Source organism: Hippopotamus amphibius, chromosome 14 (assembly GCF_030028045.1).
Source record: "Hippopotamus amphibius kiboko isolate mHipAmp2 chromosome 14, mHipAmp2.hap2, whole genome shotgun sequence".
Taxonomy (NCBI): Eukaryota; Metazoa; Chordata; class Mammalia; order Artiodactyla; family Hippopotamidae; genus Hippopotamus; species Hippopotamus amphibius.
This window is the reverse complement of record NC_080199.1, coordinates 76,482,967-76,695,107: the sequence shown is the minus strand read 5'-3', so window position 1 is coordinate 76,695,107 and position 212,141 is coordinate 76,482,967. Positions and strand designations below refer to the sequence as shown.

The 212,141-nt window shown below is 40.9% G+C and overlaps 3 protein-coding genes across 7 annotated transcripts; all 3 read right to left on the bottom strand.

Annotated features, from left to right (window-relative positions):
* Positions 1–14,356: 14,356 nt before the first annotated feature.
* LOC130835729 (phospholipid-transporting ATPase IB-like) lies at positions 14,357–175,231 on the bottom strand. The gene is given in 37 exon segments (XM_057707520.1): positions 14,357–14,546; positions 18,786–18,880; positions 31,065–31,163; positions 35,801–35,889; positions 38,611–38,718; positions 41,829–41,885; positions 43,425–43,486; positions 58,299–58,377; positions 59,561–59,683; positions 65,009–65,083; positions 76,925–77,035; positions 77,726–77,909; positions 83,384–83,556; positions 89,172–89,236; positions 95,316–95,454; positions 105,876–106,015; positions 107,520–107,604; positions 113,253–113,322; positions 116,644–116,693; positions 117,899–117,981; positions 118,557–118,662; positions 119,648–119,742; positions 120,065–120,084; positions 120,489–120,583; positions 122,897–122,983; positions 125,601–125,728; positions 129,783–129,948; positions 130,269–130,380; positions 130,806–130,933; positions 136,387–136,456; positions 140,368–140,441; positions 142,572–142,612; positions 143,250–143,295; positions 144,318–144,416; positions 145,745–145,844; positions 151,252–151,395; positions 175,167–175,231. Coding segments are annotated over 36 exon segments (3,483 nt in total). The 5' UTR covers positions 151,353–151,395; positions 175,167–175,231; the 3' UTR covers positions 14,357–14,418.
* On the bottom strand, positions 98,545–98,751 carry LOC130835730 (40S ribosomal protein S29-like). Its single transcript, XM_057707521.1, has one exon. It carries the CDS (start codon positions 98,736–98,738, stop codon positions 98,568–98,570), a length of 171 nt encoding a protein of 56 aa, XP_057563504.1. The 5' UTR covers positions 98,739–98,751; the 3' UTR covers positions 98,545–98,567.
* A 20,677-nt stretch (positions 175,232–195,908) lies between the features above and the next one.
* RNF6 (ring finger protein 6) lies at positions 195,909–205,286 on the bottom strand. 5 transcript variants are annotated; one of them, XM_057707844.1, is made up of 6 exons: positions 204,501–204,797; positions 204,289–204,371; positions 202,332–202,539; positions 201,350–201,445; positions 198,596–198,714; positions 197,752–197,958 (listed from the first exon to the last, which is right to left on the bottom strand). In XM_057707844.1, exons 3-6 carry the CDS (start codon positions 202,519–202,521, stop codon positions 197,884–197,886), a joined length of 480 nt encoding a protein of 159 aa, XP_057563827.1. In that variant the 5' UTR covers positions 202,522–202,539; positions 204,289–204,371; positions 204,501–204,797; the 3' UTR covers positions 197,752–197,883. The 5 variants fall into 5 exon arrangements, with proteins under 5 accessions (XP_057563823.1, XP_057563824.1, XP_057563822.1 ...); XM_057707840.1 differs by lacking the exon at positions 204,501–204,797 and adding an exon at positions 205,015–205,286 and having other exon boundaries at positions 195,909–198,714; XM_057707841.1 differs by lacking the exon at positions 204,501–204,797 and adding an exon at positions 204,804–204,901 and having other exon boundaries at positions 195,909–198,714.
* Positions 205,287–212,141: the final 6,855 nt, after the last annotated feature.

The window sequence follows — 212,141 nt, the reverse complement described above, 5'->3', positions numbered from 1 at the left end:
CTAAGTCGTGCAGATCCTTCTGCAGCTTACAGCACTCAGGACACTTCTTGCTGGATAGTGTAAGTTCTCCTATAATGTAACTGTTCTCTGGAGAGTCTCCAACTTGCGAGCCTTCATTACCTAATTAGAAGAAAGGGTGTTTTTTTTTTTTTTAATGTTATTATGTTAGAAAATATGCTTGAATAGCTCTAAGACTGAAGCTCAGTCAGCTAATAAGGACCACTGACTATTGAGCATCTGGTATGTGCCGGGCATTGTGGTAAATTCTTTGATTATCATTACAGTGTCTCTCCTAATAAGTCTGTTATTCAGTAAGCTGAAGAAAGGCTTAAATCCATCCACTTTTCTAAGATTTCCGAAGAAGTTAAAAAGGAATTTCCAGCCTATGGAGAATGTCATCCAATTAATTTTAACACAAGTATCATTAGTATTCCTTTCCCAGCCTTTATTGTCAAGGAACCAGTGCCTAGTGTTACACAAATGAGACATCTTAGAAGAAAGACACCAATCACTGGCATTCTTAATTTCTATTACCAGTTTCCTTTTTGGTGCACAGCGGTTTGATTTTATAAGGTATACGTGTTTTTAGTTCTTTTATTTCTGGAAGTAGGTCAATTGACTTTAGAGATACGAGGTCCAGAAGAAAATATTAGAAAAACAGAAAGCAGAAGGGTATAAAAAGGCTTCAGGTGATGAGGTATTGTGCCTGAGGAAAAAAAGGTGATGGAGTTTGCTTCAAAACTATCTTTAACCACGTGAAGGATTATTTTCGGAGGGCTCTTAGTCTCCAGTACTGAGAAGGCAGACTAGAGGAAGCAGAGTCAGGTCACGAAAAGCAGTATTTAAAGCACACTCTCTAACCAGTGTAGATGCGGAAGCAGTAACACAGAGGATGAAAAGAGAAATTCCGCTACCCCTACCTTCCTTAAGAACTTGTTCAATAAACTTCAGCCTCGGAAGGGGGAGGGGTGTCTTAAGATAGCTGTGCCATAGACAGGGCCAGGACTAATTAAATTCTTGAGATTCCTTACTAGTATTCCTTGAATCTTACTATGCAATGTCAAAGTGTTAGGCTTATAATAAAGAAATCAGCAACCGCAGTTCATCTTCGTCCTTTTGACGTTAAACTTCCTGACATCCTTTAGCAAAGAAAACATTTTAAAACCAGACGAGATGGTTGCCTCTATAGCTGTATCTGGTATCCCATCCCTGTAACATTTTAATTAAAGTTTTGGGATAATATGCATGTTTAGCACTTTTGAGGGTGGGGGGAAGGGAGAGTGAGAAGGTGACCCCCCTGCTCGAGGGCTACTTTGAGACCTGGTCTCTGTCCGTCCGCAGAGGTAGTGCGATTCCAACTCCTGCGCGTTCGGGAGGCAACCAGAGTGAGTGTCAGATGTAGGCAATTTACATTTATAGACCAGGTCAAGCAAACTGGACAGTTTAAGTGAGCACAGAATGAAGGGGAACATAAATATGTTGGGGGCCAATAAATGGTCGTATTTATAGAGTGCAGTAAAACCCGTATCTCTCACTCCACGTGGAGAAATCTCGCCAACTGGATTGAACACAGGGGTCCTGATACTGAGTGCTAAAACCAGGGGAGAGGCGAACTCGGCTGTTGAAACTGAACTTCCAACGTCTGTAGGACTGTTTCACATGCACCTGCATATCTGATACCCTCCTGGTAGAGAATGAATCCTAAGAGCTCAGAAACAAAACAAAACACAAGCAAACAAACAAGCAAAAAATCCCCACTTCCTTCTGAACTCATTCATACATTTCCAGAATCTGCACAGGGTTGCCAAACTCAGCCTGATTTTTGAGAAAATATAATCCATATGTTGCTTGATAGGAAGAGAAAGATTAAGACAGACTCCAAGCAATAAAAAAAAAATCAGTAACTGGCTCCAAGCACAACCCTCACTGCTGTTTTGTTCATTATGGTGGGTCCTGTTTTGGTTGTTGTGGAGGTGAAGTCGAAGATTGGGGTTGGTTTGCTTTCAAGTCTGGGTGTTGGAACAGAGCTCGCCTCCCCAGTCCAGAGGCACAGCCCCTTGTGGGTTCTGGTGTGTGGAGCAGAAGCTCTGACACAGGCTGGAATTACAGTGGCTGAGTCATGGACGAGGGGCAAGCTCACTCAGCTGGAAGATTCTTTTTAAAAGACAAACAGAGAAGGCCAAGAACCGGTTAGCTCCTCACCTCTTCCCCTGCCTCTCCAGAAGAATTCTGGCACTCTTTGCCACGTCTCTAGCTCACTGGAGACTCCAAGATTCCTCAGATCGTGAACACTTGGGGTTCAGATCACTGACACATATCAAATCTTCAAACTCCCTTAATTAATACTCACGATGTATCATTTCACAATTGGCTGTAGATTTCAGCCAAGCCAGTGTTTGAGTGGTTTTTTTTTTCCTATGAAGTAAGCTAAGGGGCAGTGTAAGTGCTGTTTTTAACCAAATGATAAAATCATGCCATGTCTGATTGACTCTACAAGCTAGGAAATCTTTTGTTTTTGACTTTTTACTCGCAAATAGTTTCAAACTTGGAGAAAGAGCTGCATGAATAAGAACAGCAGAAAGCACTGCTCTATACCCCTCTGCCATGGTCAACAATCGTTCACATTTGGGCAGTCTGCTTTATGACCAATGACTCACACAAATGGATTAACTCCACTCCTTCTGACTTGGGGTGATCTGCACACAGGCATGCAGGCCAAGCACCAGCATTACTAACTGTGCACAGCGTGTCAGAATAGAACCAAAGCCCATTCTCTCATGCCCCTGATTGATTCACGCTTTTTCCCTGTTGTCAACAAATTATTAAATCTAAATCATATGCTTGTTAAAACACATCATTTGAGGACCCATTCCTAATAGCTTGGCTAACTGCACACATATTTTGCTGCTGAACTTTGGGCTCTGACTGCTAAACTGAGGAGTATAATTCCAGACTTTTCAAAACAGAAAAAGATAATGAAAGCCATAAACGTCCCAAGTTTTCCTGTCTTTGGCTCTTGAGTGCCATCTTCTGGCCAAAAGTTGGCTGTGAGATGGTTAAATTGTAACCAATTGTTACAATCAATTGAGTAATACAGAGCCTCCCCAGCACAAGATTTAAACAAAAGAGAGGCTTTGACATTATACCAGCAAAGATGGACCAAATCCAGGGGAAAAAAGATCAGAAAGAAGATGACTAGGAGGCTGAAATGACCTCTCTGCTTATCTGGAATGTCAATCTAAGATTTTTATGGCCCAGGGGTGATAGGGAAGGGGAAGGTGAGGTGGGGATAAAGACTGGGGACCAGTGATGGGAGCCATCACTGGCTATTAGAAGCTTTTTTGAGGATATTTCCCTGAACTTGTATATGATCCAGGGTCATCTGCTTGCACACATTACCACCATATCTAATCATTTTAACATCAGAAATACAAACAAGGTGTGATATTTAGATTTGTTGTTAAGATTGAAAGACAGTATTTACTTTCAGATATAGGTAAGCATTCTACATGAAACTTAGGTGAAAGCCTCTTTTATCTGTTTAGAGGTTGGAATTATACCAGTCTACCAGTTGGCTGAATTATAAACCTATATTTGTTATTGAAAGACTACAATGAGTATGAAAATTGTGAAGATTATGTAAAAGAAAGCATGCTGGCTTCAGAATACATATCCTTTTTTGAGTCAACAAACGAAATGCAAACAAATGATAACGTGGCAGAATAATAAAGATTAATAGATTATATCATAATTCTAGACCTTGTAAAAGTGTTTTGGTAAACTAGCATTCTTAACATTAAATAAAGTGGTATTTAAGAACTGTATTTCTTTTTAATTCTAGATAAGTCATAGTCTTTTTAAAAAAAATACTATTTGGAAATTCTTCAAATTTTGTATGGGTGCTTTAAAATCAGCATATTAACCTTGCACTTAAAATTTCACAAGGAAAAACTCCCAAATTATTCTACAATGCCCGTGTGATAAATTATCTCTGATCCAGACATAATAAAGGCTAAAGCAAGTAGAATATTTATTTTTTTATTTTATTAATTAATTAATTTCATTTTTGGTTGTGTTGGGTCTTCATAGCCGTGCGGGCTTTCTCTAGTTGCAGCAAGCGGGCACTACTCTTTGTTGTGGTGCGCGGGCTTCTCATTGTGGTGGCTTCTCTTGTTGTGCAGCATGGGCTCTAGGTGCACGGGCTTCAGTAGTTGTGGTGTGTGAGCTCAATAGTTGTGGCTCATGGGCTCTAGAGTGCAGGCTCAGTAGTTGTGGCGCACTGGCTTAGCTGCTCCATGGCATGTGGGATCTTCCCGGACCAGGGCTTGAACCTGTGTCCCCTGCATTGGCAGGTGGATTCTTAACCACTGCGCCATGAGGACAGTCCCTATTTATTTTTAAATGAGTTACTCAAATAACTTGCTTCTCTGCCAATGACAGGTGAAAGCAGGTTCTGTCCAGTGTTGTAAATACGTAGGTAGCTACCGGAGGAGAAATCTAGCAGCTGACACTGGAGAAACTGTTTCTTCCCCATAATGTCAAATTTATAACATTTGACTGATAAAACTTTAATAACAAAAACATGTTCATGTAGTAAGTTGACTAAAAAAAAACTACCCTCTCGGCCCTTCCATATATTCACAGCCTGTGCCAGGCGACCTTGAGGCCTCTCTTTTCAAGAGGTGGAGTCTGTTTTCCCCACTCTCTGAACCTGGACAGCCCTGTGACTTACAGGAGCCAACAGAATGCCGCCAAAGTGACCGACGTGCCAGTTCCCAGCCTCACCTCTAGAGGCCCTGCTAGCTGGCACGCTTCAGTCCTCACTCCTGGACCCTGCCCGCCACGCCCGGAGAACAAGCTCGACTGTCTGGTGGAGGATGAGGGACCACACGGAGTAGAGACACGATGCCGCAGCTGACGCCACCCTGGGCCGCCAGCCCCCGGGCAGTGAGCAGACCTGAGCCCGCTCAGACGCCCCGGGGCCGGCCCACATCAGCACCACTGCCCAGACCAGGAGAAGCTGAACCTTAAATGCTCATTCCCGTATGCCCCCCAAGTTTTGTAGTGACTGGTTACATAGCATTATTGTGGCAAGAGACACCTAATGTACTTAATGATTACTTTCCAATAACAACACCAGGGTTACTCTTTTATCCCAGAAATCCACTTTGTGGTGGTGATGTTTGGCTTTGGCCTCAGTGACGTTGCCACGTGACCACTCAGGAGTCAGCCGAAGCACGGGTGCGGTGCATCTCTATGCGGGTAAGCGTTACTGTCTCCAATTTACAATCACACGTGCGCACGCACACACGCCCCCGAGGCTCACAAGGGTTTGGAAGCTTTCTCGGATCCAGGTCAAGTCAATCTGACTCCAGAACTTAAGTTCTAAAGACTGAGCTACCCTCTCTCACAGCCTCTGGGGTGAGCTCAGCGAGGATGGAGAAGCTCACTTTACAAGAAGTCACCCTATGGCCTGATGGACAATTTATTCCTGGTAGGAAATGAAGAGACCCCCTCCATTTGCTATCTGTGTATTAAAACAATCGAGTTTCTGGGAAAAAGGAGTCTGGATAGAAGAAAGTGTTATAATCCCACCACACTCTGGCTCAGATGCACAATAAAAGTGCATTGAGTTCATGAAACGTACATACCAAAGATACCTTTAAAAACATGTTTAAAGAAATCTGTTACAGTGATGATTTTCCAACACAGTCCTTCTGTTCTTCTCCTGACACACCTACTCTGAGATTAGACAAGAGCAATTATCTGACCCTATGGGTCTTAGCCTAACACCCTCCTCCGATGAGACTAAACTCTCGTTTGGAGGCAAGTGTTGGTGAGTGAAGCAGAGTATTTGTAAGAGACACAAGCAAACTCTGTTCTTTTATTGAGATAACGTTATTTATAATATTATGTGCTGCAGGTGTACATGTTATTTCCACTTCTGTAGACCCTGCAATACGCTCACCACCAAAACTTTAGTTTCCATCTGTCACCACACACTTGACCCCCCTTATTGACGTCACCCTCCTCCCAACACGCCTCTGGTAACCACTACTCGTTCTCTGTGTCTACGTGTTTGGGGAAAAAACTCTCTTGTGAGTAAATATCTGAGTGAGAAAAAGCAAACTGACTGGATAGAGAAGTTCCAACAGTGGTTTCAGGACCAGCAGTGCCACTGGCATCGTCTGGGAATGGGTGAGAAATGCAGGTTCTCGGGCTTGACCCCAGACCCACAGAGTCAGCACCCTGGAGTGAGGCCCAGCAATCCGTGTTCCAAGGACCGCTTCCGTGGCTCTGACGCCCGTGCAGGGTGAGGAACACCGGGCAGGTGAGGCGTCCTTCAAGGAGGACTTTGCTTCTTCATACACTTTAGGTCTGGGGCTCGTGCTCAGTTCAGAGGGGAAATCGGCAGCTCTGATTTTCCCAGCACTGCTCCCTGAGGTTCCTGGAGAACTTGGGGTCCCCCGGTCCCAGCTTTCTGCTCCCTGAGGCTACTGAAGAACTTGGGGTCCCCCGGTCCCAGCTCTCTGCTCCCTGAGGTTCCTGGAGAACTTGGGGCCCCCTGGTCCCAGCTCTCTGCTCCCAGAAGCGTCTGGAGGAGCTGGGGTCCCCCGGCCCCTGGCTGTTTCTGCACAGTACAGGGGGGCAGGGGAGGGAGCCAGGCCGCTGGTGGTCTCCTCACTGGGCCTCAGCTTCCCCTACTCCTTGAGCTTAACCCTATGGCTGCCCTGACATGGTCAAAGCACCTGGTATGTCATGTGAAAAATATCCCCCAGCAAAGTGCTTTGCCTCCAGCTGTGAAATTGATTAGTGGCCTTAAAATCCCCATAGAGTCTCTACTGGCAGCTGGAGTTGCTATTTTAAACCTGCAGAAGAGTATGTGAGAGAGGAAGGGAATTGTATATTATGCACAGGAAAAAATTTACAAAAAAACAAAAAACCCTTTTCCCTCCAAGTTAAGAAATGGTACACTCAGTAGAAGAAACGTGACATACTTTTAATTCCTACGTGAGAGTTTTTTGTTGGAATAGCCTAACTTGTAGTCAATTGTTGTAAAGCTACTTTTGAAATCAGTATCAAGAAATTCAGCTGGTGGGGATTTAAGACATTGTGGAATCAGAAAATGAGAAGCAGTTGGTACAGATTCGCGGGAGGGTGGGCTCCTAGCTGAACACTGGGCCAGGGCGAGCTGTCTCCACGCGTCCAGGAGCTCTGCCTGAAACACGGGACAGGACTCGAAAGTGCCTGATACAGTAAACGTGATGGTTCACGTGACTACTCAGATCTGGACATTGTCCCCCCTGCTTTCCATGAGAAACAGTTTTAAAGGTCCAGTTAAAACCTGTGGATCATTCATTGCCAGAGGATGTCAACTAAACCTGCAAGAAAGTTCAGCCTGGACCTGGCCAGAACTCTATTTGCCCAGCAAGCATTTACTGAGCATCTACTATGTGGAAGACATGAATGAAGCACTGGCAATGTGAGAAAAAAGACTCTTAGTCCACAGGATGAAGACAAGATGTGTAACGTTAAACAAAACTGGTCCAAGCAGAGCTCAGTGGAGAGACCTCTAGGGAGGTCTTAGAGGGAGATCTCTAAGCTGGGTAGAGGGGAGGGACAGGGCATCTCAGGCAGGAGGGAAACCTCTGCAAAGACACACAGGTCTGCAAATGGACGGTGGGGAGTCTTGACGGGAGGAGCCCAGGGAGAGGTGCTAGAGTCCGGGCTGGGGGGAGAGGTTGGGTGGGCAGATTCTGCAGGCGGTTGGCAGGTGGGCAGGGGGGTCATTCGACCATCTCTAGTGTAGAGTTGCCAAGGTTCTGGCGCTGGATAACTCTCCCGGGAGTCTGAAGATGGCCTGGGCGAGTGAGCTAAAGAGGGCAGGGAGCTGACTGGGGATGACAAGAGAAGCAAACTAACATTTGTCTAATATTTTCATGCTACGTCCTCGTGGCTCCCACATGAAACTGATTCTTTCCCCAACCAAAGCAGGCAGACATTTCAGAATCTCTGAAGGGGGCAGGCATAAAATTCACTGTTTTAAGACCACTGACTACGTGGAAGACGAAACAAACACACCACTTCTTTTGAAATTTCCCAATGTCATTCAAGAAAGGACAGGAAAAATAATCATTGGATATATGGGGTTAAAATGTTGAATGCTACTCTTTCCAAAGCACCTTTTATAAATTCACCCAGGTAAGGAATATTTACGGAACACAATATAATGCCTGCCATTTACATTTTGCTTTGGTGGTTGTTTTCCCAGTTAGTATTTTCTAGGAAATACTTCCTACTCTGTGCATATTTTTTCCTGAAAGCGCCTTGGAACACATCCTAATACTCTGAAGTAGAGGATGCTGCTCGACACAGGAGAGAACACACCTCCAGGCCTCAGCTACTGCTTTGGGAGCAAGTTATGTGAAACAAATATTCATCTGTTGGCCCAGATGTTCAATCTGCAGTTAATACACAGCCAATTAGATTTTTACCCAGCACAGGGGGAAAAGCAAGTTCATGATAGGAAGATATCAATATGTAAACTGTGAAAAAAAAACAAATACAGATCTCATAGGTGGAAAAGCTACAAACGTAACATTGGAGGTGTGTTCCTCCTAAACTAGGGAAAGAGCTGACCAGAGAAAAAAAGTCTCTCCTGCCCCCTGGTGTCTTTCTATCTGACTTGCAGTATTCTAAGATTTTTGAATCATTATTTCACAGGAAAAGATTCCTGTGGACTTTTCCCTAATTCAGAACAATTCCTAGAACAGCAAATGAATTTTATTTCCCCATCCTCATGATATCTGAATTATTAGAATAATTAATAAACTATCCATTTAAGTATGACAGGAGGTCTGGTGTCTGCTTATGGCTGTGTAGAGTTGGGGATTTTGAATGTCGCTCTAACCTAGTTTAGATCTAAGGCAGACAGTCAAATAAGCAGCTATCAAAACAAACCAACAGAAAGACGACATGAAGTAAAGAAATCCCATTTCAGAGAAATAATCAAAATAATGTGATCAGAAGAGTGAAGAGAACGGTTTATATATATATATGCTGTTACCACTTGTACTAGAAGCTTCAGAAATTTGATGTTTAAAAAGTTTAAATATCTAAAGAACATGCACAAAATGAAAGGCCAGACAGCAGACGTCGGGAAAGTATTTTTCATGCATGTAATTTTTGGTGGGAGGAGGAAACAACACAGGGCTCAAAGAATCGATTTCCTCACTTGCCGCCTCCACAGCCAAATCTCCATCTCCTCAAGCCCGAGCCCTGAGCCCCTGGCACCACGCCAGGTGCACACGACACCCCAGGAAAGGTTTAGTTTTTGCACAGTTCGGACTGACCAAGGCAAAATGACACAGCATCAAGGGGGTCTCCCGGACACAAGACAGCGATCACTCCACCACATCACGAAATAATCAGCACCATCGGCAGCAGGTTGGATCATTCTGAGGAGCTGACTCCTCGCGCCTGGGGTAGATTTTGCTGGGAGCTACCCACCCAGCCCTCTAGGAGATTCCTACCAGAGTACCTGTCAGTCTCCACCTGCTCCACCTCTCCAGCCCAAGTCACAAGCCATGCTTTTCAGAGAACAATGTGTGTGTCTGCTCAAAACTTTCCTGAGGCTTAACAGCTAACAAAGCGTATCTTATCACAATGAAATAACTGTTTTCAAAGAGAACCTACTGAAAGGCAGAAGAAAACTAACAGCGTCCCTTTATGGAATAATAACTGCCCCCCCCCCCCCACACACACACACCCCGTAAGACTTAAGCGAACCTAAACAATCAGTAGGATTTGCTTCCATTGAAGAGAGAAGCTTTAAGCCCACAACTTTGTGTTTGATGGTTTCCTGGCCGAGGGAGAACAGGTTCACAACACCAATGCTTCTGCCCGCTTGACACCGGGCAGGTGAAAACAGCAGCCGCGCCTTACGTTTTCCAGGAATTCAAAGAAGGTGAACGATGCCCCGTAAAACAGCCCGCTGTGCACACTAAATGAACCGAAGATCACACTTTTAGGAACCGGGGACAAATTATTTCAGTTGTCCTGTCAGTGGAGGGCAGCACACTCGCCACTGGCTAAACCCAAAAGCTTCTTCCCCTGAAGCCTTCCTCCGCCCTGAAAAGCCCAGGGGTTCAGGGTCCCCCGCTGCGAATGCCACCCAGCGGCAGGGCCGGGGTCCTGGTCAGCCCGTAGGGCCACCCCGGACAGGGAGTCCTGAGCACGTAAACCTGCTCTTTCCGAGCTGGGCATCCACCACGTGTCGGCCTCGGGGGTCCTCACGCCGCGCCGCCAGGCCTGGGCGCCTAAGGAGCGGGCACACCAACCACCGGCTCGCGGGTGTGCGCGAGGCCCCGCGCGCTCCCCCGTGCACGGCGCACACCCACGGCCGGGGCGCTCGTGCGCGTGGAGACCCCGGCGGAGCGGGTCCGCGGACACGGCCGCGCGCGGGAAGCGCCGGGTTCCCCGCTCCGCCGCCTCCAACAGGTGCCGGCTCCCCGCGCTGCGCGGCCCCGCGCGGAACGGCGGCGGGCGGGGGCCTCGGAGGCGGGGGCGGCCGGGTGGGTGGAGGACGGGCTCGGTGGGCTTCCTCGCCCCCGCGCTCCGCCACCGACTCCTGCGCCGGCGGACCCGCCCCCGGAGTCGGCGGACGCGCGGCGCCCGGCGGGGCGCTGTTCCCCTCCTGCGGATGCAGGCGCGGCGCCCACCCCCTCCGCCTACCCCGGCCGCGCGCGGGCTGCACGGGGGGCGCAGAGCCGGGAGGGAAGGCAGGCCCGCCCCGCCTCCCCGCACTCACCTGGCGGGGCTGGAGGGGACCCGGGGTTGGTAACATGAGAAGAGGGAGCCGCGAACTTGGGCGGCTCCGTAGGAGCTGGGGGGCAGGGGTGCTGGCGGGGGCGCCCCTGCCGTGAGCTGCGGGAGGCCCGCTGCATGCTCTCCGGGGCGGTCCTCGCCGGGCAAGTCGGGAGGACGCGGCCACGCGGCGCTGACACCCGGGACGCCACCCGCCGCGGACCACCCCGCTGCCCCCGGCCCGCGCCCCTCCCCCTCGCTCGGTCCCGCCCCGCTCCGCACCCTGGGCAGCTGCGCGCGCCCTCGGTCCGGCCTGGGTTCCCAGAGCGTCCGGGTCTCTCCAGATCCCCCGCCACCTGCACAGAAAGGAGAATTCCTAGGCTCCTAGGAACGGCATCCTTGTTCTGCAGAAACAGAATTCCTGAGAAGTGACTTGTCCAAGGTTTTTGGTACACGGGCTTAGTTGCTCCGTGGGATTTTCCTGGAGCAGGGATCGAACCTGTGTCCCCTACACTGGCAGGTGGATTCTTAACCACTGCGCCACCTAGGAAGCCCAAGGGTAACTTAATCAATTTTAGTTTTCAAAGTACGGGATGCGGCTGGTATCTCTGCGCTCACAAATACTGGACAAAAATGCCACCTTGAAGAAGGAAGACCTGATCTTGTAGTTGGTGTGCGATCGTTCATTTCCTGGTGAACATCGCGTGTCATTCTACTAGGCTGGGGATGCGCAGTGGACCGAGTGCCGACGTCAGTAGGATGGACCAAGCACCCAAGGCCGCCTGTGGCTGTGGCTGGCCTGTATTCCCAGGAAATGGGCACACCTCCCGTTCCATCTAGTGTCCTAGTTCTTAACAAACCAACCAAATAGCAACAACGAAAAGCCTGAGCAACCAGCCTCGGGAAACAGAGTCTGGCCAGGGGTCGCGCATGTCTTTAATAAGTTCGTTTCCACGAGGAAGCCTCCAAAAAAGGATTCCTGAGCAGAAATGAGACTTTAATAGGGAGCTTTGGAGGAAGAAATTTTCCCAGATAATTTACATAGGATAGGCCATAGTTGGGTTAGTTTTGAGTCGGGAAATCTTTTCTCAGTGAGCCTCACTGGCTGGGGAAAGGATATTTTTCTGGGAATAGGCAAGGCTCTGTCAAAGTAAAGTACCTATGTAATCATTTTTCCCTAACTACATTGTAACCTGCATGAAGTCAGGCAAATGGTTTTCTTGTTTCCTGCTGTTACTCCTAGCAAAACGTGTAGCAGGTACTATCTTCAGAGTAGGTATTTACTACAAACACACAGAAGCGCTGATGAATCACAGAATGAGTCTGGCATTCCTTACAGTCCCTCTTGTAACCCACATGTCAGCCAGGGCACCCTGTTTATTCACATTTCCTTCGCACCTATCCAATCGCCTTCCGCCCTCCCACCCCCACCCGCAGCACCTGCTCAACTAGATCACTGAGAGGACTCAGGTTTTTCCCATCTCTTTCTCCACCATCTTCGGAGGGCTGGCTTTGCCTTCAGGCCGGCTCCTTTCAAATTAGTGGCTGAGGGTAGTCTGACCAGAGCTGGTATTTTTCCACCAAGGACTGGACTCTTATCTTTCCACTTATTTATGTACAGGATGTGTTTGTCCCCATCTCTCCATTTATTTAGATCATCTCATTTCTTCCAGCAGTGTTTTATGGTGTTCAGTGTTCAGTACCATTGTTAAATTTATTCCTAAATGTACATCCCTATTGTAAATGGTATTTTATTTATTATTTTATCAGGATTTTGTTGACCCTGTTGATCAGTTTGGGGAGAATTGACATCTTAACAATAGTGAGTTTTCTGACCCAAAAACATAGTATATGTCTTCATTTATGACGTCTTCCCAATTTTTTTGCCTCAGTGTTTGGTAGTTTTAGTATACAGATCTTCACATATGCATTCTTTAGACTTATACTTATTTCCTGTCTTTTGATGCTATTATAAATGTTATCATAAAAGAAATTTCATTTTCCAATTGTTTGTTGCTAACATAAAAATGCAGTTGATTTTTATATGGACCTTGTAGCTTCAAATTTTCTGAATGTATTTATTACTTTTTAAATAGGTGATTAAAAAAACTTAGCTTTATTGAGATATACTTCATATACAATAAAATCTACCCTTAAATGCATAATTCAGTGTTTTCCAGGATATTAGAGAATTGTGCAACTACCAGCAGCATCCACATGTGGAACATTTTCATCATCCTCGAAAGAAACATCGTGCCCACTAGCAGCCACCCCACATCCCACTCACCCCCTCCCCACCCCCAGCCCTGGGCAACCACTCATCTACTTCAGAGCTGTAGATTTGCTTACGAATTTCCTGTGAATGGAGTCATGTTGTACGGAGCCCCTTATGACTGGCTTTTTTAACTCAGCATAACGTTTTTAAGGTTTATCCATGTTGTATGTATTCCATTCTTATTACAGCTGAACGACATTCCATCATATGGCTATATTACATGTCGTTTATCTATTGGTGCGTAACTTTTTGAGATTTTTATTGGGGTTTTCTCCCAGTGTTTTCCATGTTCTGTTAATTTCATTCAAACAGGTATCAGTCTTCTTAGTTCATTTGCTCAGAAGTCAGTTGGCAGCACAGGAAATAGAGGTAGTTTCCAAGAATTCTTGGTTTCCGCTTCTAAAAGCTCACTAAGTGGGATAGGGTTTGAGGAAGGGGGCTCTCGCCTGGAGTAAAGGAGGGATTTGAGAGACCCCTCTCTGTCCCCTCACAGTGCTCTAGGACAGGCATCTCAGCCCCACCCCCCACCCCCCACGGCTCCGGGGCCCCATACCTGCCACAGAAGCCTCATCACGTGGCCAAAAGAAACTGTATGTCTTAGTGGTGACCTCCATGGGCAGATGACAAAGGATGGAGGTGCCCAGTGCTTTGCAGCGTCTGAAACCCTGGAAAGTTTGTTCACACCTAAGGCAGAGCCACAAGAATGACTGGGTTTGACTATTCTACTGGCCCTCATGTAGGGGCAGTCAGAGGGAGATGCGTGAGGTGCGGTAATTCCCACTCACCTGATTTTGAGGCCCAGGATGAGTCTACGCTACACTCATCACATGAGTTCACTGAAATCAAGAATACGGTGCACATTCCATACACATCAAATGTAACCCAAACGTGACAGGATGGGACATTCTACTTAGAAAAATGTTTCATATGCTGCTTTGTGCCCTTAATCTGTGAGTTTTCAAAAGACAGTTTCTGCCTGACCCCTTTCCAATTAAGCAAGACTAGCTATTATGCAACATAACATCCTTTACCTTTTTCCCCAAAACAACTTGTACCAAAGTTTAAATTTTGGTAAACCATAATGCTTTTAGTTTTATACTTCACACTGAACTGATAAATTATCTCACAGCCACAGGAAAATAAATTAGGTAAAACACTGAAGACAAATTAAGAAAAAGCCAGTAGGGTTCCCCATTATTTATACCCAAGGATCGCGACTCAATCGATACACAAATAACAAACTGGCCAGAGTCACAGGACGGGGTGTTGAGCGGTGTTGGCACATTGCAGCTGTCTCAGGGAAGGACTGGAAAGTGCAGGACACAGGGACCCAGATCTTACTCAATGATGGACTTGGAAAAGGCAGGAGTAAAAGACCTCCGGGGTTTTTTTGTCGTGTCATAAGAACGGACTAGTTCTTCCTGAGAAATCACAGCTCGTTCTATTTGAGAGAATGCGTACCCACCTAAAAGAGCAAAGCACAGGGGACTCTGTTAGAGGACTAATATGTACAGTGAACATTCTAGTGACAAAAAATCAAAACTCCCACCAGACTGGGATACACTGGCCACATGAGCCAGGCCAGTGACTGGGGCAGGGAGAGTGGCGAGGTCTGGGGAGGGCTTGGTGATGGAGCAGTTTGCAAACCTGGCTACATTAGAACCACTTAAGAAGCCCTTCCTACATCCTTCTTTCTGGGGCCACAATTGACTTGTGGGTGGCTGGACATCGCTGTGTGCTTTCTGAGGTCCTCCCAGGGATGCTGACCCTACACGAGAACCGGGTCCTGGAGGATGCAGCCCGGCCGAGGGGCTGGGTGGCTCCTGCCTGATTATATGGGGCTTGTCTAAGCGGCTCAAACAGTGGCCCACGCTCCCTCACTTCATTTTCCTACTACCACTCAAGAGGAGAGGCCCTAGGAAGGTCTGAATCTTGAAACTGAAACCTACAACTAAAACCCAGAAAGGTGGTTTATGAAGCTGAACACATGCTGGGGGACAACAGGCAATATCAATATTAAACTTGGTAAAGAACCCATAATGCTGTAAATATTCCTGTTTTTAAATTGAGCATTCTTGGAATAAAGAAGTGAAAGAAACAAAAATCCTGTTCTCATGGAGCTTACAGTCCAGCAATGAAGTCAGATAAATAAGCACGCAATCCAAAGTTAATCACAGAGTACCCAAGAGTGTGCTATGAACAAAGGAAAAAGTAAAGTGGAATCAGGGGTGGGGGTCATGTAGCAAGAGAGCAGGCAGGGTAGGCTTCATTGGGAAGATGATATTTGGCCAAAGACTTGAAGGAAGTGAAGGAGGGAGCCTTGCAGATGTATGAGGGGTTCGCTTTCTAGGCAGCAGTGCCAGCCAGTGCAAAGGTCCTGGGGCACAAGCATTCCTGGTACAGTATGAGGAGAGCACAGAGGCTGGAGTGGGGAGAGGGAGGAGGAAGAAGGGTAAGAAACAAAACCAGGAAAGTAACGGTGTCCAGATAAGGCAGTCTTCTGGGCCACTGTCAGGCTTTTATATTGAATGTGATGAATGTCCACTGCAGAGTTTGGGGCAGAAAATTGATGTGCTTGTGTTGACATAATTTTAAATGCATCACTTTGGTTGCTGTATGAGGGGCAAGGGTAGAAGCGGGAAACTCCTTAAGAGGTCTCTGAAACAGTGCAGACGATGGTGGTTCAGACTATGTTCCAGCCGTGGTGTGGGTGAGTGGAAAGTGGTCAGACTCTGACTATAACGAGATGGCAGAGCTAATGCAATGGAAAGGAGGAAGGAAGAATGACTCCACTGGTGGCGCAGTGGTTAAGAATCCACCTGCCAATGCAGGGGACACGGGTTCGATCCCTCATCCTGGAAGACCCCACATGCCACAGAGCAACTAAGCCCATGCACCACAACTATGGAGTCTGCGCTCTAGAGCCTGTGAGCCACAATTATTGAGCCCACGTGCCACAACTACTGAAGCCCGCATGCCTAGAGCCCGTGATCCACAACAATAGAAGCCACCATAATGAGAAGCCTGCGCATCACAACGAGTAGCCCCCGCTCTCTGCAACTAGAGAAAGTCCACACACAGCAACAAAGACCCCACACAGCCAAAAATAAATAAATGGAAATTTATTAAAAAAAAAAATGACTCCAAGGATTTTGGCCTGAGCTGTTGGAAATATGCAGTTGTCATCACCTGGAATGGGCAAGGCTGCAGATGGAGTGGGTTAGGTGAGAGAGGAAACCAGGAGCTCAGGTTTGGACATGTTGAGTTTAAACATCTATTAGAGAACAAAATGGGAAAGTTGAATGGACAGTTAGATATACAGGTAGGGTGGGGATCAGAGAAAGAGGTGTGGGCAGGACGTATACATTTGGGAGTTATCAACATATAGATGGTATTTAAAACCATGAGACGGTATTACATTTTCAGTAGAGTGAATACAGACAGAGAAAAGAAAAAAAAACTAAGCAATTGGACATTCTGATGCTGAGAAACCTGGGGGCAAAGAAGGAAGTCAGCCAAAATGAAGAAGGAGTGGCCTGCAAGGTAGGAGGTATGATATACTGTGCAGAGTAAGGTAGAGCGTGTGGTATCCTGGAAACCAGGTAAGGAAACATCCCAGGAAGGAGGGAGCATACTTCCGTGCCACCTGCTGCTGCTGGGTGGGTTAGGAGGAGGAGCACGAAGGCTCCTAACAGCCTTGACTGGAGCGATGTGCATCAAGTGGCAGGAGCTAAAGCGTGGATGGAGTGGGTGTGAGAGAGAATGGAGAGGAGGAGTCGGAGACACCGAACACAAGTGATTTCATCCACAGTCATTGCACTGCTGCCAGGGAGTGCAATGAAGGGAAGCAAAACGTGAGGGTAACATGTGCTCAAGAGAAGGTCCTACTTTTCAACACCACCTATTGTGATGTGAGAAGGATACAGCAGAGCATGAAAACTAGATGATGTAGGAGATACAAGAGAGAACAGCCCGAGTGATGGCCTGAGTATCAGTAGCACACACAGAAGGGCTGGCTTTGGACACGGGCAGGAAAGCAAACCTGTGGGTGTACAGCTGGCAGCTGAGATGCGGTGAGAGCCCAAGCAGGTTCACGTCTACCTCGTTTTTCCCAGGGATGTAGAAATCAAGGTCATAGGTTGGAAAAGAATGGGCAAGATGTTAACCCAAATCCTTAAGACACCTGCTATACTGTTTTCTTGTCCTAGTTCAGTCTTTAACCTTTCGTTACCTTCTGGGTGTTTCTTCCTAAACCTCTGTAGGGAGGGGAGTGAAGCGGTGGGGCTTAGCACAGGAAGAAGGAGCAGTGCGTGTGTGTGAGAGAGAGAACTAGGGACCAATCCAAAGAGACGCACATCTCAGGGATGGGAAAATCAACAATAAGAGAAACAAGAATTTTGAAATCCTACAACTTTCAATGCCACACCTTGGCCAAAAGGGAGGGGCAACGAGCTGCCTGTCCTTTTCAGGAGACAAACCCCAGATGTCCCTTTATTTCACTCTCTTTGGGTTTGAGTTGTTTCCTTCCCGGGACTGTAGTCAGCAGTCACACTGTCGGGCACAAGTCACCCAGACCTAATCCTCTCCTGCAGTCACTTCTTGGATGGATTTCTTATTGAAGGAGGGGGAAACAAACAACTTTAAAAAGTTTTCATGCCTGGGCTTCCTAGGTGGCGCAGTGGTTAAGAATCCGCCTGCCAATGCAGGGGACACGGATTCCATCCCTGCTCCAGGAAGATCCCACACGCCGCAGAGCAACCAAGCCCGTGCGCCACAACTATTGAGCCTGCGCTTTCGAGCCTGTGAGCCACAACTATCGAGCCCATGTGCTGCAGCTACTGAAGCCCATGTGCCTAGAGGCCGAGCTCCTCAACAAGAGAAGCCACGGCCATGCGGAGCCCGCGCACCGCAGCGAAGAGTAGCCCCCACTCACTGCAACTAAAGAAAGCCCGTGCACAGCATGAAAGACCCAACACAGCCAATAAAATAATTTAAAAAAAAGAACACTGTCATTTAGTGAGTATTCAATAAACATATTTTAAAAAAAAGTTTTCACGCCTAACTTAAGCTATTTTAACCTTATACCTTGAAGAAGGGTATGTGTAAGTTTTCCCTGAGTAAAAATTACTTGGAGTCAAATACCAATTTTACATTTAAAATGGCACTTTGGGAATCTGCCAAGAGGGTCTTGAAAATGAGGACTTCACATTTAGGAATGGGAAGCCAGGAATTGCCTTCTTTCAAACTGTGCGTGCTTTAGGCCAAGCAGTCTCACTTTACAAGTCTAATCTAATCTCTTTCTCTATAAGATTACCTTAACGTAATCTTAAAAAGATTAATAATAATACAGGTAGTTGCCTTTTTAAAAGTGTGGTAAAATACACGTAATGTAAAATTTACCATCTTAATGATGCTAAGTGTGCAGTTCAGTGGTATTAAGGATATTCACAATGTTGTGTAACCATCACCACCTCCGTCCCCAGAACTCTTCATCTTCCCCACCTGAAACTCCACACATTTCCCTCCCCCAGCCCCCGGAAACCCCCACTCTGCTCTCCGTCTCTATGAATTTGCTCTAGGGACCTCATATATGTGGTCCTTCTGTGTCTGGCCTATTTCACTCAGCATCATGTCTTCAGGGAGAAGGACCTGTATCCATCCTTCTGTGGGTCACTAGTGTCTCAGTGTTGCGTACGTGACTTACGTGGGGCGCCTAGATCAACAGAGTTGTTCCGGAAGACAACCTTGCAGGGCTGGGGACTCAGGCACCTTCGGAAATTCATTGCCTCCACCCTGGGACTAAATCAAACACAGACTGGCTTTATTCATTGGAACAGATTTCAAAGGAATATGTTGGGGAAAAAAAAAGTTGCAACGTAAAAGTAAAAATCTTCCTTACCGTTCGGAGAATGTTCATATATTGAAAATAAAATTGATGTTATCCAGACACTCTCAGCAAAATGCTTCTTCCAAAATAATGTTTTGCTGTGAGCATCTCTTACGTACAACCCTCCCAACTCCTTTTCCAAAGAGCTGAAATGGACTGTAGGTGTCCTGTTTGTCCCCAGGCCTCCCAGATCACCTTAGAGGGTTTATGTGTGTATTTTTTAAATCTTTGTCCCAGTTTCCTTTTCCTACAGCAGAGCCACCACCTATACTGGTTCAAGACTCTTGGCAATGTACGTCAGGACAGGTTGGCTCTCGGCACGAGAGAGACCTCTTCCAAATCCCAAGGCGTATTGGAGGACCACAGTAGAAACCCAAGGACAACACTTTCCAATCCCAAGGAGCAGGGCCATTGTATGAACGTGCCCCTCCAAGGTTCACTGCAACTGCTGCAGTCAAACATGGCAGCACATTTAGGAATGTTCATGTTTTTTTCTCTTTTTCTTCTGTAAGCTGAAAGATGAGGTTAAAATACCCACACAGCCGACCCTACTCTGTTTTCTCACTTCTTAGATGTCACCAGGCCGTAAGAGGAGCCTTCTGCTGTGCTGGGACCTGCCATGTACGCTGGGCACTTCTAGGAATGTGCAGGGCTCAGAGCTGAGCTCACCAACTGCAGCTGCTCTCGACAACCACAGCAGCACCGCGGTGCCACGCCCTCCCCCAGGAAGAGGGCCTTCCCCAGAGCCTGCTTCCCTTCTGTGACGCAGAAGACGTTTGGCTTTTAAGCTCGGCCTGAAGAACCCGAAGGAGAAGCTCCAGGGGTGGCACGGCCCAAAAGTTATGCCTGACAGGCCAGACCTGGGAAGAGCAGGCTACTGACTTCCCGTCTGAATTCTCCTCTAGAATGAAGGTTATTCTCTGAAAATGCTCTGCACCACATTAAAAAAAAATAACAACAAGTGTATAAGTGTTAAAGGAAAAGGGGTAGTGTATTCCCAGAAATGGATTGACTAAGTCAAAGGCTATAAGCAGTTGTATTTCTGATAGACTACCAAAGTAAGTACCTACGTCTTTACTTTCCCACGTTTTCATCAACCAAGGGTGGCCAACTATGATAGATGAAAAACATCCTTCCTGTGTACTTTTCATTCTCATATCTTTTTCATATGTTTAAGAATCGTCTGTATTTCTTTTCTGCAAACTGTTATACTTCACCTATTTTTCTATTAGTGGTAGGCTTCTTGCTGATTTCTAGAAACACTTGGGAGATTAGCCCTTTTTATGCGAACTTTCTTTTGGTCCATTTACATTCTGCTTTTTTTAATTGAGGTTCATTTTGCATATGATAAAATGCATAGATCTTAAAAGTACAGTGTGATGAGTTCTAACAAAGGTATTTACCTATGCATGCACTCCCAGATATATTTTATGCCAGTACCATACTATTTTGATTACTACAACTTTGTAATATCATTTGAAATCAGGAAGTATGATGCCTCCAGCTTTGTTCTTTCTCAAGATTCCTTTGGCTATTTGGAGTCTTTTGTGGTTCCATACAAATTTTAGGATTGTTAGTCCTAATTCTGTGAAAAATGCCATTGGAATTTTGATAGGAATTGCATCTAATCTGCAGTTTGCTTTGGGTAATATGGACATTTTAACACTATTAATCCTTTCAATCCACGAGCATGGAATATCTTTCTACTTATTTCTGTCTTCAATTTCTTTTCATCCATGTCTTATACTTTTCAGTGTACAGGTCTATCACCACCTTGCTTAAATTTATTCCTGGATACTTTATTCTTTTTGATGCAATTGTAAATGGGAGTGGTTTCTTAATCTCTCTTTTTGATAGTTCATTATTAGTGTATAGAAACAACAGATTTTTCTGTTGATTTTGTAACCATGCAACTTCACTGAATTAACGTATTCTAACAGTTTTTTAGTGGAGTCTTTTGCGTTTTCTATATATAATATCATGTCATCTACAAATAGTGACAGTTTTACTTCTTCCTTTTCCATTTGGATGCCTTTTATTTATTTTTCTTGCTTAACTGGTCTGGCTAGAACTTCCAATACTATGTTGAATAAAAGTGGCAAGAGTGGACATCCGTGTCTTGTTTCTGATCTTGGAGGAAGCTTTTCCCTGTTGAGTATGACGTTATCCGTGGGCTTGTCATATACAGCGTTTATTATGTTAAGGTGCATTCTCTCTAAAACCACTTTTATGAGAGTTTTATCATAAATGGATGTTGAGTTTTGTCAAATGTTTTTTCTGCATCTATTGAGATGATTATACAATTTTTATCCTTCATTTCATTTGCAGATTTTGAATCAATCTTGCATCTCTGGAACAAATCCCACTTGATCATGGTGTATGATCCTTTTAATGTATGGTTTAATTTGATTTGCTAATTTTTTTTTGAGGATTTTTGCATCTGTGTTCATCGGAGATATTGGCCTGTAATTTTCTCTTCCTGTACTGTCTTTATCCTGTTTGGCCTTGTAAAATGAATTTGGAAGTGTTCCCTTGTCTTCTTTTTTTGGATGAGTTTGAATATGATTGGCATTAATTTTTCTCTGCATGTTTGGTAGAATTTACCAGTGAAGCCATCTGATCCTAGACCTTTATTTGTTCAGAGGTTTTTGACTACTGATTTAATCACCTTATTCATAATTGATCTGTTCAGATTTTCTATTTTTTCATGATTCAATATTAGCAAGTTGAATGTTCCTAAAAATTGATCCATTTCTTTTAGATTGTCCAATCTGTTGGCATATAATTAGATATATTAGTCTCTTACGATCCTTACATTTCTGTGGTATCAGTTGTAATGTTTCCTCTTTCATTTCTGCTTTTATTTATTTGGGTTCTCTTTTTTTCTCAGTAAACCTAGCTAAAGATTTGTCTGTTTTGTTTACCTTTCAAAAAAACTAGATCTTAGCTTCACTGATCTTTTCTATCCTCTCTAGTTCATTTATTTCCACTCTGATCTCTGTTGTTTCCTTCCTTCTGTGAAACTTAGGCTTATAATAAATATTCTTCTTTTTCTAGTTCCTTGAGGTGTAAGTCAGGTTGTTTGAGATTTTTTTTAATTAATTAATTTATTTATTGGCTGCATTGGGTCTTCAATGCTGCACACAGGCTTTCTCTAGTTGCAGTGCATGGGCTCTTCATTGCAGTGGCTTCTCTTGTCGCGAAGCACAGGCTCTAGGTGCACGGGCTTCAGTAGTTGCTGCACACAGGCTCAACAGTTGTGGCACACAGGCTTAGTTGCTCTGCAGCATGTGGGATTTTCCTGGAACTGGGATCGAACCCATGTCCCCTGCACTGGCAGGTGGATTCTAAACCACTGTGCCACCTAGGAAGTCCTCTTTTTTGTTTTTTAATGTAGACATTTATCACTAGGAACTTCTCTCTTCGAACCGCTTTTGCTGCATCTCAAATTTTGGTATGTGTATTTCCATTTTCATTTGTCGCAAGATCTTTTTAAATTTTTTGATTTCTTCTTTGACCCACTGGTTGTTCAGTAGCATGTTGTTTAATCTCCACATGTTTGTGAATTTTCCAGTTTTCTTCTTGTAACTGATTTCTAGTTTCATATGATTCTCATCAGAAAAAATGCTTGATGTGATTTCAGTCTTCTTAAAAATATTAAGATTTGTTTTGGCCTAATCTATGACCTGTCCTGGAGAATGTTCCATGTGTACTTGAGAACAGAACATTCTGTTGCTTTTGATTGGAAAGTTCTATAAATATCTGTTAAGTCCATTTGGTCAAATGTGTCATTTAAGGCCAATGTTTTCTTATATTGTACTGCTATTTCTCCCTTTAGGTCTGTTAATATCTACTTTATATATTTAGGTGCTCCTAAATACAACTTGGGTGCATAAATATTAACAAATGTTATACCCTTTTGTTGGATTGACCCCTTTATCATTACATAATACCTTTGCCTCTTATTACAGCCTTTGTTTTAAAGTCCATTTTGTCTGATATAAGTATGGCTACCCCAGCTTTCTTTCGGTTTCCATTTACAAGGAATATCTTTTTCCACCCCTTCACTTTCAATCTGTGTGTCTTTACATGTTGAATTGAGTCTCTTGTATGCAGCATATAGATGGGTCTTTTTTTTTTTTAATACACTCAGCCACTCTATGTCTTTTGATTAGAGAATTTAGTCCATTTACATTAAAAGTAATTACTGTTAAGTATGTACTTATTGCCATTTTTGTTACTTGTCTTCTGGCTGTTCTGTTTGTTCCTTTCTTCATTTCTTGCTTTCTTTGTGATTTGATGGTTTTCTGCAAGCATATGCTTAGATGCCTTCCTCTCTACTTTTACGTATTTAATATAGGTTTTTGCTTTGTGGCTACCATGAGGCTTACACACACAAAAATTATATTGTTAACAGTCTATTTTAAGTTGATAAGAACTTAAGTTAGAATGCAGTCTAAAGCTTTACATTTTTACCAACCCCTATACTTTATGTTATTGATGTTGTAATTTACATCTTTTTATCTTGTGCATCCATTAACAAATGATTATAGTTTTAGTTATTTTTAATACTTTTGTCCTTTACCCTTCATATTAGCTTTATAAGTGATTAACTCACCATCTTCACATTAGATTATTCTGAATTTTACTATTTATTTAACTTTACCATTTAGGTTTATACTTTCACACGTTTCTTTTTACTTCTTAGTACCCTTTTATTTTGGCTTAAAGAAGCCCCTTTAACATGTCTTTTAAGGCCAGTCTACTGGTGATGAATACCTTCAGCTTTTGCTTGTCTACAAGACTCTATCTCTTCTCCAGTTCTGAAGGATACTTTGCTGGGTAAGTATTCTTGGCTGGTAGATTTTTTTTCCTTCAACATTTTGAATATTGCACCCTACTCTCTCTCAGCCTGCAAGGTTTCCACCAAGAAATCCACTCATAGCCTCATGGGTACTCCCTATTTATTTATTTATTTATTTATTTATTTATTTGGGGGGGGGGGTACACCGGGTTCAATCATCCGTTTTTATACACATATCCCCATCTTCCCTCCCTTCCTTGACTCCCCCCCCCCAAGCCCCCCCCACCCTCCCCGCCCCAGTCCTCAAAGGCATCTTCCATCCTCGAGTTGGACTCCCTTTGTTATACAACAACTTCCCACTGACTATTTTACAGTTGGTAGTATATATATGTCTGTGTTACTCTCTCGCTTCGTCTCAGTTTCCCCTTCACCCCCTGCCCCCTCCCATACCTCGAGTTCTGCAGTCCATTCTCTGTATCTGCATCCTTGTTCTGGTCACTGAGTCCAACAGTACCATTTTTAGATTCCGTATATGTGAGTTAGCATACAATATTTGTCCTTCTCTTTCTGACTTACTTCACTCTGTATGACAGACTGTAGTTCTATCCACCTCATGACATATAGCTCCATCTCATCCCTTTTTATAGCTGAGTAATATTCCATTGTATATATATGCCACATCTTCTGTATCCATTCATTTGTTGATGGGCATTTAGGTTGCTTCCATGTCCTGGCTATTGTAAATAGTGCTGCAATAAACATTATGGTACAAGTTTCTTTTGGGATTATGGTTTTCTTTGGGTATATGCCCAGGAGTGGGACGACTGGATCATATGGTAGTTCTATTTGTAGTTTTTTAAGGAACCTCCAAATTGTTTTCCATAGTGGCTGTACCAATTTACAGTCCCACCAACAGTGCAGGAGAGTTCCTTTTTCTCCACACCCTCTCCAACATTTGTTGTTTCCAGACTTTGTGATGATGGCCATTCTGACTGGTGTGAGGTGATACCTCATTGTGGCTTTGACTTGCATTTCTCTGATGATGAGTGATGTGGAGCATCTTTTCATGTGTTTGTTGGCCATCTGTATGTCTTCTTTGGAGAAATGTCTATTTAGGTCTTCTGCCCATTTGTGGATTGGGTTATTTGCTTTTTTGGTATGAAGCTTCATGAGCTGCTTGTATATTTTGGAGGTTAATCCTTTGTCCGTTGTTTCATAGGCAATTATTTTTTCCCACTCTGAGGGTTGCCTTTTAGTCTTGATTATGGTTTCTTTTGCTGTGCAAAAGCTTTTAAGTTTCATGAGGTCCCATTCATTTATTCTTGATTTTATTTCCATGATTCTAGGAGGTGGGTCAAAAAGGATGGCGCTTTGATGGATGTCATATAGTGTTCTGCCTATGTTTTCCTCTAGGAGTTTGATAGTGTCTGGCCTTACATGTAGGTCTTTAATCCATTTGGAGTTTACTTTTGTGTATGGTGTTAGGAAGTGTTCTAATTTCATTCTTTTGCATGTTGCTGCCCAGTTCTCCCAGCACCACTTATGGAAGAGGCTGTCTTTTTTCCATTGTATATTCTTGCCTCCTTTGTCAAAGATAAGGTGCCCATATGTGTTTGGGCTTACTTCTGAGTTCTCTATTCTATTCCATTGATCTTCCTTTCTATTTTTGTGCCAGTACCATACTGTCTTGATCACTATGGCCTTGTAGTATAGTTTGAAGTCAGGAAGCCTGATTCCACCAACTCCATTTTTCCTTCTCAAGATTGCTTTGGCTATTCGGGGTCTTTTGCGTTTCCATACAAATCGTAAGATTTCTTGCTCTAGTTCTGTGAAAAATGCCATTGGTAATTTGATCGGGATTGCATTGAATCTGTAAATTGCTTTGGGTAGTACAGACATTTTCACGATGTTGATTCTTCCAATCCAGGAACATGGTATGTCCCTCCATCTGTTTGTGTCGTCTTTGATTTCTTTCATCAATGTCTTAAAGTTTTCTGCATACAGATCTTTTGCCTCCTTAGGCAGGTTTATTCCTAGGTATTTTATTCTTTTTGTTGCAATGGTGAATGGAAGAGTTTCCTTAATTTCTCTTTCTGCTCTTCCATTGTTAGTGTATAGGAATGCAAGAGATTTCTGTGCATTAATTTTGTATCCTGCTACTTTACTAAACTCATCAATGAGTGCTAGCAGTTTTCTGGTAGAGTCTTTCGGGTTTTCTATATATAATATCATGTCATCTGCAAAGAGTGACAATTTTACTTCTTCTTTTCCAATTTGGATTCCTTTGATTTCTTTTTCTTCTCTGATTGCTGTGGCTAAAACTTCCAAAACTATGTTGAATAATAGTGGTGAGAGTGGACACCCTTGTCTTGTTCCTGTTTTTAGGGGGAATTCTTCCAGTTTTTCTCCATTGAGAACAATGTTGGCTTTTGGTTTTGCATATATGGCTTTTATTATGTTGAGGTAATTTCCTTCTATGCCCATTTTCTGGAGAGCTTTTATCATAAATGGATGTTGAACTTTGTCAAAAGCTTTTTCTGCATCTATTGAAATGATCATATGGTTTTTATCCTTCAATTTGTTGATATGATGTATCACACTGATTGATTTGCGTATATTGAAGAATCCTTGCATCCCAGGGATAAACCCCACTTGATCATGGTGTATGATTTTTTTAATGTGCTGTTGCAGTCTGTTAGCTAGTATTTTGTTGAGGATTTTTGCATCTATATTCATCAGTGATATTGGTCTACAGTTTTCTTTTTTTGTGACATCTTTGCCTGGTTTTGGTATCAGGGTGATGGTAGCCTCGTAGAATGAGTTTGGGAGTGCTCCGCCTTCTGCAATATTTTGGAAGAGTTTGAGAAGGATAGGTGTTAACTCTTCTCAAAATGTTTGCTAGAATTCGCCTGTGAACCCATCTGGTCCTGGGCTTTTGTGTGTTGGGAGATTTTTAATCACTGCCTCAATTTCCGTACTTGTGATTGGTCTGTTCATGGTTTCTATTTCTTCCTGGTTCAGTCTTGGAAGATTGTATTTTTCTAAGAATGTATCCATTTCTTCCAGGTTATCCAATTGATTGGCATAGAGTTGCTTGTAGTAGTCTCTCATGATGTTTTGTATTTCTGAGGTGTCCGTTGTGACTTCTCCTTTTTCATTTCTAATTCTGTTGATTTGCATCTTCTCCCTTTTTTTCTTGATGAGTCTGGCTAATGGTTTATCAATTTTGTTAATCTACTCAAAGAACCAGCTTTTAGTTTTATTTATTTTTCTTATGGTTTCTTTCCTTTCTTTTTCATTTATTTCTGCTCTGATCTTTATGATTTCTTTCCTTCTGCTCACTTTAGGGTTTCTTTGTTCTTCTTTCTCTAGTTGTTTTAGGTGTAAGGTTAGGTTGTTTATTCAATCATTTTCTTGTTTCTTAAGGTAGGACTGTATTGCTATAAACTTCCCCCTTAGAACTGCTTTTGCTGCGTCCCATAGGTTTTGGGTTGTTGTGTTTTCGTTGTCATTTGTTTCTAGATATTTTTTGATTTCCTCTTTGATTTCTGTAGTGATTCCTTGGTTGTTTAAGAGTGAATTGTTTAGCCTCCATGTGTTTGTCTTTTTTGCAGTTTTTTTCCTGTAATTGATATCTAGCCTCATGGCGTTGTGGTCTGAGAAGATGCTTGATATGATTTCAATTTTCTTGAATTTGCTGAGGTTTGATTTGTGACCCAAGATGTGATCTATCCTGGAAAATGTTCCGTGTGCACTTGAGAAGAACGTGTATTCTGTCGTTTTTGGATGGAATGTCCTATAAATATCAATTAAGTCGAGATGGTCTAATGTGTCATTTAAAGCTTGTGTGTCTTTATTTATTTTCTGTTTGGATGATCTGTCCATTGATGTAAGTGGGGTGTTCAAGTCTCCCACTATTATTGTGTTCCTGTCGATGTCCCCTTTTATAGCTGTTAGCATTTGCCTTATGTATTGAGGTGCTCCTATATTGGGGGCATAGATATTTACCACTGTGATATGTTCTTCTTGGATGGATCCCTTGATCATTATGTAGTGTCCTTCCTTGTCTCTTGTAATAGTCTTTACTTTCAAGTCTAATTTGTCTGATATGAGTATTGCTACTCCAGCTTTCTTTTGACTTCCATTTGCATGGAATATCTTTTTCCATCCCTTGACTTTCAGTCTATATGTATCCCTTGGTCTGAAGTGGGTTTCTTGTAGGCAGCATATAGAAGGGTCTTGTTTTTGTATCCATTCAGCCAGTCTGTGTCTTTTGGTTGGAGCATTTAATCCATTTACATTTAAGGTGATTATTGACATGTGTGTTCCAATTCCCATTTTCTTAATTGTTTTGAGTTTGTATTTGTAGGTGTTTTCCTTTTCTTGTGTTTCCTACTTAGAGAAGTTCCTTTAGCACTTGTTGTAAGGCTGGTTTGGTGGTGCTGAATTCTCTTAACTTTTGCTTGTCTGGAAAGCTTTTGATTTCTCCCTCAAATCTGAATGAGATTCTTGCTGGGTAGAATATTCTTGGCTGTAGGTTTCTCTCTTTCAGGACTTTCAGGATATCCTGCCATTCCCTTCTGGCCTGCAGAGTTTCTATGGAAAGGTCAGCTGTTATCCTGATGGGTTTTCCCTTATATGTTGTTTGTTGCTTTTCTCTTGCTGCTTTTAATATTTTTTCTTTGTGTTTAGTTGTCGTTAGTTTGATTAATATGTGTCTCGGTGTATTTCTCCTTGGGTTTATTCTGTATGGGACTCTCTGTGCTTCTTGGACTTGGTGAATTATTTCCTTTCCCATGTTGGGGAAGTTTTCCACTAGAACCTCTTCAAATATTTTCTCAGACCCTTTCTTGTTTTCTTCTTCTTCTGGGATGCCTATAATTCGAATGTTGGTATGCTTAATGTTATCAGTGAGGTCTCTGAGACTGTCTTCTAATCTTTTTATTATTTTTTCTTTTTCCTGCTCTGTGGCAGTTATTTCCCCCATTCTATCTTCCAACTCACTTATTCGTTCTTCTGCCTCAGTCATTCTGCTGGTTAGAGCATCTAGAGTATTTTTAATTTCAGTTATTTTGTTATCCATTGCTGTTTGTTTTTCTGAGTTCTTATGAACTGTTTCTTGTACTTTCTCTATTTTGTTATCGAGATTTTGTATCATTTTTACTATCATTACTCTAAATTCCTTTTCAGGCATTTTTCCTATTTCCTCCTCATTTATTTGGTCTTGTGGGTTTTTTTCCTGCTCCTTTGCCTGCATGGTGTTTCTTTGTTTCCTCATGGTTGTCCAAACTTTTGGGGTTGCTTGTCCTTGGGTTTTTTTGCGTTATTCTGTGACCAGTAGAGGTTCCTTTATTGTTCGTCTGTAAGCGTCGGTGTGTGGGGAGGGAGAGGGTACAATAGTGGCTCCTTCTCCTGGGAGGGAGTGAGCAGTGGCGCACTGATGTCTCAGTCAGGCTTAGAGGTGCCTGTTGCAGAGGGCGCCGGTGGCTCAGGCGTACACAGAAAGTCTTAGAGTTGGGCCTCTCTCGGGGGTTTTTTTCTTTTCTTTTTTTTTTTTTTTTTTCCTCTCGGCAGCCTCCCTGCTGCTGGTGTTGCAAGGGGTTTTAATCTAGCCCCACCCGAGTGCCTGAGGGTACTTGTTATCCCTGAGCGCCTTAGGTGGCCCGCAGGGGGTCTCTCCACTGCCTGTTGCAGAAGCGCGGAAAGAGAGAGAGAGGCTATGCGCGCGGCTCCTCCCCACCGCCAGTGAGCCTGTAGCCTCCAGCCGCCATCATGGCCGGGCAGCTCTCAGGAACGGGCACTCCTCTCCGCGGGCCTCCTCCCTCCTGTCCTCTCGGTCCGTCAACCTACCGGCAACAATGTTTCCCACACTGAACCAGCTCTCCTGCTCCCACACTCCCGCTCTTGGACCCTCCGTTCAGCCGCGGATCGATGTCTTGGTCCGGGAACGCTGAGCTGCGCTGCGGACCCTCCGAATGTTTCTCACTCCCTCCCGTCTGCCACAGCTCCGCCGCTTCACCCTCTTTGAGCCCTCGTAGATGCCTCCCTACCGGCTATGTCGGGCTCCCCGCAGTCCCATCCGGTGTCCGAGGCCGTCTGCTGGTGTTCAGCTGGTTCTCTGTGAGAATTACTGCGTCCTTCCGTGCATTCCCAATTCATCTGTGGGGAGGGATGCACTCCACGTCTCTCTACTTCGCCGCCATCTTTTCCTCATCCATGGGTACTCCCTCTTATGTAATGAGCTGCTTTTCTTCTGCTGCTTTGAAAAGTCTCTCTGTCTTTGATTTTTCAGTTTTATTATAATATATCTTGGTGAAATATTTTGGGGGTTGAACCTGATTGAGGATCTCTTATGGTTTCATGTATCTGGATATATGAACATATTTTTAAAATCCTCTTGGGTAAATACCTAGAAATGGAACTGTTGGGTCACAGGATAGGTGTTTAAGCTGAACAGAATGGCCAGTTATCCAAACTGAAGTACAAGAGTCCTAGTTGCTCTCCAGCCTCACCACACTTGGTACTATCAGTGCTAAGTGCTCCGCAGGTGCCAAATACATGGATATCAGTTAGTCACTGCTCTCATTTACTTTAGATTTGCCTGTACTCACAACTTGGCTGCTCTCTAAAATTTTTAAATGTGCTTTTGGGCCCCTTTACCCAGGCCATGTCATCGGTTGTTTTTCACCCTTTCTTTTAGGCCTAACAAAGCACTCAAAATGTAGTAGGTATTCAGTATAGTCTAAAGACGGATTCTTTGCCTTATAATTCCTGCATAAACATTGTAGATTCAGAGAAAGCCCACTCAAAACTCCAGGACATGCCCAGGCCTCACGTAAAAGCCCAGAACAAAAGCCTGTTGTGGTTACTGAGAAGGCATGTGGTACTTCCACTCAGGAGAGCACCCAGGTTATGTCAGAGATTTGGAATTGATCTCTCACTGCAGATAATTTGGATGTAAAGATTAAAATCTTGATGAGAGTAACAGGATTTTCTGACACAATGGGTGTAGAACATGAGGAAGACGAAGTGAGAATGACTCCAAGATTTGGGGCCTGAGAAGCTGGAAGAGTGAAGTTGCCATCAGCAGAAAGGAAGCCCACAGGGGTAACTGGTGGAAGAGGGGCCTGCCCTGCTGGGGATGTGAAGTTCAAAATGCCTGTCTGATGTGCACTTAGTGAACCCGAGAAATCACGGAGAGTACAGAGGCACCTGGGAGGGAGGGCAAGGTGGGGAAAAGAACAAGGAGAATGGGTTTTTAACAAAAGTCAGGATAAAGAGAACTGCCTCACCTCTTTTCAGAGTCTCTGGGAACATCAAGTCCTTGAACCCTGCTACTTTCCATCTCCCGAACCTCTTCTAGCAAAGTTCTATTGCAGGTATGTATAATCCTGTATCAGATGGAAAGATAAAATGAACATAACACATGAGCTCTGCACACTGTAAGCAGTGATTTCTCCCCTCCCAGATGACAGCTGGACATCCCTTGGCTACAGGCAGCAGGACGAGATGCAATGCGGCATGCCCAGTCTGCATGTGAGAGCCAGACTCTATTTCCCTATTACCAGAGGGACGTCAGACAGCGCTGGGTGCTGTGCATGAGCACTGTCACCCCAAACACTGCTGACTTCCTGAGGCTGCAGGGGACCCCAGCTCTGGAGGAGTCAATCTGCTTGAACCCAACCCAACAGTTAGTTGAAGATTCCCAGAACTGAGACATGATTCCATATCGTCTTTTTCTACCATGGTCACGGTTCCAGAATCTTGATGCCTAAATTCTCAGTCAAGCACTACCACCATCCTTACTTCAATCAGCAAGCCCCAGGGCTGGCGCTGCCATCTGCAGCAATTACAATGGCAGAGTGGACATCTCAGTAGTTCAAATGTCAGGTGTGCGTACTTGACTTGGAACACACAAGGCAACCCAGATAGATGCTCACCTTTCCGTGGCATTGTTTTCACTGGGAACTATGTCTGCATTCATCCACTCATGCATCCCTGAAATATCTTTCCTGAGCCACAATTAGGTGCCAAAGCAAAAACAGACATTGTCTCTACTTTCATAAAGCTTCCCACATATAGAGACAGATGACAGACAAATGAACACATGAGCAATGTCAGGAAGGAACAGGTATGATGGTCGGGGCCCCATGTGGTGCCACGACAGCATGGGGCAGGGGTGGAAGCTTGTCAAGGGTGTCAGCAGGGGCTGCTCCGAGGAAGCGGCGTTTGAGCCGGGGTAAGGGAGGAGTAGGCAGAGACCACAGGAGAGTGGGGGAGAGCACCCACAACAGAAGAAACCTCATGCACGAAGAAGCCCTGTGGTTAGTGAGCAGCTCTGAGCAGGTAGGAGAGATGGGCCTGGAGCAGGCCATCCACGGCCTTGGGAAGGATTTGCCCTTTATCCCAAGAGCAAAGGCAGGTGCAAAGAAGAAAAGCAGAAGACAGTGCATGGATTTATAGTTTAGTTGTGGCTGTTTATACCTACAGCCAGAACAACAGAAAAGTATTGCTACAAAAAAGTTTAGGATGCTAGTAAGACTTGACGGTTGATAAGTTTTAGGCTAGCTGAGATAGAAAATTATAAGAAAGAAGATTGGTGGATTGAGAGAAGTTAGAGAGGTCAATGGTCAAGTTTTCGAACAAAAAAGTCAAAGAATGTGATGCCACACACTTGAAAATAACATTACAACAAAATCAGCAAGGCTAAATACTAATGTGCGCCTAAAGAAGAACACACATATCTAAGCAATTTGCTTCAATTGAAGGAATTTTCAGAAATACTCTCTATCAATACTAATAGCTCTGAAAATCAAAAAAAAAAAGAAAGAAAGAAATGAAAATTATCTGGAAAGTGATCAGTGGCATTAAATTTAGGTCTTAGCTTAGACAAGGGGGAATGTGAAATCTCTGAAAACTGTGCTTTAGTGTAAGTATTACGTAGTTTAAAAGAACTCAGTTTGGTAGTATATACCATCTTTTCAAATCCAAGTCACTTGTATATTTGAATTATTTTGCAAAAATTGAGCTTTACCTAATTTTCATTTAAGTGTCTTCCTGGGATTGTATCAAGAATGTTAAAATCATTTTGGATTATGGAATGTTTTGTAAGCAGAAGTTTAGGTAGATTAGTAAAGGAAATAGATACATTGAGGTTAAAAACAAAACAGAACCAAAAGCACTGCCCCTAAAATCTCAGTGGCTTTGGGATTGACATTTTACTGCAACCTTAACAAATGAACTACATCGTGACGTGAACGAGTATACGGCAGCTTATTTTAAAATGCCATCTCAGATAAACAATTTGGAAAAATTAACTAATTATCCTTCCATTAAAAAAAAATTTAGGCTTTTTAATAAATACATATTATCCAGCTATCACGTGTACCCAACTAAGTATATTAAGCAACATTTGATGCTATGTGAAAACTCTGGTGGTTGAAAAGATAACACTGCAATGAGTGTTTAAAGATCTAAACCTGCCCCTTATCATCTAATCCTAGATGACTATCCAGGAAGTTTTCAAATATCATGGAAAAATCTGACTCAATTACTTCACTATGAGGCCTTTTTTGCTCCTAAACAGTTTGAGTTCTGAAATGGAGAAATGAAAAGTGGGCTGAGAAAGGGCACAGATAAAGCAGCTGACTTTCTTACGAGCTCATGGTAATATATTTGCAATGACAATATTGCCATGTGCTAGAAGTTAATAACGTCTAAAAAGTTAAACACACCTTCAAAATTTAGGAGGATTCAAAAACCCAAGTCTCAAGTTTTACAGTGATACCAGTATTTTAAAGTATATGTACATATGCCTGTAGGTTATCAACACTTCATTCTTCTTCACCTTCTAAGTGACATCTAGTGCCTAGTCAATTACTTTGATCCTCAATAATTATTTCTAAAATTAAATTGAAAAGCTTGTGGATAGGATGCGGATTACGACATAGCCAGGAATACGTAGGAGGAAACGCATGTTTTCAAAGTTAAAACATAGTAGGTTAAAATTGCCCTCAGTCAAGTACTTAATGGAAAGCTTTCTCTTCCCAGGAAAAGGAGACACTTTGGCTTTATCCAATTTCATAGAAATATTTCTAACTCAGAGATGGAACATAAGCAGTATGATGAAAACTGCATTCTCTTCGCAGAAGAGAATGTAGATTGCAACAGCACCAATACATATTTTACCAGGCAAATCTATGCTCTGGTTTTGATCTGAAATCCTCATATTAAATAGGGAGCCTTGTATGTTTCCTAGTTCACTTCAAGCCTCTGCCTCCTAAGAATCCCTAGCTCTGCTACCAGGAACGTGTTGGTAAGAAGTAAATGCCTTTGGGCCAGTGCACTCTTTACAGTCCGATCGAAGGTACCCCCAAATGGAAAATGATATATTTTCAGGTTTTTTGCTGTGACTGCTTTTAATGAGCAAAATAACAGCTCTTTTCATATAAAGCTGGGTCTGTAACTGTTCATTAAATTAGCGTGATTTCTTCCTCAAATGGCAAAACTTGTCAAATAGAAGATAAGACGTACTTGTGGGACTGTAGAGAAAACACTTTGGGTTAGGGTAGAAAAATGTTTATATTTCATGAAGGGATGAGACCTGGAGCCATGGAGATACTCTAGGAATTGTAAGCTCAGAGACACTTGTTTTATCTCATACCTGGAGAACTTTATTTACAGTGAAGGGCTAAGAATCCAAGATCCTTCTGCTTCTCCTCCCAAGGAGAATTTATTTACACAAGGGAACAAAGTTCTTCTCTCTCAGGAGGGAAGAGGGGACACTGCTCCTCTCCTACATAAACTCCCAGGTTCCTCTCCTGTGGTACAACTTTCCTACTTGCAGGCCTGTCCGTTCAGCTCTCACTGCAGGATCTGGGAGGGGGAAGACTGGGGCAAGGGGAACCAGCATGGCAATTGCTAGAGGTAATTGGTAATAGCCTGTCTCTGCCCCTGAAACCTCTTACTTTCAGAATAATATGAATCAATGTCAATATTACAAACTTATCAGCACTTTCTCTGCACCTCCCACTGCTGACTTTGATTGATGAGCTATAACTGTTAGGAAGGGTTCTTTCAAAGGCTTTTTAAACTCTCAGGCAAGGCAATTCTTGTTGAAGATGGAATGAATGAAAAGACCACAGAGAGAGAGAGAGGGAATCGGAGATATTTTGGGGGGAAATTTGAGAAATTTCAGTCTTTCACTTTGAGGTCTACAAACCATTATGTTTGCCCTGACATATAGAGGAATTAAGGAAAAATTGGATCTTGGAAAGCAAAATTAACATTATCCCTTCTAAAATATTATCCCTTCTCTGCTTATTAGTTTGAAATTTATGATGTGCTGAGCTCTATTGTTTATGCTACAGATTATGTGCAATAATTAATATTATATATCAATATTTCTAATTTTGAAACCTTATAATTTCATGAGTTCTTTAACATTACTTTAACATTAGAGACAGGGATTTCTAACACCTTAGTTGTTTTGTTTGTTTGTTTGTTCTTCCCTTCTATTAAGATGGTAAAAAAAAAAATTGAGATTTTCTAATATAATATTTAAATATTCTGGGAGAATTATATATGAAAGATTCTTATGCCAACTTTTTAAAAAGTAAAGAATGCCTTTCTAATTTTAATATCTCCCTCCTATTTCTTATTTTATCATTAGTTTTTAATGTGTGATCCTCTGGTATCACATTTTATTTCCTGTAAAGTAGATAAAAGTTACATAAATCACACTTCTAAAGAGCGAAGAAATGGACCTCTTTTCAGAAAAAAATTACGAACTTGATAATACCACTACCAAGTTTCCCTCTACATTTTGATTCCATCTTTTATTTTTTCTCAATTGATTGCTGATAAATCACCAGTGGCAAAAAGCAGAGGGCATTTACTTCCTTTAAAAGCTCCATGACATTTAATATTCATAAAGTGGCACTTAGTTTAATTTAGAAGTCATATAATTGGAAAGGGTAATTAACTATGACAATATATTTTTTGGTCACTACTTCATTTCTCAACTTACGATTTCCATGCTACATTCTGAATCAGGCACACAATCGGGACAATGAAAAAACCCAGCCAAAAGTATGGACAAACCAGGACCATATTGACCTGCAAATAAACAGAAATGAAGAGTATTTAAACAAGAAGCTTTTAGTTTGTCAATAATGAGAACCAAATGCAGCTTTCAGTTTCCTCCCTTCCGCACAAAACCTGGAGATGCCAGAAACAGTATGGATGCAATCATATGAACCTGGAACTACTAAATCAACTGAACAAATAGGTATATAAAACCTAAACATAATATTAACTAACTTAATTTAAATCTTAATGTGTAAACAACCGAATAAATATTTTGATCAAATAGGTTTTATCTCAGGAATGCAAGGATGGTTCAATACTGTATTATCTAGCAATACAACTTTTTTTTAACTGCCAGACAATTTGTGTAAAACAATTATGCCATTATATTCCCCTAGGAGAATTCACTCTTCTCTCTGCCTAGCAGATAAATCAATGGCTGGCTGATCACTTCAGTTCAATCAGGACTGTACTGATTTGAAACAGGGTAAGGCTTTATATTGAACATATTTAAAATTTTCTATATGTTCTGGTATTTTGACACCTCAAAAAACCTTTCTATCTGGGGAGAGACTGCTCTTCCCAGGGCTAGCCAGCTCTCAGAGATAGCAAGGTCCCAGCTGGGCCTCTCCTCTGTTTTCTTGTGGAGGCACCTAACTGATTATCTGATGAAACAGGCTCCTTCTACTTCTAGTTTGACTTTTGCTCTCTTTATCAGCTGAGTGCCTTGTGTGTTCACTGAGGCCATACCCACAGGTTTGGCAGGTTCCAGACTCTAATATTTGTCTCCTGTCTACTCAATACCCTGGTCTGCTCTTTGGAGGCTTTCTTTTGAGGTTCTTACTTATGGTGTCCCAGAATTTGCCAAATGAACTGAGGGAAAAACAAGCTGAGTGTTCATGGTCCCCCAGTTATCTACCCCAAACTGATACCTGCAGGGTCTCTGTCTATTTCCTTCTCTGCCAATATCGGCATGTTGTATTTTTTTAAGGAATCTATTATACAAATTAATGTTATATAAAGTTGTTCATACTAGCATATTTTTTACTACCTTTCAGAGCAGTTTTAGGTTCACAGTAAAACTGAGAGGAAGGTATAGAGATTTCCCATTCACGTCATGTCTAGTCTCACACCCGTTATCAGCATCCCCCACCAGGTGGTACATCTGTTACAACTGATGAACCTGTATTGACACATCATAATCAGACAACATCTATCGTTGATTCCTTCCTTGTCACAAATTATTTAGGAGTGTGTCAATTGCCCTCAACTCCTGGGCTGACTCTTAGTGCATGTGTGGGGTGAGACTTTAAAAGACCCAGCAGAAAACATATGGAGGACTGAAGAATCAATCAGAAATTTGGCACCCACCTAATATTGGGGGGTGGGGAAGGACACTGTAGTTTAAGTGAAAGTAGAGTGGACTCAGAAAACATCCAGGGTCATCCTGAGACCCCAGAAAAGCCATGCCCTAGAAGTAAATGCCTCAAATGAGGAGAAAGTACTACACCCTGGGGAAAAAAGCCATGATTATTTGGGCAAAACAAAGCTTCAAACCACCCTTGACCTTCTCAAGGTCTTTCCCTGGTACTCTGCCTCTCACTTCTCTATGGCTGCCTCTTCTTGTGGATTTTGTCCTCAAGTTCACGCATTTCAGCAGCCTGGGACTGTGAATTCCACCTCCTCCTCCCCGTAAGATCACCGCATTTTCTTTGGGCTTACTCCCTTGTGCCAAGAGCTGAGAAATACCCTTAGGGAAAGAGCCAGATGAACACAGAAGGCAAGGAAAAGGCTTCCCTTCTTTTAAGAATCATTCCCTTGAGTATTATCTCTAGTGGTTTCTAGACAGTGTCTTCAAACAAGTCTCTTATTTTGTTCAGTTTTTATAGTTGTCTTTGTTAGGCTATTGCAACACCAGCCACATGGTCATGTCTGAAAACAGGAAGTCTCATAAAATTCTTATTTCCTGGACATGGGCTGCCCCAGGCCTAGGGGGTACAAGGGTTGTCTACCATTTCCACCAAGAAACACAGGGAGTGTGGTCTGTGCAGTGGACAGACCACAGGGACTGAGCTGGGCAACTCTGTGTTTCTTCATTTGGCAACTGATTGGTTTTGGACCAAGGCTGCGTCTCATTCTAAAATAGTGTGACAAAATAATACTGTGATTCCCTCTGTAGCCATTGTGGGCCTAACCCCCAACAATAGGTATAGGCAAAGTAGCGTTCAGAAATAGGTAAATAAGTGTAAAAGTCTAAATGGTATATAGTTTCTGAGAATTAACTTAAGAACAGCTTCCATGGAACTTTAAAATATTAAATACTTTCCTGGCGCTCCAAAGAATGTCTATTCTGGTTAAGCATTTAAAATAAAAATATCTTCTTAATTACATGCATGTATTACCAAGTGCCAAATAATTGAAGAACATAGCACATTACATGAAAACTATAATTGCAATATTAGCTATTTTAGATGACTCAAATTATTATAGCTTTTATCAGTTATGCACAAGAGAAAAATTTTGGAAAGAGTGGTTAATAAAGATAGTTTGAAATAATGGGATTTTAGATAAAGCAGTATTATAATTAAAATGTCAACCAGATTTTAACTGGATCACCAAGTACTTCTAATTGCATTGGTTTTACCTTTTCTTGCCAGATTATTTTGAAAGCAGACAGCATCAGCTTTCATTGTTATTGAACATACGTTTTCAGGAGGAACATAAAGCACACTCACCAACAGTGAACCTCACCTGTCCTGTCATTTCAGGAGCAATAGGAACAGTGGGCCAGAGGAAGGAGTAACCCACAAAAAACACCAGCCATATGACTATGCTTCCCCAAATGGCCAGATGACTAAACTGCAGGAAGAAGAATACAGCAACACTTCAGCCTCTTCTATTTAGAAGGAAAAGTTATTTAACTTTGTCAATCAACTAACAAAATACTCTTGTCCAGACCATACATTCTTATAGGAAGATACTGATAATTTTTCAATTTTTTTATATTTGAGACTTCCTAACATCTTTCTGACAATACTTTGCTGTGGGCTCAAGGCACCATCGTCTAAAGTAATAAAAATAACTGTAACTTGGTCACCAAAGTGGTGTTCAGTGTCTTCGGTGAAAAGATCAACTCTCAATCAGAAGTGGTTCATACAATTGGGTGATTTAATGAGGCCTGGGCTTCTGTCTGCTTATTAACACGAAACTCTTTCAGGAAAAAGTCTGAATACAAATCATTAAGGGGGATAAACACTTGAACGTATCCTACTTGTTCCGTGTGAATAGCAGTGGAACGATGGCAGAGGTTGTGACTGCCTGGAACTAGTGGGTGTTGTGTGCATATCAACTGCACACGCCATTCAGGCTGCGGCTGTCGACTGAAGGATCACTGTTCACGCCTGGGTCTGGGAACTAGAACCAAATTCTGTAATGGTAGATGCTAAGACCAGAGACTCTTCTGTTGATCTGATCTGTTTCTTTGTGCAAGTGGCGTTAGCAGGGGAATTGTAAGGAAAATGACTAGGAGACTTATGTGCTAAATGTGGTTGTGCTGCGAACACCACTTACCCTTACAGGCCTCAGATGTATCATCTGTTTATAATAAGGCGATTGGCTAGACCTGATGATTTCTTAAGGGCTCAAGTGCTCTCATCCTAATAGGTGATGCTCATTACTTAATCATATCTGAACAACAAAAAATATTCAGGAAAAAACAAAACTCTGCTATGGCCCAGAGTATATATCATTTGTTTAGGAGTCATTTTCAAAGGCAATTTTTCATACTCCTTAAAAATAACCTCTTACTGAAACAATTCCTCTCTTTTTTTTTTTTGTCTCCAACAGGGTCATACAATTTTATTTTTTTGACATACAATAAACTGCAAAACTTTCAGTGTACAATTTGATATTTTCTTATTAGTAATGTATATATGGCAATCCCAATCTCCCAGTTCATCCCACCCCAACCCCGCCCTCCACTTTCCCCTCTTGGTGTCCATATGTTTGTTCTCTACATCTGTGTCTCTTGCCTTCCAAACCGGTTGATCTGCACCATTTTTCCAGATTCCGCATATATGTGTTAATATACGATATTCATTTTTCTTTTTCTGAGTTACTTCACTCTGTATGACAGTCTCTAGGTCCACCTCTTATTTTTTAAGTTTTTTTTTTTTTTGATGTGGACCCTTTTTAAAGTCTTTATTGAATTTGTTACAATATTGCTTCTTTTTTACAGTTTTTGTTTTTTTTGTTTTTTGTTTTTGGCTGCAAGGCCCTTGGGATCTTAGCTCCCCAACCAGAGATCGAAACTTCAGCCCCTGCACTGGAAGGGAGAGTCTTAACCACTGGACCTCCAGGGACATCCCTCCTCTCTCTGATTAGAGTAAATAGAACTGGTCTCCTGAGGGCTGTGTCTCGTGAAAATGCAGATGATGGAGAAGGGCATCAGCCCAAGACTGTGAACTTCAAACTTTACAAAACTGCAACGCATTTTCCTGTAATGGTTCCCTTATAGTGGACATAATATCAATATTTATATTATCTGCAAAGCGAGGTATTTCTGTATGGCTTTAAGAGTCTTTTCAGATAGTTCTCTGTTGGGACCATCCCCTCCTGGGGATGTCACCACTGCTGCCTGGAGACATGTTCTGTTATCTCTGCCCTGGCTCATTCTCTGTACCTGATCAGTGGCTTCCAGCATCATCCTCTTCCCCAGGGAAGAAGCTTCCTCCTCACCCCTCCCCACAGGGCAGGGGAGCCCAGAGCAAAAGCAAGAGCCAGACCCTTCTCTTTCCTGCCTCAGTCCCCAGCTCCTTCTTAACCCCCAGGTGAGCTGGAGGGCAGAAGCCTGGCACCACTTAGGCCAGAAGAGGCGCCTCTTGTTTTGCTAAGTCTGCTTTGACCTTGAAATACTGTCTTATTCACAAATGAGGTTTTCTATATGCAGATAATATAAGTGATTTATATTTGTGTATAACACCACACTTAGAATGTCTTATTAATTGCTGATAAAATATTTCTGCTCATAGGACTCCTTGGTGCTAACTTAGTGTCGATGTCCAGCTGGGACAGTAGCAGTCAGAACTCTTAACTGACTGCATCAGAAAAGAAATGCGTCACACGCTACTTAGTCTTAGTTCTCCAAACGTGACAGGCTAATACAGACTCACGTTCGCTCAGAAGCTTTGTGAGTACAACTAGGGAAAACAACTTATTTACAGATGTAAATATGTATATGTGGGTATATGTACATATTCATTTAAATTATTGACAAGATCATAAAAAATAAAATTCTGCTTAATTTACTGGAAGTTCCACTTTTAATAATATCCTAAGGAAATCATTACTCATATCTGTGAGTAAACAAGTACATCTGTATTCATAACAGTATTGACTATGTATCACTTACAGTAACAACGGTTAAAATAATTATCCTAAAAATAATGCAAAAAACAAGCATCCATGTGCTGAAACATTATTTCATCAGTAAGTAAGACCTAAAAATTAAAGGTATGGAAAAATATTAAAGATATATTATTAAGTGAAAAAAGCAACTTATAAAATACTAGGTACATTATAATCCTGTTTTGACGGAGACCAAATAGACCAATACAAAGAGTAAATGCCAAATGTCAATATTATTGACACGGCAAGGAATGAACAAGATGTATTCTCTTCTTTTTCTGTATTTGCAAAATTGTTATAATTCTGTACTTGGATAAGAGTGAATCAAGGGTCTCAACACCATGATAAATTGAATCTATTTCAAATGTAAGGCAGGAAAATGAGTACTCTAAAGACATTAGATGGCTAGTACACCTTCACCCAGTTTAAACCATCATTCAAGCATGCAAAACGAAAAATAAAATATGGAGACCAGAAAAATGCTTACTACTTTTCTAAAGCTTAAGAAGAACAACGGCACGCAAGCAGCTGCACCAGATTGAGGAGCTGTCCCGAATACTCACTTTATTCCAAGACAGTGTCTCCAAACCAGCTTTCAGACAGACAGTTACCACTACGTACTGTGCCAGGGGAGATGGGGAGGGGAAAGAGATTGGAAAAAAGGTATTAAAATTTTCCATCAGAATCCACACCTTCCCACTCCCTGCCTGACCCTCCCACCATGGTTCTGGTTCTCCTCCCTGTCTGGTGAGCTCCTGTTGCTGAGTGTTTTGTTACATTTTAGTAGTGGAGAGAATGCGGTGCTTTTCAAATACGTGTTCCTCCTTTAGAAGCCCTTTAACATATGATGAAAATCCAGGCTTATGTCTTCAGCTCTTAGATTTGCACTTTTATAAGTAGCATGGAAGATCTGATTCTGATTAGAAATCAAAGTGCTATTGATTTAAAAAACACAGCTGAGCGTGGTAGATTGAGATGGTCATAAAATCAAAGAGCATCTTGGCTATTTTTGGCCTTTTTGCATTTGGACATTTACATATTTTAGAAATAGTTCATCAAGCATCTGGGGCTTTTGATTGGGATTACAGTAAATCTATGAACCGATTTGAGGAGAGCTGACTTCCTTACAGTATTGAGTCTTCCAGTGAATGGACATGGTCTAGTTTTTCATTTAGAGGCTCTTAACGTCACCATTAAAGTTTTACAATTTTCCTCAGAGGTCCTGAACATCATTTGTTGCATTTATTTGTATGTTTTCCATGCTTGATGCTATAGCAAGATGTTATTTTAAACTTTTACATTTTCTAAATATTTGTTGCTAGTATAGTAAAATAGTTGATTTTAAAATATTGATCATATCTAGGAAATACTTTTATTAACTGTAATATTTCATCTGTAAAATCTGTTGTTTTTCTGTGTGCACACTCATCTATTATTTAAAACAGATTTTCTTTCCTTTTCTAAAGCTTATGCATCTTTATCTTATTCTACTGATTAGCATCTCCACTACAATGCTAAGGAGAGGAGATAACACTGAGCATCTTTCTTTTATTCTCAGTCTCAAAAAAAAAAACCAAAAAACTTTCAATGTTTCATTAAGTAAAACTGTTGCAGGCTGTGTTTTCAGTCAGAAACAGGTATGTGAGTGTTTTACTCCCACTGTGAGGTAGGCTTTGATGACATCTCCCTCTCTATCCCCATATCAGCATCCAGGCAGCCTCCATCACTCCTCTAAGCACTTCCCAAACCTTAAAGGTGCCAAGGCCGTGGGCCCTGCCTACCACTCCGGGTTGATCTTTGCCATGACCCGAACCTCCCTTGCCCAACAGGCAGTTTGCACTCTGCTTTAGTTCCAGCGGCCTTTTTTTAATTTCCCAAGGGAACAAAGGTGACTCCACCTCACAGGAGGTTTACTCCATTCCTCTGGGGGCTATGCTTGGCTTAGTCGTCTCCTCCAACTCACGAACCCTGGGAACCATGTGTCAGGAAAGTCGGGCTAGTGATCTCATCAGGTTGAGCCTCTCCTCTTATTTCTCCTTTGGCATCACATTTGAAGTTTTTTGCATTGGTCTAGTTCCCTTCCTTTTTTTTAGTTGCTTTGGTGAATTTGTTTTCTGTTGTTGGCTTTACATTTGTTTGTTGGCCTGAGATGAGCTTACCGTATAAATACAATTTCCGAGAAACAAATAGTCTGTAGTGTAACCACCTTGTAAGACCATATCTGAAAAGTGAAAAAAGTTATTTTTTAATTTTTATAGAGTCTGAAACACAGATTTTTACATTTACTTTTACTAAAGGTACCATACTGGACACCAAAAATATTTATCAATGATGGTCATGTTTCTCAAGTGCTCTGTCAGCGACAACAAAGCTTACTTTGCCTACCACAATGGTGACATTTTTTTTCCACCTCTTACTCCCTCCAAAGATATATTTACCAACAAATAAATAAGTCACAAGGAGTACATGAATATAATTATTAAACCTAGTTTCACTTTCATCTCAACCATCTGGCAAAATCTACAAACTGAAAGTCCAAAACAATCCAATGAGTGATGCTAAGTAACCAGATGGGGATTTTAAGGATTTTGTCATCACATTTTTCACACTATTTCTTTTCCAGATAACTTGAAATTAGATAATAAATAAGAAGAAGAAGAAACCTAACAGATAACTTGAAATTAAAATAGAGTTTCATATTCTTTTTAATTGTTGCTAAGTCTGCTATAAACTTAAAAATTTCATTCTAAAGTGTCAATACTATCTCGAGATTAGGATGATTTCTTCAGATCTTTACTCTTTTTAAAATTCTCAATAAATATTGGTGGTTCTGGTCCTGGTTGATACAGAAATCTTTAAGTGCAAATCCCTGACCCTAATACCAATTCAGGTAGCACACCCATGTATTTGAAGCTCACTTATTTTCCTGATTTAGAACTAAAGTATGCAATGCTTATACCCTTTCTTAAAACTACACAATAGATTATTAGGGCATCTGACTGAAGGAAACTATAGATAAATATGTGCATGAGGTTAGACCAGCTAGGAGAGAGACAATTGTGGGTTGAATTGTATATAGACCTAACTTGGTGAGTTTTATCGGGAGTGGGGTGATAATATAGATGAGAACGATATTGTAATTGACTAGAAAAAGGAAGAACATTACTGCATAGGAAGGTTATAGTGGGTCACAATGTCCACTTATATATATTGTGTGTATATATATATATATATATATATATATATATAGACAAAGAGAAAAAATTACAAGCTATGTTGGGACAGAAGGGAAACTAGCTATGTTGGGTCAGTATGTGAAACAGAAATTCCTTTTCTTCTGCATATGATACAAAATCAACCATGCAAATGGAGAAAACCCCTACAGAATCTATATTAGAGAAACTAGGAGACAAAACAACAACCACAACAACAAATTCACAGGCGCAGAAAGCTAATGAAGGCTTCCAAACAGCGAAGGTGAGCACAGAGGCTGTCCTTGGTAAGTGACAGTAAAAGCTCTGGGGTAAAGTAAATATCAAGCTGGTCAAGGGCAGCAGACTTCAGAAAATATCAGCAAAAATTACACTCTGTAAAAGAAGCTTCTTCAAATAGCTGGGAAAGAAAAATATAATTAATTGCTTGAAGAATAACATAAAAGAAGCAGGCAGAGCATCCATTAAAGAGACCATAAGAAAAAAGGCGAGATGCTCTAGTTAATGATTTGTGTGGTTATTATTCATTATGCTATAAATTGGTCTAATGTATACAGTATGTATTTAAATGGTTTAAAGGAAATGAATGGAAAAGCATAGCAAAGCTTATCAGATGAAGAATACCAGAGAATTTTGCAGCAAAACCCTGTGATGACCAGCTAACAAACAAATGACTGGAGAAGTCAGAGCAAAAAGACTTGTGGTGAGCATCTGATATATTTAACTGTAGCATTAAAACTAAAAACAAACAAAAACAAATGTGGTGTTAGAATGATCAATCTGATTGTAATTATTCTATGCCAAGACAAAGCAGAAATGACGTAATCTATATAATAGTGAGGATACGGGTGAAGGAGATGGGAAGTAAGGTAATTTTGCAGGTTGTCTCCTCTCTAATAAGTGGGAGTCAAAGAACACGCAAAGCTAGCAAATCAGGAAATGGAATTATACGTTTATTTTATTTAACAGTGTAAAGATGATAGGATGCGGGAGGAAAGGCAAGGGAGATGGAAGGAAGAGAAACATGATGATTTTATCATACCTGGAAACAAATGGGTTCGTCTAAAGAAACAGAGCACTCTTTACATAAACTTAGAATAAAAATAACCATAAGAAAAGAAATTCAAACCTTGATGATTATCAGGAGACAACACAAAAACAAAGAAAGCCAATCACATAATTAAAGAGTAGGAAAGCACATTAAAACAGGAAAAGCAAAGTCAAATGAGAGATCACAAACAAAATCTCTTTTTTAAAAATGAGCTTCCAAACAGACTTGTGGACACAGGGGGTGACGGGGAGGCTGGGACAAACTGAGAGAGTAGCATCGACAGATATATACTACCATGTGTGACATAGATGGCTAGCGGGAAGCTGCTGCAGAGCACAGGGAGATCAGCTCAGTGCTCTGTGATGACCTAGGGGGTAGGACAGGGAGGTGGGAGGGAGATTCCAGAGGGAGGGGATATATATACATATAGAGGTGATTCACTTTGTTGTACATCGGAAACTAACAAAACACTGTAAAGCAATTATATGCCAATAAAGATGGAAAAAAACGAGCTTCAGATTGTGTCTCAAAACTAATCCTATGCTGTACATGAGCAACACACCTAAAAACAGAAGGTAATTCATAAAGTTTGAAAAATAAAGGATGGGCAAGGAAGATACAAATTAAAAGCAGGAGACATGATATTAACATTAGTCAGGAAGAAATTGGGGCCAAAAAGAATTAAACGAGACAAAGAAGGGCAGTTTATAAGGCCAAATGGTACAATATGAAATCATTAGTACTGATGCAACAGATAACATTTCTAAATCACAGATTATGAGAAATAAAAAGGGAAACAAATACGTTAGTAGTAGAATACTTTCACTCACCTTCCTTAGTATATGACAAGATCAACTGACAAAAAATTAGCAAGGCCAGGACTTCTGCTTTCCTCCATGAGGAAGTATCCAGACTTTCCCTCTTACTATAATCAATTAGAAAACTGAACAAAACATTTGAAACAACAGTTTTCAGACATTGGGTAAAAAGCAGCAGAGGACAGTGATCCCTGAGAGAAGAATAAAAGATTAGGTGAGCCCTGCTACTGCCCTTGCTTCAAACCCGGAGGTAATTCTGGGCTGCTCTTCAGGGAGGAAGAGCCCAAGGACAGCCCAACACTTTGATGTGTTGATGTAACAGAGACAGGACTTCCGAGAGGCCAGGGTGGCTGGGATGTGAAAAGTGAACCCTGGAAGGGAAGGAACTATTCAGAGAACGAGCTCCAGAAATTCACATAAGGGTCTCACAAGCCTGGGTGAGTGCCATTCTGCATGTGTATATTGAGAAACTCCACTTCCGTGGAAAATCAAATCACCCCGCAACTGTAAGCCCCAAACTGCCAGGTCTAATATAGAGCTAGGAACTGCTCACATCCCCACAGGCCAAAGTGAGGAGACCTTGTTCAACATGTGAAGCATTCTGTAGAGAGCCAAGAAGGGGGATAACCTTAGAAGAGGAACTAAATTAGTCCTAGAGGAAAAGATACCCTAGATTCAACTGTAAAAAGAAGAAAAATCCTAAAGGGATTCCACTGATCTAAGAGAACTACCTGCCAAAACCAAGTCTGAGTATGTATATATACACACATACAAACGTTCAGCAACATGCACTTCACAATGTCCCTCACCAATTATAAAACTGTGACATGTGAAGAAGCAAAGTATTTGACCCACAACCAGAAGAAAACTGGCAAAAGAAGCCAACCCCAAAATAGCAGATGTGTTGGAATTAGCAGAAAAATCTTTAAAATGGCTTGTAAATATGATAATTACATCCAGGGATTTGAAAGAAAAACATGAACATAATGAGGAGAGAAATGAAAGATGAAGAACTAGAGAGTATTCCTAGAGATCAAAAATATTTACACAGAAAGGAAAAGACCATCATTGAATTGTGATTACCAACACAGAGACACTGCTAAATAAAAGATCAGTGAACTAAAAGACATGGCAAGAGAAACTAAAAATGAACTAAAGGGAGAACAAAGATAGGCTAAATGAACTGAGACGTAGGAAACTATCAAGAGTTGTAACATACGTGTGTTGGAGTCCCAGCAAAAGAGGAAAGAGAAGGAAACAGAAAAGTATATAAAGAAATGATGTGCAAATGTTTACAAATTTGATGAAAACTGTAAACCACAAACCCAAGAACTGTGAGCAATCTCAAGAAGAATAAATGGAAACAAAAACAAAACACACCAAACACATCAAAGTCAAATTGCTAAAAATCAGTGATGAACACAAAAATCTTAAAGTCATACAGAGATAAAAATCATAACACAGAAAGAGGAACAAATATAAGAAATATCACAGACTTCTCAACAAAATAATGCAAACCAGGAGACGATGAGCCAACATTTTTAAAGTGTTGAAGAAAATGAACTATCAATCTAGAAGACTATACTCAGCAAAAATATTTTTCTCAAAAATGAAGGCAAAATAAATCTTTTGACAAATAAAATTTGAAAGAATATTCATTTGCTTTAAATTTTAAAAGAATTTAGATTTGCTTTAAATTCTTATGTTAGAAAAGAAGGAAGCTATAAAACCTATGACCTATCTTCCAACATCAACAAGCTGGAAAAGAGCAATTTAAACCTCAGTTAAATAGAAGGGAAAGAAATAAAAGTAGAAACAAACCAAACAGAAAAATGGAAACTATATAAAATCAATGAAACCGAAGTTGATCTTTTGAAACTATCAATAAAGTTGGTAAACATCTAGCTACTACACTGATGATCAAGAAGGATAAATGCAAACAAAACTAGACCAAGGCACATTAAGATCAAATTGCTGAAAATCAGTGATGAAGAGAACTCACAAATACCCAATATAAGGAATGAAAGAAGATCTCACAGATAATAAGGGACTATTATGAACAAATTTATGCCAATAAATGGGATGACCTGGGTGAAAATAACAAAGTTCTTGAAGACACAAATTAACAGAATTCAATAAAAAATTTTAAAATGTGATATCCCTATATCTGATAAAGAAATTAAATTCATATTTAAAAACTTTCCCCTGCAGAACACTCAAGACCCAGATGGCTTTGTCAATAAATTCCAACAAATATTTATAAAGAAATAATACTAATCCTACACAAACATTTTCAGAAAACAAAGAAGGAAACGCTGCCCAAGTCGACTTAATGAAGTACTATCCTGATTTAAAATCCAGACCAAGAATATTATAAAGTCAGACCAATATCTATCATGAAGATAGATGCGAAAATCCTCAACAAATATGAGCAAATCAATTCTAGTGATGTGTAAACAGGATAACGCATACGACCAACAAGGGTTTCTTCCAAGAAGTTTAGTGTTCAAACGTCAATGAGTACAATTAATTGTGTTCCCAGAATAAAGGAGAAAAACACAATCACCATAATAGATGTATGAAAAAAATAATTTCATCAAATCCAAAATCTATTTGTGATAAATATCTTCAGCCAGCTGGAAATAAAAGGAAAGCTCCACAAGATGATAATGGACACCTAGGAAAACACTTACATGTAATAATGCCTACTGTAATGCAAAATGTAAAAGCATACAATAATTAACGGTAAAAAAATGAATTCTCTCCTCCTAAGATTAGGAAAAAGGCAAAGGTGTCACTCTCCACTTCTATTTAAAACCGTACTGGAGGGCACAGCGTGTGCATTAATGCAATAAGAATACTTGCGGAAGAAGCAGATCTCTCTTTATTCACAGACAACATGGCTGTATATAGAGAAAACCTAACAAAGAAAAAAAAAGCCACTAGAATGATTAGTGAGTTTAGCAAGTCACAAGAAATAAGGTAATTATAAAAACTGTACTTCAAAACGGTAACAATAAAAATTGGAGGCTACTCCAAAACCTGAATATTGAGGAATAAATTTGGCAAGAGATGTAAAAAGACTGTATATCAGAAACTATAAAACATTCTTGAGAGAAATTAAAGAAACCTAAATAATTGGAGAGATATATCCAAGGACCAAAAGGTTCAATAATGTTAAAATGTCAATTCTCCAATTCTCTTCAAATTAATCTACAATTAAATTTAACCCCAAACCAAATCCCAGTGCTTTTTTTAGAATCTGAACAGCTGATTTAAAAATTTATATTAAAATTCAAAGGACCTAGACTAGCCAAAACTTTTTCAGAGAGGATATACTACCTGGTGAAAGGTTTAAATATGAAGTACAGTAATCAAAACAATATGGTTCAAGAATAGACATACAGATCAATGAGACAGAACAGATTCCAGATAGAGATCCATACATATACCTTCAATGGATTTTTTTTTTTTACAAAGTTGCCAAGGTAATTCTATGTGAAAAACATATCTTTTCAACAAAAGATATTGGAACAACTGGACATTCATATGTAAAAAATGAATCTCCATCCGTACAACACACCATAAACAAAAATTAACTCAAAATAGATCAGATAATTAAGCATTAAGCCTAAAAATAGAAAACATCTTAAAAGAAAATAGCATTAAGTCTTGGATAGGCAAAGATGTCTCAGAACAAAAAGAAAAGCACAGACCGTAAAAATATTTGATAAGTTGGACTTAAAATTTAAAACTTCTGGGAATTCTCTGGCAGCCTAGTTGTTAGGATTCCGACCCCACTGCAGGGGGCATGGGCTCCATCCCTAGTCGGGGAATTAAGATCTCGCAGGCCATGTGGTGTGGCCAAAAAAAAAAAAAAAAAAAACTTTTGATTTAAATAATATTAACAAATTTATAGTCAAGCCACAGATGAGGGGGAAAAATTACAATTCATACAAAACAAAGGACTTTTATTCAGAAAGAACTCTTGCAATTCCATAAGAACAATTCAATTAGTAACACACACATATGGAATATAAAAAAAACCCCACAGTACTGATGAACCTAGTTGGCAGAGCAAGAATAAAGACACAGACTTAGAGAATGGACTTGAGGACATGGGGCAAAGGGAAGCTGGGATGAAGTGAGAGAGTAGCACTGACATATATACACTAGCAAATGTAAAACAGATAGCTAGTGGGAAGCTGCTGCATAACACAGGGAGATCAACTCGATAATGGCTGATGACTTACAGGGCTGGGATAGGGAGGGTGGGAAGGAGCCACCGGAGGGAGGGGATATGGGGATATATGTATAAATACAGCTGATTCACTTTGTTGTACAGCAAAAACTAACACAACATTGTAAAGCAATTATACTCCAATAAAGATCTGAAAAAAAAATTCAATTAAAAAATACCAAGTGTTGAAAATAAACTTCCTCAGAGAAGGTATACAAATGGCAAACAACCACACGAAGAGATGCTCTGTCATTAGTCATCAGAAAAATGCAAAATAAAATCACAGAGACAGTACAAAATATTTTAGTGAGGTCATAAAATGATAAGTGATATACAATAAAATTTCTGGGTGAACTTATCCATTAAATTTCTAATTTCAGATTATTTGATAAGAAACAGTTGATTACATTATACATTTAAAATTACAGTCCCTGATTTACATAGATTCAAACTGTCAGTGGCCTCCCCATGATCTGCCTTCTGTGGCACCAAAACCTTTCCAAGACCTCACGCCCAGGTCTTGACTCTCCCCTACACCCCATCCCCCACCCTGCATCCTGCATTCCCACCTTCCTGCCATGAGAGCCTTTACTAGCCCAGCCACTGGAGATACTCAGCTGCAAATTGCACCTGACCACTTCATTCTCTGAGAACCCAAAGACATTAAAAAGCAGTGGTGCCTGAGTAGGTCAGTGACACAATTGCAAGCAAATGAAGAGGGAAAAAAGCATCCCAAAATTCAAGTAATTTTTAAATGGCCTTTTAGAATATAATATTTTCACTAGCTGTCAATCACCAGAAATATAATACTATAGAATATAAGGCATATTAAATTTATTTTTTAAATGCATACTTTTTTAAATACTGAAAATCATCATTCTTTGCCCGTTTCTCCTTCTCCTTAGCATTTGTACTAGAGCCGTGATTCCCAAACTTGTTTGCACACTGGGGTCTTCAGAAGAACTTCATAAACTACTGATGCCTGTAGCTTAACCACAATGATCACGATTCAGTTGCTTTGGGGTGTGGCCCGGGCTTTGGAATTTTCAAAAATCTCTCGGTGATTCTAGTGTACAGACAAGTTTGGAAACACTGTACTAGAAAATGATATGGAGATGATGATTCTATCTAAGTCCCTCTTATTTTCCGGGTTTCGCAGTAATAGATTTCATGTGATACAAGTTGAAACATAGGAAGGACCACCATGTAGATAACATACACCTGGTCAGTTAGGCTTAGCATTCAGGCTGGATTTAGAAAGGAGGAGCCTGGAAACCCCAGTTGTCATGTCACATGACTTCACGGTGATGAATGATATTTTGTGTTTATGTTGCTTGCTAGCCTATTGTGTGGAAAGCATATTTAAATTAAATTTAAACATGTATTATTAGTTCCAAAACATCACACCAGGTGATGTGGGTGAATAATTCAGTGCCATAAACTTTCAAGGAAATTTACAAAGAGTATTTTATCAGTTAGTCCTCCTTCCCACCCAGGAAGCATGAACAGTAACTGTTTATTCCTTATAGAGAATCTGAGGGTGTTTTCCGTGTGTGTAGTGTGTTGAGGGAAGACTGAAATATTTTAAATATAAGACTGAAATTTTTTAATCTTAAGGAAAAATGAATTAAAAAATGATTATTTTTAAAAGAATTAGCTGACTGAATGCTTGCCATTTAACAACATAACTTTGCAAAATAATAAAACTCAAAATCGTGGTATTTTTGGTTTGGATCCATTCTCACCACAGTGGTTTAGATTCCTTTCCGATACTTATAATCTATGATTCCCAAATATATTCTATTTATTGTATATTTAGCCTTCTTTTCTCTGGACTACTTGGTCTATTACAAACAACGCTTCATTATCTTTTTAAAAAAATGTGTTAATCATTCTTGTGCTTTACTTTATAATTTAAGCAAATCCAAAAACAATATATGTGCTTATTATAATTTTTACAAAAATGAAATAAAACTGTATGCAGTGGATGGGACAACCAGTCACTCTACCAATACTATCAAGTGTATTAACATTGGCACTGGATGTCTTCTCATTGCCTAATTACTGAGCGGTTCTGTATCTTTCTCACATTTTTTGCCATTTAATTGCATTAACTTTTTTAAACAGCTTCATTGAGATATAACTTACATATCATACAATCCACATATTTAAAATGTACAATTCATGGCTTTTAGTATTTTGACAGAGTTGTGTGAACTATCACCATAATAAATTCTAGAACACTTTCATTATCATCAAATAGAAACCCTGGACCCCTTAGCTGACCCCTCCCAGTCCCTTCATCCTCCCAGCCCTAGGCAACCACTAATCTACTTTCTATTCCTATATATTTGCCAGTTCTGGACATACCACATACATGGACTCACACAATATGTGTTCCTTCTGACTGGCTTCTCTCACTTAGTATACTGTTTTCAAGATGTGTCACTGTTGTCACAGGATCAGAACTTTCTATTAACAAACACTATTCCATTACAGGGATATAGCACGTTGTATTTACCCACTCATTGATTAATCAGCACTCGGGCAACTGTTAATAATGCTGCTATGAACACTGGTTTACAAGCTTTTGTGTGGACATAGATTTTGATTTCTCTTGGACATATGCCTAGGAGTGGGATTCCTGGATCATAGGGTAACTCTGTGCTTAACCATTAGGGAAATGGCAGACTGTTTCCCAAAGCAGCTGCACCATGTTACCTTCCTGTCAGCAGTGTATGAGGGTTCCAATCTCCCCACACCCTTGCCATCACTTTTGCTGTCTGTCATTTTGATTTTAGTCATCTTAATGTGTATGCAGCAGTATCTCGTGGTAGTTTTAACTTGCTTTTGTTTAAATATTCATGATGTTGAGCATGTATTTATTAGCTGTTTGCATATCTTCTTTGGAGAACTGCCTATTAAAATCCTTTGCACGTTTTAAAAAATTGGGTCATCTTTTTATTGCTGAGTTGTAAATGTTCTCTATATACTCTGGATACAAATCCTTTGTTATGTACAACTTGCAGATGCTTTGCTCCATTCTGTGGGTGTATTCAATATTTTCAGTTTCCTGATGGTATCTTTTGATGCACAAATGTTTTTTATTTTGACGAAGTAAAATTTTGTTATGTATTCTTGTGTTGCTTCTATTTTTGGTGTTGTATCCAAGAAGTCTATGCCTAACCAGGGTCATAAAATTTTAATGCAATATTTTCTTCTAAGAGGTCTATACTTTTTCCTCTTACATTTAGTTCAATGATCCGTTTTGACTTCATCTGTGAGTCTGATGTGAGGTAGGAGCCCAAATTCACTCTTTTGCATGTGGATATCCAGTTGTCCCAGAAGCATTTGTTGAAAAGACCGTTCTTCCCTGTCTCCCAGATAATTGCATTAGCACTTGTATCAACTGATCATAAACTTGAGGGCTTCTTTCTCAATTTTATTCATTTAGCTATATATATATATTATATCTATGCCAGTACCACTGTGGTAATTACTGTAGCTATGTAGTAAGTTTTGAAATCAGGAAGTGTGCATCTTCCAACTTGTTCTTCTTTGACAAGGTTGTTTTGGCTATTCTGGGTGCCTTGCTTTTCCACATCAATTTTAGAATCAGCCTGTACATCTCTGCAAAGAAGTCAGCTGGGACTTGGAAAAGAATTGCATTGGACCTTTAAATTGATTTGAGGAGTATCGCCAGCTTAACAGTATTGTCTTCCAATTCATAAACATGGGATGTCTTTACATTCACTTAAGCCTTCTTTAATTTCTTTCAACAATGTATTATACTTTTCAAAGCATGAATTTTGCACTTCGTTTGTTAATTCACATGTATTTTATTCATTTTGATGTAATTTTAAGTAGAATTATTTTCTGAAACTCACCTTCAGTTTTATTTTTAATTTATAGAAATAAAATAGATTTTTGTGTATACTGATCTTGTATCCTGACACCTTATATAATTTATTATTCTTGTGGTATTTTAGTAGATTCTCTATTATATATATGTTATGTCATATGCAAATACAGATCATTTTACTTCTTTTCTAATCTGTATGACTATTATTGCATTTTCTTGCCAGTTATACTGGCTAGAATTTCCAGTACAATGATGAACAGAGATGTTGGAAATAATTGTCTTGTTCTTGATTTTAGGGGGAGAGCACTCAGTCTTTCACCACTAAGCATAATGTTAACTGTGGGGGTTTTGTAGATGTCCTTTATCAGGTTGAGGAAGCTCCATTTTATTCCTAGGTTGTTGAGAGTTTTTATCATGAAGGAGTATTGGCTTTTGTCAAATTCTTTTTCTGAATCTAATGAGATGATCATGTCATTTCTGTCCTTTATTCTATTGATAATGATGTATTACATCAGTTTATTTTAGGATGTTAAGCCAACCTTGCATTCTTGGGATAAATCCCACTTGGTTATTGTTTATAATCCTTCTACGTATTGCTAAATTTGGCATGTTGATATTTTTTTGAAGATTTTACATCTATATTGTTTTACTAAATTGCTTTTAAAATCAGTTATGAAAAGACAGAAGACAAAGTATGCATTTACACTGTCATGCATAAATACATCATTGCCTTTACCAGTGCTCTTTGTGGTTTTGATGGACTCAAATTTTTGTCTGGGTTTCCTTGCTTTTAACCTGAAGAACTTCCTTTAGTATTTCTTATAAAGTATGTATTCTAGCAATAAATTCTCTCATTTTTGTGTTTATCTGGGAATATCATTTTTGCCTTCATTTTTGAAAGATTACTTTGCTGAACATAAGTTTCTTGGCTGACAGGTTTTTGGTTTGTTTGGATTTTTTTTCCTTTTGGCATTTGTGTCATCCCACTATCTTCTGGCCTCCATCTTTTGCAAAAAGAAATCATCTTTTATTCTCATTGGAGTTCCTTTGTATGGATGAGTCATTTTTCTTTTGCTGCTTTCATTATTTTTCCATTGTTTTTGGCTTTCAACATTTTTGCTTCAGTGTGTCTGGGTGTGGATCTCAGTATTTATCTCACTTGGAGTTTACTGGGTTTCTTGGATGTGTGGCTTAATGTTTTTCAGCTAATTTGACACTTTTCAGCTATTATTTCCTTGAATTTATTTTCTCTTCACTGTTTTTCCCCTCTAGTTCTGGTACTCCCATTGTGCTTCTGTTGGTATGTTTAAAGGCTTCTCATATTCTCTGAGGCCCTGTTCATTTTTCTTCACTTTATTTTTTTCTCTGGTCTTCAAATTACATACTTCCTGTTGATCTAACTTCAAGTTTGCTAATCCTTTCTTATTCCAGTTCAAATCTACTGTTGAGCCTCTCTAACACATCTTTCATTTTGGTACCTTTTAACTCCAGGATCTTCATTTGGTTCTTTATTATAATTCCTATCTCTTTATTGATAATCTCTATGTGATGTGCCATTGCCTTCATACCTTCATACCTTCAAGCACGGCTTCTTTTAATTTTTTGGACATACTGATAAAAGCTACTTTGAACTCTTTGTTAAATCTTTGTACATCTGGGCCCTCTCACAGGCAGTTTCTCCTGTGTATAGGTCACATAGTTCTGTTTCTTTGCATGTCTTTTTTTTTGTAGTTAAAAACTAGACATTTTACATCATATATTATAGCTGCTCTAGATACTGATTCCTCTCCTCCTTCTTCAAGGCTTGTACTTATTGTAGAAGCATATTTGTTTGTTTTGTGATTTGGCTAGGCTTTTTTGGTGAAATCTATTTCCCCTGTAGTGTGTAACCTCAGTTGCTCCTTGGAAAGTGCAGCCTTTAGCAAGTGTAGTGTGTAGTGTTGCTCCTTGGAAAGTGCAGCCTTGAGCAAGTGCACAGTCACCTTGATTTTAACTGGACTCTCTTGAGTGTCTTTCCCCCTGATTTCTGTTTAGCCATCTGACTCCTGACATTACACCATGTGTTAGGCTCCAATAATTATTGGCAGGTTCCTCTATTGCTTTTAATGACACCCTGGGGCATAAATTGCACATCGGTCTGATCCAACTAAATTCACGCAGGGGTAGTTTTCAGACCAGTCTTTGAGGTTTGTTCTCACCTCAAGAGGGTTATTTTTATCTGTCTCTTTCCCTGGGTCTCTCTGGTAAATTAGCTGGCCTATGATTTAGCTTGTTGCTCTTAATGAAGAAGGGTCATTGTTTTTGAGAGGATCCTGAAATATGAACTTCCCCCACTGTTTGTAATAACATCATCTCCTTTAAGGAAGAGCTTTGGAGCTCTTTTTCATCTCATAATATGCAAAATTATAGACCCAGTACTCTTGTATTAGTGTTCTAGCACAAGGCTACTAGTCATCTTGGCTTGACTCTTCCAGAAATCTCTTGGAGATTCTCTGCTCTACAAGTGAGTTGTGGTGAGAGTGACTAAGGCTCCAGTATTCTTGGCCTGTCATGAATAAGGTAGAAATTCTGTCCTATGAATATAAGTTGGCTGTAAAAAGGGAGCTCTAGCCTCTTCGTCAGAGAAATTTGGCCTCTTCAATTCAGGGTTGGAAGGGACAAGAAATGCTAGTGGCCTGCCCCTCCTGTGAGATGGTAACCCTTGGTTGAGAACTGAGAGGAGCAGCAGCCCCATATTCCTGTCCACACCTGCCTGAAGTGGCGCTTGCATCCAGCCAGGTTACGATGGGGCAGGGAAGGAGTGGGTCATGGCTCAAATGCCACAGATTCTTGATAATCTTACTGATTTTAGTAGGTTGATGAATAAATGTTTCTTCCTTGTCTTTTGGATAATTCTCAGAGAATTTACAGGGTTGTGTTTTTATAGTTTTGCAGCTTTGTGTTTCTGGGGAGTGAGGAGCATATCCAAGGAGCTCCTCACACTGCCCTTCTGGAGGTGGAACCGACTCTTTGTAAATGTGTTACTTTGCTATGTTACTTGTTACCATTTGAAAGTTTTGCCCCTTTGTTATACAAGGAAAGCCTTTTGCAATAAAATGATAGATTTACTCTTTTAAATACAAATGAACGTAAACACACACAACCAAAACTCAATTTAAAAAAATATGTCCAAGATTAGGACATATTGCTAGTAATATCCAATAAAAACTAAATCTGGTTACGGGAAAATAACTATTTCATACCTTAATTTGTGGCTATGAGCCCTTTACACAGCAGTAACATACTTGATAAAGGTATCTCCTACTTCTGGATGTATTATACACAAACCAGTTTGGCAAAAAACTTCACACATAATGTTATTTGGAAAACTGTATGTCAGGAGAAGGAGACTTAGTCCAATGACAAAATATAACGTTAAATTTCTATATGATCTTGCTGGACTTGTGTTAATTTAAATTGAAGCATAAAGTTTGAGAAGTGAAAATAATAGACAAATTTTAAACTCACTAACAGATGGAATCCATGACCCATCAGAACTGTTGTGCTTTATATCAGACCTCATGACTCAAATATTCACTAAAAATTAACAATAGAAGCACTAATTCACGATTTATACAAGACAGAAGCAAAGAGAATGGTCTCTAAAGGCCATCTGTTAAATGTTCAAACTACAATCTGTTAACTAGATTATACTATTAGATTCAGGTAAATATATATCTACATACATTTTTAATCCTACTTTTGTTCTTTGGTTCTTTTTGTAGACAGACAGACAGACACACACACACACAGAAACATTGACCTCACTGAGAATAAAATTCTTTGCTGAATATTTGAAACACGCTATTACCATGCTCCAGCATTTTTGTGGGCAACCAGAAGAGAATGAAGGAATGGACCAAAGCATTTATACATTGAATCCAAAGCACCTAAAAGAAAACAAAGCAAGAAAGTCAAGATGGTCTAAATCTAAAAATATGTGACATTATAAAGTATATTTGCTGGGTGAAACACAGTTACAAAGCTAAAATATTTTCTTGGAGACTGAAAATTTCCATTTCTTTATTCTCGTCTTTAAAAAAAAAGACTGTGAAATTATAGCATATTATTATTTGAAAAACAAATTTATTAAATATAAATGTGTAGAACTCAAAGACAGTATATTTATTATAAAAACATATAAAGGCTTAAATTATCCAGCAAAAGAGAACCAGAAGCAATTTTTTAAAGAAGTAATAAAAATACTTTCAATCTTTAAATTACAGTACTTTAAATATAATTTAATACCATATTTTATATGATACACTGTACCTTTACATCTACAGCCTAACTCTGGTGGAAATAATTTTTAATACACCATACACGGGCATACCTCAGAGATACTGTGGGTTTGGTTCTAGACCACAATAAAGCAAATATTGCGATAAAGTGAGTCACATGAATCTCTTAGCTTCCCAGTACATATAAAAGTTATGTTTACACTATACTGTAGTCTATTAACTGTGCAATATAATTACGTCTAAGAAAACCATGTATACACGTTAATTAAAATGCTAACCACCATCTGACAATACAGGGTTACCACAAACCTTCAATGTGTAAAAAACATATATAGTATCTGCAAAGTGCAGTATAACAAGTATGCCTGCACAATTTTCTTAAAGGAAATCTCCATGATATAAAATCTCTGGAATCGATCAAACAAGGGTGCACATTGGTTAGGAGATGATAGAACAGTAACAAAAACAAGTCTTTGTTCATTTAATTCTAAATATACCAGTTTTTTTTTCATGCTTGCCAGAAAGACTTACAGATAAAGGACTAGAGAAGAAAAGAATATGGAAAAAATATATTTGGCCTGGGACTCAAATTTCCTGAAGTAAAGAAGATTTTAGGAAAGAATGTAAGAAACTGGTTCAAAAACAAAGCTAATGCCAAATTGGAAAACCTTAGGACTCACGGAACATTGGGTAGAGAACAGAGAAACATGGCACAGGGCTGCATTCCTTGTGTTTTTTGAACTATTTTTCTTAAAGCATCAGAAAGGGCAGAGACAAAAGTACCTTTTGGAGGGGAGTTGAGATGCAAGACCTGCAGTGATCTTCTGCTTACCTTTATGTTGAAAATACCACCTGTCTGAGAAATTGTGTAGAGCTGTGGATACCTAAGCAGGCTCTCCTGACTGCAGCACCGTTCAAAGATTCCCAGAGCAATAGGTGGCAGGGACGTGAAAATCTACATAAGCAACAGGAATCTATTAAAAAGAGCTCTTCGTCTGTACCTGAGTTAGTATCGTGCCAATGTCACTTCCCTGGCTTCGATAATGTATTGCAATTATTAAGGTATCATTGTGGGGGAAGCTAGGTGAAGGGTACACAAAACTAATTTTGCAAACTTCTGGTAAGTCATAAACTATTTAAAAACAAAAGTTACTTACAAAGAAGTTATTATTGGGTCACATAGACTGAAACAGATCTACCAAATCATGACTGAAGTTTTCTAATTGATCCAATCCTCTAATTTAATAGTATATTTAGAAATATGTCCTTTAATTTTAAAATATGTGAGGTTTTCCCTAATCTATTGTTGTTATTGGTTTCTAGCTTAAATCCCTGGGATCAGGGAACATATTCTATATGACTTTAATCCTTCTGAATTTATTAAGACTTGTTTTATCACCAGCATTTGGTCTATTTTGGTGACTGTTCCATATTCACTTAAGAAGGTGTATTCTGCTACTGTTGGGTAGTTTTCTATAAATGTCAGTTAGGTCCAGTTCATTATAAAAGTGTACAAATTTTCTATACCCTTTCTGAATTTTCATATATAGTTTCCATCACAAGAATCTATTAAAAAGAGCTTTTCGTCTGTATCTGCATTAGTATCGTGCCAATGTCACTTCCCTGGCTTCAATAATGTATTGCAATTATTAAGGTATCATTGTGGGTGAAGCTGGATGAAGGGTACACAAAACTAATTTTGCAAACTTCTGCTAAGTCATAAACTTCTGGTGATGAATTTTCTATTTTCTAGGTTCAAATTAGTTTTTATTTCACCTTAATTTTCAAAAGACATTTTTGCTGGCTATAGAATTTGGGGTTAATGAATTTTTTTCTTTCAGATCTTTAAAGATATTCCATTGTCCTCTACCCTGCATGGTTTCCAATGAGGAATATGCTTATATTTATCTTCTTCTGTATGTAACGTTTGTTTTTTTATCTGGCTGATTTAAAGAGTATTCTCTTGGTCACTGATTTTCAGCAATTTGGTTAAAAATAACATTTCTGTGTTTTTCTTTAGGTTAATTCTCCTTGAGAAGAGATTGTTGAGATTCTTAGATCTGTGAGTTTATAGTTTTCATCAGATTTGACACTTACAACCATCATTTCTTCAAATATTATTTTTACCTTCTTTCTTTTAAAACTCTAAGTTTATAAAAAATTAGATGGGTTAATATTGTCCCAGAACAAAAATGAGGCTCTGTTAACTTTTTCTGATTTTTCTCTGTGCTTCTTTATTGCTATGTCTTCATATTTAGTAATTTTTTTCCTGAAGTTTTTAATCTACTCTTAATCCCATCCAGAAAAATGTTCATTTCAGATATTGTATTTTATTGTATAAAGTCCTATTTGTTTCTTTTCTTTATCTTCCATTTTTCTCCTCATTATCTTCATGTTTTCCTTTATATCCTTGTACATGTCCATTAGGTCTTTATCTACTAATTTCATCATCTTATAATTTCTGGACCTGTTCTTACTGATTTATTTTTTACTTTTTTATGGATCTTATTTTCCTATTCCTTTGTATGCCTGATATCTTTTACTGGATGCCAAAACATGGCGAATTTTGTGTTGCTGAGTGCTTAATTTTGTGCTTTAAAAATTGTTTATCTACAGATTCAATGCAATCTCTATAAAAATACCAATAGTATTTTTCACAGAACTAGAACAAATAATTTTAAAATGTATATGGAAACACAAAAGACCCTGAATGGCCAAAACAATCTTGAGTAAGAACAGAACTGGAAGAATTGCACTCCCTGACTTCAGACTATACTACAAAGTTATAGTAATCAAAACAGTATGGTATTGGAACAAAACAGACACATAGATCAATGGAACAATAGAGAGAGCCCAGAAATAAACCCACACACTTATGGTCAATTAATCTATGACAAAGGAGGCAAGAATATACAGTAGAGAAAAGACAGTCTCTTCGATAAGTGACGCTGGGAAAACTGGAAAGCTACATGTAAAACAATGAGATTACAACATTCTCTAACACTACAGACAAAAATAAACTCAAAATGGATTAAAGACCTAAATGTAAGACCAGATACTATTAAACTCCCAAAAGAAAACAGAGGCAGAACACTCTGTGACATAAATCACAGCAATATTTTTTTTGGACCTTTCTCCTAAAGCAAAGGAAACAAAAGCAAAAGTTAACAAATGAGACAAACTTAAAAGCTTTTACACAGCAAAAGAAACCATCAACAAAATGAAAAGACAATCTACTGAATGGGAGAAAATATTTGCAAATGATATGACTGATAAGGGGTTCATATCCAACATATATAAATGGCTCATATAAGTCAACATCAAAAAAATCAACAGCCTGATTTAAAAGTGGGCAGAAGAACCAAACAGACATTTTTCCAAAGATGAAATACAGATGGCCAACAGGCACATGAAAAGATGCTCAACATCACTAATTATTAGGGAAATGCAAATCAAAACCATAATGAGATATCACTTCACACCTGTCAGAATGGCTATTATCAAAATGAACACAATTAATGAATGTTGGCGAGGATGTGGAGAAAAGGAAACCTTTCTACACTGTTGGTGGGAATGTATTTAAATTGGTGCAGCCACTGTGGAAAACAGTATGGAGGATTCTCCAACCAAAGATAGAACTACCATTATGACCCAGCAATTCCACTCCTGGGTATATATCCAAAAAAACCAGAAACACTAATTTGAAAAGATACATGTACTGCAATGTTCACAGCAGCGTTATTAACAATTGCCTTGGTAGGAGGCAACCTAAGTGTTTACCAACAGATGAATAAATAAAGATGTGGTATATATACACACAAAATGGATACGACTCAGCCATAAAAAAGAACAAAAATTTGCCATTTGCTGCAACATGGATGGACTTGGAGGGCACCATGTTAAGTGAAATAAGTCAGACAAATAAAGGCAGATACTGTGTGATATCACTTATATGTGAAATCTAAAAAATACAACAAACTAATCAACAGGACAAAAAAGAAGCAGACTCGCAGATACAGAGAACTAACTAGTAGTTACCAGTGGGGAGAGGGAAGAGGGTAGGGGCAATATAGGAGTAGGGGAAAAAGGAGTTATTATTGATTATATGAAATCATGTGTGTGAACTTGTGAAGATTGTAAAGCACTATAGAATTTTTAAAATCTTTATTCAATTAAAAAAATTAAAAATTAAAAAAAATTGTTTGCCTGTTCTGACATGCAGGTAAGTGACTTGCAAATCAGTTTGAGACTTTTGAGGCTTGCTTTTAAGTTTTGTTATGATGGATCTAGAATAGTGTTTATTATGGGACTAACTCGTCCTTACTACTAAAAGTGTGACTTATATAGGAATTTCCCCAAATATATTGGGTAGGTCTTCCCAAACTGGCTGACGGGAATACATACTGTTCCCAGCCCTGAATAAGCTCCAGGAATCCAACCTACTGCCTTCTGGTGGTTTTTTCCTTAGCTTTGGGTAGACTTTTCTCATGCATGTACAGATGAATCAACGGTTAAAGGCTCAGGGGGGCTCTCCACAGACTTCCAGAAACACTCTGTCTCTATTTCTGTGTCTGCACCTCTTTTTCTCTCTCTCCATCTCTCAGTACAATTTGTCTGTCTCTGATACTCCATCTGTCAAATTCTAGCTGTCTTGGCCCACTGAACTCCAGCCTCTGTGTCTTCAATTCAGCAAGACAGCTGGGCTTTCCTTTGGGCTCATCTTTCTTCACTGTGGCCTAGAAATAGGCCTGCTCTCAGAGACCACAGCAACGAGCAGCCTGGTGTCTAACGCCTGAAAACTGGTATTTTTTCTGGTATTCTAGTGTTTTTTCTGGTAGGAGGGTAATTCCTATAGCAGTTAGTCATACATGAGCAGTAACAGAAATAACATATAACCTCTAGAAGTAGTATGACAACTTTTCAAATAAGTAGACAGAGCCTATCTCTGGCATTGCCAGTAACTATTTGGAATGTCCTGGTCCTCATTTATTTTAATCTGTAAAATATACTTGTGATGGGATGAGATTTAGTATGTCACTGGATATTGAAGTAAGTATACCATCTTATTTTATCCTCAATTGTCTATAATTATGTTTCCCACTGTAGTCCCATTTGCTGCTTATAAAAATGCTAGCATCTATGTTTTTCTTTATTAAAAAGAAAATAAGATTCCATTGATCAATAGCTGTGCCTAATACATTCATAGTGATTTTTCTAACCCAGAGGAGAGCCTCTGCCACTCCCTACTCCTGTCTCTAATGAAATGTCAAAGAAAGTTTATCAGCATTGTCCTCTGCGACTAAGAGCCTTGCAGAGACGACTCCACGCAGGATGTCAGCCTCCCTGGTATAGTGCTCTAGCCAAACACGCTCAGCTGTTGGCACGCACATGAGTGCAAACATTCAGAGCACTGGGCATTTCTGTATCATTCGGCACCCAATGACTTCTGCCTACGCTGTCTGGTTTGGAATTTAAGCTCCTAGAAGACAGACTTTCAGGAGCTGGGGCACAGAGCACGCAGAGTATAATGCACCTGCGATGATCCAATGCAGGGCAGAGGCCATGATACACCTGCTGGGAACCTAATTTTTATGCCAGGTTTCCCAACTTCTAACCCATAGGTGGAATATTAATACAACCAAAATAAAGCAAAACAAAAATTAAAAGGTGATGTGGCTAATAAGCCAGTTAGCCTTACTATTTAATTTACATCTAGTTTTTGAATTCAGAATAACTCAAGTAATGGTATGGGATTATTTATTGTTAGAAACTGCCATTAAAATGGAAAATAGTATCCACTACAGGCTTGATATAAAAATTCACCATACAAACACAGTGTGTTATATTTCCACAAGTACATTTTCTACCAGGGGGCTTAAAAGGACATGGAATTACACTATAAACACACACACACATACACAGACACAAAGATAGATAAATCTAAACTATACATATTATGTGGAATTGGTTTAGGTAGAGTTCAGCAGTTTTTACTTGGCTTAAAAATATAAAAACATCGTCCAGGCAGAGTTAAAGAAATTTTGAAGTTATTATTAACATACATTGGGTACAAATGTCATGTAGTTACTCTAGAATGATATGCTGTGACTGAAAACACATGTGCAAAGTCTGGGCTTCTGCAGGATGTGTGGCAGCAACAAGGCCCTACAGATGTATCTTGTGCTGCCTGCCACGGACGCAGGTGAGGGACTCAGATACACTTTGCAGACACAAACAGTGCAGTTCTGCATGCCATCAGCTAGAGGCGGGAAATGCTTACCACGTTGTACAAGCCGATGCACCAGCGCTCAAATAAAATCTGCCCAGAAAATCCATTAACAAACGCAAACCAGAGCTGAAAGAGAAGGAAGCTAGGTGAAGCGCTGTGTCAGTGCTGACATAAACACACTCAAGTATTTTAAAAAGTGGCAAGAAGATGTGCACCTCAGCCAGCAGAACTGTTGGGAAATAACTACCAAGGAGGCCCACACAATTGTTCTTTCATAAGTTATGAACTTCAGATATATTACTGACATTAAAAACACTGATGTACTTTGTTAATTAATGGCATACATATTTATACCAAAATATGAATTTCTTGGAAAAGGCCACTTGCAACACATCTTGAATCAAGTAACAAGGGTTTATTGCATGCCTTCTATGGGCACAGTTACCACAAATATCCTTTCCCTATCACAGTGTTTTAACAACTGTAGAGAGCACGTACTGGCACTTATCATACACAAGGCTCTGCACTATCGCTTCTAATGTATTATCATGTTTAATTCTCATCCCGGAAATCATAAGACTTCGCAGAGTTAACAACATGAATTCGAAACAAAATCCTCTTTTACCACATTTCACAGTTTGGGATTATGACGATATTAACCCCCATTCCGCCTTTTCAACTCTGAGAGACAGCGTTTGCAGGCAGGCAGTTCACAGGTGGGCACAGCCGGGTCTGTACCCAGTGCCCTCACCTCCCCGCTCTTGTGGGAAGACATTCGGGAACCTTTTTGATGTGGGCCGATCGATGAGATTCTTGAGCAGTGGAGGAGCTGAGGGTGCAGGGCGTGGAGACTAATATCACCCTGTTTGGTCCTGAGGGATGGCTGGTTAGCCAAAGACGGGTAAGATTCCTCAGAGGAGGAACAACCTAAGACAGGCACAGCCGCAGAGGGGCCAACAGGGGTGGTGCATAGAACCTTCCTTATATCACCGTGTTTGGCCCTGGAGGATGACTGGTTAGCCAGAGACGGGTAAGATTCCTCAAGGGAGGAACAACCTAAGACAGGCACAGTCGCAGAGGGGCCAACACGGGTGGGGCACAGACCCCTAATATCTGAGAGAGGTCTCCTGCCCCCAGGGCTGTTTTGCTCTCCACCCCCAGCTCAAATCCACACCTGCTCAACTCGGACCCAGGAATTAAGCAAAGATAATTGCCTCAGTCATGTGAGGCCTTTGATTGTTTATGAGGGTAACCTGAGAATGTTAGCCCACGAACTCAATAAAAGCAGCCTGGGATGAGTCAGCAGGGCTCTTGATCCGAGAGGTCTTGAGCCCCCCGGTCCCACTTTTCTCTTCAGTCTGTGTCTGTGTCTTCTTCAAGCTTGCGGTACCCGTCACTCACCTCGAGTCGCCGAGCTGGTCTCGGCAAGTGGCGCCCAACGTGGGGCACGAAAGGCTTGAGTGACGAAGGCTCACGGAAAGTGAAATTGATAAAAGTAAAGAATTGGGAAGTGCCGTGAAGCCCCCAAGAGGAGAGTAAGAGGCCTCTGAGAAAATCCTGCCAGTAAGTAAATCTCTTGGGTAGTTTGTGTTCGGGGTAAAATATGGGAAATAAAGAAAGTTCAGATTAATATCGACCAGATGTATGCCTGTTACGGCAGCTCCTAAGGGCAGGTGGAGTAAAAAGCAAGTGAAGGTCTTGTAAAAAGCAAGTGAAGGTCGATTGTTAGAAATTCTGTAAATAATTGAGAATATTGTACATAGTTTCCTTCTTTAGGCTAACATTGGGTTTATGTACTTAGGGATAAGGTTGGGAACGAACTTAAAAAACTGCATTCTAAAGGGACTCCCGTACCAGGTTCTGTTTGGTCAAATGTGATCTCTGATTAAGTCAGTATTAGAGCCTCTATTAGAGCCTCTATGGGCTCCTGAGGGCTCAAATGATAGCTTTGATGAAGAAGCCGGTCCATCAGAGGACCGATGGGCATGTGCGGTGCCAAACGAAACTGAAAAACAAAAAGGAATTAGAATTCATACTGGAGTAATTGATAATGATTATGCTAGATAAATTAAAGTGATGATATCAACTTCGGTTCCATGGAAAGCCCATCCAGGTGATAGAATAGCACAGTTGCTTATTCTGCCATATTATAAGATTGGCAATAGTACAAAAGTAAGGAGAACGAGAGGCTTTGGAAGCACAGGAGAGGCTGGAGTTTTCCTCTCTGAAAAAATTTTAGAAACACGCCCGACGTGCTCAATAACTATAAATGGAAAAGCTTTTAGAGGATTAATAGACACAGGTGCTGATGTTTCAATTATAAGCAGTAATCATTGGCCTTCTCGCTGGCCTACTTGTCCTGCAGACATTACAATGGTAGGTTTAGGTAGAGCTCATGGCTTGCAGCAAAGTGCTAAAATATTGCCTTGTATTGGCCCAGATGGGCAGCCAGCCCACTTACAACCCTATATAGCAGACCTTCCAATTAATTTATAGGGAAGGGATTTATTGCAACAATGGAAGGCTGAAATCCACATTCCAACGATAGATACTTATAGTATGCAAAGTCAAGAAATGCTAATAAATCAAGGATATCAGCCAGGGTTAGGTCTTGGTAAATATCATCAAGGGAAACTATTTCCTATTCCAGCTGAAGGTAATGCAAACAGAGAAGGTCTTGGATGTCAGTCTTTTCACTAGTGGCCACTGTTCGTAAAAGCTTACTGCTTCCCCCAGCACCAATCCCATTGACCTGGAAAACTGATACACCTGTATGGGTTGAGCAGTGGCCTTTAACCATAGAAAAGTTAGAAGCTCTAACAGAATTAGTGACTGAACAGTTAGAAAAAGGACATATTGACGAATCTTTTAGCCCATGGAACTCTCCAGTATTTCCAATAAAGAAAAAAACTGGTAAATGGCGTTTATTAACAGATCTCAGAGCAGTCAATGCAGTTATACAACCAATGGGGGCCTTACAACCAGGCCTCCCATCACCTAATATGATCCCTGCTAATTGGCCTTTAATAGTTATTGATCTGAAAGACTGCTTTTTCACCATTCCATTACATCCCAAAGATAAAGAAAAATTTGCTTTTTCTGTGCCTGCACTAAATAATAAAGAACCTCGAAAAAGGTTTCAATGGAAGGTGTTACCTCAAGGCATGTTGAATAGCCCTACTATTTGCCAGAATTTTGTTGCTAAAGCCCTTGAACCAGTACGACTAGAATTTCCTAATTGTTATCTTATCCATTACATGGATGATATCTTATGTGCTGCTCCTAATCAAGATTTACTTACTTCTGCGTATATTAGCATGCAGCTTTGCCTTGATAGAGCAGGACTTAAAATAGCTCCAGAAAAGGTACAGATGCATAGCCCGTATCAATATTTGGGCACAATAGTTGCTAGAACAACTATTAGACCACAAAAGGTGGAACTGAGGACAGATCAAATCCAAACTCTTAATGATTTGCAAAAACTCCTAGGAGATATTAATTGGCTTCGCCCGTGCATAGGGATCCCCACCTATGCATTGTCTAACCTATTTGCTTTGTTAAAAGGAGACTCAAAATTAAATAGTCCAAGAACTTTAACATCAGCTGCTTTAGAGGAACTAAAACTTGTAGAAAATAAAATTCATTCTTCTCAATTACAGAGAGTAACTGTTAATCAGCCATTGCAATTAATTATATTACCTTCTCCTCATTCACCTACAGGGATATTAATGCAAAATGAAGGAATTGTGGAATGGTTGTTTTTAGCAAATACTATGGTAAAATCCTTGTCACCTTATTTAGAATTATTAACTCAGTTGGTTCTGAAGGGAAGAACTCGAAGTAAGCATTTAATTGGAACTGACCCTTCACATATAATTATTAATTTAACTACTAAAGAAATTCAGGCTTGTTTCCAAAATTGTGTAAGTTGGCAAATTGCCTTTGCTGCTTATATTGGAAAAATTGATAATCACTATCCGAAAAATCCCATTTTGCAGTTTCTTAAGAGAACTCAATGGATTCTACCTCGAATAACAAAATCTGATCCTATACCAGATGCTTCTATAATTTTTACTGATGGCTCTAGTAAGGGCCGAGCGGGATATACGGGATTTAAAACATGACAAATCCCTGTCCCTCACTTTTCAGCTCAGCAAGCAGAATTATATGCAGTTATCTGTGCTTTGCAAGACATACCTCAGGCCGTTAATATTTTATCTGATTCTGCCTATGTGTTTCAAGCCACTAATATGATAGAAACTGCTACTATCAAGCAGTCTATTCCACAGCCTCTTTATGATCTTTTTCTATTACTTCAACGAGTTGTCCATTCTAGAAACGCTCCTTTTTATATTACCCATATTCGGGCCCATACTACTTTGCCTGGGCCTCTGGCAACAGGTAACAGAGCTGCTGATAGACTTGTTACACCCGTATTGGATGAAGCTCAACATTTCCACCAATTAACTCATGTAAATGCTAAAGGCTTAAAAATGAAGTTTGATATTACATGGAATCAAGCCAAAGATATATTAAGAACGTGTCCATCATGCCAAATTATTAATAATCCTCAGCAATCTGAACCTGGTGTAAACGCACGGGGCTTGCGCCCTAATTCTTTATGGCAAATGGATGTTACTCACATCTCATCCTTTGGTAAGCTCTCCTATGTGCATGTAACCATTGATACATTTTCTCAATTTATATGGGCTACTGCCCAGTCTGGTGAAACTGCAAAGCATGTGCAAAAGCATTTATATGCATGCTTCGCAGTCATGGGGTTGCCACAAGCCATTAAAACAGATAATGGCCCTGCTTATATTAGTAAAGCATTTCAACAATTTCTTGATATGTGGTCTATATCACATTCTACAGGACTTCCTTACAACCCCCAGGGACAAGCAATAGTTGAAAGAGCAAACCAACTACTTAAAAACATGCTCCAAAAACAAAAAGGGGGAATCACCCAAGGGCAACAAACAATTTTAAATAAAGCCTTATTTACTATTAATTTTTTGAATGTATCTGCACAGGCTACAGATACAGCAGCTGAGAGGCATTTTCAAGCCTCGTCTAAGAATGTGACTCACTTTAATGATGCACAGCCGCTGATATGGTGGCAGGACCCATTGACTAATATCTGGTCATCAGGAAGGTTAATCACATGGGGAAGAGGGTTTGCTTGTGTGTCACCAGGACAAGGCCTGGAACCTGTGTGGATTCCATCTCGGAGAATTAAGCCATATCATGAGCGTTCCAAAGAAACGCCATCTTGAATGGGATGTAGAATCTCCAGAGATGAACTTTGTACATTTGTTTTCAGGTTTGAGCTTTGGAGACTAAGTTTACTAATTATGCCATCCCTGATAGACCTTTGTGTAAAATAAAATGGATATGGGCTGACAGACAAGATCAGATTCTTTGGGATGTTTGCCGTGGGACGGAGGGTGTGATACTACTTAATGGTTCCTATGGAACAGTATGAAACTGGTCCCCTAAGGGGTATGCAGTCTCTAATGGTTTACACCAAAACAACTCCTCCTGCAATCCCTGTAAAAGGTTGTGATGGCATATACCAATATTGCCATGCACTCGCCCTATCCCATTTTATGGCTTAGGATTGGATTAATACTTCCTTGGCCTCAATTAGAGAATGGCAGAGCTCAAACAGAAATATGGAAACTTCCCTTAAGTTTAAGAACATTACACATCTGGAATGGCCATGATGCCAGTGACACATCGGCTGGGATATGGAGCAAATGGTGTCACACTGGACATACAACAATTACAAACTAAAATAACTGGCATGCAATATGCATCTTTGCAATCTCTACACCAAAATGCTACTTTACAAAGTATAGCTGATGGATTAAAAGCATTGCATCCATTGGATTGGATAAAAGGCATGAATAGCAGTCTCCTAAGCATTTTGATACTTTTTGTTGTCTTTTAATTATCCTATGTTTAAGTTCTCAGGTGCACAGGAAGAATGCTCCAAGGATTGACGGAAAAAGAAATAACTCGAATAGGCTTATCTTCTCCTACAGGCTTATCTTCTCCTACGAAAACAAAAAGGGGGAGATGTGGGAAGACATTCGGGAACCTTTTTGATGTGGGCCGATCGATGAGATTCTTGAGCAGTGGAGGAGCTGAGGGTGCAGGGCGTGGAGACTAATATCACCCTGTTTGGTCCTGAGGGATGGCTGGTTAGCCAAAGACGGGTAAGATTCCTCAGAGGAGGAACAACCTAAGACAGGCACAGCCGCAGAGGGGCCAACAGGGGTGGTGCATAGAACCTTCCTTATATCACCGTGTTTGGCCCTGGAGGATGACTGGTTAGCCAGAGACGGGTAAGATTCCTCAAGGGAGGAACAACCTAAGACAGGCACAGTCGCAGAGGGGCCAACACGGGTGGGGCACAGACCCCTAATATCTGAGAGAGGTCTCCTGCCCCCAGGGCTGTTTTGCTCTCCACCCCCAGCTCAAATCCACACCTGCTCAACTCGGACCCAGGAATTAAGCAAAGATAATTGCCTCAGTCATGTGAGGCCTTTGATTGTTTATGAGGGTAACCTGAGAATGTTAGCCCACGAACTCAATAAAAGCAGCCTGGGATGAGTCAGCAGGGCTCTTGATCCGAGAGGTCTTGAGCCCCCCGGTCCCACTTTTCTCTTCAGTCTGTGTCTGTGTCTTCTTCAAGCTTGCGGTACCCGTCACTCACCTCGAGTCGCCGAGCTGGTCTCGGCACGCTCTCACTGCTGTGTGACCCTAGACGAGTGATTTAGCCTCTCGAAGCCTGCTTCTCATAGGATTTGCAAGTTTTAAATAAGATAATACATAGAAAATGATTATTACAGTGCCTAACATCTTGATACCACTGAATAAATGCCATTTTTGTGGCAACCACATATACAGGCGTACAATATAATTTTTAAAACCATGCCTCAAATCCTTCCTAGAATGAGTTGGAATTATCAACAAAATATATTTGTAAAATACATCTCATGCTTTGAAGTATCTTGAAGTTTAACTGGTTAAAACATAACTATACTGTAAGGCGAGTGTGGAGAAAAAAAGAGAGCGAGCCAGGCAAGCAGATAATGGGGAAAGCTGATTAAAGGGGAAGCAAGAAAGAGAAAGAAAGAGAAAGAGAGAGAGAGAGAGACCCTTAAGGAGAGCCAGCCCCCTCCCTTTGGGCTGGTTTCTTATATAGGGAGAGAGTTTAGTTTATCAATAACCAGCAGCGGTGCCTGATGTCAGCTGATTGATCTTTGGCCTTGGAGAGAGTCGGAGGTGTGCTGGTGGTCATGTAGCCTTGGGGCAGCAGGTGCCAGGGGTCACAACGGGATGCTTCCTGAGCAATGCAATCAATCACCTGAGCTGTCTCTAACTAGTTAGAGTTGTCTTAACAATGAGTCTCTGCCTAGGCTCTAACACATACAAAAACAATTACATGGTAACAAAATGAGGTTTATAACTAAGTATGTTTTTAGAAGAATAAAGTCAAAAATCACCATTAAGTACCAAAACGAGGTTTTATGGGCCCAGTGTGCCCCAGTTGTTGAAAGACATAAATATTTCAAATCTAGTCCCATTTGCCAGGGTCAGCAGTTCAGTACCAGGTAATCCTGGACAAGATTTGAATTTGTACCCTTCATTTGAAATAATGTCCTTGACTACCACATATTTGAGAGATTTTGACAGCTTCTCTAAGTAGCCCGGGACTTGGCAAGATGTTTCTGAAGAGAATTTTAATGGGCTAATTGTAGATGTAATTAGTTTCAGGTGCTACGATTTCTTGATGGCATGGACAAAGTCATTCTGAACCTTCACAACTCAATATCATTCTTTACTGAAGCAATGCATTATCGGACAATCAGAGCTATGTATCTCATTGAAATTACTTATCTGGTACAAAAAGAACAATAACAAAGAAATTAAAATGTTAAAATAAATGGACTGACTTTCTGTTTAGCTCACGCAAGCTTGATTTCATTGACATTTTGGCAAAATCCCATTTGATGACACGAAAAAAAGAATGATAAAGTACAGTATTTTAAATACTTATAACATTCACTTATTCTTCATGCTATTTATTCAAAACATACACTATGGCTTTTCAACGTACTATAAAATCTGTCTTTCTAACTAATTAATGCCGTGCACCTCCAAAAATAGAAGTACAGGACAATTTCTCAACATGTTAATATTTTTGGTGACCTTCAAGTGGAAAAAGAAATGCCCAGACAGAATCCCTAAGCTGGTAATGAGCTAACTAATGTTAACTGTTGACAGAAGTTATGTTTTATTCTTTAAAGTATATAGAAAAATGCAACTAAATACATTTAAAAGTGGGAAAACCACAGTCCATCTAGGGTTAACTCAGATTTGCTAAACTGGTAGAAAATTTTTCCAGGTGTTGCTGGCTCGCCACACTCCTCAGACTCACCTCAAATTGAGCATTATTTATGAAATATGGAATCAAAGTCATTAAGTATTTTTCATTCCTTAGAAAAGGAACCTGGTTCATTCTATTTGTCATTGAACTGCCAAAAATGCAGAAATAGTACTAGCAAAATCCTCAATAAAATATTAGCAAATTGAATCTATCAACGTATGAAAAGAATCTACAACAAAGTAGATTTTATTCCAGAGACACAAAGCTGGTCCAATATTTGAAAATCAATCAATGTAACCCACGTATCAATAAGCTAAGAATAAAAATCATGTGATTACATCACTGGACATAAAAAGCATTTAACAAAATCCAGCACTAATTCACAATTAAAAGCTCTCAGCGTTCTAAGAAAAGGGGGGAACTTCCTCACCTTGATGAAGGGCATCTACAAAAAACCGACAGTTAACACCATACCATGAAAACATGGTACGACAAGATACAGACAGGCAGCAAGTATTTGCAAACTTCATTTCTGACACATGACTAGTATCTAGAATATGTGAAGAAGTCTCAAAACTTAACAGTGAAAAAAAATGAACAATCCAGTTAGAAAATGACCAGATACGCAGAGACACTTCACTGAAGAAGACATGCAGAGAGCAAGTAAGGACATGAAAAGAGATTCAACATCATTAGCCAGTAGCAAAATGTGACTTAAAATCACAGTGAGAAAAAAAACCACAGTGAGATCTTAATACATCTATCAGAATGGCTAAAATAACAAATAGTAACACCAAATGCTGGCAAAGATCTAGAAAAACAGGATAACAGATACTTTGCCAGTGGGAATTTAAAATAGTAAAGTCGCTCTGGAAAACAGTTTGGCAGTATCTTCTAAGACAAAACATACACTTACCATACGACTCAGCAAATGTACTCCTGGACACTTACGCTAAGTAAGTGAAAACTTGTGTTTACACATAAGCCTACACACATGTTCATAGCAACTTCATTCAGGATGGCTCCAAACTGGAACCAACCTAAATGTCCTTCAGCAGGTGGACGGTAAGCAAGTTATGGCCATCCATGCTGTGGAGTACTACACAGCAATAAAAAGGAAAAATGATTGTTCATGCAACAACTGGCATGGATCCGAAAGGAATTACACTGAGTGAAAATAATCCAGTCTCAAAAAGTTACATACTATATGACTGCATTTTAAAACATTCTTGAAAGAACCCAGTTGTAGGAAAAGAGAACCATTAGGCACTGCCAGGGGTTAAGGGTGGGTGTGGATACAAAAAGGTAGCGTGAGGGAGATCCTATGGTGACAGGGCAGGTTTGTTTCTTTTATTGGAACAGGTCTGTATCTCGATTACTCTGGTGGTTATGTGAGTCTACACAGGGAAAAAAGTGCATAGAGTGACACACATGCACACGTACACACACATGCATGTAAAGCTGATGAAATCCAAATAAGCTCTGTGAGTTGTACCAATATCAATTTCCTGGTTTTCATACTATCCTGTAGCTTTATATATGGTGTTATCTTTGGGGGAAATTGGGTGAACAGTTCACAAGATCTCCTGTAAATATTTTTTTATAACTTCCTGTGAATCTATAATTATTTCAAAATAAAATGTTTCAAAATATAGTTCCACACCATAATTCAAAAAGACACATGCACGCCAATGTTCATTGCAGCACTATTTACAATAGCCAGGACATGGAAGCAACCTAAATGTCCATCAACAGATGAATGGATGAAAAAGATGTGGTACATATATACAATGGAATATTACTCAGCTGTGAAAAGGAATGAAACTGGGACATTTGCAGAGACATGGATGGATCTAGAGACTGTCATACGGAGTGAAGTGAGTCAGAAAAACAAATATCATATACTAACACATATATGTGGACTATAGAAAAATGGTACAGATCAACTGGTTTGCAAGGCAGAAACAGAGACCCAGATGTAGAGAACAAACATATGGACACCAAGTGGGGAAAGCGGGGAGGGTTGGAGGGGAATGAATTGGGAGACTGGGATACCAAATTGTACACTCTAAATATATGCAGTTTATTGTAAAAAAAAATAAAATAAATTTTATATATATTATATATATAGTTCCACAACTAAATTGAAAGCTTACAGAGGTATTTTTTTAAGTCAGGACAGTTGTTAGAAGATTCACATATCTTGACTATTGTAAATAATGTACCCATCAACAGATGAATAGATAAAGATGTGGTATACACACACAATGAGATATTACTCAGCCATAAAAAAGAATTAAATAATGCCATTTGCGACAAAATGGATGGACCTACAAAGTATTATGCTAAGTGAAATAAATCAGACAAAAACAAATACTATGTTATCACATATGTGAAATCTAAAAAATAAAGCAAACGAATGTATATAACAAAACAAAAACAGACTCACAGAGAGAACAAACTGGAGGTTACCCGTGGGGAGAGGGAAGTGGGGGAAGGGCAAGATAGGGCTATGGGATTAAGAGACACAAACTACCATGTATAAAAAAAGTGAGCATGAACACATGAAAATAATATAATATTGTACGTCAACTACACATTTAAAAAAACAACAAATAAATAACTTTTAAAATAAACAAGTAGCAAGAATATATTGTACAGCACAGGGAAATACAGCCGTTATTTTGTAATAACTTTAAACGGAGTACAATCTGTAAAAATACTGAATCACAATGTTGTACACCTGAAACTAACATAATATTGCAAATCAACGACACTTCAATAAAAAAAGGAAGATTCACTTCCATACCCCTTAATCCTTATACACTACACACTCGAGAAAATATGCTTTTTCAGAAGCAATAAAGGCATGGCAAACTTTCAGATTCCATGAAAAATGCAGTTATGGAACTCTTCTTTGTTCCATTTTCAGGAAAAATAAAAGTCCCGCTGCCGGCACTGTGCCAGTGTGGCTGTGAGGACAGGAGCCCGGGGTAGGCGGCAGGGCTGGCAGCAGCATGGAGACCACAGGCCTGCCGCGCCCAGCGCGGGGAGGAGGGCAGGGACAGGTTTATCTCACGTTATTTTCTTGATGTGAAAACAATGCTAGTAAAAAGTCTTCTTTTTCCACGTGCTTTAACCACCAGTGCTAAGTGCTGCCAAGACACGAAAGGAGAGAGCAGGTGTCTGGAAGAACAAGGCCCTTCCCGTCCCTTAGTGGGATGTCAGGAAGGCAACGAGAGCTTCGGAACATGATTTCCTGTGTCAGGAGAAAAACAGCTCAAAAGCCCAGAGATTTCTGGTGCCTTTAACCACCTGGAGGATCTGGAGCTGGCAGATACATACTTGTTTCAAACAGGGTATTTTTTTACCACATAAATTATCATGATGTCATAACATTTTGCTTAACATTTTTTATTACATCGATTTTATGTGAGCAAAAGCTTAAAGCAGGATTATGTAATGGTATTTTAAGTGAGGTAAATATGAAAAAAACTAAACTATCAAGCTCTATATCAAAGACGAGAGACCTAATTCCTCAAGTAAAGAGAGCATATCTCCTTTCTTACCTCAATGACGTATAACACGACATTCTTGTAGAAAGAATACAATATGCATTTGGTCACTCGAAAATAACTCCAAGCTCCATGAACCAACAGAAGCTTCTCCAAGTAGCTAAACTAAAAGATAGAAATAACGGTCAATGAAGTTCAAAGGGACCTACCATTTACTGACAAACCCCACAAAATGTCATTTTCCCACTGTCTTCACATCTCAGCAGTTTCCACTCTGGAAGACAGAAGCAGAATGAAATGTATTCCCAGATAACCTGAGATGACTGTTTGCTATAAAGAATTTTTTCAAAGCTTTGTAAAATTAACTTCTCTTGTTATTAAGATAACGGCCCATCTCTGGGACCCCTGCCTCCTAAGTAGTGAACATTAAGCTAAAACACCTTTGTCTAGCTCACAGGAAACATCCTGACCAGGCCCACCTCCAGATGGCTGCAGGGAGGAAAAGATTAGCACATCCCCTCCGGAGGCTGACTGCAACCAGGAAATGTTGACTTCACTCCTGCCCCTTTTAGTATAAAAGGAGCCCGAATTCTAACTCAGGCAAGATGGTTTTTTGGGACACAAGTCCAGCATCTTCTTGGCCTGCCGGCTTTTCAAATAAAGTTGCAATTCCTTGCCCCCAAGACTTCTCTCTCAATTTACTGGCCTGTGTGCAGTGAGCCATACGAGCCTGCCTGGGTAACAAGGTGTTAGTAGTTCCTTAGAGAAAGCAGCTTAGAGAGTGGGATAAGCCTCAGGGGTGGACCCGAGGTCGTCTATACTCTCCATACCCAGCTGACCACTCACGCCGCTGACCTGAGCGATGGCATAATCTGAGCTGTTGGTGGCCTGCATGCCCTCATTTCCACTGATGCCCACACCCACATGGGCTGTCTGAATCATCCCCACATCGTTGGCACCGTCCCCAACGGCCAGAGTGATGGCCTTCACATGCTTCTTAACCATATCCACTATCTCCGCCTTTTGGAGGGGAGATAACCTGAAAAAAAAAAAAGACAGAAACAACCACGTTTTACTGTTCTGTTTTGGTTCATTTTACTTTATCCTGTTCTAAAAGGCTTTACAAAGGAGTCAGCAATAATCTACATACAGCCACATTTAAATGGCAGTTACTCATAAATTTCCCAGTTTGTTAATTAAGCTTTTCATATATATAAGAAAGCTCCTACCTACCCCCAACAAAACCAAAAAGCAAATTAAAAAATAAAAACAAAAAACCACAGAGTAGCTTCTTTAACATCCCCAAAGAAATACACAATATTGGTTGCCCAGTTTACATGGAGTTTGTCATTTTCCCCACCACTACCGGTTGTCTGACGCTGGCCTGCTATATTAATTTACATTATCTAAACACATGAGAGGAAGAAGTGGAGGGCTACTATTTCTGAAACTGTATGAAGGCATTTACCCAAAGAATGGAACATAGAGTAGCCTCTGATAATCAAACTACTTGAAATATACAAGGAGACATAACAATGAGAAGGTTATCAGTCAGGAGAGTCAAGGTCATGCTGTGGAAACAGCAGCAACAAACAAAAGCTAAGTGACTTAAAAGTTTGTTTCTTTCTCATGTGATGTGTTCAGTGCAGATTAGGATACATCACTGATACTTTTTTTCTGAGACAAGCTACAAAAGCAAACTTAATATTCCTAAAAAATTTCAGAATAGCAGACACTGTCTATCCATAAAACACTTACAAATATGCCAAGGAAGGAGAGCAAAACTTTACCTATTATTCATCACTTGTTTATCCGTGCACTCAGCAAGCAGGACACACACTTCCATCAAACAACAAAAATGGTAAGAGCACACATGGGGTTTATATTTTAGAAAGCAAATGACCTCGCTCACCATTCTCTTCCCACAGAGCAGCTCCTAAAAACTAATTTAAGTTTAACCTTTCCAAACTTCAGGTGAGATTATTAAAAAGTGAGGTGAGAGAAGGTTTCCTTGATTAGAACACACTCCAAATTTTAAGGCAGAAGCACAGCTGGAAAAAACTTTTGCTTCACAATGAAGAGAATATAACATGTTGGCATCACTACATCACAGGTGTGATATGAAAAATTTCTTACATAGAGGATGTTAGGAACCATTTGTAAGCCTAGTTCCCATCAAGAGATACTGGCTCTTTTACTGAAATACTTGCAGGGATAATAACTTCACCATTTAGTCTGATGATCACTTTCATATTTAGACCACGATATCTGTGGAGGGGAAAAAAACTAACTCAATTTAATTAATCTCAAGTCTGACTCTTCACATCTTAATTCAAATCTCAACTCCATCCTCTTGGCGGCCAAGTTCTCCAAATATCAGGGACCAACCCAATTAGCCTTCTCTGCCCCCGCCACACATCCTCAAGTCCTTCAATCACTTCCTCATGAAGTTCTGTGCTCTTTACCAAAGCTCCAAGTCAGTTCTGAACAGTTAAGAAGAGAACTGGATCATCACTAATCTGATTTTGGATCTCCCCACGCATATATAAAAACACAGCCTAATATAAGTCTTTTAACAACTATCTGTTAGTTGAGCTTCAATCAACAAAACATTTTAAGCTATGTTTCCATATGTGAGTATTAAACCAAATCTCCTTAACCCTGGAGTTTAGTATTCTCAATTGATCGTCTCTATATTCATGTCTGACAAAGTCCATCTTGCCATTCTATTGGCTGAAACATAAGCAAAGTCCCAAAGTTGTCTATTCATGAAATCTGAAGTAAGGGGGAGATATCTACTAGGGATAGGAAAAAAAGTCAATATGCTGTATTTTAAAAGCATGAATGTAGTAAGAAAACATAATCCTAAAACATAGTAGGAATTCAAAATAGACGTTAAACAGCTAATTTCTACCCTTTTCAACTGAATAGACGTTATTACTTTCCAAAAAAATCAAAGAAACTTATGACAATTATAAATCAACAAATAGGATATCCTGACAGAAGAATGTAAACTATTAAAAAATAGAAACTCTAGTGATGAAATAAAAAGTATACTACATGAACTTCAGATCTGAGATGGGAGAAGAATCAATTAATTTGAAGTTAGGTCAGTAAAAAAAAATACCTACTCTAAAGAGGAAAGGGGAGGAAACTGAAGAAAAACGCACAGTGCCACAGGTGTCTCGTCAACATCAAGCATTTAATCAGGTGTGTAATTAGAGTCCCAAAGGCAAAGGAAAACAAAAGTCGCAGGAAAATACTTGAAGAAATAAGTTGAAAACTTTCCAATTTGATCAAAACACATTAATTTAGGGATACAATGAATCCAAACTAGAATAAACACAACGAGAACTACACTTAGCAGCAACGTGGGCACACTGCAGAAACCCAACGACAAGGAGAAAATCTGGAAAGCAGCAAGAGGAAGATGATACACCACATACAGCAACAACTGTAAGACGACCTTCTCACCAGGAACAATGGAGCCAGAAGACAACCGAATGACAAATTCAAAGTACAGAGAGAAAAAAACAACCAAGTCGAGTGTTTACCCTGATGACAGAGTTAAGTTAGAGATCAATAACAAATACCAAATTGTACACTTTAAATACATGCAGTTTATTGTATGTCAATTATATCTCAATAAAAGTTCTTAAAAAAATAAAATAAAATTAGTTCAAAATAAAAGTACCCCCCCAAAAGGAAAAAAAAACAAGTTAGAAATCAGTAACAGAAGGAAGACAGGAAATACCTAAGTGTGTGGGAATTAAACACACATTTAAATAGCCCATGGGTCAAAAAGGCAACCACAAGGGAAATGAGAAAATACTGTACTTTGAACTAAATGACAACATATCAAAATGTCAGTTGTAGTTAAATCACTGCTTAAAGAAATATTTATATCTTGAAATGCTTTATAGTAGAAAAGCTTAAAATCAATTATGAAACCCTCTGCCTTAACTAGAAAAAGAAAAATAAAGGAAATCTAAAGTAAGGTGAAAGTAGAAAAATAATACAGATCTGAATATACTATACTATATATCAGAATATTATGTTATGATTCTATTTTATATGCCTCTATTATATAATATGTTGTGTGTATATATATATATCAGCATGCAAATAGAAACTGGACAAACCAGTTTGGCCCTTTGAAAAGATCAGCAAAATTGCTGTAGCCCTAGCTAATTTTCCTGTTAAGGAGAAAAAGAGAGTAAACTCAAATTATCCGTATAAGGAAGGAAAGAAGGAACACTATCCACAGATCACACAAAAATTTTAAAACAGATAAATAAAGGAACACTGTGAAGAAGACAAACTTGACAACTAGATAAAATGGACAAATTCGTTGAAAGACAAACTGCCAAAACTAACTGAAAAGTATAAAATATCTAAATGTCTGCTAAAGAAATTGAATTATTCATCAAAACCTTTCCTCAAAGGAAAGACCAGGCCCAGATGGTGTCAACAGTGAAATCTATCAGACACTTTAGGAAGAAATAATACCAATACTACAGAAAGTGTTTTAGAAAAAAGAGGATAGAGGAACACTTCCTGACTCATTTTATCAGGCCAGAACTGTCCTGATACCGACGCTAGTCAAAGACATTAAAGGAAATAAAACCACAAACAAGTACCCTTCGGGTGCATAGACTAAAAATTCTTAATGAAATTTTAGCAGAAAATGTGCAGAAAAATAAAATAAAATCATAAAAATTTAAAGCCATGAAGGATATTAGACACAGCCTGCTCTTCTTCTTTATGCCTCCCACTCCTCTTGTGAATGACCATTTCAGCCAATTCCATACCCAATTGTTTTCACCAGTTCAGCATACAGCTCAGCCAACAGACTTCACTTTTACATTCATTATGTTTACTGTTCATCTAATGGGAACACTTAAGAGTGAGGACATGGAGAAATGAAGGCACTTGATCACATAAACCTGGAAGACTGAGAGTTGGTGTCACAGTTGCGCCAGTGAGTGACCCCTGCAGAAGCTGGAAGGGGAGGACAGTGAGGTCAGGTTGGTCACTCCCTGCTCCTCCCTGCAATGTCCTCTCCAGCTGGTTGTCTGTCCACCACAGCTCACTGCTCCTCTCGGGGCAGCCCACTCTGCAGGACCCACTCCTTTCAGGTTCCAGACCTTGGGGTACAGCAGCCTTTTCACTGTAACCAGCATGTAAATAACCCTTCTGTTTTGTTTCTCATTTTAGGCTCCTGACAGCACGTATTTACCTTCAGAGCCAATGAAACATGCCGTCCCCTTTCTGGGAGAGAACATATGCAAATCTTCCTCTGGGCGCAGTTCTATGAGGATGTGAGGCTTGGGTCTGCCATGCCCCAACATGCTGCCAAAAGGCGACCCAGCTTAGGGATAAAGCCTGCACCAGATGACACTGTTCGAGCCCCACATCAAACCATGAGTGAAGCCAGATTTAGGACAAACCACCAACATCCATCCATTCACGCACGCCAATAATTGTGTGGAACATCCACCCTAAGTGGCAAAATCAGCCCATGTTTTCCCCCTCTCTGCCTCTCCAGGACATCCTTTCCTTGTCCCCTCCAGTTTCCAGCAGCATGAGTAGGGAGTGTGAGCAGAGAAAAAGTGAGAAATACGGTTGATGCAAATTGAAAACCGGTTCATCAAATCTGAATGGTTAAAAGAAACCATTCTGGTGAACCAATTATTTATGAATTTGCTTGCTTTCCTTGAGGTCAGTTCTGCTTGCAGAGTTTTCAGTTATGTGAGCTAATAATTTCCCTTTTTGCCTAAGCTGGATTTGAATTCAGCTTTCTATCATGTCTCTCAGTGCTAACTGATAGAAGACTAGGTCACAAAGAATCCTGAAGGCTACATAAACTACAGACACCTCAGGGGAAAGCAGAGTGAAGAACAGAAGTTACTGAATATTTTTAGTAGATGCCGAATGAAATACAAAAGGACATTTAAGGGAGGCGTGTAAAGCGTGTAGTGGACCTCACTGACTGAGGAGCTCGTCTGTAATAATATTTACAAGTCTAATGCACTAATATGCTCTAATAGTTGGTCCATTTACTATTTTTATTGAGGCACATGGAACACCTATTCTATACATAATTTCATGATTTTCTCAGTCCAGGCAGCTTGATTACAGATGATTTGCTTTTTTAAGAATACAATGTTTTTACTTGCACTTCTATTCATAACTTCATTTTCCTCTAGGTGTCAGTGAATTGTTTTCAAATTTGCCCCTCACTGTAAATAAACTGAGGGCTTTTGTTCTACCTGAAAGACTTCATTTGGCCAATACATCGATAAACAATGTACCACTGAAAAATTATAAACTGCTTTTGAGTAAATCTTAAACCTGACAATTAGAATTAAATTCAGACCTTTCATTTCAGTTTGAGCACATATCTTCCCAGTAAGGAACTTTGTCTCTGCAAAAACTTATATTTCCAAGTCTATATTTTCATGCAATATTAAATATGGAAGGAATAAAAACCAACAGTGACTATATTCTTACCTACAACATAATACTGCTCTGCATGAGAGGACCAAATTAAGGAAGTTCTTCTTAACTTCGAAGTGGAGGGCATGCTTCAGTGTTTCACCATCAATGATTAGGGCCAGGTCATTTTCTTTACCTAACAAGCCTCCAAGATCTTGGCAGTTCTGATTAATCATTTGTTGTGTTGCCTAAAACAAAGAGGGCGAAATCACTTTATTTTTATCATTTTAAACATAAATGAAAAGACCTTTTGAGTCAAGATGGTAGATTAAGGCATATGTTTACATCCTTCCCTTTGAAAAATCGCACAGAAATGAAATTTAAAAGTAAATAAATAACATGAAAAGATGCTTGAGATCATTAGTCATCAGGTAAATGCCAATCAAAACCACAGTGAGATCCCACTTCATACCCACTAGCACGACTAGAATTAAAAAGTCAGATAATGTATTGATGAGGACGTACACAAATCAGAACCCTCATACACTGCTGGTCAGAATGTAAAATGACGCAGCAACTTTGGAAAATAGTCCAGCAGTTCCTCAAATAATTAAAACGCAGAGTTACTGAATGACCCAGCGATTCCAGTCATTAGTGCATATACACTCAAGAGAAATGAAAACGTCTGCACAAAAACTTGGACGTGAATGTACAAGCAGCAGCATTAGCTGTAATTGCCTAAAAGTAGAAGCAAGCTGATGAGCGCATAAAAAAAATACAGTCTATCCATGCAATGAAGTATTCTTTAGCTATAAAAAAGGTGTGACGTACTAATGCACGGTACAATATGGATGAACCTCGAAAACATTACGGTAAGTAAAAGAAGCCAATCACAAAAGACTGTCTATTATATGTTTGATTAATATAAAAGTCCACAGTAGGCAAACCGAAAGCAGATGAGTGTTGTTTAGGAGCGGGGGAAGGAGGATGAGGGAGATGACAGCTAAAGGGCACAGAGCTGCTTTTAGGGATGATGAAAAGATTCTACAATTGGTTCTGCCGACAGTTGCGTGTATCTGTAAATGTATTTAAATCCATTCAATTATATTAAACAGGTTAATTTTATGCCATGTGAACTATATCTCAAAGTGTTTTTGAAAAGGTATGTAAGTAGGAATGAATTCTTAGTTGGAAGATATGGAAGGGTGCTAATAGCAGACAAGGAAGTTCGGAGAAATTTTGGAAAAACCTTAAAAGATGGGAACAGAATAATGGGGTGAATTTCTATAAAACTGGGTATCAGGTGTCTAAGAGAAAAGGATGGTTATAGAGACTCAATTTAAGATGTGGGAGTCATCTCCTTTATCTTGTTTTTTTTTTACCCCATCCTTTCTTTCCTTCGAAACTCACATAAACTGTTGAAAGCTCAAAATTTTAGAGAAATAACTCCCATGCCAGTGACAGAGTTAAAAATTCAAGTAGTGGACTATTTCATTCAAAACATGTAATAAAATTTTGAGTCATGTAGATAAACAATAAGAAAATTCCTTCATCAAATACAACTGGGAAAAAAACTGGAAAATATCAGTTATCACCATTTATTGAAAGACTGGTGGACCTGATCAGTGCACTAAATATTTATTGATGTATCTGCTTTATTTCTATGACTCGCTAAAATGAATGCCTTAAAGTACTAAATCATATTTAAGAGTTTAATTATTTTACTGTAGTATAGTTTTCACTTGTATTCAATGATTGATAGAAAGCGGAAATTTTTTAAGATCTCTGCTTTTGGGACTTCCCTGGTGGCACAATGGTTAAGAATCTGCCTGCCAATGCAGGGGACATGGGTTTGATCCCTGGTCTGGGAAGATCCCACATTCCACTAAGCCCGTGTGCCACAACTACTAAAGCCCACACACCTAGAGCCCGTGCTCCACAACAAGAGAAGCCACCACGATGAGGAGCCCGAGCAACGCAACATAGAGTAGCCCCCACTCACTGCAACTAGAGAGAGCCTGTGTGCAGCAACAAAGACCCAACGCAGCCAGTAAGTAAAATAAATAAATATATATATTTTTAAAGAGTTAAAAAAAAGATCTCTACTTTCCTTAAACATTAATAAACGAATTTTAATTGGAGAAAAATTTTAAAAAACACAACAGGTATCAAGCACCAAAAGATTTAATAAAATAATCTTCAACCCTATTTTTCTCAAAAGGCCTTCATTATTTATCACTCAAATGTAATAACTATGTTTCCTAAATTAAAAGGTAATTTAATAATCCTTGAATTACTGAGGCCTTTATATTAAATCTGAAGGTCTAACAATAGATGGAATTCAAAAACGTGAAGTTTGATTTTACAATGTGTAGGAACTATTAAGTGTAATATAACGTTGTATATCATGTTAAACATTTCTACCTCCTCTCTTCCCACACAGCTGACTGAATGTTCCATGAATGGTCTCAAGTCACTGCAATTGTTCTTTCCCCCAAGTGGAATCTGACACAGTTGAAGGCTGCCTCTAATAATCTTTCCACATTTCATTGATTACCAAACCCAAAACTTGGTGCTTTTCTAATTATCATATTGTTTTCAATTTTACAATTGCATAGGAAAACTAAATGCTTAGAGTTAAAATTGTCAGTTTGAATGTTTAATCTTTTTCTCTCATCCCTAATTTATGTATTTCTCTTTTCCAGTGCTTCTGCTGCCAGTGCCAACAGGAGTTAAGCTAATTCTGACATAGTTCATTCTAGAACGTGACCATGTGACTGACTTGCTAAAATTAATTATGTAAAATCCAATTTGGTAACCTGTAGCACATTATACAGGAAAATTGCATTATATGCTTCAATTATGTAAGACAAGTATATCAGTAATTAAATAATGATTATATAGGAATAATGAGCTTTGAAAATGGCATAATTTTAAAGCTTACAAGAACTTAAAACATGAGAAAAGCTTAGAGAGACAAAGTACCAGGATACTATTTAAACCACAATATTTAAGTGAAATAGAGTCCTCCAAAGTAGGGTACACTAAGACTAGCTTCTAGAAAATTCTAGTTCATGCAACTAATTCTAATCACTTACTCAATTGAGACCAAAATATTCACAAACTTTGTAAACAGAAATGTGAACATATGTCTCAGTTTCCTTTGCTGTATATAATTTGGAGAAATTAAAAACTGTAATTCAGCTCTTATCTAATATTTAACAATGGAGGCGCTTTATAAAACATATAAGAAGATTCCATTCTATATTATACTCTTAAAAGCCTTATTAATAGTACAAAGGCTATAGACAACCCCAAACACAGGCAAACTACATTCAGAAATAAAAGAAAATGATAAAAGGGATACCATCACTATTACATGCTATGAGAATTTAAGACATGAATTAACTACTCCTTAAACATAAGATTTCTCTTCTTATATTATGGTGAGTACTTTATTGAGATATAATGGGCAGGCAGTAAAACGCACAAATCTTAAACGTACAGCTCAATGAATCTTTATATACACACGCACACACACACCTGCTTCCAATTAAGGGCCATGACTGCTATACATGTAATAAAAGTGTTTACTCAGAAGAAAAAAAGTTCTAATAAAAAGTGATTATTTGATGTATAAAAACCAAGAAGCTAAGGAAAAAATGGTTTAGATTAAAAATATACACAGTGAAATAGAATGTAACATAAAAAGCAGGAAAAAAACATGAAAATCTAAAGTCGTGTAAATCTATGAGTAAAGTATAAAAGACTATTTTGATCTTAATTTCTTTCAAACACACCAAACTGTTTAAAGCAAAAATTATACCAGTGGTTTATGAGGATTAATGTATTAAGATAAATACATTTAAGTGAGTGTATATGAAAACTATAAAATAAAAGGTCGGTAGAGGGTAAGAAATGAACCTATATGATTTTAAGTTTCTGTAAGAATGCCACTGCCATTCTTACAGAAGAAAAGCTGAACACACTGAAAATCAGCTCCACTTGGATCCAGCAGAGAACTGAGGTTACAGGACTACCTGCCTCCCCATGATCTGGAGAAATGTGGGCACAGAGAGTGACAGCTAGGTCTGTTTATCTGGGGCAGAAGCTGGAGCCATCAGCTGGGAGGAGGACGTCAACAGTAATTCTGAGGAGCTGTTGGAGGCTGAGTGGACTAGCATGAAAGTGAGAAACTCCTTGGGTTGCAATCTTAAGGGATGGCCCTCACACTTTTGTGGGTTTACCTCTAGCAACCTCATCAGGTTCTCATGGTGAAAAGCTGAGAAAACTCCCCTCATGGGTCAGCAGGAGGGGAAACGTAGCCGTTGTGAAATATGCCCAGAGCATTCTCCACTGCAAAAGCCTAGTCTCTGAGGTTAAAGACTTTACCAGAGCCTTATCCCACCCAGAGGGAAGGGCATTTACCCAACTCCAGCCCCCTTGGGTCTCCCTGTCTCACCTAAGGGGAGAAAGAAAGCACTAAGAAACACTTATGAAGACACAGGGGCACAGTTTCAGTTGAAGACTGAGATTTAATCATAAGATTACAGAACACTTCCCCTCCCACACACCTTACCTGCACACCCACAGGGCTGTAAAAACACTGTAAAAAGTACTAACAGAAATGAGGAATGTCTTTTATGGGTTCAACAGTGGACTGGACACAGCTGAGGAAAGAAAGAATGAGCTGGACGATATGTCAACAGAAACTTCTCAAAGTGAAATTCAAAGAGGAAAAACAACAACAACAAACAGAACAGAATATTCAAGAACTGTGGGACAATTTAAAAGATCTAACGTACAAGCAACAGGAATACTAGAAGAAGAAGAAATAGAGAACAGAACAGAAGGAAAAGTTTGAGTGCTCATGACTGAGACTCTTCCAAAATTAATTGCTGACACAAAAGCACAGACCCAGGAAGTTCAGGAAATACCAAGCAGGATAAATGCCAAAAATCTACACCTGGGCATACCATAGTCAAACTGCATAAAACCAAAAACAAAGAGGAAATCTTGCAAGAATCCAGAGGGGGGAAAAATCCTCCTTAGCTGTAGAGGAATAAAGATAAGAAATGATAGAATTCTCATCATAAACCTTGCAGTCAAGAGGAGAGTAAAGTAAAATATTTAAAGTATTGAAAGAACAAGAAACCCCAACCTCAAATTCTACATCCAATGAAATTATCCTTCACAGTAAAAGAGAAATAAACGCTTTCTCAGACAAACAAAAACAAGAAATTCATCACCAGCAGATCTGCCTTTTAAGAAATATTTTTTTAAGTTTTTTCGTAGGGAAGAATAACGATATGTCAGAAACTCAGATCTACATTTTTAAAAAGGAAGGGTGTCAGAAAAGGAATAAATGAAATCTACTTAAAATTCTTTAAAAATGAGTCTAAGAAAATGATACCATAAGAAATGTTTAATAGAACGAGCCATTAAACTTTTAAGGGCAAGGATATTCAATATTGGATTCCAAATTCCTTTCATTCTTACAATGTAAATGCCATCTACCTTCTCAAACTTTTGATAAAGACTGTTACACAAACAGATTTTTTTTCCTCCTTTTTCCGTTTTAAAAATGAAGGATCTGAGTCCTGGATTTCGTATGATGGATGCCAGGGTGGTGATAAAGGACTAGCCTCAGATGGAGGGAGTAAGTGGGAACCAGGGGTGACATAGAACAGAAAACCAGTAGAATTTTCAGAGTCTTGGGAAAGAATTTTGGGGCAAACCTAGACTTTCCAATGGACTTGAGTGGGAGTTGAAGGCAATCTTATGTAGATTTTAAGGAGTTGGGTAACCCTCAAGTAACAAGCTGGTTACATTCATATTAAATACAGTTTAAAAAATCACTTACCTTTAATGAATTTGCATTCAACTGAATACGAGGCATTTGAGCTGTTAACAGTTTACAGGAATATGCTACAAAGAGAGAAAGATGTCACATATTTGAAGCCTCAGTGCCTTCCATGAGCTTATGTTTTTAATCTATTTATATTCTTCCTTTATCATACTTCCTGCCTCACGACTATTTCAAAGCCCAGTAGCTCATCACAAAAACTGAGCAACGGGTTGTAGAAGGAAAAGGAGTCAAAAATTGATTCATTTAAATCTTAAAAGGCAACTGTAACAGAAATGGTTGGGAAGGTGCATATAACTAATGGCTAAATCTGTACTTTTCAATGTCTATGGGTTTTTATTTTTATTATATTTTTATGACACGAGCTTCACTTTATGCTTTGTAATAATTCCAAGTTATTGAGGAAGCCAAGTTCTGCTCTATCAAATTGCTATATCAACGGTATTATACCTAGTATACTAATATCATCCAAGGTATGACCAAAAGAAATACATGTGTGCAATTCTTGTACATCTCAGGAAGCATTTTTCAATTTGAAAATTTTAAGTCATTCTCACTTTTAAAATTAGACTGAGAAATAAAAATATATATTTTATATTATTTATATATTTTATATAATATATTTTATATTTATGTTAAATATTTATATTATGTATATAAATTTATGTGCATATGTGTATCTATTTATTATGTATTATGTATATATTTATTATATACATAAATATATATATATTTACACAGTATTAGTCTAAGTGGGCCCAAATGCACTCTGTATCTAGAAGAATGAAACCATCTCTGAGAAACATGAGCCCTTACCAAAAAGTTTGAGTCTTTGTAAAAAGCAGTCATTTTAAAGCTTTGTGAAGCTGAGAAAACTATTTCCACTAACAAGCAGATGGTTGAACAATACATCACTTTTTTTCCTCCCAAACGATCAAAGGGGCATGATTTGAAAGCTCCCGGATAAACGAAAGGAACTGAGCCTGCGGTGGAGAAGAGCAGGCAGTGGGGACTCGATGGTTAAGAGAAGAGCTCTTCACAGGCTGAGCAAGGGAGGACAGGATTTCTCTTGTGTCTCAAAGCTTGCATTTTTGTCTCTGAGAATTAACGGTTGTCCTAAGGAGATGGTGGGTGTGCATATCATTCAGCAGCTGCCCACTGGTCCACCACCCTCCCACTCTCCAGACGGCCACCTCACACTCTTTCCTCTCCCCACAAATCTTCCATAAATCCTCCAGCCTCCCTCTCAGCAAAATGAAAATGTGGGCCCCTTGTTCAAAAAAAAAGAAAAGGCAAGGGAGAAATGCCATCAAAATATAACGCTTTTCTTTAAAAATATTTTATACTTATAAAACATAACAGGTGTAACAGTGGACAACACAGACTTACAACGTGCAAAAAAATATATTTTTGGTGCCATAATTTTGTATAATGCAAAAAAATATTAATGTGAAATCTTGATTCTTTATTAATGTGAAATTGTAAGATTCTCCTGCCTTAATTTTCTGCAGATTCATTTATTAGATCATCCAAATTTACATTTAGCAACTTTATTTTCAAACAATTGAAAGAAATGTTAGTTACTCTTGTAAAATTGCAAGATTGTAATTTTTTATCATTTTTAATTGTGAGCAGCATCTTTCTGATGATATTTTTACAGGCTGTAAGATCTCATAAATTTCTGATAAATAATTTTGAAAATTAAAGTTTTGTACATCTATAACTGATGATGGTATGGAACAAATTTTCTAAAATGATTTAACTCTTCATACAAATCAGTTTCATGCAAGTTGGAACGTAATTTAAATATAAATTTATATAATATCATTTTAATATTTTCTTTGAAATTTCCTGAAACTTGTGGATGTTTCAATAACAAAAGTAGCTTCATGATTTGTATATTATTCAAAATGCCTATATGTACGAATTCTACTGTAGTCTGTTCAATTACAAGAAAGTAATTTTTAAATGGTCTTCTTCATTAATTACTGGTTTATCTGACATGTATCCTATGTAAACTGTCCTTTTCTATAGAATATGATGATCTTTAAATTAAATTTTTATTTCGAAGACTGTGGGTATTTGCTTTGCATTGTTACAGCGACTTTTCAAAACCAGAGATTCTAAACTTTTCAAAGAATTCTAGTGACTTCCTGACATGTTCTACTGTAATGTCCACGTGTCCACTCATACTTTGTAATAAGTTACTGGTGAAGTTCACTGCCTGAATGCTGGCAGCTCCTGACCCAGCGCTCAGGTTGGGAAGTTAGTATCTGTGCAGGTGCTCAGGGACAGAAATCAGACACAGACGGGCAAGCCAGCCTCCCAGCAAGGGTCCTTCCTGGTGCTGCCCCCGTGAGGAGCCTCCCTTTCTCCGGAAGCCACTGCTGCCTCCACTGGCTGTATCTAAACAAAGGCTAAAAAGTCTCCATGCATTATGACCAAAATGCCAATCAAATCAGCATGCAAGTTCTGAGTACTTACTCATACCAGCCTCATCACAGGTACAAAGGAAGATTTACAACAGACATGTGAGAAGCCTCTAAAAACCCAAGGAAGCAAAGCTAACACAAAAAAGAACAAACCACATACACATTCATTGGTAACCAGATGTAACAGTATACCTGCTACTCAGGTCAAGAGGCAGTAGACTCATGTTGAATCACGTTCTCAGAAAACTCTCAGAAGGTAATAGAATTGGAAATTGGTCTTAGAAAATATGCCCCCCAAAAATACAGAAGTCCTTATTTTCACTTGTTGCTATTGACAAAAAACAATCCTGGCATACTGATTCCTGAAAGTAAACCTCCTGCCAAATCCTTAGCCAAATGTTGCTTGGAACCGGTGTCAAGACTAAGAGTTGTCTTTTAACTGCATGAGGCTAACCAACTTCAGCTCCTTGGAAGATGGTGGTAATTTAAACTGTCACCATATTCATAAAGGCAGGTGCTAACATCTACAAAGCCCCCACTCTGCCCAATAGAGCAATAGAAAGAACTTCACAGACACCATCTCATGTAATCATCACAACCACCAGAGGTATCATGACTACCTTCATTTTATTAATGAGAAAACTGGGGGTTAGAAAAATCTACAAAGGCACTGGCTCATAACTATAGAGGCAGAAGATTCAGGTTCAAGCCCTGATCTTTATAACTCTAAAGCCTGTCTTTCAACCGCTATGCTCTACATTTCTCTTCAAAGATGTAAGGATGTCAGCTCTCAGAACCAGCTCTCAATCTTGTTTCTCTTTGAATTATTCCTTAGCCATTACCCCATGAAAGTAACACAAAAGCTCTTTAACCAAAGGCTATTGCTTTTCTGGGAAAAAAGCAAGAGCTCAGAAAGCCTCTGAGAAAACAAAGTATATCAGCACAGTCTTCGGTTTACACCAGGCAAAGTTCACTGACTCTGTCTTTCAGCTCGTCTCCTCTGCCTGAGGAGCCTCTAAAAGAAGACAGCAAAGTCCAATCTAGGACCCAGAACTCAGACAGGGCTGGAGGAGAGCAAGCTGCACTCAGCCAACAGACATGTTTTGCTTTGCCGTCACAACATTTTATACAGTAAGCAAGTTATAAATCAGGATATTTCATATCATAACACAGAATTCTCGATTATCTTTTAAAAACTAAAAACCTGTGCCAACGGTGGATACTCGTTTCCAACAGGCACAGATGCACTGGCTGCCCCTCCAGGGGGCCAGCGCTCCCTCTGTGGACTCCCCTCTCCAACACACGTGCGTTACCCTTTCCCCGACACATGTATGTCTTGCCCTATCCCCACCACACGTGTGTACTGCCCTTTATTCTAGTCCTGCCAGTTCTTCCTGGTGTTTTCAAGTCCTACTCTAAGAAATTGGAGAGTTCGTTTCCTTTCTTTTTTCAAATCCACCACAGTTACTAAACACTTGTTTGAAATGGGTGCAATTCAATATAGCAATTATCTAACCCAAACTGGTTATTCTGAGCCAAGCGTCCTTCAAGTGAACTGTAGGCTTCTGGTAACAGAAATAAGTCTCGTTTGATAAGGATGAAAATTCCGCTCTTAACAATAACCACTGGGTCTTATCTAGATTGGGTTTCAGCCCTGAGCTGAAGAGTGAGTTGAAGGCTCAGGTAAAACTAACAGTGTCAGGTAGTGGGCCTGGCAAAGATGTAATTTAGGAAGGTGGTGAGAAAGCAATCGTCCTTTTCTATGGTGCTGGGTCAGCTGAGCCTCTTCACAAGATATGCACTAAGCTACTGGGGTCATGGAGTTCGTGGTTCTCAAGAAACATGGCAAGTCACATTAAGGCAGAAAATGTGGAAGAGAAGGAAAAAGGAGCGCGTATGCATGGTGTATTTCCAAATGTCTGTCAGATGGATAAATGAATAACAACATTGTGGCTGGACCCCTTTGAGTCTTTAATAATTACGTTAACATCTAATGTTCCTGGAGGACTTGCTAAATGCTTTGCACCAAGCTAAGCTCTTCACGGGAGTTACCTCAAGGCATCTCATAACAACCTGATGAAGTAAAAACTATTACCATCCCCATTTTACAGACAAGATAATTGATGTTTAGAGAGGTTAAGTAGCTCCTTCAGAAATAACCAACCCTTCATCAACTCTGTGTTCTCTTCAGCTACCTCCCTAGATCTCTGCTCGCTTCACAGCAAAACCCTTTGAAAGAGTCATCTGCACCCACTGCACCCACATCAATGAGGGATAACATATCAACCCACCAAATGTATCCCAAATTTACAGCTGACCCATGAAAAACGCCGGGGTTGGGGAGCTAACCCCCACACAATCAAAAATCCGTGCATACCTTCACAGTTGGCCCTCCGTATCTGTGGTTCTACATTGTGCAGTACTGCAGTATGTACCACTGAAAAACATCCAAGTACAAGTGGACCCACGCAGTTCAAGTCATGTCACTCAAGGATCAACTGGAGTCCCTCCCCCACATTCCTCATCATATCCTGGTACAAGTCACAGTCATCTCTTGTCTAGACTCCTACAGAGGCTTCCTAAGTGATCTCCTGGCTTCCATTTAGTCTAGTTTCCACACAACAGCCAGCAGACAGTTTTAAAACACAAATGACACATCACTCCCCTACTCAGAACCCTACATATTTCTTACTGTGGCCTGACAAGCTCTCATCCCCTCTTTCTCTGCTTTACTCCTCTACTCCACCCACTCTGGCCTTTCCATTGTTCCTCAGACGTGACACCAGGGCTACTGTACTCACCACACTCTTTGCCTGGAACCTTCCCAACACTTGCTCCCTCTTCCCATGGCTATGCCCTGCTTTGTTTTCAGTCTTAGCACTTACTGCAATAATACTGCAACAGACAGTGATCTGCTTGTTAATTTTCTGTCTTGTCTACTTGATTGTAAGTTTCATGAGGACAGAGACTTTAGCACTCAGTTTTCATTCCCAGATCTTAGAATTTCCTGGCACGTAGCAAGTGTTCCATATTTATTAAGTGAATGAAGGCAGAGTAGACAAAATAGTGGCAATATCATTTAAACGGTGTCTGCTGAATACAGAGTCATTTTATCATACGTGTTAATCTAGCCAGAGCTGGCTACCATAAGAAAAATAGTAATTTCAATTCCTTCTTCCCATCAAAATGTACACATTCATACCTAAAAGTTCATTTTTCAACTCCTTTTCTGCACATTTCAACCCTAACATATGAGTACAACCAAACAATGAAATCAAGGAAAAAAAACTATAAAGGCAAAGAAGTGACATCAGAGCCTGGAAGAAAACACCAACTGAATATTCTCACTAATGATCAACGTGTATATGAATAAATAAATATAATTCAAATGTAGGTATATATATCATTGGGGGGAAAACACCGTAAGATAACTTCAGCATCAAAGGAACAGAACAAGAAATCACACATTACTCGTGTGGGCATTCTGCATTCTATGTTTCAAGAATGTGAAGGAAAGGTAAGAGTTTGCTTTGCTTCGTTTGTTCAAATTCTTTTCCTTACAACGGCAAGACTTCATTGCACTACATTTTCCTGAGGGCATAAAAACAGCTACTTGAAGGAAGCTCATCCGTACATTTTCAATTCCAGGTCATATTTAGGATACATGTACAACCACATTTTTTAAAAAAACATCCTTTGCGTCTCTTACCTACGTTAATTGCAGTTTCTTGTTTATCTCCTGTTAGGACCCATATTCTTATGTCCGCTTTCAGTAAATTTGTTATTGTTTCTGGAACACGTGCTTGAAGGCGATCTTCTATGGCCGTGGCTCCAAGTAGCAGGAACTTCTAGACGTTTTTTTGAAAGAAATATTTGTTATGACTAATTAAAGATAAAAATATTTAAGATGGAGTCAAAACTGAAAGAGCAAATTTTGACAAAAGATATGCAGTCTGATAATTGATCATGTGAAATTCCATGCACACACGTACACACACATTTTTTCTAGTCTCTCCCACTGGTCTATTTGTTTGTCCCTATTTCACTACAGCATGAGGTGGTGTGACATGATGGCTAAGAGCTAGGCTTCTGAATTCCTGCCCAACTCTACAAGTTACTACACGTGTGATCATAAACAAACTGCTTAAACTTCTGTCGCTCAGTTTCCTCATCCACTGCTGTAGAAATGGGGAAAATGAGATTACTGACAGAATTATTTTGAGAGTTAACATTTGGAAAGTGATTAGAATACTATCTGGCAGATTATAAAGGTCAATAAACATTATCTATTATTTTAATTATTATAAGCTTAAGGTAAATCTTGATGTATAGAGAGGTAAGCCCCGTTTTTATTCTCATTCGAAAAATATCGTTATAATTCTTTTTTTTTTTAAACTCTCTACTGGAATATATTTGCTTTACACTCTTGTACGCGTCTCTGAGGTACACCAAAGTGAATCAGCTGCATCTACACACATATCCCCATATCGTGTTAATTCTCAGCCTCCTCCTACTTCTGTATGATTTTTGGAGCAAACTTGTCAAGTTCTGTGAAAATTCTGTTGGTACCTTATGCACCCCTGCACTGCACTGAGTTTACAGATTATGTTGAGGAGCGCTGCCACATGTACTACACTGGTTTTTCCATACATTGTATACACCCTCCCACTTACATAGGTCCTTCAGAAAAATTTCATAATTTTCTCCATAAATGTCATATCACCAGATAGTTTACAGTTTTTGTTCCTTTTGTGAAGCATCTCCCTACCACTGGAGAGAAGCAGTGTAGTGTTATTTGAAAGTGGACTTTTCAAACTCTTAACCCCAAAAAACAAATTTAAAAGAAATATGATTGATATGCTAAACAGAGAGAGAGAGAAAGCAGATCATGTAAAATGCTCAATTAGAATCAAAGAAGGCAGGAAAAAAAGTGGAAAGGAAAGGAAGAAAAAGAAAAAAAGGCGGCAACAAATAAAAAAGTTACAAATACAACACACATTAAACTAATAATCACTATAAACATGTAAGGTCTAAATACACCAATTAAAAGAGGCCATTTGAGTGGACAAAAAATGACACAGGCTTAACTTTATGTTGCCTGTAAGAAACCCACATTGAATATGAAGACACAGATAGATTAAAATAAAGGAAATGGAGAAAGATATACGGTGCTAATGCTAATAAAAGCTGCAGCAGCTATACTGATTTCAAAGCGGACTTCAGAGCAAGAAAATGATCAGTGATAGAGAGCGGCATTGCGTGGTGATAAAGAGTCAAGTATCTAAGAAAATATACCAATCCTTAAGGTGTGTGCATCTAACAACAGAGCATCAAAATACATGAGGTAAAACCTCACAGAACTGCAGGGAGAAGTGGACGAACATAGTGTTACGGTCGGAGACTCCAGCACCTCCTCACCAGTACCTGGCAGATCCAGCCGACAGAAAGAAAGATACAGCTGAACACAACAGAACCGTCACTCCACTTTTAATGAATACTCATCGGACAACAGCAGAACAGGTGGAGCACCGGAGATTTTAGGGCAGTGGAACTACTCTATACAATACTGCAATAGTGGATAGTCACATGCATTTGTCAGAACCCATAGAACTGTGCAGTAAGAAGAATGGAGATTAGGTAATAACAATGTAGCAATATTGGTTCATCAACTGTAACAAATGTACCACAAAATGCAAAATGTTTACAATAAGGGGAAGTGTGGAAGGAGGAGAGGAAGGTTATATGTGAACTATGTGTGCTTTCTGCTCAGTTTTCTCTATAAACCTAAAACTATTCTAATAAATGTATTTTTTAGACCAGTTTGGGATTGACGTATATACACTACAATACATAAAACAGACCTACCGTATAGCACAGGGAGCTATATTCAATATCTTGTAATAACGTATAATGCAAAAGAATCTGAAAAAGCATATATATCTATATATACACACACTTGACCACCCTATCATCTACCACTTGCCCCCTTTATTACGTCCTTTCTTATGAGGGATCCTTCAGTGGGGTATCTAGTTCCCAGGACAAGTCTTCCCAGTGGAGATGTAATGAATGGCCAGGTCTAGTCTCCAGCCCCCCAGAAGTTTGCCTTGCCTGACTCAACCTCCAAGAGCTCATCACTCCTGGGTGAACGTTTGCAAACATCTGGTGGGGGAAGAGAAGCTATGGTGGTAAGACATGAATGAATACATCTGACAATTATCAATGTGATTTTAGCATCACAGAGCCTGATCATTTGCATAAATGACTTGGGCTAAATCTCTTCTCATGCACACTAAACAGGGATATTGAGTATTTCTGACTCCTGCACTTTGAAAGCTTACAGTCACTGAGAGAAAAAATTCAGTGTTTTGTGCAACAGTATGATTCTGCTTCATTAAAGTGTCTAGGGCTGATCAGGTTTCCACCCAGACCTTCCAAGCACTGTACGCCACTCATTAGCAGCTCTGGGTACTCAGGTAACCTTTATTTATTTATTATTTATTTATTTTTATTATTTTTATTTTTCACAATAAACTGCATATATTTAGAATGTATAATTTGGTATCCCAGACTCCCAACCCGTTCCCCCCCCAACCCTCCCCACTTTCCCCACTTGGTGTCCACATGTTTGTTCTCTACATCTGGGTCTCTATTTCTGCCTTGCAAACTGGTTGATCTCTACCATTTTTCTATATTCCACATATATGTGTTAATATATGGTATTTGTTTTTCTCTTTCTGACTTACTTCACTCTGTATGACAGTCTCTAGGTCCATCCATGTCTCTACAAATGTCCCAGCTTCGTTCATTTTTACAGCTGAGTAATATTCCATCGTATATATGTACCACATCTTTTTTTTTTTTTTTTTGAAGTCTTAAAATTTTATTTTATGTACAAAGAGTGAGTATTCTTTCTGAAGAAGGTAGATATGCTGGATGACACATTCAAGGAAGTTCACACTTAGTCCAACCTGATGAAGCCGATGTCCTTCGCGTACTGGCGGAAACACTGGTGGCACATATTCAGGCCGTACTTCCGGATCAGGCCATGCCGGTTGGAGCAGACGTGGCAAGAGCGAGAATCCTGCCCGAATTTCCTCGGGTGGCTCCAGTAGAGCTGCTGGTGACCCATGTTGCTTTCTCGAAGGTGATGAGGCAAAAGGAAAGAGGTGGCACACGCAGGCACTCTTCAAAAATTTTCCAGGCAGAGTTTACCCAGAAGGCCGTGCTGACAAAGGACACGTGCACAGTGTGGGCCGCGCCACCTCGCCGTTGTGTACCACATCTTCTTTATCCATTCCTCTGTTGATGGACATTTAGGTTGCTTCCATGTCCTGGCTATTGTAAATAGTGCTGCACTGAACATTAGAGTGCATGTGTCTTTTTGAATTATGGTTTTCTCTGGGTATATGCCCAGTAGTGGGACTGCTGAGTCATATGGTAATTCTATTTTTAGTTTTTCAAGGAACCTCCATACTGTTCTCCATAGTGGCTGTATCAATTTACATTCCCACCAGCAGTGCAAGAGCGTTCCCTTTTCTCCACACCCTCTCCAGCATTTACGGTTTGTAGATTTTCTGATGATGCCCATTCTAACCGCTGTGAGGTAATACCTCATTGTAGTTTTGATTTCCATTTCTCTAATAATTAGTGATGTTGACCAGTTTTTCATGTGCCTCTTGGCCATGCATATGTCTTCTTTGGAGAAATGCCTATTTAGGTCTTCTGCCCATTTTTTGATTAGGTTGTTTTTTTTTTGATATTGAGCTGGATAAACTGTTTATATATTTTGGAGATGAATCCTTTGTCTGTTGATTCATTTGCAGATATTTTCTCCCATTCAGAGGGTTGTCTTTTCGTCTTGCTTATAGTTTCCTTTACTGTGCTGAGGCTTTGAAGTTTCATTAGGTCCCACTTATTTTTGTTTTTATTTCCATTATTCTAGGGGGTGGATCAGAAAAGATCTTGCTGTTATGTCGAAGAGTGTTCTTCCTATGTTTTCCTCTAGGAGTTTTATAGTGACTGGCCTTACATTTAGGTCTCTAATCCATTTTGAGTTTATTTTTGTGTATGGTGTTAGGAAGTGTTCTAATTTCATTCTTTTCCATGCAGCTGTCCAGTTTTCCCAGCACCACTTATTGAAGAGGCTGCCTTTTCTCCATTGTATATCCTTGCCTCCTTTGTCATAGTTTAGTTGACCGTAGTTTATCTCTAGGCTTTCTGTCCTGTTCCGTTGATCTATATTTCTGTTTTTGTGCCAGTACCATACTGCCTTGATCACTGTAGCCTTGTAGTATAGCCTGAAGTCAGGAAGCCTGATTCCACCAACTCCGTTTTTCCTTCTCAAGATTGCTTTGACTATTCGGGGTCCTTTGCGTTTCCATACAAATCGTAAAATTTCTTGTTCTAGTTCTGTGAAAAATGCCATTGGTAATTTGATCGGGATTGCATTGAATCTGTAAATTGCTTTCAGTAATATAGTCATTTTCACAATGTTGATTCTTCCAATCCAAGAACATGGTATGTCCCTCCATCTGTTTGTGTCTTCTTTGATTTCTTTCATTAGCGTCTTGTAGTTTTCTGAGCACAGGTCTTTTACCTCCTTGGTTAGGTTTATTCCTAGGTATTTTATTCTTTTTGTTGCAATGGTGAATGGGATGGTTTCCTTAATTTCTCTTTCTGCTCTTTCATTGTTAGTGTATAGAAATGCAAGAGATTTCTGTGTGTTAATTTTGTATTGTGCAACTTTACCAAATTCATTGATTCACTCAAGTAGTTTTCTGGTGGCATCTTTGGGATTTTCTATGTATGGTATCATGTCATCTGCAAACAGTGACAGTTTTACTTCTTCTTTTACAATTTGGATTCCTTTTATTTCTTTTTCTTCTCTGATTGCTGTGGCAAGGACTTCCAAAACTGTGTTGAATAGTAGTGGCGAGAGTGGACATCCTTGTCTTCTTCCTGATCTTAGAGGGAATGCTTTCGGTTTTTCAGCATTGAGAATGATGTTTGCTGTGGATTTGTCATATATGGCCTTTATTATGTTGAGGTAGGTTCCCTCTATGCCCACCTTCTGGAGAGTTTTTATCATAAATGGGTGTTGAATTTTGTCAAAAGCTTTTTCTGCATCTTTTGAGATGATCATGTGGGCTTTATCCTTCAATTTGTTAATATGGTGTATCACACTGATTGATACGCCTATATTGAAGAATCCTTGCATTCCAGGGATAAATCCCACTTGATCATCGTGCATGATCCTTTTCATGTGGCTAGTATTTTGTTGAGGATTTTTGCATCTAAATTCATCAGTGATATTGGTCTGTAGTTTTCTTTTTTGGTAGTATCTTTGTCTGGTTTTGGTATCAGGGTGATGGTGGCTTCATAAAACGAGTTTGGGAGTGTTCCTTCCTCTGCAATGTTTTGGAAGAGTTTGAGAAGGATGGGTGTTAGCTCTTCTCTAAATGTTTGATAAAATTCACCTGTGAATCCATCTGGTCCTGGACTTTGGTTTGTTGGAAGATTTTTAATCACAGTTTCAATTTCATTACTTGTGATTGGTCTGTTCATATGTTCTATGTCTTCCTGATTCAGTCTTGGAAGGTTATACCTTCCTAAGAATTTGTCCATTTCATCCAGGTTGTCCATTTTATTGGCATATACTTGCTTGTAGTAGTCTCTTACGGTGCTTTTTATTTCTGCAGTGTCCATTGTAACTTCTCCTGTTTCATTTCTAATTTTATTGATTTGAGTCCTCTCCCTCTTTTTCTTGATGAGTCTTGCTAGAGGTTTATCAATTTTATTTATCTTCTCAAAGAACCAGCTTTTAGTTTTATTGATTTTTGCTATTGTTTTCATTGTTTCTATTTCATTTATTTCTTCTCTGATCTTTATGATTTCTCTTCTTCTACTAACTTTTGGTTTTGTTTGCTCTTCTTTCCCTAGTTTCTTTAGGTGTAAGGTTAGATTGTTTATTTGGGATGTTTCTTGTTTCTTGTTTCTTGAGGTAGGACTGTATTGCTATAAACTTCCCTCTTACAACTGCCTTTGCTGCATCCCATAGGTTTTGGATCATTGTGTTTTCATTGTCATTTGTCTCTAGGTATTTTTTAATTCCCTCTTTGATTTCTTCAGCGACCTGTTGGTTATTTAGGAGCATATTGTTTAGCCTCCATGTGTTTCTGTTTTTCACAGTTTTTTTTCCTGTAATTGATTTCTAATCTCATAGTGCTGTGGTCAGAAAAGATGCTTGATATGATTTCAACTTTCTTGAATTTACCAAGGCTTGATTTATGACCCAAAATGTGATCTATCCTGGAGAATGGTCCATGTGCACTTGAGAAGAATGTGTAATCTGCTGTTTTTGGATGGAATGTCCTATAGATATCTATTAAATCAAGCTGATTTATTGGGTCATTTAAAGCTTGTGTTTCCTTATTAATTTTCTGTGTGGATGATCTGTCCATTGGTGTAAGTGGGGTGTTAAAGTCCCCCACCATGATTGTGTTCCTGTCGATTTCCTCTTTCATAGTTGTTAGCATTTGCCTTATGTATTGAGGTGCTCCTATTTTGGGTGCATAGATATTTATAATTGTTATCTCTTCTTCTTGGATGGATCCCTCGATCTATATGTAGTGTCCTTTCTTGTCTCTTATAACATTTTTTATTTTAAAGTCTATTTTATCTGATATGAGTATCACTACTCCAGCTTTCTTTTGATTTCCATTTGCATGGAATATCTTTTTCCATTCCCTCACTTTCAGTCTGTATGTGTGCCTAGGTCAGAAATGGGTCTCTTGTAGACAGCACATATATGGGTCGTGTTTTTATATCCATTCAGCCAGTCTGTGTCTTTTGGTTGGTGCATTTAGCCCATTTACATTCAAGGTAATTATCGATATGTATGTTCCTACGACCATTTTCTTTATTGTTTTGTTTTTGTTTCTGTAGGTCCTTTTCGTCTCTTATGTTTCCCCCTTAGTGAAGCTCCTTTAGCATTTGTTGTAGGGCTGGTTTGGTGGTGCTGAATTCTCTTAGCTATTGCTTGTCTGTAAAGCTTTTGATTTCTCTGTCGAATCTGAACGAGATCCTTGCTGGGTAGAGTATTCTTGGTTGTGGGTTCTTCCCTTTCATCACTTGAAATATATCATGCCACTCCCTTCTGGCTTGCGAGTTTCTGCTGAGAAATCAGCTGTTACCCTGATGGGAGTTCCCTTGTATGTTATTTGTTATTTTTCCCTTGTTGCTTTTAATAACTTTTCTCTGTCTTTAATTTTTGTCAGTTTGACTACTATATGTCTTGGCATGTTTCTCCTTGGGTTTATTCTGCCTGGGACTCTCTGCACTTCCTGGACTTGGGTAGCTATTTTCTTTCCCATGTTAGGGAAGTTTTCAACTATAATCTCTTCCAAGATTTTCTCAGGTCCTTTCTCTCTCTCATCTCCTTTTGGGACCCCTATAATGTGGATGTTGGTGCATTTAACATTGTCCCAGAGGTCTCTCAGGCTGTCTTCAGTTCTTTTCATTCTTTTTTCTTTATTCTTTTCTGCATCAGTGATGATCACCATTCTGTCTTCCAGGTCACTTATTCGCCCTTCTGCCTTAGTTAATCTGCTATTGGTTCCTTCTAGTGTATTTTCCATTTCAGTTATTGTGTTGTATATCTCTGTTTGTTTGGTCTTGACTTCTTCTAGGTCTTTGGCAAACTTCTCTTGTAACTTTTTGATCTTTGCATCCAGTGTTTTTTCAAAGTCCTGGATCATCTTCACCATCATTATTCTGAATTCTTTTTCCGGAAGAGTGCCTACCTCCTCTTCATTTAGTTGTTTTTCTGGTGTTTTACCTTGTCCCTTCATCTAGTACAAAGTCTTTTGCCTTTTCATTTTCTCTTTCTGTGGCTGTGGTTTTTAGTTCCACAAGATGAAATACTGCTGATACTGCTTGATTCTGCTGTCTGCCCTCTTGTGGAGGAAGCTGTCTAGGAAGCTCGTGGGTGCTTCCTGATGGGAGGGACTGATGGTGGGTTGGGCTGGGTGGGCAGAGCTCAGTAAGACTTTAATCTGATTTGGTGGGTGGAGCTCAGTGACACTTTAATCTGCTTGTCTGCCAATGGGTGGGGCTGTGTTCCCACCCTGGTGGTAGTTTGGCCTGAGGCAACTCAGCACTGGAGCTTACAGGCTCTTTGGTGGGGCTAATGGTGGACTCCGGGAGGGCTCATGCCAATGAGCACTTCTCAGAACCCCTGCTGCCAGTGCCCCTGTCTCCTCGGTGAGCCACAGCCACCCCCCACCTCTGCAGGCAACCCTCCAACACCAGCAGGTAGGTCTTGTTCAGTCTCCTATGGGGTCACTGCTCCTTCCCCGTGGGTCCTGGTGAGCACACTTTTTTGTGTGCCCTCCAAGAGTGGAGCCTCCATTTCCCCCAGTCCTGTGGAGGTCCTGCAATCAAATCCCGCTGGCTTTCAAAGTCTGATTCTCTAGGGATTCCTCCTCCCGTTGCTGGACCCCCAGGTTAGGAAGCCTGACGTGGGGCTCAGAACGCTCAGGACTTCTGCAGTATAACTGTTCTCCAGCTTGTGAGTCACCCACCCAGCATTTATGGGATTTGATTTTAACACGATTGCGCCCCTCCTACTGTCTCATTGCGGCTTCTCCTTTGTCTCTGGATGTGGGGTGCTTTTTTTTTTGGTGAGTTCCAGTGTCTTCCTGTCGATGACTGTTCAGCAGTTAGTTGTAATTCCAGTGCTCTTGCAAGAGGGAGTGAGCACACGTCCTCGTACTCCACCACCTTGATTCTTCTCCCTCAGGTAACCTTTAGAATGTAGTGTGGCACTTACCCAGGCCAAACAACCTCCACGACCACACAGGAAAAGCCAGCCCGGGACAGTCCTTCTACCTCTGAAGTTTAGGGAAGAGACTAAGCAGCCCCGCCAGTTACCTAACACAAAGTCACCTGCTTTGCTGGAGAGCAGGCAAGCTTGAGATCTCCAGCCCCGATACTGAGTACAGTTAGTACTCCCTGAGTGCCCACTGTGGGCAAGGCGCTGTGCACATGCTGGAGACCAGCATTCAGAGGATGAAGGAACGGGTCAGTTTAAGGCCACTGCACTCTCTGACCTTGCCTCCCACCTCACATCCCTGGGAGAGGCCAACTGACTCTTCCCCATCCTATGACTTCCAGATTAAAACTGAAAACTAAAATATAAACTCTAACAGTTTGATTGAAAAGAAATGCCACACTAACATGTGTACAGTCTTACAAGATCCAGAGGCCGATTTTCCATTGCCCAGATTTCTTCTCAGGGTGTGGGAGCAACAGACCCACCACATCCCATCAGGGACAGGTGGGTTCCACTAGCAGCCCCTTTCCTGCACTTTGTCAGCAGATGCTGAGTGATCGCCCATGAGGGCTACTGCAGCACATGCATGCACTTGCTGTGGAGCTGGGTCAGGTTCCTAACCTTTCAATATTCGACTCTGAGAAAAAGATGTCAGGAAAACCACTCAGTCTAAATCTGTTCTGGCCAAGCTCCTGCAGGAATGAAATGCAGAGTTCATGGGACCAAATGGCAAGAGAAATCAAGCCACGAAGTAAAGATAAAAGTCGGTCCAGGGCCCATGAGTCCCTGAAGCCTCAGCTGAAATTCGCAGTGACCCTCGAGTGACAGCCCAGGGAGCGTGAGATTCCCCTGGAAAAGTAACCACCAGAGAACAGAGAGCAGAATAACAGGGTACTCATCCACGCATGAAGTGCCATGGAGCAGTCGAGGAGGGCGACACAGGAATACTCTGTGATGTGGGAAATATTCCCAATTTATCATGGTGAAGATTTCATGATTCAGGCAGTGCTTTCACAGGAAAAATTCTGGTGGGGTGGGGAGGACTTTTAATTTTCATGGGAAAAGTCTGTGTGTGTGTTAAATACATACAATGGAATACTACATACACAATACACACGTAGGAAGAAAGTGAAGAGACTGGAACTTGGTCATTAGCCCAGCATTACAGATGATTATTATTTATTAGTCTAGCTTATTTTTCTATAATAAATGTATTTCTTTTGAAATGGGAAAAGTTATAAAAAAGATAAGATTGAAGTGACTAGGATATGATTCAAAAGAGGGAGAAATATTTTGAATATTTTAAGACAATTTATGAATTTAATACAAAAAGACAGATGCATACTTTTGAAATTACATCAAGATATTAATACCTTGATAAGTGCATTTTTTTCACATATTGTTGGCATGTAGAATACATATGGGGTACGTTACCTTTTCAATAGTATCATAACAGTCTTCCAAGCTTCGAGCTCTGTCCTGTACCACTGTACTGGCTTCTTTATATCTCAGCAACCACTGCTGATACTCTGTCTCAGCTAAATCTATGTAGGCAACACAGAGAGTTCTCAGACCTGCAAGAGAGGGATAACCTGGTCAGGCATCCAGTGATCAGGGAGAAGTAGAAATTGAAAACAAAATCCAAATGCGTTTCAGACACGTGGGACAGTGAAGGCCTTTGCGTGGCCCCACCTGACCTAGCGTGGCCTCCTCACCTATCTTCCCTCCTCCGCTCCCTTCTGCTCACCTTTGGCACCCTTACCGGTCTTCTTACTTCCTGACACTTGGACTTGCTCTTGCCTCTACCCTGAACACTTTCTCAGGAGAGCCGCATGGTCCTCCCTCCCGTCCTGCAGTCTCTGCCTAACTCACCCCATACAGAGAGCACCCCATCGCTCTGTTCCCTTCATCCTGCTTACTTTCCCTCCACGGCACTCGTCATCCCATGACATCATCTATTACTAGCAAATTCCTGCAGGGCATTAGCTTTCTACATTTTGTTCACTTCTGTCCTGGAAGCTGAGAACAGTGCAGTAACTATTCAGTAACTATTTGTTGAGTGAAAGAACAAATGAGGCTTCAGTTTCCAGTCTCAAAGTAAGCCAAAAAATGGCTAAAATAACACTTCTTTGAAAAAAAGTTTTTTTAACCAGACTGTAATATTTTAGGCTAACTCCTGCAAAACATTCAAATACTTAGGGACTCCCTAGAAAATAATTCTTTGCAGAAGAGCTATAGAAGTTATTCTGTTTTGAGCTCAGTTGCAATATACTTCCCATATGCTTCTACCTGTTGTAACCTGCCTACAGCAAAGGTTTATTTTCAGATAGCAGTAAAAGGCCCAAAATGCAAACTTGCAAAACATCCACACTTTCAGATAAGACACACATGTATCTATAGGAAGCAGCAGCTTATAAACTAAAAGGAGAAAGTGGGCTACAGCTTTCAAGGTATTATTAGCTTTACTCTTACTTGATATTACACCTTGCTTTTCAAAGCTTCTATAAATGTCTCAGTGGATGTTATTCTTATTCAAAGCTCACTCAAGGAATTTTATTTCCTTAAGAGATGGATGACAAGAGAAAATCAGAAGGATAAGAGAATGGCAGGAAAATATCAACTATGTCAGCATACTGAGTTATATGCACAAACTAATTAACTTCAAAATACACAACACAAACTGGAAAAACCTCCCTTTTTCTCCAACTATGGGTGTAGTTCCTACTACAGCTTGATAAAAGGTAACATTTTGCAAATGGAAACAGATAATAGACTGAAGACACTGTTTTAGGAATAAAGGAAGACCCACACAGTAAAAAGATACAATTTACTGTTTGCGCATAAGCACAAAATTTTGTCAGAAGTGGGCAAAAGGGAAAATAATAATGCCTTGACAGGGTTTGCTTGGGGAACCGTTTATTTTGAAGCAAACAGAAAGCATACAAGATCTCACAGACCAGCACGCCTCCCCTTGCCCACCTGTGGGCCGAGCAGCAGTGACAGGCATTGAGGCTACAACTTCAACAGCTGAGAACAGCATTACAAAAGGGAACTCGATTCTAAACAATTTTCACTCACCTTCTTTGGCAAAAGTTTCCAGATGGACTAATGTCTCCTCCACAAAGAGAGAATCTTCTGAAAGTCTCTCATAAATCACTGAATCCTACAGAAGACACACATGCACTGTGATTAACATCGTATGTAAGCATGACAGTCTAAATTATAAATACTGTTCTAAAATTTTATTGTTACAGCTAATAGATGTGAAGGAGCTCAAGCAGCCCCAATAAAGGCACAATTCCAGAAAAAAATATGCTACACACAAGAGGGACAGAGACAAGGAACACAGCAGATTTCTCACTGGGACAATGCAAGTGAGAAGCCAGTGAAACAAAGTCTTTACAGCACTGAAAGAAAAAATGGTCAGCCGAGAATTCTATACTCAGCCAAAACTTACTTCAAAATGAAGGTTAGAAAAAATAAAGATGAAATAAAGATTTTTTCCAACTTAGGCTGAAAAAATTTAATGGCCAACAGATCAATGCTATAAGATATGGTAAAGGAACCCCTTCAGATGAAAGATCATTATACCAAATGGGTCTGAAGAGCATTGAAAATGGTGCTGACGTGAGTACATATACATTATTTTTCTTGTTATTTAATTCTTTTTAGTTTAAATAGGACAAAATTAATAACCATGTAGTGTGAAGTTTATAACATCTGTAAAATTAAAATGTGTGACCACAAGAGCACAAAGATTAGGAGAGACAAATGCAAGTAGAGAATTGTAAGGTTCTTACACTATATGTGAAGTAAAATACAATCGCTTGATGGAGGAACGTAATAAATTAAAGATACCTCCAAAAGCCCTAAAGTGACTACTAAAATAAAATTTTTAAATTAATAAGAAGGAAACTGAAAAAAACAGTCCAGTAATCTAAAAGAAAGTATAAAACAAAAAAAGAATAAGGGAAAAAAGAACGACTGAGACAAATAGAAAATAAGTGACAAGATGACATATTTACACTAGCCACGTCAATAAGTGTACTATGCAAATGGTCTAAACATCAGTTAAAAGGTAGAGATTTTCAGAATAGATAAAAAACACAAGAACCACCTGCATGCTCCCTAGAAGAAACACACTTTAAAAACACAAATGGGGGGCTTCCTAGGTGGCGCAGTGGTTAGGAATCCGCCTGCCGATGCAGAGGTCACGGGTTCGATCCTAGCTCCAGGAAGATCCCACATGCCGCGGAGCAACTAAGCCCGTGTGCCAAAAAAAAAATAAATAAATAAAAAAATAAAAAAATAAAAACACAAATGGGTTAAAAGAAAAGAAAAAGCTATACCATACTAACACTCATCAAAAGAAATCTGAAGTGGCTACGTTACCATCAGAAAACAGAGCTTTCCGAGTAAAGAATATCGCCAGGGACAAAGAACATCATTTCACACTGACAGGTCAATTCATCAAGAGGAATCAATAATTCTAAATGTTTATATGCCTCATAATATAGCTTCAAAATGAAACTAAAACTAATAGAAGCAAATGAAATGAAGCAAAAACTAATAGAACTACAAGATAAAAAATCACAAACCCACAACGATAGTTGGGGATTTCAGTATCTTCTTCTCAATAGTTGCTAGAACAAGCAGACAGAAAGTCACTAATGATGTAGAATATTCGGACAACACTATCAACCAACTTAGCAACCAACTTAGCAACCAACCAATAAGGTAGTTAGAGACCACGTTGCCCCCAGACAGCAGAATACTCATTCTATATCAGTGCAAACCAAACACTTAACGTTAGACAGGCCACCATCTGACCTATAAACGGAGTCGAAATAAAATTAAAAGGACTCAAGTCATACAAAGTATATTCTCTGAATATAATGGGATTAAATTATAAACCAATTAAAGGAATCTCTCTGGAAACTCCCAAATATTTGAAAACTAAATAATACATCTCAGCATAACCCATGAGTCAAAGGAGAAATCAAAAGCAAAATTAAAATAATTTGAACTGAATGAAGATTAAAATGCAACATATCAAAACCTGTGAGATACTGCTAAAGCTCCTGAAGTAATGAGGAGGAAGTGTACAGGACTACACATTTGTATTAGACAAGAAGAAAGGTCCCAAATCAAGTTCCACCTTAGGAAACTAGAAAAAGAGGAGCAAATGAAGCCAAAAGTAGGCAAAAGAATGGAAATAATAAAGTTAAAAGTGAAAGTTAATGAAATAGCAGAAAAACATTTAAGATCAATAAAACTAGTAACTGTCTAGCTAGCCTAATCAGGAAAAAAGAGAAAAGATGCAAATTACCCATATCAAAAATGAGCAAAGTGACATTCTTATAGATTCTATGGACAAAAGAATTTTCAAAGAGAATATGATGGACATCTTTCTACTAGTGAATTCCACAACTTGGATGAAATAGAAAAATTCTATAAAAACCATAAATCAAAGCTAACTTAATTAGAAAAAATGTTCTGAAGAGCTCTATATTAGTAAAGAAATTAAATTTGAAGTTGGAAACCGTCCCACAAAGAAAACCTCAGGTCCAGATGGCTTTCTGGTGAATTCTAGAAAACATTTAAAGAACAAATAATACCAATTCTTTATACAGTTTTCCGGAAAACTGAAAAGGAGGGAACGCTGCTCATTAATTCTACATGGCCAGCGTTAAAAACCAAACAAAGACACAAAGAGAAAGAATTAAAGATCATTCTCCCTCCTGAGTGTAGATGCAAAAATTCTAAATAAAACTTTAGGAAACTGAATCCAACTATACATAAAAAGGATCATACGTCATGACAGGGTTTACCCCAGGGGTACACCATTGGTTTGGCATTCAAAATCAATGTAATTTACCATACTAAACAGGCTAAAAGTGAAAAATCACATTAGTATGTCATCAATGCAGTAAAACTATTTGACAAAATTTAACATCCATTACTGATTAAAACAAAAACAAAAAAACCTCAGCCACCTAGGAGTGAGAGGGAATTTCCTCAATATGTTAATGAGCATCTACAGAAAGAGCACAGCTGATACTGTCCTCAGTGGTGAGGCATTACACGCCCTGGCCCTAAGATCAGGAAGAAGACAACAATATCTGCTCTCCCCACTTCTATTCAACATTGTATGGGAGGTTCTAATTCGCGCAAAAATATAAGAAAAAGAAATAAAAGGCCTCTATATTGGGCAAGAAGATTTAAATTGTCTTCATTCACAGACAACATGATCATTCATACAGAAAACCTGACTAAACCTATCAAAGTGCCACTGAAATAACTGCTTTTATAAAGGTTGCGGGACACAAGATCAAAAATACAAAAAAAGCCAATCATATTTCTATACACTAACAACAAATGATTAGAAATTGACATTTTAAAAAATCATTCATAATAGCATCAAAACATGCAACACCTAGGAATATATCTGACAAAATATATGAAGGATCTATACACTGAAAAACTATAAAACATTGTTGAGAGAAAAGAAAAAGACAAATAAATGGAGAGATATAACATATTTATGCATAAGAGAACTCAATATTGTTCAGAATGTCAATTGTTTCCCAACTGATTTAGAAATTCAGTGCAGTCCCAATTTAAAAATAAATCCTCATGGGCTTTATTAAAGAAGTTGACAAACTGATTTTAAAACTCATGTGGGAATGCAAAGATCTCAGAACATCAAAAACAACTTTGGAAAAGGATGACAAAGTTGGAGAACTAATGTAGCTGACTTTAAGATTTATTATAAAGTGACTCAACTAAGACAGGGTGTTATTGGCATAAAGATATTCAAGTAGAACAATGAAAGAAAACAGCAAGTCCAGAAACAGGCCCACATACAAATGACAAAAGTGCAAAGGCAATTCAGTGGAAAAAGAATAAACATTTTAACAAGTGGTGCTGAAAAATTAGATATTCAGATGTAAAAAAATGAACTTCTAGTCATGTCTCATACCACAAGCAAAAATTACTGAAGACTGCCCAGAAGGAAGTGTAAAACCTAAAACCATAACAGGAGGAGAAAATATCAGATAAAACCTTTGTGACCTTGAATTATGTAAAGATTTCTTAGATATGACACTAAAAGCATGACCCATAAAGGAACAAATTAATAAACTGAACTTGATCAAATTGCTAATTTCTGATCTTCAAAAGACACTCTTAAGGAAATGAAAAGATAAGCCACACACTGGGTTATAATATTTGCAAGTAATGTATCTGATAAAGAACTTGTATGAAAAATAAATGAAGAACCCTCAAAACTCAATAAGAAAAAAGCTGTTTTTAAAAAAAGCTGAATAGGGCTTCCTGGTGGCACAGTGGTTATGAATCCACCTGCCAATGCAGGGGACACAGGTTTGAGCCCTGGTCCGGGAAGATCCCACATGCAGCAGAGCAACTAAGCCTGTGCGCCACAACTACTGAGCCCACGCACTGCAACTACTGAAGCCCGTGAACCTAGAGCCCGTGCTCAGCAACAAGAGAAGCCACCACAATAAGAAGCAATGCAATGAAGAGTAGCCCCCGCTCTCCACAACTAGACAAAGCCAGCACGCAGCAACAAAGACCCAATGCAGCCAATATATACATAAATTTATTTTTTTTAAAAAGGCTGAATATTTAAACAGACATTTTAACAAGGAAAATAAGTGGATGGTGTGTAGAGAAGAGTTGAGGTGGCAGATCAGAGACTGCTCTCCTTGGAAAGACCTACTTACAAAATTGACCCTTGGCTGGCACCTAGGAATCTGGCTGGTCAACAGTTCTTTGAGCTGATACAAAATTTCCGTGTGATCCCCATGGGATTCCTCCAGACACTGCCCATGTCTTCTTCCTTTGTCAGCGGGCTATATATCCTTATTACATTACTGTAATAAATCACAGCCACAGCCATGACTAGGTGCTGAATCCCATGAATCCTTTTAGAGATTCACTAAAACCGTCACCGTGGTCTTGGGAACCCCCATCACAGATGCCAAATAAATACACGAAAAGATGTTTGCTATCATCAGTCAGCAGGAAAATGTAAATTACATTCACAGTCAGGTACACACCTATTAGAATGGCAAAATTAAAAAGACTAACCAGGCAAAGTGCTGGTGACAACTGCTGGCAGGAATATAACTACAATTTGGTGATTTCTTAAGAAGTTGAAACATGCCTACCACATGATCCAGTAATTTTACTCCTAGATACTTACCAAAGAGAGATAAGACCATAGGTCTGTACAAAGAGTTGCAAATAAATGTTCATAGCAGCATTATCTGTAGTAGCCAAAACTGCCACTCATTGGTTCCCAAAAAAACAACTGAGTGACAGCAAGTTTTCACTGACATCAAAGTTTAATCAAAGTCTGGTGTGAGCCACCACAAATTTCATTCAACTGGCTTGGCTGTCTTGAGATGGACTTTTCAATCTCGGGTAATGCTGTCAACCAGCAGTGATAGCAGCACATACAAAGTAACAACATTTTAAAACACTGTGGGAGCTGTGGGGTTTTTTTGAGCATCAGCCACCTGCTCTCCTTGCGTGGCCCTGCAATAACCCTTCCTCTGCTCAGTGAATAAAGAAATAATGAATAAGTAACAAAAGTAAAAATAAAAGTAAAACTAAAAAATAAAATAAATGTTTAAAAAATAAAACAAAATAAATTTAAAAAACAAAAAGTAGAATAATTAAAAATTAAATAAATCATAAATAAAATAAAATACTGTAAACGTTGTCAACTGTTAAGTTGTTGTAACAGAGAGAGAAGGAGTTACATGAACGACTCCCAGTACTTACAGCCCCTTTGCAGTAGAGCTGGATCTGTCCTGTAGGAGTTCGGACAATTACAGACATCCTCTTTCTGTTACTAAAACAATATTGGAAGTGTTATTAGTTTCTCTTCTCCTCAGCACATGGCGCTAACACCCACACAAAAACTCAAAGTCAAAAGAACTCTACTGGTGCCCGCAGCCGCCCACGGCTGAAGAGGCCAGCACGCTGCTTGCCAGCCTCCTCCTTTCTCTCTAACCACTTCCTTTAACTGAAACTTAGTTATAAACCTCCACCTTCTCCTGCTACTATTCTTTTCTTCCATGGGAATATACTGACACAAATATGTATAACAGATTATGATGCATTATATTAATATAATTGCATATATTATATATATGACATTTCATATTAATATGTACTATTACAATATAGTACATGACACATATATAAAAAGCAGCCCTGGGTCTGTGCATTACTCAGTCCTCACACCATCTTTTTCAACTAGCCCTTCCTGTCCCCATTTTGCTGCACGGAGATGTTAACTCCCTCCTCACCCACTCGTAACCTCCTGCCATCTTTCCGCTACCAGCCCAAATCCCACCTCCTCACCAAGGCTCCTGGGCCCCTCGGGGTAAACCTGCACCACCAGCGGCACCTGGTCGCCATCAGATCCTACTCTTCAGTATTCTTTATTGCCCTCATCACGACTGGGAAGTACCTTTTCTGTTTACCAGAGCAGGGGGCCCACAGACCGGTGGGTGTCACGGGCACCCTAGTCCTAGAACAGCGTTCTGGAAAAATACTTGTAGCCGTACAGACTGCAATCCACCCCATGGAGATGAAAAAACACTTTTTTTTTTTTTACATTCCTTAACTTTTCTTTCATTTCTAAATGCACAGACTGGTTGACTAAACCAAGGACTGTGGGACCAGGTAGACCTGGATTTCAGCCCTGATTCTGCCATTTCTTTGCTTCGCGGCATTGGGAAGGTCGTTTAAATGGAGTTCCAGCTACAGGTCTTTCAAGCGCAGCGACCACCATGGGCCCCAGAGGACTGCTTGGTGTGTCCAGCAGACCAGCTGGGCTCTTGGTCATTAGTTCCTCCACATTTTCAAGTTCTTCCAACAAGAAGAGTTTTATTTTTCCTCAAGAATAAGACTGATCAAGAGAAGGATGTTCAAGCTTGGAAGAGAAGTAAGAAATTCATAGAAATGATTACTGAAGGAGAGGAGGAAAACCTCCTTCAGGAAGAAGAAAACCCTGTTGAAATCCAAACACTTAAGCCTCAGAGAAGTGTTCCAATTAAAATAATAGTAATACTACTAAGCACTCATGCCAAGTGCTGTATCAGTTTTTACTATGTGCCGGGCATTGTGATTTAATCCCTACAACAGTCCTGTGAGGAGGACACCACTGCCGGCCCCATTTTATAGATGAAGAAACTGTGGCACAGAGAGGTTAGGTGACCAGGAAGGTCACGGGCTAGTAACAGAACCACAACTATGACCACAAGCGATCCTCTTCCCTCCTCCATCTCCCCAACTTTGTTCACCCTCTCACCCTCCTCTCCACGTGCACCCAGGCTTGTGACCTCTCTTCTCCCCCTTCTTCCTTCTCTGGCCCTCAGGCTCCAGCCAATATAGCCACCAAGGAGCAAAATGAGCCACCATGTGGCAACTCTGCCAGGCCCCCAAGCAGAGCGTGTCAGCAAGAAAATGCGTCTCCCACCTCCCGCGGAGCCCTGCGGCCATGCCTACTGCAGACACAGTCTTCATCTGTCCCCACCTCACTCTCAACAGTCTCAGTCGGAGCCCCCGCCCTCCAAGGATGGTCCCAGCGAGCAATCCTACGTCGGAACGCTTGAGCTAGAAGGGATTCCCAATAGGGACAAAGGGTTAGCAACTGTTCTAACTACTTAGAAAGCTGTTAGAACACGACTCAAAGCAAGTGAGTCATTTAAGTGTTACCTCACTAGGAGCCCACGTGGTAATGACAGGGAACGACTGCTCTAGTGGTAGCAGTAGTCGAATATTAAGAAAGGAGACAGCTAGAATGAATATTGAGATGTATTTTCTTCTAATAAAGTTTTTAAAAAATCTTTCCTAAGACTTCCCTGGCAGTCCACTTGTTAGGACTGCATGCTTCCAGTGCAAGGGGCACAGGTTCAATCCCTAGTTGGGGAACTAAGATCTCGCATGCCACATGGCATGGCAGAAAAAAAAAAATCTCTCCTAGAGAGGGGGTAACTACAACTTTTCTGAGGTTTAAAGCTCTTTTTTTTTAATCATTGGGAAACAAGGCTTTAAAAATACAATTTAGAAAAATCATCTGGCTTTTGGAAGAACAAATGATTTACTTATTCATTTCCTTTTCTAATTTTTCAAATTTCACATTAGAAATGGTCAGATGGTCCAAGAGATATGAATTCATGAGTCTGGAGGACAGTCCAATGGAAATAAAATCATCACCGAAATCCTGACAACATGCTTTGGGGAATGAGGCCACAGAGGCTGGGGTGTAAGAGGAAAGAAGGATGCACATTGTTTGGCTTGGGAAAGAACTAATTCACAGTATTTTTAAAGAAACAGTTTTTGGTTTATTTGTGAAAATAATATTTAATATCCATTTGTTAAAAAAGAGACAACAGGCCCAAAATGGAGTGACGTGCTCAGCTCACACCCACAAACTGGGACTCAAGGCCTGACCTATTTCCAGCTTCCTCCTTTCCCGGGGAAATGACCTAAACCAGCCAGTGTGGAATCACCTGGTCAGCACTAGTTAGGTCATCTGAGTGCCAGACCCCAGGGGTCCCCCAAAGGAAGATTACCTTGTCCCAAATAATCTGCTTTTTGCTGGTAACTTCCCTGGCCCACTGCTTTTTGCTGGTAACTTCCCTGGCCCACTGCTTTTTGCCTATACAAGTCTTCCACTTTGCACAGCTCCTCAGAGCTCCATTCTACCTGCTCGATGGGATGCTGCCCAACTGATGAGTGACTAATAAAGCCAATAAGGTCTTTAAATTTTACTCACTTGAATTCTGCTTTTTAAAGCAAATTCCATTCATCAAATATTTATCGAGCACTTACTGGATACCAGCCCCCGCAGGAGGTGACTCCTGACCTCCTGCAACTTACAGTCTAGTTGGTGACACAGTTGTTGAGTTATCACCCAGATTTAAAATTGCAGCTCTGACTGTGACAAGTGCTAGAAAGGAGAGGTCAAGAACCTACACCAACTACAAAAGGGAGTTTTTACTGGAGAAGTGAGAACTGAGCTGAGAATAAAGGGTGGGTAGAAGCTAACTAGTATTTCAGGACTCTGTATTAAGGTTTTGATTTACATTGCCAAACCTCAGTTGAATAGTCACAGAAAGAGCCCTGGGAAATATACAAACAGAATGAAAAGACAGCTTACCTAGAAAATTCCAGGACATTAAGAACTTCAAATGTGAATTCTTCTCCCATCTACAGGAAGATAAGACAACATATTCTTGCATGAGGGGAAAAGGTATTCCTCTCGCAAAGTAACTCACTCTCCCAATCACAAACAGGTTTTATCCTCCAAATACGTATCTTTTTCAAGTCTTCCTGCAAGTCTGATGAGATAATGGTGCCCTCCTCTGGTAAGAATATTGTTTGCAACCTGGGCAATATTAACAAAAGTGCTTCTAATAGTGACGATTTGAGACTGAAACACCTCTCTCTTTAATCTAAAATCAGCATAATTAGAAAATTTGTATAAACACTCTCATGTTGCAAAGTTACATGGAGTCAAGGAGAAAATCAGCAGAGGGAAATAAGAGAGCAAATAAATCTTTTAATAAAACTGCACGGATCAAACAAAATCCTTAATGCTTAAATAATTTGAAGAGGTAAACATGAAAAGAGGTGACATGCTATAAAATATATCAATAAAACATGCACTCTTTTCTAAATGTTTCCAGCTACAGCCTCTTGACTTCCTGTAACCATCATCAATTTATCTCTGAACCTACCAGCTCTCAGCTTCACCAGTGCAGAAGTTCAAATGTGATGTATGATATATGTACATCTATGTGATATAAAGATGAAATAATCAGTCCAGTCTAGCAAAGACTCAACGTCTAGTAAGCACCCCTAACCATTGCATCATTACTAGAAAAAAAAAAAAACACAGTGCATTGGCCACCATGCTTACATTGCTTCAACCTTTTTCCCATAATATCAAAGGTTTGTGGTAAGTGGCCATCAAGACAGAGCGAGCAAATGTATATATAACAAAATGAATAAACCAACGTATTGATAATCACAGAACTTCACCAAAAAATAGTTGGAAACATTTTGGTTCTTCATAAGAAAAAAATCAGTGTATTTCTTAAGTCCGATGATTCTAACTCTTTGGAATAGCTCACCTTATTGAGCACCTTCTGTGCAGCAAGCACTAATATCATTACTTTACATATATTAACTCATTTAATGTTGGCAAGGACCCCGTTGCATGCATGATGAGAAAACTGGGGCAAGCACAGAGAAGTTAAGGAGCGTGCCCAGAAGAAAGGTGGGGGAGGTGTGGGGCCAGGTGGGAATCCTGGGCACTGGACTCCCAGCTGCTACTGTGAACCACTGTACACATCTCTGGATGAGCAGGCACACCGACCGCCGAAAAGTACAACGTATCAAATACGACTCACAGCTTCTATGGTGACAGAACTCGGCGTTCTTGTAGTGAAAACAAAGCCAAGTTTCTTTGCTCCTTTCACTAGAGCTGCTTCGTCTGTCAATAAAAGGTCTGTATTAATGGAGGTTGAGCAAATGCATTAACCCTAAATTTAATACAGATTTCTCTAGCACTAAAATACCATGTCATTCTCTAAAACTTGGTTTTTTTATCCAAATGCACTTCTCTGCGCTTCTAGGTAGCAGAGAGTGTTCACGGAAGAGGAATCTGGTTAACAGAGCCTCTGTCAGTGGGACTAACTCTCCCGCCTGGAAGTGAAATACTTTCTTCCTGCTCCTTGTGGTCCTGCTTGCTCTCCACGCCATTAGTAGCACCTCCATCAAATGTCACAGGGCTTTAACCCGACCCCTGCCTGGCTACTCACTGTAACATGCTACTGAGCCCTGCGCCAAGAGCCGCCCCTGCCAGGCTTCTTAGGCACTTTCGGGGTGTGCGGGGGGTGGGAGCCCCAGAGCTGCAGCGCGGCTCAGCGCTGCGCTGTACACAACTGCCCCTGACTGGTACGAAGTTCAGGGAAGGAGAAAGGCCGGCGCGATCGGGGCACCAGCAACGGCATCGCGTGCTCTGCGGGCCCGTCACCTGCCAGGTCTCTATGTGCACACGGCACCTACCTGGGGAGGAGGCCTGGTAGCTTATATTATTTCCGTCTGTCTCTGGAACAACAGTGTGGCACACACACAGCAGAGTAAGAAATTTCTTTATACAGTCTTTCGTGGGCTGTAAGAAAGGGACAGGGCTAGTGAGTCTCTTTCAACATCCCCCCCCCACACACACACACGCACAAGCGTCACATATAATCTACAATTAGTACCAACTCAGGTTTTGCTTTAGTTCCATACAGAGTCAGGTGCCAACTAAAAACCACACCTGCATTCGAAATGTGTTTGTGTGGTGGGTACTGGGTCAAGGAGAGCGCAGGGGCTGGGGAGCCTGCAGGGAACAGGAGAACTCTGCTCTCCTGGAGCTTCTGTTCTCCTCGGGAGACAGGTTCTGTTAAAGCTGGAGGAAACAAGTAGGGGCTGTGACAGAGAAGACAGGGGCCTACTTTAGGTAGGTGATCAGGACAAAAAAATAGTGAAATTAAGTTAAGCCCTAAATGGAAAGGTTAGCTGTGGGTGTTAGTCCACGGGCGGTGGCCCACACCAGACGAAGGCTGTAGCACTCTCCCAGGCCCCAAAGTCAGGACAGAGGTTCATGGTTAGTGGAGCTTCAGGACAAGTGTGACTCCAGCATCTTGAGCCTGGGGCTCAATGACACAGAATGAGGCTGGAGAGACAGCAGACCACAGTAGTGAGTTTGGATCTTATCTTAAGTGTATGCCAGTCCTCAGGAGGGTCTCAAGCAAAAGAAGAACATGTCCAGGTTTAGGTTTTAGAAAGATCACTTTTACTTTTAAGAAGATCAAGATTTCAAATCAGGTAGATCAATATCTTAACATAAATAAGTGAAGATATTGGTAGCATGCAACAGAACCAAACAGTTTAAAAGCAGATGGAGACAGGATTTCATAGATTGCTACACAGCTGAACATTCTTGTGTAATGTCTGAATTCACCCACACTGAAGTTCAGGGCTCAGTTCATAATTCTGGTGTAAAATCCTTTGCTTGCTATATTAACACCAAAAACTTTAGGAAACCATATGCATGTTTCAACATTCTCCAGCATTGCCCTGTTAACTTGGAGGGGAACAAGCAAACTCACGTGGTCATTGTCAAAGTTCTGCAATAATGTTGGATCACTGAATTCACAGGACTCTGGGATAGAACACGGTGACTGACTGAAGAAGGAGAGAGAAGATTCATTTTAATGACAAGATCCTGGTGGTACCAGTCAGTAACCAAACAGATCTAAACCAAACACAGAGCCATCTTCTGTTTTCACTAAGTCACACCTAGAACTAGGAGATATTTAGAGCTGTCAAATTACACATCCTCCCAGGCCTCCAGCCGCAAAGGACATTAGAAAATGCCTAAACGTGTGTGGAAAACTGCATAGTTACACAGAGTTTGAGGCAGAGTAAATTGCCACCAAAGCAGTACATTGAAGTCTAGCTTCTGGGTTCTTTGAATATCACATGGGAAAGATTTATACAGGGGAGCTTCCCGAGAACGGCCACTGGGGGTCTGGACAACGGAGGGCTGTGTTAGTTTGCATCAGTGCTCCAGTACTGTTGAAAAGTCCGTTGCAAGGAAAAGGGAACATAGGCAAAGGAGGAAACACCGTTCCCTAGTTACCTTAAGTTCTCTGCACCACCATCTCTTCTGTCTGACTGATTTCTAATGGAAAATGAAGGAGGAAATATGATGGTTACAAGGCTATAAATATAAAACTCTTTAGGAATTCTAATCATGTATAAAGGCAGATATAAACCACATTTTTAAAAAACTACAAGTTTTCATATTAAATTGCAGTCTCATTCAGGTAAAGCTATAGTATTAGAAGTTCAGATAAGTAGCCTTTATTACTCTCAAACTTAATTTTGTTAAGAAAAAAATGAGAATTTCCAACAGAGTATGAAAATAAAAACACCCATAAATAAAACACTTACCCATAAATTATACCAGCAATGGTACACTTCTTAAATGTCATCATATTGCAAGTGAGGGTTCCTGTTTTATCAGAGAATAAGTATTTCACCTACACAAAGAAGAAATACATTTTAAATTTAACTAAAAAAAGAAAAATCAACATAAACAACAAATTAAACAAATTAAAATGTATTTTTTAAATTTTTTTTTTAGAGAACTTTATTTTTTGGCTGTATTGGGTCTTCATTGTTGTGCATGGGCTTTCTCTAGTTGTGGCGAGCAGGGGCTACTCTTCATTGCAGTGCTTGGGCTTCTATTGCAGTGGCTTCTCTTGCTGTGGAGCACAGGCTCTAGGCACACGGGCTTCAGTAGTTGTGGCTCTCGGGCCCTAGAGCACAGGATCAGTAGTTGTGGCACACAGGCTTAGTTGCTTCGCGGCAGGTGGGATCTTCCCAAACCAGGGATCAAACCCGTGTCCCCTTCATTGGCAGGTGGATTCTTAACCACTGCGCCACCAGGGAAGTCCCTTAAAATATACTTAGAGAGCAAAGATAAGATGGCATTCTTTCTCTTTAAATCCTCAAATTACGTGAATTTTGAGAAAACAAGAAGTTCAGTCTATAAGGATTCTATCGTTAATATTTGCTTCTTTCAGAGCCATACTCTTCTCTTCGCTTTACACTGGAGGTGAAATTCTATGGTAGTACGTAAAGTAAACTTCAAGTCATCAAACCTAAGAAATTCAGAAGTCCACATTCATTTCCCTGCCACAAGAAATCTTATTAAAAGTACCCAGAAGGCATTAAGCAGATAGATGATGATATACTGATAAATATGTGTATCTCAGATGAAAAAGAAAACTAAAAGCCATTTTAATCATGGTCACAAGTATAATGCTTGTTTTAAAGAGCAATGGAAATTCTGTAGGTGATCATTACTGTCCAACAAAAGCCATGTGGAGTTAAACAGTTTTAAGATCTCTGCATTATTGGAAAAGAAGAGATGGATACCATCTATTTGTTGAAGTCACCAAAAATGATAATAAAAGGCAGAAGTTTTCATGTATGCTCTCAAAAACATTTGTTTTTATTTTCAGAAACACAACTGATTCAATACTAAGTTGAATAAAAGTAATGAGAGTAGTCATCCTAGATCTTAGAGGAAAAACTCTCATTTTTTCACTATTATTTTAACTGTGAGCTTGTCATATACACCATTTATTATGTTGAAATACATTCCCTCTATAGTCACTTTGTTGAGATTTTTATCACACACGGATGTTGAATTTTCTCAGATGCTTTTTCTGCATTGAGATGATGACATGGTTTTCTCCTTCATTTTGTTACTGTGGTGTCACACTGGCTGATCTGTGGGTGTTGAACCAGCCTTTCATCCCATGATTCCTAAATCATCATGATGTATGATCCTCAAGGTATTGTTGAATCCAATCTGCCAATATTTTGTTGAGGATTTTTGCATCCAAGTTTTTCAGGGATATTGGCGTAATTTTATTTTCTTGTAGTCTGTTTGTCTCTGCTGGTACATGGTGAAACAAGGATTCACACTCAGGAAGTTTAACTCCAAAATTCTGCCTTTTACCATAATTTATATGTGGCCTCCAATTAAGTGAAAAATGGAAAATTATAATCTAGAAAAAAATGTATTGAGAATAAAAAGTAGATAGAAACAAGTAACAATTACAAGTCTTTCTCCTTTTAGGTACTATCCAACTGTGGGAGTTGCTGCCTTTTTTTTTTTTTTTTTTTTTTCAGCTTTATCGTAGTATAAGTGACAATTGTGGAAGTTTATAAAATTGAATCTATACTTGTAAAGATGCCAATGTCATTGAAAAGGTAACCAACATCTATCTGTTGGTAACCTGGCATCATTCCTGCCTCTTTCTATTGTATGGCAGGGTCTAGAGGCCCAAGGCTACATTTCTCCCAATCTCTAGTCGGCAGGTGAGAACTAGAAGCTCTACTGCTTCCCTTCTGGCGGCTGCGGCACGTGCATGGGTTTGGCAGGTGGGAAATTCCACAACAGCCTCTGGATGCTTTCCTCTGGGTCAGCTGCCTTGGGGAAGCAGAAGCACGGCCACCCCCCAGGCTCCAGGGTCCCTATGTCTCCCTGAAAGCTGACTGAAACCCTGGGAGCTCCCGGCAGCTTTTCCCACCTGTCCCTCCAGCCCCTGCACTCATCCATAGGCACAGAATAACAGACCTGTATTAGGTCTGTTTGGCTTGCAACCCATGATGCAGTATTATCAATATTTTGAACAAATTGTATTTCTGAAGCTCTGCATGGGTGTCATGTTACCTGTAACCCGTGGCTAAACTTGGCATTTCAACTCTGCACACGCTCTCCCTACATCCACCGTGTGTGAAGCTCCCATCACACTGCCCAGCCCTGGAGGGGCCCTCACCTGCCCAAGCTCTTCATTAAGATTGGATGTTCGGGCCATGGCGTAGATGTTCTTGCCATTATTTCCCTTAAAATGCATATCTTCATCCTGAAGGAAACAAAATAGCCAAGCCACACAGTCAGAACTGGGCTCAAAATCTCTTCCAGAAGGCTATACTGCCACTGATCTTCCAATGTGTTTGACGTTTAGAAAGAACTCACAGTGGAGTGTCTAGAATACTTGGTTTGGGACCCATGTGTGCTAGTTTCTCGCATAGGTTGGCTGTCGATTCAGGAGAAGCAAGGCCATGTAGAAACAAATGTCGAGGTTATCTGGAAGGCGTGGCTTTCAAATCCTGACTCTGCCTCAGACACGCTGTGTGGCCTTGAGTGTGCCTCAGCTACCACACCTATCAAATGGGAGCAGTAACAGGGGCCTCGAAGCACTACTCAGAGAACTACTGCAAAAATCAAATGAGAGTACAAGTATTGGAAAGCACTTTGTTTAATTTTGTGGTTGCTACAATATTACACCCCTTGACATGATGGTAGTTCACGGACATATTGGGAGGATGATGTTAAGGTGACATCCAGTAAGAACTTTATTTCAAAGAAAAATATTATAGAAAACAACTAAAAGTTGCAACCCCACATTCAAATTGGAAAATTCATTCAGTCACAACTTATGAAGTATTAATATTAACTTCAGTCAACACATGGCTGTCACCTAAGAAATCTTTTTCTTAATTTGAAGGAATTCTGGAATGGCTTTGTTTCTGTCATTCTTGCCAAGCTCTATAAATCTATTGTAAGTCTACTGGACTCTCCTCCTTTGTGAGTATCTTAAATTTCAACGGTTGACTATTTCTCTACACTTGCTACTAAGTAACTATCTCTTTTTTTTTTTTTTTTTGGGGGGGGTACATCAGGTTCAATCACCTGTTTTTATACACATATCCCCGTATTCCCTCCCTTCCTTGACTCCTCCCCCTCGAGTCCCCACCACCCTCCCTGCCCCAGTCCTCTAAGGCATCTTCCATCCTCGAGTTGGACTCCCTTTGTTATACAACAACTTCCCACTGACTATTTTACAGTTGGTAGTATATATATGTCTGTGCTACTCTCAAGCTTCATCTCAGCTTCCCCTTCACCCCCCGCCCCCTCCCATACCTCGAGTTCTCCAGTCCATTCTCTGTATCTGCATCCTTGTTCTTGTCACTGAGTTCATCAGTACCATTTTTAGATTCCGTATATGTGAGTTAGCATACAATATTTGTCCTTCTCTTTCTGACTTACTTCACTATGTATGACAGATTGTAGTTCTATCCACCTCATTACATATAGCTCCATCTCATCCCTTTTTATAGCTGAGTAATATTCCATTGTATATATATGCCACATCTTCTGTATCCATTCATTTGTTGATGGGCATTTAGGTTGCTTCCATGTCCTAGCTATTGTAAATAGTGCTGCAATAAACATGATGGTACATGTTTCTTTTGGGATTATGGTTTTCTTTGGATATATGCCCAGGAGTGGGATTACTGGATCATATGGTAGTTCTATTTGTAGTTTTTTAAGGAACCTCCAAATTGTTTTCCATAGTGGCTGTACCAACTTACAGTCCCACCAACAGTGCAGGAGAGTTCCCTTTTCTCCACACCCTCTCCAACATTTGTGGTTTCCAGACTTTGTGATGATGGCCATTCTGATTGGGTGAGGTGATACCTCATTGTGGCTTTGACTTGCATTTCTCTGATGATTAGTGATGTTGAGCATCTTTTCATGTGTTTGTTGGCCATCTGTATGTCTTCTTTGGAGAAATGTCTATTTAGGTCTTCTGCCCATTTGTGGATTGAGTTATTTGCTTTTTTGGTGTTAAGCTTCGTGAGCTGCTTGTATATTTTGGAGATTAATCCTTTGTCCGTTGTTTCATAGGCAATTATTTTTTCCCATAAGTCACTATCTCTTAAATATTTCTTATCGGCTAGAAAAAAATATATGGAAAAAAAAAGGTGCCCTCAAGAGTGATGCAGAGTAATTCAAAAAGACACATGTGCTCCAATGTTCAGTGCAGCACTATTTACAACAGCCAGGACATGGAAGCAACCTAAATGTCCATCAACAGATGAATGGATAAAAAAGATGTGGTACGTATATACAATGGAATATTACTCAGCTGTAAAAAGGAATGAAATTGGCACATTTGTAGAGTCATGGATGGACCTAGAAACTGTCATACAGAGTGAAGTGAGTCAGAAAGAAAAAAAAAAATATCGTATATGAACACATATATGCGAAATCTAGAAAAATGGTACAAATCAACCAGTTTGCAAGGCAGAAATAGAGACACAGATGTAGAGAACAAACATACAGACACAAAGTGGGGAAAGCCGGGGGGTTGGGGGGAAATGAACTGGGAGATTGGGATTGACATATATACATTACTAATAAGAAAAAAATATCAAATTGTACACTTTAAATATATGCAGTTTACTGTATGTCAATTGTATCTCAATAAAAGTTCTTAAAAAAAAAAAAAGAGTGATGCAGAGGCGCCAGGCACTGCTGAGTCCACCTGACACCAAGTCTTGGCTCTCCTGTCCATGGCCCAGCTGGCCCAGCAGCTGCACTGGCCCCTCACAAAAACTCAGTTACATGAATTCTTGAAACCAAAGCTATAGCTCAAGAGAGAATTTCCTTAACTTCCTGATTCTAATACTCACCCAGTTTATAAACAGGGCCTGAACGTATTTCACAAATTCCAGAGTGACCAGCAGGCTGATGGGGATGAGATTGTGGTACAAGACAATGAACACCAAAATGTCAAACCCAAAGCTGTGGGAGTCGTAATCTGCGGGAGAAAATCAGAGGAACCACGTCGCGGCTTCAGGCCAGATCTTCATCCATCTTCATCTGCATTATCACATTTTAAAATTGTGGAACTTTTCTCCATGAAAATTATTATTAAAAGCATAATTAAGTGGACACAGATATAAAATGGTTTTTAAAATATCAGTTAAGCACCAACCAGCCAGGTAACAGGGTGTATGGGAAGCATGGAGATACAAGCTCTAGGAAGACACTGATCCTGCCTTCAGGGAACTGTGGATGCAGCTTGAGAAAGTAGGACAAGTCAGGAGCTACAGTGGGACGAGTCCCATGAGGTGTGGAACACGGTGGGGCAGCAACAACACAAAGCTGGGAGCACAGCAAGGGGTCTCAGAGAAGCTGGTGAGCAAAGCATTGAAGAAGCGAACTTGTTAAATGCAGGAGATGAGGAGGAGGGGATGAGGAGGACTTTTTAGCTAGAAGTAAAAGTAGTTTTGAAGTCAAAGAGATAATTATTAACGCAGGGAAAGAAGGAAGGGGAAGCCCCTCAAAAAAAGGAATATGATGCTTTGTAATGTGATGCTAGTGATGTACTCATTTTCAAGGAGGTAGTATGTTTGAGAGAACAGTTTCCCAGTAAGAATTCAACCGAATTTCATGGAAATTTACTAAAAAATATCTAGAAAGTGTTTAGAGGACACATACACACGGCCTAGAAGGTACACTGTATATAAGTGTCTTTCTGAAAACTTGCATCTCAGTCTTACATCTTAAATTTACAGAGTTGAATTATGGGAGGAGGGGTAATAAGTGAAAAGAACTAAGCACAAAGTAAGTTGTAAAGAAGATGAAACACAAATCTGTATAAATATAGACAAAATTAAACCATTTCAATTTTAAGTTAAAATTTATATTCATTTTTCTAAATGGGAGCGTGTTTGTAATTTAAGAACAATAATAGCTAAATCCAGATTTCTAAATGCCATCTACCTAAAAGTCAGATTCCACTCACCATCACACGTATTCAAACTCTCATCACCTGGAGTCTACTAATTTTCCCTTATTTGCCATGATTATATTTTTATACTTACCATATTACTTTATGGTCATAAATCTTTCTTTTAAGAAAATTAGAGGCAGATATTACTGTGACTGCTTTATGGACAGAGAAACAGACAAAATCTTTAGTGCTTTGCTAAATTTAATCACTACTTAAAATGTAGTTATAACTACTCAATATCTCTTTCTTCTCTTGGCTTAGAATATCCTGGGCAGAGTAATGCAGTCCAGACCTAATTACACGTTCTTATTCCAAACAAGCCACTAGCTTCCTCTGTGCTTTTTGGTAAACATAAAGAATGTTTCACTTTTGTAAAACAAGAGGTTGGGCTAGAAAGCTATAAAATTCTGTTTAGCTCTGAAAGGTTTTATTTTAGCCAATAAATTAATTACTGAGTTCCTATTATGAAAAGGCACTGCTCTTGGAGTTAAAGATATCATGATTCTTGTCCTCAAAAATTCACAACCTAATGGGGTGGGGGACAATAATTCTAAACCATGTAAATGGAATTAAGAATATAAAAGAAGCAAAGAGGGCTCCTAAATGAACAAAAGGATGGGGGCAGGTAAGTCACAAGAAATGCTGCCGGAGAAGGTAATGCTTCACCTTGGTCTCAAAGGTGTCCAGACACACATGTGAAGCAGAAGCAGCACTGGACCAGAGGGCTGCAGGTGAGAAGGATGCTGGGGGATGGAAGCATTGTGAAAAAGACAAAAGCCGTCCTCTGTGAACAGAGACTAAGTGCTAAGGAAGAAGAGTTGCGGTACCAAGTGAAGGAGATAAGGCCAGTTTATAAAAGTCGTGACATGCCACGTGACAGGAGATTTATCTGCACCTTATAAGCCAGGGGTCAGGAAAGCACTTTTTCTAACAGCCAGATGGTAAATATTCTAGGCTCTGTGGACCATACCGTCTTGTTGCAACTATTCAGCTCTGTTGTTATAACATGAAAAAGCAACAAATAAGACATAGATGAATAAACATAGTGTGCCTGTGTTCCACTAAAACTTTATTAACAAAAACAAGCGGTGGGCCATCGGGTGGTAGTTTGCTAACCCAGTGCAGGCATCAAGATATCACTGAATCCACTGTGTGTACTCATTATTACTTTTTATATTCATCCTTCTGGAAACTGTTAAGAATGAATCTGAGTAGAACTTAACTGAGGGCTAAGCAACCAGTTAGGAAACTTTGGTAGTAGTCCAGGGATGAAGAGGAGGGTGCCTACAGAGAAAAGATGGGAAAGGTAGAATCAGCAAGACTCCGGGGCTGATTGGATAATGAAGGCCATGGGGGTGGAGGTGGGGAAGAGAGGAAGAAACTGCAGAGGAGGTAAGAATGACCTTTATGTTTCCAGCTTGGATGATGGTCGAATGCTGGTACCACACTTACACGGAGAATACTGAAAAGAGGCCCTGGTTTGGAGGAAAAAAGATGAATTTTGCTTTGTATACACTGAGGTAAGAAGCCTACATGACATCTGGAGAGCAATGTCCAGGCAATAATGAGTTAATAATTCATAGAGAAAGCTGAGCTGGAGGCAAATAAAACATCAACAGGTGGATGACAGTTGAAATTATTAGAGGAGGCAGGTTCTCTTAGAAGGGTGATCTTGGATAAGATAATTCGCCCCTAAGGAGCTGATGAAAGCTCCCCTGCAGGAAACAAATGAAAAAAACACATACACATATGTGAATAAAATTTTTCACAAAATTTCAAGGATTTATGGACCAAGTTGAGGAATTCCTGGTGACCCCAGGATCCCAGAAAACACCAGCATTTAAAAGGTAGGTCAAGATTTCTATGAATCAAATAGGGACAAGATGGTTTAAAAAAAAAAATCAGAAGTGAGCAGCAGAAATTCAATTAGTTAGAGACTTTACAAATGACCACTGGGTTTGCTAATTAGGAATTTATTTCTAATCCTGAGCAAGAATTTCAGTAGAGATAGCAGGTTGAAAAGGGTTCAAGAGTGACCAGGAGGTGAGAGAATGGAAGTGTGAGTTGTCTCTTCTTTTAAGAAGTCTCATCAAGAAGGGAAGAAAAGCTCATTTGTATGATATGCAGAACTTGACACATTTTACAGACATCGAAATGTCAGTAACTTTTGTAAGCTCTTATGTCTGTTTCAAAATAAGATAACAGGCATACTCTTGGGCTACAGAAAATTAAACAAGCAAATTTAAATTGAGATTATTTTTTAAAACTCATCTAAAAGCTAGAAGCTTAAAATCAAAACTGACAAGTAATATCTAGAGACTTGGATTGTGTAAGAATGAATCCTTGGTGTTTAATCCAAACATTTACAAAGTCTATACCTTCCTTTCTTTATTCCTAAAATGCTCTCAAACAGATCCTCTTAAGGGAAGTTAGAGCAATAGAGAATCCTCAGGTGATAGATTAGAAAAGGCAGAAAGATGCATGAAGTTGTACTCCGAAAACACAGAAAGACATAAACAAAAGTGAACTTTTAATACCCAATTCCAGTTTCCCTCCAAGCCTCTTACTGGCAGAAGGACACTTTGGCTGTGAATGCCCTCAGGGCTCCTTGTCCTCATGTCCTTGGCACCACTCATCGTACACGGAGCCCTGCACTCAATCGAGGGGGTAGCTATCATCCCTGCTTCCAAGTGAGGAAAGCAATGCCCAGAGAAGTAAAAACCTTGTCCAAGCTCTTCTGGTGAACAAGTGCCACACACAAAGGCATGGCCCTTGTCCACCTGATTCAATCTCATGCCACTGTGCTGACTCCTCCCTCTGCTTTTTTCCAAAATGCCAGGATTACATGAAACTGGCAGGACAATCTTTCCCAAAAAAAATCTTAAGAAGGAAACATTCTATTTCTAAAATTCATTAACCCTGTTTCTGAAAACAGACCAAACCAAACCAAACCACCACACACCAGTTAGAACAAGAGCCTCCCCTTTTAAATCAAAACATGGGAAGTCTCTAAAGTCACTTTTAAAAGCAGCACAACTTTCAAAGACGGTGGCTTCCCTACCACACTGGCACTTACCCTTCTTCCCGAGGTACCAGATGTGTCCTCTGTACCTGTTGTTCCAGAACACGGCTCCCACACAGCTCACCAAGGACATGGCCAAGAGCAGCAGGAACAACATCAGGATCTGCACATTGGTCACCTTCTCAACCCTGGATCTCTTGAGGGGCGACCTGACCGCATTCTGCACAATAGCACACAACCACACACCGAAAAGGACAAAAAACAAAGAAAGGGAGTTATAATGGAAGGCATTCAGATGGTGAGAGGAGGTCAAAAGTGACAACAGTTGAAAAGTAGGATCTGTCTTTTGCCGAATCACTAAGGACTGAACGTGTGCCCATGGTCAAGTGCACATGGTTGTTCCACCTCAGTTACTGAAGCATCATCCTCTAGTACATAGAAAACATATTCCCATCGCAGATTCATCCCCTCAAAGTGCCAGCGTTCCTAACAAACTGTTGTCATTTTTGGCGATACTGTTTGTCATCGTAGATTATTTACCTGCATGAGTTTGGTTTCAAATCCAGTGTAAACCACAATGCCAAGGATCCACTCAGTATTTTTAAGCTGTGTACCTCTTAGCAAGATTTGGTCAGGCCCAACTGGAACAGGGCTAAAAATGAAAAAGAGCATTTATCAACTACCAAAGAAGTTTTTCTTTCCACAACGTAAAACAAACCTTTTCACATATATATACATACTTATATATATAAGGCTTTCACCATTATGTGTGTGTGGTGTGTGTATATATGTGTGTGTGTGTGTGTATACATATGTGTGTGTGTATATATATATATTTCCTTTGTCAAGTTCAACTATTTGGACAGATAGCAATAAAAACAAATGTGTCTTCCAAAAAAGTATCTATTTCTAAAAGAGCATTAAAAAATTGCTTTGTCATCCATTTCTCACCATTCCAAAGATATGCCATTAAAAATTTTAGAGACTAAAACATCTCGTATACCTAAGGTGACTATAAAAGTTATTGTCAGGAAAGATTAAGTAGACCAAAAAAAATGTTTGTGAAGGAAAAGATACCTTTTATGACTTAGGTACAAGGTTCCAGAGAAGCTACTGAAATGACAATTAGGTCCTTCACATTCTATTTTTCCAGATAGGCTTGACAATTGGTTTTCTGTTTGCATTTTAGCTGTTTCTAACAAAGCCTACAAAATAAAATCAAAGGAGAAAAATGAAAACAGAATTTTCATGGCAAAGTTCAATGTCTCTAATGGTTAATAAAAGATTATGAAAGTCAGTGTCTAAAAATGTATTGTACTTACCAGACAATAAATAATACACATCAAACTTCAGCATAAACTTTGCTAGAAGGCTTTGCCATACTAGCATTTTGCAAATAATTTTAATAAGGTCAAAGAGGTATGAAAGTTAAGTTTTCATCGCCTTTATGTGAAATACCATTTGTGAAATTATAATCACCACAGTCAGACACCATGTAACAGGGGATACACTGAAGCCTGCAGCTGAGGATGCTGACCTGGGGATCACACGTCGAGTGGCAAGGATCTAGAACAAGATTCCAAACTTTCGTGTCCAGATTTACCTGGGGGTCTTGTTAAAATACAGATCGCAGGGCTGGGCCCCCAGAGTTTTTTTTATTCAGTGGGTCTGAGGTGGGGCCCCCACAATTTACATTTCTATCAACTCCAAGAGGATGGTGATGCTGCAGGTCCAGGGATCACACTTTGAGAATCACTCAGCGAGAAAATGCCTCATTTCAATAAGATAATCCCAACCTTCCCGATGGAAAAGGCAGATCATCTTCAAGAGAATTAGGGACCAAACTGTCATTAGTCAAAGGGACCAAACTGTCATTAGTCAAAGGAAGGAAGGAAGGAAGGAAGGAAGGAAGGAAGGAAGGAAGGAAGGAAGGAAGGGGAGGGGAGGGGAGGGGAGGGGAGGGGAGGGGAGGGGAGGGGAGGGGAGGGGAGGGGAGGGGAGGGGAAGAAGGGAGGAAAGGAAGGAAGAAAAGGAGGATTTTATTTTTAAGTGTTTAATTAAAAGACCTTTAAATCTAGAATGTTACATCTTTCCAAACATCAAATAAAAAGTTTAGTACAAATATCCTCAGGCATGCATACAAAGTCTTAAAAGTTTTGACACTCAGGATCTACATTGAAACAGCTTGGGATGAACTTCTGTTCATCAAAACATACCTTAAAGAAAGTCTGAAAGCAAGTTACCAACCAGGAGAAGATATCTGCAACACATACAACTGACAGAAGAACAGGTATTAAAAGTGCATGAAGGGGCTTCTTAGGTGGCGCAGTGGTTGAGAATCCACCTGCCAATGCAGGGAACATGGGTTCGATCCCTGCTCCAGGAAGATCCCACATGCCACGGAGCAACTAAGCCCGTGCACCACAACTACTGAGCCTGTGCTTTAGAGCCCGTGAGCCACAACTATTGAGCCCATGTGCTGCAACTATTGAAGCCCATGTGCCTAGAGCCCGCACTCTGCAACAAGAGAAGCCACGGCAATGAGGAGCCCGCGCACCACAACAAAGAGTAGCCCCCACTCTCTGCAACTAAAAGAAAGCCTGTGCACAGCAAAAAAAAAAAAAAAAAAAAAAAGACCCAACACAGCCAATAAAATAAATTTTTAAAAAATTGCATGAAGAAATCCTATAAATCAGTTAGAAAACAGAAATATCCCAGTAGAAAAATGAACCACCAACATGAACAAATATTTCCCAGAAGACGAAAATATGTATTACCAGCAAACTCAAAAGCAGATGCTCAAGAGTGATATATTAATGAATGAAAAAAAAATCATTACGTCAATAGATGGTGGGAAAAAATTAAAGATTTTCCATGCATTCCAGCAAAAAAAAAAAAAACTTCTTAGTAAGCTTCACATGTAAGAAAACCTTCCAAATTTGGCAAAAGATACCTATGAAAATCAAGAACAACTATCATACTTAACAATGAAATATTAGAAGTATTTCCATGTTAGTCAGGAAAAAGATAAGACTAGGTTCTATCACCAAATGTATTTTCAATTGCTCTGGAGTTTCCAGAGATGAGACGGGGGGAGAAAGAGAAATGAGGTACTATTACTATTGGGAAGGAAAGGCCAAAAAGGACCCAACTTTTAAAGAAAGGTTTCACTGCCCCCAGAACCTATATGCTTGACTTAAAAATCATAAAAATGTGTAAGAGTTTAGTGAGATGGCTGGATATAAGATCAATAAACAAAAATAAGTACTAATGATGTACTGCTAGATCTGGTTATTGTTACTAAAACTGCTATAAACACTTGTATAAATATTTTTGTGTGAATATTTGTTTTCATTTCTCTGGGGCAAATGCCAAAGAGTGTAACTGCTAGGTCATATGATAGTTGTGTAATAGTTATACAAACCTGCCAAAGTGTTCTCCAAGCGGCTGTACGATTTTATATTCCCACGCACAGTGTGTGAGTGATCAAGTCTCCACACTTCCTCACCAGCACTTGATGTTGTGTTTTTAATTCTGGTCATTTTGATAGATGTGTAGTGATATGTCACTGTGATTTTAATTTACATTTCCCTAATGGCTAATTATGTAGAAAATGTCTTCATAAGCTTATTTGCCATTTTTATAACCTCTTCTGCGAAATGTCTCTTTTGCCCGTTTTCTAATTGGCTTGTTGGTTTGGGGCTTTTTTCTGTACAGTTTTGAGGGCTCTTTATTCTAGATACCAGTCCTTTATGAGATAGGTGGTTTGCAAATGTTTCCTCCCAGTTTTGAGCTTAGCTTTTCATCCTCAAAGCAAATAGAAAAAAAAATTTGTTTTTAAATATAATTTTGTTAAGTTTTAGCCATTATTTCTTGAGCAGTTTTTCTACCTCTACTCTTTCTCCTCTCTTTCCAGGCTCTGATGACATGAGTGTCAGCTCTTTGGTTATATTCCCACGGGCCCCTGAGGTTTTGTTCATTTTTTTTTTTTCAGTCTACTTTCTTTGCTGTTTAAACTGGGTAGTTTCTATTGTGCTATCTTTCAATTCATGGATTCTTTCCTCTGGCCTTTCTATTCTGCTGCTGAGCCCATTCCTTGAAGTTTTTTCATTTGGTTGGTTGGGGTTTTTTTTTTTTTAGTTATTATATTCTTAAGTTCTAAAGTTTCCATTTGGTTCTTCTTTATTTCTTCTGTTTCTTTCCTGAGACTTTAGCTTCAAGCATGCTTGTGATAGCTCATGGAAGCGTTTCGCTAAAGCATTGTTAGCATCTCTGTCAGATAATGCATACATCTCTCTTATTTTGATGTTGATATCATAGGTTGTCTTTTTTCACTGAGTTTGAGATCCTCCTGGTTTGGGATACAGTGAATAACTGGAATGAAACCTGGACAGTTTGGGTATGATGTTACGAGACCCTGGGTATCATTTAAACCTTAGCTGGCTTCCTCTGGAACCTCTGACAGGGGATGAGTGTGCAGTCTTGTTGATGGGGGTAAGCGTACAGGTTGTGAACTTGGCCTCTATTGAAGGCCAAGGGGTGGGGGTTCTGTTATAGTTGGGCAAGGGAGAGAGCCCTGGCTTCCCTCCAGGCCTCCCTGGGTTGAATGGGTTGAAATGCTTTGTTACTACTGTCCTCAAGGTCTCCACTGACCCTGTGAGAAGAGGGGAGGGCCTCAGTACCGCCCTTTCCAGGAATGAAGGCCCTGGCTCCCTCCTTGGCCTTCGCTGACACCACCTTCGTGGGGGAGCTGGGTGCCTCATCACAACCTGGCAGAGGTGAGAGTCTAGGCTCCCAGGCTACCTCTGCTGCTGCGGGTGAGAGTGGGGCCACACTTCTGCTACGGTGTTTGGCTGGAGCAGAGCGACTGTCATCTCAAAGTGTTCTGTCTTATTAGGCTGCCCATTTCCTGGTCCTTTGACTAGAGAAAAATGCTTTTGGGGGCATTTCTTTTGTCTGTGTCCATTGGTCTTTATGGTTTCCCAGTTTCTTCAGTTTCAAGCCTGAGATAAATGAGGCAAAAGAAAAACCCAGGGGACTCACCACCACGTTGTTCCCTGGGACCCAAGGTCCTGCTATCTGCCTTCTTCTCTCAGTCTTTCAGAGTCTTCTGATGTCTGTTTTCTATAGAATGCCCAAAGTTTTTGTTTGCACTTAGCAGGAAAAGTAGGTAAAAGAATGTCTACTCCATCTTCCCAGAAACAGAAGTCTATAATTATACTTTTAAAAATCCGGTATGTAACAAAACTATTACTATGATTACCACTGAGGATAAGGGTGGGATTTGGAAGGTGAATAAGGTAAAATAAACTGATTTTCTGTATTATTTTTACAAAGATGACATATTTAACAAATTCTAAACCTGTTTTCCATTTTCAGATCAAAGTTTGCAAATAGGATAGCAACAGACATGCAAATAGTCAAATGTAAAATCAAGGGCTTCCTTACTTAGGCACACTAACAGAGCAAAGATCAATGTCTTTTTTCCATTAGTAAAAATTTAATTGAAAAACTGTCTCCTCCAACTCACGATCACAAGTTATTCTGAAGTTAAAACGGTAGTTTTAAAAGCAACAGTATAGGGGCTTCCCTGGTGGTGCAGTGGCTGAGAGTTTGCCTGCCAAAGCAGGGGACACAAATTTGATCCCTGGTCCGGGAAGATCCCGAATGCCACGGTGAACCACAACTACTGAGTCTGCATGCCACAACTACTGAAGCTTCCATGCCTAGAGCCCATGCTCCGCAACAAGAGAAGCCATCACAATGGGAAGCCTGTGCACCGCAATGAAGAGTAGCCCCTGCTTGCAGCAACTGCAGAAAAGTCTGTGTGCAGCAGCGAAGATTCAACGCAGCCAAAAAGAAATTAATTTTAAAAAAACACTTCTAAAAAAAATTGCTTAAAAAAATAAAATAAAAGCAATGTTATATAAGATCACTCAGAGTTCATTTACATCCCCTTTTAATCTAGTTATAATATTTAGCCATGACAGCAGTTTTATCATCAAATCACTAACAGAAATATCTTCAAAACTAAATGCATAGGGCTTCCTAGGTGGTGCAATGGTTAAGAATCCACCTGCCAGTGCAGGGGATACGGGTTCGATTCCTGCTCCAGGAAGATCCCACATGCCGTGGAGCAACTAAGCCCATGAACCACACCTATTGAGCCTGTACTTTAGAGCCCATGAGCCACAACTATTGAACCCGTGTGCCACAACTACTGAAGCCCACAAGCCTAAAACCTGTGTTCTGCAATAAGAGAAGCCATGGCAATGAGGAGCCGGCACACCACAATGAAGAGTAGCTCCTGCTCGCCACAACTAGAGAAAGCCCGTGTGCAGCAACGAAGACCCAACACAGCCAATAAATAAATAAGTATTTTTTAAAAATTAAAAAAAAAACCTAAATGCATAAAGGAGTGTTATCCTTTATGACCTGAGTTTTACAGGACATATTTTTTTTTCTTGCAGCAGTGAGTGACATATTCATGTAGTTCCTGCTTATTATTTTAAGAGTACCCTTTAAATATCTGATGAGGATAAATTACATCCATTCATTAGTGGTGAGACCATTTTCATCATGGGAAAAAACTGGTACCTGACAAAACTTAACATTATGGACTCAGGTATAAAGTTAGGAATTTAAAAGGTATTTTTACCTGCCGTATTTTTAGGTTTGTCTCTCCATCCAGATTAGACGTTGCAACATAACACGTTGCCTGAGGTTCACTAAGAAAATAAATAATATTGAGTCAATATCTCTCCAACAAATTAATTCCCCAATATTTGTAACTATGAAATGCGATCTACATCAATAAGGGTTCTTCAAAACTGAAAGGACTACAACAAGTACTTTGCCAGGGGATGGTAGCAGTCTGATCCCACAAGCCTAAAATGCACCCTGCAGAAGAGCTCAGCAAAAAATTTCCCACCCTTTCAGACCTGTGCAATTACTCTTTAACCTCTCCCCCACCCCCCACCTCCAGAAAGAAAAGGTTGAGGATAAACAGGAGCTGTTACATACAGAACAGACCAGAATCACATGCGAAGACAAATATAAAATTTTGTTACTTTTTGAAATGGGTCCATTGTAATCCCTAAAGACCCAGGGTCAGCCGTCTTTAGAATGAAGGTACATCTTCCAGGACAACTCTGCACAGAGCAGAGGCCCTAAGACAAACATTCCACTTGGAGCTTCTCTGCTTCCATCTAACCTCAACAGTTAGGGAATCAGGCACTGAATTAGCACACATTCGCCTTGCCAGACTTTTATTCCATGTCAAATGCAACTCGTTTACGATAATTAACTATTTGGGGGGGAATGCCACAAAGAATAACAAAAACAGACCAGTAAAATTTACTTAGTATTAAATTCAGACATCTCTTTTGACTGTATCTCATATACTGAAATATCAGGTTTAAAGAAAAACAATCTGTAGTAATTTGCTAACCAAGACTATATACCCCAAAAAGACAAATGTAGCTTCATTGGAGATTCCAGTGATATGACTTCCAGAAGCCTCTCCTCTATAAAAAAACAAAGAGAAAACTGGCAAAAATTATGAGAGTCAACTTTTTCAAAACTCTGAAAATTAATCAAAGGCTAAAAATAGCCCAAGGATACTTTATTCAAGAAAAATGGCTGAATTTTGACTTTAAAAAAAAATGAACTTTGTGATATTTTCACCTGCCCTAGCCCCATGTCCTGCTTTTAGCTCAGTAGGTAGCTTTGAAAAAAAACAGTCTACATCCCCAATACTGAGAGGGAGCAGAACAGAACTGGAGCTCTTTCAAAGCCTCATTCCCAAAGAGTTATTATTTGACCTGTCTGTTGGTTCTCTGAAAGACCCCACTGAAAGGCTTTTTTTTTTTTTTTTTTTTTTATTGGCTGCGTTGGGTCTTCGTTGCTGCACACGGGCTTTCTCTAGTTGCTGTGAGCAGGGGCTACTCTTCATTGTGGTGCACAGACTCCTCATTGCAGTGGCTTCTCTTGTTGTGGAGCATGGGCCCTAGGCACGTGGGCTTCAATAGTTGCAGCACATGGGCTCAGTAGTTGTGGCTCACAGGCTCTAGCGCACAGGCCCAATAGTTATGGCTCACGGGTTTAGTCACTCCGTGGCATGTGGAATCTTCCCAGGGCAGGGCTCGAACCCGTGTCCCCTGCATTGGCAGGCGGATTCTTTACCAATGAGCCACCTAGGAAGTCCTGAAAGGACTGTTTTTATTTGGCCTCAGAGCTCACTCAGTGCCCAAACTCTCTCCCTTGAGGAAGTAGGAGATTTGCTGAAGACTTTTACAGGGAAAAATTTAAACGCTGCAGCTGCCTGAGGTCACGCGTAACAGTTGCAGTAAACAAAAGACTAACCAAAAAGCTTTAAAGAAAAATTGGTAATGAGCAGCAGCAAAAGTAAATCCTGGGGAGGAAGGAGAATCTAATTGCCAGAGATGCCACGTCTTATTACTTAAAATGTTCATTTTTCAACAAAAAAATCACAAGACAAAAGAAGCAAGTTAAGTATGGCAAACCATTTATCAATTCTTTTGTCCCAATTTCATTTTCTTTCTTTCTTTTTTTTGGCCACACCCTGCGGTTTGTGGGATCTTAGCTCCTCAATCAGGGATCGAACGTGGGCCACGGCAGTGAAATCACCAAGTCCTAGAGTCCTAACCACTGGACCACCTGAGAATCCCCCAGTTTCTATTATTACCAGCAGGGACTGAGAGTCCCTTTTGTGTCATGTCCTTGTCAGCACACAGTATATTCAGACTTTTCAACTTTGTTAATTGAGTCATTGTGAAACAATCCTTCTCTAACTCAAGGCCAAAAAGATAATTACATAATTTTGTAAAAATTTATAAATTTTGTCTTTCACATTTAATTCTTTAATTTATTTAAAGCTGATTTTTAAAAATATTTTTTGGAGGGGCAGAGATGTGCGGCATGCAGGATTCTTAGTCCCCTGACTGGGAATCGAACCCATTCCCCTGCAGTGGCTGTGCAGAGTCCTAACCACTGGGCAACCAGCGAAGTCCCTAAAGTTGATTTTTGCGTCTAGAGGATTTTCATTTTTTGCCATGTGGGTGATCAATTTCCAACCATTTTTTATTTAACAGCCCATCCTGTTACCACTAATGCATAGTGCCACCTCTGTCACACATCGAAGTTCCAATATGTACAGATCTGCTTCTGGATTCTGTTATCTTCCACTGTTCTAGTTTTTTCTATTCCTGTGCCAATACTAATCTGTATAAACTGCTACAAATTAAAAATCATCTTTTTAAATATGGTCAGACAATTACCCCCAAATCATTCTTATGAATAAGTGTCTTGGCTGTACTCGGCCCTTTGCTCTTCCAAACACATTTCTATTAAGCATGTCTTTATTTTCTATATCTTATGATGTCTTGACATCTTAAAAATCTTGCTGGCTGGAGAAACTGCAATTGATGCTTACAGATGGTGCCAGGAGCGTGCCTTCACGAGCAGACCACCAATCCTGAGTCTGTATTCCTCCAACACCCGCTTCATCTAACTTTCACAAGCTTTTGCCCTAAGTCATCCCAGGGTCTGGTACTTGGCAACTAGAGACCTACAGCCCAAAGCCCACCAGAAGTAGTCAAGCTAGGCAACCCTAAATGGTCTACCCTGCCCTGCCCTGCCTTTCCTGCAGAACCCTCCATAAAGGCTCTGACCTAGGCTTTCCTCTGTCTCCCGTTTCTGCCTCCTGCCCAAACACAATGCTTCCCTGTGGCCCTGCAGTGCATGGCACCCCCCTTCTCTTGGGAAATGGAATAGATTCTTCTTCTAATGGCACTGACACTCAATGGCACTGAGTGTCATCCCTCAATCACCTCCACAAGCTAAAGTCCCACAAGTCCAAATTAGACATTGACAATCAGCTTGTCAATCTCCTCGGAAACATGTTCGAGATTTTGGGTGGAATTGCAGTAAACTTCTAGATCAATCTGACGGGAACTGACATCTTTATAATACTGAATCTTCCTATCCAAGAACATGGTATATTTCTCCATATGTTTAAGTCTTCAGATGTCTTTTGATAAAGTTTCATTATTTTCTCCATAAAACACTTGCATATATTTCATCAGATCTGTTCTTTAGTAGTCTAATTTTGCTTCTATTGTAAAATTATGTTTTTACTACATGAGAATAAAACAAGATAATAACTGTACAATTTTTTAGATTCGTTGAATGTCTGTAGAAATTGTAAAAGGGATGGAATTAATCTAAGAATCAGGATAGGAGAAAATATGTCTCAGGAAATTAAAGATAATGAAAGTACAGAATAGCAGTCATCAAACTACAACCCAAAGGCCAAATCTGGCCTCTGCCTATTTTTATAAATAAAGTTTTATTGGGACACAGCCATTCTATTTGTTTATATATTGCCTATGGCTGCTTCTGATGTTACAAAGGCAGAACTGAATAGCTACAACAGAGACTGCAGGGCCCACAACGTGGAAAATATCTACTACGTGTCCTTTTATAGACAATGTTTATCTTCACTGGTCTACAATATAGAGAAAGTGACGGTGAAAGGAGTGAAAGAAAAGGCCTTTGGTTTTCTTAAAATTGCTAACTCACCACAAAAGTCTCTTAAATGACCACCAACATAACTAACCTGGAAGACATCAGGACCATGTCTGCAGGAAGGAACTGCCCGTTTGTGGTCTTCACAATGTCACCCACATTTACCTTTTAAGCCAGGAGAGAAAACACAGAAGTATGAATTTTAAAAAGCACAAATAGAGGCAAAATGTGTCAAATATTCTCAAGAAAAAGACCTACGTGAAAATGCTGGGGCCATCCTAGTAAATCTCAGCTGCATCAGAACACTCTTATCTCCTGATGCATTCGTTTCTCTACAGCAGTCGTTCTTCACCAAGGGCTATTGTGCCCTCCCCATCCACCAGGGGACACTTGGCAATGTCTGGAGACATTTTTGGTTGTCACAGCTCTGGGGGTTTTAGGGGATGACTCTATTGTCATTGAGAGATTAGAAGCCAGAGATGCTGCTAAGTGTTCCACAGTGCACAGGACAGGACTGCCCCCCACAACAGGGAGCTACCCAGCTCAGAATGTACACAGTGCCAACGTTGACGCCTACTGCTGTACTATATAGGCACCCATGTGCCATCCATACACTGTCACACTGCCCAATGGTCTGTCCTCCTCTGCTGGTCTGTGAGATCCTCGAAGAACCAAGAAAATGCCTGTCTCACTGTTAGATGAGCCTCCAGTGCACGACACAGTGCTCGTCCTGCAGCAAACGCTCAATAAACACGTTGACTGAATGCATGAATGAGTTCTAATATGCACATGAGAGAGAGAGATTCTAGCAACAACACATGGTGACAGCTTTATAAGCTCTTGACGATTTCCTCTTGTGTACTGACTCTTTAATGAACCATTTGAGCATTTACGCTGTGCTAAGTGCTGAACACAAAGTTCTTAAAAACGACAGGCCCTTCCTGGGCAGCTAGGAAAGCAGGTGTCAAAATTCTTTCCTCAACCAATTTCTGGATCTGTATCCAAAAAAAATAATAATAGTTTGTAACTGGAGGATGAGGAGACTATTTTTCTTTTATGATTACACAGATTATTTCTACCTTAACTGAGGATTAATTAAATACTTCTGGATCAAAGTTAGGAGAGAACCTTAAATGCTACAATGTGTCTTTATAAATGTTGGAGGACAAGCATAACAGTAGGAGAGAGAAGACGACTGACAGTACAACCTTCACAGCTTATATAAAGTTCACAGCACAATGAACAATCAAGCACTTATAACTTATATAAACAACCAACTTACAGCAAGGTCTAAAAATGATTAAAATAAGGCAAGTTGAAACTGAAATTAAAACTAGAATTTCCCCCAGAAACAATACTGATGTAGAAAATGAGATTCCCATGGACCTGAGAACAAGGCAGTCATTACCCTGAAGGGCAATCGAGACCATCACATCTCTTACAAACTATCTTTCTCTTCTTTGACCTCAGGGCCCCTCAACTCCTTTTCCTTTTATGAGCACTTGACGTTCTAAGTGCTCCATTTGGCTCTACATGCGTGGAAAGGACTCAGAGGGATAAGAGTCACGGTCCCTGGCTCTGACTGGATCTTCCAGTGGAAGGAATGGGGGTAAATTCTAACTCAATCACGACACGGCCTCTACTCAATCAGAAGCCTCACTGCAGCCTCCCTCCTCTCCTGCTGTCACTCACTGATCCCTCTGCCCTGAGACACACCTTCGGGCATGGAGGGCTCTCTGTGTGTTTTTTTCTCTTAGTCCCAAGAGAGGATTGAAATGCAATCACTCTTGACTCACCTAGTTTCCCTCTCGCAAGAAATACTGATGATATTTAGAAATCAAAACAGTCTTCGCTTTCAAAGGAATTTTACGCTGGTTATCAATTAGTTATTGATGAGGACAAAGTCAGCCTCTAGCCCCTGGATGCCTTTAACTTATATCCCAAGGGCAAATATTCATGACAACCCTCCCTGTGGTAGCCTCCATATAAAGGTCATCTTGTACCCACAGCAACAGTTTTGTGAACTATTGACTTTCAACATTCCACGTGGTGACAAGGAGGCACAGTGGAAATGTGTAGACCTCCAACCAGGCGGACTTCAGTTCAGATCCCATGCTCGCTACTTCCTGGTCACAAGCAAGACGCTCATTCTCTGATTCTCTACTTCCTCTCCGTCAAAAAGAAAAAAGAAGGGACAATATGGTGGTTCATGGATACATGCTTCACAGGTCAAAATCTGTAACTTTAAATATGGTAGGTGCTTATGAGTAAGTTAAACATTAAATACACTCTTACATCTTTCCACAGAGCCACTTGCCACGCATTCTGTCTTAACACTGAAAAAGAAACAGCGATGTATTCATTGTAATTACTGCATTAGGTAAAGTCCAAAACAATAAAAGATACCTTTTCCCAAAAACTACAAGCATTTCTTTATTATAAAGGATTCTCTTTGTTTAACCTTTATATAAAGTGATAGAGTATTATACTTAAAGAGTACCCAGTACAGCAAAATAGAGCAATATATATAACAATGTAATATGATATGATACAAATAGGCAGACAGAGGCTGTATTAAGTAACTTCCAGTGCCACAGAGAAAACAGTTTGCTGTTACATGCTGAAATACTGGCTGTGGCCTCAAGAGCAACACGAGGTATCTTGGATCAACCACAGAGACGGCACATATCAGAACAAGGGCTGAGAGAGTACAGAGCACCCAGATCTTTCTTGTGGACCTGAGAATTGTACACATCCAGGATAGTCCATCCCTGCCATCTTTTTTCTTTTCTTTTATTCTAGTTAACATAATTATTGATTCTAACATATGGAAACCGAGTTTCCTTCTGGTTTTTATTTGTTTCTGTTTCTTTAAATAATAAAATGTTATAAAATATATTACATGTATCTACTTGATGAAATTGGATATTTTCTTAGCATGAAACAGGGTAAAAGCTTAATCTAATGTCTTACCTATTGTGTTCTTTGAGTTAACTAATTTGTCTGCCATGTGTCGTTTCTGTTACAGAAAAAAAAATCCATTATACCAAAAGTTCAAAATGAGTCAGTCAAATCACAGTACAAGTCATAGTAGGTTTAAAAGAACAAAGGCAGCAAACCTAACTGTGAAGTATTTTTTGGCTACAATTGATTTCACTTTGGTTTCTCTCTTACAGGACCCCCTACACTGAGGTGTGACCTAAGGGAGGCGACAGACCAACGAGGTCAAGTGCGGGGCCTCTGGAGGCAGCTCGCCTTGGCTGACATCCCAGCCTGCCCTTCACTACTGCAGACTTGTCTGGGCCTCACTGTCAATGAATACACACACACACACACACACACACACACGCAGAGCTGTAAGTGCCACTTGAAATATTAACATTTTATACGATGGTTGTAAGGACAATATTTGGTCAAACACATAACTAGCAATTTTGAATATTGTCCCAATTTAACCAAAAGCTTTTAGGTTTGAAACATTCTTGCATATTATAAACCAATCAAAAGGCCAAACAGATTTTACTGATGACATCACAAGATAGCAGGAATCAGGCAGAAGCATACAAATTACTTTGGCAATGAGCATTAGGACTGTGAGTGAGGGGGAAGGGACCCTTCTAGAAGGACCTCAGCTGTAGCAGGTAGGGTCAAAGCAAAAGAAAACACTGTTAACTCTCTCATCTTTCTCCTGAAATCAGCAGGTGCGTGTGAAATCACACCTCTGACACGGCTCCGGGGGAGTGAAGCATGAGTACCATTTGCGTGCCATTCAGGAGGTCCTTCTATGCTTGGGCCATGTCCCCAAAGATACTATCATAGTTCTTACGAAAGCTATTAAGTCCTGCTGGCCTCTCAGATATACATGCAATTTAAAATTTGAAACCTCAAAACTTTAATCCACTCTTCACATCAACTACAGATTTAAAGAACTACACAGTTCCAACCAGTAGCCTTAAAAAAAAAAAAAAAAAAGAGAGCAAGAAATACACCTCTTATATTAAAGGTAGTGGTTTTGAGAGCATTTCCTAACAGTGAACTTACATAGTCTTCTACAATCTCTTTGATGCCTGAAATTACAAGAATAACCAGCAAAGGCACCAGAGTTGTATATTTTCCCATTGGAGACACATCTGGAATTTGCTGCAAAACAGAGTAACACTATTAGTTTTATAAGTCCTGCTTATATTTTGCATATACTGAAAGTCACACTGCTACTGGCATGGCCCAGGACGTGACAACAACAGACTCAGCATACCAAAACCATCCGCAGAGTGTACACTGAATATTACACTATGGAAAAGTCCCCAGTGCCACTCCATAACACTCCAGTCATCGCATCACCTTTCTAATAGATACTTTCTTATGTTTTGGTGGGAACAGTTTAAAACCTAAATGTTTAAAATAGCATCTTTTCGAAACAGTTAAATCCAAAATGTCAGCTGTCTTAACCGAATCTTCCTTCTTTCTGAGGAAGAGGAGAAATTTTTTGGAGGCCTAGGAAAATAAGGTTTCCTCAGTACAAATTACCTGTGGACAGCACTCTAGGGAACCCCCCAATCCCCCGCCACCCCGTTTAAAATATGAGAAATAAAGTGATTGAAACTGAGGCTGTAGTCATTTTCTGACGGATGCAAGGGTAGGTGAAGTCCTGCGTCTGACCCCTTTGTTTTCTGGATTTAGACAAGTTCTTAGGCCTATATTTCCAGACTTGGGCCTGTGTGTACTCTCTGTGCTGCCTTAGTACTTTTTGCTTCCTTATTATTCCTTTGTATAATGATATAGATACATACACAAAATTCAGCCTTAAAAAAAGGAAATTCTGTCATATGTGACAACATGGATGACCCTTGAGGACATTATGCTATGTGAAATAAGTCACTCACAGAAGGACCTAGAATCATCAAGGAGAATGGTGGACACCAAGTGCTGGAGACGGGTGCGGGGGGCAGTGGGGAGGGGAGCTGTTGACTCAGTGAGTAGAAAGCTTCAGTTACGCAAGATGAATAAGTTCTAGAGATATGCGGTGTAGCTAAGGGCCTACAGGTAACAATGCTTGAGTGGAGACTTAAAGGTTTGTTAAGGAGGCAGACATGTTAAATGTTCTTACCACAATTTGAAAAGAAAAAAAATAGGAAAGATGCTATTTTAAACTAACATGGGGGAGGGGTGTGTGTGTTAATCATATTTTTCAAAATACAGTAAAATTATCCTAACATAAAGGGTGCACAATGACAGAAGTCACTCCTATAATATCTCATTAATTCATATACTGTGCACCAACATGTCTTTCAGCCCAGAAATGGAGCTTCGGGGTCTCATTGAATAAGTTAAATTTTGTAAGAAGAGAGTTCTCGCCTTATTGTGTTTAAATGGATTCTCTACGTCAAACTCTTGTTTCAGCTAAGTGAGCTTTTCACACTTGCTTTTACTTCTTAAAAATCTTAAACTAACACGTTCAGAAACATTACCTGCAATATAGTGATGAACAGGAAGAAGGCGTTGACAGCTTTGCTAAACTGCAGATACAGATATCGAGGGAGAAACGACCACATGCTGTACTTGGCTGTGCTGCGGGTGCAAAGGAAGACAGCGTTTCAATGACCATCCTGAACTCAGAAAACACCGGTGGAAAACACAAAATATCAGCTGTAACTCAGAAGTGGATAAACCATTGTTTTAAAACACTGGCCCTTTTCTAAATATATTGTCTTCTCACAGCATTCGTTGTTATCTGAAAACAAATGCAAAATATGAGGGTGAGTCCAAAATTATCCACACTCCGGTTATATTAAAACTTCGGTAAATTCTACAGCTAGAGTGTGGATAATTTTTGACTCACCCTCGTAAAAGAAGAGGAATTTCCCCATTTCGGGAAGTGCTATGAATATGTGAGCAGACATGGAGAAGCAAGGATCAGAAAGCAAAGAGCAGCATCTTATCAAAACATGTGGAAAGGAGAACGTGGAGAAGAGCACGTCTTTCATTTCATTGATAATTTTCACTAATAACTGAGATCATTTATTTACTCAGCAAACATTTATTAAGTAGCCAGACAGCTATTCTAGGTGCTTGAGATATATCAGGAAAAACACAAAGATCCCTGCCTTTATGAGTGAGACAAATATTATAATAATCAATAAACATGACAATAAGTGAGCTATAGACATGTTAAAGGGTGCTAAGGAAGACTTAGTCTCCATTTTCTAAGTGCCTGTCATGCTTATAACAAAACTTCTAAACAACATCTGTCTTGTAGTTCAAGGATAATAAGAGGCATTAATTCTCCCTTCTCTCCTTCATGGATGTTCTGTCATTAAAAGATATCTTAAATCCATATCCACCCAAATGCCTAGGGTGTGTCAAGGGCAAAGAATATCATCACGGATGTGCTTCTTCTTTTCCAATTAATCTACCACATTTGACAAGTTTCTGGTTTAAAAACCAGAAAGACTAAAATCAAAACTGCATGCATTTCGAATTATCTAAGATGATGAGGACGTGTTCGGGATGAACTCCACAGCAACACACAGTACAGGTCAAGAAAGGCGAGACGATAAGGGTCATGGAGAGAAGGCCCAGATCCTGATCCTGCCACCGTCCCTCCGAGAGGCAAGCCGGGGCCTGGCAGTGCCGCTGGACAGGCTGCAGGTGTACAGGGCTCCTGCCCCACAGTGGCTCTCCACTGTAGGAAGAAAGGGTGAGAGCCACCTTGGCAGGAAGGCATTGGGCAGAGACACCTGTCCCCAGCAGTCAGGGCTCAGGCGCCATGTGTGTTCCACTGTTATGTTAGAAAGCTATTGCCCAGCACCAGGCACTTTGAGGAGCGGGGTTTGGATGCAGCCCTTCTGCTTGGGGGGTGGAGGGTGGGGTGCAGGGACAGCGTTAAATACGCCCCAGGTCCTGGCTACACAACTCCGAGCAAACTCCCCACTCGTGCTTAGCTCATTCCGCTCCTGTACTATAGAAATCAAAGAGACCAGCGTGAGAACTATTTTTTTAAAAAAACACAGTGAGAGTAAACAAAATGCAAAATGCACAATGAAGATACAAGTGCCATAAACCATGATGTATAAATAAAGACTATGTAAGGTTAAAAACTGCAGGAAATACAAAAAAAAAATTTGACAGACACATACTAGTGGAATTATTAACATAATTCTCTCACTTCTTGCCCAAATAAAGGATATTGATAGATACTTATCTGTCAATAAATAGATAAACTGATAGAGGTGTGTGTATATTAATGTGTTTTATCAAACTCTGTGCCCTTTATAGAGGATATATTCTTTCAAGTTGGAATACTTACAATTAATCAAACTTTTAAAAACAAAATTTCAAATAGAAATAACTCACACCATATTTCTCTGACAACAATGCAGTAAAAACAGAACTAAAACTGAAGTAGAAACAAAAAGAAAAAATCTACTTTGAAAATATGTCTCTAATTTTTTAGGTACTTGAATAAAATAGGAAGTCAGCTACAAAGACTGAAGTTCTAGGATTTAAAAAAAAGGCCAACCAGTATACCAATAATAAAGTCTTCAAATATGCTAGAGGAACAGATAGGAATCTATGCAACAAAAGAAGCATCGCACATTAGTTGGGGGTGAAATAACTATTATACCAATTAAAAAATAAGTTAAGCGGACTCTACCTCATTCCACATATCAAAGTAAAGTCCACCCAGATAAAGATTTAAAGTTAAAACAAAAAGGACTGTCTGAGCCTAGAGGGCGGATGGCAGGTGACTACTAAAGAGTACAGAGTTTCTTTCGGGAGGTGATGAAAATGTTCTAAAATTGGTTGTGGTGATCATTGAACCACTGTGAAAATACTAAAACCACCGAATTGTGTACGCTTTAAATTGGGCGAATTGATGCTATGGGAATTATATCTCAAAGCCATTATAAGAAAATAAAATTTTGAAAACTGAAACCATGCAAATGGCAGAAGAAAATATGAATATTATATAATCTTGGAATAGAGGAATCCACTCTAAGCTCTACAGGAAAACTAGAAACTATAGCGGTAATGAGCTAAATCTGGCTATATAAAAAATAAAAGTTCTATTCAGAAAGAAAGCACTCTAAGATTGAAAAATGAGTAACCAACTAGGGAAAATACATTGGGTAGGCCAAAAAGTTCGTGCGGGAAAACCCAAATGAACTTTTCGGCCTCCCCAATATTTGTAGCACGTATGAAAAAGAGGTTGATATTTCTAGTATACAGTGAGTCTTTAAATATCATTGAGAAAATAACATTCACCACAATATGAAAATGGATCTAAGGCAGGAACGAGTAATCATCAAAAGAACAAATGCAAGTGGCCAGTAAACATAAAACAAGCAAGTCAACCTCAACAATAATCAAAGAAATGAAAACAAAGATTTTTTACTCTTCAGACAGGCGGTTGAGCAATCCCAGCATTAGCAAGGACACAAGGAAACAGGAACTCTCAAACTCACGATGTCAGTGTAAACAGAATCTCTGGCAAAGATTACTTAACACTATAGAAGTACAGACAGCATGTCTTTTGGTCTACAAGTTTACTCTAGTTAATTTATTGGGGTAGCTCACAGAATAAGAAAGAGCGCAGAGCTGTGGTATGAAGTAGATGGGTAGTGTCTTAGTCTATGTGGGCTGCTGTAACAAACATGGTGTAAGCTGGGTGGCTTCTAAACAACCAACATTTATTTCTCCCATTTCTGGAGGCTGGGGGTCCAGATCATGGCAGCAGCCAATTCAGTGTCTGGTAAGAGTCCACGTCACCACTGAAGTGTGCCACCATTCTCAGTGAGACTGCACAGGGTGGGAGGGGCAAGGCAGCTCTGTTGGGCCCCTTTACAGGGTCACAATTCCATTCATGGGGGCTCTGTCCACATGACCCAATCACTTCTCAAAGGCCCCACCTCCTAATCCATCACCTTGGAGGGCTGGGATTTCAACATACGAATTTGGGGGGAATACAAACATTCAGACCATGACAGATAGATGATAGGTAGATATGAGTCTGTTTAAAATTTTAGCTCCATAAATCCAAAAATACATGGAATCGACTTCACATATTTTTGTCAAGTCTGTTGAAGTATGGTTTGAAAAAACAATGTTCTGGGTACCTCACTTTTCTTTAATACTATCTTCTCTTCACATATTCCTTATATTCTTTATTATGTTTGGATTTTCTTATTTTATCAAACTTTGGGAGTTTGAGATGGGAAATTTGCTATTTCTGCTTTTAATTCCTCCTCATCGAATTTGAACAATTCCCCAGGAGGGATGTTTTTGAAAGACTCATGGACTAAATGGAATATTTAAAAACCGAAAACAACTCTTACAGTTCATTACACTTAATAAAATTTAAGACTTTTGATACATAAAATAATTCTGTAAATATTAAACTCAGAGCCAAATTTAAAAGAGGTTAAGTTTCCTTATGTCTCTTTTGAAAAGCAGATGTTTTATTCTTCCTTCATTTACGATGTAGCCCTCCAAAGCCCCCACCAATTTTATGGTGGTGGGTCTCTAATTCTATTTTCCACCAGGTGTGGCCTTAGGGCTTGAGCTCCTCCCTCCCCCCACTGAGCACTAAAACTGAAGCCCTATCATCAGAAAATCTACAAACAGTAAATGCTGGAGAGGGTGTGGAGAAAAAGGAACGCTCTTGCATTGCTGGTGGGAATGTAAATTGATACAGCCACTGTGGAGAACAGTATGGAGGTTCCTTGAAAAACTAAAAACAGAACTACCATATGACCCAGCAATCCCACTACTGGGCATATACCCAGAGAAAACCATAATTCAAAAAGACACACGCACTCCAATGTTCACTGCAGCACTATTTACAATATCCAGGACATGGAAGCAACCTAAATGTCCATCAACAGATGAATGGATAAAGAAGATGTGGTACATACATACAATGGAATATTACTCAGCTGTAAAAAGCAATGAAACTGGGACATTTGTAGAGACATGGATGGACCTAGAAACTGTCATACAGAGTGAAGTGAGTCAGAAAGAGAAAAACAAATATTGTATATTAACACATATATGTGGACTATAGAAAAATGGTACAAATCAACTGGTTTGCAAGGCAGAAATAGAGACACAGATGTAGAGAACAAACATATGGACACCAACTGGGGAAAGCAGGGAGGGTTGGGAGGGGAATGAATTGGGAGATTGGGATACCAAATTGTACACTCTAAATATATGCAGTTTATTGTAAAAAATAAAAAAATAAAAAGTTAAAAATAAATAAATAAATAAAATAATTTAAAAAAAAATTAAAACTGAAGCCCTAGGTCACCAGAACTGGGCAGATGTCCTCAGAGCCACTATCCATCTTTGGATTCACCACTGTGCCTTCATTTTTGGCCTTAGAGATATCCTCTTTTTATTGCCATGTCAACGATACACACTTTTAAGCTATTCGATTAGTTAATAGTGAAAAAGCTTAGTGACAATGAGCTAGTGTATCCAACCCCTGGCCTTAGAGCCTGGTTTTTTTAAAGTGTGCATATATATATACACACATATATATATATACACACATACATATATGAAAACTAGTCCCTTCCAAACTTCCATGTAATACTGCCCCCGCAGTAAGTACTCAACTCAGCGAATTCCTCATGAAATAGAACCCTTACTAGCCTAGTGCTCAGTTTCCCAGTGTGCGATGTTGGCGGGTGGTTCCATGGGAAAGGGCTTTCCCTCCTACGGCAGGTCTTGCTAGAGAGCTCTCAGTTGGCGGGTGGGCTATGTAGTGCTGCCTGTGGACTGGACAAGTGAGACCACAGAGCGACCTGGAACAACCTTGAAAATCAGTTGAAGACAAATCCTATTCTCCGTAGTGAGTTCCTCCAGGTGCAAGGGAACTATTCTAGCCTGGAGCATCCACGCCAAGTGTCATTTACTGTGGGGAATGACCACATCCTTCTCCTTCCTCTCCTCCCAGCTACACTCTTCTCACCTGATGGAGTTATTGCAGAAAGTGTTCCTCAGGGGTTGGTTGAGGTAAATGGTGCGGTCCTTTGACATATCTGTTCTCTGCAGAGATTGTTGCCAGGCCATCTTTTCGTCCACCTCTGACAGCCTACAGAGAAACGAACAGGTCCTGTGGCAAGAAGGCACCAAGAGGTTATACGGAAATGTGAGTGAAGGCAGGCTCCAGGGAGGGCAGCAGGCGCTCTGTGCATGTATGTGTGTATGTGTTTGGAGGGGGCCCCACACAGCCTCTCCTGAGTCCCCTGGGGCAGATGGCATTCCCTGCCCCCAGGGTTCATGACCCGTGCCTGGAGAGGTAGCGGGCAGCCCCTCCCCTGCTGCCCTACATCAGAGGAGAAGCTTGGATTCCTCCACAGCTCACACCCCGCCCACCCCTCCCCAGCCCCAGAGGCTCCAGGTGGGCACACGGCCCAGGGAAGGGATGAGGAACCATGAGCTAGGATCCAGCAGCTGGGCCCAGAAAGAGGAGGGAGCAAAGTGACATGGAAGGGAAGCAGAGGGGAGGATGGATGGGATAGGGGCCTCACCCACCCGGAGTGTCTTGGCGGAGGAGCAATGGCTCCTAGACCAGGGTTGACCCCTGAGCAAGATGACCTTCCACTCGACTGAACTCTAAACATGTGTCTTTATGCACCCTTGACAGGCCCTTGACTTCCATTTTTTTTCTGAAGTAAAGCATTCACTTTAGAAAACTTCTAATTGTAAATTCTGAACCTACTCCTTTTGAAACGTACATAAATCTCCTCAAAAGCCCCTACGAGCTTTAGGATCCGGGGAATCTCTCTCGAGGACCGGGGATGTCTCTTTGAAATGTAATCATCCAGGACCATCGAGTCCTAACTCCCAGCTTGGAGCAGGGTGCCCGCTGAGTGAGTGGGGAGAAACTGTACTTTTCCTTTGGGTAAAATCAGGGTTCAAACACAGATGGCCCATGATCCTCCCGCTTCCAGCTCTTAAGAATCTCTCCAGTCCTTTGTTTCTGCCAAGCTGAGTTCTGTCTCCATCCCTCCTGCAAGAGTCTTAAATAAAGTCTTCCTCATCTGCTTAAGCGTGTCCAGTGCCATTCTGACTCTGACACCTCCTAACACAAGAACGAATAAGGGGGACTTCCCTGGTGGCACAGTGGTGAAAAATTCACCTCCCAATGCAGCGGACACGGGTTCCATTCCTGGTCCAGGAAGATCACATGCCTTGGAACAACTAAGCCTGTGAGCCACAACCACTGAGCCTGTGCTCTAGAGCCCGTGCTCCGCAACAAGAGAAACCACCACAATGAGAAGTCCTTCACCAAGATGAAGAGTAGCCCCTGCTTGCCACAACTAGAGAAAGCCTGCATGCAGCAATGAAGACCCAACACAGCCAATAAATAAATAAATTTTTTTAAAAAAGAGAACAATGTTTTTGACAAAACAGCCAAAGATAGCTTTGTTTTTGGTGATAAAGGCCAGCTTGGGGAGGGGATTTGCCCTGTAGGCCGTCAACACTAAGGAGGCATCAACTAGAGAAAGTCTGCACGCAGCAATGAAGACCCGATGCAGCCTATACATAACTTTTTAAAAAGACACTTTGAATTAAAAAAAAAAAAACAAGAAGATTCAGATTTCTTTGCAAAGAAAACAGCCACACTTAACTATGTATGAAAAAAAAAAAAAAAAAAACGCAAGCTTTAATATACCTATAGGGAGAGAAATTATGAAAAGTAACCCAGCAAATGTGAAAAAGAATCAAATAAAATCTCTAGAAATGGGGGAAGTCGTAGTCAAACAAAAATTCAATGGACAAACTTGACAAAAGATAGGATGCTGCTAGAAATGAAAATAAAATGAAATACAGATCAGAGGAATCACCCAAAATACAGCATGTGGAAGCAAAAGAACAGAATATACATGAACTTAGAAGATCAAGTAAGTAAAGTGAAAGGATCTCACATAGATTTAATTGGAGTCCCAGAGGGAAAGAGGGGGGAAAATGGAGCAGAGGCAGCATGTGAAGAACCCATGGCTATGACTCTTTCACAAAAGCAGGAAAACCAACACATCTTAATAAGATACATAAAAACAAAATCACACTCAGTCATGTAGTAAATACAGAAAACTAAAGTCTGAGAGAAAATCTTAAAATCAGCCAAAGAAAAGTAAGAGGGGAAGCAGGAACTCTTCCTAAAATATTTTATTGCGGGGAGCAGCCCTGAGAAAGGGGTCCTGCTCCCAGGACATGGCCCTGGGAGCTGCCTTCATTCAAGGATTTGTGTAAAACAAACATAGCTCTCTGTCCCGCCACCTCGACCTTGAGTATGTGTTCCCACAGACTCCTTATCGTATGAGAACATCCTGAGACCATGTAGGGTGCAGGCTACTACACGAGTTCCTGGTGCCCTTGAAGAGATAGAACAAGTTACAACAAAGAAGGAGTCATTTCGTTTGATGTCCCCCTTTGTTCTGAGAGTGTATTAAAGGCCACCGCATAATAAAGAAGTTTGTCAGTTGCCCTAGAGGCTTCTGATCCTCTCGACCCCATCTTTTGTCTGTCTTTCTTTATTTCCTAGCCGCATCGTGTTTGCCTAAGGACCTGATCGATTTTGCCGGCAGGCTCCGGCATTTTATGAAGCCACATTACCAAAACCAGACACACTCATTACACGAAATAACAGTATAAAACAAAATATAAATACGGATACAAAAACCTTTAGCAAAATGTTTAAAATCTACCAATATATGAAATGACGTTTATACATCATGACTTTTATAGGTTGAATTGTGTTCCCCCCTCAAAAGAAAGTATATTTACATCCTAACTCCCAGTACTTCAATGTGACTATATTTGGAAATAAGTTGTCTTCATTTGTTTGGGCTGCTATAAAAAAAAATACCAAAGACAGGGTAGTTCATGAACAACAGAAATCTGTTACTCACAGTTTTGGAGGCTGAGAAGTTCAAGATCGAGGCACCAGCATGGTCATGTCCTGGGGAGGACCAACCACCTGGTTCACAACTGGTGCCTTCTGTGTCCTCATCTGGAAGAGGGGCTGTGGATCTCTCTGGACTCTCTTTTATGAGGCAATAATCCCACTGATGAGGGCCCCACCTTCATGCTGAAGCACCTCCCAAAAGCCCACCTGCTAATACCATCACCTTTGGGGGTTAGGATTTCGACATATGAATGGGTGCGGGGACGCAAACATTAAGACCATAGCATAAATTCTTTGCAGATTTAACCAAATTAAGATGATGTCATTAGGATGAACCCTAATCCAATATGACTTGTGTCCTTGTAAAAGGGGTAAATTTGGACTCAGAGACAGACATACAAATAGAGGGAAGATGATGGGGAGAGATAGGGAGAATGTCGTGTGAACATGGAGGCACAGAACGGAATTTTGCTGGCACAGGCCAAGGAGTGTGTGGAGCTACCAGAAGCTGGAAGAGCACAGAATGATCCTCCCCTACAGGCTGCACATGGAGCATGGCCTGCTGACACCTTGATTTCAGGCTTCTATCTTCAAGAAATGTGGGACAATAAATTCCTGTGGTTCTAAGTCACCCATTTGGTGGTACTTTCCTATGGCAATCCTAAGGAAACTAATAATGACCATGTGGGGTTAGGGTTAGAAAGCAAGGCTGAATCATTTGAAAATAAAATAATGTAACATATCAAAGACTAAAGAAGAAAAGCCCCGTGATAATGTCCATAGACACAGAAGAAGCATTTGACAAAATTTGGCATCAACTGATAAAAACTCTCAGCAAATCAAGAAAAGAAGGGAACTTCCTCAACCTCACAAATGAAGTCTAAGAAAAACCTGCAGCAAATTTCACACTTAATTGTGAGAGACTGAATGCCTTCTCTTTAAGACTGGCAATCAGGAACCAGCTGAACACCAGCAGACGGCCTCGGACACCGGAAAGGGCTGCGGAGAACCTGACATAGCCGGTAGGGAGGCATCTACGAGGGCTCAAAGAGGGTGATGCGGCGGAGCTGTGGCAGACGGGAGGGAGTGAGAAACATACGGAGGGTCCGCAGCGCAGCTCAGCGTTCCCGGACCGAGACATCGATCCGCGGCTGAACGGAGGGTCCAGGAGCGGGAGCGTGGGAACCGGAGAGCTGGTTCAGGGGGAGAAACATTGTTGCCGGTGGGGTGACGGACCGAGAGGACAGGAGGGAGGAGGTCCGCGGAGAGGAGTGCCGATCCCTGAGAGCTGCCCGGCCATGATGGCGGCTGGAGGCTGCAGGCTCCCGGGCGAGGGGGAGGAGCCGCGCGCATAGCCTCTCTCTCTCTTTCTGCGCCTCTGCAACAGGCAGCGGAGAGACGCCCTGCGGGGCCACATAAGGCGCTCAGGGATAACAAGCACCCTCAGGCGCTCGGGCGGGGCTAGATTAAAACTCCTTGCAACGCCAGCAGCAGGGAGGCTGCCGAGAGAAAAAAAAAAAAAAAAACCAGCATCAAAAAGAAAAAACCCCGAGAGAGGCCCAACTCTAAGACTTTCTGTGTACGCCTGAGCCACCAGCGCCCTCTGCAACAGGCACCTCCAAGCCTGCCTGAAGCAACAGTGCGCCACTGCTCACTCCCTCCCAGGAGAAGGAGCCACTATTGCACCCTCTCCCTCCCCACACACCGAGGCTTACAGACGAACAATAAAGGAACCTCTGCTGGTCACAGAATAACGCAAAAAAAAAAAAAAACCCAAGGCAAGGAAAAGGACACTTACAGCTGAGACGCTAAGGAAACAGAAATAGTAGTATCAATACCTATTGAACTGGTCCATTCGGGGATCAGTTCTGGATTTTTTTTTTTTTTTCCTTTCTTTTTTTTTTTTTTTTGATTTATTAAATACGATCTTAGCCCTAAGGGATCTACAAGTTTTACAACATAATTTTATAAGGATATTTTTTACTTTTTTTTTTTTTTTTTTTTTTTGCCTTTTAAAATACTTCTATATCTAGCTAAGTTTTTGGTAGTACAGACAAAATATCTTTCATACTTTCCTTTCATCCCTTTCTTTTATACACTTCTATTCCTTTCTTTTTCTTTGCATATTTCCAACCACATTACGCTCTTCTGTTCCCCTTTCTTCCAGCCATTTTAAGTGTATTTTATCTTAACATACTTATAAGCAACACTATCGGTCTGCTCAGACTCCTTGCTCTATTCTTCAGATGATGCACTGCCTTGGTATTAATATTAGGCTTTTGTCTTTATCTTAGTTCTTAGTACAGTTGTCTAATTACATTCTGAGAATCTCCATTCTCTCTGGTGGTACTCCAGCTCATTTCTATATTTGATCCTAGCTTACAAAATCTCCCTGGATTGATGTTTGTATGTGTAGGGTGTTATTTGTTGTTTGTTTGCTTTTGCTTTTGTCTCTGATTTGTTCTGTTTCAGTTGTCAATTTCTGCTGGGTTTCTCTCTGAATATCTGATAGCACACTGGGGTTCTGTCAGGTCTTTCTAGAGCCTTATGTCCTAACGGATTCAATAATTGTGTGTCTTATACATGTATGTGTTTCCTAGACTGAATATTCGTCTAATCCAATACTTGGACATTAGTCTGAGGCTTGGACAGTCTTCTATAAACACCTCTATCACCAGGACAAGCAACCCCAAAAGCTTGGACAACCATGAGGAAACAAAGAAACACCATGCAGGCAAAGGAGCAGGAAAAAAACCCACAAGACCAAATAAATGAGGAGGAAATAGGAAAAATGCCTGAAAAAGAATTTAGAGTAATGATAGTAAAAATGATACAAAATCTCGATAACAAATTAGAGAAAGTACAAGAAACAGTTCATAAGAACTCAGAAAAACAAACAGCAATGGATAACAAAATAACTGAAATTAAAAATACTCTAGATGCTCTAACCAGCAGAATGACTGAGGCAGAAGAACGAATAAGTGAGTTGGAAGATAGAATGGAAGAAATAAACGCCACAGAGCAGGAAAAAGATAAAAAAATAAAAAGACTAGAAGACAGCCTCAGACACCTCAGTGATAACCTTAAACGTACCAACATTCGAATTATAGGCATCCCAGAAGAAGAAGAAAACAAGAAAGGGTCTGTGAAAATATTTGAAGAGGTTCTAGTGGAAAACTTCCCCAACATGGGAAAGGAAATAATTCACCAAGTCCAAGAAGCACAGAGAGTCCCATACAGAATAAACCCAAGGAGAAATACACCAAGACACATATTAATCAAACTAACGACAATTCAACACAAAGAAAAAATATTAAAAGCAGCAAGAGAAAAGCAACAAACAACATATAAGGGAAAACCCATCAGGATAACAGCTGACCTTTCTACAGAAACTCTGCAGGCCAGAAGGGAATGGCAGGATATACTGAAAGTCCTGAAAGAGAGAAACCTACAGCCAAGAATACTTTACCCAGCAAGAATCTCATTCAGATTTGAGGGAGAAATCAAAAGCTTTCCAGACAAGCAAAAGTTAAGAGAATTCAGCACCACCAAACCAGCCTTACAACAAGTGCTAAAGGAACTTCTCTAAGTAGGAAACACAAGAAAAGGAAAACACCTACAAATACAAACCCAAAACAATTCAGAAAATGGTAATTGGAACACACATGTCAATAATCACCTTAAATGTAAATGGATTAAATGCTCCAACCAAAAGACACAGACTGGCTGAATGGATACAAAAACAAGACCCTTCTATATGCTGCCTACAAGAAACCCACTTCAGACCAAGGGATACATATAGACTGAAAGTGAAGGGATGGAAAAAGATATTCCATGCCAATGGAAGTCAAAAGAAAGCTGGAGTAGCAATACTCATATCAGACAAATTAGACTTGAAAGTAAAGACTATTAAAAGAGACAAGGAAGGGCACTACATAATGATCAAGGGATCCATCCAAGAAGAACATGTCACAATGGTAAATATCTATGCCCCCAACATAGGAGCACCTCAATACATAAGGCAAATGCTAACAGCTATAAAAGGGGACATCGACAGTAACACAATTATAGTGGGAGACTTGAACACCCCACTTACATCAATGGACAGATCATCCAAACAGAAAATAAATAAAGACACACAAGCTTTAAATGACACATTAGACCATCTCGACTTAATTGATATTTATAGGACATTCCATCCAAAAACGACAGACTACACTTTCTTCTCAAGTGCACACGGAACATTTTCCAGGATAGATCACATCTTGGGTCACAAATCAAACCTCAGCAAATTCAAGAAAATTGAAATCATATCAAGCATCTTCTCAGACCACAACGCCATGAGACTAGATATCAATTACAGGAAAAAAACTGCAAAAAATACAAACACATGGAGGCTAAACAATTCACTATTAAACAACCAAGGAATCACTACAGAAATCAAAGAGGAAATCAAAAAGTATCTAGAAACAAATGACAACGAAAACACAACAACCCAAAACCTATGGGACGCAGCAAAAGCAGTTCTAAGAGGGAAGTTTATAGCAATACAGTCCTACCTTAAGAAACAAGAAAATGATCGAAGAAACAACCTAACCTTACACCTCAAACAACTAGAGAAAGAAGAACAAAGAAACCCCAAAGTGAGCAGAAGGAAAGAAATCGTAAAGATCAGAGCAGAAATAAATGAAAAAGAAAGGAAAGAAACCATAAGAAAAATAAATAAAACTAAAAGCTGGTTCTTTGAGAAGATTAACAAAATTGATAAACCATTAGCCAGACTCATCAAGAAAAAAAGGGAGAAGATGCAAATCAACAGAATTAGAAATGAAAAAGGAGAAGTCACAACGGACACCTCAGAAATACAAAACATCATGAGAGACTACTACAAGCAACTATATGCCAATCAATTGGATAACCTGGAAGAAATGGATACATTCTTAGAAAAATACAATCTTCCAAGACTGAACCAGGAAGAAATAGAAACCATGAACAGACCAATCACAAGTACAGAAATGGAGGCAGTGATTAAAAATCTCCCAACACACAAAAGCCCAGGACCAGATGGATTCACAGGCGAATTCTATCAAACATTTCGAGAAGAGTTAACACCTATCCTTCTCAAACTCTTCCAAAATATTGCAGAAGGCGGAGCACTCCCAAACTCATTCTATGAGGCTACCATCACCCTGATACCAAAACCAGGCAAAGATGTCACAAAAAAAGAAAACTACAGACCAATATCACTGATGAATATAGATGCAAAAATCCTCAACAAAATACTAGCTAACAGACTGCAACAGCACATTAAAAAAATCATACACCACGATCAAGTGGGGTTTATCCCTGGGATGCAAGGATTCTTCAATATACGCAAATCAATCAACGTGATACATCATATCAACAAATTGAAGGATAAAAACCATATGATCATTTCAATAGATGCAGAAAAAGCTTTTGACAAAGTTCAACATCCATTTATGATAAAAGCTCTCCAGAAAATGGGCATAGAAGGAAATTACCTCAACATCATAAAAGCCATATATGACAAACCAAAAGCCAACATTGTTCTCAATGGAGAAAAACTGGAAGAATTCCCTCTAAGAACAGGAACAAGACAAGGGTGTCCACTCTCACCACTGTTATTCAACATAGTTTTGGAAGTGTTAGCCACAGCAATCAGAGAAGAAAAAGAAATTAAAGGAATCCAAATTGGAAAAGAAGAAGTAAAATTATCACTCTTTGCAGATGACATGATATTATATATAGAAAACCCGAAAGACTCTACCAGAAAACTGCTAGCACTCATTGATGAGTTTAGTAAAGTAGCAGGATACAAAATTAATGCACAGAAATCTCTTGCATTCCTATACACTAACAACGGAAGAGCAGAAAGAGAAATTAAGGAAACTCTCCCATTCACCATTGCAACCAAAAGAATAAAATACCTAGGAATAAACCTGCCTAAGGAGGCAAAAGATCTGTATGCAGAAAACTTTAAGACATTGATGAAAGAAATCAAAGATGACATAAACAGATGGAGGGATATACCATGTTCCTGGATTGGAAGAATCAACATCGTGAAAATGACTGTACTACCCAAAGCAATTTACAGATTTAATGCAATCCCGATCAGATTACCAATGGCATTTTTCACAGAACTAGAGCAAGAAATCTTACGATTTGTATGGAAACGCAAAAGACCCCGAATAGCCAAAGCAATCTTGAGAAGGAAAAATGGAGTTGGTGGAATCAGGCTTCCTGACTTCAAACTATACTACAAGGCCATAGTGATCAAGACAGTATGGTACTGGCACAAAAATAGAAAGGAAGATCAATGGAACAGAATAGAGAACTCAGAAGTAAGCCCAAACACATATGGGCACCTTATCTTTGACAAAGGAGGCACGAGTATACAATGGAAAAAAGACAGCCTCTTCAATAAGTGGTGCTGGGAAAATTGGACAGCAACATGTAAAAGAATGAAATTAGAACACTTCCTAACACCATACACAAAAATAAACTCCAAATGGATTAAAGACCTACATATAAGGCCAGACACTATCAAACTCCTAGAGGAAAACACAGGCAGAACACTCTTTGACATACATCAAAGCAACATCCTTTTTGACCCACCTCCTAGAATCATGGAAATAAAATCAAGAATAAACGAATGGGACCTCATGAAACTTAAAAGCTTTTGCACAGCAAAAGAAACCATAAACAAGACTAAAAGGCAACCCTCAGAATGGGAAAAAATAATTGCCTATGAAACAACGGACAAAGGATTAACCTCCAAAATATACAAGCAGCTCATGCAGCTTCATACCAAAAAAGCAAATAACCCAATCCACAAATGGGCAGAAGACCTAAATAGACATTTCTCCAAAGAAGACATACAGATGGCCAACAAACACATGAAAAGATGCTCAACATCACTCATCATCAGAGAAATGCAAGTCAAAGCCACAATGAGGTATCACCTCACACCAATCAGAATGGCCATCATCACAAAGTCTGGAAACAACAAATGTTGGAGAGGGTGTGGAGAAAAGGGAACTCTCCTGCACTGTTGGTGGGACTGTAAGTTGGTACAGCCACTATGGAAAACAATTTGGAGGTTCCTTAAAAAACTACAAATAGAACTACCATATGATCCAGTAATCCCACTCCTGGGCATATACCCAAAGAAAACCATAATCCCAAAAGAAACTTGTACCATAATGTTTATTGCAGCACTCTTTACAATAGCCAGGACATGGAAGCAACCTAAATGCCCATCAACAAATGAATGGATACAGAAGATGTGGCATATATATACAATGGAATATTACTCAGCTATAAAAAGGGATGAGATGGAGCTATATGTAATGAGGTGGATAGAACTACAATCTGTCATACAGAGTGAAGTAAGTCAGAAAGAGAAAGACAAATATTGTATGCTAACTCACATATACGGAATCTAAAAATGGTACTGATGAACTCAGTGACAAGAACAGGGAAGCAGATACAGGGAATGGACTGGAGAACTCGAGGTATGGGAGGGGGCGGGGGATGAAGGGGAAACTGAGAAGAAGCGGGAGAGTAGTACAGACATATATATACTACCAACTGTAAAATAGTCAGTGGGAAGTTGTTGTATAACAAAGGGAGTCCAACTCGAGGATGGAAGATGCCTTAGAGGACTGGGGCAGGGAGGGTGGGGGGGAATCGGGGGGGGGGGCGTCAAGGAAGGGAGGGAATATGGGGATAAGTGTATAAAAACAGTTGATTGAACCTGGTGTACCCCCCAAAAAAATAAAATAAAATAATAATAAAAAAAAAAAAAAAAAAAGACTGGCAATCATGCAAGGCTATCCTCTCTCACTACTTCCATACAATGTTGTACTGGAGATTTTAATCAGTGCAATAAGGCAAGAAAAAGAAATGAAAAGAGAAAGGAATAAAATAAAACTTCAAAAACAGCATGACAGCCTACAGAAAATATCCTCAAAGAATCTACTGTACCAATTATTCTGGTGTAAGATGTAAAGAATTTGGCAGTCAAGACTTTTATACTTAGAAAGCAAAAAAAGCTGAACGAATTGAAAAATCAACAATTTTTCTTAGGTCTATGAGAGAACTGAAGTCAAAGGGCAAACTGCAACCCTGAAAACTGGAGAGATGTGTGAACTTGTTACCAAGTCTAAGTTTGTACTGCTCGCCGTACAACAGGCCGATGATCAAAAGACAAATTGCGGGGGTGAGGAGTAAATAGCTTTATTCGGAAAGCCAGCAGACCCAGAAGATGGTGGGCTCTTGCCCCAACGAACCATTTTGCCTGAGTTAGAATTCAGCCTCCCTTTATACTAAAATGGGAGGGAGGAAAGTCAAACACTTCCTGGTTCCCATCAGCCTCCAGAGGGAAGTGTTAATTTCTTCCTCCCTGCAGTCATTCACAGGTGGAACTGGTTAGGATGTTCCCTGTGAGCTAAACAAAGGCATTTTAGCTTAATGCTCACTACCTGGGAAGCAGGGTTCCCAGAGATGGACCAAATTATGTGTAATTTAAGCTTACAGGCAACATTCCTTTAGTAACGTGTAATAGAATACAAAATGTTCTTCCTTACAATTCCTCACTGTCAACGTCCATTCCACAATCTTGTTGAAAAAGGAAGGAAGACCATTCTGCTGAACAGAGGTGACGAATATTCCTTAGAATCTTTAGGCAGTACTTTTTATCCACAACTATTTGAACCCAATGAAACCTCTTAGCACTTCGTTGTCTAATTCATAACTGAATTTGGGGTCTTGAGTCCCAGTATACATACTAAATTCCTGGGCTATTTGAACACAATTAAACAAATTGGTCATCCTTTCTCCAGCTACAGTGGAATTTCTAATCCATCTAATACTTCAGCTGGATAGGCAGACCTGTTGGAGGCAAACTCATGAATAGCATAAGTGCCCAAAGTTTTAATATAATTGGCAACTGCGAGGTCATTAGCATTTATAGATTCTTCTACCTGGGCAGACACCTGGAATGGCCTACAATGTAATATTTTAAAGGGGCTTAACTTAAGCCTGATTCTGGGAATCACTGATCCATAACAGGGCAACTGGCAAGGCCTTATCTCAAGTTAAATGTCTCTTGACATATTTTAAGAAATTCCTTTTTAACGTGTGATTCATTTTCTTTGCTTTTCCTGTTGATTGCGGTCTCCAGGATGAACGCTGTTTTAATGCCTTAATCCAAATCAAGGGATTATTTTCTAAGGAGTGCTTTTACCACTTCAAAGATTTTCTGTCCAGGTGGGATATGCTTCCACAGCCATCCTGAAAAAAAGTGTCCACATACGCAATGGTTGAGAATCCGCCTGCCAATGCAGGGGACATAGGTTCAATCCCTGGTCCAGGAAGATCCCACATGCTGCGGAGCAACTAAGCCAGTGCACCACAACTACTGAGACTGCACTCTGGAGCCCATGAGCCACAGCTATTGAACCCATGTGCCACAACTACTGAAGCCCATGCTCCGCAAGAGAAGCCACCGAAATGAGGAGCCCACACACCACAAAGGGTAGCCCCACTCGCTTCAACTAGAGAGACTGCGTGCAGCAATGAAGACCCTGCGTGCAGCAATGAAGACTTAACACAGCCAATAAATATCACATAATATCAAATACAATATGCTATAAAAAAGTGTCCACACAAACACTAACAAGTTGTCTGAAGTTTCTTGCAGTTTGAGGCATCTGAATAAAGTTTACTTGCCAGTCCTCAGTGGGACAGGTTCCTCTGTGTTGAGTCCCTGTCTGGAGAGGTCTGACAGAAGTGTTTGGATTATTTTTAAGAACTTGGGGAAACGAGCTCTGTCTCCTTTTCTTGAATTTTCATGAGCACCACCTATAGGCTTAAAGTGTTCTGGTGGGACTCTGACGTCAATCTATTTTAGTGCAAAACTTCAGGGTGAGGTCTATCAGAAAGGAAATCAGCTCATGCCCCGCGGTCAGGTGTTCCCAGGGCTCCTGTGGGGAATTAGGTGCCTTAATACCACGGAGCCCCTGAGCCTCGTCAGTGTTCCTTTTTCTACCATATGAGGGGCTCTGGTCTTTTATAATTCTTCTGTTTTAGCTGAGGGCAATCTGTTTTCCAGTGTTCCTCCCCCTTACAGTAAGCAAGTTGTTGCTTCCCCAGCGGGGCTCCCCTGTCTTCAAGTGACTCGCCTTCTGGGAACCCAATGGCACAGCCAAAGTGGTGTTTCGTTTCGCACCTTCTATCTTATGCTGTTGTTCCCTGCTGGATACTTTAAAAACCACATGTACCAATTCGGAAGGATTCATTCCAAATGTACCATCTCATTTTTGCAACTTTCTCCTGATATCTGAGGCACTTTGACCCAAAAGGTCACATTTACCATTCTAATATTTTCAGGGCCCTCAGGATCTGCCACTAGTATGATGTCTGTAGGTCTAATAAATCCTTTCCAACAAGTCAGGGAGGTCTTCATTTGTTTTGCTGAATTTCTTGAATAATGTTCAAATTATTTTCCTTTGGTTTCCCTTTTCAATACCCTGCCAAGATGCACTGGTAAGCAGTGTTCTAATTGGGCCTTCTTCCCTCACTGGGCTCCCAATGTGGTTCAGCTGTGGGTGCTGCCAAGTGGGCCTCAGGTGCAGGGGATCCTCCCTGTAAGGAGGGTTGCAGTCCTAGGAGGGTTGTGGTCTTTCCAATGAAAGAAGTCTGAGAAACCCAGCTGACTGGTTGTTTGCATTTAGGCCCCCTGTAAGATAACGGCATAAGGGAAATTGCCCTATCCTAGAAGGGGCTCCTGGCCCAAACTGGGTGCCCAAACTGTCGGGTCTTAGACGGTGACAGCAGACCAAGTCCCTGTGCCCCTGAAACTAACACAGGATTTTCTAATTGCTCCCTGTAAGGAGCAGAAGTCCTGAGCCCCGGTGTCAGGAACGGGGGCTGGACAGGATCGGAAGGCGAAGGAAGGGGTGGATATATGGGCACAACGGCCAGAGCAGCTGGGACCACCAGCTCAGCCAGGGGAGCTCAGGTGTGAAGCAACACATCCTCACTTTCACTCCCTTTTCTACTTTTCCCTGATAACACAGTAAGTCCCCTACATACGAACTTTCCAGTTGCAAAGGTGCATTAGCATGTCCAGTCACATAAGTTAGTTCACGTGCCTGGTGTACATTGTCACGTGTGTGCATCCTCTACAAGTAGCTGTGATTTCATGTACTTTACTGTACAGTACTGTATAGAGCACACTAGTAGTGTCTTTATTTCAAGCCCAGGATGTGAGCGAATGACATTGCAGCTCACCCTCCGTCTCCTATTGCTGACGATCCTTCAGCTCTACCATCCCCCAGCTCTACCATCCCCCACCTCCTCCCCCTCCTCCAGTCAGTAACTCTTCTTGCCTGTTCACGTGATGCCAGCCCTTCTAAGCCAGCTGTTGTTCTGTACGACTGTGCTTTTCAGGGTACTATACTGTAAGATGAAAAGTGTTTTCTTTTTTGTGTGTGTTTATGTATTATTTGTGTGACAAGTATCATAAACCTATTACAGTACTATATAGCCGATTGTGTTATTTGGGTACCTAGGCTAACTCTGTTGGACTTAGGAACAAATTGGACTTACGAACATGCTCTCGGAACGGCACTCATTTGTATGTAGGGGACTTACTGTAGTACAAATGCTTGCACATAAAGGATTTCATCATTCTTCCCTGCTTTTTCACAAAATAGCTATAGGGTCATTCAAAAGCCACTATAAAACCATAGATAGCAGTTGATCATCTAACCATTAAAAGGACACTTTCTGCTTTGGCATCAACCAATTGGGATTACAATGCAATTGAACAAAAATTTGATTACTGCTGTGACAATGTAAGGTAATTACTAAAATTATGACATATCATTTGCCAGAATTTTAGGAGTTCCATATAATTTCTAGAATGTGTATATTAATAATGTTTTCCCATGTGATGCAATCTAAGAAGTTTTATCATCACTCATTTGACAATTCCTCCCATGCAATTCAACAACCAAATAATTTAATACTCCTCCCTCTGAGATGCAGAGACAAAGCAAGCAACAGATCCAGACTCAGTATGGCAGAGATTTTCACAGTTATTAGCCTAGGAATTTTAAATGATCATATGCTAAGGGCTCTAATGGGAAAAGTGGACAGTATACAGGAACAGATGGGTAATGTAGGCAGAGAGGTGTCAGCTCCGAGAAAGAACCCAAAGGAAATGGTATAAAAAACACATTAATAGGGCTTCCTAGGTGGCGCAGTGGTTAAGAATCCGCCTGCCAATGCAGAGGTCACGGGTTCGATCCCAGCTCTGGGAAGATCCCACATGCCGCGGAGCAACTAAGCCCGTGTGCCAAAAAAAAAAAAAAAAAAAAAAAAAAAACCACATTAATAAAAATGCATAATGCTTCTCATTAGCCCAGCAGTAGACTGGACATAGCCAAGGAAGAATCAGTGAGCTTGAAGATACGTCATAAGAGACTTCACAAACTAAAAAGAAAAAAAATGGAACAAATATTTTTTAATGGAACAGAGTATTCAACAATTGTCAGACAATTTCAAAAGGTGTAGCAGGGAGCTCTCTAGTGGTCCAGCGCACAGGGTCCCCAGATAACCCTTTCTATACCCCCTGTGGAGATCCTAACAGGTACTGTGGCCACACATTGTTACAGTAAGATATTGTCTTCCTCTCACCCACAGGTTCAGAGCTGTCATCAGACCTCCTATCCAAAATGCGCCACAGAGGACTTTCTTTAGTTGAAACATTCCCCCTTTTTCAAGACAAACAAAACACAAATTAATGCTAGCATCCAAAGAAACCAACGCACCAGTTCACAAACCCAGTAGATGTCCAACAACTCTTTCCTCTCTCCAACAGGGTACCCCACTCAAATACAAAACATATTGGCTTATTCCGGAGAAAAAGCCCCAAACAGGATATAAAGTTCCTGGCTATACACACCGGAGTGACTTACCCTACTATATGCAGCCTGTCGGCTCCCAAATGTTGCTTCCTTGCTCCAACTGCCAAGCACTGGGGCAGCCGGTGCCACTTTGGGAACTTTGGAGGGCAGATTCTCAGGAAAAGTGGTCCCAGTAGCTGCAAGGGCCTTACCTGAAAATTCCCCAACTGGGACCAACTGGCCATGAGCTGCAAGGGGCACAGACCAGGGGCAAAGGCTAGCCAAAATCTGTTACAAAATCTAAGCTCGTACTGCTTGCCACAAGACAAGCCAATAATCGAGAGACGAGTTTTTGGGGCGAGGAATAACGGCGTTACTCGGAAAGCCAGCAGACAACCATCTTACCTGAGTGAGAATTCAGGCTCCTTTTATACTGAAAGGGGCGGGAGTAAAGTCAAACACTTCCTGGTTCCCATCAGCCTCCGGAGGGGATGTGCTAATTTCTTCCTCCCTGCAGCTGTTCACAGGTGGGCCTAGTCAGGATGCTTCCCATGAGCTAAACAAAGGTATTTTAGCCTAATGCTCATTACCTGGGAGGCAGAGGTCCCAGAGATGGACCATTATGTATAATTTAAGCTTATAGGCAACATCCCTTTAGTGATTAGCCTGTAATAGAATACAGAAGGTTCTTCCCTATTACAAACTCAAAGAATCACAATTTATCTCTGGAGCCAGCAACTGGTAGAAGCACTGAAGTGCTAACTGAATAATTCAAATTGCCAGAGACTGAGCCATGGACTACCTCGGGAGATAAAATCTCCTGGGGACACAGTCTTAGAGGGAGACTCACACGTCTATGAGTTTTACTTTAAATAGCACCAGCAGGTTCTCAGGGTGAAGATCAGAGAAAAGGCCCCTCCTGCTTTCAGCAAGGGAAGGAGAAAGGGATTATTATGAAACATGCCCAGCTGCATTCTGTTCTCCTTAACAAGGCCTGCAGTCAAGGAAGAGTACTTTATCAAAGCCAAACCAACCTGGAAGAAGGAAAATACCTAACTCCAGCCCATTCTAGCCTTCTTGCCTTACTTAAGGAGGAGGAAAAAGACAGAAGAGCACTAGTAAAGCCAAGACCAGGGGCACAGGCGCATAACAGACTAAAACCTAATCACAGGATTATAGATCACTCCCCTTCCCCGCACCTTACCGCTATATCAACAGGGTTCCTGAATAATCACAGGGAATTACAGCTGAAAGAACCACAAGGCTAAGGCCCTAATTTAAGAAGAAGCCTCTACAGAAACCAAAGACAACAGAGGAGATAAAAATAAGGACACCAGGGGAAATTTTAGCCTCTGACACCTACAGTTACAGCAAACAATAAGCACAGCATAACTTCTGGAAAGATAAACACAAAACCTCACACTAAAGGACTATTTCATTTTATCAGACACATCATACCTGACTTTCAACAAATATGGTAGATATTAATCCAACTATTAATAACACTTTAAATATAAATGAGACCCATTAAAAGCCAAAGGCCATCAGAGTTATTAAAATAAAAACAATATCACACTACATGTCCATAATAAACACACTTTAACCATAAAGATACAGATTAATAGGATAGAGAAAGACATTCCATGCTAATACTGATCAAAAGAAAACTTGAACAGCTATAATAATTTCAGACCAAGCAGGCTTCAGAACATGAAAAATTTTTAGAGATAAAGAGGGGCATTATATAATGATAAAAATGTCAACCTCTAACACGACATAACCTTTAATGTGTATGCACCTGACAACAGAACATCAAAATACACAAGACAAAAACTGATAGAACTGCAAGGAGAAATAGACAAATCTACCACTATAGTTGGAAACTTCAGCACTTCTACTAGTAATTGCAAGTTCCAACAGGCAGAAAATCAGTAAGGATAGAGTAGAACTGAACAGCACCATCAATCAACTGAATCTAATTGGCACTTACAGAATACTACATCCAACAACAACAGAATACACATCATCTCAACGCCCCATGGAACACTCACCAAGATAGAAAACATTCTGGGCCATAAAATACACCTTTAAAAACATAAAAGGAAGAATTAGAACAATTCTCTCAAACTCTTCCAAAAGAGGATGGAACACTTCCAAACTCATTGTGTGAGGCCAGCATTACCCTGATACCAAAGCCAGACAAAGACACTACAAGAAACAAAATTAAAGACCAATATCCCTTATGAACATTGTTGCAAGAATCCTCAACAAAATATGAGCAAACAAAATTCAATAGCACAATAAAAAGATTCTATCCCATGACCAAGTGGAATTTATTCCTGGATAAAGGGATGGTTCAACATACAAAAATCAATAAACACAACCACATTAACAGAATGAAGGACAAAAATCACACAATCACTTCAGTTGATGGATAGAAAATGACAAAATTCTACACTCTTTCATCATAAAAATGCTCGACAAACTGGGAATAGAAGAAGCTACCTCAACATAATAAAAGCCATATATGAAAAGCCCATAGCTAATACCATACTCAATGGTGAATGACTAAAAGTTTTCCTCTAAAATCAAGACAAGGATGTCTTGTCTTTTACCACTTCTATTTTATATAGTAGTGGAAGTCCTAGCCAGAGAAATTAGGCAAGAAAAATAAATAAAAGGCATTCAAATCAGAAAGGAAGAAATAAAAGTATCTCTGTTCACAGAGGCATGGACTTATATGTAGAAAATCCTAAACATTCCACGCAGACACACTGAAAAAAACAAAACTGTTAGAACTAATAAACTAATTCATCAAAGTGGCAAGATATAAAATCAACACACATTGTTTGTGTTTCTATACACTTACAATGAACAATCTGAAAAAAAATTAAGAAAATAATGTCATTCACAATATTCCCTGATCAGGGAACTAAGATCCCACATGCCACAGGCAACCAAGCCTGCTTGCCACAACTAGAGAGCCCACACGCTCCAACTAGAGAGCCCACACACCACAACTAGAGAGCCCATGTGCTGCAACTAGAGAGAAGCCCGCATACCACAACTAAGACCCAATGCGGCCAAAAAAAAAAAAGGAAATGAAATTCTGATACATGCTACATGGATGAAACTTAAAAACATTTATGCTACATGAAATAAGCCAGACACGAAAGGACAAATATTGTATGATTCCACTTATATGAGATACCTCAAACTCACTGAGACAGAAAAAACAGAAGTAACCAGGGAATAGGGGGAGGTGGAAAAAGAGAGTTATTTAATGGGTATAAAGTTTCTGTTTGTGATGACAAAAAAAATTCTTAAAATAGATAATGGTGGTAGTTGTGCAACTCTGTGAACACACTTAATGCCACTGAATTGTATACTTTAAAATGGCTAAAATGGTAGATTTTATGTTAGGTATCTTTTGCCACAATAAAAAATGTATACAATAGATATTATAAAAATATTACAACGTATAACAATGACTAGGGACAAAATAAACCAAGGAAAAGTGAGCTTACGTACATATATAGGCCTGGTGTGTGGCATTACAAGCCTTTAGGAAAAAAAAATGAGCCATTCTGTACACTATTCTGGAATAATTGGCTAGCGATATGGAAAAAATATTGTATCTATCTTACACTACTCACAAAAATATATTCCAGACTGGCTAAAAGTCTAAACATGAAAAGCAAAATTTAATTTAAAATAGAGTGCTAGTGAAATCTTAATGTTATCAGGGTATGGAAAAGACTTCTTCAAAAGGTTTCCAAAAACACGAACCATAAAGGAAAATATTAATTAATCTGACAATTAAAACAAAGATACATTTGTTTATTGAGATAGTAAAATAAAATTAAAAACCATAGAATATTTTTAAATGTATATAACCAACAAAGGTTTCTACCTAGATGATTTAAAGAATTCCTAGAAATGAATTAAAAAAAATAGAAACATGAGCAAAAGATATGAATAGGTCATTAATTTAGAGAAGGACAAAAAAGCCAATGGTCCACAACTGTATGAAAATACGCTCAAATTCAATCAGGCTCAAGCTAAAAACTAACAGGCACGACAGGGACTTGCCTGGTGGTCCAGTGGTCAGGACTTTGCCTTCCAAGGCAGGGGGTGTGGATTCAATCCCTGGTTGGGAAGCTAAGATCCCATAGGCCTCACGGCCAAAAAAACAAAACATAAAACGAAGCAATATTATGAAAAATTCAATGACGACTTTAAAAATGGTCCACATCAAAAAAAAATCTTTAAAAATAAATAAATAAACAAAAGGCATGACAATGCCAAGCACTGGCCAGTATACAGGGAATGAGAAACCAACATAGTACAGGCAGGAGTATAAATAGATACAAGCACTTCTGAGCAAGTTTAGGTAGCACGTGCCCTACAATTCAGTACTTCCACTTTTAACTGTGGCTTAAAAAACACGTGTGTACACAAGGAGCTGTACTGAAGAAAGTTGTGTATTTCCACACTGTTTCTAACAGTGAAAAAACAGAAAAACCCAAATGCTTATCAATAAACAGTTAAACAAAACCTATCTTAATCACATGGTGAAATATTGTAGACATTAAAGAGTGACTATCAATAAATAGATGATAGATACAGATAATCTCAAAAACCTGAGTGATGTGAAAATGATACATGTACTCTATTAAATCATTTATGTAAACTTAAAAAAAAAACCTAACTACAATATTAAATCTTGCTTATGGATCTATAGTTATGAATGTAGTTTCAGACATTAAAAAAGGACTAAAATCATACATAACACTCGTAATAGTAACTGCCTCGGCTGGAAAGTGGGGGAGGGGACCAGAAGGAATGCGCCTAGAGGTAATGGTTAAAGGTGACTTTTGCTTTGCTTTATCCTAATGATTTTTTCTTAAAAATGTAAAGAGAAAATCCTGGAAGCTAATGTGACAAAATGATAAAGTTTGTTTATTCCATATGGTGAAAATAAGAGCGTCTGCTGAATTTTGTACACACACTGCCACACATCACATAGCACTGGCAGCCACCTAACAGTGACAGGCCAAAGTACTAGAATATTTTTAAGCAATAAGTAAATTACATTTGGATCTATCACCTCGATTTATTATTTCTCTGACTGTTCAGGATACAGGACCCCGATTTCATCCTCTCAACAGCTGCCTGGCGATATCTGGAAGGCAAGAACCTGGGGTGAAAGAGGAGCAGTGGCAAACTGCCTGAACACTCCAGGTGCTGTAGCTGTTGTAGGGCAGCTGCCGGGCTTAAAGGGACAGCAAGCTTCAGCATTACTCAGCAGTCTCAGGCTGGGGCAACACCTATGACCAGAAAACTGATCTTTGGGGTAAGATCCTGAATGTCATCGCTCAGCACAAGCAGCTCTAATCCCAGACTGCGGGCCCTGGCCTTGGCATGGAATGAGACGGAACCTTCCCACTGGCCTCTGAGAGTCCTGACAGTTGGGGCTCAGTACCTCCCCTCCCCTCCGCACTTGTGAGCCAGGGCTGCCAAGCTTCCCAACCTTACACACTCACAGACTGTGTTTTCCTTGCCCCCCTAAAGCGCTCCCATCCTTTCCACCCACCTAGGAGGAGAAAAGAGACCTTCTACACTTAGAAGCCGACTCATCTTTCTCCTAAGTTGCGGGGGGAAAGGTACATGATGTACCTTACTAAGGAGTGAACACATCAGGATAAGACAATAGCTCACTAAACATGAATTGAAAGTAAATTTGATAATTGATGATGTTTGCCAATACTGGTGTAGTGTAAGTCATTGATTCTCAAACTGTAGGATCTCGGGAACCCTTCACACTCAAAGAACCCAAGAAGCTTTTGTTTAAGTGGCTTCTATCTATAAACATTGACCATATTAGAAACTACAGAGGTACCGCAGAGGTACCGCAATTCCTGAGAGCAAGCCAGTATTACTCACTGAAACTAAGAACGCATATACCCCAAGTCCCAGCCATTCTACTCTAGGACATATTTACCAAAGAAACCACAGGGCAGGCTCACAAGAAGACATGTACGGTCTTGTAGAAGGGGGAGCAGCTGGGAACAACCCAAGTATCCAGGACGAGAGAAGGACATGAGCTGTGGCACGTGAATGCAATAGAATCAAGAGTCCCAGGTACCAGTCAGAAGCACGTTATTCAAAGCAACACGAATAGGTCTTGAAAAAAACCAATATTTTATGAAAGTTGGAAGCAGAATGAGATTTATACCACAATATCATTTATATAAAAATTTTAAAACACACAAAATAAATATTATATTTTTTCAAGGAAATATATTCAAAACATAGAAGACGGCTAGGAGGACAAGTCTTAAATACACTAGGGAATGAGGCACATGGAACTGCAGGCAGGAGATGAAGAAAAATGACTAAGGGAAAATGAGAGAATTTAAGTAAAGCCTTTATGGACCAATGATGTTGTGTCATTAATAAAGAGTCTGATCCATGACTAACTCAATTCTCAGCACCTGAGATCCTTAAAAATCAGAACACTCATTTCACATGAGCAGAAAGACTGTTAAGACTTGCTGAGATTACTCAAACGTGTCTTTAAATGTGAAAACTATTCACGGGACATGATACAGTAAGAGCCCCACAGGATGCACGAGTACGCTGACCAGTTCATTCTCCCAAATAAGAGTTTAAAAAACTGTATAATATGAAAGTACACTTCAAGGCAATGCTGAAAAAACAAAATTTTTTGTTTTTTCACTGTGTTTATCTATATTCCACTGTGTTTCTCTAAGTTAGCTTGTATTCAGCAAAATAATTTTAATTTACATTTTGGGCAAAGTTAGGAGTGCAAGTAAACGAATTTTCATTTTTAATTAAGTATGCGTGAATCTGAAATTTTTACAGGATGTAAGAAGCTTAAGAATACAGGGAAAAATTTACAAAACATATAACTGCCATATCATCTTACCTTATATGATAGATATGACATTTTATATATACTTATACTATGCATTAGGTAACGTCCTCTGCTCTGTTTAATTACCCTATTTCCTAAGGAAGGACTGCAGAGGGAGAAACCAGAGCAGCTCACAAGGATACCTGTAAGTTCTCATTCAATGCACACATATTCCCTGAGCACCTCTGACATGTGAGCCGCTGACTTAGACTCTGTCACAGTGATGAGCAGGACAGCTTCAGTGGAGCTTCCCGCCTGAGGTGGAAGCACAGCTTCTCAGGCCTCTTCCAGGAGCCTCTTACTGAGCAGCCCCGTGCGACTCACCAGCACACAGTCTGGACTCTGCCAGCCTTTCCTTCTTTTCCATGATGGCTCCCAACGCCAACCACATGGCTGGACAGTGCCCCTGGCCACAGGTGACAGGGGACATGAAAGTATGGGTCCTGAGCACTGTGGCCCCCCAAGCCACCATGGTTCTAGAACGCTGCCCACAAAACGACCTAAGATCTTGAAATAAATACATTAAAAAGCATCCAGCTTACATTTCACTACGGAAATATGTCATGATGTGTAGTAAAAATTCACAGGCATACTCATTAAGCTGTTCAGATTATAACATATTTTCTAAAGGACAAAAAAAAAGGATACTTTCACATTTTTACTATATGTGAATTGATGCAAATAAGTGATGACTAGAAATAGTAAAAATCAGTGATTATGTAGAAGTAATAACACTGAGCTTTTCTGATGCTTAAAAGATTATATGACTGAAATGACTAAAGAAAGAGAATAAGCAAATCCTAAGTGCTGAGCGTCCTGAGTGCTACCAAGCCCTGTGAGCTTGGTGGGCGCCCAAGTGCTGAGGGGCTGTCGAGCCTTCTCCACCATGCTGGGCAGCACTCCCCACTCCCCAAGTGGGGTAGGCACCACCCTCGTCTCCACAACACACAGCTGATACAAGGGTATTTTGCAGCACAGGCTTTGCTGCGGGCTTAGGATGAGTAAAGGAAAACTAGAGCAGAGCGGGGAACAGCTTGTGGTCCCCAGCCACAGCTTTGCCCAGGGTCTGCCAGGATGTCCCAGTCCTTAGCCCCCACCTGGAGCACCATCACTGAGATCCCTTATCTCTCCAAGAGGAGGATCCTTGGGTCCTGCCCTTGATCCTCAAGTCCTGGGTCCTGGCCCTTCTCTGGACCTGCCAGAAAAAAAAACCAAAATGAAATACACAAATAAACAAGAGTAGGTTACTAGCTCAGCAGAGGTGTCCTGCCCACAGTGAAGGTGACTACAGCAGCCAACTGTCTATCCTTCAGACACTGTCTGCGTGAGTTGTCTTCCCCAGATTCTGTGGAGATAAGTGAAGACCAACCGAAAGCAAACGAGCAAAGGCCACGTATTCTGAGCTTGCTCCAGCCAGGGAGTCAGCTGCCATCACTGCATTTTGGCAGAGACTGAAAGGCAGGCAGAGGAGGGGGAAGCTTCACAGCAGAAAAAGGGAAGCCTTCAGGTGCTCCCTGATTGAAGGCTGTTGGCACTGAGAAGCTGCAGGTGGGCTCGCTAGGAGTGGGGTTTCCTGTGTGGTTGGTTAGGGGTACATATTTGGCTTTCTCCGGTTGGTCCTAAGTTGGAAGCGGAGACAAAAATTAGGGAAGCTGCCGGTTAGGAAACAAGTCCTGGTTGTTTGGGGGCAAGTGTTACAGAGGTTACTGTTTGGCTTCCTGGACTGTTACTAGAGATAGTGACCTGACTTCCTACAAGTCTGGCTTGTAGATAGCAGCCTGGCTTCCTGGGCTGGCTGCTGCAGAGTGTGGTGGGAGCTGTTTTCTACATGGTCGGCCACTGCCTGTCTATTCAATCTCTCAATTCAAAACTTCTCTCTGGTTCCCACTGGCCTATGGGATCAAGAATAGAATCTTTAACAGAATATATCTGACCCTTCACCAACTGGTCCCTTATCTGGTCTTCTTTCCTGTCACTCCATCCTTTCACGTGAGGATCCAAAAGCTGGACCAGTCAGCATGCCCTGAGCACATGGAGCCCTTCACAGCCCACACCTCTCCGTGCACAGGCCACCTTGTCTAACGCTGCCCTTCCTCCACCAACTCCTGCTCAGACGTCTCCTCCTCCCTGCAGCCTTCCCTGACCGTCCAGCCATCCTCTGTGGCCCCCTCTCACCTGACACCTTACCTCTAAATTAGCATTCCCAATGGAGGGATTTCCCACCAGGCCAGACCTTGACTTCCTCAAAGGCAGGGATTGTGCCTTATGATTTGTTTCTGGATCTAGCAAAGGAGCTCAACAAGTTTTTGTGGAATTAATGAACACACAAGCACAACTAGCACTAATATGGACCTTGCACAGCTCATGCGAGGGAGAAATCCCATGAACGATGGATTGCTCCGTAAAGCTGTCTGCAACAGAGGGACAGGAGACTTTGACAGCTCTTTTACTCACCAAAAAAGGTGATTTCATTTTGCCCTACCCTTCCTGTCCCTCATCACTCCCAGGCAAAATGCGAGTGTGCACACACTTTTTATTTCCTCCTGTCGTCACAAAAAAGGAGCCTACCTACCGCCAGGTACCGATCTCTTTAGGTTTGAGAATCAGAATATCCGTCAGAGCGACATCGGTGCCCCACGTGGTGTGACACGGCTTGCTTCTGATTCCCTATCATGGCCTCAAATGTGGAAGGTCTGCATCCCTGGATGAACCTGAAAAGCCAATGTTTCACGTTTTCGTTGCAAATCGGAAATCAGCACTTCTTGGAAGGAAGAGTCAGCTTCCCTCCCCAAACTCTAAAATCTGTAAAGTGGAACATCCCTGGCGGCACACATGCTAAGTGGACGAAGCGCAACACAAGCCCAGGTGGCAGAAGGCGACCTCTGGAGCACGGGGGCGAAGAGGAGACGAGGCTGCCCCGCCACACCATGCCCGGCCCCACCCCCGCCCGGCCCTCCAGGACGTGCTACGACCTGATGGGGACAGTGCACGACGGTCATGGGGCAGGCCAGCTCCGAGGTGGTCCTCCTGGAGACTTCATGATGGTCATTCCTCCAGGAGTTCTGCAGGGCTGCCATTACAAAATGCCACAGACTGTGTGACTTAAACGATATAAACTTACTTCTCACAGTTCTGGAAGCTAAAAGTCCATGATCAAGGCACCAGCAGGTTAGGTTTCTTCGGAGGCCTCTCTCCTCGGCACGTAGATGCCACCTTCTCACTATGTCCTCACGCGGACTCTCCTCTTGGACACACATCCCAGATAGCTGTCTGTGGATTCTCATCTTTTCTTCTTAAAAGGACACCAGGCATATTGGATTAAGGCGGTGACCCAGTGGATCCCAGGAAGCCTGAGTCCTAGGAGGTTTGTAGCTGCCTTCTGTTGCTCACGTATGTTTTGAGGGTGGATATCATTTACCCTGAAGACATGCAGGCAACGGGATTGTGCCAGAGGCACAGGAACCGCAGTACCCAGGAGCCACGGCACGTTCAAGATCCATGCAGCACTGATGGATCACAGACTCCACCCGAAGCGATTTATTCCCTAATGTAAGGACAAAAAAAAAAAAAAAAGGAGAGCCCAGAGAAGGCATCTAAAAAACGTGCTCCCCGGTCCCTGGGGCCCGCTGTGACTCGGAGCACAGAGTCCGGAGGCCAGATGCCTGGCTGCGAATGTCAGCCGGCACTCAGCACGGGGACCTGCACGCAGTATCCTGCGAGCAGCCGCAGTGCAAAAGCACATCACAAAAAGAATGCATGTGTGTCTATAACTGAATCACTGTGCCGCACAGCAGAAATGAACACAACGCCGCAAATCAGCTGAACTTCTATTCTCAAAAAATCTTAAAAAAAAAACAAAAAAAAAACCTCAGCAAGCCCTGCGGCTGCCTGGCCCGTGACCTTGGACGGCCTTGGGCCGTGGAGCCCCCCCCACAGATGGAGAGAAAGGTTCAGGCACGAAGCCGGGGTCGCGACACCGGCAGGCGCCAGCCGCTCTCCTCAGCACGCAGGCTCTTCACGGAGTTCTCGAACGTTCGCTCAATAAGTATCGGGGCTCGAGCGTCTCTCACTCATGACGCGGCCCCCTCCCGGGCCCCGCGGCGAGGCAGGGTCACCGCCGGGGACCCCGAGGCCGGGGGCGACTGCCCCCGCGCGACCCGAGGCCGCTGCGCCCACAGCCTCCCCGCGCCCCGCCGGCTCCTCACGACGCCGCAGAACAGCAGCCGCAGCAGCTTCCCCGGCGCCGCGTGCCCGCCGGGCTCTGCGCCTGCGCAGCCGGCGCCCGGGGCGTGGGGGTGGGGTGCGGTGGGGGGCCGCGGCGGCGGCGGCGCGCCCTCTGCTGGCGCATGGGGGCACCGCCTGGCTGCCGGGAGCTCCAGGGAAGACCAGGTCACAGCACCGTCCCTCAGCACCTGCCGCGGTTCAGTCCTTTCGTCCAGGCCGGCCCACAACCCCGGGAAGGGAAGAGCCGTCGCGGTGCCCGCCTGTGGCTGGAAGAGGCCCAGCCAGGGCTCCAAGCTGTTGGTGATGATAAACGGATCTTCTCATGAAAATAGGGTTGTCTAAATCTCTCCATCGCAATGGCAGCTTTTTACCGTGTGCAATTAATAAGTGAGCTGCTGTTTTCAGACACTCTGATAACAGGCAACTTGGTGTCTCTATAGAACCCGAGTAAACAATGATCCCAAAGAAGAATTCCTTTGGTGACCTGGAACGGGCAAAGGGATGGGAGTGCTGGAGTAGGATGCGGGCTTTGACATAGGAATCCTGGGAGATTCGCACCCTTCGGAGACTGGTTGGATTGATGCTGCCTGCATGATATTCCTGCCTGACACGTGTCCTGGAATGACGTGGAGAAATACGGTGAATTGCGAAGGAAGCTTCTATCGGTCGGACGTGAGAAGCTCAAAATCAGTGGAACATCTAAAGCAGTTCTACTTTGTCTTTCCTCCCTCCTCCCCTTACCCTGCCTAGGCATTTGGGGGGCATTTGTGTGCATTTGCTGGTGAGTTTGTTACTTGGGAGTCAGAGTGAGGGATCAGGACTCATTTGCTTACGATCATCTGTCTCTTTACTTATATTGCTAACAGAATGCAACTTGAAGACAGGGGCAGCTTAGAGTCTAAAACGTATTCGTTTTTGCAGAAGTAGGAACGAGAAGGTAAAATGGAATATGTTGATCAAGTAGTGAAAAATTGCTTTGGGGAAATAAATACTGGTAACTGAATTATTTATCTACACAACTGGCAATTGTAAATAATTAGTGAACAATTTCACATTTGACTTTATCTTACATGTTTCACTCCTATTTCTCTCAGAAGGTGTAGCTGACTTTGCTGGAAATTCATACATAGATCTGTAATATATTCCTAGGACTATCTTATGATTGGTGTCTCCCATTTCACCCCCTCCATAAAGGTATTTCGAAATTTGTTCAAACACTGAAATATCTAAGTCTAAAAGACATGCTGTTGTATAGAAATCTATTATGCTTTTACTCTAGAAGTCCTTACGACTTAAAATATATAAGCCTTTATTTATATATCAATATGTAAACATTTATCATATAAATATATTTATATATCTATAATATAGTATAGATAGATGATATAAAACTCAGTAAGGAATATCCCACCATCAAAATGATAATATAATTCAGTTGTCTTCAAAGGTGAAAGTTTTGTAAGACTCAAAAGAAACACGAGGAAAGATTATTTTTCCATTTATCGAGTAGTGGCCATCGTGTTATAAAGATGGTCACTCAGCTTTGAGACATTTATACATGTAGATATTTCCATGTTTCCTGGCCCGTTTTGACTGCATAGTACGAGTACCTACCTCTGCCTTTTAAAGATATGCCGGCTTAAAACGATGAACCACTTTATATTTTCCTTTAGTGAAAATACTGTGGACCTGAGAATGCTGAGTACAGGACCACGAGTCACAAAATGGTAAACATGTGAAAGCCTGAGCAATTCGGGCCATCCAAATCAAGTGCCTTTAACTGTCTTCTACCAGGAGAGGGCAACCCTCTTCTCGCAAAGTATCTGCATAGTGGGCTCCAAAGCACAGTGTAGGAAAAGAATTTTAGAATTTTTATTTATAACTATTATATTTATCTTAGCTTTAAAAAGCTTCTACTTGGTGAATTATGCTTTATAATAATATATAAATATAGAGGAGCATGCACTACACTTTTATAATTTGTGAATAAATAAATATACATGTATTTGGCATGCAAGGGGGGAAAAGAGTTGTTACTGAAAGTAACGTACTGAGGAAAATGTTTAGAGGCCATGATTTGAAACTTGTGGCCTCTGGGGCAAACTGCAAACCTTGCACATTCCCAGAATCAAAGGTCTGTCATCACATGTTTGGAAAGTTCCTTCCTGCATTCTATACATATTTAGGGAATATCCACTACGTCCCGGCTCCTGCCGGGTTCTGAAAGTACAGTCACAGGCAAAAGAGCCATGGTCCTGCTTTCACGAAGTGTACAGTCTTCTAAACATAAGCACTGAACAAATAAACACAAGATACTTTTTTTTTAACGATATGCTGTGTTAAGTGCCAAGGAAAATAAAACTTTCAGAGGTCAGTGAGGTCCTTCCGAGGAAGTGGCATTTAATCTGAAATCTAAAGGATGAGAACGAAGCAGGCAGAGAGCAGGAGGAGGAGGACGAGGAGGAATCTCAGGCAAGGGAAACGATGCAGACGTGTCAGCTGAGCCGAGACCTCGTCTCCCGAAGAACTGCACGAGGTCCACGTGCCCGCAGCTCGCGGGGAGGCAGGGAGGCCGGGTGGGGCTGCACCGGGCCCCTGGGGACAGGTCACGCGGAGGCTGGAGGCCGCGTAAGGGTTTGGGGTTGTGCGTAAACATGCAAGGGGGGAGGCGGCCCAGGTTTCCCTCAGGGGTAGAAATTCAAGTTCATTTACGGAAGCGTCCGTGTCCATTTTCCGTGACCTAGGTTGCCTACAGCGTGTCCGAGAGTCACGACGTACACACTGCAGATCAAGAGTTCCACACAGAGCGAAAAAGAGCGAGCCAGCCACTTCCGGGAATCTGTGCGTGCAGCGCTGGACAATCAGGACCACAGCCCGCGAGCAGCGCCGACTGGGGCTCGGAGCCAGAGCGCCGGCCGCGCGGAGGGGACGCGCGCGCGCGCGCGCGCACGCAGGGGCGCGCACGCACACCCGCACACACTGGGGCGCGTCGCCGCGCGCACGCCCGGCTGCGCTGTCCTGGTGGGGCTGAGCAGGAGGTTTGGGCCCCCTCAGCCGCCGTCCCCGCTCGGCCGTCACGCGTGGCGCGCGGGGACCGGGCCTGACCCCCGCGCCCTGGCGTCTCGCCCGCCCTCGGCGACCCTGCGGCCTGCGCGCGGGGGCGTCCCGAGGGCCCCGCCTGGTCCGGGGTTCGCCGCCGGAGCACCGCTCGTCCCGCCGCCGCCGTGGGCGCCTGGCCTGCGGGCTGGGACCCCGCAGCAGGTGCACGGGAGGGGGAAGCCCTGGAACACGGAGCCGGCCGCAGAAGGGCTGACCGTTTTGGTGGGCGGGCGAGGCTGATCGCCTTGGGGACCGCGGGGCACGGAGGTGCTCTGGGTGCCTGCTGCATTGGTATGAATGTCAGCTCTGCTGTGCAAGAAATGTTTTTAATTTTGCTAATTAAAAAAAATTAATTTTCTGGATCTCAGTTAATTTCTGACTCCTCTGAGCCACATGCAACCCGCCCTTCCCTGCCCTCATCTGATGGACTGGGTGAAAAATTAAAATTACCCCATTTATTCTTGGGTACCCCCTTCCCACGGATTAAGCCAAATTCTGGAAGGAGTGATTTTGTGGGTAAACTCATGGGTAAGTAGTTTCCCCTAGGTCACAATGTCAAAAGTGGCCGTCAGGATTCAAACCCAGGTCTCTTAGACAACAGAGAGTCTTGGTTGCTCTCAACCAAGATGCTAGATCCCTCTCTGAAACGTTTAGCTTCAGCCCTATTTGAAGCCAGCATGGACCACAGTGCCCTGAAGTATAAGCATACTGGACTAGGAGTCAAAAAATAGGACTACAAGTCACCAGGTGACCTGAAACAAGCACTTCAGTTTCCCTTGGAAGAAATGGGATTAATGGGTCTACAAATGCTAGGGAATGTAACTGGTCATCTGCAGGCCACCATCCAGCCCATCCTAATGGTGACACAGCAGCTCCAAAGTGAAGTGGCCTCAGCATCGCAGATGGGAAACTAGATTCTACAAGAATAAATGGTTGGTGGACAAGGACAGATGAGAAGAGCTGATGGTGCAAGGGAGGCAGTTCTGACATTAGTCCCCCCACCCCCATGGCCACCCCCAACCTCCCTTCATTCAGACATAGGCAAGAACTTAATTGTGTCACACAATTGGGGAAGAGAAGCTGACTCTTGACAGGAGCGAATCTATAGTCAAAGGGCTACTGATCACTTTCAGAGAGAGCTGAGTACCTACTCCTGGAATTACCAGCAGTCCCACTGAATGTACATTTTGCTTTCCAAAACAAATGTAACCAGAAAGAGACCAGGACCTTCCAGTCACTGCTGAAGGCACCCAGAAGAGCAGACTGGGGGAAGTTTTAAGTGAAATCTGCAGCTCTTCTCTCCCTCTCTGTGCCGGCCTTAGTTGGGCAAGTCAGCACAGATTCCTGAAGAGGGTGTGGGCTGTATGGGAACTGATTTGCAGACTCAGAGGCCTGCACTCCCCCCGCGGTAAGAGGGAGTTTTCTTAAATTTAAGATATAATCAGAACCGTTCCTGTTGTAACAGACCCCTGGATGGAAATGCGCAGTCTTGCTCAATCATTCCAAATCAAATGACAGGCTCAGTGTGGACATAATATCAATGGCTCCATTGTGTATGTATCTGTATGTTCACATGCAATTTCATATCTCATGCCAAATAGGAAATGGAGGTTTTAAATTGCTTCAGTTTGGACATTTTCAGCTAATACCGCAAAGCTTTCAGAAGGAAAATTGTTTCCATTTAAAGGCAATTTGCGGACTTCTTAGGTGGCGCATTGGTTAAGAGTCCACCTGCCAATGCAGGGGACACGGGTTTGAGCCCTGCTCTGGGAGGATTCTGCATGCCACAGAGCAGCTGAGCCCATGCGCCACAACTATTGAGCCCATGTGCTGCAACTATTGAAGCCCACGCGCCTAGGGCCCGTGCTCCACAACAGGAGAAGCCACTACAATGAGGAGCCTGCACACCACAATGAAGAGTAGCCCCCGCTTGCAGCAACAAGAGAGGGCCCGTGTGCAGCGACGAAGACCCAACACAGCCAATAAATAAATTAAATAAATAAATAAATAAATTTATAAAGGCAATTTGCCCGAATCTTACAGAAACTCTGCCTCTTTTCACTTCTGGGCTCCTTTCATAGACCCCAGAGAGCAGGAATTCGTCGAGCTCATCCCCAGAATTCTTGGATGATGGAACTTTAGACTGAGCTCTAGACAGGTCACATTCATCCATTCTCATCTTTAAGCTCTTTAGAGACGGGGATTTCACAGCCTGCTTGATAAGTCACCTCCATGTTTAAGAACCCCCACTTTTGGAATTGTTTTCCTGGTTCTAATCCAATCCCTCCTCCAGCAGGTTAGCATTATGGGATCTCAGATCTGGAAAATAACCTTAAAGGTCATTGTACTCATTTTCCAACAAACTTGGTGGATTAAAACACATGACTTTATTATCTTACAGTTCTGTACATTTAGAATTCCAGCAGAAGTAAAAAATTCAATACATGTCAAAAAAAAAATCAGAGTGGTAGCAGGGCTGGGTTCATTGCTGGAGGCTATTGCTGGGGAGGGGGTGCTCTTTTTTTGCCTTTCTCGCCTTTTGGAGGCTAACTGTATCGCCTGGTTTGTGGCCCCCCTTCTCCGTATACAAAGCCAGCTGTGTTGCCTCTCTCTGACCTTCGTCACGTCCTCTGACTCTGACCTCAGCAGGGAAAGGTTTTCTGATTTTCAGGACACGTGTGATTAGACTGAGCACGCCCAGCCCCCTGCTGATGATCCAGGGTCATCTCCCCATTTCAAGGTCATTATCTTAGTCCCAGCCGGGAAGTCCCTTTTGCCACGTGAGGTAACATTCACAGGTTCTAGGGATTAGGACGTGAATACCTAGGGGGCGAGGGGAATTAGTCTGCCTACTGCTTTCTGCAAGAAGGAATCCCCTGACGGATGCTGCTTTGACTCTGGATACTTCCACCGATGGGGAGAGCTCACTACTTTATGAGGCCTCCAAGCGTAATGTTCACCTCTGATCTAGAGGTAATGACCAACATGTCAGAAAAATTGTATGTTCAGTCCCAATAGTTCCCATACATAGGGCTTTGTCTTCAGAAGCACAGACGAAAACCTAACCCGGTATCCCCACTTACATACCCACCATGTGAGGTTCTTAAAATATTTGAAGACAGCAAGAATATTTCCCTTTTGTTCATTAGTTGAACATACTGAGAAGCTATTACATGTGCGTGCTATTCTAGGCTTCAGAGACAGTCATCAACCAGCCAAAGTCCCTAATCTCAGTATGCGTTCCTTCTGGTGCAGGAAACAGGTGGATAAACCAACAAAAAGCATTAGCGTTGCCTTGAGCACCATCCAATCAAGGGCACCAAAATAATTTTTGAAATAATTGGATTTTTTTTTTTAGATCACCTAAACAACAATTATAGGAAGAAGTTAGAAACTTTGTATACATGTTTTATATGTTAGGGTTGTTTCTGCTTTGAATTATAATGGGGAAGTATCAAAACTTTCTCACACCCAGGTCCACTGAAAATCTTACTGTAGCCCTGAGGGAGAGAAAATTTGAGAGAGAATAGTTTCAATTAAAGTAACCAAAGATGACTTCCTGGAAAAAGTTGAGCCTTCCAAGATGAGTAGATTTAAAGAAATAAAGGCTAGAGGGGAAAACAGGCTGTAAATTCCTGCTGACACCATGGCAGCCAGGTAAGAGGAGAAGTGGGGGCAGATAAGCCTTTACGTGGGGCGTCTGGCTGTGGGTAGGGCAGATTTGGGGCGTTTTGCTCTAGTTTTAAAGAGAAGTCTTCTTAAAGGCACTGAGAAGACTAGGAATTCAGTGGCAATGACGTATTCAGCTGCTCTGGCAGCTCCCCACACTACCTGCAAAGATTCCGTAAAACAAGAAAGAACCATCTATAAAACCTGGAGCTAAACACCCTTTAGCCTCCTGTGACTGAGTTTACTTGAGTGTCCCTCAGAGCTCCAGGCGGAAGGACACGCCCGAAGGTGAAGGTCATCAAGGCGTTTATCCTTAGTCAACTTAGATTCTCCCCTTTTCCCCTTGGTGCAAATTCAGCCTGACCACGTGCATTCCGGGAGATGGGAATAGAACGTGTAATTCACATTTATGTTCTGTGCTGCTGCTTCCAAAATATAGATGAACTGAAATACTGTAAATAAAGCTAACTAATTTTTACTCAAATTTCTTGACAGAAAATGAAAATCTGTCATTTTCGGTCCGATTTTCTAGAGGCTGGGCGGCTGATGCTGTAATGTTGAAAGTTCATCTGTCCATGGACTGAATTATCTGTTGACTCCACCTCCTCATTGTTAGGAAATGGATGCATTTTGTAATTAACATTTGCGGCCTCTCCTTCCCTCTGGCTTTCTTCTTTGAATGTTTTGTTGCAAAATGATCATTTAAGTTTGTGTATTTTTTCTTAGGCTTGTTTACCTTTAAGACTCAAATTCCTGCTTCTTTGGCTGTAGATCAACTTCAGCCATATTTCTGAAGACCTTCTTAATGATTGTGGGAAGTGTTTCTGGCACTGTTTTGGTTGGATACAAATTCGTATCCTGTGATGATAATTTCATTCTCAGTGATTCTTATTTTTAAATTTTGTTTGGTCCCTAAGTGGGTGTGATGAGTTGAAACTTGGAATTGTATTATGAGCAGGGGCAGGGTCTAAAATGAGAATTAAAAGGTGGTACAATGCTGTCTGAGTGAATGATATTGATATCCTTTTTCAGTTGTCTGTAAGGTTCTGGAGAACTCTGATCACTCTCTTCTTTTACTACCTGTATCAATTCAGGACTTCGGCATGGCTAGTAGCAGAGATCAGTGGTTCTCATTCCTGGAGGGCAAAATGTAATCTTTCTGGGGCAGGTGACCACGACTTGGTTTCTTTCCTTATTTGTACATTGCTTTGGATGTTTAGAGATGTGCCATGATTGAGACAATTTGAGCAAACCAAGCCCTACCCATTTAATATCCACAAATACTGTAGAAAATAACCCAGTCCTCAAAGTCTACCCTTAGAGGAAATAGTTTCTTGGGTGGAGTTCCAGAGCTGACAGATCTAAGATATGACCACCACAATATCAGATTGTTACTGATATTGTAGCCACAGACAATGGGCAGGACCTGAGAGACCTTGCTTGCAAGCACACGTGAGACTCCTCTAGGGAGACTTGCAGAAAACAGCAAGCTGACTTGGAGAAGAGCTGGAGATCACATATGAGCTGGTGACAGGGAGGGCTGTTAGAAAGCGGCTGACTGCTGTTAACTGTGCCCGACTTGCCATCATCCGCCACGTCTCTTCCGCAAAGCATGGCGTGGCTGTGGGCGCGTGGGCTCTGCAGCAGTGTCATCAGTGACATTCAGATTCTTAGGTCATTTAGCATGAAACAAAAATCCAGAAATCCCAAGCAATCCAAGGTCTGTTTCTGGCACTGCCACTGGCCTTTTGGTTGATTTGGGCATGTTATTCACTTCTCTGTACTTCAGTTTCTTCCAAAATAAGCATAAGTAATTTTCACCCAACCTAGTCTCCAGTTTGTTTGAATATCAAATGCGACAATAACCGTGAAATCTCTTTGGGCAAATGAAATGTCGTAGAGAATTAAGATGCCGTGCTGCTTGTTACTAGAATTCCGGAGCGGGCTGGCACCCTCTCCTTCCCTCCCGGGTTATTGGCAATGGGAGGGGATCAAATTAGGATCATGATCAGTTTGGGGGGGGTTCCCATTACCTTTCAATATAGTGCTTTTCATGATACAAAGAGCAAGGAGTTTTGTGGCCATGCTAGCTTTCTGAAAACCTAGGAATCGCTATGAACCCAGAAGAGGCCTTCTTTGAGAAAGCTCAGAGGTGGAGTATTTTCACAATGATACAAGGCAGCTTCTTATCTCTTGCCTCACAGCATCCCTAAAAAACCCCCAAAAGAAAATAACAAAATGAAAACCTTTAACTGGTTCCCAGCACAGACTTTGCAGAAAAGCTGGAGGAGAAAGGCTCAAGGAGCAGGAATAAAAATAGTAGAGTACATTTAGAAAGGAAAAACAGAGACATCAGGATCACACTGGCAGATACCGAGAACAAATAATGAACAAAAGTGCCCCAAGGCTGAGCCAAATGGATCACAAACTGGGTATGATTCAGCAATAAAAGTCTTTTTATTAATTAAACTCAGGACTGGATGCAGTGTTAACAATATTTATAGAGCACGTGTGCTGGGGGCGTTTAGTGTGTACAGGCGTGATCTCCTTCAGCCCCACTAGGTAGGTATCCTGTTATCCATGTTCACAAATGAGGAAAATGTTGACCAGAGTTGAAGTACTTGTACCAGGCCTCCAAGCCAGCATGTGGCAAACTTGGGACTTGAGCTGACATCTGTCACCCAAGTCTGTGTTCCTAATCGCTGTTGTCAATTGCCTCTCAGAGAGCATCCTGCTTGTGGAGAGCACAGGTTGCATTTCTGGGCTTTGGCAAAGGGGCTTGGCAAACCTTAAGAGGATCCCGTGGGTAGCAGTGAAAGGCATAAGATTGTTTAAGCTGGGAAAGAGAAAGTTAAAATGAGAGCCATAGCAATGTCTTTTTTTAAAAATAATTTATTTTGGCTGCACCGGGTCTTAGTTGCGGCACATGGGATCTTTAGTTGCAGCATGCGGACTTGGTTGCAGCATACATGCGGGATCTAGTTCCCCAACCCAACCAGGATCCAGTTGTGACTGTTTCTGGAAATGAAGGATGCTACGTGTTTGTGGTGCTCGTGCAGGTGCACCACCCAAGAGAGTCTGCGGGGGGACCCAATTGGCTGAGAGCCTCCAGGTGTCACCCCTTGGGGTGTGCCAAGGTGCCCGGGCCGCCGTGCTTCCCCCAGCTGCCCCTAGCCAGTGACTGGCCTGAGCGGGGACCAAAGCTGGGCCATCCCCGCTGGTGGGGGCCTCCTGTGTCAGCCCTGCCGATGCGCACCTGAGGTGCTCGCAGAACTGCACTGCGGTCTGCAGCTTCTCCTCCCCAGGCCTCCATCCCCCCCCTCCTTTCTTAGGGGTCAGACCTACCCTGTAGCCGGAGGTTCGCCTCACCTGCTCCCAACCCTTTATCCTTAACAGCTGTTTCCCCCCTGTGTGTATCAGTATAATCCTGTCTTGGTGTTTCTGTTTCTCAGAGACCCAAACTGACATAATGCTGAGTGTGTCCTGAAAGGGAAATAACAGCTTTTGTCTTTAAAAGCAAAAGCAGGCTTGGCAATTAACTGAGAAATTTTAAGTGCAGGCTCTTGGGGGCCCAAAGAGGGTGTGCTTAGAAGACTGTCCCATCTTCTCCTAGGCCTGAAACTCTATGGGTCTATATTTGGGGTTTAAATATAACAGGTTGAATGTTCTTCGTTTATTTCATGTTTAAAAGATAATCATTGTTTTACAGCCTAAGAAATATGACCGTAAGGTGTTTACCTGAATGATAATGAGAAATGCCTGAATGACATCATCACATCACTATCTCTGATCTGAAATTTACACTGCTCTAGCAGATGCTATTAAAATTACTGCGAAAGTGAGCAGAGCCCAGTGCTCATGTGTAACAGACGGCTGCAGATCTGAGGACTGGCTTTGGAAGTGAACTGAGCTGAACCCCGGGAGCAGCATGGTGAATCAGCTCAAACTTCCCCAAAGCCGGAAAGAGCCAGCCCAGGGCTCAGAACATTTGTCCTGAATAGGTTAGAAGAGGTCCTTCCCTATACTGAGCTGGAGTCACTCGCCTTATGAGACCAACAGTGAGACATCTTTTGACAATGAACACATGGGGTCAGAGCTGTAAAAACATTTTTGTAGTTAAAGTTGACACTTTTAAAAACTGTTTTCTTTGCTTCTAACCACCCGTGAGACCTGTGGTAAATTATTTAAGCTCTCTAGATCACCAAAAAAACTCTGAGTGTTAGGGTCAACGTTATAAAATCACTGCAGTCGTAGTCCCCACCCTGTGTCAAGGCGTCGAGGTTATTCTTTGTGTCTCCTGAGGGCTGGACTCACACTTTTCATTGGGTGGATGTGGTAACTTCCCCTCTCCGTATACGCAGTCAACATAGTTAAACCCCTTTCTCACCTGGGCAAACTGAAGAGCTTCATGGTGACGTTATATTGAGTAAGAAGGTGTTGGCTATCATTGGCTCCCAAAACACAAATAACTTTCCATTAAACAATCACACAGAATAAACACTCTTTAAAAGATTAAGCCTAAATCCCTCTGCCACGGTCGATGGGAGGGGGAGGTGACACTGAAATCTGGGAGAGGCAGCCCCCATCGTCTCAAGCGCTAGATTCGAGATACTTTTTTTTTTAATGGAGTATACTTGCTTTACACTGCTGTGTCATTTTCTGCTGTACAGAGAAGTGAATCATCCATATGTATACATATATTCTCCTCTTTTTTGGATCTCCTTCCCATTTAGGTCACCATAGAGCACTGAGTAGAGTTCCCTGTGCTCTACAGTACGTTCTCATTAGTTACCTATTTAATATACGGTAGTGTATACATGTCAGTCCTAACGTCCCAGTTCATCCCACCCCCCCACCCTTGGTATCCATACGTTTGTTCTCTACATCTGTGCCTCTGTTTCTGCTTTGCAAATAAGATGATCTGTACCATTTCTCTTGATTTCACATATATGTATTAATATACGATATTTGGTTTTCTCTTTCTGACTTCAATATTTCTTCAATTTCATTCTTGTTCTGTTTTGTTTGTTAACGTTTAGGAGTGTTGGGTGTTTCTGCTTTTGACTGTGAAATCATGTTTCAGGATCATTCTGAGTAAGGTAAATTTTTGTGGGCAGGAACAGAAGCCTTTCCCCTCTTGCCTCAAACCACAAACCATATTATTGCTATGGTAAATGTATTCTGAATTAAAAAAAAAATCTTACCAACAACTTTTAATGTATTGATATAAGCTGTTTGTAAGCCAGCGTCTACCTACATACCCAAACTTTTATGCATTGTTTATTAAATACATATTGAATAAACTGTTGTGTACCAGGCACCGTGCTAGGGGCCAAGGATGACTTCAAGGAGCTCACAGTTCTTAGGAGAAGACACAGTGTAACTGAAGCTCCTAAATGGGAGATGACAGGATTCTCAGTGCTTTGGCCTTGGTGGGCCCCTTCCTCCATAAACAATATCAAAATGATATTCTACTGCTGTCTTGGTATAAAGATAAATATGCTACAGGTTGCATCATATTTACACATTCGTATATATTTTGATGATTTTAAAATAAATTAAAACATTTCCATGGGCCCCTAAAAAGTAGCACAGGTCCTAGACCTTGTGTCTGCTGTGCGTGGATACGAGGCCAAGATGAGGATTTGCAGAAGTGATGCTGGGGGTGAGGGTTGAAGGATAAACAGCAGGTGAGCAGAAAGGCCATCACCGGAAGAGAAAACAGCACAGGCAGGGACTTGGACGTGCCAAGGGCAAGGGGAGGACCCCATGAGGGACCCTAAATGGTAGAAAATGAGGTTGCAAAAGGTAGGCAGAGGCCAGAATATAAAGATCTTACATGTACTGTGAGAACAGCGAGGACGTAACGGAGACAGCTGGGGACGTGGACCCGGGATGCGCCCACACGAGCCTGTGCAAGGACTGCCCTCGAGCGACCACCTACAGGGCAACGTGGGACCTGAACACGGCCCTCGCGGACCTGGCGCTGGGAATGAGACGGGGATTCCCACGGCTGCTCACCTGGGTGTGAGGAGAGAGGCAGAGTCGGGCTCTGATTTATCCCCTCCTCAGCCCTTTCTTCAGCGCCTGACTGCCCGTCAACCATACGCCACATCGAGCCAACCCGCCCACCAGCTGTGGGTGCAGCCACCGTCTGAGGTGTTTTTCCTGATCGGGTGCCTGCTCACCTGATTGGCCTAACGTCTCCTGATGTTCTGACCTCCTCTCCCGCCCCTCCTCTGCTCTGACACCCCGTTTCAACCCAGTTCTCCACCTCTGAGGCTTCTCACTAGTGTATTGATCACAATTTTCGACTTGACCTTGGACTCTCTGCACCCACAGCCGTGAGGCGAAGGTACACTCTGACCCCGGGGAACCACCCTCAGCAAGCCAGTGCCACCTGACCTCCCCACAGGGGACGGGATCCAACGTTCCTGCCTGAGTGAGCCAGTGAATGGCAGAGGCGTGGACTTGAGCTCAGAAAAAGAGAGTGAGGAACGCTTGGGGGAAGATGGTTATTTCAGTTCTGAATATGTTGACCCTGAGGTTCCAAAGGGTCAGACATTAACCAAGGCCATCCAAGTGTGGTCCTGGGGTTTAGGAGAACGTTCGGAGCCAGCGATGCGGGTGTGGCTGTATGCAGAAAAGAACGCATGTGGACGCCTCAGGCCGTCCTCGGAAAGGCCTGCGTACAAGGTTGACTCCTGGCTGCCATCTGGGAACCTGATTTGGGGGTGTCCCCACTGTTCCCTATCTGATAGGTATGTCTCAGTGTGTCTGAACTGTTGGTGCAAATAATAAAGTTTATGCTGAACACCTGCTTTCCTTCTGGGAGTCTGGAATTTGGGCACATGGCAGGCAGATGATGCCTGTGTGACTGGCTTCCCGTAGAAATATTGGGCACCGAGTCTGTGATGAGCTTCCCTGGGAGACAACACTCCTTCCACGTTCTCACACTGGATGCTGGAGGAATTAAATACGTCTGTGTGACTCCACGGGGACAGGACTCTTGGAAGCTGGCCTGGCTTCCTCCAGACTTCATCCCATGTGCCTTTTCCTTTTGCTGACTGTGCGTTGTCTTCTCTCCCTGGAATATATCTGAGCAGTAAGCACGGCTATATGCTGAGTCCTGAGTCCTGGCCAAGCACTAACCTGGAAGGGGTCTCAGGGAGCTCCAGCACAGGGAGTTGTCAGAAACACTGGGTAACTCAGTGCTGGGAAGAAGAATGGAATTGATCTCCTCCCAATCTACACGGTTGCAGTGGACTGGCCACGTGACCGGACGCCAACTGGTCAGAGTGCACTGGCCCCTCTGCCTCATCCTGCAGACAAAAATGAAGATGCTGGCCTCCTACTGTAAAGTGCACTCGTCTGAGATGCAGCAAAGGGTCAAGGGAAGATTACAGAAAGGCTCCCCACTGTGCCAGAAACAAAATCTATTTAACTAAGACTCATACAAGGATACTCCTAACAAAATTCGAAAAACAAAAACAAAAACAAAACCTAAGGTGTTGTAAGGGCCACAGCTATTCCCCCAAGCAAATTAAGGATAAGACAGTTTCATGTGGGGTCTTGTGGCATTGGACACAAGACCCCACATGAAACTGTTAAGGAGCTAATTAAAGTTTTAAGGAAGTTGTATCACTAAAAAAGCCGCAGCCCGTCCTACAAAGACTTACGACTGTTCAACACTTCAGCAGTTCCTGAACCAAGCACTCGTATCAAAGTGCTAAGATGAAAGCTGTTCACTACCATCCCCCAAACCCCCCTGCCCTGCCCCTGCCTCCGCCAGCACCACCACCAGCACCAACAGGGAAACCCTCCCTCTCTGAAGGGGGCCCTGACTCGGGATCTGAACCAGCCGTATTGGCTGACCAAACACTCACATCCAGATAAGTGAGTCAACAAAGAGATGCTAAGAGACTGTTTCTATCATTTGCCCTACTAGGCCTGCTCAGCAAGACGTAGTATATATTCCGCACCCATAATCAGTGTGCTCAGGGACACTTCCTTCAGGCTTTCTAGCCTGATCTTTACTCCACTTCACTCTAGCAGGTAGATACAAGCTACATTTATCATTTATCCCATAAGCTGGATGGCGAGGAGTTGAAATTAAACCTGATCAAATCCAAGCTAATGGAAGAACAGACACCATCTGGAGAACCTGACCTCAAAATTGTGTCACTTCACGACACAGAAGCTACGCGTGAATCTGGACTGTCTCCCACCGGGAAGAATGTGAACAGGTTTGCAGTTGCACAGAAGACAGTTGGATTATGGTTAAGGAGGAACATTTTGCAATTAAATATGTAACTCTGTCTTCAAATGAGACATTAGGAGGGGAAAAATACATCCGAAAGTGTTTGCTTTCCAGAAGAAGCGTGACTGGTTTTTTTAAAAAACGAGGAAAGAAAAAGTATAGGGGCCAACTCAGAGTCTTCAGAGATGTAGCACTCATAATAAAACCCAAAGAAAAACTTGCTGAAAGTATTTACAGATCTTCAGTCATCACCAGGGCAGATACATCAGGGCCTAACACATGCAGAGTCACTGAAAAGCAGCCCAGCCTGTCTGTAGACATCGAGGAAATGACTGCCACTCACAGTCACGTCCCTTGGAACGTGGAACATGTGGCCTTCTCGGTGAGAGATGGCTCTGGCTGCCTGGGAACTCATCTCCTGCACCTGTGTTGAGAGATATCCCAGGTCTCTGATTTCCTCTGTTATACAAGGTTGGCGGAGGGACCCTACAGGAGCCTGCTGGCACTGCAAAGGTAACAGCCACTAACTTCACATGGAATGCTATTTCTACACAACTGCCTCCTCCTCTGGCCAGAGGTTATTCAGATGGAGAGATGCAGGAAGATGAGAAGTTCATCGTAAGTTCCTGCGTGGGAGAAATATTCCTGAAAAGGCCTCAGACTCACCTTATTAACTCTGACCTTAACATGACACCTTCAGATGCCTCACGCATCTCTTTTCTGGGCTCATCCTTAGAACATAGATTCTGTTTGCTATCTTTCAGGAGCAGTCCTCTCTTCATTCTTGAGACAGAAAATATGTATTTGCACATAGAAACAAAGACATGATATAACAAATTACAAATTAGGAAGGAGTTAGACTGAAAACTTCCGAAGGCGTTTCTGCTTCTCCAGGATGCAGGGTACTAGGAGGAGCACGAGCTCTGGAAGTAAATGGTCCTGTGACTGCCTCTCTAACTCTGCCTCCTCCTGTCAAGTGGCAACCATACTTCAAGGAGATCATGGGTGATTTAAATTATGAACTCATGTTAAAGATTGAAAGATAAAACTCTGGGATACAAGAAAAAGAGGGTAAAAGGATGTAATATGCAGAAAGGCAGCTAGGAAGCTGATAGCTTAGAAACAGAAGTTCACAGGACAGCCCCACCAAACAGAAGAGTTCTGAGGACATGTCGTGGGACACAACATTCAAATGAAGGATTTTAAACGATTTGTTCCTTTCTGTACTGGAAACACAAAGGGTGCAATCCTGAGCAGAAGCTATAAATAGATAATGAGTCTTTGTGTTTGTCATCAGCCGTGTTTACTGGGAGGTGAAAATATTAAAGAAAACACTTCTTTGTTCCCAACGAGGATACTCACTTACCAAACTCATTAGGCGCTGCTGCTGCTTTCAGGGAATTCTCCACACAGTACACTCGAGTGCCGCGTCTGGGGCCCACCTGGGTCTCCACGTGCCGCCTGCCCACGTCGTGCCAAGGACTGAGGATCACCACGCTCCTGTCTCTCCTTCACCCCTGCTTTGCTCATCTCCCCTTTTCTTTTTCTCCTCTTGATTTTCCAAACTGACCAGACCAGGGAGGCAGCATTTCCTGAGGAAGATGCCAAACGAGCAGCAGCTGCTGGATTTGGGCTCTTATACTGGGGACAGATGGTGACACTAAAGTGAGCGCGACGGATAGATACGTGAGAACGGCTCCGTTTCAGGTCAACGTCTACACTGGCCAAGATTGTAACCTGTCCTCCCGCCTCCACTCAGAGCGTCTCCACCTGTGAACACACAACTCTCCCACCTCTTCACAATGAACTAGAAACCAAATAATGTCTTTTCTTTTTTTTTTTCAACATTTTTATGCCCTTTCGTTCTTCCTCTTCAGGTTCACGGCCATCACCCTGGGTTAGATAATACCTGATGATGGTGATAATTGACAGTAAACACGTATCATAGTGGCTTTGCTGGTTTCTGCTTCCCATCTCTCTACACTCCACTGCGTTCTAAATGCTGCCCCACGCCAGTCTTCCTGAAACATGATCTTACCATGCGCCACTACAATTTATCACAAGACATCTAGAGTCTGTAAAGTAAAAACTCCTTAAGTCTGGTATCTGAAACCTTCAAAATCAAACTTCCAGTCCTCTGTCCCATATGTGACCTGCATAAAGCATTTACTCCAAAGTCACCACCTTTACTAGAACCTTTCACTCCAGGTGTTAAATGCACCCCTCAACAATTCCTGTGCATGCATCTTACCGAATCAACTGCTTACAATCACCAACCGGAGAGAAAAACTAAATCTTGAGATGTACCTAAATCTCACAGAATCGGCCCTGAGGTATCTGTTCTTGTGATTTTGTCCAAGTATTATCACTACAGGAAACTGTCATTTAGTCAGAAATAAACATGAAAGTCAGAACAGTCACTCATGATATTGATTGATTTTCAGTTTTCTAAGACCAAATATGTCTTTCCCATGAAGAGAGGGACTTTGTCCTCTACTGAATCCTTCAGACCTGTAACACTGCCTGGTATCTACTTGGTTCAAAATAACTGCTTCTTTCAGTGAATAAACCACAGTGGACCAACAAAGAAGAGTAGTTGACACATTTTAATATTTATTGGTAGAAAGAGATCTTCAATGCATACTTTGTGTTTATATAAATTCTACATTTCCGTAATGTTTTGTTGTTGTTTTATTTGGAGTTTTTTGGCCTCCAATGGAACTTAACATATTATCTATGCATTTCATTCTTTATAGACCCTTGTTTTTAGATTTTAAAGTAAGTGAGAAACCATGCATATTGTACATCTTAATAGAATCCAAAAAATTGTTTGCACTTTCAAAAAGGTCACAAAAAGGAAGAACTTAAGGTAAATAACCTCTGTGTTCTAAAATGTCCACGGTTCCATTTCTGGAAAAAGAAATACCTGTTCAGTGTTATCTATTGCTTGCTGTCTAATAAGTCAGATTGTCAGAGACGCTTCATAAATTATCTCTATTTTTAAATATCTTAATCCACTTCCTCCCAGAGATGATCCTGTAAATATTAAACATTGTGCTGTATGCAATAACAGCCCAACAATTTAAAATAAGAATCAAACTGGTAGTTTTTAGACTGAATATTTTAACCTTAAAATTATATACCTATATATACATGTGATATGATGCATATTAAATTTAACATTTCAAGTAACTTAAATGCATTTAGCAAACATTCAGCCAAATACATTTTCATGAAAAGAAACTGTCCTTAGAATAAAAAGTTAAAGAAAGGCTCATTTAGACACCAATGTCCAGACACAGTAAGAAGCCTATGGGACCTGAAAGTCCAAGAAAAGTCTGCTGGACTTCTCAGAAAAAGAATATTGATGTGTAACCTACTGAACTGTGCAGATATGAAAGTGCTTAGCATGACAAAATTACCAAAATAAAAACATTTTAAAGGTTATTTGGTTCTAGCAATATTAACCATTCTGTACTTTAGGATAATTTAACATTTGCATTTTAATTTTCTATAAATTTTCTCTTTTTAACAAGTTAAAAAAGCACACAAGAAAATAGTTCAAACTATAATCATCTGTTATTTTTTATCCTGGTTAGCTCATCACAAACAATTCAACAAAAGAATGCCTGAATACTCAGCTCTACTAAGATGCGACTTTTGACTGGACCCAGCATGTCACCCGTCGTTTGCTGTACTGGACCCTAAGACAGGCTGCCGACAGACAGGACAAGTGCAATTCTCTGAGAGCCACCGGTCGATACAGTGGATGTGAAATTCATGCATGCAAGGTAACTGCCTGAGCTTGTTTCCAGTTACGTAGTCACTGATGCAAACACTACAGATTTTCCCTAGTTCGCTGTCGATACTGCTGTGCTCGTAGTTCCGGGTGGAAAGATTGTCAATCTGCTCTTTGGTTAAACCACGCATGCGGTCATCATCCTCCCCTTCATTAAGCAAGAAGTGAGCGAGGCGAAGGATAGGTAAGGTTCTGGTTTCCACTAAGTTACTTGAATTTCGCGACTGCCTGCCCCCTCTGTTTGGGGCGCGAGGCGGGGTGTCAGGGCGGTCTTCTTGGGCCCGCCTGCCTTGGGAGGCCCCTTCCCTGTGCTGGCGCACAGCATCGCCAAGGTGACTCACTTCTGAGTGCACCTCTGGCCGACGCTGACTGTTTCCCTGAACCTCTGACTCAGATCCGGCCTCCATTAGAGAACTCAGTTCTCCAAAGCCGGTCATGATCTGCCTTAAAATCGACCGAAGAGCCACTGAGGATGGTTCAACGAGCTCATGCTCAGAAACCCTACGAAGAGGGACGGTTATGGTGCTAACGTAGGTTCTCATGCCTGAGCGCTCTAAACGAGAGACAGTGCGGCGAAAGCCCCCACCGTTGCTTTCGACAGTGACTGTATTTTCGGCTAGCTCCACCCTAGACCGAGTTCTGTTTGCAATACTGTCCCGGTCTCTGCTCTCTCCAGGACGAATCCTCCTCACTTGCAGGTCCAGTGTGATCGTTGGATGTCGTCGCACAGCAGTGGAGGACCTGCTGGACTCTTCTCCTTCTTCTACTGTAATTCTTGACACAAGTCTTGAGTTAGAGAATGGAGTATATGCGGTACCTCTGCCTTCTTGGTTGTGCTCTAGAAAGACACGAGTTATACCTCTCCTCCTAACAGACCGCCTACTGGTTTGCTGGAAAGGTCTACTTTCCCTTTGTGAATTACGATAAGCAGTGCCACTTTGCCTCTGAATCGGTGACCGGCTTCGACTACTCGGAGTAGACCGTAATCTTATTGGCTCTAATCTTTGGTTTGTATTCCTCACTGTGACGTTAGTTCTAGCCCCATTTTCCCACACGTGGGCTGCTCCAAATCGCTGCCCCTCCCTTTGCCTGAGTTCACTACCACCTGATGGACTGCTGAAATCAGAGCGTGGAGCACCGCTTCTAGGAATGCCAGCCGCCCCCCCAATTCCATTTCTTAATCTTCCCAGTGCTGACAAAGATCCTTCTACTGAATTCCGCCCCCTTGAACCAAGCCTAGTCCTGGGAGCACTGCCACCGCTGCCACTGAGATTCCCTACAGCGCGGCTCCTTGTTCGCCTGGCCACAGGACTACTCGGCCTCTGTGGCCCACTCGTGCTGTGATCCTGGCTAACATCTGACAGTGGGACGCCCGCATAATCTTCACCATCCATTTCAAATTCTCTATTCTCGTGATTTATGTGGATTTCCAGACTAAATCGGAACTCTCCACTGTGTGGGTTTGTTCGACTCACAGCTCTCCAAGTCTGGTTCCCATTCTGTCCACTTCGAGTTGCGTTTCCCGTGCGACGAAAGGTGTTCAGCCAGTCTAGCAGAGAATCTTCATTCGAATTTTCTTGAGGGACTGTTGAGTCTGGAAAGCAAACCAAATCAACTTAACATCAATTTCTAAAATCTACCTTTCAATTTTTACTGAAAGCTTGTAAGATAGACAAAGTTTTTATTAAATTAAAATATAATTAAGAACGTCTGTACGTTTTAATGAATGAAAAATGGCCAAAAAAACTGAACTTTCTAAAAGAAAGGTATAGATTATAAGCATACTATAATACACAGTATCAAAATTATAAAATTTTAAATGCTATTTGTGCAAAGGTGTGAAGAAATCCTCACTCTTGCTTTCTATATGCCTGTTATTGGCAAAATATTAAGGCAAATGAAAAAATATCCAATACCAAAACTGTACATTTAAATTGCTTTATTCATATGGCAATGTCAATAAAATACAGTGGCAAAGCTTATACATAATTTATCTTGAATTTTTAGAATCCTTTTGGTAAAGGTAACAATCTTTTTTGCAACTAGCTATTCTGGTAACCTTAAGAATTTTATCCTATTTCTCAGAACCGCCAAAAATGTATAACTCAAGAAATCTGGCTTTATGAGTAAAATGTTGGAACCACATTACATCTTCATGAGAAGATAGGAAACTTTAGGCATGTTACTTAAGTTCTCTATGGCTATATCCTTATCTGAAATTTGAGATAATAACAGTATAATGTCAAAGGATTATCATGAAGATAAAATAAGACTGTGTATAAAAGGATCAGTATAATATCTGGCACACAGGAAGCACTCAATAAATATTAGCCATTATGCATAAAACAATAAAATACACTTCCTGTTCATTCAGAATGTGAGCCACAAGAAGACAGAGTGCTGCCTGACTTTCTTCACTGTTAAATCCCCAACCTCTACAACAGTATTTGGTACAAATCAGACTCCCGGTTAATACTGTTGAACGAATCAATTTAGAAGTGAATGTGCCCCTAATAAACTTCTCTGACTATGATAGCGCTACTGTGGGAAGCTTAAGTTTTCCATTTTTAACCAGATTATATAAAGTACAAAACTCAACGAAAAGCGTTCTGATGAACATTAACTACACAGACTCTACCCTTAAAGTTCGTTCTACTCAAAAACAACTATTAAATGAGTCTGCTTTGATTTTTTCATTACTGCAATCTCTCATAAAAAACTTTTTTAAATATTAAAGTTAAACCTGTTAAGCAGCTGCTGGTATCAATAAAATAAATAGCAACTTTAGCTATATTCTAAAGGGATAAGCTATTTCCCATGTGATGAGTACGTTTTCCATTAAAACATATTCAAAGGACCAGTATTACCAGCTATACCAATACCGTACAATTTGCATATCTAAATATAAAGAAAAAGGGTTAATATCCACTTTCCATTTTAATTTGAAAAGAGATATGAGTAAAGGGCAGGTAAACATTCAATCAGTTTAAATGTCACTTCCTTCTTTAATTACTAGAATATAGTGACGGTAGTGTGTGAAAGAGGTCACTCGTATCTCACATAATCCATCCCCTCTTGCTCTGCTGGAAACGCACTGTGATGGTCCCGTGAACAGCCTGGCAGCTGGGTGTGGCCATGGGACTAAGCTCCCATCAATGGAACGGGAGTGGCAGTGAGAGAGCTCATTTTCAGGCAGGTGCCTGGGCCTCCTTCTGGAACCTGGAACTGCCAGCTGGAACCTAGAAGTGGTTGTGAATTAGCCTGATCATGCAAACTGCACCCTGGAGCAGAGGTCAGTGTCCAGTAAACCTTTCTGCAACAGTGGAGATGTTCTGTATCTGTGTTGTCCAATACAGAAGCCACTAGCCACATGGGACTATTAAATACTTGAATGTGGCTAATATGACTGATGAACTGAATTTTCAATTTTATGAAATTTAACTAGGCCCATGTTGTCAGTAGCTACTACACTGGACAGCACTGTGCTGGCTGGGAGGGTCCCAGGAGGCTTTATGCAGGAAAGTGTGCCTGCTCTGGACTGTGAACACGAAAGAGAAGTAAACTTCTATCTTATTGAGCCAAGGCATCTGGGGTTTTTAATAGTCTTCACCCTAACTAGTACCATGATCTTGATATAATATGTGAAACTACTACTAACGAACACCTCTGGGGAAGGAAGTAGAACTGGTAAGAGAGACCTTAAAGTTGGCTTTACTTTTAACTCTATACACTTCTGTTTAGTTCAAATTTTTTTTAACAAGCAATTTGTTTTCTTGTAAGAACTTCTTGTATTATGACTTAGTGTCTCTTCAGTAAAATGACACAGCAAACACAAAAATAATAAACAAAGCAACAAAAATAGGTTTGCCTGATTAGGTCTTTCTGTATTGTTCTGTATAAATGTTTAGAAGCTAAGTTTAGTTATATTACTTTAAAAAAAAAGTGTGAACATTCTAAGATTAAAAAGAACTCTGCTGGTAATTAATTGTATACGATTTCAAACAGGAGCTCCCAGAAGGCAATGAGTGTGTGAGACATCTTTATATGCAACCACTGTGCCGGACTGTACTGCCTAATATACTGCTTTGCATATAACATGTAAATACTACCTGAATGAGTATCACATTAAATCTGGAAAACACTAAAAACAAACATTGTACAAGGCCTATAAGTTCATTTCTCAATTACTCCAATCAAACCTGTTTCTTATGGAAAGTAGTCCACAATACCTCTGGTATTTGTCCCATTTCTCAAGTCAGGCTGAGATGCTAGCTGTTCCTTGACTCCATCTAACCGCTGTTGTAATTCTTCTGATGTTATTTCTCCTAAAACAATGGAAAAGTGCTCACTGAAATTAAAATTTTTAAATTACTAAGTTTTATGAAAACTCATGAAAGGTAAGACTAATCTTTAGCAATCTGTAGAAGACATTCTATTGTTTTCATATTCTATAAACTGAAGACAGTAAAAAATGTTTATACAAATACACATCATTTTCATTGTTTCATTTACTAATATTTTCTTTAAATTAAAATAAGATTTAATTTGAACCATTATGAAGTGCTCCCAGTTGATACACTCAGGAACCTATACGCCATAATTCTGTGGATTTTTGTCAGAGTTAAAAAGAAATTAAGAAGGTAGTATTTCGAGAGAAAACTTCAAATCTTTATTTACTTGAATTTCACCTAGTTCATTATATGGGTAATCCAATATACAGTATGCAGATATGCAACATACAAATATACTATATACAAGCATATAAGTTTTAATTAGTTCGTCTGTGAAATTAATTTGTAAAAAATTTATGCAGCACATTGGACTTTTAAAGTCATTAGTTCAGCTAAATAAATAAATGATAACACCTCAAATGAGTAGAATTAGGTTTTAAATGAATAATATTTTCTTTGGACAAATATTACTTAAGAGAAATAGGACCACATATGTAAATATCTGACACTCTCATGTACATTAACCTGTTGGTTAGTTTGACACTTGTGTAACAGTGCCATGTGTTCAATATCCTTACCTATTTATAAAATACAACAGTAAGCTAGTGATTTTTTATCTTGTTACATTACAATGCTCTTAAAGTCACAAAAACAGTACACTATATTTTGGGAGAAGGAAGATAGAGTAAAAAAACCTCTCCTTATGTTGAAACTTCTAGTAATGCTGAAAAAGGTATTTCCTCTTTTACCCATCTCTTACCAGGGGTGCCTAAAAGATTATGGTCTCTCATTAGCCGGTACTCTTCGTCATTGAGGTCATTAATAAACTGATAATAGGCTTCTTCTCTGTGGAGACGCTCTTGCTGCCACCTTCTCTCGTCTTCATGATGATCCTGGTCTTGAGATGTTTCTCCACCACCATCATCTGCTCTAGATCGGGACTGGTTCATGCTGAGATTCCCAGCTTTCTGTTCAAATGATAGAAACAAAATCCAAGGTGTTAGTCATGGACTACAGATGGCCTCATGTATTAACTTAGTTTTTTCGTTTTCATTTAAAATTCTGTCCACGACACAAATACTTCATATGCCAAATCTTGCAGTGAAGAACTCACATATAAAATGAATAATAGCTCCTAGGCGATACAACACAATCGGACCCACTTCTTCGTCTAAAGCTATCCTTTCTGTCAGAATGGATTTGGTTTCACCACACATTTCTCATCCCTGAAAACCAAAGTGAGTATCTCATTTTCTACCTCTTTGACTCTCCTGTTGGTCTAAAAGCCCTCACTGATGTTCCAAATGTCTGGATATTTCATTTACAATACAAATTTTAAGCTTGAATTATACATGTTCTTTACTTAATAAGCAAAGGACTATTGGGTATTGGGAGGGTTTCATTTACATTTATTTCCAGTAAGGGTATTTTTCCCAAAATAAAGTTCATAATTATAGTAATATTACCACCCTTGCACTTTGTTGAGGTAAAAATAATTGAGCTGAACAAACCTGGAATTAATTTCTCTTACACCTAACAGGAAACGATACTCTATGCACAGCTCAGGGGACTTTGAAAGCGCATGAGAGCTTTTGGTTTCCCCATACAAACCTTGTTCCTAAGCCTGGAATGGTCAGTCCCAGAGGTTGCTGTGTGCCAGTGAAACTTCCTGACCTTGCTAGGCAGACACTGTTTTCAGATTATACTGAAATGTCATTCCTGAGAAGTTTACTTTTAAATCATAAGGAAATCAAGGGAGGAAATTACTTGTTTCATAAATATCTTAGAATTGCTTAAACACAACTGGGAATGAACATCAAACTCACTTGAGGAAATTTTTAAAAACATAGATGCCCAGAGCTCATCTGCAATCCTCGGTCAGAATTTTCCAGGGTAGGGCTCAGGTCTAACTTCAAGAGCTGATTTGGGTGTTCTGTGGCTAAAATAAACCATTCCTCGACAACTTCTGGTATGTCACTAAAGGGTACCTGTTATATAGCACACGACTTAATAGAGCCTGCAGGATCAAATGACTAGGTGGCCAGTGAAGCAACTGTTGTAACTATGACTCTGTGTTTAATAAGCAAACTATTTTTTGTTAAGATTTTTTTTTTTGGATGTGGGGCATTTTTAAAGTCTTTATTGAATTTGTTACAATATTGCTTCTGTTTTGTTTTGATTTTTTGGCTGCAAAGCATGTGGGATCCTAGCTCCCCAACCAGGGATCGAAACTGCACTCCCCCCACCCCCAAAATTGGAAGGTGAAGTACCAACCACTAGACCACCAGGGAAGTCCCGAAACTACTTTAAAAACAAAGTGAAATTAGCCTACAAGTCTAAACTATTGTATGAGTTAGCAACTAACCAACCTCATGCACATTCTAACATTAAATTATAAGTTCAAGGATTTTTTAACGGTGATTACTAAGTCACTTTTTTTTTTAAGGAAAGATCTAGTAGCACTATCCAATCACATGCAAATTAATATTATCAAAAACTCCAAATTTCTTTCCATTTTCAGAATAGTCGGGACTAGACCATCGTTAGCAAAGAGCATATTTGGTAGGTACAGCAGGAATACAATTTTTGTATTAAACAGTTTAAAAATCTGAAAGCTATCATAAAGTCAAGCTTTCTTAATATTCAAAACTTTAGGAGCTTCTCCTCAAAAGGTAACTTTCTCATACACTTAACCACAATTAAGTCCAAGGGAATACCTTATTTGCCTTTCAACATGCTTTTAACATATGCAATGGTATCCATCCTTGCATTGTTTGTGCTTTTTTTGACAGCTGCCCATCTGAAGCGATAAAAGAAGAGTTGAATTATTCAGTAAGCTGCCTCTTCGAAGGCTAGGAACGGCTTGTCGTCTCCCGGCTCTGCTACAAAGTGAGAGCAAAGTCTCCAGGGGATTTTGTGAGAAACTCACCTAGAAAATGAGATCCCCAAACAATGAGGTCATGAAAATCCCCCGCAACAGACACCAGGCCTCTCCTCCGCCGTCACCGCTCCTGGGGTGACAACTCCTCTCTCAAGGCCTTCCTTCCCACCCCGCTCCCACCCGGGTGGTGCCTGGCTCGGGGGCCTCCAGTTCACATCGAAACCTTCACTTTCTCGCCGCCCCTGCCCTCCGCCCCAGTACTGGTCCCCTTCCCGGCCGTTGCGACGTGAGCTCGCGCCGGGGCACGGTCCCCAGTTCAATGAACAAACTGGACTCGGGAGCCCGACCAACCTCTGCCCAAGCGGGCCTCGAGGAACGCTTCCCTTAGCGACCTAGATTCCCACAGGGAGGCGGGTGACAGACGGGACCTCGGAGCCAATCACCGGCCAGGGCAGCGCGGCTACACCGCAGGCAGCCAATCGGAGGGGAGGCGGGGCTGGGGGAGGGCGGGCCCCGCGGCTCCCGGAAGTCGCGGAAGGCCCGCCGCTTCCCGCGAGCTCACCTCGCCGGGGACCGGGCCGTCCTCCCGCCGCCCGGACGGAAGCGTGCGGCCCCGGAGGCTGCGGCCGGGCGACGGGCGGGGCTCGCATCCGCGCCTCCGGAGGACGCTGCGCCCTCTGCTAGTCTGCTGAAGAGAAGCGCGTGCTGCAGCGGGGCTGCGCCGCCGGAACGGAGGCTCTGGAGGAGGGACAGCGGGCGCCACCCGTCTCTCCCCACGGCCGGGACGCCCCCTGCGCCACAGGAGACGCGCCGCCCCCAGGCGCTCGCGGGTGCGGCTGGAAACTGCGTCCGGCGGGATCCGGGACGCCGCGCTCCGCGTTCCGGCCTCGGGCGCGCGCGGCCGCGCTGATGTCACGTGGCCGCCTCTCCGGCCGGAGGGCCGGGGTCCCAGGGACGCAGCCGGCTGGAGCGCGGCCCGCGGTCTGCGCGTGTCCCTTGACGGCCTGGGTACCACGTAGCTCACCACCCAGGCGCTTTCCCTTGTTGCCCGTCGGGAATTACAAACCCTAATCAATTCTCGAGTGCTTTTACTCGTGTTTCAGTCAAGAGAGCGAATTCGCTCGAGGAATGCACTTTGAAACTGCCCCCCCCCCCCCCCCGCCCCCAGTCGTGCCTCTGGTTTTATTTCTGAGATGTGACGCTTACCAAACTCGCCTCACCACTAGTTAAGCCCCTGACGAAGACCCGGCCCAGCCTGGTACAGGCTCCCCGACTTTCCTACCGTCCAGAAGACTTAGTCACTGCGCGGTGCTCACACTGCTGTGACTCTTCCCTCGTTCCTTCCTTCCTTCCTTCATACCTGCGTTAACTTTGGAGGAGCTAATCTATCCCTGCCATCAGGCTGAGCGCCTGGCTAACAAACCGATGTGAACTTTAGTATCCAAGAGCTATCGGTGTAGTAGGGGTAGAGGGACAAGTTTTTTGTTTTTAAATCAGCATATTGTTATAGATACTAAAATGGAAATATATAAATGATGCCGTCTACGAGGCCCTTCACGAGACCTCTGCTGCGAACCGCTAGAGACGGGGCGCTTCTTGGCACCCTGGAACTACTTGAAGTTCAATCACGTGGGAGTTCCTAAGCAACCCCCAACCCCACTTTGACCTAATTTCCTTTATCTCCCAGGACTCATTTCATATCTCGTGGTCAAGGGACTTTTCTTCTGATACCTCTGAAGTGACACTCTAACCCCAACCTCTGGCCACACATAAAACTAGGCCCATGTCCCTAGTATGGGGGCTCCCGTAGCTTCCTCTGTGTAACTGTTTTAGCACATATTCATTTACTTAACAGGTATTTACTACTGGGTGCCACTAGGAATTAGGTGCTAATGATAACAGCGGAAGATAAGACAAACCAGTCCCCTTTTCAATGGAAAAGGAAAGTCACTGAGCAAGTACGTACAATGATTTTCTGTTCATTTATAGGTCTGTCCCATCTGAGCCCAGACTCCTTCCATTTGAACAAATGGTTTTATTCATTTTAACAGTCCCAGAACACAGTCCCAAGCACAGTACCTGACAGAACACGCCCCTCAGCCAACTGCACCCATAAGCAGAGAAAAAGGCAACTTTGGGGAATTTCCTGAATGTCCAGTGGTTAGAACTCCAAGCTTCCACTGCAGGGGGCACGAGTTCCATCCTTGCTTGGGGAACTAATATCCTACATGCTGCAAGACAAAGAAAAAAAAAAAGCAAGCTTTTTACAAACAGGATATCCAAAATTCAAGCAGAAATCATCTTAAATATCCATCTGAGTTGTAATGAGTACAATACCCCACCAAGTGCAGATATTTTAAAATGTTAAACCGAAAAGACGTGCATATATCCTAAGAGTCAAAAAACATAAAGTCTAAGCAAGTGATTTACCAGGTGGGAGGCTGCAGATTTCTGTGAATAGATAGTCAGGTAATGTATGGAACTTGAATCCAATACTTTGCTTCAGTTTTGTAGCCCAAGAAAAAGTGACCATACTAGGGTTCTGGATGTGAAAATTGGGACAGAGAGAGGGGTCATTCTGGTTATCTGAATTTCCAGGTCTCATAACCTACCAAAATCTTTGGTCTAATTAATCTCGTTTACTGGGATGCTACCTGGCCTTTTTAGTGTATAGTTGTCTTTTAACCCAGGACTTTTTACAATGAAGAATAAAAAAGTATACAAGAATTAAAACCATAACATCGAAAGGATTTTCTGTATATTTGTTGTGTTAGGTACTTACAATGTTTAAGTGATTTTGGCTTCTTAAGCAGCCTTATTTAAAACTTAAAATCCAAATTGGATAGTTGATTTAGACTTCTGAGTTTAAGTTGAAATCTTTTTTGTGCCACGCCATATAGCTTGTGGGATCTTAGTTCTCTGACCAGGGATTGAACCCGGAGCCATGGCAGTGAAAGCCCCGAGTTCTAACCACTGGACCACCAGGGAATTCCCTTCAGTTGAAATCTTAATAAGTTTGTGGACAGTATAAGAACAGCTAAGAGAAATTTAGGCTCATCATGTTGTTTTCTGATTAATTTTAAGATTATTATTTAAGGATTCAGAAAGACATTAAATCCAACATTTGAAGTACTTATGAATGAAATAAAATATTAAATTTATAAATAGTTTAAAATGTTTGAAGATGATTAATTAAATAAGTATGTGAATGAGATCTAAAGTTAAAGTCTAATTCCATATGACTGTTAAAGTTTACTTATTACTAGCATAATAAGAGCTGTAAACTAGATTTAAAAGCCTAAGGTTTAACTATGGCATTGAATTGGGATTTGATAAAATGAATACTGTTTAAAGCAAAGATTTTTTTAAAAAGAGTATTTTATTAATTTCCTCTTAAAATATTTCTTAAAACAGCTTTATTGAGCTATAATTCACATACCATAAAATTCACCCATTTAAAGTGTGCAATTCAGCGATTTTTCGTTTGTTCACAGGGTTGTGCAGTCATCACCACAACCTAATTTTGGAACACTTTCATCACCCCCAAACAGAAATCTCACACCCATGAGCAGTTCCTTCCCACCCACCCCCAGCCCATGGTAATCACTAAGACACTTTCTGTCTCTGTGCATTTACCTATAGGATGTTTCATATAATTGGAATCATGCAATAGGCAGCCTTTCACGCCTGGCTTCTTTCACGTAGCGGACTGTTTCAAAGGGCCATGCACGTTGCAGCCTAGGTCAGTGCTGCATTCCTAAACAGAAACTTCTTCATAGTATTTTTCTGCACATGAAAATCACCTTCAAGGGAACCCCCTGTTATGAGTTGAACTGTGCCCCCCTCATTCATATTTTGGAACTCTAACCCCCAGTATCTCAGAATGTGACTTAATGTGGAAATAGGGCCTTTACAGTGTTAAAGTTAACATGAGGCCATTAGGGTGAATTCTGATCCAATCTGACCGGTGTCCTTATAGGAAGAGGAAATCTGGACACATGAAGAGATACCAGGGGTGCGTGTACACAGAGGAAAGGCCTTGTATGGGCACAGCAAGGACGTGGCTGTCTGCAAGCTAAGGAGAGAGGCCTAGAAGAAACTAAACCTGCCGACAGCTTGATCTGGGACTTCCAGCCTCCAAAACAGTGAGAAATAAATTTCTGATGTTTAAGCCACTCAGTCTATGGTGCTTTGTTATGGCAGCCCTAGCAAACTAATGTACCCCCTACATCAATGGCTTAAAGTTTTACTCTATCAGAAATTCCTCCAGATAGAAGCATAAGCCCAGGGAAATGGAGGACTCAGTCTCCTAAACCTGTGTTCTAGAGATGTCCATCGCTTCCTTTCAGAGAACCTGCCAGCTGCTTGGAAGGAGCTACTCTAGACCATGTGACCCCACCTCTCTGGCCACGGCTATTTGCAACAAGGTACATGTCCCAGATTTTCTGGGAATTTGGAATTATGTCATGGAGACTTTGTTGGTTAACTGTGAGTAAAAGAACTGAAAGGTCATGTAGACCAAAAGGCTAAGATCTCTCAGATGGAGGACATGAGCAAGTAAATAGTAATTAGAAAAGGAACAGAGAGCTTGCTAGCTCCCAAGAGGCTCAGTTACTTTGTCAACAAATGGGTCTGTGCGATTCTCCTGTGTCTTTACATCATTCTCTGTCTTTAATGAGGTTATTTTACTGGGGTTCTTGCAGCTAAAAAATTTCTTTGAATCGGCCAGGATTCAAGGCAGAATGCAAAAATCACTCTACATTTTTAAAGCAGAGAGGTATTGATTACAGGGAATTGGGCACCTACAAAATCTTTGCAATGCTTAGAGGAGTGGGCTATGGAGTGAGCCTCAGACCAATTCCTGCATTCATTCAGGACTGACCTAAGAGGGGAGCTACCACTCTGAGGTCGCCACTGGAGTCCTGAGTTTAGGAATGTCCAGCATCAGCTGCTGTAATACAGGGATCTGGAAGCCAACAGCAGAAATCCTCTCCTCCCATAGTCATGGGTTATCTCTTAACACCATCAAAGCTGGTAACCATGCCGCATCACCAAGGCAGAAAATCCTCACTCTCCAGAGCCTTGCTTACCATCAGAAAACACAGCCCAAAGCGGGTAGAAATACAGCTTCTGCTTCAGTTCAGTTTTCCACATCTTAGTGAACACGTTTAACTGGCAGCACATAATTTGCATCCAGAACTGTGGTTGCAAGAAAGCCTGGGTAATGTCATTTCGAGTGTTCCAGCCTTTATGCAAGATGGCGCACCAGAGGAAAACGAGAACGGAAGCTGGGCAAGGAGAGCCTCATCCATCTCACCTCTCCAGTTCTGCCAGAGACGGTCTTGGCTCAGGTTCTCTAGAAACAGAACCTGAGACAAGGATTCTTGTTCAAGTGACTTTATTAGGGGAGTGCTCTCTGGAAAGGAGAGTGAAGGAAGCAGGATTAGCCAGGAAGACAAGGAAATAAGAATGAGCCTCGGGTGATCCCACACAATTCACCAGCAAGTGTTATCCAAGAAGGCCAGCTTTTTGTACCCCCACTACCCCTGGCTGAGATCTGCACAGCAGGAGGACCATTCTCTAGAGAAGGTGGCATGTGGAGTGGTTATCCAGTGCTCACAGCAGCCGGAGTACAGATGCCCCAGCTTGTAAGTAAGTGGGTTTGGGCAGGGCACTATCATCCATCCTTTGCACTGCTTAGATCGCTTGCTTTTCGCCTTAAGGTACTGCATCTCAGCACAGTTTCTCCAGAATTCTCATTAGCCACAATTTCTGAGAAATTTTGTGAGGAGGGTGATGGGCCAAATTACAGTCCCTCCTGCTGCAGCTGGTCCCAAGGCCATAACCGATACTATTGTCGACGGTGGTTTAGTTCCCAACTAGCCCATAAAGCTTAAGTGGTAATTGATTGAAATTCATTTTTTATTTTATTTGATCCCCTACTGTCCCCAACCTGTAGGTTTATCCTTTTCTTTTGGGCAAATTACTTAATCTCTGAATGCCTTAAATTTCCTAATCTGTAAAATGAGGATAACCACAGTACCTACTTAATTCTGAGGATTACATTAGTTAATGCCTTGCATGTAGAAAATATTCTATAAATATCAGTGGCTATTACTATTATGTTATTATCATCTGTCCTAGGTTGGCTCCCTCCCGCCTCCCAAAAAAGCAGAACCTTAGGCAAGGATTCATGTGCAAATGATTCAGGAAGTGTTCCCAGGAAACACCAGTAAGGGAGTGGGAAGTGGAACTGGGAAAACAGGAGCCTAAGTTGGGGCACAATAGCAGTTTGGACCTAAATTCATTGAGACACAGAAGACAGTGCAGGTCACCCTCGTGTGGTCCCAATCAGAGGCCATGAGAGCCGGAGTAGTCATGCTTGCACCCGCAGTCACTAAGTTAATGTGGGGGGTGGGTTTAATTCCCAGGACTTCAGCTTCGTATGAGAAAAGGGGTTCTAGTAGCCTGAGGGTGGTAACTGCACAAAGAGAGAAAGAAATGCGAAGGGATGTGGTCAGAGCACTGGCTCGCGTCTGCTACATCATCATCACCACCATCATTGTCCTCCTTATAGCCATCACCATCACCAACGCCCAGAAGTCACACAATGGTACCTAGTGTGAAAGACATTGCGTTAGGTTCTGGGGATAAAAAGAGCTGTAAAACCCAGGCCCTGTCCTTCTACACCTTAGACTCCTATTGAAGAGATGGGATAAACACACAAAAAGAAGTCTATGCTAAGTGCCAAATGGGAATTTATTGGCTTTGGGTGTAAGTTAAGATCCCAGCAGTACCTGGGTTGAATCTCAAAGAGGGGGGAGGGTTTAGAGAGTAAAGAAGAAAAGTGGAGTGTGGATGGGGAAGGAGGGGAGTGATGAATGTTTTAGGGAGAATCAATAAACTTGTCCTAATGTTGCGATTCTCAACCTTGAATGCTCATTAGTGTCACCAGGGAGCATTAAAAATCCCAATGCCCAGCTGCAGTCTGGATCAATTACGCCAGAATTGCTAGGGTGATTCACCAGGTACTTCCAATGGACACGCAAGGTTGAGAACCACTGTTTTATTGGATGGGAAGCAGCATAGGAGAAACCAGGTAGGAACTGCACTGGAGACATGGGAGAGCTCAGATTGTGGGAAACTTAGCTATGTGGAGCTAATTAATCTAATTCTAACGTTTCTATGGCAAGCTGCCTTAAGCTGCCTTTTCATAAATCAGGCTAAAGTAAATACAGAGGCTGGAATATTAGATGAAGGAGTTTGAACTTTATGCTGCAGGTGATGAAAGGTCACACAGCGTCCTTGAAGATTTCTGAGCCAAGTAATGGTGTAAATAAAACACCATTTTAAAATTTAAACAGGATGTAGGGTTTCAGAGCAAGAAGGACAATATCTGATGGAACCTGACCCTGGCTCGTAAGGGGGAAGGGCTACTAAGGGTGAAAAAGTCCCAGAGGTTCTGGGCATGGAGTTGCATGGAAACAAACAACCTCAGGTATCAAGTATCAGGTGGCTGCAGAGGTGACCTAACTGTGTTTATGTTCGATAGAAAGAGAGCTCTGTGGCTCACAGGAGATCCATGTTTGTACAGGAACCAGCCAGAACAGACGCAGCTTTTCTCGTGATCAGGTCTGAGTAACCTAGTCCTGCTACCTGGAAGGTGAAACATACTGGAATGAGAAGCCA

Bases quoted from the DNA above. Each gene is read 5' to 3' on its own strand.
- LOC130835730 (XM_057707521.1), bottom strand. From the start codon at position 98,738: ATGGGTCACCAGCAGCTCTACTGGAGCCACCCGAGGAAATTCGGGCAG.
- RNF6 (XM_057707840.1), bottom strand. From the start codon at position 202,521: ATGAACCAGTCCCGATCTAGAGCAGATGATGGTGGTGGAGAAACATCT. The intron at 201,446-202,331 runs GTAAGAGATGGG...CCATTGTTTTAG, and splicing joins TAATCTTTTAGGCACCCCTG to GAGAAATAACATCAGAAGAA. The intron at 198,715-201,349 runs GTATTGTGGACT...TTTGCTTTCCAG, and splicing joins AAATGGGACAAATACCAGAG to ACTCAACAGTCCCTCAAGAA.